We start from the raw sequence: 288,358 nt of genomic DNA, 5'->3' as shown, positions 1-288,358 counted from the left end.
ACCCAGCGCCTAAATACTAGGCCTCAAATTTAATTCCCTCTAAATCTCTCGTTACCCACCGCTGTACTGTTGTTGCTGGGCAAGATATTTAGTGTCCGTCAAAGCACATTTTTTGTTCTGGGTTGAAGTACAATTCCCAATTTAGCAATTTCATAATTTAGTGGTTTCTGCTATATCAGAGCTATTTGAAATCTATCCCAAAAAGGGTATATAATATTGAAGGTGCACATAGGGTCATTCAGAATAACTTCACACACACCCGCTACTGTGTATTTCCAAGTCTAATTCTGTCACTAAACCCATACCTGTCACCCAGCGCCTAAATACTAGGCCTCAAATTTAAATCCCTCTAAATCTCTCGTTACCGTTGTCCTGTTGTAGCTGGGAAAGTTATTTAGTGCCCGTCAAAGCACATTTTTTGTTCTGGGTTGAAGTACAATTCCCAATTTAGCAATTTCATAATTTAGTGGTTCCTGCTATATCAGAGCTATTTGAAATCTATCCCAAAAAGGGTATATAATATTGAAGGTGCACATAGGGTCATTCAGAATAACTTCACACACACCCGCTACTGTGTATTTCCAAGTCTAATTCTGTCACTAAATCCATACCGGTGACCCAGCGCCTAAATACTAGGCCTCAAATTTAATTCCCTCTAAATCTCTCGTTACCCACCGCTGTACTGTTGTTGCTGGGCAAGATATTTAGTGTCCGTCAAAGCACATTTTTTGTTCTGGGTTGAAGTACAATTCCCAATTTAGCAATTTCATAATTTAGTGGTTTCTGCTATATCAGAGCTATTTGAAATCTATCCCTAAAAGGGTATATAATATTGAAGGTGCACATAGGGTCATTCAGAATAACTTCACACACACGCTTCTGTGCATTTCCAAGTCTAATTCTGTCACTAAATCCATACCGGTGACCCAGCGCCTAAATACTAGGCCTCAAATTTAAATCCCTCTAAATCTCTCGTTACCCACCACTGTACTGTTGTTGCTGGGCAAGATATTTAGTGTCCGTCAAAGCACATTTTTTGTTCTGGGTTGAAGTACAATTCCCAATTTAGCAATTTCATAATTTAGTGGTTTCTGCTATATCAGAGCTATTTGAAATCTATCCCTAAAAGGGTATATAATATTGAAGGTGCACATAGGGTCATTCAGAATAACTTCACACACACGCTTCTGTGCATTTCCAAGTCTAATTCTGTCACTAAATCCATACCGGTGACCCAGCGCCTAAATACTAGGCCTCAAATTTAAATCCCTCTAAATCTCTCGTTACCCACCGCTGTACTGTTGTTGCTGGGCAAGATATTTAGTGTCCGTCAAAGCACATTTTTTGTTCTGGGTTGAAGTACAATTCCCAATTTAGCAATTTCATAATTTAGTGGTTTCTGCTATATCAGAGCTATTTGAAATCTATCCCTAAAAGGGTATATAATATTGAAGGTGCACATAGGGTCATTCAGAATAACTTCACACACACGCTTCTGTGCATTTCCAAGTCTAATTCTGTCACTAAATCCATACCGGTGACCCAGCGCCTAAATACTAGGCCTCAAATTTAAATCCCTCTAAATCTCTCGTTACCCACCGCTGTACTGTTGTTGCTGGGCAAGATATTTAGTGTCCGTCAAAGCACATTTTTTGTTCTGGGTTGAAGTACAATTCCCAATTTAGCAATTTCATAATTTAGTGGTTCCTGCTATATCAGAGCTATTTGAAATCTATCCCAAAAAGGGTATATAATATTGAAGGTGCACATTGGGTCATTCAGAATAACTTCACACACACCCGCTACTGTGTATTTTCAAGTCTAATTCTGTCACTAAACCCATACCTGTCACCCAGCGCCTAAATACTAGGCCTCAAATTTAAATCCCTCTAAATCTCTCGTTACCCACCGCTGTACTGTTGTTGCTGGGCAAGATATTTAGTGTCCGTCAAAGCACATTTTTTGTTCTGGGTTGAAGTACAATTCCCAATTTAGCAATTTCATAATTTAGTGGTTTCTGCTATATCAGAGCTATTTGAAATCTATCCCTAAAAGGGTATATAATATTGAAGGTGCACATAGGGTCATTCAGAATAACTTCACACACACGCTTCTGTGCATTTCCAAGTCTAATTCTGTCACTAAATCCATACCGGTGACCCAGCGCCTAAATACTAGGCCTCAAATTTAAATCCCTCTAAATCTCTCGTTACCCACCGCTGTACTGTTGTTGCTGGGCAAGATATTTAGTGTCCGTCAAAGCACATTTTTTGTTCTGGGTTGAAGTACAATTCCCAATTTAGCAATTTCATAATTTAGTGGTTTCTGCTATATCAGAGCTATTTGAAATCTATCCCTAAAAGGGTATATAATATTGAAGGTGCACATAGGGTCATTCAGAATAACTTCACACACACGCTTCTGTGCATTTCCAAGTCTAATTCTGTCACTAAATCCATACCGGTCACCCAGCGCCTAAATACTAGGCCTCAAATTTATATCCCGCTGAATTTGAATACAATACATTGGGCCAAATAATATATTTGTTGTTGTGGTGAACCATAACAATGAGAAAAACATCTAGTAAGGGACGCGGACGTGGACATGGTCGTGGTGGTGTTAGTGGACCCTCTGGTGCTGGGAGAGGACGTGGCCGTTCTGCCACATCCACACGTCCTAGTGTACCAACTACCTCAGGTCCCAGTAGCCGCCAGAATTTACAGCGATATATGGTGGGGCCCAATGCCGTTCTAAGGATGGTAAGGCCTGAGCAGGTACAGGCATTAGTCAATTGGGTGGCCGACAGTGGATCCAGCACGTTCACATTATCTCCCACCCAGTCTTCTGCAGAAAGCGCACAGATGGCGCCTGAAAACCAACCCCATCAGTCTGTCACATCACCCCCATGCATACCAGGGAAACTGTCTCAGCCTCAAGTTATGCAGCAGTCTCTTATGCTGTTTGAAGACTCCGCTGGCAGGGTTTCCCAAGGGCATCCACCTAGCCCTTCCCCAGCGGTGAAAGACATAGAATGCACTGACGCACAACCACTTATGTTTCCTGATGATGAGGACATGGGAATACCACCTCAGCATGTCTCTGATGATGACGAAACACAGGTGCCAACTGCTGCGTCTTTCTGCAGTGTGCAGACTGAACAGGAGGTCAGGGATCAAGACTGGGTGGAAGACGATGCAGGGGACGATGAGGTCCTAGACCCCACATGGAATGAAGGTCGTGCCACTGACTTTCACAGTTCGGAGGAAGAGGCAGTGGTGAGACCGAGCCAACAGCGTAGCAAAAGAGGGAGCAGTGGGCAAAAGCAGAACACCCGCCGCCAAGAGACTCCGCCTGCTACTGACCGCCGCCATCTGGGACCGAGCACCCCAAAGGCAGCTTCAAGGAGTTCCCTGGCATGGCACTTCTTCAAACAATGTGCTGACGACAAGACCCGAGTGGTTTGCACGCTGTGCCATCAGAGCCTGAAGCGAGGCATTAACGTTCTGAACCTGAGCACAACCTGCATGACCAGGCACCTGCATGCAAAGCATGAACTGCAGTGGAGTAAACACCTTAAAACCAAGGAAGTCACTCAGGCTCCCCCTGCTACCTCTTCTGCTGCTGCCGCCTCGGCCTATTCTGCTGCTGCCGCCTCGGCCTCTTCCTCCGCCTCTGGAGGAACGTTGGCACCTGCCGCCCAGCAAACAGGGGATGTACCACCAACACCACCACCACCACCTCCGTCACCAAGCGTCTCAACCATGTCACACGCCAGCGTTCAGCTCTCCATCTCACAAACATTTGATAGAAAGCGTAAATTCCCACCTAGCCACCCTCGATCCCTGGCCCTGAATGCCAGCATTTCTAAACTACTGGCCTATGAAATGCTGTCATTTAGGCTGGTGGACACAGACAGCTTCAAACAGCTCATGTCGCTTGCTGTCCCACAGTATGTTGTTCCCAGCCGGCACTACTTCTCCAAGAGAGCCGTGCCTTCCCTGCACAACCAAGTATCCGATAAAATCAAGTGTGCACTGCGCAACGCCATCTGTAGCAAGGTCCACCTAACCACAGATACGTGGACCAGTAAGCACGGCCAGGGACGCTATATCTCCCTAACTGCACACTGGGTAAATGTAGTGGCAGCTGGGCCCCAGGCGGAGAGCTGTTTGGCGCACGTCCTGCCGCCGCCAAGGATCGCAGGGCAACATTCTTTGCCTCCTGTTGCCACCTCCTCCTTCTCGGCTTCCTCCTCCTCTTCTTCCACCTGCTCATCCAGTCAGCCACACACCTTCACCACCAACTTCAGCACAGCCCGGGGTAAACGTCAGCAGGCCATTCTGAAACTCATATGTTTGGGGGACAGGCCCCACACCGCACAGGAGTTGTGGCGGGGTATTGAACAACAGACCGACGAGTGGTTGCTGCCGGTGAGCCTCAAGCCCGGCCTGGTGGTGTGTGATAATGGGCGAAATCTCGTTGCAGCTCTGGGACTAGCCAATTTGACGCACATCCCTTGCTTGGCGCATGTGCTGAATTTGGTGGTGCAGAAGTTCATTCACAACTACCCCGACATGTCAGAGCTGCTGCATAAAGTGCGGGCCGTCTGTTCGCGCTTCCGGCGTTCACATCCTGCCGCTGCTCGCCTGTCTGCGCTACAGCGTAACTTCGGCCTTCCCGCTCACCGCCTCATATGCGACGTGCCCACCAGGTGGAACTCCACCTTGCACATGCTGGACAGACTGTGCGAGCAGCAGCAGGCCATAGTGGAGTTTCAGCTGCAGCACGCACGGGTCAGTCGCACTACAGAACAGCACCACTTCACCACCAATGACTGGGCCTCCATGCGAGACCTGTGTGCCCTGTTGCGCTGTTTCGAGTACTCCACCAACATGGCCAGTGGCGATGACACCGTTATCAGCGTTACAATACCACTTCTATGTCTCCTTGAGAAAACACTTAGGGCGATGATGGAACAGGAGGTGGCCCAGGAGGAGGAGGAGGAGGATGAGGAAGAGGGGTCATTTTTAGCACTTTCAGGCCAGTCTCTTCGAAGTGACTCAGAGGGAGGTTTTTTGCAACAGCAGAGGCCAGGTACAAATGTGGCCAGCCAGGGCCCACTACTGGAGGACGAGGAGGACGAGGATGAGGAGGAGGTGGAGGAGGATGAGGATGAAGCATGGTCACAGCGGGGTGGCACCCAACGCAGCTCGGGTCCATCACTGGTGCGTGGCTGGGGGGAAAGGCAGGACGATGACGATACGCCTCCCACAGAGGACAGCTTGTCCTTACCCCTGGGCAGCCTGGCACACATGAGCGACTACATGCTGCAGTGCCTGCGCAACGACAGCAGAGTTGCCCACATTTTAACCTGTGCGGACTACTGGGTTGCCACCCTGCTGGATCCACGCTACAAAGACAATGTGCCCACCTTACTTCCTGCACTGGAGCGTGATAGGAAGATGCGCGAGTACAAGCGCACGTTGGTAGACGCGCTACTGAGAGCATTCCCAAATGTCACAGGGGAACAAGTGGAAGCCCAAGGCCAAGGCAGAGGAGGAGCAAGAGGTCGCCAAGGCAGCTGTGTCACGGCCAGCTCCTCTGAGGGCAGGGTTAGCATGGCAGAGATGTGGAAAACTTTTGTCAACACGCCACAGCTAACTGCACCACCACCTGATACGCAACGTGTTAGCAGGAGGCAACATTTCACTAACATGGTGGAACAGTACGTGTGCACACCCCTCCACGTACTGACTGATGGTTCGGCCCCATTCAACTTCTGGGTCTCTAAATTGTCCACGTGGCCAGAGCTAGCCTTTTATGCCTTGGAGGTGCTGGCCTGCCCGGCAGCCAGCGTTTTGTCTGAACGTGTATTCAGCACGGCAGGGGGCGTCATTACAGACAAACGCAGCCGCCTGTCTACAGCCAATGTGGACAAGCTGACGTTCATAAAAATGAACCAGGCATGGATCCCACAGGACCTGTCCGTCCCTTGTCCAGATTAGACATTAACTACCTCCCCATAACCATATATTATTGGACTCCAGGGCACTTCCTCATTCAATCCTATTTTTATTTTCATTTTACCATTATATTGCGATGCTACCCAAAGTTGAATGAACCTCTCCTCTGCCTGTGTGCTAGGCCTAAATATATGCCAATGGACTGTTGCAGTGGTGGCTGACATGAAGCCTGATTCTCTGCTATGACATGCAGACTAATTCTCTGCTGACATGAAGCCAGATTGTCTGTTACGGGACCTCTCTCCTCTGCCTGGGTGCTGGGCCTAAATTTATGACCATGGACTGTTGCAGTGGTGGCTGACGTGAAGCCTGATTCTCTGCTATGACATGCAGACTGATTCTCTGCTGACATGAAGCCAGATCGTCTGTTACGGGACCTCTCTGCTCTGCCTGTGTGCTAGGCCTAAATATATGCCAATGGACTGTTGCAGTGGTGGGTGACGTGAAGCCTCATTCTCTGCTATGACATGCAGACTGATTCTCTGCTGACATGAAGCCAGATTGTCTGTTACGGGACCTCTCTGCTCTGCCTGTGTGCTAGGCCTAAATATATGCCAATGGACTGTTGCAGTGGTGGGTGACGTGAAGCCTCATTCTCTGCTATGACATGCAGACTGATTCTCTGCTGTCATGAAGCCAGATTGTCTGTTACGGGACCTCTCTGCTCTGCCTGTGTGCTAGGCCTAAATATATGCCAATGGACTGTTGCAGTGGTGGGTGACGTGAAGCCTCATTCTCTGCTATGACATGCAGACTGATTCTCTGCTGACATGAAGCCAGATTGTCTGTTACGGGACCTCTCTGCTCTGCCTGTGTGCTAGGCCTAAATATATGCCAATGGACTGTTGCAGTGGTGGGTGACGTGAAGCCTCATTCTCTGCTATGACATGCAGACTGATTCTCTGCTGTCATGAAGCCAGATTGTCTGTTACGGGACCTCTCTGCTCTGCCTGTGTGCTAGGCCTAAATATATGCCAATGGACTGTTGCAGTGGTGGGTGACGTGAAGCCTCATTCTCTGCTATGACATGCAGACTGATTCTCTGCTGACATGAAGCCAGATTGTCTGTTACGGGACCTCTCTGCTCTGCCTGTGTGCTAGGCCTAAATATATGCCAATGGACTGTTGCAGTGGTGGGTGACGTGAAGCCTCATTCTCTGCTATGACATGCAGACTGATTCTCTGCTGACATGAAGCCAGATCCTCTGTTACGGGAGCTCTCTCCTCTGCCTGGGTGCTGGGCCTAAATTTATGACAATTGACTGTTGCAGTGGTGGGTGACGTGAAGCCTGATTCTCTGCTATGATATGAAGACTGATTCTCTGCTGACATGAAGCCAGATTGTCTGTTACGGGACCTTTCTCCTCTGCCTGGGTTCTGGGCCTAAATTTATGAAAATTGACTCTTACAGTGGTGGGTGACGTGAAGCCTGATTCTAGGCTATGATATGAAGACTGATTCTCTGCTGACATGAAGCCAGATTGTCTGTTACGGGACCTTTCTCCTCTGCCTGGGTTCTGGGCCTAAATTTATGAAAATTGACTCTTACAGTGGTGGGTGACGTGAAGCCTGATTCTCTGCTATGATATGAAGACTGATTCTCTGCTGACATGAAGCCAGATTCTCTGTTACGGGACCTCTCTCCTCTGCCTGGGTGCTGGGCCTAAATTTATGACAATGGACTGTTGCAGTGGTGGCTGACGTGAAGCCTGATTCTCTGCTATGACATGCAGACTGATTCTCTGCTGTCATGAAGCCAGATTGTCTGTTACGGGACCTCTCTGCTCTGCCTGTGTGCTAGGCCTAAATATATGCCAATGGACTGTTGCAGTGGTGGCTGACGTGAAGCCTCATTCTCTGCTATGACATGCAGACTAATTCTCTGCTGACATGAAGCCAGATTGTCTGTTACGGGACCTCTCTCCTCTGCCTGGGTGCTGGGCCTAAATTTATGACAATGGACTGTTGCAGTGGTGGCTGACGTGAAGCCTGATTCTCTGCTATGACATGCAGACTAATTCTCTGCTGACATGAAGCCAGATTGTCTGTTACGGGACCTCTCTCCTCTGCCTGGGTGCTGGGCCTAAATATATGCCAATGGACTGTTGCAGTGGTGGCTGACGTGAAGCCTCATTCTCTGCTATGACATGCAGACTAATTCTCTGCTGTCATGAAGCCAGATTGTCTGTTACGGGACCTCTCTGCTCTGCCTGTGTGCTAGGCCTAAATATATGCCAATGGACTGTTGCAGTGGTGGGTGACGTGAAGCCTCATTCTCTGCTATGACATGCAGACTGATTCTCTGCTGACATGAAGCCAGATTGTCTGTTACGGGACCTCTCTGCTCTGCCTGTGTGCTAGGCCTAAATATATGCCAATGGACTGTTGCAGTGGTGGGTGACGTGAAGCCTCATTCTCTGCTATGACATGCAGACTGATTCTCTGCTGACATGAAGCCAGATTCTCTGTTACGGGACCTCTCTCCTCTGCCTGTGTGTGTGCTGGGCCTAAATATATGCCAATGGACTGTTGCAGTGGTGGCTGACGTGAAGCCTCATTCTCTGCTATGACATGCAGACTAATTCTCTGCTGACATGAAGACAGATTCTCTGTTACGGGACCTCCCTCCTCTGCCTGGGTGCTGGGCCTAAATATATGCCAATGGACTGTTGCAGTGGTGGCTGACGTGAAGCCTCATTCTCTGCTATGACATGCAGACTGATTCTCTGCTGACATGAAGCCAGATTCTCTGTTACGGGACCTCTCTCCTCTGCCTGTGTGTGTGCTGGGCCTAAATATATGCCAATGGACTGTTGCAGTGGTGGCTGACGTGAAGCCTCATTCTCTGCTATGACATGCAGACTGATTCTCTGCTGACATGAAGCCAGATTCTCTGTTACGGGACCTCTCTCCTCTGCCTGTGTGTGTGCTGGGCCTAAATATATGCCAATGGACTGTTGCAGTGGTGGCTGACGTGAAGCCTCATTCTCTGCTATGACATGCAGACTAATTCTCTGCTGACATGAAGACAGATTCTCTGTTACGGGACCTCCCTCCTCTGCCTGGGTGCTGGGCCTAAATATATGCCAATGGACTGTTGCAGTGGTGGCTGACGTGAAGCCTCATTCTCTGCTATGACATGCAGACTGATTCTCTGCTGACATGAAGCCAGATTCTCTGTTACGGGACCTCTCTCCTCTGCCTGTGTGTGTGCTGGGCCTAAATATATGCCAATGGACTGTTGCAGTGGTGGCTGACGTGAAGCCTCATTCTCTGCTATGACATGCAGACTGATTCTCTGCTGACATGAAGCCAGATTCTCTGTTACGGGACCTCTCTCCTCTGCCTGTGTGTGTGCTGGGCCTAAATATATGCCAATGGACTGTTGCAGTGGTGGCTGACGTGAAGCCTCATTCTCTGCTATGACATGCAGACTAATTCTCTGCTGACATGAAGACAGATTCTCTGTTACGGGACCTCCCTCCTCTGCCTGGGTGCTGGGCCTAAATATATGCCAATGGACTGTTGCAGTGGTGGCTGACGTGAAGCCTCATTCTCTGCTATGACATGCAGACTAATTCTCTGCTGACATGAAGACAGATTCTCTGTTACGGGACCTCTCTCCTCTGCCTGGGTGCCGGGGCCTAAATATCTGAGAATGGACTGTTCCAGTGGTGGGTGACGGGAAGCCAGATTCTCTGCTATGGAACCTCTCTCCAATTGATTTTGGTTAATTTTTATTTATTTAATTTTTATTTTAATTAATTTCCCTATCCACATTTGTTTGCAGGGGATTTACCTACATGTTGCTGCCTTTTGCAGCCCTCTAGCTCTTTCCTGGGCTGTTTTACAGCCTTTTTAGTGCCGAAAAGTTCGGGTCCCCATTGACTTCAATGGGGTTCGGGTTCGGGACGAAGTTCGGATCGGGTTCGGATCCCGAACCCGAACATTTCCGGGATGTTCGGCCGAACTTCTCGAACCCGAACATCCAGGTGTTCGCTCAACTCTAGTCACTGTCACTAGTGGCTAAGAAAAAAATTACACTGAATGTCACAGATATTTAGGATGCGCAAACGTTATGCAGGAGATGTAGTGCAGGTAATGTCACTGTCACTAGTGGCTAAGAAAAAAATTACACTGAATGTCACAGATATTTAGGATGCGCAAACGTTATGCAGGAGATGTAGTGCAGGTAATGTCACTGTCACTAGTGGCTAAGAAAAAAATTACACTGAATGTCACAGATATTTTGGATGCACAAATGTTATATAGGAGATGTAGCGCAGGTAATGTCACTGTCACCAGCGGCGAAAAAAGTGCACTGAATGTCACAGATATTTAAGATGCGCAAACGTTATACAGGAGATGTAGCGCAGGTAATGTAGCTGTCAGCAGCAGCCAAACAATTGCGCTGAATGTCACAGATATTTAGGATGCGCAAATGTAACACAACAGATGTAGCAAAGGTTGTGTTGCTGTCAGCAGCAGCCGAACAATTGCATGCAATTTAGCGCAGGTTGCGCTAATAATATATATTGCAGCCAGATAAAGCAATAGTCCTTAAAAGGACTTTTGGGTCTCTAACACCTTTCAACACTAAACCCTGCCCCCCCCAAAAAAAAAATATATTCCTGTCCCTATACTGCTGCAGCTCACGCTAAGACTCGAACCGCGTGTCATCGGGTGTTATATAGCACCCGATGACGCGTTCCGGCCAGCCAATCACTGTAATGCCAGTAACCAACTGTCACGGACATTCCCGTGTCAGGTCGGTTGTACTCTGTGGTGCTTCTGGAGTTGCCAGTTTTCTACTTTCAGATATGTCTTGTCTTTTCTTATTGTTTTGTGTATTTTATATTCCCTGTTGTTTGTATCTGAGCCTTAGACAGAGACTTCCATTCGTCCACCTGGGGAGGAATGGGTTGTCTCTGGTCCTAACCTCATTCCAGGGCCTTATTGGGATATAAGGGCCTAGGTATACAGCATATGAATATTCCTACCTTGAAAGTCTATTCATAGAAACATAGAAACGTAGAATGTGTCGGCATAACTGTAGTAGAAAAGAAATGGACATCATTAAATCACTAGAGGGGGATAAAAATATTGTCATAAAGCCATCCGATAAGGGAGGTAACATTGTCCTTATGGACACCCCAGTATACAAATCAATGTGTCTGGCCATTTTAAATGATAAAGAGGGCTATGAAACTCTGCAGAACAACTCCACGCTCAGTTTCCAGAGAGAACTATGTACAATACTCGCGAGTGCCAAGACTGCCCACCTCATCAATGGAGAGGAGTTCGAATTCCTATATCCCCCCCACCCGGTGACAGCAACATTTTACTGCCTTCCTAAAGTCCATAAGGACACAACACCTATGAGGGGACGCCCCATTGTGTCAGGGGTGGGCAGTCTGTCACAAAATGCGGGAATCTATGTTGACCGTCTTCTTAGCCCATTTGTGCAAGCTTTGCCCTCTTATATAAGAGACACTGGGGATCTTCTAACCAAACTTGAACACATCTGCATTGAACCCGAGTGGCTCTTGGCGTCAATTGACATCGAAGCATTATATTCCTCAATCCCCCATGACAAGGGTTTGGGGGCAGTTGCACATTTTTTAAGAGCAAGAGGTTGCCAGCATATGGCACATAGCTATTTTGTCCTGGAGCTGTTGCAATTTATCCTTACCAGGAATTTCTTTCTTTTTGATGGCCGCATATACCACCAGCTCAGGGGCACGGCGATGGGCAGCTCTTGCGCGCCCTCTTATGCCAACCTGCTCCTGGGCTGGTGGGAGGAGACATTGGTGTTTGGGGATACACCTAGTGATTTCACGGAACACATTGCCCTGTGGTCCCGCTACATAGATGACATCTTCATTCTGTGGGGCGGGACCGAAGGGCAGTTTAATGGCTTCGTCCAGGAGTTGAACATCAACTCCATTGGACTTAAGTTTACTTCTTTAATCACAAGGGACAATCTTCCATTCTTAGACATCACTGTCTCAAGGGATGATGTGGGCGGGCTGAGGACCACTATATACCGGAAACCCACAGCAACCAACTCACTTCTGAGGTGGGACAGTTGTCACCCTGTCCCACTCAAACGTGGAATACCCTTCGGACAATACATTCGCCTTAGGCGCAATTGTTCTGAATTCAGTGAATTCAAACAGCATGCATCCATCATAAGAACCAGGTTCAGTGAACGCGGCTACCCAGACAGAATTTTGAGACTAGCATATCAAAGGGCCCTGGGACGTAGCAGGACTACCCTCCTATATCCCACTACACAATCCAACCCAGACACAAGAAAAACAATAAGGATAATAGGCACCTTTGATTCAGCTGCAACCCAAGTAAAAGGAATTCTGGGCCGTAATTGGGAGACACTTTTGATGGACCCCGATCTAGCTGAAGTTCTGAGCCCGCACCCCTCGGTTACCTTTAGAAGAGGCACCAATCTGAGGGACAGATTAGTACACAGCCACTTCAGTCCCACTGTCAATCAAAGGACGTGGCTGGATAGGGATACCGTAGGTTGTTACAAATGCGGCCACTGCAGTTTTTGTGAATGGCTGGTGAAGGGCAAATCATTTGCGGGGAACCCCCCGGATAAAACCCACTCGATCAAGCAGTTTATCAACTGCCGCACCGTAGGGGTGATATACCTACTCAGCTGCGAATGCGGCTTACGGTATGTGGGCAAGACCCGGAGGGAACTCCGCAAAAGGATGAGCGAACATCTGGATGATATCCGCAATGGAAGGGACACGCCGGTAGCCAGGCATGTTCTCTTGCTGCACGGAGGCCGCACATCAGCCATCAAATTTTTGGGAATCGAGAGAGTTAATAAACCAGTCCGAGGGGGTGACTGGGACAGACGGGTCCTCCAGCGTGAATGCTGGTGGATCTTCAAACTGAATACGTCCCATCCCCACGGCCTGAATGAACAGCTGCATTTCGGCTGCTATATCTGAGACCCCACTCTCCCCTCCCCCTCCACTTTTTATATCTCTACCCTTGTATTGGTCATCTATATTGTCATCCATAGTGTTTCACTATGTGCTCTATTTAGCGATATTGGAACACCTTGTTAGTTTATTGTCTGTTTTCCTATTTTTCTCCTCTTCAGGTTGGCTAGTACCCAAACCTACCAAAATGTCCCATTCTGTCCAACTAGTGAGGGGTTAACCATTCTCCATTCCGGGAATACTAGTGTGGCTTACTACTGGGTTTTGACTGCCCTTGAGTAGCTCCACCCCCTCTATTTGCAGATTATACTGCTTGGACGCGTCCCCCCCCCTCTTTTCAGTCGCGCCCATAGGACGGCCCTGTAAGCAGGACGACGCAGCCGCGTCACAATAGCTGCCTCTCCCCTCGGCCTTACCTACATCATTGCGTCCGGCTGCGCATGCGCCCTGGAGCGGCACCACACCCCCGTTTGGCCCGATCATGTGACTTGGTCTAGTCACGTGGGTCGGCGTCTAGCAAGGCTCGTGCGCACGCACCGGCGTCTCTCCCCTTCCACCATTTAAATACAGCGAGCCTAGGCACTCATGTCAGGCGCATACCCTGTGTGATGTTTGGCACAGTAAACTTCTATGCCATCGCTTCTGGACCTCTCTTACACCGCTCCAGTAGTAATGTGAGTACCAGCTCACACCCTACATAGGGTGGGCAGCATGGACACTTAGATGTAATTATGTATTTACACTGCCTTTTTTTCTCTATGTGTCCTATAGGTTTATACCATCCTACGTGCCTCACTCTGTCAATAGTCCTTATTGAAGTGGAGGGATTCCTTTGACTTAAAACCCTCCATACACTTGCTACACTGGTATATCTATTACAGTGGCATTATCTAGACTGACAGGAGCCACATCACTAAGCCCCGTGTCCCCTGATGATTTATGGGGTCTTAGTTCTAACCAAGTGGATCTAACGAGATATGTTAGACTAAAGAAACGCGTTGGGACACGCCTACATATTATTAGACACGCACAGTTTCTGCACGTCCTTTTATTTCCATCCTAATGATTTTTGAGATACATAATCTAATTTATATCTCTACCTGCCCTTAGATATAGGATCTTGTCCCTAGTCGCCCCTTTGTCAGGGTTATCTAGGGTTTCCGTATCAGGGCAAGGTTCCGGACGGGGCCACCCCTTGCGGGGCACGGACCCAGTGTTAGGTCACTAGGGCCGGATAGGTCAAGCAGGGAGGTACTAGGGTGAGTTTCTTCTCTGAGGCCACTCTAATACCAGTTTAAATGGATACTTCCGATGTCCTCTCCTGCTCCATAAGTACTTCGGATGAAGCACCTACCTGCCACATGTGACCACCTCCTGTTTTAACCGACATAATACGCGGTTACTTAGTGAGGCCCTATTAAAAACTGGTAAGACTTTTCCATTTTTTCTATATGTTGGACCCTTTGACCACCCTGAGGGTTTCAGATATTAGGGATCACGTGGTCCTTCCATCATAGGTCTTTGAGACTTCTATAGGCCTTAGAAGGACAATATTTGTGTTGGTGTGCAGCATTACCTACGCTGCACTATACAATAAACCCCCTCCTAGGGGTCTTGTCTGTCTTTTTGTGTATTTTTGTTTGTAAGGGGTCTTTTACTCCCTACCTTGGGATAATAGACATAGTAAAAGTTAAGTTTTAAAATCGTTACTGCTCCCTTCCTTTTCATAAGAACCATTTGGCCCATCTAGTCTGCCCAATATACTAAATACTATGGATAGCCCCTGGCCCTATCTTATATGAAGGATGGCCTTATACCTATCCCATGCATGCTTAAACTCCTCCACTGTATTTGCAGCTACCACTTCTGCAGGAAGGCTATTCCGTGCATCCACTACTCTCTCAGTAAAGTAATACTTCCTGATATTACTTTTAAACATTTGCCCCTCTAATTTAAAACTATATCCTCTTGTAGCAGTTTTTCTTCTTTTAAATATTCTCTCCTCTTTTACCTTGTTGATTCCCTTTATGTATTTAAAAGTTTCTATCATATCCCCTCTGTCTCGTCTTTCTTCCAAGCTATACATGTTAAGGTCCTTTAATCTTTCCTGGTAAGTTTTATCCTGCAATCCATGTACCAGTTTAGTAGCTCTTCTCTGAACTCTCTCCAAAGTATCAATATCCTTCTGGACATATGGTCTCCAGTACTGAGCACAATACTCCAAATGAGGTCTCACTAGTGTTCTGTAGAGCGGCATGAGCACCTCCCTCTTTCTACTGGTAATTCCTCTCCCTATACACCCAAGCATTCTGCTAGCATTCCCTGCTGCTCTATGGCATTGTCTGCCTACCTTTAAAGGGGTTGTCCAGGTTCAGAGCTGAACCTGGACAGCCCTCCATTTTCACCCCGGCAGCCCCCCTGACATGAGCATCGGAGCAGTTCATGCTCCGATGCTCTCCTTTGCCCTGCGCTAAATTACACAGGGCAAAGGCATTTTTCAGAGTTCCGGTGACGTACCGGGGCTCTCCATGGGGCTGACAGGAACCCCGGTGACGTCACCGGCACTGATGGGCGGGATTTGGCTCTGCCCTAGCCAGTAAAACGGCTAGGGCAGAGCTAAAGCCCGCCCCTCAGAGCCGGTGACGTCACCGAACACACTGCCGGGCGGAAGGTACCGCCCGGCATTGTGTTATTGAAAACAAAAGAGCCTGTGCCCTGCGCGATCTAGCACAGGGCACTGGAGCGCATCGGAGCATGAGATGCTCCGATGCTAGGCTCAGGGGGGCTGCCGGGGTGAAAATAAGGGTATGTCCGGGTTCAGTTCTGAACCCGGACAACCCCTTTAAGTCTTCTGAAATAATGATCCCTAAATCCCTTTCCTCAGATATTGAGGTTAGGACTGTATCACTGATTTTATATTCTGCTCTTGGGTTTTTACATCCCAGGTGCATTATGTTGCACTTATCAACATTAAATTTTAGTTGCCAGATTTTTGACAATTCCTCTAGTTTTCCTAAGTCCTTTTTCATTTGGTGTATCCCTCCAGGCACATCAACCCTGTTACAAATCTTTGTGTCATCAGCAAAAAGACACACCTTACCATTGAGGCCTTCTGCAATTTCGCTGATAAAGATATTAAACAGTATAGGTCCCAGAACAGATCCCTGAGGTACCCCACTGGTAACAAGACCTTGGTCTGAATATACTCCATTGACTACAACCCTCTGTTGCCTGTCCCTCAGGCACTGCCTAATCCATTAAACAATATGGGGGTCCAAGCCCAAAGACTGCACTTTATTGATAAGCCTTCTATGTGGGACAGTATCAAAAGCCTTACTAAAGTCTAGATAAGCGATGTCTTCTGCACCTCCTCCATCTATTATTTTAGTCACCCAATCAAAAAAATCAATATGATTAGTTTGACATGATCTCCCTGAAGTAAACCCATGCTGTTTTTCATCTTTCAATCCATGGGATTTTAGATTTTCCACAATCCTCTCCTTAAGTATGGTTTCCATTAATTTCCCCACTATTGATGTCAGGCTTACTGGCCTTTAGTTGCCCGTTTCCTCCCTACTACCTTTCTTGTGAATGGGAACAACATTTGCTCATTTCCAATCTTCTGGGACGACTCCTGTTGCCAGTGATTGGTTAAATAAATTGATATTTATAGGTATTCATATTTATAGGTAGTTAGGGCCCGGATTAGGGTTGAGTAGGAGGTCACCTGTTCCTTCCCTAGTTTCCAGGCCCAATTACTGTTCCCCTTCCCTCCTGTGTTTAGTGTGTTGTTCCCCCACACTGACCGTGACATTATAAACCACCTAATAACTGTAATTTTGTTGTCTGTATCAGTTCACCCATAGATTTTATCGCTGCGCTGACCAGACAGCTACAGGGGGGGGGGGGGGCTGTCTCTGGAAGTGGATGACCTCCGCTCGACCGTGCCACAGATGCAGAGACCACTGTTGGCTGATCCTAGTAGTGGTTGCCTGACCTGTCCTGAACCTAAAGTTGCTCTCCCGGCTAGATTCTTGGGGGAGAATGATAATTTTATTCAGTTCAGGGAAGTGTGCAAATGGTACACACTCATCTGGGGACAAGAGCCAGAGAGTGGGTATGATTATTTCATTGCTTAAAGGGGACACCCAGTTTTAGGCTTTTTCTCTGCCGACCGGATCACAGTCTCTCCGATCAGTAGATACATTTTTCAGAGACTTAGGTCTCATCTATGATGACCCGGACCAAACCTCCCTGGCTGAGACTAAATTACACAGCCTGCGTCATTGAGAGCGTTCGGCAGAGATCTCTTGTTCCTAATTTAGGAGGTGGGCTACGGACACTGAGTGGAACAATCCATCTCTCCATAGCTATTTTTGTCATAAGGACACTTGGCTGAAGGACACTTTGGCTTTTCATGAGAATCCTGAGCCTTTGGAAGCTGCTATGTCTTTGGCTGTACGTATTGATAGACGCCTGAGAGAGAGAGATCTAATGGCCCACTCTCTCAGGACGTTCTATTACATAATGTACCGTATTCCTTTGACTCTTTGGGTGAAGAGACTCCTAAGTTTATACCTGGGGATGAACCCATGCAATTAGGCGGACTGACTCCGGGATCTGCTTGCAAAAGTAGAATTCGCAAGCAGGGAGTATGTTTTTTTTTTTCTGTGGTCAAAGGGGACATTTTGTCAATATATGTCCAAGCATTCAGCGGCAAAAAGAGAAATAAAAAGGTGCGTCTAAATCCCATCTGACTATCGGAGGTGTGAGTGGGGAGTCAGAGAATGTGCATTTGTCCTTTGCTGGTAGTACCTGATTTCTCCTGACTGCCAAGGTGGCACTAGAGTCAAAAACTGTGGCAATTGAGATATTTGTGAACAGCAGGGCCGGTGTGAACCCTATTGATGCTCAGTTTGTCCGCATGCACGGGTTATCACCAAGTACATAAAAAAAATATATTCCTGTATTTGCTATTGATTCTGCCCCTACTTACTCAGAGGTGCTTGTCGCAAGTTTTGCATGATATCAGATTAAGAGTGGGTGACTTTCATCAAGAAGTTATCTCATGTATTTTCTTGGAAGGTCTCCCTGCACCTATGATTCTGTGTTTACCGTTTACCTATCGATTAGAAAGCTAGACAAATTCTGGATTGGGGGGACTATTGCATTGATAATTCTCTCAATGCATCCTTTTCTGTCGTTACTACTAAAGCTGTACCCTCTTTTATATTCAAGTTTGCCGATGTGTTTTCTGAGAGTGGATGTCAGAATTTACCTTCCCATCAGGAATATGATTGCCCTGTCAATCTTATTCCCGGGGCTAAATTGCCTAAATCTAGGTTGTATAATCTCTCTGAACCTGAAAGGCAGGCCATGAGAGAAATTATTGCCGAGAGTTTGAAGAAAGGGCACAAAAGACCTTCAAAGTCTCCAGTGGCTGCAGGTTTTTTTTTGTAAAAAAAAAAAAGATGGAACTCAATCAGATTACTATGTAGGATCCTTACCCTCTTCCTTTATTCCCAATTTGTTTAACCAGATTATTGGTGCCAAGGTGTTCTCCAAGTTGGACTTAAGGCGGGCATATAATCTTGTTAGGATCAAGGAAGGGGATGAATGGAAGACGGCTTTTAATACTCCTGAGGGGCAATTTGAGAACCTGGTCATGCCTTTCAGGTTGACCAATGCTCCAGCGGTCTTCCAACATTTTGTGAATAACATCTTTCATCACCTGGTGGGGAGGTTTGTGATTGTGTATTGGATAACATTCTTTTTTAGTCTCCTGACATGTAAACACATCAGAATCATGTGAGACAGGTGTTACAGATTCTAAGGGATAATAAATTGTTCGCAAATTTAGAGAAGTGTGTTTTTGCGGTACACGAGGTGTGGTTCTTGGGCTACCTGCTAACATCTTCAGGTTTTTGAATGGATCCTGAGAAAGTCTGTGCTGTATTGGACTAGGATCGACCCGGAAATCTGAAGGCTCTTAAGGGTTTAAGGATTCACCTATTACCGAAAATGTATTAAGAATTATTCGACAATAGTAAAACCCTTAACGGACATGACTAAGAAAGGGATGGATGTCTCTGTATGGTCTGATTCGGCGTTGCAAGCCTTTTCTGCGATTAAGGAATGCTTCTCTTCTGCTCCCATATTGGTGCAGCCAGATGTGTCACAACCGTTTATTGTGGAAGTGGACGCATCCAAGGTGGGGGTAAGGAGCAGTTGGGTCCCAGTGCCCATCACCTGGTAAATGGAGACCATGTGCATTTTTTCTCGAAAAAACTATCCCCCGCTGAGAAAAATAATGATGTGGGTAATAGAGAGTTGCTGGCCATTAAATTGGCTTTTGAGGAATGGCGTCATTGGTTGGAAGGGGCGATTAATCCGATCACAGTATTCACTGATCACAAAAATCCGGCTTATCTGGAGTCAGCGAAATGACTGAACCCAAGACAAGCCAGATGGGCCCTGTTTTTAACCAGATTCAATTTCACTGTCACCGATCGTCCTGGGATTAACAATGTCAAGGCGGACGCCTTGTAACGTAGTTTCCCTGGAGGTTGTGATTTTGAAAACCCAAGTCCCATACTGTCTAAAGGGTTGTGATGTCCGCCCTCTACCCTGACCTTGAGTTCAAGGTGTTAGAGGCGCAGGGAGATGTATCGGACTCGTGTCCCTCTAGGAAAACTATTTGTGCCACCGGAATTGCGTCACAAGGTGTTGGAGGAACATCATGGTATGGTTCTTACAGGACATCCTGGAAGTAGGTCCCCTGCCAACATCATATCTCATAGATTATGGTGGCCGGGGTGGCGTAAGTGTGTGAAGGACTATGTGCCAGCCTGTACTACCTGTGCATGTGCCAAGGTGACACATAAACAACCTTCTGGATCTTTACCTCCGTTACCCATTCCATCCAGACCATGGACTCATGTATCCATGGACTTTATCAATGATCTACCTAATTCTTCAGGAAAGACAGTTATTCTGGTAGTAGTTGATCGCTTTAGTAAAATGGTACATTTTATTGCATTACCAGGCCTACCTAATGCTAAAACCCTTGCACAGATATTTGTTGACAACATTGTGAAACATGGCATTCCCTATGACGTGGTCTCAGATCGTGGGACTCAGTTTGTTTCCAGATCTTGTAAAGCACTCTGTACTCGTCTGGGAATTCAACTGTCCTTTTCTTTGGCTTTTCATCCTCAGTCGAACAGACAGACGGAGCGCACTAATCAGAGTCTGGAGACTTACTTGAGATGTTTTGTATCTGAGGAGGAGCGGTCTTCCTTTTTGTCTTTGGCAGAGTTTGCCATAAACAATCATAGTCAGTTTTTTGAGGGGCCTATGGATTTCACCCGCAGTTTGGCACATTTTCTGGTTCTAATACTTCTGGTATCCCTGAGGAAGAAAGTTTTTTGTCATTATTGTCATCGATATGACAAAAAAAAAAAAATTGAAAAATATGGCCAACAAATATAAAGTGTGGCTGACAGGAAACTTATGAATGTGGGTGATTCTGTGTGACTGTCTGCAAGAAACCATAAGTTGAAGGTACCTTCCTGGAAGTTGGGTCCAAGGTTTATCGGCCCATATAAGATCACGGCCATTATTAATCCTGTAGCTTTTCGCCTTGAGCTTCCATCAATGTGTTCAATAGGTTTTTGTTCAAAAAATATGTGGAATCTTTATAGCCATCTTCCTTACCACCTGCTCCGGTCATGGTGGAAATTAATTTTGAATTCAAGAACGCGAAAATAGTTGACTCTCGAGTTCTCCGTGGATCCCTTCAATAACTTGTCCACTGGAGAGAATATGGACCAGAGGAGAGGATGTGGGTGCCAGCATCTGACGTTAATGCCAATCGTTTAGTGAATGCCTTTCATAGATCTCGCCCAGATAAGGTCAATCCTGGGTGCCCGGAGGTCACCTGTAGAAGGGGGAGACTGTCATGGATGTTCCCGTGGCAGGTACCAGGAGATGAGAGAGGCTGGCAACTCGTGAGTTAAATTGCCAAGTTCACTGTGGATCTTTTTGTGTCTGTGTTTTGGTGAATGCCACACCCCTTGCTTTAGGTGTTGATTGTTGGTGATTTGTCTTTCCCAAAAGTAGCTGCTTCTCATTCTTGTGTGGTTTATAGATTTTCTTCCTGCCTTCTAACTAGCTGGTCGGTTGTACTCTGTGGTGCTTCTGGAAGTGCCGGTTTTCTACTTTCAGATAAGTATTGTCTTTTCTTATTGTTTTGTGTTTTTTATGTTCCCTGTTGTTTGTATCTGGACCTTAGACAGAGACTTCCATTCATCCATCTGGGGAGGAATGGGTTGTCTCTGGTCCTAACCTCATTCCAGGGCCTTATTGGGATATAAGGGCCTAGGTATACAGCATATGAATATTCCTACCTTCAAGGTCTATTCATATTGATAGGTTGTTAGGGTTGTGTAGGAGGTCACCTGTTCCTTCCCTAGTTTCTAGGCCAAGTTACTGTTCCCCTTCCCTCCTGTGTTTAGTGTGGAGTTTTCCCCCACACTGATCATGACACCAACATGGCATTACAGTTAGTGCCAGTACTTGCATAGCAGCCAACAAATGTGCGGGGAGGGGACTCGCGCATCGAGCTCGAGCACAGGCAGTGTTCGGCTGAACACTACTATGTGCCGAGCATCGCGATGCTCAAGTCAAAATTGTGTTTGGCCGAGCATGCTCGCCCAACACTATTGGAATCCCTTCTGTTAGCTGTAGAATGACTTTGCATCACTATTAGACTTAGTTCACACTAAGTTCTCATGAGTTATTCTCAAAACCACAGAACAGGTGCAGATCTATTCATGATATGTAATCTGAGAGTAGGCTTGGCTCCTGAATTTGACTCCTGATGGAAATAACTGACCAAATAACAGAAGTGGGAACTCGGCCTTACAGGTCAATGTTAGTGTCGGGTCTAATTTATTGGCATGAACTTAACCCTGTAGTGGCCCAAGATTTAAGTAGTGGCCCCATGACAGTGGGGAGGGTGACAGCAGTATGGTTGTGTTAACACCACTATTTATTTTTCCGTTCTTCTGATCCATCAGAAGAACAGCCCACAAAAGTGGATCCTGGGTTTTGAGCATCTGCCTTCAAACCGTCAGTATTTGGTCAGCCTTTGATCAGCATTTGATCATTATTTGTAAGGCAAAAACAGAAGTGGGTCCAAAACAGAGATAAAATGTGATGTAAATATTTGCATGTCTTCTGTGTTTTGGACCCACTCATGCTTTTGGCTTTCAAATCAAGATCAAATCTTGATGCAAAATACTGACCGTGTGATAGAGGCCTCATGCTCAATTTGCATGAGTTTTGGCCATTTGCATCTGAAATCAGTTTTATCAAGATGGAAAATAAGTCCTGCGTGAATGACTTGTATGGCCTATGTCACCCAGTCAGTATTTGGTTACTTTTTTGACGACTTTTCACGACTTGAGGACTAGGAAGCTTAGCCTCATCTGGCCCATTCTCTGTTTCAGAGGGCACAGACAAAGCCTTGGGGTCTTTCTTCAGGGGCCTCTTCAGCTCTTCAGGGTCACACACAGGCTCTGTCATGATCACCATTTTCCCAGCAGGTAGGTGTCTCAGCAGCAGCTCTTCCACTCCCACAGGGGTTGACTTTCTGCACAAATTCTTCCCCACTGCCGAGTCCTCACCTCTAGCCCTGACACCCGCCGCACATATACAATCTTCTGCCACAGACCTGATGCTGACGCAGTAGTAATAATAATAGCACAGGAACCAGTCCAACCTGTCTCACTGCAAGTTAGAAGAAGTCAATCGTCCGCCAGCCAGCTGCAAGCGATGTATATTTGCAGCCACACCAGCAACGTGCACCTGCGCATTGGGATGTGCTGACCCCTCCCCCCCTTTTGTGTTTCTAGAGTCGTGAGGGTGGCAACAGCATAAAGAGTCACAATATTGGCCCCAGAACAGAGTGGGGAGAAGGGGGGCAATAACAGTGGCAGTAACAGCACAAGATCGTGGCAGATCACAGTAGAAGCAGGTAGTAATAGAGGCAGAAGGCATGTGGCATCAGGCAGGTGGCAGCATTTGTCACAATGTTCTGGGTTGTAGAACACTATAGTCCGATTATTGCCATTATGATCTAGTCTGTTGCATTAGGCACTGGAGTCTGGTTGATCCAGGCCTAATTAATCTTTATAAAGGTTGGCCTCTCAACATTTTATTTTGAAAGGTGAATTCTTTCTTGCCCAGTAGTCCAGGGGATCTTGTATCTGGGGTGACAAGGTCCAGTCCAAGTATGCTACCTGCTGGTTCAGGTTCTGCTCCATGTCCTACTGCTGCTGGTTGGTTTCTTTAGTAACAGGCTCAAGAAAACTTCTCATCAGAGACTCAACTTAAGTTGCTGCTGATGGAGCTGGTGCTGCTCCTGCCCCCATTACCAACCCCCAGCAGTCATGGCAGTGGAACATAAGCTCAGAGGGTCCCCCCTGTTAGATCTTTGTGAGGATGGGCGGTGGTGCCTGTAGGCAGCGACCAACCAACTACAAAGTATGTTTCGATAGTAGTTGAGTCTTTTTGGACCGATAGCGAGATTCTGACATTGTGGAGAGCTAGTAGTCATCCCTCTGTCGTATAGTGATAATGCGTCTTTCACTACGCAAGCAACTCAGCATGCATCTGGCCATTTGCGCAAGGGACTCTGAGGAACTCCCTGCCTCCATCTTCACTGCATGCTTCCACGGTCTGTGAGGGTCATCTGTGTCATTTTCATTGTCACCCTCTAGCTCCTAATGCTCCTCCTGCTCCTGTCGCTTGGGCAAATAAACCACCTAGTTCTGTATAGAATTCCTGGGTGTTTATGTCCTCCTCCTTGTCCTCATGCGCCTTCTGTGCCAGTTCAAAAAATTAAATGCACTACAGTTTCTAAAAATAAAAGGAAATAAACCAGAAACCTAACACTCACGTTGATGGCATAGTCTTAAAAACGTTCTCTTTCTATATCCATCCCCCATCCTCTGATGTAACTGTGGAGCAGAGGATCTGAGTATAGCTAGATTCTTGAGTTTTTTTACACCAGCCCTGTGTTACAGTATCTCGGGTTGCTGAGTTGTGACTAGCTAGAAGACAACTTCAAATGCTCTAGATCAGCAGTCCCCAAACGCCGTGCCGCGGCCCAGGACTGGGCCCTGGAAGATTGTTTGCTGAGCCGCGGCAATTTGCGGTTATTGGCGGTTACAGGCTCTTTAAGTATCAATTAGAAGGTCTCCCTGTCACATCCGGATCACATCACACTCACATGTCCAGCGCTGCCGGCATCGCGTGCGCCAGTCAATTCTGGTTTGTGCAGGCGTGGGAACACAAGTCGGGAACAGACTCTGAGGAGCGCTAGTTCGCAGAGTGAGCAGGTCCATCTGAGGTACTCCTACTGTCTGGTCATCTGTGAAGGGGGACTGTGCTGAAAGGGGAGACAAACTACAGTGAAGGGGGGACTACTGCTGAAAGGGGGGAATAACTACTGTGAATGGGTGGCTGGCTGCTTAAAGGGGTTAATAACAACTGTGAATGGGTGGCTGGCTGCTGAAAGGGGTTAATAACTACTGTAAATGAGTGGCTGGCTGCTGAAAGGGGTTAATAACTACTGTGAATGGGTGACTGGCTGATGAAAGGGGTTAATAACTACTGTTAATGGGTGGCTGGCTGATGAAAGGGGTTAATAACTACTGTGAATGGGTGGCTGGCTGCTGAAAGGGGTTAATTACTGAAAATGGGTGGCTGGCTGCTGGAGGGGGGAAATAAATACTGTGAATGGGGGATGCATCTTGTGTTTTGTTATGTGTGTGAATCAGTCAGCACCAACCAGCAACCCCTAAGCCCTGCCCACCACATGACCCCCGCCCCTGCTCATACAGTTAGTCCAACATGTGGAGCGTGAAATGTGTGTGGAAACATCGCATTTCCAATGTGTGGAAACGTCGCATTTCATGAGTCTATGTAGGGGAACACCATTCTGCCTGCAGGTCACAGAGGGCATGTTTTGCACAGTAAGAGTGGCTAAAGTGCATACCGCTTCCTACTACATGGTATGCAACCGTAAATAGTGCCATTAGAAATTACAACTTGTCCCACCAAAAATAAGCCCTCATAAGGCTATGTGAATGGAATAATAAAAAGGTTAGTACTATGGGAAGGCGGGGAGTGAAAAACGAAAATGCAAAAATTGAAAATTTCAGGGTCCTTAAGGGGTTAACATTATGTTGAACAGTGAGTAAACTATTCTAGTACAGTTGGATTGCTGGTCAAAACACTGGCCTGTTGTTGTGGCTGCTGTTACAGCAACATTTTGCCACTGCCCGTTCCTTTCAAACGCCCAGGCAACTCTCTGTTGGCCATAGTGTACAGTAATTTAATCAGTAATGTACCTATGTAAATTCATATAAATGGCGCAGCAAGTGAACTAGAAAAATGTGCCTATATATTGGACTGCCTGTTGACAATGTGTTTGATGCACAGTAAGTCTATGTATAAAAGAACAGACTAAGTATGAATTGCACAGCAGATGAACTAGATAAACGTGCCTATATATTATACAGCCTGTTGAGACTAAGTCTGATACACAGTAAGTCTATGTATAACAAAACAGATTATGTATAAATGGTGGAGCATATGAACTAGATAAATGTAACTATATATTACACTGGCTGTTGATAATGAGTCTGATGCACAATAAGTCTATGCATACCAAAACAAATTAAGTATAAATGGTGCAGAAGATGAACTTGATAAATGTGGCTATATATTAGACTGCCAGTTGACAATGAGTATGATGCACAGTAAATCTATGTATAACAGAACAGATTAAGAATGAATGGCGCAGCAGGTGAACACAATGCAAAGGGTGATTACACTGAACCTGTGCTGTCCCTGCAGTCTCCCTATACTTTCCCTACAGTGTCTAAAAACTATCCCTACAATCTACCTACACTGTCCCTGCACTGTCCCTATCCAATATTCTACAATTAAAATCTTTCTAACACACTGTCCCTGCACTGTCCCTATTCAATATTCTACAATAAAAATATTTCTAACACACTGTCCTTAGTGATTGTCACATCTCTCCCTATTCCCAGTAAACAGTGGCAGCAACAGTGGGGGATGAGGCTTTTTTTAGGGCTGTGACATCACAGGGGATGCCATCTGCTGATTGGCTGGCTGCATGACATTATGGGTCATATCGCATTTCTGGGCTTCTTGCTTTCACTTAGTAACAGATGTAGCTACTATTTAATTCACATTTGTGGTGATTAAAATTTTTCCTGAAATTCGGATTAAAGTCAGTTCATTTCAATTCAATTCGCTCAACACTAGCTGCAACCTACAGACCTATATTGGAATATGCCTGTGATAGACATAAGAGCATTTGAGCATCTGGCCTTTAATTACCAGGCAACAGCTTCCCCGATACCAGCAAGTGATCCTACATTTTCACCACTCAAATGCCGTGGTCACATTTTACCATGGTATTTGAGGGGTTAAATATCGGCGCTCTGCATATTTTTGACCCCCGACATTAGCCCTGGGTGTCTGCTGAATGAAACAGCAGAAGCCTACAGGCTATAGTGCCTACTGCTTTCCTGAGCGTGCATCATGTATAAAGTCAACAGCTCTGCTATACATGTACAGCAGTGGTCATCTAAGGGTTAAATATGTAAATCACACCATCAATACAAGAAAAAAAAGTGGAACATAAAAACACCTAATCATACAGCTATAGGAAAATGATACCTCTTTAAGGTATGCACACTAGTGTTAATATTTGCCGGCATTCAGATCCGTCATAGGGTCACAATACTGGAAAAAAAAAGCTTCTGTTTTGTCCCCGTTCATTTTGTTCCGTTCTCATATTAGAAAGCAAACTGCAACATGCTGCGGTTTGTTTTCCGTTCTGGGATGCGGAGTAAAATGGATCCGTCATGACCCACAATACAAGTTAATAGGGATGGATCCGTTTTCTCTGACACAATTGAAAATGGATCTGTCCCCTATTGACTCTCAATGGAGTTCATGACGGATCCGTCTTGACAATGTTAAAGATAATACAACCGGATCCGTTCATAACCAATGCAGATGATTGTATTATCAGTAACGGAAGTGTTTTTGCTGAACCCTGCAAAAATGCGAGTGTTAAAGCAGACTTACTGCATCCCATACCAGCAGCACCAAATAAATACTACAGTGTAGCATGAAGTACCTCTCCAGTATACCAGATACCAGAGTGTTACACAAAATACTTTCCCAGCAGCGCCAAATAAATACCTAAATACCACAGTGCAACACAAAATAACTCTCCCAGGGTGCCAAGTAAATATAATGTAGCAACAATGACAGAATCATTATTACCCCTCTGCCACTGACAAGAGCATTGCTACCCCAACTACCTCTTTCCCTCTGACAGCATTGTGACCCCAATTAACCCCATCCTGACATATGACGTACTATTATGTTATGGAAGTCAATGACTTCCCGCATCCTCATGTAATAGTACATCATAGTGATCGGGTGGGCACCGGAGCGGTGCGCACCAGATCACTGCAGGGGTCCGGCAGTCCATGATAGCCGGGCTCCTGCTGTATCCACTGGCGTCGCTGTAAAAGCTGATGCCAGTGGACTAACCCCTTCTATGCCGTGGTCAACGCTGATTGGGACATAGAAGGTGTTTGCTGCGGTGTTAGGGAGTCCATCGGCTGTGACAAGGCTGCCCGATGCTGTGCAGAGGCTGCCCAATGCCTTGCACGGCATCGGGACCTGCCTTCCACGGGTGCCCAGGCTGGGTCTCCTAGAAAACCTTTTAGTGTATTAAAGTTTTAAAAAAAAGTTAAACAATGAGATTTTAATAAAAAAAATATAAAGTTTCAAGTAAAAAAAGAAAAAAAACGCCCCTTTCCCCAGATTTTATAATAAAAAATAGAAAAAAATAAAAACACATATTAGGTATCGCCGTGTCCGTAACAACCGGCTCTATAAATATACCACATGATCCTCCCCGTCCAATAAATACCATAAAAAAGTTAAGAAAAAGTGTTAATTGAAAATAAAGTTTCAAGTAAAAAAAGAAAAAAATGCCCTTTGCCCCAGATTTTATAATTAAAAAAATTAAAAAATTAAAACAAACACACATATTAGGTATCGCCATGTCCGTAACTACCAGCTATATAAATGTATAACATGATCCACCCTGTCCGATAAACACCATAAAAAAAATCTGTTTAAAAAAAATGCATTTTTGTCACATTACATCACAAAAAATGCAACACCAAGCAATCAACAAGGCATATGTCCAAAAAAATGGTACCAATGAAACGTTACCTCCTCCCGCAAAAAATGAGACCCTGCATAAGAAAATCACTCAAAAAATAAAAAACTATAGCTCTCAGAACATGGGGACACTAAAATATGTTTTTCTTTGCTGCAAAACTGCTGTTATTGTGCTAAAGTGAAATAAATAAATAAAAAATAAAAGTAGACATATTAGGTATTTCCCCATCCGTAAAAACCTGCTCTATAAAAATATCAATGTCAGATGAATGTTGTAAAAAATAAAATAAAAAAAAAACGACCATTTTTGGTTACCATGCCTCACAAAAATTTAATATAGAGCAATTAAAAATCATATGTACCCCAAAATAGTACCAATAAATCTGGCAACTTATCCCATAGTTTCCAAAACTTTTTGGGAGTTTCTACTGTAAGGTTCATCTGGGGGGCTTCAAATGGAACATGGCATTTAAAAAAAAACTGCCTTCCAAAAAACATATAGCGCCCTGATTCTGCGCCCTGCCGTATGCCCTTACATCAGTTTACGACCACATGTACGGTGTTTACGTAAACCGAAGAATCAGGGTAATAAATATTGAGTTTTGTTTGACTTTTAACCCTCTATGTGTTACTGAAAAAAATGGATTAAAATGGAAAATCTGCCAAAAAATTAAAAATTTTTAATTTCATCTACATTTTCCTTTAATTCTTATAGAACACCTAAAGGGTTAACAAAGTTTGTAAAATCAGTTTTGAGTAAGTTAAGGGGTGTAGTTTCTTCAATGGGGTCATTTATGTGGAGTTTCCACTATGTAAGCCCCAAAAAGTGACTTCAAAACTGAACTGGTCCTTAAAAGGTGGGTTTTGGAAATTTTTTAAAAAAAGAAGAAGAATTGCTTCTAAAATTCTAAGCCTTCTAACATCCTAAAAAACTAAAATTACATTTACAAAATGATGCCAACATAAAGTAGACATATGGGTAATGTTAAGTAATAAATATTTTAGAAGGTATCACTTTCTGTTATAAAAGCAGAGAAATTTAAATTTGGAAAATTTGGGGGTAAATTTGGGATTTTTTCATAAATAATGGTGAAATATATTGACTCAAATTTATGACTATAATTAAGTACAATGTGTCACCAGACAACTTTATCTCAGAATGGTTTGGATAAATAAAAGTGTTCCAAAGCTATTACCACATAAAGTGACACATGTCAGATTTGCAAAAAATGGCCTGGTCAGAAGGGCGAAAACTGGCCCGGGTAAAAGGGGTTAATAAGATCACGTGGGCTTAGCTGCACATGTCAAAATGGGCTTAGATGCACATGACACAAATATAGTTCTACCATTTTACAAATCACTAGTCAGACTGCACATGGAGTACTGTGTACAGTTTTGGGCACCAGTGCACAAGAAAAACAGCAGAGCTTGAGCTTGTTCCCATAACTGAAATGGGTGGACTACAGTACCCGCAGGGCTCTCCTTAACTTTACAGCATCCAGTGCCAGTTCTAAATGTAAAACAGCTAATAATTGCAACAGGCCCCCTCAAAGGGTCTGAGCAAATGACAGGTGTCAAGCATGAGCTGTCACTGTCTAACGTCAAAGTTACACCGAAGAATATTCCTGTCCATCTTCATTATCAAGAAATCGGTCACGGGTTTGCTCTGCTCATACAGTCAGTCCAACATGTGGAGCATGAAATTCCAATGTGTGGAAACGTCACATTTCATGAGTCTATGTAGGGGAACACCATTCTGCATTTGCAGGTCAAAGAGGGCATATTTTACACAGTAAGTGTGGCTGAAGTGCATGCACAGTTTCCTTGACATGTCTTTCAGTTTTGCAGAAGACTTCAAGAACCAGGTGACAACGAGATTGAAAACATGCGTCATGCAGGGTGCATGGGTTAGCCCTCCCTGACGCAGCACAGACAGAATGTTCTTCCCTTGAGCATGGTTCCTATCTCCAATGGGCAAGTAGACAGCCAGGATTCAATTTCTTGGTTGATGACGTGGGGCAGTTCCTCCCTGGTGTGACTCAGTTTGCTTAGGCTGACCAGGTGAAGATCTGTGTGATGACTCTGTGCTTTGCATAGGTGGTATGGTGGAGGACCACACTGAACTGTGCCTACAGTGGAGGCTGAGGACAAGAGGAGAAAGGATGAGGAGGCAGAGGAGGACATTGGCACAGAAATCCCATTATTACAATGAGGAGGCGAAATTGCCATCACCTAGCCAAGTTGCTAGTGTGCCTGGGTTGGAACCACATTTACCCAGGGGGTGTAAAGGACATATATTGTTCTTGACCATAGTTACAGCTCCACACGTCAGCACTGGCATGAACTGTACAAGATGCCAACAGGCTCAAGGACTGGCCCACCTTCTGCTCTGCATAAGTCTGCAGGGCTGGTACAGCCTTTTTAGAGAAGTAATGACGGTTTGGGGCACAAGCCATCAGTTCTCTGAAATGTTCAGAGTCCACGATATGGAAAGGGAGGCACTGTAGTACCAGCAACTTGGCCAGGTGCATGTTCAGCTTCTACACTGTTGGATGAGTGCATGCATATTGTTGTCTATTTGCAATCACCTCGGTGATCGATTGCTGGCGAAACACGTCATGAAGAGGAGTATGAGGAGAAATAGCTAAAGGGAAGGAATGACAGCTTCCTTTTACTGAGGTTGAGGAGCCCTGACTGCTGGAGAAGAGATGCGGGATGCTTGGAGATGCAGCGGTTGCTGCTTAAGGCTGTTCCACTACATTAATCCCACAGTTTTCCCAGGCCACTTTATGGTGATGCTCCATGTATTGATGCAAATCGTGGTGCCAACATTTGCACCCTGACGTCGCTTCGCCTTCTGCCCACATATCCTTCATACTGCCATGCTAAAGTCCTCCATCGATTTGATAAAAAAATTCCCACAGTACTGAGTATAGCATTTTACCCCTACCATTCTGTGCTGACTGCCTGCCACTGCCTTTATGAACCTGTGTGCCACTAATTGTTTCATGACCGTTAGGCTCCTGAGTAGCAAACTATCTACCCCGGGCACATTTGGCTCCAGATCTCCCACTGCTTCCACCCTGCTGGCTCATCGGCATGATAACAGATATGGGAAGAAAAAACATTGCAATATATAAAGGAGGATAACTCACTCGACTGATCTCAGAAATAAATCCGAAGTAATCAAATGGTCAGACAGGGCGCCAAAAGGTGGAACTTCTTAGACAGTGATAATTGGATAGATGCTAATTAGAATAGAAGATGGATAAAAGAAACTAATTAAGAGAGGCTGCCGTATGTAGTTCTTTGTGTGCCTGGGCACCAGGCACAACCAAAGACTGAAAATGTGAAAGGAAAAAAATGATAACCACCAGTCCGAGTACTAGGAATAGTAAAGAATAAAGATTAGATTAGAGGCGCGGGATCTATATGCCCACTAATTGCCTTGTACAGTATACCAGAACACCATGGTTCACACGAGGATGTCAAAAAGATAAAACATATTAAAATAAATGAACTGATATAACTTGACAGATATTCAGAATCACTAGATTATATAAATCAAATTGAAACCTTTAGATAGTGAACTTCACTCATTTCACAGGGAGGAATTTCTATTGGGATGAAGCTCAAGACACCCAAAAGGAATCCTCCCTATCCTGGATCGTACAATCTTAAGATAAAGCAGCAGTCTGAAACCCGGATACTTCTTGCAGTTTCCTTTATTGGTGAGAAAGCAGGATATAAAGCTCAACACGTTTCAGGGAGAATAAATGTCCCCTTCATCCAGGGCAGGTGTATACAGAACTATATCATTGAGAGTCTTTATAATCATCTAAAAAAGCGCCAAATAAAGGTCATCTGATGTCACTTCCTGTGACAGGGGGTGATGATGACCTCACAGGGGCTCGACAAAATCATGTTTACATAAAACTACAATAAAACATACATTTAAGCTATTGTCATTAGCATTGGTAGGTCAGTGGACCCTGAAAAAAAGAATCTACGTGCTATGAAAAGAGATATTATGTGCCTCAGTACCAGACCATACTTCCGGTCCGTGGAACGCATTGTTTAATGTGAGCGGAGGTGTACGCGCATGCACCAGGAGAGAGAGTCATTCCAAACCAAGTCGTGGAGCGCATGGACAAAATACCGGCCTGTTGGAACGCTCGGCCTCAGTGCGCATGCGCCGTATCCTCTGTTATTCTAAAACTAATCGGCAGACTCTAGAGAAGCCGAATGATGGGGGGGGGGGGGGGGCGCAAGATCGAAAATAAATCAACGATTGACCAATGTATCACATATATAAATGATTGAATAGACAGATGAGTATATACATATGTACAGTACAGAGTTTTCTTTATTTTCATGACTATGAAAATTGTAGATTCACACTGAAGTCATCAAAACTATGAATTAACACATGTGGAATTATATACATAACAAAAAAGTGTGAAACAACTGAAAATATGTCATATTCTAGATTCTTCAAAGTAGCCACCTTTTGCTTTGATTACTGCTTTGCACACTCTTGGCATTCTCTTGATGAGCTTCAAGAGGTAGTCACCTGAAATAGTTTTCACTTCACAGGTGTGCCCTGTCAGGTTTAATAAGTGGGATTTCTTGCCTTATAAATGGGGTTGGGACCATCAGTTGTGTTGTGGAGAAGTCAGGTGGATACACAGCTGATAGTCCTAGTGAATAGACTGTTAGAATTTGTATTATGGCAAGAAAAAAGCAGCTAAGTAAGGAAAAAACGAGTGGCCATCATTACTTTAAGAAATGAAGGTCAGTCAGTCCGAAAAATTGGGAAAACTTTGAAAGTGTCCCCAAGTGCAGTCACAAAAACCATTAAGCGCTACAAAGAAACTGGTTCACATGCGGACCGCCCCAGGAAAGGAAGACCAAGGGTCACCTCTGCTGCGGAGGATAAGTTCATCCGAGTCACCAGCCTCAGAAATCGCAGGTTAACAGCAGCTCAGATTAGAGACCAGGTCAATTCCACACAGAGTTCTAGCAGCAGACACATCTCTAGAACAATTGTTAAGAGGAGACTGTGTGAATCAGGCATTCATGGTAGAATATCTGCTAGGAAACCACTGCTAAGGACAGGAAACAAGCAGAAGAGACTTGTTTGGGCTAAAGAACATAAGGAACGGACATTAGACCAGTGGAAATCTGTGCTTTGGTCTGATGAGTCCAAATTTGAGATCTTTGGTTCCAACCACCGTGTCTTTGTGCGACGCAGAAAAGGTGAACGGATGGACTCTACATGCCTGGTTCCCACTGTGAAGCATGGAGGAGGAGGTGTGATGGTGTGAGGGTGCTTTGCTGGTGACACTGTTGGGGATTTATTCAAAATTGAAGGCATACTGAACCAGCATGGCTACCACAGCATCTTGCAGCGGCATGCTATTCCATCCGGTTTGCGTTTAGTTGGACTATCATTTATTTTTCAACAGGACAATTACCCCAAACACACCTCCAGGCTGTGTAAGGGCTATTTGACCATGAAGGAGAGTGATGGGGTGCTGCCCCAGATGACCTGGCCTCCACAGTCACCGGACCTGAACCCAATCGAGATGGTTTGGGGTGAGCTGGACCGCAGAGTGAAGGCAAAAGGGCCAACAAGTGCTAAGCATCTCTGGGAACTCCTTCAAGACTGTTGGAAGACCATTTCAGGTGACTACCTCTTGAAGCTCATCAAGAGAATGCCAAGAGTGTGCAAAGCAGTAATCAAAGCAAAAGGTGGCTACTTTGAAGAACCTAGAATATGACATATTTTCAGTTGTTTCACACTTTTTTGTTATGTATATAATTCCACATGTGTTAATTCATAGTTTTGATGCCTTCAGTGTGAATCTACAATTTTCATAGTCATGAAAATAAAGAAAACTCTTTGAATGAGAAGGTGTGTCCAAACTTTTGGTCTGTACTGTATATATGCATAACTACATTGGTGCCACTATATAGCCACATATAGACCCCTATATAGAAGATCAATAGATAAATAGATATTTTATATGGATATTTCATAGATGGATATTTTAAAGAGGGGTATTTTAAATAAAATCCTATTATAAAATATTAAACATTGAAACATAATTTATCCAGAATATATATATATTCTAGAATGCATATAGGGTTGAGGTCCTGGTCAAGACAATCTCCTGAACTCCAAACTGAATGTCAGAATGGGAAAGAAAGGTGATTTAAGCAATTTTGAGCGTGGCATGGTTGTTTGTGCCAATCGGGCCAGTCTTAGTATTTCACAATCTGCTCAGTTACTGGGATTTTCACGCACAACCACTTCTAGGGTTTGCAAAGAATGGTGTGAAAAGGGAAATGTAGGAATATGAAAAAGAGAGGATTAGGGTACAATTGAAGTTCTCTGGTCTTGAAGGCGGACCAGGTAACACAAAGAAGAGTACCTGAAGTAGAGGCTAATAGAGGCGCCAAGAGGTGGAGGTGAAATTTCCAACAAGTAGTATATATAAGTTATGCTTGTTTCCAACTAAGGAATAGGGTAGGCCGCACAGGTGCTTCGGTGGGTCAAGGGTATCCTTGCCCACTGTGGAGAGATAGAGGTGGTGTAGAAAGGAAAAAAAGGGGGGAGAACCCTTCACACCCGTTAAAAAGAAAAAGAAAACACGTAATAGGCGCCAAATTCGCTCAGTCAATAAACGTGATGATAATTTGAATCTGTTGTTAGTTATATATATAACGAGGTGGGTTTGAATAAAAGGACCTTCACCTAGGTCTGATAAAAGAGCCAAAGGTTTAAGACTATCAACACATCCTTGTGATGGTGATGTCGACAGATGATAATTATAAAATAAGAATAATAAAATCAAATCCACTCACTTCATGGGGGGGTCAATTCAGGGACCCCTGGGACTACTTTTCCCCCCAGCCAGGATCACATGCAGAAATGTAAATAATTGAACAGCGCCTACACAAGTGGCTTCTGGTCAATCATTTTATTGGTACGTGGCTCAACGCGTTTCGAGGGTCTAAAGCCCTCTTCTTCAGGAGAAAATAAGATGAAGGAATTTAATTATAAAAAATAAATAAATGTAATGAATATAAAAGATTTATATAAAACACAAACATATATCTATATAGACACATACACACACATACACCCATATGTGCATGAGCATGTGTATACACAGACATACAGACATATGTCTATATCAATGTGAGAAATTGCTTTCTCTTTCCCCCCCATTTTCATTCAGTGTACATAGTGTATCGTAGAGATGAATATACAGAATAAAATTTACAATACATCGGGCTTCATGATACTGACTATGCAAGAGTGAATGAAAAAAATCCAATGGACCATTAATAGAAAATGGATATGCATATATACAGAGATAAAGACATATATTGTTCAACAAAAAACTTTTTGGGCCTAAATACATATAAAGGAAAAGAGCATATACATATATATATATATACATATATACACAAACGTACACATACATATATATATATATATATATATATATATACACACACATACATACACATAAAAAGAAAGGAATTCTAAATAAGTATTGGATTTATATATCTCAAAGTAATTGAATTAATCCATACCTTCAGGAGTGCTTGAAACAAGTTTCTAAGACCAGTCTGGAATATTTGGAGTGGATTGTTTTCAAGGGGTATTTGTAGGTAGCCTGCTAGTTTGCACGTGTGTCTTGGTGTGTGTCTAGGGCTCCTCCCACTTCCTGTTTGTATACTTAGAAATAGGTTGTTTTCCTGGGGTATTTTAATTTTTATTTCATCTGTATTTCTTTTTCTGCTGTCTGGGTGATACTGGGGGAAGGTCTATGGTTCTATTACATTAAAAATAAAAACCTACAGACATCTTTAGTGGGATATTGAATATTCATAGTTGCGATGTGTTCCACTGTGGAACGCACCGCCATATACTTCCTGTTATCCATTTTTTTGAAGGAGGGAAAAGACGTTTTGTATTTATATATGGGCACTTATCTCCAGGGGCATGGGTAAAGGGGGACAGGGGCTCAGTCTACTTCACATGACTTGGATTGCCTCACACAGTTACCGGACTGGAAACGCCAGGTGGTCCGATGCGTTCCAATGTGGAACGCACCGCCATCTTCTTCCGGTGACAGGGAAGGCAGGCCGGATGTAGTATGAACGCTGATGCGATGCGTTCCAACCTGGAACGCAACCTCCCAGATGAAATGGCTGTGCGTGGTGAATGTGTATATTCACATTGGTTGGCTATATGTGATGGGTATATACATTGCGTCTATATTTATTCAGCCTACTGTTATATCAATATACTAAACTATGAACCTGATTAACTGGGGGGACCTTAGGATATATTTTGGTTACTGTCTAGGGATAGGTAGCCTCTCTGGAGCTATAATAAATGAAGGAGTGGATGATTTCTAAGTGGGATGATAAGTCTAAATTAAATAATTGAATAATTGAATGCAAAGATATTAATTAATAATGGGCATTGTAATAATCAAGGCATAAACATTTTAAGGGGGGGGGTTCCAATAGTACCAATATTAGTGGTTAATATTCTGTACATATAAATAAATAAATATAAAAAAAATTATAAATATATAAAAAGCATTAATAAAAGGTATCTAGGCAGTTTTATACAAAAATAGATGTTAAGTTCAGTAATTAGTATATTCGAGCTATTCATTAAGACCGAATGGTGTTAGGGTGTTGAGGCGAAAGATCCAGTACATCTCCTTACGGCATAGAGATTGATAGGATTTTGTGTCTTTTTCTAGTAATGTGACTGTTAGACCTGATGGATCTCCCTCATGAAACATCGCGAAGTGCCTGGATACACTGTGGGTTGTTACCTTCCTCATAATGTTCGACCGATGTTCATTCATCCTCTCACGTGCAGATTGAATAGTCCGTCCCACGTAGAGGAGGTTACAAGGACAACGTAAGAGATAGATTACATCAGTTGTTCCACAATCTAACCTCTGTTTAATATTAAAGACTTCATTATTGGGGGGGATGGTTACTTCCTTTTTACCGTTTGTTAACATATTGCAGCATTTACATCTCATGTTGTTACATTTAAAATTTCCGGATGGTTTCTTTGGAGGTCTTTTAGTCATTTTTATACAGTGGGAGAGGTTCCTCTCTAGTTTCGGACAGGAGGGAGCTAGCAGATTCTTTAGGGTTTTGGCCCTTCTGAATATCAAAACAGGTGTTGGAGGAATCAGTTTGCCTAGTATTGGGTCCTTTAATAAAATTGGCCAATTTTTTATTAGGATTTGCCTGATAAGTGAGTGTTGGGAACTGTAACGAGTGATCAAACTTGAACCTCGAAACTTATCTTTGTTCTTTGTTTCCAATATAGAGGATTTTGGTTTAGGTTTCAGACTTTCTTTTTGTGAGATTTGGTATACTCTCTTGCTGGAGTCCATTAGAAGTTTCTTTGGGTAACCTTTTTCTTTGAACCTTTCTTTTAGTTCTTTTACCTGAGTTTTCATAGTTTGGTCGTCTGTGCAGTTCCTCCTAATCCTTTTCATTTGACTATAGGGGATGTTCCGTTTCCATTTAGGATGATGGCAACTCCTATAGTCAAGAAAACTATTGGCATCTACATCTTTAAAGTGGGTTTAGCTGATGATTTTATTATTTTTGATACTTAAATGCAGATCAAGGAACACCACCTCCATTGGATAGATTCCAATGGTTGGAATTAATTAAATCAATAAATTGGACTAGATCGTTACTATTACCTTGCCATACAAAAATGATGTCATCTATGAAACGACGGTAAAACTTGATTTGTGGATGTGTCAACAGGCCAAATCTTTGTTCGAAAACCCCCATAAAGAGATTGGCATAGGATGTGGCAAACTTAGTGACCATCGCTGTTCCCTGTGTTTGAATATAACATTTTTCATAAAATGTAAAATAATTATGCTGAAGTATGAATTCAATTGCTTTTAGAAGGAATTCTTTTTGGTGATCTGGCATATGTTGATCCTGAGATAAAGTCTGAGAGATAGCAATAATCCCTAAATCATGCTGAATGTTACTGTACAGGGCCGAAACATCAAGAGTTACCCAGACGTAATGTGAGATGTGTCTCTTATATATGAAGGGAGTAGGGGTACATATTTCTGCAAATAGCTGTCTACATAGGCAGAAAGGTTGGCAGTCAGACAGCCAACTCCTGAAATAACCGGTCTTCCAGGTGGATTTTGGAGATTTTTGTGGATTTTGGGTAAAAAGTAAAATCTAGATATTGATGGATGTGCGTTTTTCAAAAAAAATCTTAGTTTTTTATCAATAATTCCCCCAGAGTGTCCAGAATCTATAAGATCGAATAGGGATTTTTTGAAGGGTTTCGTTGGGTCTTCTTTTAATGGTCTATAGTAATCAGAATCCGATAGGATTCTTAGAGATTCTGTCAAATAGTAGTCGGAGTTCATAATTACCACCCCTCCTCCTTTGTCCGCATTCTTTATAACGATTTCTTTATTGGCCTTAAGGCTTTTTAGTGCTTTCTGTTCATTTGAATTTAGATTTTTTTGTTGTTGTTGATGACTTTTCTTGGAATGGGCGACAGAAAGATCTTTATTTATGTCCCCTTTTTTGTTCAATGAGTGCAATTTTTAATTCTTCCTGTACTATATTGTAGAAACATTCTATGTGGGCCCCCCTACTTTCTAAGGGATAAAAGGAAGATTTTCCCTTGAGATCACATTGGATGGGTTGACACATCGGGGTGGAGGGTTCTATTTTGTCTTCCACTTTCACTTGTGCAGCGGTCTTTTCTGCAAAATGCCTTTTGAGGGTAAGTTTCCTCATAAACTGGTTTAGATCAACAAAAAATTCGAATGGATCTATTATGTCAGTAGGACAGAAAGAGAGTCCTCTCCCAAGTAATTCTATCTCGTTAGGTTGTAAAATGTGTTTGGATAGGTTAAATATACCTTTTGATCTTTCAAGGTGACTTGGGGATGATGGTTGAGTTATGTGGGACTCCTCTCCATATTTTGGGCCCTTGACTTCTTTTTTAGTGGTGTTTCTGTATTTTCCTCCTCTGCAGCCTCTTGGCCGGAAATGGGTCTTTTTCGGGTTGATATCACCGGTGAGTAAAATTGTGTGATCTTCATGGACCAAATATTCTGATGGGTATTTATCATATTCGGGCTGATGTGTGTTAGTAATGGAGTTGTGATGTTTCCCAAGTTTTTCGTAAAGGGATTTGAGGACTCTGGACTCTTGGTGCTGTTGGCGAGACCCGATCTAAAAAAGGACTTTCCGCAAGGAAATACAGATGAAATAAAAATTAAAATACCCCAGGAAAACAACCTATTTCTAAGTATACAAACAGGAAGTGGGAGGAGCCCTAGACACACACCAAGACACACGTGCAAACTAGCAGGCTACCTAAAAATACCCCATGAAAACAATCCACTCCAAATATTCCAGACTGGTCTTAGAAACTTGTTTCAAGCACTCTTGAAGGTATGGATTAATTCAATCACTTTGAGATATATAAATCCAATACTTATTTAGAATTCCTTACTTTTTATGTGTATGTATGTGTGTATATATATATATATATGTATGTAAGTGTATATGTGTGTACGTTTGTGTGTGTGTGTATATATATATATATATATATATATATATATATATATAAACTCTTTTCCTTTATATTTATTTAGGCCCAAAAAGTTTTTTGTTGAACAATATATGTCTTTATCTCTGTATATATGCATATTCCATTTTCTATTAATGGTCCATTGGATTTTTTTCATTCACTCTTGCATGGTCAGTATCATGAAGCCCGATGTATTGTAAATTTTATTCTGTATATTCATCTCTACGATGCACTATGTACGCTGAATGAAAATGGGGGGGAAAGAGAAAGCAATTTCTCACATTGATATAGACATATGGATGTCTGTATGTCTGTGTATACACATGATCATGCACATATGGGTGTATGTGTGTGTATGTGTCTATATAGATATATGTTTGTGTTTTATATAAATCTTTTATATTCATTACATTTATTTATTTTTTATAATTAAATTCCTTCATCTTATTTTCTCCTGAAGAAGAGGGCTTTAGACCCTCGAAACGCGTTGAGCCACGTACCAATAAAATGATTGACCAGAAGCCACTTGTGTAGGCGTTGTTCAATTATTTACATTTCTGCATGTGATCCTGGCCGGGGGGAAAAGTAGTCCCAGGGGTCTCTGAATTGATCCGGGTGACTGTCCGCCCCCCCCCCCCCCCCCCGTGAAGTGAGTGGATTTGATTTTATTATTCTTATTTTATAATTATCATCTGTCGACATCACCATCACAAGGATGTGTTGATAGTCTTAAACTTTTAATAAAGTGTCTTGAAACACTATTTGTACAGACTTTTCGGTTGATATTAGAGCGATGTTCATTCATTCGCTCTCTCAAGTACTGCATGGTCCTTCCTACATATCTTAGTTTGCAGGGGCATTCTAATAGATATATGACGTTCTTTGTAGTGCAATCCATAGTGTGTTTTAAGAGAAATATTTCATCGGACCCTGGGATACTGATTGTCTTCCTTTTATGGGTTATAATCTGGCAACATTTGCATTTTTTCCTATAACATTTAAAAGACCCTCTGTTGTTGTTTTTTGGGGTGGAAGTTAGTCGATTGCTCTTCTCTCTTTTCTTGAGATTAGGATGCAATGGGACCAATAGATTCTTTAGGGTAGGAGCCCTTTTGAAAAGTGAGGGCCGGACAAGAGGACAATATATGTTTCAAAACTGGGTCTTTTGAAAGGATATTCCAATGTTTGGTTAAGATTTTCCTAATTTGTGAACGTCTATTACTATATCCGGTGATGAGGTTGACCTAGAGGTCCCTATTGGGACTTGATTTGATCATTTTTGGTTGTAGAGCTGTTTCTTGATCTAATTTTAGGGCTCTCTCCATCGATCCTTTAATCAAGGTTTTTGGGTAGCCTTTTTCTTTAAAATGCTTTTGGAGAATAGATAACTGAGTTTTCAGGGTTTTTTCGTTAGAGCAATTCCTCCTAATATACTTCATTTGGCTAAAAGGGATGTTTTTATTCCATTTAGCATGATGACAACTAGTATATTCTAAATAGCTATTAGCGTCCACCTTCTTGAAGTATGTCTCTGTGATTATGTTTTTAGATTCTATTTTAAGATGAATGTCTAAGAAAGTTGCCTTGTTACAATGATATTCCAAGCTGAAGGATAATCCCTACTTGTTCCCATTCAGCTCTCCCGAGAAGAGGAGAAGTTCTTCTTCCGTACCCTCCCAAATGAAAATAATGTCATTTATATAACGATGATAGAATTTGATCTTGTGGTGGGCAAGCAGACCATGCCTTTCTTCGAAAAGGCCCATAAAAAGGTTAGCATACGATGGGGAAAATTTAGTCCCCATCGCAGTACATTTATTCTGGATATAGAATTTTTCATTAAAAATGAAATAATTATGCCATAAAATAAAATCTATGGGTCTGATTAGGAACTCTTTTTGTAGATCCGGCATAGTAGAATCCAGATTAAGGTAGTGTTCTACAGCCGAAAGTCCAAGTTCATGTTTGATGTTACTATACAATGAGGCTACGTCGAGGGTTACCCACAAATAGTTGTCCTGCCAGTGGAAAGGTTTCAGAAGGTTAATGAGATGAGCAGTGTCCCTCAGGTATGAGGGAAGTGTTTGTACATGTTTCTGTAGAAAATGGTCAACATATGCTGATAGATTAGAGGTAAGTGAATCTATACCTTAAATAATCGGTCTGCCCGGTGGATAGGTTATGGATTTATGTATCTTTGGGGAGAAGTAAAACTTGGCCAAAGAAGGGTGGGGAGGTGAGAGGAATTGTTTTTCTCTTTTATCAAGTAAATTGGAGTGGAATTCTGAGTCTATTAATTCAACTAATACCTTTTTAAAAATTGTTGTGGTGTCTTCATTTAGGACTCTATAATATTCGGGGTCAGAAAGAATCCTATTTGCCTCATTAAAATAATACTCTCGGTCCATATTGTCGACACCTCCACCTTTATCAGCATTTTTGATGATTATTTCCTCGTTCTCACGTAGGTTTTTCAAGGCTCTTCTCTCAAAGGGTTTAAGGTTCTGATGATCCGTATTTTTATTCTTATAAGATTGGTCTTCCTTGCACATTTTCTCTAGTTTCTCTAATACTATGTTATATTAACTTTCTATATGTGCACTTCTACTTTCCAAGGGATAGAATGTAAATTTATTTTTCAGATTGGATGGTATAGGAGTCGGTGAGGTGGGATGTGTTCCTGTATTAGTTGTGATATCTGTATTGTTCTCATTAGTAGGTTGTTTGATAAGTTCCTTTATTTTAAAATGACGCTTCAATGTAAGTTTCCTGATAAATTTATTGAGATCTATAAATAACTCAAACGGGTCAGGAATATTAGTTGGACAGAAAGATAGTTCTTTGCTGAGTAATTCTAACTCATTAGGTTCTAGAGTGTATCTAGAAAGATTAAAAATCCCTTTTTCTTTTTGCTTGTTTAATTCTTCTTGATCGAATAGAGTACCCCCTCTATTGTCTAATGTGTTGGTACCTGATTTTATTTTACGGCATAATTATTTCATTTTTAATGAAAAATTCTATATCCAGAATAAAGGTACGGTGATGGGGACAAAATTTGCCCCATCGTAGGCTAACCTTTTTAGTTTGAATGTATGTTTTATTGTTGTTTTATGTATACATGATTTGGTCGAGCCCCTGTGAGGTCATCATCACCCCCTGTCACAGGAAGTGACATCAGATGACCTTTATTTGGCGCTTTTTTAGATGATTATAAAGACTCTCAATGATACAGTTCTGTATACACTTGATCCTGATGAAGGGGAAATTTATTCTCTCCGAAACGCGTTGAGCTTTATATCTGCTTTCACACCAATAAAGGAAATTGTAAGAAGTATCCGGGTTTTGGACTGCTGCTTCATCCTAAGATTCTACAGGCGATCCAGGATAGGGAGAATTCCTTTTGGGTGTCTTGAGCTTCATCCCAATAGGAAATCCTCCCTGTGAAGTGAGTGAAGTTCACTATCTAATGGTTTCAATTTGATTGATATAATCTAGTGATTCTGAATATATGTCAAAGTATATCCATTTATATCTTTTTGACATCCTCGTGTGAACCATGGTGTTCTGGTGTACTGTACAAGGCAATTAGTGGGCATATAGATCCCGCTCCTCTAATCTAAACCTTATTTTTTACTATTCCTAGTACTCGGACTGGCACCTCCAGGTCTATTGTGGTTATCATTTTTTCCTTTCACATCATTGGCATGATGCCGCCCTCATCTCTGATGCTGCCCCCTCTTTACCCGGCTCCTACATGCGATCGATTACATCATCATCCATTACTGTCTGGTTGTCACTTATGTCACTCCCACCAGTCTCTTGACCATGTTCCTGACCGTTCGCAACATGTGCTCCCACCCGACTTTCATCATTACTAGTTGTACTCCTAAGGGAGGAGGCAGCAGATCTCTCCTCCAAGTCTGTGCTGGCCTGTAGCTGCTGACTGTCCTCATTAAGCTTGTACTCGCTGAAAAGTGGAGCAGAGCCGGCAGCATGCATTATCTCATGTGCAGAAGGAGCTGCAAAAGAAAGGCAGTTGCAGGACAGATGACGACACAGAGGTTGTCCCTGGGCCATGTGAACTAAGTGTGCTGTCAGAGGAACCCATCGATTCCTGGCTATTTGTATCTGTTGTCACTTAACCCCTTGAGGACCTCCGCCGTATATGTACGCGGAAGTCCGGTCCCCAAACATGGCGCCCGTTCATGCGTGCAGTGGGCGCCAATGCAGCCGGGTTTCTGCCATGTTTTGTCACCTTACATAACAAAAATTGCAACACTAAGCAATCAAAAAGTCGTATGCCAACCAAAATAGTACAAATCAAACTTTCATCTCATCCCGCAAAAAATTAGATCCTAGCTAAGACAATTGGTAAAAAAATATAAAAGCTATGGCTTTCAGACCATGGAGACACTAAAACATTTTTTTTTTGGTTTCAAAAATGATATTATTGTGTAAAACTTAAACAAATAAGAAAAAGTATACATATTGGGTATTGCCACATCCGTAACAATCTGCTCTATAAAAATGTCACATGACCTAACCCCTCAAGTGAACACCAATTTTTTGGTCACCTTGCCCCATAAAGTGTAATAATGAATGATCAAAAAATCATATGTAAGCGTCAACTTTTCCTGCAAAAGACGAGCCTTTGCATAAGACGACAGGCAAAAAAATAGAATAAAAGGCGTTCAGAAAATGTAGACACAAAAAAATATTTTTTTTCAGAAATGCCTAATTATGTAAAACTGAAACAAAGTAAAGTAGACATATTTGATATCATTACGTCCGTAACAACCTGCTCTATAAAAATAGCACATGATCTACCATGTCAGATGAATGTTGTAAAAAACTAAGAAATAAATGGTGTCAAAAACTTTTTGGGAATTTCTACTGTAAGGTCTAAAAACCAGTTCAGTAAAATCTGCCTTCCAAAAACCATATAGCGCTCCTTTTTTTCTGTGCCCTGCACCCTTACATCAGTTTATGACCACATGTGGGGTGTTTCTGTAAACCGCAGAATCAGGGTAATAAATATTGAGTTTTGTTTGACTGTTAAGCCTTGATGTATTACAGAAAAAAATGGATTAAAATGGAAAATCTGCCCCAAAATTTTAATTTGGAAATTTCATCTCCACTTTCCTTTAATTCTTGTGTAACACCTAAAGGGTTAACAAAGTAAGTAAAATCAGTTTTGAGTAAGTTAAGGCATGTAGTTTCTTCAATGTGGTCATTTATGGGGGGTTTCCACTATGTATCCCCCACAAAGTGACTTCAGAACTGAACTGGTCCTTAAAAAGTGGGTTTTGGAAATTTTCTTAATTCTTTTTAGAATTGCTTCTGAAATTCTAAGCCTTCTAACGTCCTAAAAAACTAAAATGACATTTACAAAATGATGCCAACATAAAGTAGACATATGGGGAATGTTAAGTGAATTTTTCCAAATTTTTTGTAAATTTTGGATTTTTCATAAAGGTGAAATATATTGACTCAAATTTATAACTATAATGAAGTACAATGTGTCCCGAGACAAATGATTTCTCAGAATGGTTTGGATAAATAAAAGTGTTCCAAAGCTATTACCATATAAAGTGACACATGTCAGATTTGCAAAAAATTGTCTGGGCAGAAGGGTGAAAACTGGTCTGGGGTAAAAGGGGTTAATAAGATCACGTGGTGCATCAAAATGGACTTAGATGCACATGACACAAATATAGTTCTACCATTTTACAAATCACTAGTCAGACTGCACATGGAGTACTGTGTGCAGTTTTGGGCACCAGTGCACAAGAAAAAACAGCAGAGCTTGAGCTTGTTCCCATAACTGAAATGGGTTGACTACAGTACCCACAGGCCTCTCCTTAACTTTGGAGCATCCAGTGCCAGTTCTAAATGTAAGATAGCTTCCCAGTTGTCTTACATTTAGACGGTTATGTGTATTTCAGAATAGTAAATGACCCATTTTACTTCTCCTCAAGGGCCAGCAGTATGAAGGTAGAGTGGCAAAAAAATGTCTCCAGTCTCTTACTACTTCTGCTGTTCTGCAGTTCATTATGTTGAACTGCTCCCTGGGTAAAGGACCTGTGAGGCCATCATGTGATCATGATGTCATCACAAGCCGTTCAGCCTTTATAATCTTGGAAATTACATGGATTCTACAGGACTTGCGTTGTCAATGCAGTTTCTGCTTCAAAGTATCAGGAGGCCTACTAGGCAGATTCTCCGTCTATGCCTGCTTCTGAGCCGTGTTTCACAGTTTGAGAAGTACTAAACTAAACCAAAGAGCTGTGTTTAATGGTAAATAGGGTTCATCTTGCTTGAGAAATAAATGTTTTATAAACAGAGTATATGCTTGAAGAAATTTTATTTTAAATTAACCCTTTAAAACAATATGGAGGACCAATTACATTCGCTTTATAAAAGCAAAACACGTTTCTTAATGAGATTTTTTTTTATAAGCATTGACTTTTATCATACAATTACATTTTTATACACTGCAATCTCATTTGTCCATGTTAGTAAAAATCTAATATGTCAAGTATCACAGTGCAGTTTTACAATACATTTTGTACAATCTACATATGGAAGATCAGAATACAAAATCTTACAAGAATAAATTTCATTGTGAACTGAATAAATTATACAAACTGAAGGTTTATTATTCCTTTCACAGTGCTGTGAAGAGAGCATGAAGCATCGACCAGGATATCAGATTACAAAGAACTTGCAGGGATTGAATAGTGCACAGTCAATTTTGCATTACACTATATATACACGCACCTAAAGAATTATTAGGAACACCTGTTCTATTTCTCATTAATGCGATTATCTAGTCAACTAATCACGTCAGTTGCTTCAATGCATGTAGGGTTGTGGTCCTGGTCAAGACAATCTCCTGAACTCCAAACTGAATGTCAGAATGAGAAAGAAAGGTGATTTAAGCAATTTTGAGCATGGCATGGTTGTTGGAGCCAGACGGGCCGGTCTGAGTATTTCACAATCTGCTCAGTTACTGGGATTTTCATGCACAACCATTTCTAGGGTTTACAAAGAATGGTGTGAAAAGGGAAAAACATCCAGTATGCGGCAGTCCTGTGGGCAAAAATGCCTTGTTGATGCTAGAGGTCAGAGGAGAATGGGCCGACTGATTCAAGCTGATAGAAGAGCAACGTTGACTGAAATAACCACTCATTACAACCGAGGTATGCAGCAAAGCATTTGTGAAGCCACAACATGCACAACCTTGAGGCAGATGGGCTACAACAGCAGAAGACCCCACCGGGTACCACTCACCTTCACTACAAATAGGAAAAAGAGGCTACAATTTGCAGGAGCTCACCAAAATTGGACTGTTGAAGACTGTAAAAATGGTTTCTTGAATATGACAATGAGTTCACTGTACTAAAATGGCCCCCACAGTCACCAGATCTCAACCCAATAGAGCATCATTGGGATGTGGTGGAACGGGAGCTTCGTGCCCTGGATGTGCATCCCTCAAATCTCCATCAACTGCAAGATGCTATCCTATCAATATGGGCCAACATTTCTAAAGAATGCTATCAGCACCTTGTTGAATCAATGCCACATAGAATTAATGCAGTTCGGAAGGCAAAAGGGGGTCCAACACCGTATTAGTATGGTGTTCCTAATAATTATTTAGGTGAGTGTATATATATATATATATATATATATATATACAGGTCCTTCTCAAAAAAATTAGCATATTGTGATAAAGTTCATTATTTTCTGTAATGTACTGATAAACATTAGACTTTCATATATTTTAGATTCATTACACACCAACTGAAGTAGTTCAAGCCTTTTATTGTTTTAATATTGATGATTTTGGCATACAGCTCATGATAACCCCAAATTCCTATCTAAAAAAATTAGCATATCATGAAAAGGTTCTCTAAACGAGCTATTAACCTAATCATCTGAATCAACTAATTAACTCTAAACACCTGCAAAAGATTCCTGAGGCTTTTAAAAACTCCCAGCCTGGTTCATTACTCAAAACCGCAATCATGGGTAAGACTGCCGACCTGACTGCTGTCCAGAAGGCCATCATTGACAAACTCAAGCAAGAGGGTAAGACACAGAAAGAAATTTCTGAACGAATAGGCTGTTCCCAGAGTGCTGTATCAAGGCACCTCAGTGGGAAGTCTGTGGGAAGGAAAAAGTGTGGCAGAAAACGCTGCACAACCAGAAGAGGTGACCGGACCCTGAGGAAGATTGTGGAGAAGGACCGATTCCAGACTTTGGGGGACCTGCGGAAGCAGTGGACTGAGTCTGGAGTAGAAACATCCAGAGCCACCATGTACAGGTGTGTGCAGGAAATGGGCTACAGGTGCCGCATTCCCCAGGTCAAGCCACTTTTGAACCAGAAACAGTGGCAGAAGCACCTGACCTGGGCTTCAGAGAAGCAACACTGGACTGTTGCTCAGTGGTCCAAAGTACTTTTTTCGGATGAAAGCAAATTTTGCATGTCATTCGGAAATCAAGGTGCCAGAGTCTGGAGGAAGACTGGGGAGAGGGAAATGCCAAAATGCCTGAAGTCCAGTGTCAAGTACCCACAGTCAGTGATGGTCTGGGGTGCCATGTCAGCTGCTGGTGTTGGTCCACTATGTTTTATCAAGGGCAGGGTCAATGCAGCTAGCTATCAGGAGATTTTGGAGCACTTCATGCTTCCATCTGCTGAAAAGCTTTATGGAGATGAAGATTTCATTTTTCAGCACGACTTGGCACCTGCTCACAGTGCCAAAACCACTGGTAAATGGTTTACTGACCATGGTATTACTGTGCTCAATTGGCCTGCCAACTCTCCTGACCTGAACCCCATAGAGAATCTGTGGGATATTGGGAAGATAAAGTTGAGAGACACAAGACCCAACACTCTGGATGAGCTTAAGGCCGCTATCGAAGCATTCTGGGCCTCCATAACACCTCAGCAGTGCCACAGGCTGATTGCCTCCATGCCACGCCGCATTGAAGCAGTCATTTCTGCAAAAGGATTCCCAACCAAGTATTGAGTGCATAACTGAACATAATTATTTGAAGGTTGACTTTTTTTGTATCAAAAACACTTTTCTTTTATTGGTCGGATGAAATATGCTAATTTTTTTAGATAGGAAATTTGGGTTTTCATGAGCTGTATGCCAAAATCATCAATATTAAAACAATAAAAAGGCTTGAACTACTTCAGTTGGTGTGTAATGAATCTAAAATATATGAAAGTCTAATGTTTATCAGTACATTACAGAAAATAATGAACTTTATCACAATATGCAATTTTTTTTAGAAGGACCTGTGTGTATATATATATATATATATATATATATGTATATGGGCAGCACTCCAAAAATACAAATAAAATAACTTTTATTCACCCATGTTGTACAGCGACGTTTCAGCACAATGCAATAAAAAATTGTACAGTGAAGAGAAACCAGTGGACATGATTAAAACAAATGTGATTCCCAATCATAATTTAAAAAGTGAAAACTAAGTGTTAAATAGGATAAAATCAAGCGATATTTCATATAATTGAGGATTAAAACCAATTCGCAACATATGTATAAATAAATTGACATGTGCATTAGTCATGATGATATGTTAGATTAAGGTGGGGCAGGATCAGTAATACATATACCATATGTACAGCGACTCAGTTCCCATACTGCGCCAAACTCGGCGTGTAAGAATCACCACCACGCATGCCCGAATTCCGCCCTTAGTTACTGTGACGCCGTTTTACGTCATGCGGCTATCGGAGCATGTGAACAAGAGCTCAAAAGCTTTGGTAGCCATATTGGAAAAGGCAAACAGCAAAAGTATACTGGCTCAGGTGCAATGTAATTAACAATAGCGGACTGCGTCATTTTGATCGCTGGTAGGTAAACTGGCACCTATACAATACATGGGCTAATAAAGTCCAAATAAGGGTCTATGGCGAAACGGGATCCAAAAGGGATATGGGAGTGTACATAATCTGGGACAACCCCCCCCCCCCTTCCCAAACTGAGGAAGTTCACCTCATGAATCTACCACGCCAAAATTGGAAAATGCAGTAGATCATATAACAAATTATTTGCACTGTAGTAGCAAAAAAGACATCTGGCAAATGTGTTCATGATTCATATTTCCCCTCCTCTCATCGACCTTCAACATATTATCTATAGAAAAAAGGAGAAAAGAAAAAAAAAATAAGATCACCATGTATATTATAAAAATTTGTCCTAAATAAACCACCCACTACACAGGAGTAGAGGCAAGGGTTCCCAAAAGGACAAACAAACCATTCACAATATATTCCCAATTTTGTAATCAACATTAAGACCAGAAGGTTTAAGTGTATTTATCTTATAGATCCACACTAGTTCTTTTTTCTTTAACATATTAACTCCATTGCCACCTCTCCTAGGCAAAGGAACATGATCAATAATGCAACAACTCAAGTCTCTTTCAGGGGTGTTTAAAATCAAAAAGTGTTTCGAAACTGGCAAGTCAAGACGTCTTTTGCGTATCGTATAACAGTGATTATTAAGGCATGTTTTCATATCTGTGGAGGTCTCACCTACATGCATCAGTTTGCAAGGAAATAAAAGTACATAAATAACAAAAGTTGAGTCACAAGTAAGGTGAAAATGGATCTGGTGTGAAGCACCAGTGACAGGGTGAATGAAGGCACCGCCTTTATGTATATATCGGCAATTGACACAGTTGAGACAAGGAAAACAACCAAGTCCAGCATGTGTCAGTATCAGCTGTGTCAATTGCCGATATATACATAAAGGCGGTGACTTCATTCACCCTGTCACTGGTGCTTCACACCAGATCCATTTTCACCTTACTTGTGACTCAACTTTTGCTATTTATGTACTTTTAATTCCTTACAAACTGATGCATGTAGGTGAGACCTCCACATATATGAAAACATGCCTTAATAATCACCATTATACGATACGCAAAAGACGTCTTGACTTGCCAGTTTCGAAACACTTTTTGATCTTAAACACCCCTGAAAGAGACTTGAGTTGTTGCATTATTGATCACGTTCCTTTGCCTAGGAGAGGTGGCAATGGAGTTAATATGTTAAAGAAAAAAGAACTAGTGTGGATCTATAAGATAAATACACTTAACTTAACCTTCTGGTCTTAATGTTGATTACAAAATTGGGAATATATTGTGAATGGTTTGTTTGCCCTTTTGTCCTTCTGGGAACCCTTGGCTCTACTCCTGTGTAGTGAGTGGTTTATTTAGGACAAATATTTATAATATACATGGTAATCTTATATTTTTTTCTTTTCTCCTTTTTTCTATTGATGATATGTTGAAGGTCGATGAGAGGAGGGGAAATATGAATCATGAACACATTTGCCAGATGTCTTTTTTGCTACTACAGTGCTAATTATTTGTTATATGATCTACTGCATTTCCCACTTTTGGCGTGGTAGATTCATGAGGTGGACCTATGACAGTTGTCCCATAAAAATAGGAACATCTGTATGGTCCATTCCTCAGTTTTGGGGGGGAGGGGGTTTGTCCCAGATGGTGTACACTCCCATATCCCTTTTGGATCCCTTTTTGCCATAGACCCTTATTTGGACTTCATTAGCCCATATATTGTATAGGTGCCAGTTTACGTACCAGCGATCAAAATGGCGCAGTCCGCTATTGTTAATTGCATTGCACCTGAGCCAGTATACTTTTGCTTTTTGTCTTTTCCAATATGGCTACCAAAGCTTTTGAGCGCTTGTGCACATGATGCATGATGTAAAACGGCGTCACAGTAACTAAGGGAGGAAACCGGGTATGTGTGGTGGTGATTCCTACACGCCGAGTTTGGCGCAGTATGGGCACTGAGTCGCTGTACATATGGTATGTGTATTACTGATCCTGCCCCACCTTAATCTAACATATCATCATGACTAATGCACATGTCAATTTATTTACACATATGTTACGAATTGGTTTTAATCCTCAATTATATGAAATATCGCTTGATTTTATCCTATTTAACACTTAGTTTTCACTTTTTAAATTATGATTGGTAATCACATTTATTTTAATCATGTCCACTGGTTTCACTTCACTGTACAATTTTTATTGCATTGTGTATGGATTTTTTTCTTATTTATTGAATGATTAATTGATAATCATGTAAATGATTGACTATGATATATACTGTGAGCACTTTGTCCTTGAACTTTGCTTGAGGAAGGCTCTATTGTTGAGCTGAAACGTCGCTGTACCACATGGGTGAATACAAGTTATTTTATTTTTGGAGTGCTGCCCTTTTTTCCATTTGCATTTTGGGTAATTGCTTATTTCCATTGGCCTTGGCACCCGCTGCTGTTGCTTTTTTGTCAGTGCTGCCATTTATATATATATATATATATATATATATATATATATATATACAGTACAGACCAAAAGTTTGGACACACCTTCTCATTCAAAGAGTTTTCTTTATTTTCATGACTATGAAAATTGTAGATTCACACTGAAGGCATCAAAACTATGAATTAACACATGTGGAATTATATACATAACAAAAAAGTGTGAAACAACTGAAAATATGTCATATTCTAGGTTCTTCAAAGTAGCCACCTTTTGCTTTGATTACTGCTTTCCACACTCTTGGCATTCTCTTGATGAGCTTCAAGAGGTAGTCACCTGAAATGGTCTTCCAACAGTTTTGAAGGAATTCCCAGAGATGCTTAGCACTTGTTGGCCCTTTTGCCTTCACTCTGCGGTCCAGCTCACCCCAAACCATCTTGATTGGGTTCAGGTCCGGTGACTGTGGAGGCCAGGTCATCTGGGGCAGCACCCCATCACTCTCCTTCATGGTCAAATAGCCTGAAGGTGTGTTTGGGGTCATTGTCCTGTTGAAAAATAAATGATGGTCCAACTAAACGCAAACCGGATGGAATAGCATGCCGCTGCAAGATGCTATGGTAGCCATGCTGGTTCAGTATGCCTTCAATTTTGAATAAATCCCCAACAGTGTCACCAGCAAAGCACCCCCACACCATCACACATCCTCCTCCATGCTTCACGGTGGGAACCAGGCATGTAGAGTTCATCCGTTCACCTTTTCTGCATCGCACAAAGACACGGTAGTTGGAACCAAAGATCTCAAATTTTGACTCATCAGACCAAAGCACAGATTCCCACTGGTCTAATGTCCATTCCTTGTGTTCTTTAGCCCAAACAAGTCTCTTCTGCTTGTTTCCTGTCCTTAGCAGTGGTTTCCTAGCAGATATTCTACCATGAAGGCCTGATTCACACAGTCTCCTCTTAACAGTTGTTCTAGAGATGTGTCTGCTGCTAGAACTCTGTGTGGCATTGACCTGGTCTCTAATCTGAGCTGCTGTTAACCTGTGATTTCTGAGGCTGGTGACTCGGATGAACTTATCCTCCGCAGCAGAGGTGACTCTTGGTCTTCCTTTCCTGGGGCGGTCTGCATGTGAGCCAGTTTCTTTGTAGCGCTTGATGGTTTTTGTGACTGCACTTGGGGACACTTTCAAAGTTTTCCCAATTTATCAGACTGACTGACCTTTATTTCTTAAAGTAATGATGGCCACTCGTTTTTTCCTTACTTAGCTTCCTTTTTTTTCCATAATACAAATTCTAACAGTCTATTCAGTAGGACTGTGTATCCACCTGACTTCTACACAACGCAACTGATGGTCCCAACCCCATTTATAAGGCAAGGAATCCCACTTATTAAACCTGACAGGGCACACCTGTGAAGTGAAAACCATTTCAGGTGACTACCTCTTGAAGCTCATCAAAGGAATGCCAAGAGTGTGCAAAGCAGTAATCAAAGCAAAAGGTGGCTACTTTGAAGAACCTAGAATATGACATTTTCAGTTGTTTCACACTTTTTTGTTATGTATATAATTCCACATGTGTTAATTCATAGTTTTGATGCCTTCAGTGTGAATCTACAATTTTTATAGTCATGCAAATAAAGAAAACTCTTTGAATGAGAAGGTGTGTCCAAACTTTTGGTCTGTACTGTATATATATATATATATATATATATTTGTTTTATCTATATGTACTATTGAAGTTCTGACCAGTCTCTATTGGATCACTTCTCTATACTCAAGATTTTAATCAAAATGAGCATTCGTTAGGGGTCATTTAGCTATGAATGAACATTTTGAAAGGAAGACATCTAAATTACATTTTTTTGTCTGATAGTCAGATGATAACTGTTTAGTTCAAAGAAAGATTATTTGTGGGCGAGAAACTTCCTTTGAAAGAAGTTTTCCTGAAAATGATTTATCCTTCGCCATCTGTCATTGAACATGTATGGCCAATTTTAACAACTTGTAATGGACAATATAGACTACAATGTATATGGTTCCAACTGCGAAACAGTCGTCATCAATTACTACTATTTAACCATCACCCTTCTTCTATCTAACATGTATGGCCATCTTTAGATGCTCATGGACCTAGGGGGTGTTTACTGCAAATGGTCTCTGTAATCAGAAAGATTAACAGCACGGCCATATGCATATCCATGCTAAATAATAAATGGCTTTTATTTCGGACATTTTTCTTCTAATTGCTTGCAGGACGACAGGGCGAACTGGATGGACAAATGTCTTTTTCGGCCTTATATACTATGTTACTATGTTGCTTAAATGTTGCTACATAGACTATGTATATTTGGTCACACTGAAATCAGATGGGACTGTGCAGTACCTGTTTTACTAAATGTTTTCAAAATGTACATGTTTAAAGGGAGTCTGTCACCATCACGATCACTTTCAAAGTAAGCATACTGCCATGTAGGGTAGGTGCCCCAAAACATACCCATACCTTTCTTTTGAAAATCTGGTCCTCTAATTCTGAGAAATGCTTCTTTGTATTGTTATGCAAATAAAGTTTCTGGTGCACTGTGGGTGGGGCTCCACTGTTTGGTGCACCTTGCTTCCCCGTATCACTACTAGCAGCTCTGGAATTTCAGGGACTGGAGGGGGCCTGGGCAGCATTGCTGGCAGAGCAAAGATGCAGCAAACAATGTATCAAATTCACATTTTCACAAGAAAGATATGGCTGTGTTTCAGGTAACCGACCTACATAATGGTATGCATAGTTTGAAAGCAATTTTGTAGGTGACAGACTCCCTTTAGTCTCTCAACCAATATTAAAGCAGTTGTTAAAGTTATTATAAAAGGCCCAACCAGGCAGGAATTGTCATAGAATAATGGAGCATACAGTATATTCCCCTATTTCATCCACCTGTATTCCGATCCTCCCTATCACTGCGGCCATGACACCATCTTCTTGCTGTGATTACAGCATATAGCACATGACTGCTGAGGCTAGTGACTGACTGCAGTGGGCACATTGAGGAGAATAGATAGATGAGCATATGTAATTCATTCATGACAATTCCTGTTTGGGGGGTCCTCTTTTTATAGTTCTGATAAGTCATTTAATACCATTTAGTTAAAATTCAGATACAGAATTAATAATTTCAAGATGATTTTTATAACATTGCAACAGTGTTTCTTATTGAACCAGTCTATTTGTGGCTGGTGCTTTTGGAGCATTTTGGCAAGTGCCAATGTATGTTTGCTTTTAATGGTTTTTTTGCATGAGGTGTTTTATACCAGTATATTTTCCCCATAGTACTCTACAGAGGAGATGATTTAACAGGGTGTATACTGTACATTCCTATACAAAAAAATGCCATTAAAAACACCAGGTGGTAAAATACACTAAACTGCTAAAAGCACCTAAAAAGGCTACAAAAAAAGAAAGTCATCTTTTTAAATTGAATCATATGAATCATATTTCAAGCCTTGCTGTGTCTTTTCTGGTGAGACCCTATAAAGATCTGAAATATATTCTCCTTTTTTGGCACATTGATTCAGAGAACTTGTACTTTTAGATTACACATGCAAATAGTTTCTAAAGTGTCCATTCAAATTAACAGAAGGGGTTTCTAAACAGCAGTAATGCTCTTGCCTAGTTTCTAGGCTGGAATAGTCTTAATGCATTTTTTGAGTCAAAACCAGTGTGAAATGAAACAGAACAGAATAATCCTTCCTGCTGGAATCACTGTGTCAAAAACTGCATCAATACTGCATATGTGATTGCATAGACTCACCTTTGCAACAATGTCAGTTAATACCATTATGCCCCGAGTTGTGTGTTCACAAATGTTTTTAAATCAATGGTCACTTATTCAAAATCACTATTCTAAACTATAGCTGGCAATAGCTAGAATCTGATAACATTAATATGTATGTTTCCTTCTTTCGTGATAGCTATATCGCTCCTTTGTTGTCATAACAAAGAGCAGCTTCAGTTTTCATTCTCCAATATGTTAATAAGCGCAGCATGTGAGCCAATATATATATATATGTATATATATATATACACACACACACACACCGGTAAGTGTACAGTGTACAGATGTAGCAAGCATTAACTTGGCACTTGTTCCAGCAAACTTTAAATTGAAATGTAAAATAAAATAAACCATTGGGAAAGTAAAGTTGCCGTTTTCTACAACTGCCCATTTAGTGCATTAAGGACAAATTAATGTTTGCTGCATGTGCATGCAGTGGGCTGGTCGGCTTAATATGGATGTCCCTACCTTAAAGACTATAAGAAGCAACATTTTTACAAAAATATATTCACCCTTGTATACAGTGCTGTGTTTTCTGCAACTTATATACTAATAGATTTGGAAGTGTGATTAGAATTTCTTTTTTATATAAAACCTATGAAAAAATAGCATTTTATAGCCAAATTAAGAAGCTGTATAACATGTTTTGCTTTCACAAAATTTCTGTTACATTGTACATTCTATTATACATACTGCAAATCTATATTTTTTGCATATTTTAAGGCCCACATCATTGCGGTTCTCATTTCATGGACACCTTCTTTCAACTCTGTTTCTGAATGAACTTGTAACATACATAAAGAAGCTGGAGAATGGATTATGTTTAGCATGAGAGTAGTGACAGTTTGGGAAACTTTATTTCCCAAACTGCAGAAATTTACAACTGAATTCAACTGGCAAATATGCTTAATCTTTCATTTTGACTGTAAATAGAGATCACTAATGGTAACCGTTTTGTTTCTGATGCTACAGAGTGAAAAAAGTACTATATTATCTTCCACATAGAAAATACCATCCCATTGTTGAAAACATATTTGTGTGTATTTGTCTTTAATGACTGGGATACCATACATACAGTATTAGCTCTCTGGTTGAATTGGGCCCAAATTTTAAACTATTATTACACGAGACTACGCTTTTTATAAGCTTGCTACAGTGAAAGGGCTGCTGTGCAGTATCTGCTGCTTGCCTATGTGTTTGAAAGCTTATGGCCTTAAAAAATAAACAGTTAAAAACAAGAGTTAATGTCCCTGTATGTACTTTACTTTCCAATTACTATTCTAACTGGCATAATGATTAGCAGGATTAGAGGATTTCTTAACTGCATACTTTGCCACATGTATAAATGACTGGAGGAGGTGTTCCACGGTGAATATCCCTGTGACATATGTGAGCATGTTTCCCTTCTGGAAGCTCGCATTAGAGACCTATAAGAGCAAAATGCAACACTGAGGGCAATTAACAATCTTGAGAGGAGCATGCTGCTCGCTGAGCAAGCAGTTAATGGAGTTGAAATGGAGGTTGGAGATAAGGGTCAGAAGGAACAGGTAGGTAGCTGTGTTAATGTAGTCAGAAGGAGTAGAAAGGGGTCCAAGAAATGGAATTCCACTCCTGTTACTGTGCTCCCAAGCAAAATTGCCAAGTTAATTGCCAAGATTATGCAAGGGTGTCAGTCTCAGAAATGGCAGCCTTAGTGGATACTGCTTTCACTAATAGCAGGGAAGATAACACAGCTAGTTGTTGAGGGAATGGTAGCATAGATAGGCCTAGACAGAATTTATAGGGGATTCTATAATCTGAATAATTTGTCGCAAAGACCGCCTCAACCAAATTGTTTGCAGTCTCTCTGGTGCCTGGGTTCAGCATGTGGTGGAATGGGTGGATACATTACTGGGAGTGGCTGGTGATGTTGTGGTCCATGTTGAAACCAATGACAGAATACATGGTAGGTGCAGGTTCCTTATGAACAAATTTCAGAACTAAGTTTCAAGCTTAAAGTGGTTCACCGGGAATACAGACTAGTGCCCACAGCCTTCCTTTGTAAATAGAAAATTCATACTTAGATACTCCCTGCCACTCCGGTCCTCCACCCTGGCTTCCATATGTCCATGTTCTGGTCCCCGAACTGTTTACATGTTCCTCTGCGTCCAGTAACTGTCTTCAGCGTTGATATAGCCACAAGCGGCACATCACAATTGAAGCCATTTATTGGCTGCAGTGGAGCATGTGACAATATCCATGCAACCCTGGATGTAAACAGTCCAGGGACTGGAACATGGACATGCAAAAGCAAGCCTGGAGGACCAGAGCGGAGGGGAGCAGGTAAGTACAAATATTCTGTTTATGAAGGCAGGCTGTGGGCATTATATAAAAAGTCTGTATTCCTGGGGAAAACTTTTAAGAAAGAACCTCCAAGATGGTATTCTCTAGACTACTGACTATGCCATGTCAACACAGGAAAGGCAGTGGGAGCTCAGGGACCTTAATGCATGGCTTAAGTCCTGGTGTAGGGCAGAAGGGTTTAGGTTCTTAGAATACTGTGTGACTTTTTGGTTGGATGGTTTGTACCTAAATGGAAAGGGATCTGTTGTGCTGGGAGAGAGAATACTATCAGGGGTGGCAGAGTATTGAGGGCAAGACAGAAAAATGAAGTGGTAGATCGGTGAGAGAGGGGTCAAATATATTGTTGGGTCGAGAAATTGATTATGGAGGAGTTATTAGGGCAGTGGATAGGAAGAATTACGAACCAACAAGAACAACCTAGTTGCCACAAAAATCTCGAAAATTCATATCTGGGAACTGAATGTGGAAAATTAAATAGCAATTTAAAGTGTATGTTTGCAAATACCAGAAGCCTAGTATGCAAATTGAGGAAGATGGAGTCCATTGTATTAGAGGAACACAAATGTAGTTGATGTGACTGAACTCTTCACATGACTGGGCTGTTAATCTTCAGGGTTGTACACCTTTTACGAATGCTAGGCCAACAGGAAAGGAAGTGGGGTGTGTCTGTGTGTTAGGAGTTATATGAAAGCAAGTATGAAAAAGGAAATTGTGGGTGAGGATGTTGAAAACTTATGGGTGGAATTAAAAAAGTAAATAAACACTGACAAAATAATACTTGGTGTAATCTAAAGACCCCCCCCCCCCATCACCTAGGTAATAGTTCAGCTGTATATAGGTACACATACAAATGGTACAGTGGTTGTAATAGGAGATTTTAAGATAGCTGAGCTCCAGTGTCAGTTTTATGAGTGCCAGTTTTTAGGACTATGGTAATTTGCGAATGGATATATAGAAGAACATTTCTGTCATACACACTTTTTAGGCACCTATTAGGCTTAGTGACCAGTGTGAAAACTGTAGGAAAATTAAAAATAAAACTTGATTGAAATAACAGATCTGTTTCAGATGACATACTCTATCATTGCTGGATTACTGCAGGGGAATGCAAGTACAGTAAGTAGGAAGATAAAAATGACATTCTGAATCTGTGTCTGTTGAGGTATCCAGTCAGTCCAGTAGTTTAGGGGGTTATGTGGTGATAGGTGCATTCTATGATGTACATGTACGTTTCATTATACTAAGATACTAAAATATTTTAGTTCAGGAAGAACCTAATCCAGCTAGGTGACACTTGTCACTTATACAGTTGTATCATGGAAAGAAAAGGAATAAATCTACTTTTTTACAATATAACTGAGTATAATGTCATATGACCTGAGTAGGGTATAAGATGGTGTGGGTTTACATGCAGATGTACTGCAACAGCTCTAGACTGGTACTTCTATAGCAATATAGCATGAGGCTAGGCTCTTCAGCATTACGTTCTGGAGGCTGCTACATATTAGTAGTTGATTCCTAAAAATTAAGGGTATGTATGGAGATCCCAGTTCAGCAAGGGTGTAGACAATTATCAACAAATCTGAAACTAATTGTCTGTTATTTATATTTGTGCAGTATTCAAGGGCAAGTCTTCCAGTACACATCAAAAATGGAAAAAATGCACAACAAACATAAAACACAAATGTTTATTTAGTAAAATAAAAAAATATATAAAATGGCGAAAAATATTTAAATGGACACCAATATGTGCAACGAACTGCAGACTGAATTTATAATGGGAGAAGACAGATTAGTCAGGCATCCTCAAACGGCTACCAAGTGAATAGCATCACTTCTACCACCTGAAATCTCTCAAGCAGTTCAGTGCCCTCTTACTGTTCGCTTGGCTAAAAGGATCTAAAAAACAATCTGGAAGCATAAAAATCTCCTGCTACAGTATGTCAGCTTTTTTCAGATGTCAAGCAGCCATGTTGTTGAGAATTATAAGCATTTTCTAGATACAGTAATGTAGTCTTCATTAGAAGAACTTTACAACAGTTCACTTTGACACATTGTATTTTGCTGCCTTATGATTTGAGATCTCTTTGTCATAGGTTATTTGGTAGAAAATATCCAGTGGGTAGTACATCATAAAAGATATTTACACTCTCTACAGGAGATGATACTCATGTAATGTCCTCCTCTTCTGAGCAATAATCACGACCCTTAAAAACAAGTATTAAGACAACAGTTACAAATACAGGTTACCACAAGATACACATATAGCAGTATCTACAAAATTAGGTTATGCATGATCTCTCATGTAACAAATCTGTAAGCTTCAGGGTATCCTCCAGCCACTACATAACTTGTTGCTTTTGGGTTCTATAAATCCAGTATATAACCTGTGGCATATTTAAAGGGGTTTTCCTGGAATTTATTATTGATGGCCTATCCTCAGGTTAGATCATCAATATCTATTCGGTCCGAGTATGGCTCCCTAGTACCCCTGACGATTTGTTCTTAGAAGAGGGCCTAAAATGGATGTGGGCAGCAATACAAAGCACAGCTGCTATGTAACAAATGGCACTGTGCTTGGTACATTATAAAGAGGCTGCGTTGCTCACCGATGCACCACAGCCTCCTCAAATAACTGATTGATGGCGGTGTCTGGTAGTTGGAACCTTGCTAACCAAAGACCGATGACCTTCCGTGAGGACATATTATCAATATTTTCCTCCAAGAAAACCACTCTAATGGATAAACAATTGTGGTCTTTACCTTACTCATGCAGATAAAAGGTGCATTTTTGATTCTTGGCGATTAAAAACACAGTAACTAAAACCACTTATAATACACCATGGGAGGAATTTATCACGCCCTGCACTCTGGAATTCTGGCTTTAAAAAGTTGTAAAATAGGGCTTTGAGACTTTTGGACCTAGTTGCGCAAATATTTTTCAAATGTTTGCATTTTTATACCATTCGATACCATTTGACAAATTAGTAGGTAAGTGGGTGTGGTTAGCTGTGCTAAAGCACATATGCCAACAGGATCGACCCTTTCATAACCAGACATAGTGCTTGGTACAGTTGATCCTGCTTAGTATGTTTCTCCGTTGCACCATTACTCAGAAAACTAACTTTATGGTAATATGTCAATTAAGTCATCGGTGCACTAAAGAGAATTGGCAGAAATAAAATGAATCAGCATTTGTAGACAAAACTGTTTGGTTTAAAGATTCCACCAAACAACATTCAAGGTTTGATAAAGCTGGCATAATTGCTACAAATAATATAATCATAATAAAACCCTTCCTTATATTGTGATGCATTTTATTAAATTACAAGTTTAGTCTTGCTATGCACGCCATGCACTTCAACTTTACAAACCAAATGCCACTCAGTTCAACTAATATTTCTGCATTTACAGCTGTGAACATAGTAATGGAGAGGAGACAACAAAATGAGGCAAGATAATTGTACTTAACGAGATGGTTTGTGAGAACTTTCCCCTATGCAAAAACCTGCACATAAAAGATATACATTCACACCTCTCTCTCTCTATCTATATATATATATATATATATATATATATATATATATATGCACTATACATTAAGCCCGTTACAATAACAGGCGCTAGAACAATAGTGCACAAACATTAGTAGAAACAAACAGTCTATATTAAATGGGACCTTTCATCGGTCCAAACATTGTGAACTAAGTATCATGATCTGTACAGCGGCGCCCAGGGATCTCACTGCACTTAATATTATCCCTGGGCACCGCTCCGTTCTCCCGCTATGCCCTCCGGTATGTTCGGTCACCTGGTTATAGTAGTAAGAGAGTCCTCTTGTTCTCCTGGGTGTCTCCTTCTGCTAGGTTGTAGCGCTGGCCAATCGCAGAGCAGAGCTCACAGCCTGGGAGAAAAAGCCTCCCAGGCTGTGAGCTCTGCGCTGTGATTGGCCAGCGCTACAGACTAGGAGAAGGAGACGCCCAGGAGAACAAGGGCAGGCTTCGCCTACCATAACCAAGTCCCCTAAGTCTCCGCCTACTATAACCAAGTCTCCAAACATGCCGGAAGGCATAGCGGGAGAACGGAGTGGTGCCCAGCGATAATAGTAAGTGCAGTGAGATCCCTGGGCGCCGCTGTATATGTCATGATACTTAGTTCACAATGTTTGGACCGATGAAAGGTCCTCTTTAAATAGCAAAGGAATTTGACCACATTGTATTTCTTGTTTTATCTTAGTTTTTGTCAAAAATATTTTGTCAAGAAGTCAGCATTAAAATAATAATAAAAATAAAATGGAAATATATATAACACAATATAGTAAGTATAATTATTATTGCCTTAGTGTAAAACTTTAGCAATCTGTAATATACAATATCTGAAGCAGATATTCATGAAAAATTTTGTATTTTTTTATGTCTTGAAATTTTTGTATAACATTTCTTTATAGACAACATTTCTTGTAAATATTCTGTCTGAATTTGGCAACAATTTGCCTTGTTCAGGACCATCTACAACCTTTACAACGACATCTGAAAAAGTTCTAACTTGATAAGGCAACATATAACTGATCGTGGCTGAATACTGGTTCTGGCAAGTAAATGCCAACTTTTTCTAAGGTTTGCCCCTGAGCTTTATTAATTGTCATGGCAAAGGCTAGTGTAACTGGAAATTGTTACCTTCTTAAGGAAAATGGTAAATTAGTAGAGGATGGAGCTAAATTAATACAGGGAATAAAAGACCATGTCCCTTTCAGCTGAATCTGTTATTACTTGAGCAAAAATGAGGTTTCTTTTCAACTCTTTAACAAAGAGTCGGGTTCCATTGCACAATCCTCTTTTGGTGTTTATATTTCTAAGGAACATAATTATTGCTCCCTTTTTAAGGTTCAGCTTATGCCTCAGCATTCCTGTTGGAGTTAGCTAATTAAGAAACTCAATAGGATAGTTCTGCATATCTTCCTCAGTTGAGTCACTAATTGAGTTTGAGCTGAGGAATGTCTCAGTATCTCCTTCAAAAATTTGTAGCACTTCATTTATGCTATCAACATCAGAGTTCTTTGGGCAAAGAATACCTTTTTTGTTATCTTTGAGACATCAGCAACTGGAATTCTTATTTGACAATATTTCTTGTACACAAAATTTTTGAAGGGATTTCAGTTATGTCTTTGGGCAAACCGTCAATGTGTGGTGTATCACCATTGCCAACATGGATCAACAAATTGCTGAATTCATTATCAAATGAACGGATATTGTTAGTAAGGTTAAGTATTTGGAAGTTTTGCCACAGTTTATTATACTTTATACATGCTTCTACAATTTTTGTCCAGTCACCATGAGGAACCACTGGAAGTGTTTGCCAAAAATCTCCACCAAGTAATAAAACGTTTCCTCCAAAGGGTTTGTGGTTATCCATTATTTCTTTTAGCAGTTTGTTGACCACTGTAAGAGCAATAGACCGGGCTATTCTACACTCATCCCAAATTAGTACTCTAGATGATCTCAAATTTTCAGCATCAGCAGAATTAAAACGCATATTTGATATTCATTTTCAACTAAAATTGCAAATCTGATTTAAATCTCCACATGTGTGGGGTATAATGTTACCCTCATTAATATTAACAATATGATATGATAAGTGCCATTCATTCTATTGTGGCCCTAGCTTCATTTATTGCCAGTCGTTTACTCTGGGCCAGTCTCTGTAATTGTATATGTCGCAAACATTGTAATTGTCGTTCTTCTGGTGTAAGACTTGCTCTCCTAGCTTTTTCTCTTTCAGCATGTCTCTTACGTTTTTGTCTCCCTCTTATATCATTTATCCTCTCCTGTGTGGCTGTTGATAGATGTGTTGTGTCTGTTTGAACATCTGTTATCCTGCCTCTCTTTATTTTAGCTTGTTGCTGACGTAGTGTTTTTCATTCATCTGTAGTAAGACTTGCTCTCCTAGCTCTGTCTTTTGGCATTTTTCTGAAGCTCATTTTCCTTTTCTTCAATTGATCCATTTGCTCTTCTTTTTCTTTCTCTTAGAGATTGTCTTTTATTCTCATTTTCCAGTTCTTGTATAGATCTATTTGCTCTTCTGAGTCTTTCTCTTTTAGCGTTTTTGAGACGCTCTTTTTTTCCTTGAATTGATCTATTTGCTCGTTTTTCTATATGTTTTTCAGCCTTTCTTTTTTTTATGTTTACTTGCTGAGCTGACCGTTTCTCCAGGAGAAGTTGTAGGATTTCATTGTCTGTGTCTTTTGTCCTACTTGACATGTCCTTTTTTTTGGGTGGCATGTTGTTAGTAGAAAGTAACAGTTATACTGGCTTATATGTGGCTGTAATATACGTCACTGACTGATGGTCCTGAGACTGCTAGCACTGTGACTGGTGGCTGGTGGATGATACAACTGGCACTGACTGGTGGCTGTTGCTTGTGGCACTGAGTGATGGCTGAGACGGCTGGCACTGACTGGTGTCTGAGACGACTGGCACTGACTGGTGGTGCTGAGATGGCTGGCACTGACTGATGGCTAAGACAAATGACACTGACTGGTGGCTGAAATCTGCGGGCCCTGTGACTGGTGGCTGAGATGGCTGGCACTGACTGCTGGTGCTGAGACTGTTGCTGTGGCTGAGACTGTTGACTGTGACTAATTACTGAGACTGCTGACACTGTGACTGGTGGCTGTAGATAGTGGCACTGACTGGTGGCTGAGACAGCTGGCACTGACTGGTGGCTGAGACGGCTGGCACTGACTGGTGGCTGAGACGGCTGGCACTGACTGGTGGCTGAGACGGCTGGCACTGACTGGTGGCTGAGACGGCTGGCACTGACTGGTGGCTGACACGGTTGGCACTGACTGGTGGCTGACACGGTTGGCACTATAACTGATGGCTGATACAACTGGCACTGACTGGTGGCTGAGACTGCAGCTGTGGCTGACTGTTGGCTGCAGATAATTGCTGAGACTGCTGGTACTGACTGATAGCTAAGACGACTGGCACTGACTGATGGCTAAGACAACTGACACTGACTGGTGGCTGAGACTGCGGGCACTTTGACTGGTGGCTGAGATGGGTAGCACTGACTGGTGGCTAAGATGGCTGGCACTGACTGGTGGTGCTGAGATGTCTGGCACTGACTTATTTCTAAGACGACTGACACTGACTGGTGCTGAGGCTGTGGCTGAGACTGTCGACTGACTAATTGCTGAGACTGCTAACACTCTGACTGGTGGCTGAGACGGCTGGCACTGACTGGTGGCTGAGACGGCTGGCACTGACTGGTGGCTGAGACGGCTGGCACTGACTGGTGGCTGAGACGGCTGGCACTGACTGGTGGCTGAGACGGCTGGCACTGACTGGTGGCTGAGACGGCTGGCACTGACTGGTGGCTGAGACGGCTGGCACTGACTGGTGGCTGAGACGGCTGGCACTGACTGGTGGCTGAGACGGCTGGCACTGACTGGTGGCTGAGACGGCTGGCACTGACTGGTGGCTGAGACGGCTGGCACTGACTGCTGTCTGAGACTGCAGGCACTATGACTGGTGGCTGAGACTGCAGGCACTATGACTGGTGGCTGAGACTGCAGGCACTATGACTGGTGGCTGAGACTGCAGGCACTATGACTGGTGGCTGATACAGCTGGCACTGAGTGGTGGCTGAGACAGCTAGCACTGTGACTGGTGGCTGAGACAGCTGGCACTGACTGGTGGTGCTGAGATGGCTAGCACTGACTGATGGCTAAGACAAATGACACTGACTGGTGGCTGAAACTGCGGGCCCTGTGACTGGTGGCTGAGATGGCTGGCACTGACTGCTGGTGCTGAGACTGTTGCTGTGGCTGAGACTGTTGACTGTGACTAATGACTGAGACTGCTGACACTGTGACTGGTGGCTGTAGATAGTGGCACTGACTGGTGGCTGAGATGGCTGGCACTGACTGGTTGCTGACACGGTTGGCACTGACTACTGGCACTGACTGCTGGCACTATGACTGATGGCTGATACAACTGGCACTGACTGGTGGCTGAGACTGCAGCTGCGGCAGACTGTTGGCTGCAGATAATTGCTGAGACTGCTGGTACTGACTGATGGCTAAGACGACTGGCACTGACTGATGGCTAAGACAACTGGCACTGACTGGTGGCTGAGACTGCGGGCACTGTGACTGGTGGCTGAGATGGGTAGCACTGACTGGTGGCTAAGATGGCTGGCACTGACTGGTGGTGCTGAGATGTCTGGCACTGACTTATTTCTAAGACGACTGACACTGACTGGTGCTGTGGCTGAGACTGTTGACTGACTAATTGCTGAGACTGCTGGCACTGTGACTGGTGGCTGTAGATGGTGGCACTGACTGATGGCTGAGACAGCTGGCACTGACTGGTGGCTGAGACGGCTGGCAGTGACTGGTGGCTGATACGGCTGGCACTGACTGGTGGCTGAGACGGCTGGCACTGACTGCTGGCACTGTGACTGCTGTCACTGACTGCTGGCTGAGACTGCAGGCACTATGACTGGTGGCTGATACAGCTGGCACTGACTGGTAGCTGAGACTGCGGACACTGTGACTGGTGGCTGAGATGGCTGAAACTGACTGGTGGTGCTGAGACCACTGGCAGCAACCGGTGGCTAATACTGCTGGCAGCAGCAGCTGCTGTATCTGTCTGACAGCACTGTAATGGTGGCGCTTGTGGGAGGTCCGGGCAGCTGCGTGGTGCGCTGTGATTCTATTGGCCGGCGCGCCGCGCATGAGCATATAACTTGATGCATCGCGCATGCGCATCTAATTTGGCGCATCACGCATGCACATATAACTCGACGTGTTGTGCATGTGCATTTAATTTAGTGCATCGCACAAGCGCATTTAACTTCAGCGCACACGAACGGACACATCCCACAGGCACAGAGGGATTTTATTATATATATATTGTATATCTAATTCACAAAAAGAGGCAGCACTCCAGATGTGGTGAAGGGTGGTGGACATGCTGTTATTCAGCCCAACACAACATTTCTCAAGCTTGATTGTTGCCTCTTTTTTTGTGAATTTGATACTGTGGGCCGCACCCAACTTCATTTTGACGGTGCTGTTGAGTTTTTCAATTTTTTTATACATACCAATATCTATACATAAAGTATATATAAAATGTGACTGTGTTAAATATTGACTTAGATTTAGATTTTTTGTTTGCCTGCATTTACCTTTTCAATTTTTTCATCCAGCATCCTGAAAAACTCCTGTTGACTTTCAGAGATGTGTATGCTAAAAAAAATAAAAAATTCTGTAAAGTTTTCAGTAAAATTACATTTCGATTTTATTAAAAATTACATGTTAGGCCTCATGTACATGACAGTATTTTTTCACGGTCCGCAAAAACGGGGTCCGTAGGTCCGTGATCCATGACTGTTTTTTCGTCCGTGGGTCTTCCTTGATTTTTGGAGGATCCACGGACATGAAAAAAAGAGCCAAACGGATCCGTCCTGAATTACAATGCAAGTCAATGGGGACGGATCCGTTTGATGTTGACACAGTATGGTGCCATTGCAAACGGATCCATCCCCATTGACTTTTAATGTAAAGTCAGGAGTCCCTTTCATACCATCGGATCGGAGTTTTCTCCAATCCGATGGTATATTTTAACTTGAAGCGTCCCCATCACCATGGGAACGCCTCTATGTTAGAATATACTGTCGGATATGAGTTACATCGTGAAACTCAGATCCGACAGTATATTCTAACACAGAGGCGTTCCCATGGTGATGGGGACGCTTCAGGTTAGAATATACTAAAAAACAGTGTACATGACTGCCCCCCCTCCCCTGTAATTAACTCATTGGTAGCCAGTGGCCCCCCCCTCCCTCCCCTGTAGTTAACTCGTTGGTAGCCAGCCCCCCCTCCCTCCCCTGTAGTTAACTCGTTGGTAGCCAGCCCCCCCTCCCCTGTAGTTAACTCGTTGGTAGCCAGTTGGCCCCCCCTCCCTCCCCTGTAGTTAACTCGTTGGTGGCCAGTGGGCCCCCCCTCCCTCCCCTGTAGTTAACTCGTTGGTAGCCAGTGGCCCCCCCCCTCCCTCCCCTGTAGTTAACTTGTTGGTGGCCAGTGGGCCCCTCTCCCTCCCTGTAGTTAACTCGTTGGTGGCCAGTGGGCCCTCTCCCCTCCCTCCCCCTCCTAATTAAAATCGCCCCCCCCCTATCATTGGTGGCAGTGGAGAGTACCGATCGGAGTCCCAGTTTAATCGCTGGGGCTCCGATCGGTAACCATGGCAACCGGGACGCTACTGCAGTCCCGGTTGCCATGGTTACTTCACAGCTCGCAGGTAAGTATGATGCTTCTACAAATTGCTAAGTAACCATGGCAACCGGGACTGCAGTAGCGTCCCGGTTGCCATGGTTACCGATCGGAGCCCCAGCGATTAAACTGGGACTCCGATCGGTACTCTCCACTGCCACCAATGATAGGGGGGGAGATTTTAATTAGGAGGGAGGGGAGAGGGCCCACTGGCCACCAACGAGTTAACTACAGGGGAGGGAGGGGGGGGCCCACTGGCCACCAACGAGTTAACTACAGGGGAGGGAGGGCGGGCACTGGCTACCAACGAGTTAACTACAGGGGAGGGAGGGGGGGGGCTGGCTACCAACGAGTTAACTACAGGGGAGGGAGGGGGGGCCCACTGGCTACCAATGAGTTAACTACAGGGGAGGGAGGGGGGGGGGGCGGCCGGACTGGCCACCAATGTGTTAACTACAGGGGAGGGGGGGGTCTGCCCCCTGCTGCCTGGCAGCACCTGCCAGGCAGCAGGGGGCAGTTCTTTACACAGTTCTTTTAGTATATTCTAACCTGAAGTGTCCCCATCACTATGGGAACGCCTCTGTGTTAGAATATACTGTCGGATCTGAGTTTTCACGAAGAGAAAACTCAGCTCTGAAAAAGCTTTTATGCAGACGGATCTTCGGATCCGTCTGTATGAAAGTAACCTACGGCCACGGATCACAGACACGGATGCCAATCTTGTGTACATCCGTGTTCTTTCACGGACCCATTGACTTGAATGGGTCCGTGAACCGTTGTCCATCAAAAAAATAGGACAGGTCTTATTTTTTGACGGACAGGATACACGGATCACGGTCTCGGCTGCAAAACGGTGCATTTTCCGATTTTTCCACGGACCCATTGAAAGTCAATGGGTCCGCAAAAAAAAACTGAAAACGGCACAACGGCCACTGATGCACACAGCAGTCATGTGCATGAGGTCTTATTTAAATTTACTGTTAAATGGCATAATACTTTGTTGGGATAGCTGAGCTGAATGTAATTATACCTTTCACTTAATGATGCAATGTTTGATTGTGAAGAAAAAGTCATTTTAATCCATATGCAAAAGAGCAGCTAAGTGGGCCAAGGGCAGGCCCAAGTCATTGTTCACCCTTCTTCCTCCTCTGCTAGCCCTTTCCTTTCTTCCTTGATTGACATGGTCAGATTCCTGCATAGACATCTCGTCTGGTCCTGTCACTCAAGGAGAGGGAGGAGAGGAAGCATTTAACTGCTCACTTGCATATGGATTAAACCAGGGCCATATACGGCCCTCATAGGGCCCCACAGTAAGCATTAGTATGGGCCCTCCTGCACCACTCAGTTTCCCAGTGTGCATGCTACAATCATGTAATGCAAAGCCCAGTGCCCCAGATTTCTGACAAATTAACTTTTTAAGCAAAAGAGTGTTTTATATAAAAAATAAAAATCTAAATCTAAAGTCCCCCTGCAACTCACCTTATCCAAGTTCTATGTTGGAAAAAGTGGAACAGGTCCTTCATAAATATGCCGCTTATTCTGAGCACCATATTTCTCAATGTAGTTACACCAGACAACTGCCAAAAATACATGAATAGATCTGCTTCCCCCCATAACAAGGTTGGCTGCCAGTAGCCACCACTAGGGGGAACTCATTGCATTGTAATTTATACAGTGACTATTTATTGGAGTGGAAGCTGAGAATCTATTTGCGTTAAGCTCCCCCTACAGGAGGCTGCATGTCATTCCAATGCTATATTGTCGGGCACTGTAGCAATTGTGTGGGATGACTCCATTGAAGGTTACCACTGGATTAAAGGTATTTTGACTCCACAATGAAGAATTGGAATTCTAAGTGAAAATTATCATTACAATCAGATGCCTTAGCTCTACAAGGCATGATGCCAGGGACTACGGGTAGGTGAAGCTAGGCACCCACCTAGAGCGCCACCTCACTACCTGCAGGGAGGGTGGGGGGCACATTCTGATTGTGAAAAACATAAAAAGTTGCTAATGAATGCTTCCATTGTGGAAGTGCTCATTAGTACACAGCTTCCCTGCTCTTCTTCCAGGAGCTGCGCTGTGTCCTGACTTCATACAAAGCCAGGTCAGATGCAGACAAGCCATCTGACCTACGCTGTGCAGACGTCAGGTGGGGTCAGATCTGAGGTCTGCAGAGATCTGAAAGAGGGAGAGAAGCACATGATTATTGGGGTCTGATCTGAGGTCTGCAGAGACCTGAGGAAAGGAGGGGGCACATGAATTTTGTAGGCTGATCTGAGGTCCACAGAGATCTGAGGGAGGGGCCACAGGAATTTTGGGGTCTGGTCTGAGGCAAAAATGTAATGGAGGATGAATAATAAATCCAGGGCTTTCGTGCTTTTGATTTGGGCTCCAAAGTTCAGGTGAAGGGATGACATGCGTATGCTGACAACGCTGTGGCTACAGAATAAGGAGTCAGCTGATATTATGCTTTGCAATCAGAAACCAAAAGATACAGCTCATGAGATTTTCTGCAGTGTTCACAGCACCGAAGGCTTTGAAATGGCACGTAAGACTAAATGGGCCTTTACTACATATGAAAAGGAGGCATACGATGGTACAGTAGGGCTCCATAGAAAATAGAGACATAGCACCACTGTGTGTGTGACCCCGGAATAAAAAAGCTACAAGTACTAAACTTTAAAAGATCTAGCTTCTATCTTACTTTATTCGATGTTGGTGCCCTGGTTCCGGAGCTTCAGTGTTATTTCTAGGTCGAACATTATGAGTGGCACTTTTCTCCTAAGATATAAAAATATAATTGGATATATTTACATATAATTTGCATAATCATTTTGTAAACATTACTGAAACACAGTTAAGCCGAGTTCACACCTCATTTATTTGATCAGTTATTTCCATCAGTTACTGTAGGCGAAAACCAGTAGTGAAGCCTACACAGAGATACGGTATAAGGGAAAGATCTGCTCCTGTTCTGCGATTTTGACCACACCTGGTGTTGGCTCACAATCACTGGTGGAAATAACTGAACAAATAACTGAAGTGTGAACTCAGCCTTAGGGCTCATGCCCATGAACGTAAGGGCTCTGTGTCCGTATTGCGAACCGTGAACGACAGGTCCGCAATATACAGGCATTGGCCATGTGTACTCTGTGCTGCAGATGAGGTCCCATTGATTTGAATAGGTCAACAATCCACTAGATACGGCAAAAGATAGGACATGTCCTACCTTTTCTGGAGTGGAAGCATGGATCGGAAACACTACAAAGTGCAGCACAGAGTGCACGCGGCCAGTGCCTGTGCATTGCGGACCGCTATTTGTCTGTAGCATGGGCACGGGACTCTTGTGTTCGTGGGCATGTGCCCTTACACAGAAAAATGTATGAATTAAACCCACAAGAGCGAGTATACAATTGTTATATTTGACAAATACCTTACATTGAACAAAGATGATAAAAATAAAACACATGAAAAATTTGCTTATAAGATACAAAGACAAAATCCTAATAAAAATTAGTAGGTCAATTTTTTCCATCTACCCTTCTATTCCTCCAAGTACCTTTAATGTCTCTTGCTCACCCTAAACAACTGCATACTTTATCTCACAAACGTGAGTACACCCCTCACATTTTTTTCCTTGCTTCTTTTTTGTCAAACAGCTTTTTCTCCTGTCACTGCACTTTAATCTTTAGCTGAAGTCCTGTACAGATTTCAGACATCCTGCTCACCCCAGGAAGGATTTCGGGACCCGAACTTGACCCCGAACCCGAACCCCATTGAAGTCAATGTGGACCCGAACTTTTGAGCACTAAAATGGCTGTAAAACAGCCATGGAAAGGGCTAGAGGGCTACAAATGGCAGCAAAATGTGGTTAAGAGCATGGCAAGTGCTCTGCAAACAAATGTGGATAGGGAAATGACTTAAACTAACATAAAATACGTAAAAATAAAAAATAGTCGTGATCTGTGAGGACGGAGGTCCATCTGGAGTAGGAGGTTGAGGAGGATGTGGCGATGTAGGTGGAAGCGGATGTGGCGATGTAGGAGGATGAGGATGAGGAGGTAGCCTACACTGTTTTTTTTTTTTTTTTTTGTTTAAATTAGGGTACACCCCAAAACATTGGGAAATATAACCTGTTATAACCCTCTCCAGCCGTGCTAAACAAACGTTCAGACAATACACTGGCTGCAGGGCAGGCCAGCACCTTCAAGGCGTAAAGGGCAAGCTCAGGCCATGTGCCCAATTTGGAGACCCAGAAGTTGCAGGGGACACACCCATCAGTCATTACATGTAGCAGGCAGGAGGCCGGGCAAGCGGGCTGGAGCCGGCAGCGTAACTCACTACGTCATGCGCCTACTCCACCCACTTTATGAATAAAGCAGGCGGCGCAGGCGCGTGACGAAGTTAGTTTTGCTGCCGGCTCCCGCCCGCTCGTCCGGCCTCCTGCCTGCTATGTGAGTTAGTAGTAAGTACCGTACTACAGCCTGGATGAATGCATTTACAGTTTAACATTGCCTATATGATTACTACAGTGAGCGGGGCACGGTGTAGTAGAATACAGCCCCGCTGCCATTACAAAACAAGATGCCGACCCCCACCCCCTATATTGGGGGTCATTCACTACACAGGGACACTGTTATGGGGGATCTGTGGATGACACATAGCATAAGATGATATGTGTCATCCACAGATCCCCCCCATAGCAGTGTGATGCCATCCCCAGATGCCACCATAATATGCCATCCCCAGATGCCCCCATAAAAGTGCCATCCCCAGATGCCCCTATAACAGTGTCATCAACAGATGCCCCCATAACAGTGTCATCCACAGACCCCCATAACAGTGTGTTATCCACAGACCCCCATAACAGTGTGTCATCCACAGATGCCCCCATAACAGTGCCATCCACAGACCCCCATAACAGTGTGTCATCCACAGACCCCCCATAACAGTGTGTCATCCATAGACCACCATTAGTTCAAAACCCACCAAAAGCACACCTTTTGGTTCCATTTTTTCCTTCTTCTTATTTTCCTCCTCAAAAACCTAGGTGCATCTTATGGGTCGGGGGGTCTTATAGGCCAAAAAATATGGCATATCACAGACAAAAATTGGTGAATTTCAACTGAAAATGTAATTAGGGTACACCCCAAAAGACTGGGAAATATATAAAATACAACAATGAGTAATTGCGCCGTAGTATAACAATGGCTGGGAAAGGCCGGTATACATGTCTAATCTGCACAAGGTATGGACAGGTTCTGTGGGGTCCATGCCTGGTTCATTTTAATGAACGTGAGCTTGTCCACATTGGCTGTGGACAGGCGGCTGCGCTTGTCTGTGATGATGCCCCCTGCTGAGCAAAACACACGTTCAGATAATACACTGGCTGCAGGGCAGGCCAGCACCTCCAAGGCGTAAAGGGCAAGCTCAGGCCATATGCCCATTTCGGAAACCCAGAAGTTGAAGGAGGCAGACCCGTCATTCAGTACGTGTAGGCGTGGGCACACATACTGCTCCACCATGTTTCTAAAATGCTGCCTCCTGCTAAGAAGTTCCATATCAGCTGGTGGTTCTGATTGTTGTGGTGTGCTGACAAAGCTTTTCCACATTTTAGCCATGCTAACCCTGCCTTCTGAGGTGCTGGTGGTGCCCCAGCTGCGATGGCGACCTCTTTCTCCTCCTCTGCCTTCACCTTGTGCTTCCACTGTGCCCCTTCTGCCTGGTGGGAATGCCACCAGCAGTGCGTCTAACAGTGCGTCTTGTACTCGCGCATCTTACGATCACACTCCAGTGACGGAATTATGTACGGTACGTTGTCCTTGTACTCAGCAGAGTGGCCACCCAGTAATCAGCACAAGTAAGAATGTGGGCAACTCAGCGGTCATTGCGGAGACACTGCAGCATGTACTCGCTCATGTGTGCGAGGCTGCCCAGAGGCAACGACAAGTTGTCCTCTGTGGGAGGTGTATCATCTGTGTCACCTCTTTCCCCCAACCACTCTACAAGCGAGCCAGGCGAGGGAGGTGGTTGTTTTGGGTGTCTTGAGTTTTATCCCTTTACACCCCTCCCCGGTGAAGTGAGTTTCGGTGTTGTTTCACCTTTTATATGATTAATTTGATATTTTACACCAGCTGTTTTATGGCTCTATCATACTAGCACTAAGCATTGCTGTGTCCCGCCCTTCCACTTCAGTAAAGGGCCCCTATTTACTATATATTTGTTTTTTATCTATTTTTTATATCGCTTCTACTTTTAATATATCAATTACAGTTCTATATATCTATATATATATATATATTTATTTATATATAAACCCTACTATTGGTGTACATCTTTTGTAAGTATATACAATATCTTATTAGCAGTTAGGCGCCACGTGGTGATTTTTTTCCCTTTTGATTTACTCAAGTATCACTATATTGCATTCCTGCATATAGTCCATCACCTACGCTGCCCTGCTTTTGGGTCTAGTACCTCGCTGTTCTGTACAATCTGAACTCTATCCCATTTTCTCCTCCACTTTGGTCTTTACCTCTGGCGCCCTGTGTGTTTATCCCATATCTCCTATCTCAGGAGTACAGGATTAACCCTCTTTTTTTCTCCCTTTACCTTGATTCCCCAGCCATGCACCAGTAATGGCCATTAGCTGGTTTGGGTGCCACCTTGCTGTGAACACGGTTCCTCCTCCTCCATGCAGTTAAAGCACATCTTGTGCATTTCATTTCAAATCCATTGTGGTGTTGTATAGAGCTAAAAATGTTAGAATTGTGATGATGTCCCATTATTTATGGACCTGACTGTAAGTGGTATAGTAACGCTGAGAACGGCGTTATCGACACTGGCCATGTTGGTAGAGTACTCAAAACCGCACAACAAGGAACTGTCACGGCCATGGCCATGACCGTGACTCCTGAACCGCATGCGGTTGTCAGCGGTTTAGTTTGGTTGTCAATCACAGGTGAGGGCTGTGGTATTTTCCTCACCTGTGGTTGCCGCTGGCAACGGTATGTTTGTGGCAGCATAGCACTCTGAGCTGTATTGTGGCAGCTTGCTATTTTGTGCATGCGGTTGCGCCTAGCAATCTTTCTGTTAGGTGTGTGTATGTATGTCTGGTGTGCACTGTGTTTTATGTTACTTATGCACTGTGACCTTTCCCTTCACTGTGGTTGTCCGTGGCAACGTTTGGTCATTGTTGTACATGTGGTGGCAGTGTCCCGGCCTTCGGGCTGACTCCCAGGACATGAGTGCCACCCATGTCGTTGCCTGCGGCAAAAGCCACAGTGTGTGTTAGTGAGTTGGACACTTTCCCTTTAATGTGTGTTTCCCTTCTCTGGTGTTGGAAGGGTTAACTCCCTTCCCAGTGTGTGTGTGTGTCACTGGGTGTGTCCGACTGTGGGGTGTGGCTTCTTGGCCTATAAAGCCTCACTGTTTTCCCAGGTCTTTCCCATGCTTTGCTGGAGCAGCCTCCTCTGTTTTCTACCTGCCAGTGAGAGCCACCCCTGTGGTCATAACCATTATGTCACATTTAAGTTTATGTCCAGTTAGGTGTGATGTCTATTTGATGTTTCCTTGTGATTTTGTGCAGCTATGGATCTGGGTCCCTGTGCGCGGATGCGTTGTGAACTCCACCTTGCCAGCACAGGGATCCAGTCAGCAAGACTGTGGCAGGTAGGTGTAACTCCTTGTTCACCTTCCATATCCATAGAGCTGTTTATGTTCCCCCTTTTCCAGCAGCTTAGCCATTGAGACTCCTGCTCCTCCGTGCCTAGGAGGAGTAGGTTGTCTTACCCTGACTCCTAGCTAGGGACCGGATGGAGGGTAAGTCAGGGCTCCTAGGTTTCTGAGCATGGGTCCTCCTACCTTTAAGATCGGCCCATGCAGGTAGGAGTTAGGGTCAGGTTAGGGACGCTGTAGGAGGTGACCTGCTCCCTAATCCTGTTGTCGTGGCCGAGCAGCCATAACATCATCGGACTCGCACGGCTGAGGATTTTCCCCATCCTCAGCCGTGACAGGAACACAGGTCTCACATGGAGGCCCAGTCATTGGTGGTGAAGTGGTGCTGTTGCTCAGAGCGACTCAACAGTGCCTGCTGCAGCTGAAACTCCACTATCGCCTGCTGCTGCTCGCACAGTCTGGCCAGCATGTGCAAGGTGGAGTTCCACCTTGTAGGCACGTCGCATATGAGGTGGCAAGCGGGAAGGCCGAAGTTACGCTGCAGTGCTAACAGGCGAGCAGCAGAAGGGTGAGAACGCCGAAAGCGCGCACTTTTTGCAGCAGCTTTCACATATCGGGGTAATTTTTAAGGAACCTCTGCACCACCAAATTCAGCACATGCACCAGGCAAGGGATGTGCGTCAAACCGGCTAGTCCCAGGGCTGCTACGAGATTTTGCCTATTATCGCACACCACCAGGCCAGGCTTAAGGCTCACTGGCCACAACCACTCATCATTCTGTTGTTCCATGCCCATCCACAGATCCTGCGTGGTGTGGGGTTTGTCCTCCAAACAGATAAGTTTTAAAACTGCCTGCTGTCGTTTAGGGGTAGAGGATGAGGAAGCGGATTAGGAGGAGGAATCAACAGGAGGCAAACTGAAGCGCCCTGCAATCCTCGGTGGTGGAAGGACATGCGCCAAACTGCTATCCGCCTCAGGCCCAGCCATCATTGCATTTACCCAGTTTGCTGTTAGGGAAATATAACATCGCTGACCGTGCTTACTGGTCCACGTATCCGTAGTTAGGTGGACCTTGCCACAGATGGCGTTGCGTAATGCACACCTGATTTTGTTTCCAGGCTCGCCTGGAAAAGTAGTGGCGTCCGGGCACGACATACTGTGGGGCAGTAGCAGGCGTACTGTCTAGAGGATGGCCGCTCCGCTTTTTCACCCTGCTCCCTCTTCTGCTGTGTTGGTGGCTCTGTGCAACCACCGCCTCTTCTTCCAAACTACACAGGTCCCTCCCACTACCCTTGATTCAATGTGGGGTCAAGGACCTCATAGTCCTCCACATCATCTTCCACCCAGTCTTCACCCCTGCCCTCCTTGTCGGTCTGAACACTTTCAAAAGCCACAGCAGTTGGCACCTGTGGTTCGTTATCATCGAGACGCACTGCGGTGGTCCTCCCATGTACTCATCTTGAAACATAAGTGTTTGGGCAACGGTGCACTCAATCTCCTCCCCTTCTAGGGCAGAGCTATGTGGATGGCCCTGGGAAACCCTGCTAGCAGAGTCATCTAAAAGCAGAAGAGACTGCTGCATGACTTGGGGCTCAGACTGCTTGGCTGATTTGCAAGGGGGTGAGGTGAAAGACTGATGGACATTGGCTGCAGGTGCTAACTCTGTTCTTTCAGCTGGAGACTGGGTGGGAGACAATGTGAAGGAACTGGAGGCACTGTCAGCAACCCAATCTACTATCGCCTGTACTTGTTCTGGCCTCACCATTCGTAAAGCAGTATTAGGCCCGACCAAATAACGCTGAAGGTTCTGTCACCTACTCTCACCCAAGGAAGGTGTTTCACTTGTGCGTGTAGCTGGCACAGATTGACTACGTCCTCTCCCTGCAACAGGAGCTCCACCAGCAGCACCCCGACCGGGGGCCACGACCCTTATTCGATACTCTCCTCATTCTCCACAAATTTAGGATCTTGCCCAAAATAGGTGTTTTTTTAATAACAGAATATAACAGCAGTATCTAACACATGTATTTCACATTGACAGATGCAGCAAAGGCTGCAAATTTAGTATTTTGCCCAAAAAGGGTGTTTTTTTTAAACCCAGAATATTTTTGCAGTATTTCAAGCTTTAATTTCACACTGACAAATGCTGCATAGGCCCCAGATGTAGGGTATTGCCAAAAAGGGGTACTTTTTTAAACCCAGAAAATTATTGCAGTATTTCAAGCTTGTTTTTAACAATGACAGATGCAGCAAACGCCGGAAAATTTGGATTTTGCCCAAAATGGGTGTTTTTTTAAATAACAGAATATGACATCAGTATCTAACGCTTGTATTTCACACTGACAAATGCAGCAAGGGCTGTAAAATTTTGTATTTTGCCCAAGAAGGGTGTTTTTTTAAAACTCTGAAAAATATTGCAGTATTTCAAGCTTAAATTTCACATTGACAAATGCTGCAGATGGAGGGTTTTGGCAAAAATGCGTGCTTTTATAAACCCAGAAAATGATTGCAGTATTTCAAGCTTGTATTTAACAATGACAAATGCTGCAAAGGCCACAGATGTAGGGTCTTGCTAAAAATGGGTGATTTTTTTAAACCCAGAATATAATTGCAGTATTTCAAGCTTCTATTTGACTGTCACAAATGCACATATGCTGTGCTGGTGCGGTGAATTTGCATAAAATGTCTGCCGCCACCCACCTAACTAACAGACGGATAAAAGTTTTTTTACTGGGTCACGGGGCTCAGGGCAAAGCAAAAATATTGTGCACTGCACCCACAAAACAAAGTCTAGGTAGATCGCTGAGTTAACAAGCACTTCAGATTAAAGATTCTTTCCTATTCTCTCCCTCACAGCAGCAGCATCCTCTTCCTACACTAGTAACAGCAGAGTGACGTGCAGCGCTACGTGGCTCCAGCTTATATAGATGCTGGGTCACATGCTGCACTGGCAAATCACAGCCATGCCATTAGTAGGCATGGCTGTGATGGCTTCTAAGGGCACACAAGTTAAACGCTTGTTGATTGGCTGCTCTGCAGCTTTTCAAAAAGCGCCATTAACTCGCCGAACCCTGAACCCGAACCCGAACTTTTACTGAAAAGTTCGGGTTCAGGTCCGGGGTCCAAAAATCCTAAAGTTCGGTACGAACCCGAACTTTACAGTTCGGGTTCGCTCAACCCTACTTACGATGGCATCAAGCAGAATAATTTGTGCCAACTGAATAAAGAAAATGCTGCTTGCTGTAATAGAGAAGGTCAAATAAAAATGAACATCCCCACTTTCATGTCAAGCATCTTAGATCTCTTTATAGTTATACTTCATAGAGCTGCTGGCTTTGACATGGCTTACCCAACTCTCTGTGGTCTCTAATTCCTGGCTGGCATTGAAAATCCACTAAACTAGACAGGGATCTTCTGCTTTAATAAATAGCACACACTATAGACATCATCAGGGGCATTGCTAGGTTAAAACATTCGAGGCTTGGGCCCCTGATGTTTTGTCCCAGGCCCCAAATGTCTTGCCTGCCTGTTACATATAACTGTGTTGCCATCCTCAGGACAGCAATACAATTGAATCTAATGCCCTGCAAGTAGAGTTGAGCGGACACCTGGATGTTCGGGTTCGAGAAGTTCGGCCGAACTTCCCGAAAATGTTCGGGTTCGGGATCCGAACCCGATCCGAACTTCATCCCGAACCTGAACCCCATTGAAGTCAATGGGGACCCGAACTTTTCGGCACTAAAAAGGCTGTAAAAACCCAGGAAAGGGCTAGAGGGCTGCAAAAGGCAGCAACATGTAGGTAAATCCCCTGCAAACAAATGTGGATAGGGAAATGAATTAAAATAAAAATTAAATAAATAAAAATTAACCAAAATCAATTGGAGAGAGGTCCCATAGCAGAGAATCAGGCTTCAAGTCACCCACCACTGTAACAGTCCATTTTCATAAATTTAGGCCCAGCACCCAGGCAGAGGAGAGAGGTCCCGTAACAGACAATCTGGCTTCATGTCAGCATAGAATCAGTCTGCATGTCATAGCAGAGAATCAGGCTTCACGTCACCCACCACTGTAACAGTCCATTGTCATAAATTTAGGCCCTGGCACCCAGGCAGAGGAGAGAGGTCCCGTAACAGACAATCTGGCTTCATGTCAGCAGAGAATTAGTCTGCATGTCATAGCAGAGAATCAGGCTTCACGTCACCCACCACTGTAACAGTCCATTTTCATAAATTTAGGCCCAGCACCCAGGCAGAGGAGAGAGGTTCCGTAACACAGAATCTGGCTTCATGTCACCAGAGAATCAGTCTTCATGTCATAGCAGAGAATCAGGCTTCACGTCAGCCACCACTGTAACAGTCCATTTTCATAAATTTAGGCCCAGCACCCAGGCAGAGGAGAGAGGTTCTGTAACACAGAATCTGGCTTCATGTCACCAGAGAATCAGTCTTCATGTCATAGCAGAGAATCAGGCTTCACGCCACCCACCACTGGAACAGTCCATTTTCATAAATTTAGGCCCAGCACCCAGGCAGAGGAGAGAGGTCCCGTAACAGATAATCTGGCTTCATGTCAGCATAGAATCAGTCTGCATGTCATAGCAGAGAATCAGGATTCATGTCACCCACCACTGTAACAGTCCATTGTCATAAATTTAGGCCCTGGTACCCAGGCAGAGGAGGGAGGTCCCGTAACAGACAATCTGGCTTCATGTCAGCAGAGAATCAGTCTGCATGTCATAGCAGAGAATCAGGCTTCACGTCACCCACCACCACAACAGTCCATTTTCATAAATTTAGGCCCAGCACTCAGGCAGAGGAGAGAGGTTCCGTAACACAGAATCTGGCTTCATGTCACCAGAGAATCAGTCTTCATATCATAGCAGAGAATCAGGCTTCACGTCAGCCACCACTGTAACAGTCCATTTTCATAAATTTAGGCCCAGCACCCAGGCAGAGGAGAGAGGTCCCGTAACAGACAATCTGGCTTCATGTCAGCAGAGAATCAGTCTTCATATCATAGCAGAGAATCAGGCTTCACGTCAGCCACCATTGCAACAGTCCATTGTCATAAATTTAGGCCCAGCACCCAGGCAGAGGAGAGAGGTCCCTTAACAGAGAATCTGGCTTCATGTCAGCAGAGAATCAGTCTGCGTGTCATAGCAGAGAATCAGGCTTCACGTCACCCACCACTGCAACAGTCCATTGTCATAAATTTAGGCCCTGGCACCCAGGCAGAGGAGAGAGGTCCCGTAACAGACAATCTGGCTTCATGTCAGCAGAGAATCAGTCTTCATATCATAGCAGAGAATCAGGCTTCACGTCAGCCACCAATGCAACAGTCCATTGTCAGATATTTAAGCCCAGCACCCAGGCAGAGGAGAGAGGTCCCGTAACAGACAATCTGGCTTCATGTCAGCAGAGAATCAGTCTTCATATCATAGCAGAGAATCAGGCTTCACGTCAGCCACCAATGCAACAGTCCATTGTCAGATATTTAGGCCCAGCACCCAGGCAGAGGAGAGAGGTCCCGTAACAGACAATCTGGCTTCATGTCAGCAGAGAATCAGTCTTCATATCATAGCAGAGAATCAGGCTTCACGTCAGCCACCAATGCAACAGTCCATTGTCAGATATTTAAGCCCAGCACCCAGGCAGAGGAGAGAGGTCCCGTAACAGACAATCTGGCTTCATGTCAGCAGAGAATCAGTCTTCATATCATAGCAGAGAATCAGGCTTCACGTCAGCCACCACTGCAACAGTCCATTGTCATATATTTAGGCCCAGCACCCAGGCAGAGGAGAGAGGTTCTGTAACACAGAATCTGGCTTCATGTCACCAGAGAATCAGTCTTCATGTCATAGCAGAGAATCAGGCTTCACGTCAGCCACCACTGCAACAGTCCATTTTCATAAATTTAGGCCCAGCACCCAGGCAGAGGTGAGAGGTCCCGTAACAGACAATCTGGCTTCACCACTGCAACAGTCCATTGTCAGATATTTATGCAACACGCCAGACCTGCAGGGTATGACGAAGTGAGGTCACGGTTATGAGGGTACTCACTATATTTGAAGAACCCTGGGCAGGCGCGTGGCAGTGAAGGAGAGGTAGACACGGTTCCTCTGGGGCACACTCTGTATATAGGGACCAGGCCTGATGGTGGATGAGGTGCCCTGGATGTTACAGGTATTTTGAGTGCCTGGGGCAAGGTCCCTGTTGGATTCTTGACGCCAGTGCCTTTGGACGGTGGCACGCCGGTTGGTAGTTGGAATGATGGAGGTACACAAGTAGAATAGTGAACCAAACGTAACTTTACTGAGCAATCCAACTTTGTACAGCAGGTAGTAGTACAGTCTTTCAATCACAGTTCCACAAGGAGGCTTATTCACAAAATGGCAGGCAATATTTATGCAAGATATGCAGAGGGTAACTTCACAAGCACTCAGCAGCAGGTTGTACCTGTCCTCAGAATCAATGTACACTGTCCTTTCTAGAACTCCTGCTCTGGCTTTATCTCCCAAGGCCCGGATGCCTAAAGGGTGGCTTAAATCCTTGATTACTATCTTCCTCAGGTATTAGATTATTGCTGCACTTTCTAGTTTCATCTGCCCATCAGGGTCACTTAGCTTACCCTGGATCGCCCTCTCTTGTAAAGTGGATAACTGTGGGTTTCTCCCAGGAGGTTGGGTCCTGCAACTGGGGTGTCTTCAGAGCTAACTAAGGCTCTCTTGTTCTCAGGCAGGCTGGAGCTTCTCAATAGCCTCCTGGACATCACTAGCAGCCAGGGCTATCCAGCTGCATGTCAGGAGCAGGCTTTTTAACCTCTGTCTTCTCAGACTCCTGACTCTGCACTAACACTCCCTGTCTAGGCCTGGACATTTATACTAGGGGCTCCCTATCTCCCTCTAGTGTCTGGGATGTCTAACTAGACCCAACTAGGCCTGCTGTTACATCATACAGGGGTACACTGCATGTAAAAACACATTAGAACATACATTAAATGCAGAATTAAATATGACATTTCTGTTCCTTGTGAGTAGGAGTAACGCGCACACCAATTGACCCTTGTGTAGTGCCCACCCCTTCCTAGTGGGACACTACATTTAGGCCCAGCACCCAGGCAGAGGAGAGAGGTCCCGTAACAGAGGATCTGGCTTCATGTCAGCAGAGAATTAGTCTGCATGTCATAGCAGAAAATCAGGCTTCACGTCAGCCACCACTGCAACAGTCCATTGTCAGATATTTAGGCCTAGTACCCAGGCAGAGGAGAGAGGTCCCGTAACAGAGAATCTGGCTTCATGTCAGCAGAGAATTAGTCTGCATGTCATAGCAGAGAATCAGGCTTCACGTCACCCAACATTCGAACAGTCCATTGGCATATATTTAGGCCCCGGCACCCAGACAGAGGAGAGGTTCATTTAACTTTGGGTAGCCTCGCAATATAATGGTAAAATGAAAATAAAAATAGGATTGAATGAGGAAGTGCCCTGGAGTACAATAATATATGGTTAAGGGGAGGTAGTTAATGTCTAATCTGGACAAGGGGCGGACAGGTCCTGTGGGATCCATGCCTGGTTCATTTTTATGAACGTCAGCTTGTCCACATTGGCTGTAGACAGGCGGCTGCGTTTGTCTGTAATGACGCCCCCTGCCGTGCTGAATAGACGTTCAGACAAAACGCTGGCCGCCGGGCAGGCCAGCACCTCCAAGGCATAAAAGGCTAGCTCTGGCCACGTGGACAATTTAGAGACCCACAAGTTGAATGGGGCCGAACCATCAGTCAGTACGTGGAGGGGTGTGCACACGTACTGTTCCACCATGTTAGTGAAATGTTGCCTCCTGCTAACATGTTGCATATCAGATGGTGGTGCAGTTAGCTGTGGCGTGTTGACAAAACTTTTCGACATCTCTGCCATGCTAACCCTGCCCTCAGAGGAGCTGGCTGTGATACAGCTGCCTTGGCGACCTCTTGCTCCTCCTCTGCCTTGGCCTTGGGCTTCCACTTGTTCCCCTGTGACATTTGGGAATGCTCTCAGTAGCGCGTCTACCAACGTGCGCTTGTACTCGCGCATCTTCCTATCACGCTCCAGTGCAGGAAGTAAGGTGGGCACATTGTCTTTGTAGCGTGGATCCAGCAGGGTGGCAACCCAGTAGTCCGCACAGGTTAAAATGTGGGCAACTCTGCTGTCGTTGCGCAGGCACTGCAGCATGTAGTCGCTCATGTGTGCCAGGCTGCCCAGGGGTAAGGACAAGCTGTCCTCTGTGGGAGGCGTATCGTCATCGTCCTGCCTTTCCCCCCAGCCACGCACCAGTGATGGGCCCGAGCTGCGTTGGGTGCCACCCCGCTGTGACCATGCTTCATCCTCATCCTCCTCCACCTCCTCGTCCTCCTCGTCCCCCAGTAGTGGGCCCTGGCTGGCCACATTTGTACCTGGCCTCTTCTGTTGCAAAAAACCTCCCTCTGAGTCACTTCGAAGAGACTGGCCGGAAAGTGCTAAAAATGACCCCTCTTCCTCCTCCTCCTCCTCCTCCTCCTGGGCCACCTCCTCTTCCATCATCGCCCTAAGTGTTTTCTCAAGGAGACATAGAAGTGGTATTGTAACGCTGATAACGGCGTCATCGCCACTGGCCATGTTGGTGGAGTACTCGAAACAGCGCAACAGGGCACACAGGTCTCGCATGGAGGCCCAGTCATTGGTGGTGAAGTGGTGCTGTTCCGCAGTGCGACTGACCTGTGCGTGCTGCAGCTGAAACTCCACTATGGCCTGCTGCTGCTCGCACAGTCTGTCCAGCATGTGCAAGGTGGAGTTCCACCTGGTGGGCACGTCGCATATGAGGCGGTGAGCGGGAAGGCCGAAGTTACGCTGTAGCGCAGACAGGCGAGCAGCGGCAGGATGTGAACGCAGCGGCAGGATGAATGCAGCAGCTCTGACATGTCGGGGTAGTTGTGAATGAACTTCTGCACCACCAAATTCAGCACATGCGCCAGGCAAGGGATGTGCGTCAAACCGGCTAGTCCCAGAGCTGCAACGAGATTTCGCCCATTATCGCACACCACCAGGCCGGGCTTGAGGCTCACCGGCAGCAACCACTCGTCGGTCTGTTGTTCTATACCCCGCCACAACTCCTGTGCGGTGTGGGGCCTGTCCCCCAAACATATGAGTTTCAGAATGGCCTGCTGACGTTTACCCCGGGCTGTGATGAAGTTGGTGGTGAAGGTGTGTGGCTGACTGGATGAGCAGGTGGAAGAAGAGGAGGAGGAAGCCGCGAAGGAATAGGTGGCAACAGGAGGCAAAGAATGTTGCCCTGCGATCCTTGGCGGCGGAAGGACGTGCGCCAAACAGCTCTCCGCCTGGGGCCCAGCTGCCACTACATTTACCCAGTGTGCAGTTAGGGAGATATAGCGTCCCTGGCCGTGCTTACTGGTCCACGTATCTGTGGTTAGGTGGACCTTGCTACAGATGGCGTTGCGCAGTGCACACTTGATTTTATCGGATACTTGGTTGTGCAGGGAAGGCACGGCTCTCTTGGAGAAGTAGTGGCGGCTGGGAACAACATACTGTGGGACAGCAAGCGACATGAGCTGTTTGAAGCTGTCTGTGTCCACCAGCCTAAATGACAGCATTTCATAGGCCAGTAGTTTAGAAATGCTGGCATTCAGGGCCAGGCATCGAGGGTGGCTAGGTGGGAATTAACGCTTTCTCTCAAATGTTTGTGAGATTGTGAGCTGAACGCTGCCATGTGACATGGTTGAGACGCTTGGTGACGGAGGTGGTGGTGGTGTTGGTGTTGGTGGTACATCCCCTGTTTGCTGGGCGGCAGGTGCCAACGTTCCTCCAGAGGCGGAGGAAGAGGCCGAGGCGGCAGCAGCAGAAGAGGCCGAGGCGGCAGCAGCAGAAGAGGTAGCAGGGGGAGCCTGAGCGACTTCCTTGTTTTTAAGGTGTTTACTCCACTGCAGTTCATGCTTTGCTTGCAGGTGCCTGGTCATGCAGATTGTGCTAAGGTTCAGAACGTTAATGCCTCGCTTCAGGCTCTGATGGCACAGCGTGCAAACCACTCGGGTCTTGTCGTCAGCACATTGTTTGAAGAAGTACCATGCCAGGGAACTCCTTGAAGCTGCCTTTGGGGTGCTCGGTCCCAGATGGCGGCGGTCAATAGCAGGCGGAGTCTCTTGGCGGCGGGTGTTCTGCTTTTGCCCACTGCTCCCTCTTTTGCTACGCTGTTGGCTCGGTCTCACCACTGCCTCTTCCTCCGAACTGTGAAAGTCAGTGGCACGACCTTCATTCCATGTGGGGTCTAGGACCTCATCGTCCCCTGCATCGTCTTCCACCCAGTCTTGATCCCTGACCTCCTGTTCAGTCTGCACACTGCAGAAAGACGCAGCAGTTGGCACCTGTGTTTTGTCATCATCAGAGACATGCTGAGGTGGTATTCCCATGTCCTCATCATCAGGAAACATAAGTGGTTGTGCGTCAGTGCAGTCTATGTCTTCCACCGCTGGGGAAGGGCTAGGTGGATGCCCTTGGGAAACCCTGCCAGCAGAGTCTTCAAACAGCATAAGAGACTGCTGCATAACTTGAGGCTCAGACAGTTTCCCTGATATGCATGGGGGTGATGTGACAGACTGATGGGGTTGGTTTTCAGGCGCCATCTGTGCGCTTTCTGCAGAAGACTGGGTGGGAGATAATGTGAACGTGCTGGATCCACTGTCGGCCACCCAATTGACTAATGCCTGTACCTGCTCAAGCCTTACCATCCTTAGAACGGCATTGGGCCCCACCATATATCGCTGTAAATTCTGGCGACTACTGGGACCTGAGGTAGTTGGTACACTAGGACGTGTGGATGTGGCAGAACGGCCACGTCCTCTCCCAGCACCAGAGGGTCCACTAACACCACCACGACCATGTCCACGTCCGCGTCCCTTACTAGATGTTTTCCTCATTGTTATCGTTCACCACAACAATATTATTTGGCCCAATGTATTGTATTCAAATTCAGCTGAATATAAATTTGAGGCCTAGTATTTAGGCGCTGGGTGACAGGTATAGATTTACTGACGGAATTAGACTTGGAAATGCACAGTAGCGTGTGTGTGAAGTTGAATGACCCTATGTGCACCTTGAATATTATATACCCTTTTAGGGATAGATTTCAAATAGCTCTGATACAGCAGAAACCACTAAATTAGGAAATTGCTAAATTGGGAATTGTATTTCAACCCAGAACAAAAAATGTGCTTTGACGGACACTAAATAACTTGCCCAGCCAGAACAGTACACCAGTAACGACAGATTTAGTGGAATATAAATTTGAGGCCTAGTATTTAGGCGCTGGGTGACAGGTATAGATTTACTGGCGGAATTAGACTTGGAAATGCACAGTAGCGTGTGTGTGAAGTTATTCTGAATGACCCTATGTGCACCTTGAATATTATATACCCGTTAGGGATAGATTTAAAATAGCTCTGATACAGCAGAAACCACTAAATTAGGAAATTGCTAAATTGGGAATTGTATTTCAACCCAGAACTAAAAATGTGCTTTGACGGACACTAAATAACTTGCCCAGCCAGAACAGTACACCAGTAACGACAGATTTAGCGGAATATAAATTTGAGGCCTAGTATTTAGGCGCTGGGTGACAGGTATAGATTTACTGACAGAATTAGACTTGGAAATGCACAGTAGCGTGTGTGTGAAGTTATTCTGAATGACCCTATGTGCACCTTGAATATTATATACCCTTTTAGGGATGTATTTAAAGTAGGCCTGATACAGCAGAAACCACTAAATTATGAAATTGCTAAATTGGGAATTGTATTTCAACCCAGAACAAAAAATGTGCTTTGACGGACACTAAATAACTTGCCCAGCCAGAACAGTACACCAGTAACGACAGATTTAGCGGGATATAAATTTGAGGCCTCATATTTAGGCGCTGGGTGACAGGTATAGATTTACTGACAGAATTAGACTGGGATATGGCCAAAAAATAACCACACTATTGCTGGTTAAATGCACTTGGTGTGACAGCTTGACCAACCACACTACTGAGGGTTAAATGCACTTGGTGACAGGCGCAGCTTGCCCCTGATGTAGTATATGGCCAAAAAATGAACAGACTATTGCTGGTTAAATGCACTTGGTGTGACAGCTTGACCAACCACACTACAGAGGGTTAAATGCACTTGGTGACAGGCGCAGCTTGCCCCTGATGTAGTATATGGCCAAAAAATAAACAGACTATTGCTGGTTAAATGCACTTGGTGTGACAGCTTCACCCTGATGTAGGCTTTAGCCAAAAAACAACCACACCATTGAGGGTTAAATGCACTTGGTCGCAGCTTGTGCTGGTGCACCACAAGACACAAAATGGCCGCCGATCACCCCAGAAAAAAGTGACTGGTTAAATGCACTTGGTGACGGGCGCAGCTTGCCCCTGATGTAGTATATGGCCAAAAAATAAACAGACTATTGCTGGTTAAATGCACTTGGTGTGACAGCTTCACCCTGATGTAGGCTTTAGCCAAAAAACAACCACACCATTGAGGGTTAAATGCACTTGGTCGCAGCTTGTGCTGGTGCACCACAAGACACAAAATGGCCGCCGATCACCCCAGAAAAAAGTGACTGACAAACGGTCTGGGCAGCCTAAAAACAGTGAGCAATTGAGTATCAGCAGCTCAATGACCCACAGCTGCAGATGGATCAATAATCAAGTCCTTTGGAGGAGTTAATCTGCCTAATCTCGCCCTACTGTCGCAGCCGCAACCTCTCCCTACGCTAATCAGAGCAGAGTGACGGGCGGCTTTCAAAAAGCGCCAAGAAAGCATCACAAAAGCGCCAAGAAAGCGACAAACACCGAACCCGAACCCGGACTTTTACGAAAATGTCCGGGTTCGGGTCCGTGTCACGGACACCACAAAATTCGGTACGAACCCGAACTATACAGTTTGAGTTCGCTCATCCCTACCTGCAAGATCTGAAGGACCTGTGATGACATCACAGGTCACATGTGATCAGTTCTGATTGCAGTAGCTGAAAAGGACCTGCGATGATGTCACCATCATGTGACCAGTGCAGGAGAGGACGGCTCAGCAGTGAAGAGAAGTCCTGGGAAGAAGCTGCACTGTTACATGAGGACAGGTAAGTAAAGGTAGATTACTCAGTGTGAGAGGCAGAGAAATGCTGGGAGTTGTAGTTATTTAACTGGGACTGTATGTTAGTGCTGAAAGGAGGGAAGTCATTTACATAGGACAGTGGGGTGGAGTAATGTTATTTACATGGGACTGAAAGTTGAGGGGGTAATGTTATTTTCATGGGAATCCATGTTGGAAGTGGCTGGAGCAGGGTGATGTTATTTACGTGTTACTATATGTTGAAGGCGGCTGAGGGAGGGAGTGATGGGACTGAATGTGAGAGGTAATGTTATTTACATGGGACTGCATGTTGGAAGTGGCTGTGGAGAGGGTGAATTTATTTACATGGGACTGTATGTAGAAGGTGTCTGGGGGAGGGAGTTATGTTATTTACATGGGACTGAATATTGAGGGGGTGATGTTCTTTACATGGGACTGTATGTTGAAGGAGGCTGAGGAGTGGGTGAGGTTATATCTATGTGGGACTGTATATTGGAGGGGCAGGAGAGATGGTGTGATGTTATTTACATGGGACTGCATTTTGGAGGGGCTGAGGAATTATACTATTTGAGGACAGTACTAGGAGGAATATAACTACAGGGGGCAATATAAATACTGGGGGCGCTTCAGGGTGAGCATTATAACAGTAGGAGGCAATATAAATACTGGGGGCACTGTAGGGGCATTATAACAGTAGGGGGTGATATAAATACTGAGGCACTTCAGTGTGAGCATTATAACAGTAGGGGGCATTAAAAATACTGGGGGAAATGTGGAGCATTTTAAATCCAGGGGACATTAGGCGTTCTTATTACTACTGGGGGCTTTATAGGAGGGACTTATAGATCTGCATTATTTATACTAAGAGCACTATTTGGGGCCTTATTACTACTGAGGGGTCTGTAGAGAGCTTTATTACCACTGGGGGAACAATAGGGGGGGCTTATTTCTACTGGGGGCTCTGTGAGGGTATTATTAATACTGGAGAGCTCTTCTACTAATGGAGGCACTCTTGTAGAGCATTATCACTGTTGGGTCCAGTAGGGGGGCAGTATTACTAATGAGGGCACTCTAGAAGGGAGTTACTATTGGTGGGACTATGAAGAGTACGGTTACTATGGGGGGCACTGATTTTTCTTCAGAATAGTATTTGGGGGTACAGAAAAGTGAGGAAGCTAAGATGTCTGTGTGTCACACTCTGCAGAGACGAGGCGGCTGAGAGAAGTTGTCCTGACGGAATGGAGAAGATGATGACAGAGAAGATCTACATCAGAGGAGACGTCACCTGGGAGGCACTGGATGTGAGAGGTACATGCAGCTGTATAGCTGTACAGCAAGTACAGTAAAATGTCTTCAGTGCTAGTGTTTGGGGCGGTTGGTCGACTTAGAGAATTGGGCCATATGCATTAGGGCTTGGGCCCTGGATGTTTAGAGACTCTAGAAAAGCCCCTGGACATCATCATCCTAAGCCATGTCCAAGGAAAACTAAAGAGTACCTATTAAGGCTCCATTCAGACATCTGTAGAATGGGTCCGCATCCGTTCTGCAATTATGCGGAACTGGTTTGGACCCATTCATTCCAGTCTGCAGCTCCACAAGAAAATAGTGTATGTCCTATTTTTGTCCGAAATTGCGGACAAGAATAGGCATTTCTATGGGGATGCCGGCTGGGTGTATTGCGGATCGTCTGAATAGAGCCTACTCTAATTATTTTCCATAAATTAATAGTGAATGCACTAATAATAAAGTGTGCAGTATATTTAAAAATGCCCCTTACTCTCCACATAAGATTCCTCTTTCCCTTGTGCCTCTCTTGCATTGTTTAGAAGCTCTACACTCACTGAAAAACAAAATCAACTAAGAGGCATGAGAGTCAATGAGGCATTCAGTGCAGAGCTGCAGAGAGTCTATGAGGAGGAGACACACATACAGATCATATATTAGTACTAGCCCTTAAAACAATGCTTGATTGAGATCATTGCTCAGTCATTTTAGAGTGAAGTTTTATTTCTAATGTTTTAAACACTGTGCTGGGACCAATCTGGCCCATTTTGATTAGTAAATGTGCCCCAACAAACTGAAAGCAGTTAACAGGCTTTGGCTTTACTGCCTCTTATCGTAGGCCATGGACCTTTTGCCCTGATGGGATCAAATTCTATTTCTAGAATTAAAGGACAAGACCATGAGCATAGGCAGAGGTACAAACGCTCAGCTATATGAAGGTTAAAGTTAATGTTCAATCATGTTCATTCATTTTACCATTTTAGCCATAATATCATGCTACCAGCAGATATTCTTAAGGTGAATAACAGTCCTATTAATAAATACCCACCAAATTTTCCTGATTCTTCTGAACGATTTTTTGCTCTTCCTCTTCCCCATTTTTCATATACTTGACTTCTTCAACTGGTTTGATCCTGTATTCATCTGTTGAAAACAACAAAACATTTTTTATATATATATACAGTCGTTGCCAAAAGTTTTGAGAATTACATAAATATTGGAAATTGGAAAAGTTGCTGCTTAAGTTTTTATAATAGCAATCTGCATATACTCCAGAATGTTATGAAGAGTGATCAGATGAATTGCATAGTCCTTCTTTGCCATGAAAATTAACTTAATCCCCCAAAAACCTTTCCACTGCATTTCATTGCTGTCATTAAAAGACCTGCTGAGATCATTTCAGTAATCATCGAGAATGTTGACGAGCAGAAGGCTGGAGATCATTATGTCAGGCTGATTGGGTTAAAATGGCAGACTTGACCTGTTAAAAGGAGGGTGATGCATTATTCTTCCATTGTTAACCATGGTGACCTGCAAAGAAACGCATGCAGCCATCATTGCGTTGCATAAAAATGGCTTCACAGGCAAGGATATTGTGGCTACTAAGATTGCACCTCAATCAACATTTTATAGGATCATCACGAACTTCAAGGAAAGAGGTTCAATTCTTGTTAAGAAGGTTTCAGGGCGTCCAAGAAAGTCCAGCAAGCGCCAGAATCATCTCCTAAAGAGCATTCAGCGGCGGGATCGGACTGCCACCAGTGCAGAGCTTGCTCAGGAATGGCAGCAGGCAGGTGTGAGCGCATCTGCATGCACAGTGAGGCGAAGACTTTTGGAAGATGGCCTGGTGTCAAGAAGGGCAGCAAAGAAGCCACTTCTCTCCCCCCCAAAAAAATCAGGGACAGATTGATCTTCTGCAGAAAATATGGTGAATGGACTACTGAGGACTGGGGCAAAGTCATATTCTCCGATGAAGCCTCTTTCCGATTGTTTGGGGCATCAGGAAAAAGGCTTCTCCGGAGAAGAAAAGGTGAGCGCTACCATCAGTTCTGTGTCATGCCAACAGTAAAGCATCCCGAGACCTTTCATGTGTGGAGTTGCTTCTAATCCAAGGGAGTGGGCTCACTTACAATTTTGCCCCAAAACACAGTCATGAATAAAGAATGGTGCCAAAACACTCTCCTACATCAACTTCCTCCAACAATCCAACAACAGTTTGGTGAAGAACAATGCATTTTCCAGCACGGTGGAGCACTGTGCCATAAGGCAAAAGTGATAACTAAGTGGCTCGGGGACCAAAACGTTTACATTTTGGATCCATGGCCTGGAAACTCCCCAGATCTTAATCCCATTGAGAACTTGTGGTCAATCCTCAAGAGGCGGGTGGACAAACAAAAACCCACTAATTCTGACAAACTCCAAGAAGTGATTATGAAAGAATGGGTTGCTATCAGTCAGGAATTGGCCCAAAAGTTGATTGAGAGCATGCCCAGTCGAATTGCAGAGGTCCTGAAAAAGAAGGGCCAACACTGTAAATACTGACTCTTTGCATAAATGTCATGTAATTGTCAATAAAAGCCTTTGAAACGTATGAAGTGCGTGTAATCATATTTCACTACATCACAGAAACAACTGAAACAAAGATCTAAAAGCAGATTAGCAGCAAACTTTGTGAAAACGAATATTTGTGTCATTCTCAAAACTTTTGGCCACGACTGTACACTCCTCTCCAGTAATAGTCACACTGAAAGAGTAGATATTACTATTTCTAGTTATTACTCATATGCTTCCTGCTTCATCTCTTCCTTTTCATCTTTTCTGCTGATTTCTAAACTCTTTTTAAGATGGCTGCAGCACTTCTCGGACTTGCTTTTTGCATACTGTGCATTTTGTAGTCCAAAACACTTCCTGCTTGTCCAACCCTGATCTTACATTGGCCATCATTGCTCACATGAGTAGTGCTGGCTAGTCCGAAGGCAGCAGGAGGTGTCATAAACTACCAAATGCACAGTATGCATCAGAGAATGTGAAAAGTGGTGCGACTATATTGGATGATGGAACTGGTGTATGATGTGCAGCTGAAAAGATGAACAGGAGGTCGCCATGCCCGTGCGCTGTTCATCCCTCAGTTAATGTAAACTTTATTCTTGAACCGGATGGACACTTTGCCTCATCGGGAGAAGAGCTGATAGTTTTCATTAATGTTTTGCCACTCAAAGCCATTCTCTGGGTCACCCATACTCATTGTAGAGGTCTTTTATATTTAATAACTACTCCTTTTCCAAGTTTTATTTTTATTTTTGTTTTGTTCTACCAGATAATCTCGTTTATTACAGTCTACAAGTCCTTTAGGTGTTTTTTGCAATCTGCAGGCAGGCTTTCATATGTGTTTTACTGATGAGAGGCTTCTTTCTGGCCACTCCGCTATAAAGCCCAGATTGGTGGAATGTTGAAGTGATGATTGATCGTCTGGAAGCTTCTCCCATCTGCAAAATCTTTGGAGCTCAGCCAGAGTGACTATTGGGTTCTTGGCCACTTCTCTTACAAAGGACCTTCTTCTCTCAATGACTTCATTTGTTGGGGCAGCTAGCTCTAGAAAGAGTCCTGGTTGTTCCAATTTCACCCTGCTTGATTTTTTTTAAATATGCCTCCTATGCCTCGCTGTGCCCTAACGGATTTCTCCCACTCAGTATGCTACTAATACTGAGCATCAGAGCAATGAGGAGGAGACTGAGTCTTTCTCCGGGGGCCTCTTCTTCCCCCTGGCTGTGACGCTCTGCACTGCGATTGGACAGTGCTACAGCCAGGGGGAAGGAGACGCCCACAGAGAAAGACTCAGATCAGGGAAAGCACCCTGATCTAAAAATGAGCCGCAGCCTGTACTAGGCTTCCAGGCTTGTTAGTATATCCCAGTTCAGGTCACTAGGTGGCAGCACTAAACTGTCATATAGTGAGTTCTATAGAGAATAATGGAGCAATTTCCATTATTCTGTATAAGTTGCAATTTGATAAAAAGTAATTAAAAAAAGTTTAAAAAGTTTTGAAAATATTTGAAAAAACTTCAAACGTAAAATGACCCCACTTTACCCAAAAAAGATGAATGGATAAATTAATAAAGAAAAATAATGTGAAAATGTGATGATAAAACACCCTGTATTGGGCTACAAGTCCAGAATCATAGTATGCAGAACTTTAAATATTAGATCTTTAACTATTAGAACTTTAAATATTAGGCAAATATAAATATTAGAACTTTAAATATATTCACTATATTTGTCTAATATTTGAAGTTCTACATACCATGATTCTGGACTTATAGCCCAATACAGGGTGTTTAATCATCACATTTTCACATTATTTTTCTTCATTCGTTTATTGTAAAAAAATATTTTCCGTGGAGTTTTTCGGTCCCAAAACCAGATTTTCTAAGTTTGTTTCTAATATCCCAAACATTGCATATTTATGCCCCCAATACCCATTTTTTCAGGTTTCTGCTTTCCTTCATGTTGTCTGATCATCAGAGCATCTTTGCACGAATGTTTACATCCGGAACTTCCTGTTTTCCCAACCAAATGCAGTATGTGATGTGTTACAGAATGTCAGAGAATGTGGCTTGTCATAAAAAACATTCTTTCCCAACTCTAAGGCAGCCAGAATAGGGTATTTTTCATTTATAAGACGCACCTGACAATAAAATGCAACCCAGGTTCTAGAGGAGGAAAATTATATATTTTTCATCAGACCTCATATCAGATCCTCATAACAAACCCCCATAATTATACGGACATTGGATCAGACCCCCATATCCGGACATCAGATCAGAACCCTTTATCAGACGTTAGATCAGCCCTCCATGTCAGACCTCCATCAAACCTCAGATCAGCCCTCAAAGTCAGACGCCCCAAAGTTCCTTGCTAGAACACCATCAGACCTTAGATCAGATTAAAATAAAAAACTCCTCTTACCTCTCCTGTTCCGCGTCTCATCTCCACATCTGGCGATCTCTGCAGAAGTCGTGCTCCCCTGTCTTCTCTGCATCATGCTGCACTGTCACCTGACTCTGTGCAGCGGCAAGTCATAGTGCACACACTATGTCCTAACACTGTACGCGGTAAGGACAATACAGCGCCGGGCCCAAAAAGTAAGACCAGAGAGGGAGAGTACTGGAAGCGCTTGCAGCGCTTGACTCCCTGCTCCCGGCACCTAATGCATACTAGTGAGCGCTTCTATAATGGAAGTGCTAACTAGTATTTGCTTTATAAGATGCATTGTCATTTTCACCCACTTTTGGGGTAAAAAAGTGTGTCTTATAAAGCGAAAAATACAGTATCTCCATCGATCAACGGCCTATCTAGAAATCTAATAAATATTACCTGTAATATTATTACACTCCAGAAAGACATCCAAGCCCCTTTTGAACTATATTAGTGAACTCACCATCACCACCTCCTCAGGCAGAGAGTTCCATAGTCTCACTGCTCTTACCATAAAGAATCCTCTTCTATGCTTGTGTACAAACCTTCTTTCCTCTAGATGCAGAGGATGTACCCTCATCACAGTCAGTCCTGGGTATAAATAGATCATGGGAAAGATCACTGTATTGACCCCTGATATAGTTATACATAGTTATTAGATTTCCCCTTTTTTCTAGTGTAAATAACCATAATTTTGATAATTTTTCTATGTACTGTAGTCCACCCATTCCATTTAGTTGCCCTTCTCTGAACCCTCTGCAGCTCTGCCTGTCTTAAATATCAAGGAAAATTAACTTTCAGATGACATGCAGAATGTAAAAGTAAATTCCCCATTAAAAGTGCCCTGCCTGACTCAAGAAGAAGTACAGCGGCATCTTAAAAAGATTAAAATAGACAAAACGCCAGGACCAGATGGCATACACTCCTGTATCCTAAGAGAATTAAGTAATGTCATAGTCAGACCCTTATTTTTGATATTTAAGGACTCTATACTGATAGAGAGTGTTCCACAGGATTGGCGCATAGCAAATGTGGTGGCAGTATTTAAAAAGGGTCCAAAAACAGAGCCCGGAAACTATAGGCCGGTAAGTTTAACATCTGTTGTGGGTAAACTGCTTGAAGGTTTTCTAAGAGATGCTATCTTGGAGTACCTCAATGAAAATAAGCAAATATCGCCATATCAGCATGGCTTCATGAGGGATCGGTCATGTCAAACTAATTTAATCAGTTTCTATGAGGAGGTAAGTTGTAGACTTGACAGCAGCGAATCAATGGATGTCGTATATCTGGACTTCTCCAAAGCATTTGACAGTGTACCGCATAAAAGGTTAGTATATAAAATGAGAATGCTTGGACTGGGAGAAAATGTATGTATGTGGGTAAGTAACTGGCTCAGTGATAGAAAACAGAGGGTGGTTATTAATGGTACACACTCGGAGTGGGTCACTGTCACTAGTGAAGTACCTCAGGGGTCAGTATTGGGCCCTGTTCTCTTTAATATATATATTTATGATCTTGTAGAAGGCTTGCACAGTAAAATATCAATTTTTGCAGAGGACTCTAAACTCTGAAGTAATTAAAGGGGTTGTCCAGGATCAGAGCTGAACCCGGACATACCTTCATTTTTACTCAGGCAGCCCGCCTGACTTGAACATCGGAGCAGTTCATGTTCTGATGCTCTCCTTTGCCCTGTGCGAAATCAAGCTGGGCAAAGACATTTTCCGGAGTTCCGGTGATGACCTGGGCTCTCCATGGGGCTACCAGGAAGCCCGTGATGTCACCGGCACTGATGGGCATGGTGTAGCGCTGCACTAGCCAGAAAAACAGCTAGGGCAGCACTAAAGCACGCCCATCTGAGCCGGTGACGTCACGAATAGAGTTGAGCGAACACCTGGATGTTTGGGTTCGAGAAGTTCGGCCGAACTTCCCGAAAATGTTCGGGTTCGGGATCCGAACCCGATCCAAACTCCGTCCCGAACCCCATTGAAGTCAATGGGGACCCGAACTTTTCGGCACTAAAAAGGCTGTAAAACAGCCCAGGAAAGGGCTAGAGGGCTGCAAAAGGCAGCAACATGTAGGTAAATCCCCTGCAAACAAATGTGGATAGGGAAATGAATAAAAATAAAAATTAAATAAATAAAAATTAACCAAAATCAATTGGAGAGAGGTCCCATAGCAGAGAATCTGGCTTCCCGTCACCCACCACTGGAACAGTCAATTCTCAGATATTTAGGCCCCGGAACCCAGGCAGAGGAGAGAGGTCCCGTAACAGAGAATCTGGCTTCATGTCAGCAGAGAATTAGTCTGCATGTCATAGCAGAGAATCAGGCTTCACGTCAGCCACCACTGCAACAGTCCATTGGCATATATTTAGGCCCAGCACACAGGCAGAGGAGAGAGGTCCCGTAACAGACAATCTGGTTTCATGTCAGCAGAGAATCAGTCTGCATGTCATAGCAGAGAATCAGGCTTCACGTCAGCCACCACTGCAACAGTCCATTGGCATATATTTAGGCCCAGCACCCAGGCAGAGGAGAGAGGTCCCGTAACAGACAATCTGGCTTCATGTCAGCAGAGAATCAGTCTTCATATCATAGCAGAGAATCAGGCTTCACGTCACCCACCACTGTAAGAGTCCATTTTCATAAATTTAGGCCCAGCACCCAGGCAGAGGAGAGAGGTCCCGTAACAGAGGATCTGGCTTCATGTCAGCAGAGAATCATTCTGCATGTCATAGCAGAGAATCAGGCTTCACGTCACCCAACATTGGAACAGTCCATTGGCATATATTTAGGCCCCGGCACCCAGACAGAGGAGAGGTTCATTCAACTTTGGGTAGCCTCGCAATATAATGGTAAAATGAAAATAAAAATAGGATTGAATGAGGAAGTGCCCTGGAGTCCAATAATATATGGTTAAGGGGAGGTAGTTAATGTCTAATCTGGACAAGGGACGGACAGATCCTGTGGGATCCATGCCTGGTTCATTTTTATGAACGTCAGCTTGTCCACATTGGCTGTAGACAGGCGGCTGCGTTTGTCTGTAATGACGCCCCCTGCCGTGCTGAATACACGTTCAGACAAAACGCTGGCCGCCGGGCAGGCCAGCACCTCCAAGGCATAAAAGGCTAGCTCTGGCCACGTGGACAATTTAGAGACCCAGAAGTTGAATGGGGCCGAACCATCAGTCAGTACGTGGAGGGGTGTGCACATGTACTGTTCCACCATGTTAGTGAAATGTTGCCTCCTGCTAACACGTTGCGTATCAGGTGGTGGTGCAGTTAGCTGTGGCGTGTTGACAAAAGTTTTCCACATCTCTGCCATGCTAACCCTGCCCTCAAAGGAGCTGGCATTGACACAGCTGCCTTGGCGACCTCTTGCTCCTCCTCTGCCTTGGCCTTGGGCTTCCACTTGTTCCCCTGTGACATTTGGGAATGCTCTCAGTAGCGCGTCTACCAACGTGCGCTTGTACTCGCGCATCTTCCTATCACGCTCCAGTGCAGGAAGTAAGGTGGGCACATTGTCTTTGTAGCGTGGATCCAGCAGGGTGGCAACCCAGTAGTCCGCACAGGTTAAAATGTGGGCAACTCTGCTGTCGTTTGCGCAGGCACTGCAGCATGTAGTCGCTCATGTGTGCCAGGCTGCCCAGGGGTAAGGACAAGCTGTCCTCTGTGGGAGGCGTATCGTCATCGTCCTGCCTTTCCCCCCAGCCACGCACCAGTGATGGACCCGAGCTGCGTTGGGTGCCACCCCGCTGTGACCATGCTTCATCCTCATCCTCCTCCACCTCCTCCTCATCCTCGTCCTCCTCGTCCTCCAGTAGTGGGCCCTGGCTGGCCACATTTGTACCTGGCCTCTGCTGTTGCCAAAAACCTCCCTCTGAGTCACTTCAAAGAGACTGGCCTGAAAGTGCTAAAAATGACCCCTCTTCCTCCTCCTCCTCCTCCTGGGCCACCTCCTCTTCCATCATCGCCCTAAGTGTTTTCTCAAGGAGACATAGAAGTGGTATTGTAACGCTGATAACGGCGTCATCGCCACTGGCCATGTTGGTGGAGTACTCAAAACAGCGCAACATGGCACACAGGTCTCGCATGGAGGCCCAGTCATTGGTGGTGAAGTGGTGCTGTTCTGTAGTGCGACTGACCCGTGCGTGCTGCAGCTGAAACTCCACTATGGCCTGCTGCTGCTCGCACAGTCTGTCCAGCATGTGCAAGGTGGAGTTCCACCTGGTGGGCACGTCGCATATGAGGCGGTGAGCGGGAAGGCCGAAGTTACGCTGTAGCGCAGACAGGCGAGCAGCAGCAGGATGTGAACGCCGGAAGCGCGAACAGACGGCCCGCACTTTATGCAGCAGCTCTGACATGTCGGGGTAGTTGTGTATGAACTTCTGCACCACCAAATTCAGCACATGCGCCAAGCAAGGGATGTGCGTCAAATTGGCTAGTCCCAGAGCTGCAACGAGATTTCGCCCATTATCACACACCACCAGGCCGGGCTTGAGGCTCACCGGCAGCAACCACTCGTCGGTCTGTTGTTCTATACCCCGCCACAACTCCTGTGCGGTGTGGGGCCTGTCCCCCAAACATATGAGTTTCAGAATGGCCTGCTGACGTTTACCCCGGGCTGTGCTGAAGTTGGTGGTGAAGGTGTGTGGCTGACTGGATGAGCAGGTGGAAGAAGAGGAGGAGGAAGCCGAGAAGGAGGAGGTGGCAACAGGAGGCAAAGAATGTTGCCCTGCGATCCTTGGCGGCGGAAGGACGTGCGCCAAACAGCTCTCCGCCTGGGGCCCAGCTGCCACTACATTTACCCAGTGTGCAGTTAGGGAGATATAGCGTCCCTGGCCGTGCTTACTGGTCCACGTATCTGTGGTTAGGTGGACCTTGCTACAGATGGCGTTGCGCAGTGCACACTTGATTTTATCGGATACTTGGTTGTGCAGGGAAGGCACGGCTCTCTTGGAGAAGTAGTGGCGGCTGGGAACAACATACTGTGGGACAGCAAGCGACATGAGCTGTCTGAAGCTGTCTGTGTCCACCAGCCTAAATGACAGCATTTCATAGGCCAGTAGTTTAGAAATGCTGGCATTCAGGGCCAGGGATCGAGGGTGGCTAGGTGGGAATTTACGCTTTCTCTCAAATGTTTGTGAGATGGAGAGCTGAACGCTGCCGTGTGACATGGTTGAGACGCTTGGTGACGGAGGTGGTGGTGGTGGTGTTGGTGGTACATCCCCTGTTTGCTGGGCGGCAGGTGCCAACGTTCCTCCAGAGGCGGAGGAAGAGGCCGAGGCGGCAGCAGCAGAAGAGGCCGAGGCGGCAGCAGCAGAAGAGGTAGCAGGGGGAGCCTGAGTGACTTCCTTGGTTTTAAGGTGTTTACTCCACTGCAGTTCATGCTTTGCATGCAGGTGCCTGGTCATGCAGGTTGTGCTCAGGTTCAGAACGTTAATGTCTCGCTTCAGGCTCTGATGGCACAGCGTGCAAACCACTCGGGTCTTGTCGTCAGCACATTGTTTGAAGAAGTGCCATGCCAGGGAACTCCTTGAAGCTGCCTTTGGGGTGCTCGGTCCCAGATGGCGGCGGTCAGTAGCAGGCGGAGTCTGTTGGCGGCGGGTGTTCTGCTTTTGCCCACTGCTCCCTCTTTTGCTACGCTGTTGGCTCGGTCTCACCACTGCCTCTTCCTCCGAACTGTGAAAGTCAGTGGCACGACCTTCATTCCATGTGGGGTCTAGGACCTCATCGTCCCCTGCATCGTCTTCCACCCAGTCTTGATCCCTGACCTCCCGTTCAGTCTGCACACTGCAGAAAGACGCAGCAGTTGGCACCTGTGTTTCGTCATCATCAGAGACATGCTGAGGTGGTATTCCCATGTCCTCATCATCAGGAAACATAAGTGGTTGTGCATCAGTGCATTCTATGTCTTTCACCGCTGGGGAAGGGCTAGGTGGATGCCCTTGGGAAACCCTGCCAGCGGAGTCTTCAAACAGCATAAGAGACTGCTGCATAACTTGAGGCTGAGACAGTTTCCCTGGTATGCATGGGGGTGATGTGACAGACTGATAGGGTTGGTTTTCAGGCGCCATCTGTGCGCTTTCTGCAGAAGACTGGGTGGGAGATAATGTGAACGTGCTGGATCCACTGTCGGCCACCCAATTGACTAATGCCTGTACCTGCTCAGGCCTTACCATCCTTAGAACGGCATTGGGCCCCACCATATATCGCTGTAAATTCTGGCGGCTACTGGGACCTGAGGTAGTTGGTACACTAGGACGTGTGGATGTGGCAGAACGGCCACGTCCTCTCCCAGCACCAGAGGGTCCACTAACACCACCACGACCATGTCCACGTCCGCGTCCCTTACTAGATGTTTTCCTCATTGTTATGGTTCACCACAACAACAAAAATATTATTTGGCCCAATGTATTGTATTCAAATTCAGCGGGATATAAATTTGAGGCCTACTATTTAGGCGCTGGGTGACCGGTATGGATTTAGTGACAGAATTAGACTTGGAAATGCACAGTAGCGTGTGTGTGAAGTTATTCTGAATGACCCTATGTGCACCTTGAATATTATATACCCTTTTAGGGATAGATTTCAAATAGCTCTGATATAGCAGAAACCACTAAATTATGAAATTGCTAAATTGGGAATTGTATTTCAACCCAGAACAAAAAATGTGCTTTGACGGACACTAAATAACTTTCCCAGCCACAACAGGACAGCGGTAACGAGAGATTTAGCGGGATATAAATTTGAGGCCTAGTATTTAGGCGCTGGGTGACCGGTATGGATTTACTAACAGAATTGGACTTGGAAATGCACAGTAGCGTGTGTGTGAAGTTATTCTGAATGACCCTATGTGCACCTTGAATATTATATACCCTTTTAGGGATAGATTTCAAATAGCTCTGATATAGCAGAAACCACTAAATTATGAAATTGCTAAATTGGGAATTGTATTTCAACCCAGAACAAAAAATGTGCTTTGACGGACGCTAAATAACTTTCCCAGCCACAACAGGACAGCGGTAACGAGAGATTTAGCGGGATATAAATTTGAGGCCTAGTATTTAGGCGCTGGGTGACCGGTATGAATTTACTAACAGAATTGGACTTGGAAATGCACAGTAGCGTGTGTGTGAAGTTATTCTGAATGACCCTATGTGCACCTTGAATATTATATACCCTTTTAGGGATACATTTCAAATAGCTCTGATATAGCAGAAACCACTAAATTATGAAATTGCTAAATTGGGAATTGTATTTCAACCCAGAACAAAAAATGTGCTTTGACGGACACTAAATAACTTTCCCAGCCACAACAGGACAGCGGTAACGAGAGATTTAGCGGGATATAAATTTGAGGCCTAGTATTTAGGCGCTGGGTGACCGGTATGGATTTACTAACAGAATTAGACTTGGAAATGCACAGTAGCGTGTGTGTGAAGTTATTCTGAATGACCCTATGCGCACCTTGAATATTATATACCCTTTTAGGGATAGATTTAAAATAGCTCTGATACAGCAGAAACCACTAAATTATGAAATTGCTAAATTGGGAATTGTATTTCAACCCTCAACAAAAAATGTGCTTTGACGGACACTAAATAACTTGCCCAGCCACAACAGGACAGCGGTAACGACAGATTTAGCGGGATATAAATTTGAGGCCTAGTATTTAGGCGCTGGGTGATCGGTATGGATTTAGTGACAGAATTAGACTGGGATATGGCCAAAAAATAACCACACTATTGCTGGTTAAATGCACTTGGTGTGACAGCTTGACCAACCACACTACTGAGGGTTAAATGCACTTGGTGACGGGCGCAGCTTGCCCCTGATGTAGTATATGGCCAAAAAATGAACAGACTATTGCTGGTTAAATGCACTTGGTGTGATAGCTTGACCAACCACACTACTGAGGGTTAAATGCACTTGGTGACGGGCGCAGCTTGCCCCTGATGTATTATATGGCCAAAAAATGAACAGACTATTGCTGGTTAAATGCACTTGGTGTGATAGCTTGACCAACCACACTACTGAGGGTTAAATGCACTTGGTGACGGGCGCAGCTTGCCCCTGATGTATTATATGGCCAAAAAATGAACAGACTATTGCTGGTTAAATGCACTTGGTGACGGGCGCAGCTTGCCCCTGATGTAGTATATGGCCAAAAAATGAACAGACTATTGCGGTTAAATGCACTTGGTGACGGGCGCAGCTTGCCCCTGATGTAGTATATGGCCAAAAAATGAACAGACTATTGCTGGTTAAATGCACTTGGTGTGATAGCTTGACCAACCACACTACTGAGGGTTAAATGCACTTGGTGACGGGCGCAGCTTGCCCCTGATGTAGTATATGGCCAAAAAATGAACAGACTATTGCTGGTTAAATGCACTTGGTGTGATAGCTTGACCAACCACACTACTGAGGGTTAAATGCACTTGGTGACGGGCGCAGCTTGCCCCTGATGTAGTATATGGCCAAAAAATGAACAGACTATTGCTGGTTAAATGCACTTGGTGACGGGCGCAGCTTGCCCCTGATTTAGTATATGGCCAAAAAATGAACAGACTATTGCTGGTTAAATGCACTTGGTGTGATAGCTTGACCAACCACACTACTGAGGGTTAAATGCACTTGGTGACGGGCGCAGCTTGCCCCTGATGTAGTATATGGCCAAAAAATGAACAGACTATTGCTGGTTAAATGCACTTGGTGTCACAGCTTGACCAACCACACTACTGAGGGTTAAATGCACTTGGTGACGGGCGCAGCTTGCCCCTGATGTAGTATATGGCCAAAAAATGAACAGACTATTGCTGGTTAAATGCACTTGGTGTGATAGCTTGATCAACCACACTACTGAGGGTTAAATGCACTTGGTGACGGGCGCAGCTTGCCCCTGATGTAGTATATGGCCAAAAAATGAACAGACTATTGCTGGTTAAATGCACTTGGTGTCACAGCTTGACCAACTACACTACTGAGGGTTAAATGTACTTGGTGACGGGCGCAGCTTGCCCCTGATGTAGTATATGGCCAAAAAATGAACAGACTATTGCTGGTTAAATGCACTTGGTGACGGGCGCAGCTTGCCCCTGATTTAGTATATGGCCAAAAAATGAACAGACTATTGCTGGTTAAATGCACTTGGTGTTATAGCTTGACCAACCACACTACTGAGGGTTAAATGCACTTGGTGACGGGCGCAGCTTGCCCCTGATGTAGTATATGGCCAAAAAATAAACAGACTATTGCTGGTTAAATGCACTTGGTGTGACAGCTTCACCCTGATGTAGGCTTTAGCCAAAAAACAACCACACCATTGAGGGTTAAATGCACTTGGTGACAGGCGCAGCTTGCCCCTGATGTAGTATATGGCCAAAAAATAAACAGACTATTGCTGGTTAAATGCACTTGGTGTGACAGCTTCACCCTGATGTAGGCTTTAGCCAAAAAACAACCACACCATTGAGGGTTAAATGCACTTGGTCGCAGCTTGTGCTGGCGCCCCACAAGACACAAAATGGCCGCCGATCACCCCAGAAAAATGTGACTGACAAACGGTCTGGGCAGCCTAAAAACAGTGAGCAATTGAGTATCAGCAGCTCAATGATGCACAGCTGCAGATCGATCGATTAATCAAGTCCTTTGGAGGAGTTAATCTGCCTAATCTCGCCCTACTGTCGCAGCCGCAACCTCTCCCTACGCTAATCAGAGCAGAGTGACGGGCGGCGCTATGTGACTCCAGCTTAAATAGAGGCTGAGTCACATGGTGCTCTGGCCAATCACAGCCATGCCAATAGTAGGCATGGCTGTGACGGCCTCTTGGGGCAAGTAGTATGACGCTTGTTGATTGGCTGCTTTGCAGCCTTTCAAAAAGCGCCAAGAAAGCGTCACAAAAGCGCCAAGAAAGCGAAGAACACCGAACCCGGACTTTTACGAAAATGTCCGGGTTCGGGTCCGTGTCACGGACACCCCAAAATTCGGTACGAACCCGAACTATACAGTTCGAGTTCGCTCATCCCTAGTCACGAACACTCTGCCAGGCGGAAGCCTCCACCCGGCCCTGCGCAATCTAGCTGCCTGGGTGAAAATATGGGTATGTCCGGGTTCAGCTCTGAACCCAGACAACCCCTTTAAGATGGAAGAGGACAGTATACTGCTACAGAGGGATCTGGATAGATTGGATGCTTTGGCATATAAGTTACAGATGAGGTTTAACACCGACAAATGTAAGGTTATGCACATGGGAAGGAATAATGCAAGTCACCCATACATACTAAATAGTAAAACACTGACATGGAAAAGGACCTAGGAATTTTAGTGAACAGCAAATTAAGCTGTGGAAACCAGTGTCAGGCAGCTTCTACCAAGACCAATAAAATAATGGGTTGCATCAAAAGAGGCATAGATGCCTGTGATGAGAACATAGTCCTGCCACTTTACAAATCACTAGTCAGACCACACATGGAGTACTGTGTACAATTCTGGACTCCTGTGAACAAGGCAGACATAGCAGAGCTGGAGAGAGTCCAGAGGAGGGCAACTAAAGTAATAACTGGAATGGGGGGACTATAGTACCCTGAAAATTAGGGTTATTCACTTTAGAAAAAAGACAACTGAGGGGAGATCTAATAATTATGTATAAATATATCAGGGTTAGTACAGAGATCTCGCCCATCATCTATTTATCCCCAGGACTGTGACTGTGAAGAGGGGACATCCTCTACACAAACATAGAAGAGGATTATTTATGGTAAGAGCAGTGAGACTATGGAACTCTCTGCCTGAGGAGGTGGTGATGGTGAATCACTAAAAGAGTTTATGAAGGGCCTGGATGTATTTCTGGAGTGTAATAATATTGATCCAGGGAGTTTTTCTGATTGCCTGATTGGAGTTGGGAATAATTTTTTTCCCCTTAAGTGGGGAAAATTGGCTTCTACCTCACATAGGTTTCTTTGCCTTCCTCTGGATCAACTTGCAGGATAACAGGCCAAACTGGATGGACAGATGTCTTTTTTCGTCCTTATAAACTATGTTACCATTTATATAATTGAAGAACATTTTAGGGTTAGTTTTACTCTCTTTGGCAATGAATATCTGTCTCCAGTGTGGCTGTTTTCATTTGTCTTTTACATATCCAATTTTTTTCCTTATAGTTTCCACATAGTAAATGCTTCCTTGCTACCCTCCAGTTTTAGTGATTTAAATGCTTTCTTTTTGTCATTTATTGCTTTCTTTACATTTTTATTTAGGCTACTTTCACACTAGCGTTCGATCGGATCAGTTCTGAACGGATCCGATCATATTAATGCAGACGGAGGCTCCGTTCAGAACGGATCCGTCTCCATTAAAATGCCAAAAAAAAGCTAAGTGTGAAAATAGCCTTGGACGGATCCGTCCAGACTTTCAATGTAAAGTCAATGGGGGACGGATCCGCTTGAAGATTGAGCCATATTGTGGCATCTTCAAACGGATCCGTCCCCATTGACTTACATTGTAAGTCTGGACGGATCCGTACGCCTCCGCACGGCCAGGCGGACACCCGAACGCTGCAAGCAGCGTTCAGCTGTCCGCCTGTCCGTGCGGAGGCGAGCGGAGGGGAGGCTGAACGCCGCCAGACTGATGCAGTCTGAGCGGATCCGCTCCATTCAGACTGCATCAGGGCTGGACGGCTGCGTTCGGGTCTGCTCGTGAGCCCCTTCAAACGGAGCTCACGAGCGGACACCCGAACGCTAGTGTGAAAGCAGCCTTATCCACATTGTTTTTTGTCTTGTTGCTTACCCTTTTATTCCCATAAGGTATGTACCTCTCACAATTAGAGTTGGATAATGCCTTTAAAAATATCCAATTTTGTGGCTGTATTTTTATTTTTGAGGATTTTCCCAGTTAGTTAGGCCTATGGCTTTTCTTAGTTGGCTAAATTTAGCTTTATAGAAGTTTGGAATTTTTGGGCTTCCTTGAAGAAACACTCTTTTGAATGACAATTGGAAGGTTATCATTTTTTGATCACCATTTCCCAGGTGTCCCCCAACCTGCACATCTGTTGTTCTGTCAGGTCTATTGGTTAGTACTAAGTCCATTGTGGCCGTCCCTCTAGTCGGGTCCTGAACAAGTTGGGAAAGGTAATTGTCTTTGGTTATTGCCTTTATGAGATCTACAGCTTTCAGTTTCGTAGTCTATATCTGTTGAAGTCCCCCATCATCTATTTCCCTTAGCAGTACATTTTCTGTTTTATTAGGTGGCTTATAACAAACTCTTATCAGTATTTCATTATTGTTTCTCTCTCCATGTATTTCTACCCACAGGGATTCCACGAGTTAATTTTCCTCCCTTATATCTTCTTGGAGCACTTCTTGACGTTACTAGATTGGGGAGGGAATCTAGAAGAGTACGGGGGGTATTGTGACTGTTCATGCTGAAAATTCATTTGGTAACTTGGAGTGGTCGTGTTTTTTTTATAAAAAAAAAAAAAAGAAAAAAAAAGAAAGATACTTACCGTGTCAGGTACAGCAAGTTTAATTTGGTTTTAAAACCATTTTAGCTTTATATTCAGTCAGTGGTGGATATGGCAGGCATCTATGTGGGGGTGAAGGATGTATTAATCTTTTTGCGGATATTTTATATATAGGGGACTTTTACTGTAATTTCAATAATTTCAATATGATCTTTGATATCTATATATATATATAAAGAAAGACCTATATATATATATATATATATATATATATATATATATATATATGTGTGTGTGTGTACAGTCGTGGCCAAAAGTTTTGAGAATTACATAAATATTGGAAATTGGAAAAGTTGCTGCTTAAGTTTTTATAATAGCAATTTGCATATACTCCAGAATGTTATGAAGAGTGATCAGATGAATTGCATAGTCCTTATTTGCCATAAAAATTAACTTAATCCCAAAAAACCTTTCCACTGCATTTCATTGCTGTCATTAACCACCTCCCGACCGCCTAACGCACGGATGCGTCCGGAAGGTGGTTGATTCATTCCTCCTGGACGCATCCGTGCGTCATCTCGCGAGAGGCGAGATTTCCTGTGAACGCACGCAGACACAGGCGTGCGCGTTCACAGGAACGGAAGGTAAGCGAGTGGATCTCCAGCCTGCCAGCGGCGATCGTTCGCTGGCAGGCTGGAGATGCGATTTTTTTAACCCCTAACAGGTATATTAGACGCGGTTTTGATAACAGCGTCTAATATACCTGCTACCTGGTCCTCTGGTGGTCCCTTTTGCTTGGATCGACCACCAGAGGACACAGGTAGCTCAGTAAAGTACCACCAAACACCACTACACTACACCCCCCCTGTCACTTATTAACCCCTTATGAACCCCTGATCACCCATGATCACCCCATATAGACTCCCTGATCACCCCCCTGTCATTGATTACCCCCCTGTAAGGCTCCATTCAGACGTCCGTATGATTTTTACGAATCCACGGATACATGGATCAGATCCGCAAAACACATACGGACATCTGAATGGAGCCTTACAGGGGGGTGATCAATGACAGGCGGGTGATCACCCATATAGACTCCCTGATCACCCCCCTGTCATTGATCACCCCCCTGTAAGGCTCCATTTAGAATTTTTTTGGGCCCAAGTTAGCGGAAATTATTATTATTTTTTTTCTTACGAAGTCTCATATTCCACTAACTTGTGTCAAAAAATAAAATCTCACATGAACTCACCATACCCCTCACAGAATTCAAATGCGTAATTTTTTTTAGACATTTATATTCCAGACTTCTTCTCACACTTTAGGGCCCCTAAAATGCCAGGGCAGTATAAATACCCCACATGTGACCCCATTTCGGAAAGAAGATACCCCAAGGTATTCCGTGAGGGGCATATTGAGTCCATGAAAGATTTACATTTTTGTCCCAAGTTAGCGGAAAGGGAGACTTTGTGAGAAAACAACAAAAAAGAAAAAACAATTTCCGCTAACTTGTGCCCAAAAAATAAATTTCTATGAACTCGCCATGCCCCTCATTGAATACCTTGGGGTGTCTTCGCATCTGGGCCCCTAAAATGCCAGGGCAGTATAACTACCCCACAAGTGACCCCATTTTGGAAAGAAGACACCCCAAGGTATTCCGTGAGGGGCATGGCAAGTTCCTAGAATTATTTAGTTTTTGTCACAAGTTAGCGGAAAATGATGATTTAAAAAAAAATAAAAAATTCTCACAAAGTCTCATATTCAACTAACTTGTGACAAAAAATAAAAAATTCTAGGAACTCGCCATGTCCCTCACAGAATACCTTGGGGTGTCTTCTTTCCAAAATGGTGTCACTTGTGGGGTAGTTATACTGCCCTGGCAATTTAGGGGCCCATATGCGTGAGAAGTAGTTTGCAATCAAAATGTGTAAAAAAAATGGCCTGTGAAATCAGAAAGGTGCTCTTTGGAATGTGTGCCCCTTTGCCCACCTTGGCTGCAAAAAAGTGTCACACATGTGGTATCGCCGTACTCAGGAGAAGTTGGGGAATGTGTTTTGGGGTGTCATTTTACATATACCCATGCTGGGTGAGATAAATATCTTGGTCAAATGCCAACTTTGTATAAAAAAAATGGGTAATGTTGTCTTTTGCCAAGATAAAATTACACCCCAAAACACATTCCCCAACTTCTCCTGAGTACGGCAATACCAGATGTGTGACACTTTTTTGCAGCCTAGGTGGGCAAAGGGGCACACATTCCAAAGAGCACCTTTCGGATTTCACCGGTCATTTTTTACAGATTTTGATTTCAAACTTCTTTATCGCATCTGGGCCCCTAAAATTCCAGGGCAGTATAACTACCCCACAAGTGACCCCATTTTGGAAAGAAGACACCCCAAGGTATTTTGTGATGGGCATAGTGAGTTCATGGAAGTTTTTATTTTTTGTCACAAGTTAGTGGAATATAAGACTTTGTAAGAAAAATAAAAAAATAAAAATGAAATCATCATTTTCTGCTAACTTGTGACAAAAAATAAAAAGTTCTATGAACTCACTATGCCCATCAGCAAATACCGTAGGGTGTCTACTTTCCAAAATGGGGTCATTTGTGGGGGTTTTCTACTGTCTGGGCATTGTAGAACCTCAGGAAACATGACAGGTGCTCAGAAAGTCAGAACTGCTTCAAAAAGCGGAAATTCACATTTTTGTACCATAGTTTGTAAACGCTATAACTTTTACCCAAACCATTTTTTTTTTTGCCCAAACATTTTTTTTTATCAGACATGTAGATCAATAAATTTTGCGAAAAATGTATATATGGATGTTGTTTTTTTTGCAAAATTTTACAACTGAAAGTGAAAAATGTCATTTTTTTGCAAAAAAATAGTTAAATTTCGATTAATAACAAAAAATGTCAGCAGCAATGAAATACCACTAAATGAAAGCTCTATTAGTGAGAAGAAAAGGAGGTAAAATTCATTTGGGTGGTAAGTTGCATGACCGAGCAATAAACGGTGAAAGTAGTGTAGTGCAGAAGTGTAAAAAGTGGCCTGGTCATTAAGGGGGTTTCAGCTAGGGGGGTTGAAGTGGTTAAAGAACCTACTGAATTTCAGTAACCGTCTTGTTAACTCAGGTGAGAATGTTGACAAGCACAAGGCTCGAGATCATTATGTCAAGCTGATTGGGTTAAAATGGCAGACTTGACCTGTTAAAAGGAGGGTGATGCTTGAAATCATTGTTCTTCCGTTGTTAACCATGGTGACCTGCAAAGAAACGCGACAGCCATCATTGCGTTGCATAAAAATGGCTTCACAGGCAAGGATATTGTGGCTACTAAGATTGTACCTCAATCAACAATTTATAGTATCATCAAGAACTTCAAGGAAAGAGGTTCAATTCTTGTTAAGAAGGCTTCCAGGCATCCAAGAAAGTCCAGCAAGCGCCAGGATCGTCTCCTAAAGAGGCTTCAGCTGCGGGATCGGAGTGCCAGCAGTGCAGAGCTTGCTCAGGAATGGCAGCAGGCAGGTGTGAGCGCATCTGCACGCACAGTGAGGCTAAGACTTTTGGAAGATGGTCTGGTGTCAAGAAGGGCAGCAAAGAAGCCACTTCTCTCCCAAAAAAACATCAGGAAAAGATTGATCTTCTGCTGAAAATATTGTGAATGGACTGCTGAGGACTGGGGCAAAGTGATAATCTCCGATGAAGCCTCTTTCCGATTGTTTGGGGCATCAGGAAAAAGGCTTGTCCGGAGAAGAAAAGGTGAGCGCTACCATCAGTCCTGTGTCATGCCAACAGTAAAGCATCCTGAGACCATTCATGTGTGGGGTTGCATCTCATCCAAGGGAGTGGGCTCACTCACAATTTTGCCCCAAAACAGAGCCATGAATAAAGAATGGTACCAAAACAACCTTCAACAGCAACTTCTTCCAACAATCCAACAACAGTTTGGTGAAGAACAATGCATTTTCCAGCACGATGGAGCACTGCGCCATAAGGCAAAAGTGGCTCGGGGACCTAAACGTTGATATTTTGGGTCCATGGCCTGGAAACTCCCCAGATCTTAATTCCATTTAGGACTTGTGGTCAATCCTCAATAGGTTGGTGGACAAACAAAAACCCACTAATTCTGACAAACTCCAAGAAGTGATTATGAAAGAATGGGTTGCTATCAGTCAGGAATTGGCCCAGAAGTTGATTGAGAGCATGCCCAGTCGAATTGCAGAGGTCCTGAAAAAGAAGGGCCAACACTGCAAATACTGACTCTTTGCATAAATGTCATGTAATTGTCGATAAAAGCCTTTGAAACACATGAAGTGCGTGTAATTATATTTCACTACATCACAGAATCAACTGAAACAAAGATCTAAAAGCGCAGCAAACTTTGTGAAAACTAATATTTGTCATTCTCAAAACTTTTGGCCACGACTGTATGTTCCATGATCACTCAAAAACACAATTGATTTCAACGAAAGTTTGTATACACATCCCTTGCTACCTGGAAATAAATCTTGTGGGGGTCACAACTCTCCGTGCCTGAGATATTCCCCAAAAAAAGACCTGCATTAGCCAATACAAGCCTGCAAGTCTTTCTCTTCATATCCCAACTGTCCCTTATCAGCCAATGGACGCTTGCAGGCCCTTAGTTTTACTCCAGGTTTCCATAACAACCCAGCCATTTTCTTCACTGCTGTAGGTCAGCTTTAGGATAGGGCTACACGATGACAATAAGTTGTACGACACATAGGGCACAACTACACTGCTACATGTGTCGCGAGACATTGATGTTGCACCAATGACATGCGCCAATTTTTATAATGATAGTCTATGGTGTTGCACTGTGCACCTTGGATTTTTTGCAACGGTTGTGTCGCAGTCGCAGCATGTCACATGTCGCAGTGCAACACCATAGCCTATCATTATAAAAATTGTTGAGACAAACATGTCGTTGTGTAGCCCTAGCATTTAGGGGCATGGCGCTGTGGAGGTCACTGTTAAAGAGGCGTTCACTGTGGATGTTAATGTTAAGGGGGCACGCCGCTGTGGAGGTCACCGTTAAAGGGGCGGACACTGAGAAGGTCATTGTTAAGGGGGCACTATTAAAGAGGCAACTTCTGTGAAGGTCACTGTTAAGGCAGTGGGGTACTGTGGAGGTCACTTAACGGGCGGGCTGCTGTGAAGGTCAAAGTTAAGGAGATGGGCTGCTGTGGAGGTCCAATTTTAAAGTGGCTGGGCACTGTTGGGGGGTCAGTGTTAAGGGGTGGGGGACTGTGGAGTTCACTGTTAAAGGGACGGGGTTCTGTAGAGGTCACTGTTATGGGGGATACTGTTTAGATCTTACCGACACACAGAAACATTAAAAGAAATAGACCCGTGCGAAGCCGGGTCTTTCTGCTAGTTTTGAATAAATATGGCTCCTTCTCTGGGTATAAATAAAAAGGGAAAAAGAGTGAGGTATATATGATATCCCAATTTATGTTTATCAATACATTGAAAGAGATGGGCATAGGAATAGCTACAATAATGTATTTAGTTATTAATATATGTAGAACAGCAAGTGAATTGCATTAATAAAATGATACATCGATATTGAATAAGATCAAGAGTGAATTGTTTAGATGGAGAGAACGCCCCCATCTAGGACTGCTCACAGCAGCTTGAAAAATGGTAAGTCTGGCGAGACTCCTGTATGCAATGCAGAATATGCCTTTGTTGGTCGAAAGTAATGGATAGTGCTGTAAATATGTTTATATGGAAAAATAAAGTATCAAAGCTATCCTTGAAAAACTGTATAGACCCAAAGTAAAAAGGGGATTAGCAGTTCCAAATATCAAAGATTATAAATGAGCTTGTATGAGTAGGTATGTATCTGATTGGCTGAAGAAAGACATGTCAAAAGGAAAGAGGAGGAACAGTTAATGGGGGGCTAAATACATTAAAAGGGTTATTACAGGTTACATATGAAAAATAAAAAAGAAGAATAAATCCTAATGGGTAACACAATAAAGGCCTGGAATCAGATCTGCATTATACAATGGACAAACAGAAAATGTTATTAGTAAAAGCATAGATGGAGAGCTTATAATAAAATGTGAGGCCAACCATATCAATTTGAAGAAGCTGATGAGCAAGGGAGAAACTTGGGGGTAAAAAGCTGAGAAGCAAGGGGGAAAAAAAGTAGCTTGGTTATATGATTTAATGGGGCAACAAGATCAAGGAGATACGTATGTTCCCCACCAAGGAAGCTACTGGAAGAGCTCAACAAAAATAATACAAGGCAGACAGGTGAAGAGGTAGCAGTACCATCCAAATATTACACTGAGAAAAACGCATCTGATATTGTTGTCAGCGAAATAGGGGGATGGATTAAAAAAACCGCCATCTATAGAGAATAGTAAGAAATTGCTGGATAACTTGTTATTAATGGAAGGAATAGAGTATACAGTATGTGTGTGCCACAGCATGGAAAGTGGTGCAAAGGGAAGTGAAAGCTGAATTGTATGTATATATTTCGTTAATACAAATTTAAACAATTCTGGACTGACTTGTCATAATCTCTACAATCCAATGTTTATCACCTATCCTGGTGATACCGTATATAATTTGTGTGGGTAACCACACATATATACAGTACATTAGGTATGGTTATTGCCTTTTTATCCTGCATTTCTTGCACGTAGGGAGGGTGTAGCTGTTTCGAGAAATGATTCTTTTTTAAATTCATTTCTCAGTGGAGACATGGGATAACAGATTACAAATCTGACAGCAGTACGAAGAACTGTGGGGGAACACTGCTACATTCTGTTTACTGCCGTTAGCCTGTTCTTCGATTATCATGTGAACTATGTAGCTTCCTGTTACATATTACACGTGATATATTACAGATCAGAATTGCAGACTATTTCATTTTGCCTCTGTTATTATTAGATATTTGTGCAGGGCAGGGGGACAGACAACATGGCAAAGGGACCACAGGTACATGCTGTTGTGCTAGCTATAAATGTATATGCAGCAAGCCCAGGAGGTGGCAGGGAGAAGACAAGAGAGGTGGTAGTGGGAATGGTGGCAGTAGCAGTAGTACTCACAGTGGTGGTTCTCACTTTGGCACTCCCCGGGCCATGCAGTGAAGGGAGGGGGCAACCTTTTTCCCCTGAGTGCTTACCCTAGTTTGCTGTCTCCTGTCTGATGGTAAGTGGGGTGCCCATGGTATAGGTGGGTTCTAGGGTTTAAGGCAGGGGTTCTTTGTACTACAGGGCAGTATAATGTGGTGGCAGTACATTGAAATAATGAAGGTGGCTTTGGGTGTGACAAATGAATAGTTTTACTGGAAACTTTGGCAGTTCATACATACAAGTACTTGCAAAAGCAGGCAGTCTTTTCAGATTACATCAAGTAGTTCTCTCAAAGGCTGTGTATAGGGGGATTCACATTATAGTGGTTCCCTCTGAGTGACTTTCCAGTTACACTGTGCAATCTTTTCAATTTGGCCAATGGGTACAGTTTTTTTTCTTTTATTTCTATATTCCTACAATACCCAGCTGTGGGGTGTAGTCCTTTAGCAAATGGCCAATATTTCTTTTTAGAATGGTAGGGAGCCTGAAACTTCTAACCCCAACCAAAAAGTACTGAAGTTCACAGCCAGTATACATGTGTTACCTTCACTTGAAGTATATTGGCTGTAGTATTTTCCCACCACTCTTCCTTGTAATGGCAGCTAAACCTTCTGCTAGGCTCAATATTTCTCTCCCTCAGAGGCTGGCACTAGCTTCTGTCTCTCTTATTCAGTCTGCTGGCTGCTGTTGTCTCCCAGCTTACTTCTATCCCTCTACAAACTCACCAGCTAAGCATCACACACAACCAATAGCCCCTAGATGAGAAGTGTGGGACCAACCCACACCTAGCAAATGTGATTAGGGCTGGTAAATTACCCAGTGCCCCATATATAACCTTAGGGAATTAGCCATTACCTTAGGGAATTAGTACTATCAACCTCTTTAGCAGTGAACCACCAGGCACTGCACATAAACTCTCCAATCGCTCAACACTGATCACCAAATGAAAAGAACAGCAATTTCACAAAACATCATTGACTTCTGAACTGTCATCACTCCTAGAGAGTTTAATTGTCGTGACTTTAGGAGGACTATGGTGGAATGTGCTCCTGATCTCATGCTTGCTCCGCTGGAATTTATCCCAGTGTTTCTCTGCAATTCCAAGCAGTGTAAAGTTCTAAATATTGTAATTCATAAAGAATGGGTATTGAGCTATTGATTGGTTGGTTGACTTGTAATTTATCTGCCCAGAGGACATGCTCTGATCTACAATAGCTAGCACAGCATGACAGCATATTCATCCTTTTGCTTCCAACTTACTGAGTAGTTTATTCCTGCTGCCATTGCCAGGTCTGATCACAACATTTTTTTATTATGGGTGCAGTGCCCCAGAGGAACCCTGCAAAAGGTTAATTATTGCTAAAATGGTTAATGTAACCGAGTTCCACTCATGAGATTGAAAAACTGTCAGAGTGATTTAACCATGAGAATACCCCTGAGGGAAACTGAACAGACAACTGCAGAAGGTCTGGAACTGGCTTTGGTTAATCCTTTCATGACCAAGGGTCATTGATGCCCTAGTGTCCAGGTAAAAATTTACTAATCTGACATGCGTCACTTTATGTGGTAATAGCTTTGGAACACTTTTACTTATCCAAGCCATTCTGAGATTGTTTTCTCATGACACATTGCACTTCATGATAGTCATATATTTCAGTCAATATATTTCACCTTTATTTATGAAAAAAATCCAAAATGTACCCCAAATACCCCATATAACTCCAATTTCTCTGCTTCTAAAACAGAAAGTGATACCTAATAAAATATTTATTGCTTAACATTCCCCATATGTCTACTTTATGTTGGCATCATTTTGGAAATGTCATTTTATTTTTTTAGGACGTTAGAAGGCTTAGAAGTTTAGAAGCAATTCTTAAAATTTTTAAGACAATTTCCAAAACCCACTTTTTAAGGAACAGTTCAGGTCTGAAGTCACTTTGTGGGGCCTACATAGTAGATATCCCCATAAATGACCCCATTGTACAAACTACACCTCTTAAGTTACTCAAAACTGATTTTACAAACTTTGTTAACCCATTAGGTGTTCCACAAGAATTAAAGGAAAATGGAGATGAAATTTCAAAATTTCACTTTTTGGGCAGATTTTCCATTTTATTAAATTTTTTTCTTTAACACATTGAGAGTTAACAGCTAAACAAAACTCAATATTTATTACCCTGATTCCACGGTTTACAGAAACACCCCATATGTGGTTGTAAACTGCTGTACGGGCACACGGCAGGGCGCAGAAGGAAAGGAATGCCATGCGGTTTTTGGAAGGCAGATTTTGCTGGATTGGTTTTCTGAACGCCATATGTTTTTTATTTTTCTGCCAATTGTCTTGTGTAGGGGCTCTTTTTTTTGCAGAAAGTCTTGAGGTTTTTATTGGTACCATTTTGGGGTACATCGGATTTTTTGATCATTCATTATTACACTTTATGGGGCAAGGTGACCCAAAAATTGGCTGTTTTGGAACAGTTTTCATTTATTTATTTTTACAGCGTTCATCTGAGGAGTTAGGTCATGTGATAGTTTTATAGAGCAGATCGTTACGGATGTGGCAATACCTAATATGTATACTTTTTCTTATTTATTTAAGTTTTACACAATAATAGTATTTCTGAAACCAAAAAAATTATGTTTTAGTGTCTCCATAGTCTGAGAGCCATAGCTTTTTTATTTTTTGGGCAATTGTCTTAAATAGGGTATCATTTTTTACGGGATGAGGTGACAGTTTGACTGGTTCCATTTTGGGGGTCATAAGCCTTTTTGATCACTCGCTGTTGCACTTTTTGTGATGTAAGGTGACAAAAATAGCATTTTTGGCACAGTTCTTTGTTTGTTTGTTTTTTATGGTGTTTATCGGACGGGGTCTATCATGTGATATATTTATATAGACCAGGGGTGCACAACGTTTCCTGGTTGGGGGCCACATTGCCAGACTGAACCAATGACGAGGGCCGCAATTAAAATTTAAAGGTGTATTAACAACTGAAAGATTGTACTTATGGCATATTGAACACACATTATATACCATTTGTGTCTAGTTACACTTTCAGGATTCCCATCTAATGGGAGAAATACATGAAAAATACATGTGAGCAGCCACAAGACATAGGCATACATGTCTGTTACCAGATGGTTGGGGGCCGCACAGAATGGTATCAAGGGCCGCATGTGGCCACCGGGCCGCAGGTTGTGCACCCCTGATATAGACGGACGTTACGTTCCTTTTATAGGAAAAGGCAATTTTTTTTTTTTAATTTACATTTTTATTTATTTTCTTATTTTTCATTTTTATTATTTTTCACTTTCTTTTTTTTATCAAATCCCTCTTGGATCATGAAGATCCAGTGGGGCTGATAGCTGTACTATACTTTGCAATGGTCTTGCATTGCAAAGTATAATACTATTAGATGCCCTGTAGGTGGCAACAGTGGACGCTTTAGCAAAGCGTCCGGTTGCCATGGCAACCATCAGGTGCTGCCATCGCAGCGCGGCAACCCCAATGGTTGAGAGAGGGAACTCCCTCCCTCTATTAACCCCATGGATGCCGCAGCCGTGGCATCCATGGGGTTACAGCAGAGTGTCAGCATAGAGCTGACACTCTGCTGATGGCGGCGGCTCAGGAATGGAGCCGCCGCCATCACACACAACAGGGGGACCGGGGGCAGCCTGGGAAGGGGGGCGGTGGGCGGGGGGATGTACGGCCGGCAACATTGAGGGAGGCTGGAGAATGAATGGGGCGTGGAGGGGGCGGAGGACCGCATCAGGAGATGAGCACAGGAGAGCAGGAGATGAGCGGCAGGCGGACACAAGGAGGGCTTGGAGGGGCACGAGGACACTATCTGATTTCAGGCTCTGATCTGCAGAGCGCAGATCAGAGCCTGAAAACAGCATTTTTTCACTGCCGTGATCCGATTGGTTAGTCTGTACCGACTAACCAATCGGATTGATTGCCGGCAAGGGGCCACTCTGATTGGTCCCTTGCCGGCATTACTGGACTGTATGCTGTCCGTGGCAGCAGCAGGTCAGGGGCAGAAGCTTTAATCCAAGCGCTTTGCAGCGCTTGGATTAAAGAGCTGGTTTGACGTTTATACACGTGATAGCTGCACGGGGCATGTGCAAATATCACGTATATAAACATATTGCAGTCATGAAGGGGTTAACGTACAAGCAATAAAGACTTTACTGCTGTGGAAAGGGTTAATTGCCTCCAACACCTGCCACACTTTGAAACAGATGGTCCATCAGGATCTAAAATCTGCAGCCCTCAGCCCAGGAATTGCAGGAGGAGTTAACAAGTACAGATTAGCACACCTGTGGTTATCTTAGAGCCATTGCAAAGTGTTTAGAGACTGCTGCTGTCCATACACCGCCATTGGGGAAAGTAAGCTCTGTGATACCTCAAGACTGTACCAATTGCTGCTATATGTACTACTAAGCTTGCAGTACCCTGGAGCAGGGGGTATCTGCAAATGCTCTTTAACGTAATGTTATTTTGCTGAGTATTGTGCTGACTGTAAAGAAAATGGGGGCTTAGTTAGCACATGGTACACGCTGCAATGGCTAGAGACACAAAGAAAAAAATAGAATGCAACAGCACTCTGCAAACCAAATAAAGTACAATAATGCCATAGTAATGTGCTGAGTCATGTATTGCAACCAGTATAGCCATGTATGGATGGCACAGCCAAGCGTTACTAATAATGGCTCAGCCCTTGCAGGTTGCTAGGTGGTGGCTGACTCCACCCCTGTTCTAGCGTGTGCTTAGTAAGAGTTCAGAGAGGAAGGAAGCTGTGCTCCTTCTTTGGCCCAGAAAGCTTCAGGGACTAACAAATGTGTGAATTGCTGCAAGATTTACAGACAGAAAGAGAGGAGAAAGATAAAGAAGAGAGCTGCAAGTTAATCTGTTACTACAGCCATTCAAGTTTTGTTGCAAGTGAGGGACACTGTTGAGACAACCTTCACACCTGGACACATCCTTGCCATCAAAACCCTACATCCCACAGTGGACATTACTCCCATTAGTGCCAGAGTACTATTGTCTGCCATAGAATCTACTGAAAGAGACTTTAGCAAAAAAGAAAGAGGGCCATAAATCCCATTCTTGCCTAAATCCATACACTGCTATGTGCGAGAGATTTGTACTGTTTACAGTTGGTACTGTGAGTGCTATACTTGGATGTACTACAACTTCCACTTTGCACTACTGTAAAGAGACGTTTATTCTTCTCTCTCTGGCCTGGTTTTCTGACTCCTAAACTGTACACTGGCCTTTACACTCTACACACCCTGCCTTGCACCCAAACAAACAGCTACTGAGCTACTGTAACGTCAAGGGCACTTCAGAGCCCTAGAATCAGTGTGTTCCCCAAGGCCCTATACGGTAGACAGTAGAGTTGAGCGAACACCTGGATGTTCGGGTTCGAGAAGTTCGGCCGAACATCCCGGAAATGTTCGGGTTCGGGATCCGAACCCGATCCGAACTTCGTCCCGAACCCGAACCCCATTGAAGTCAATGGGGACCCGAACTTTTCGGCACTAAAAAGGCTGTAAAACAGCCCAGGAAAGAGCTAGAGGGCTGCAAAAGGCAGCAACATGTAGGTAAATCCCCTGCAAACAAATGTGGATAGGGAAATGAATTAAAATAAAAATTAAATAAATAAAAATTAACCAAAATCAATTGGAGAGAGGTTCCATAGCAGAGAATCTGGCTTCCCGTCACCCACCACTGGAACAGTCCATTCTCAGATATTTAGGCCCCGGCACCCAGGCAGAGGAGAGAGGTCCCGTAACAGAGAATCTGTCTTCATGTCAGCAGAGAATTAGTCTGCATGTCATAGCAGAGAATGAGGCTTCACGTCAGCCACCACTGCAACAGTCCATTGGCATATATTTAGGCCCAGCACACACACAGGCAGAGGAGAGAGGTCCCGTAACAGAGAATCTGGCTTCATGTCAGCAGAGAATTAGTCTGCATGTCATAGCAGAGAATGAGGCTTCACGTCAGCCACCACTGCAACAGTCCATTGGCATATATTTAGGCCCAGCACACACACAGGCAGAGGAGAGAGGTCCCGTAACAGAGAATCTGGCTTCATGTCAGCAGAGAATCAGTCTGCATGTCATAGCAGAGAATGAGGCTTCACGTCAGCCACCACTGCAACAGTCCATTGGCATATATTTAGGCCCAGCACACACACAGGCAGAGGAGAGAGGTCCCGTAACAGAGAATCTGGCTTCATGTCAGCAGAGAATCAGTCTGCATGTCATAGCAGAGAATGAGGCTTCACGTCAGCCACCACTGCAACAGTCCATTGGCATATATTTAGGCCCAGCACCCAGGCAGAGGAGGGAGGTCCCGTAACAGAGAATCTGTCTTCATGTCAGCAGAGAATTAGTCTGCATGTCATAGCAGAGAATGAGGCTTCACGTCAGCCACCACTGCAACAGTCCATTGGCATATATTTAGGCCCAGCACACACACAGGCAGAGGAGAGAGGTCCCGTAACAGAGAATCTGGCTTCATGTCAGCAGAGAATCAGTCTGCATGTCATAGCAGAGAATGAGGCTTCACGTCACCCACCACTGCAACAGTCCATTGGCATATATTTAGGCCTAGCACACAGGCAGAGCAGAGAGGTCCCGTAACAGACAATCTGGCTTCATGTCAGCAGAGAATCAGTCTGCATGTCATAGCAGAGAATCAGGCTTCACGTCACCCACCACTGCAACAGTCCATTGGCATATATTTAGGCCTAGCACACAGGCAGAGCAGAGAGGTCCCGTAACAGACAATCTGGCTTCATGACAGCAGAGAATTAGTCTGCATGTCATAGCAGAGAATGAGGCTTCACGTCAGCCACCACTGCAACAGTCCATTGGCATATATTTAGGCCCAGCACCCAGGCAGAGGAGAGAGGTCCCGTAACAGACAATCTGGCTTCATGTCAGCAGAGAATTAGTCTGCATGTCATAGCAGAGAATCAGGCTTCATGTCAGCCACCACTGCAACAGTCCATTGGCATATATTTAGGCCTAGCACACAGGCAGAGGAGAGGTTCATTCAACTTTGGGTAGCATCGCAATATAATGGTAAAATGAAAATAAAAATAGGATTGAATGAGGAAGTGCCCTGGAGTCCAATAATATATGGTTATGGGGAGGTAGTTAATGTCTAATCTGGACAAGGGACGGACAGGTCCTGTGGGATCCATGCCTGGTTCATTTTTATGAACGTCAGCTTGTCCACATTGGCTGTAGACAGGCGGCTGCGTTTGTCTGTAATGACGCCCCCTGCCGTGCTGAATACACGTTCAGACAAAACGCTGGCTGCCGGGCAGGCCAGCACCTCCAAGGCATAAAAGGCTAGCTCTGGCCACGTGGACAATTTAGAGACCCAGAAGTTGAATGGGGCCGAACCATCAGTCAGTACGTGGAGGGGTGTGCACACGTACTGTTCCACCATGTTAGTGAAATGTTGCCTCCTGCTAACACGTTGCGTATCAGGTGGTGGTGCAGTTAGCTGTGGCGTGTTGACAAAAGTTTTCCACATCTCTGCCATGCTAACCCTGCCCTCAGAGGAGCTGGCCGTGACACAGCTGCCTTGGCGACCTCTTGCTCCTCCTCTGCCTTGGCCTTGGGCTTCCACTTGTTCCCCTGTGACATTTGGGAATGCTCTCAGTAGCGCGTCTACCAACGTGCGCTTGTACTCGCGCATCTTCCTATCACGCTCCAGTGCAGGAAGTAAGGTGGGCACATTGTCTTTGTAGCGTGGATCCAGCAGGGTGGCAACCCAGTAGTCCGCACAGGTTAAAATGTGGGCAACTCTGCTGTCGTTGCGCAGGCACTGCAGCATGTAGTCGCTCATGTGTGCCAGGCTGCCCAGGGGTAAGGACAAGCTGTCCTCTGTGGGAGGCGTATCGTCATCGTCCTGCCTTTCCCCCCAGCCACGCACCAGTGATGGACCCGAGCTGCGTTGGGTGCCACCCCGCTGTGACCATGCTTCATCCTCATCCTCCTCCACCTCCTCCTCATCCTCGTCCTCCTCGTCCTCCAGTAGTGGGCCCTGGCTGGCCACATTTGTACCTGGCCTCTGCTGTTGCAAAAAACCTCCCTCTGAGTCACTTCGAAGAGACTGGCCTGAAAGTGCTAAAAATGACCCCTCTTCCTCATCCTCCTCCTCCTCCTCCTGGGCCACCTCCTGTTCCATCATCGCCCTAAGTGTTTTCTCAAGGAGACATAGAAGTGGTATTGTAACGCTGATAACGGTGTCATCGCCACTGGCCATGTTGGTGGAGTACTCGAAACAGCGCAACAGGGCACACAGGTCTCGCATGGAGGCCCAGTCATTGGTGGTGAAGTGGTGCTGTTCTGTAGTGCGACTGACCCGTGCGTGCTGCAGCTGAAACTCCACTATGGCCTGCTGCTGCTCGCACAGTCTGTCCAGCATGTGCAAGGTGGAGTTCCACCTGGTGGGCACGTCGCATATGAGGCGGTGAGCGGGAAGGCCGAAGTTACGCTGTAGCGCAGACAGGCGAGCAGCGGCAGGATGTGAACGCCGGAAGCGCGAACAGACGGCCCGCACTTTATGCAGCAGCTCTGACATGTCGGGGTAGTTGTGAATGAACTTCTGCACCACCAAATTCAGCACATGCGCCAAGCAAGGGATGTGCGTCAAATTGGCTAGTCCCAGAGCTGCAACGAGATTTCGCCCATTATCACACACCACCAGGCCGGGCTTGAGGCTCACCGGCAGCAACCACTCGTCGGTCTGTTGTTCAATACCCCGCCACAACTCCTGTGCGGTGTGGGGCCTGTCCCCCAAACATATGAGTTTCAGAATGGCCTGCTGACGTTTACCCCGGGCTGTGCTGAAGTTGGTGGTGAAGGTGTGTGGCTGACTGGATGAGCAGGTGGAAGAAGAGGAGGAGGAAGCCGAGAAGGAGGAGGTGGCAACAGGAGGCAAAGAATGTTGCCCTGCGATCCTTGGCGGCGGCAGGACGTGCGCCAAACAGCTCTCCGCCTGGGGCCCAGCTGCCACTACATTTACCCAGTGTGCAGTTAGGGAGATATAGCGTCCCTGGCCGTGCTTACTGGTCCACGTATCTGTGGTTAGGTGGACCTTGCTACAGATGGCGTTGCGCAGTGCACACTTGATTTTATCGGATACTTGGTTGTGCAGGGAAGGCACGGCTCTCTTGGAGAAGTAGTGCCGGCTGGGAACAACATACTGTGGGACAGCAAGCGACATGAGCTGTTTGAAGCTGTCTGTGTCCACCAGCCTAAATGACAGCATTTCATAGGCCAGTAGTTTAGAAATGCTGGCATTCAGGGCCAGGGATCGAGGGTGGCTAGGTGGGAATTTACGCTTTCTATCAAATGTTTGTGAGATGGAGAGCTGAACGCTGGCGTGTGACATGGTTGAGACGCTTGGTGACGGAGGTGGTGGTGGTGGTGTTGGTGGTACATCCCCTGTTTGCTGGGCGGCAGGTGCCAACGTTCCTCCAGAGGCGGAGGAAGAGGCCGAGGCGGCAGCAGCAGAATAGGCCGAGGCGGCAGCAGCAGAAGAGGTAGCAGGGGGAGCCTGAGTGACTTCCTTGGTTTTAAGGTGTTTACTCCACTGCAGTTCATGCTTTGCATGCAGGTGCCTGGTCATGCAGGTTGTGCTCAGGTTCAGAACGTTAATGCCTCGCTTCAGGCTCTGATGGCACAGCGTGCAAACCACTCGGGTCTTGTCGTCAGCACATTGTTTGAAGAAGTGCCATGCCAGGGAACTCCTTGAAGCTGCCTTTGGGGTGCTCGGTCCCAGATGGCGGCGGTCAGTAGCAGGCGGAGTCTCTTGGCGGCGGGTGTTCTGCTTTTGCCCACTGCTCCCTCTTTTGCTACGCTGTTGGCTCGGTCTCACCACTGCCTCTTCCTCCGAACTGTGAAAGTCAGTGGCACGACCTTCATTCCATGTGGGGTCTAGGACCTCATCGTCCCCTGCATCGTCTTCCAACCAGTCTTGATCCCTGACCTCCTGTTCAGTCTGCACACTGCAGAAAGACGCAGCAGTTGGCACCTGTGTTTCGTCATCATCAGAGACATGCTGAGGTGGTATTCCCATGTCCTCATCATCAGGAAACATAAGTGGTTGTGCGTCAGTGCATTCTATGTCTTTCACCGCTGGGGAAGGGCTAGGTGGATGCCCTTGGGAAACCCTGCCAGCGGAGTCTTCAAACAGCATAAGAGACTGCTGCATAACTTGAGGCTGAGACAGTTTCCCTGGTATGCATGGGGGTGATGTGACAGACTGATGGGGTTGGTTTTCAGGCGCCATCTGTGCGCTTTCTGCAGAAGACTGGGTGGGAGATAATGTGAACGTGCTGGATCCACTGTCGGCCACCCAATTGACTAATGCCTGTACCTGCTCAGGCCTTACCATCCTTAGAACGGCATTGGGCCCCACCATATATCGCTGTAAATTCTGGCGGCTACTGGGACCTGAGGTAGTTGGTACACTAGGACGTGTGGATGTGGCAGAACGGCCACGTCCTCTCCCAGCACCAGAGGGTCCACTAACACCACCACGACCATGTCCACGTCCGCGTCCCTTACTAGATGTTTTTCTCATTGTTATGGTTCACCACAACAACAAATATATTATTTGGCCCAATGTATTGTATTCAAAATCAGCGGGATATAAATTTGAGGCCTAGTATTTAGGCGCTGGGTGACCGGTATGGATTTAGTGACAGAATTAGACTTGGAAATGCACAGAAGCGTGTGTGTGAAGTTATTCTGAATGACCCTATGTGCACCTTCAATATTATATACCCTTTTAGGGATAGATTTCAAATAGCTCTGATATAGCAGAAACCACTAAATTATGAAATTGCTAAATTGGGAATTGTACTTCAACCCAGAACAAAAAATGTGCTTTGACGGACACTAAATATCTTGCCCAGCAACAACAGTACAGCGGTGGGTAACGAGAGATTTAGAGGGATTTAAATTTGAGGCCTAGTATTTAGGCGCTGGGTCACCGGTATGGATTTAGTGACAGAATTAAGCTTGGAAATGCACAGAAGCGTGTGTGTGAAGTTATTCTGAATGACCCTATGTGCACCTTCAATATTATATACCCTTTTAGGGATAGATTTCAAATAGCTCTGATATAGCAGAAACCACTAAATTATGAAATTGCTAAATTGGGAATTGTACTTCAACCCAGAACAAAAAATGTGCTTTGACGGACACTAAATATCTTGCCCAGCAACAACAGTACAGCGGTGGGTAACGAGAGATTTAGAGGGATTTAAATTTGAGGCCTAGTATTTAGGCGCTGGGTCACCGGTATGGATTTAGTGACAGAATTAAGCTTGGAAATGCACAGAAGCGTGTGTGTGAAGTTATTCTGAATGACCCTATGTGCACCTTCAATATTATATACCCTTTTAGGGATAGATTTCAAATAGCTCTGATATAGCAGAAACCACTAAATTATGAAATTGCTAAATTGGGAATTGTACTTCAACCCAGAACAAAAAATGTGCTTTGACGGACACTAAATATCTTGCCCAGCAACAACAGTACAGCGGTGGGTAACGAGAGATTTAGAGGGATTTAAATTTGAGGCCTAGTATTTAGGCGCTGGGTCACCGGTATGGATTTAGTGACAGAATTAAGCTTGGAAATGCACAGAAGCGTGTGTGTGAAGTTATTCTGAATGACCCTATGTGCACCTTCAATATTATATACCCTTTTAGGGATAGATTTCAAATAGCTCTGATATAGCAGAAACCACTAAATTATGAAATTGCTAAATTGGGAATTGTACTTCAACCCAGAACAAAAAATGTGCTTTGACGGACACTAAATATCTTGCCCAGCAACAACAGTACAGCGGTGGGTAACGAGAGATTTAGAGGGATTTAAATTTGAGGCCTAGTATTTAGGCGCTGGGTCACCGGTATGGATTTAGTGACAGAATTAGACTTGGAAATGCACAGAAGCGTGTGTGTGAAGTTATTCTGAATGACCCTATGTGCACCTTCAATATTATATACCCTTTTAGGGATAGATTTCAAATAGCTCTGATATAGCAGAAACCACTAAATTATGAAATTGCTAAATTGGGAATTGTACTTCAACCCAGAACAAAAAATGTGCTTTGACGGACACTAAATATCTTGCCCAGCAACAACAGTACAGCGGTGGGTAACGAGAGATTTAGAGGGATTTAAATTTGAGGCCTAGTATTTAGGCGCTGGGTCACCGGTATGGATTTAGTGACAGAATTAGACTTGGAAATGCACAGAAGCGTGTGTGTGAAGTTATTCTGAATGACCCTATGTGCACCTTCAATATTATATACCCTTTTAGGGATAGATTTCAAATAGCTCTGATATAGCAGAAACCACTAAATTATGAAATTGCTAAATTGGGAATTGTACTTCAACCCAGAACAAAAAATGTGCTTTGACGGACACTAAATATCTTGCCCAGCAACAACAGTACAGTGGTGGGTAACGAGAGATTTAGAGGGATTTAAATTTGAGGCCTAGTATTTAGGCGCTGGGTCACCGGTATGGATTTAGTGACAGAATTAGACTTGGAAATGCACAGAAGCGTGTGTGTGAAGTTATTCTGAATGACCCTATGTGCACCTTCAATATTATATACCCTTTTAGGGATAGATTTCAAATAGCTCTGATATAGCAGAAACCACTAAATTATGAAATTGCTAAATTGGGAATTGTACTTCAACCCAGAACAAAAAATGTGCTTTGACGGACACTAAATATCTTGCCCAGCAACAACAGTACAGTGGTGGGTAACGAGAGATTTAGAGGGATTTAAATTTGAGGCCTAGTATTTAGGCGCTGGGTCACCGGTATGGATTTAGTGACAGAATTAGACTTGGAAATGCACAGAAGCGTGTGTGTGAAGTTATTCTGAATGACCCTATGTGCACCTTCAATATTATATACCCTTTTAGGGATAGATTTCAAATAGCTCTGATATAGCAGAAACCACTAAATTATGAAATTGCTAAATTGGGAATTGTACTTCAACCCAGAACAAAAAATGTGCTTTGACGGACACTAAATATCTTGCCCAGCAACAACAGTACACCGGTGGGTAACGAGAGATTTAGAGGGAATTAAATTTGAGGCCTAGTATTTAGGCGCTGGGTCACCGGTATGGATTTAGTGACAGAATTAGACTTGGAAATACACAGTAGCGGGTGTGTGTGAAGTTATTCTGAATGACCCTATGTGCACCTTCAATATTATATACCCTTTTAGGGATAGATTTCAAATAGCTCTGATATAGCAGAAACCACTAAATTATGAAATTGCTAAATTGGGAATTGTACTTCAACCCAGAACAAAAAATGTGCTTTGACGGACACTAAATATCTTGCCCAGCAACAACAGTACAGCGGTGGGTAACGAGAGATTTAGAGGGAATTAAATTTGAGGCCTAGTATTTAGGCGCTGGGTCACCGGTATGGATTTAGTGACAGAATTAGACTTGGAAATACACAGTAGCGGGTGTGTGTGAAGTTATTCTGAATGACCCTATGTGCACCTTCAATATTATATACCCTTTTTGGGATAGATTTCAAATAGCTCTGATATAGCAGGAACCACTAAATTATGAAATTGCTAAATTGGGAATTGTACTTCAACCCAGAACAAAAAATGTGCTTTGACGGGCACTAAATAACTTTCCCAGCTACAACAGGACAACGGTAACGAGAGATTTAGAGGGATTTAAATTTGAGGCCTAGTATTTAGGCGCTGGGTGACAGGTATGGGTTTAGTGACAGAATTAGACTTGGAAATACACAGTAGCGGGTGTGTGTGAAGTTATTCTGAATGACCCTATGTGCACCTTCAATATTATATACCCTTTTTGGGATAGATTTCAAATAGCTCTGATATAGCAGAAACCACTAAATTATGAAATTGCTAAATTGGGAATTGTACTTCAACCCAGAACAAAAAATGTGCTTTGACGGACACTAAATATCTTGCCCAGCAACAACAGTACAGCGGTGGGTAACGAGAGATTTAGAGGGAATTAAATTTGAGGCCTAGTATTTAGGCGCTGGGTCACCGGTATGGATTTAGTGACAGAATTAGACTTGGAAATACACAGTAGCGGGTGTGTGTGAAGTTACTCTGAATGACCCTATGTGCACCTTCAATATTATATACCCTTTTTGGGATAGATTTCAAAGAGCTCTGATATAGCAGGAACCACTAAATTATGAAATTGCTAAATTGAGAATTGTATTTCAACCCAGAACAAGAAATGTGCTTGAACGGACACTAAATAACTCGCCCAGCTACAGCACTAGGGACAGATTTAGCTGGATATAAATTTGAGGCCTAGTATTTAGGCGCTGGGTGACCGGTATGGATTTAGTGACAGAATTAGACTGGGATATGGCCAAAAAATGAACAGACTATTGCTGGTTAAATGCACTTGGTGTGACAGCTTCACCCTGATGTAGGCTTTAGCCAAATAACAACCACACCATTGAGGGTTAAATGCACTTGGTGACAGGCGCAGCTTGCCCCTGATTTTGTATATGGCCAAAAAATGAACAGACTATTGCTGGTTAAATGCACTTGGTGTGACAGCTTCACCCTGATGTAGGCTTTAGCCAAATAACAACCACACCATTGAGGGTTAAATGCACTTGGTGACAGGCGCAGCTTGCCCCTGATTTTGTATATGGCCAAAAAATGAACAGACTATTGCTGGTTAAATGCACTTGGTGTGACAGCTTCACCCTGATGTAGGCTTTAGCCAAAAAACAACCACACCATTGAGGGTTAAATGCACTTGGTGACAGGCGCAGCTTGCCCCTGATTTTGTATATGGCCAAAAAATGAACAGACTATTGCTGGTTAAATGCACTTGGTGTGACAGCTTCACCCTGATGTAGGCTTTAGCCAAAAAACAACCACACCATTGAGGGTTAAATGCACTTGGTCGCAGCTTGTGCTGGCGCACCACAAGACACAAAATGGCCGCCGATCACCCCAGAAAAATGAGACTGACAAACGGTCTGTGCAGCCTAAAAACAGTGAGCAATTGAGGATCAGCAGCTCAATGATCCACAGCTGCAGATCGATCAGTTAATCAAGTCCTTTGGAGGAGTTAATCTGCCTAATCTCGCCCTACTGTCGCAGCCGCAACCTCTCCCTACGCTAATCAGAGCAGAGTGACGGGCGGCGCTATGTGACTCCAGCTTAAATAGAGGCTGGGTCACATGGTGCTCTGGCCAATCACAGCCATGCCAATAGTAGGCATGGCTGTGATGGCCTCTTGGGGCAAGTAGTATGACGCTTGTTGATTGGCTGCTTTGCAGCCTTTCAAAAAGCGCCAAGAAAGCGTCACAAAAGCGCCAAGAAAGCGACGAACACCGAACCCGGACTTTTACGAAAATGTCCGGGTTCGGGTCCGTGTCACGGACACCCCAAAATTCGGTACGAACCCGAACTATACAGTTCGAGTTCGCTCATCCCTAGTAGACAGGTAGAACCACTACCACTCCCATTCTCCGCTCTGGCTCCTTACAGGCCCACTGAAGTGAATGACAGCTGACCTGCAATTACCTGGCAGTCATCCTGTTCCATTCACAGTGCTAGTTTCAGCATTGGAGGCTATATGAAACAACTGATCAGTGGGGTGTGGCATGTTGGACCCTCACCAGTTGGATATTAATGACCTATTCTGAGGATAGGCCATCAATATCAGGACTCTGGAAAACCCTATTAACTAAGGAACTGAGGGACATTTATCAAGACTGGCGTATCCATATGCCAATCTTGATCCCCCTGCATTGGCGTGAGATGCACCTAATTTAGAGGTGCCTCCAAACAAATCAGATGCATCTCTGCTCTGCTGTGCGCCAGAAACTGAAGTCTACACCAGCCCTCCACCACTTTCTGGCAAACGTTATAGTAAATGTGGTGAAGCCCTGCCCTCTCCCGCTAAGACCCATCCCTTTTCACAGCATCACAAAAGTCACAAATTATGGTGCACATATGGAGTGCGCCATAACCTGTGAATTCTTTACGCCACAATAGTGGCGTAAAGAGCTTGGTAAATGTCTCTCACAGATTTATCCTTTAAAAAAAGTTTGCTCCGTACAATCTTTTATGACCTATCATTAGATGCCCACACGGCATAGGTAGGTTTAGAGTAGGACCTGCCTTACTGAGACCACTGTGGGCCAGGTAGGTGGGCACAGATGTGTTTTGATCAAAATATGTTGGCCAACAGTCTCAGATTTTATTATTAGAGTGAGAGTGTAGTCCATATGTAAAGTTTGCATAAAGTTTTCAATTAATATTTTAAGGTCTTAAAATATTAATTGAAAAGGGCCTAACAGTATCGAAGAACAATCAGAAAAATGGGACTGCTTTGCAGTTGGCTAGCCAGCTGCATAGTCATAGTCTCTCCAATGAAATTGAAGTTAACAGAAACCTCTGAATGAAACTGACATAGAAGGAGGTTCAACTGCTGGATCATCAATAAGTCACATATTATTGTACTGTGAAAACGACTTTAATAAAAAAAATATATCCATTATACAGTGTATAACAGGATTTGAGTAGAGCTGAGAAATAGGATAAATGTCTGATGGCCATATTTGATGTAAGAACAGAGAATCTAAATTCAGATGCTCTATTATTACATATGAAGACCATACAAGAGGCCTTCTGCAAACACTGATTTGCAGTGCACAGGGTCTGCCATTGTCAACATTCTGTATATTGTAGAGTCCATCAAGTTGCTCCTTAGTTCTTCTCGCAAGAGCAACTCATGGAATGTAAACCTATTCGTTATTACAGGTTGATGCCCTGGTTTTTCCAGGTTCCTCTTGAAACCAGTCAACCTTTTTTAAAGGGATATTCTCTCAATAACGAGTATCCCTCATTTTTCCAATCGTAAAATAAATAGATACAGATATAGGCCCCATGCACACGGCCGTGTTTCACAGCCGTGTGCGGGCCGTGGAACCGCGGCCTGGATCCCTTCTGAGAGCAGGAGCGCACGGCGTCACTGGTTGCTATGACGCCGTGCGCTCCCTGCTGCCGGCACAGTACATTAATACACTGGTATAGATCATACCAATGTATTACTGTACTGTGGCGGCAGCAGGGAGCGCACGGCGTCATAGCAACCAGTGACGCCGTGCGCTCCTGCTCTCAGAAGGGATCCAGGCCGCGGTTCCACGGCCCGCACACGGCTGTGAAACACGGCCGTGTGCATGGGGCCATAAAGTATTCAAATCAGCAAAAATTCATACAAACCACCTGGTATGTGGATGTTTGTACCTTATTACTACTGGCTATGCCCTCCACTAGTCCTTTATTCTTTGGAGGAGCAAGTGCACCAAGATCTATCTTTCTATACTAGATCTTTTTCACTGTACAGTGAGTTTGTGCATTTGTGGTTTCACTCGTCTCACTGTACATGGCAATCACCACACCACACATGGCACTAACTCTGAAGACCCCTGCTTTCAGTAGGCATCAATCAGCTTAGTTTACACCTACAGCTAAGCATGCACTGACGATAACCCACTGGAGAATGCAAGGAGAAGCTGGGAGGAGGTGCAAACTTGTGTGTTGCCCTGCCAGAATGCCCGCTATACATAGGCAGGATGGTGTAGGCACCAAAGAAAGAAAACATAGGATGGCTACTAGTTTATTTGGCTATGTTAGGCTTTGTGTGTTATAGTAAAGAAGCTATGGGGGTAGTTAGAAAAATGGGGGGTTTATTGTATCTGGCAAACTAGAAGTTTAGAAATGAATTTCCAGCAGGTTGCAGTAAGGGTAGAGATGGGTGTTACCAGTTGTTGGTGTGTCCCTGCACAGTGCCATTGTTCAATCAGTTCGGCGAGTGTCAGAAATTCATAAACCTCCTGCTTGCGAGGGCTTATAATCTATGAGGAGATAGGGATGTTACATGAGGTATAAGTGCTTGTATTTTACAATGGTCCAGCTATCTTTTATACATTGTAGGGAAACGTTTTCAATTAGTAATAATTGTGCCTCAGATAACTCTTATTGGCTAAGGTTTCATGAGCTGACACGAATCAATACAAATATTAAGTGCATTGGAGTGTATGGAGTATTAGGGCAATGTTGGATGAGGATTACAGATTGTAGGGGATAGAGGGGGCAGAAAAGACTTATACAGGTCATTCTCAAAAAATTAGCATATTGTGATAAAGTTCATTATTTTCTGTAATGTACTGATAAACATTAGACTTTCATATATTTTAGATTCATTACACACCAACTGAAGTAGTTCAAGCCTTTTATTGTTTTAATATTGATGATTTTGGCATACAGCTCATGAAAACCCAAAATTCCTATCTCAAAAAATTAGCATATCATGAAAAGGTTCTCTAAACGAGCTATTAACCTAATCATCTGAATTAACTAATTAACTCTAAACACCTGCAAAAGATTCCTGAGTGTCATGGAACCATGAACCAGACGTACAACAGAGATAGGTGGAATAAGAAGGCTTTATTGAAAATCAAGCCGTAGCTAAAGTCCAAACGGATGGCTAAACTGAAGCAGGGTCTTGCGTAGACGGAGGTCAGGAACCAGGAGGGTAGTCAGACGTAGCCAGGATCAGGAACCAACGGGGTAGTCAGACGAAGCCAGGATCGGGAACCAACGGGGTAGTCAGACGAGGCCAGGATCAGGAACCAGAAGCAGCAGCAGTCTTTGAAGCATGTGCACACAGGAGGACCAAGCAAGGAACTGAAGCCACAGACCTTCTATATATATGAGCTAGGCATCCAGCTCCTCCCAGTGGGAAGGAGGAGCCGCAGGGTGGGAGGCTACAAGAACCCCAGAAACCAAGATGGCCGCCAGCACATGTCAAACGAAGGAGAACAGTGAGAAGGTAAGACCATGACAGTACCTCCCCCTCAAGGGCCCCTCCTCCGCGGAGTAAGGAACGGTTTCAGAGGGAAGCGTGCGTGGAAGGCTCGGAGCAACGCAGGAGCATGGACATCTGTGGAGGGAACCCAGGAACGCTCCTCTGGACCATAACCACGCCAATGGACCAAAAACTGCAACCGACCGCGGACCAGGCGTGAGTCCAGGATATTGCTCACCTCATATTCCTCACGATTGCCCACTTGGACCGGACGGGGCCGAGGAACCGAGGAAGTGAAACGATTACACACCAATGGCTTCAACAGGGAGACATGAAACACGTTGGAGATCCGCATGCCAGGAGGAAGCGCAAGGGCATAGGCTACCGGGTTTACCCTGTGAAGCACTCGGAAGGGACCAACAAAGCGAGGCGCCAGCTTGGGAGTGGGCACTCGAAGGTTGAGGTTGCGGGTGGACAACCATACACGGTCTCCGACCTGGTAGGAAGGAGCGGGCGCTCGTCTGCGATTAGCCTGGAGTCTCTGGCGTTGCGCAGAGACCTCAAGGGACCTCTGGATCTGTACCCAAGAAGTACGTAGGACGGAAAGGTGATCCTCCACAGCCGGAGTATCCTGGGGAGAGAATACCTCCGGTAACACGGCAGGTTGGAACCCATAATTGGCCATGAAGGGAGACGTCCCAGAGGAAGAGTTCACCGCCGTGTTCCTGGCAAACTCAGCCCAAGGCAGGAGGTCAACCCAATTGTCTTGGTGATCGGAGACATAGCAACGAAGGAATTGCTCCAAGGCCTGATTGGATCGTTCTGCGGCCCCATTGGACTGAGGGTGGTAGGCCGAGGAGAAAGAGAGATGAATCCCCAACTGGGAGCAAAAGGCGCGCCAGAACCTGGACACAAACTGACTCCCCCGATCCGACACAATCTCCTTGGGCAAACCGTGCAACCGGAAGACCTCCCTGGCAAAAATCGAGGCCAACTCTTGTGCAGAGGGTAACTTCTTGAGAGGAACACAGTGGCACATTTTGGAAAACCGATCCACAATCATGAGAATGACCGTATGGCCTCGGGATGCAGGAAGGTCCACAATGAAATCCATCCCCAGGTGTGACCATGGACGCTCCCCGGTGGCTATGGGTTGCAAAAGGCCCAACGGAAGGTGCCGAGGGGACTTACTCTGGGCACAAACGGAGCATGCCGCTACATATGCGGCGATGTCGGAACGTAGAGAAGGCCACCAGAACAGACGTGAAACCGCCCAGGACAGCTGATTCTTTCCAGGGTGCCCCGCGGCCTTGGAGTTATGGTAGGTTCGCAACAACCGAGTGCGCAACTCCTCAGGCACAAAACATCTGCCGTTGGGTCTCTCAGAGGGAGCACCAGATTGAGCCGCCAAAATCTGCTCACCCAGAGGAGAGGTCAGGCTGGTGCGAATAGCAGCCAGGATCTGATTCGGGGGTATGACCGTAGTCGGAATCGACTCCTCCCCGGACAGCTCGGAGTACTGCCGTGATAAGGCATCCGCTCTGATGTTCTTGGAGCCGGGTAGGTAGGAGACCACGTAATTAAAACGTGACAAGAACAGAGCCCATCTGGCCTGACGTGGTGTCAATCTCTTGGCCTCAGAGAGGTAGGTCAGATTCTTGTGGTCCGTCAGGATGAGAACCGGAACCACCGAGCCCTCGAGCAAGTGCCTCCATTCTTTAAGGGCCTGCACGATGGCCAATAACTCCCTGTCACCAATCTGATAGTTGCACTCCGCGGAAGACAGTTTCCGGGAGTAAAACCCACAAGGAAGCAGAGGACCCTCTGGTGTTCTACGCTGAGACAGGAGGGCGCCTACTCCCGTCTCAGACGCGTCCACCTCGAGGACAAAAGGCAACCCAGGGTTGGGATGCGACAGAATCGGAGCCGACACAAAGGCGGACTTTAGAGCCTCAAAAGCTCGGATGGCCTCGAGCGGCCAGACCTGAGGATTACTGCCCTTCCTGGTCAGATCCGTGAGAGGCTTGGCTAGCATGGAAAAGTCCCTGATGAACTTCCGATAATAATTGGCGAAGCCCAAAAAGCGCTGCAGGGCACGAAGCCCACTGGGCTGGGGCCACTGTAAGACAGCCGAAACCTTCTCAGGATCCATGGAGAACCCCTCAGCGGAAATGATGTAACCTAAGAAGGTTACCTGGGATCGGTGAAATTCGCATTTCTCAAGCTTACCGAACAGCTTGTTCTCTCGTAAGCGTTGCAACACTCGTCTGACATCCAGAATGTGGGCCTCCATGGATGCAGAATATACCAAGATGTCATCCAAATAGACCACCACACACTGCTGCAACAGGTCACGGAAAACATCGTTGATGAATTCCTGGAAGACTGCGGGCGCATTGCACAACCCAAAGGGCATAACCAAGGATTCATAATGACCGGTCCTGGTGTTAAACGCGGTCTTCCACTCATCGCCCGCCTTGATCCTTACCAGGTTATATGCCGCCCTCAGGTCGAGTTTGGTAAAGACCGTGGCCCCTTTGAGGCGATCGAACAGCTCGGAAATCAAGGGTATCGGGTAAGCGTTCTTGATCGTGATGCGATTGAGACCCCTGTAGTCGATGCAAGGCCTCAACTCACCGCCCTTCTTTTTCACAAAGAAAAATCCAGCCCCTGCCGGGGACGAGGATTTGCGAATGTGTCCGCGTGAAAGCGCCTCCCTCACGTACTCCTCCATGGCCTCATTCTCCGCTACCGACAGTGGATAGACTTTGCCACGAGGAGGAACGGCACCAGATTGTAACTCTATGGCACAATCGTATGGGCGGTGCGGAGGTAGGGCAACCGCACGCACCTTATCGAATACATCCCGGTACTCCTCGTATTCAGGAGGCAACAGAGAGTCCGAGGAAGTACACAGCAACTTGACAGGCCCATGGATGCAACTAGCCCCACACTGCGGTGACCACGAGAGGATCTCGGCCGATCTCCAATCGAAAGTCGGATTATGCTTCTGGAGCCAGGGGTACCCCAAGACCACCGAGTAGTGTGGAGACGAAATAACCTGGAGACAGACCGACTCTCTGTGAACAGCACCAATGGCCATCCCCACTGGAAGGGTCTCCTGAGTCACGTGTGGCGGCAGAAGGGGTCTGCCGTCTATCGCCTCAAGAGCCAGTGGGGAACCTCGAGGCTGCAGAGGAATGGAATTGGCGGCGGCGAACACACTATCAATGAACAAGCCACCAGCACCAGAGTCCACCAACGCCTGGGTCGTCACCGAGCCCCCGACCCAGGAGAGGACAACAGTAATCAGTGGTTTGTCAACACGGGAAACCGGGGACGAGGAGACTCCACCCAAGATCTGCCCCCGACAGGATCTCAGGTGCGAGCGTTTCCCGGACGGTTCGGGCATGCCAACCGAAAATGCCCACCGAGACCACAGTACATGCATCGGCCCTCGCGTCTCCGGAGTACCCTCTCCCCCTCGGACAGGCGAGCAACCCCCAGCTGCATGGGTTGACCCCCAGACCAGTCATCCCCAGGAGGCGTGGGAGGAGAGGGAGGCACGGGTGGGACAGCAAACGTAGGCGCCAATCTGTTAGAAGGCCTCCGCAGGCTCTCCTTAAAGGAAGGTCTCTCCCTGAGTCTGGTGTCAATCAAAATCAGGAAAGAAATAAGGGACTCGAGCTCCACTGGTAGGTCCTTGGCTGCAATCTCATCCTTCAAGGCATCCGAGAGACCATGAGAGAAAGCAGCGACCAGAGCCTCATTATTCCAGCCCACCTCTGCTGCCAGGGTACGAAACTCAATGGCGTATTCAGCTACGGATCGTGAACCCTGTCTGATGGACATAAGGAGCTTCGCAGCAGAGGCAGCACGAGCCGGCACATCGAATACCTTCCGAAGAGAAGCAACAAAACCGGAAAACTCGGCAACCACCGGATTGTTGTTCTCCCATAAAGGGCTGGCCCAGGCCAAGGCCTTGTCCGAGAGCAGCGAGATCAAGAAGCCCACCTTTGATCTCTCAGTAGGAAAGGCATGTGGCAGCAACTCGAAATAAATGGCCACCTGGTTAAGGAAACCTCGGCACTGAGTTGGCTCTCCCCCAAAGCGCTGTGGAAGGGGGGCAGAACCGGTCATACCCCGAAACACCGCAGGTGCAGCAACAGGTGTCGGGGTAGACTCTGGCGCAACAACCGGAGCGGCAGTAGGAGCGGGCCCAGGAGCGACAACCGACCCATCGGCAACGGAAGCTAAATGAGCCGTGCGTTCAAGCAGGGTTTGTAACGCCACAGCAAACCGACCCAACAGGTGATCCTGCTGATCAAGTCTGGCAACCAGCGTAGGTAGCGAGGATGGCCCTGTACCGTCAGAATTCATGGCTTGGTCCTAATGTCATGGAACCATGAACCAGACGTACAACAGAGATAGGTGGAATAAGAAGGCTTTATTGAAAATCAAGCCGTAGCTAAAGTCCAAACGGATGGCTAAACTGAAGCAGGGTCTTGCGTAGACGGAGGTCAGGAACCAGGAGGGTAGTCAGACGTAGCCAGGATCAGGAACCAACGGGGTAGTCAGACGAAGCCAGGATCGGGAACCAACGGGGTAGTCAGACGAGGCCAGGATCAGGAACCAGAAGCAGCAGCAGTCTTTGAAGCATGTGCACACAGGAGGACCAAGCAAGGAACTGAAGCCACAGACCTTCTATATATATGAGCTAGGCATCCAGCTCCTCCCAGTGGGAAGGAGGAGCCGCAGGGTGGGAGGCTACAAGAACCCCAGAAACCAAGATGGCCGCCAGCACATGTCAAACGAAGGAGAACAGTGAGAAGGTAAGACCATGACACTGAGGCTTTTAAAAACTCCCAGCCTGGTTCATTACTCAAAACCGCAATCATGGGTAAGACTGCCGACCTGACTGCTGTCCAGAAGGCCATCATTGACACCCTCAAGCAAGAGGGTAAGACACAGAAAGAAATTTCTGAACGAATAGGCTGTTCCCAGAGTGCTGTATCAAGGCACCTCAGTGGGAAGTCTGTGGGAAGGAAAAAGTGTGGCAGAAAACGCTGCACAACGAGAAGAGGTGACCGGACCCTGAGGAAGATTGTGGAGAAGGACCGATTCCAGACCTTGGGGGACCTGCGGAAGCAGTGGACTGAGTCTGGAGTAGAAACATCCAGAGCCACTGTGTACAGGCGTGTGCAGGAAATGGGCTACAGGTGCCGCATTCCCCAGGTCAAGCCACTTTTGAACCAGAAACAGCGGCAGAAGCGCCTGACCTGGGCTACAGAGAAGAGGCACTGGACTGTTGCATGTCATTCGGAAATCAAGGTGCCAGAGTCTGGAGGAAGACTGGGGAGAGGGAAATGCCAAAATGCCTGAAGTCCAGTGTCAAGTACCCACAGTCAGTGATGGTCTGTGGTGCCATGTCAGCAGCTGGTGTTGGTCCACTGTGTTTTATCAAGGGCAGGGTCAATGCAGCTAGCTATCAGGAGATTTTGGAGCACTTCATGCTTCCATCTGCTGAAAAGCTTTATGGAGATGAAGATTTCATTTTTCAGCACGACCTGGCACCTGCTCACAGTGCCAAAACCACTGGTAAATGGTTTACTGACCATGTTATTACTGTGCTCAATTGGCCTGCCAACTCTCCTGACCTGAACCCCATAGAGAATCTGTGGGATATTGGGAAGAGAAAGTTGAGAGACGCAAGACCCAACACTCTGGATGAGCTTAAGGCCGCTATCGAAGCATCCTGGGCCTCCATAACACCTCAGCAGTGCCACAGGCTGATTGCCTCCATGCCACGCCGCATTGAAGCAGTCATTTCTGCAAAAGGATTCCCGACCAAGTATTGAGTGCATAACTCAACATAATTATTTGAAGGTTGACTTTTTTTGTATTAAAAACACTTTTCTTTTATTGATCGGATGAAATATGCAAATTTTTTTAGATAGGAAATTTGGGTTTTCATGAGCTGTATGCCAAAATCATCAATATTAAAACAATAAAAGGCTTGAACTACTTCAGTTGGTGTGTAATGAATCTAAAATATATGAAAGTCTAATGTTTATCAGTACATTACAGAAAATAATGAACTTTATCACAATATGCTAATTTTTTTAGAAGGACCTGTATTAGGGAATGTCATAGGCCTGCCTAAAGAGATGCATTTTAGTGGCACTATTGAAACTATGGATGTTGGGAATCAATCTGATTTTCTGGGGTAGCACACTCCATAAAACTTGTGAAGGACGAGTAAAGTCTTGTAGACACGAAAGGGAAGTTCAGATTATGGAGGATGTCAGTCTGAGATCACTGGAGGAGGTAAGATGGTACAGATGAATATATTCTATACTAGCAGAAGGGCCTGGCTTTGCACGGGTATATTTCATCTGTTTCATTTAATGTTTGTGTGTCGTTAAAAGATATTGACAGTATCCCCCATAACAGTGACATCTACAGAACCCCGTCCCCTTAACAGTGACCTCCACAGCCTCCCACCCCTTAACACTGACCCCACAGTACCCTGCCTCTTTAAAATGGGACCTCCACAGCAGCCAACCCCCTTAACTTTGACCTTCACAGCAGCCTGCCCCTTAAACAGTGAGTTCCACAGCACCCCACCCCCTTGACAGTGACCTCCACAGGGGCCCGCCCCCTTAACAGTGACCTGTATAGCACCGCCCCTTAACACTAACCTTAACTGTGACCTCCACCATTACAGGCCCCCTTATAGGGGTTATCCCATGAATAATGTAAAAAATGTAAATCAGACATCATATAATACATGACAATATCTTTCTAATAAACATATAACCAGCCCTGTACCTCACATAGATACCAAGATCTCCCCAGTCATTGCCCTGCTAGATTTATATAAAGCTGGCGGCTGAAGGGAAGTGTCTTTTCCACTGCAGATAAGGGGGCGTGTCCATGCTCTCCATATCACAGCACAGGAGGCAGGTAAAAGATGAAACTGAGCATGTGCGGCATTCTGAGCAGGTCAAAGGAATAAGAAATGATGTGGCACTATAACAATACGTTTTACAGAATAACTCAGTAGCTATACAAATTTTTTAATTACATGCGATTACAAAAAGTATTCAGATCCACGTGCTGGTTTGAAAACGGTATAATGTTTTTTGTAGGACAACCCCTTTAACAGAGACCTCCACAGCAGCTGCCCCTTTAACAGTGACCTCCACAGTGCCCACCCCTTTAACAGTGATCTCCACAGCAGCCTGCCCCCTTAACATTAACATCCACAGCGCCCTCCCCTTTAACAGTGACCTCCATAGTACCCCGTCTCCTTAACAATGATTTCCACAATAACCCACCCCCTTAACAGTGACCTCCAGAGCAGCTGCCGCTTTAAAAGTGACCTCCCCAGCGCCCACCCCTTTAACATTGACCTTCACAGCGGCGAGGCCTTTACTTGTGACCTCCACAGTGATTTCCACAATAACCCGCCCCCTTAAGTGACCTCCACAGAGCTCCGTTCCCTTAAAATGTGACCTTCATCACACCCCATTGCCTTAACAGTGACCTCTGCAGCACCCAGCCCCTTAACACTGACCTCCATAGTGGAATGTCACCCCTTAACTGTGACCTCAAACGTTCCCTGCCCCTTTAACAGAGACCTCCACAGCTCCCACCCCTTTAACGGTGACTGACACAGTACTCAGCTACCTTAAAAGTGACCCCCACAGTGGCTGCCCCTTTAATAGTGACCTCCACAGTCCCCTGCCTCCTTAACAGTAACCTCCGCAGTGCCCTCCCCCTTAACAGTGACCTCCACAGCGGCCTCCCCTTTATTAGTGACCTCCACAGTACCCCATCTCCTTAACAGTGATTTCCACAACAACCTGCCCCCTTAACAGTGGTCTCTACAGCAATCTGCCCCTTAACACTGACCTCCATTGCGGATCGTCCCCTTAACTATGACCTCCACAGCAGTCTCTGGAGACTAAGGGCCTGCAAGCTTCTATTGGCTGATAAGGCTCATGTGACCATGTGTATGGCAGATGAGATATGAGTGAAAGACCTGCAGGCTTCTAGGCTAATGTAGGTCATATGATGGTGCCATATTGGAATTTTATTATATATCTCAAGAACGTTACGTCCTAGAGAGCTGAGACCCGGTCTAAAACCTTCCCGGACACCTGACTTACCTGTGTGCCAAATTTCGTGATTGTAACTCTCAGCTTTATATATGCAGTGATTGGCATAGGACAGGGGCATCAGTGAAGCTGGTTGATAGAAAGATGAGCCTGACTGCTGAATTCAGGATGTAATGTAAAGGAGAGTTTAGTGAGGGGGAAATCAATCAGTAGTGTGTTGCAGTAGTCCAGATGAGAATGAATCAGGGCAACAAACAGAATTTTCTCTCCATAGAGAGAAAATGCTGGATTCTAGAGATGTTTTTGAGGTGCAGTTGGCCGAAGCTTGCAAGAACCTGAATATGGGGTGAAGGAAAGGTTGACAACAACCCCAAGACAGCGGGGATGCTCCTAGGAGTCATAGTCGTGCCACACCATTGAGATAGAAATATCACATTTACGTAAGTTAGTAAATGGAAGAAAAAACTGAAATTCAGTTTTAGAAATATTTTGTTTCAGAAATAAAGAGGTTCTGATGTTAGAGACAGCAGGCAGGCAATTTGTGGTATTCTGTAGTAGTGCAGGGGTGATGTCAGGGGATGAGGTCTATATCTGGATATCATCTGCCTAGAGATAGTATGGAAAGCCAAATCTGCGGATGGTTTGTTTAATTGCGACAGTATACAGAGAAAACGGAAGAGGATCAAGGACTAAACCCTGAGGAACCCCAATGGATAGGGGGAGGGGAGAATAAGTATTTATTATGTATACTATATACTTATATAGACATATTCCACAGTGCTTTACAGACATTGGCATACACTGTCCCCAATAGGGCTTACAATCTAAGGTCCCTATCCGTTGGTCTTTAGAAGCTTAAAGAGCGGTCAAAGAGATGGGAAGAAAACCAGGAGAAGGCAGCGTCCTTGAGTCCGAGTGTACTGTAGTATACTAAGTAGGGGTTGGTGGTCTACGGTGTCAAATGCTGCAACATTACAATTTCTATTTTGTGGCTTTTCTGAATACTGTTAGGTTACCATTCTACTTAGCCTATCTCACCTGCATGATGGTAAATAAGTCTTTCATTACATTCGTTCAATACTTTTTGCATAGTATACAGTGTATAGTACACTCTACTGACATCTCATGAGCGGTCTGCAATCAGAACACTAACCTTCAATGGCATAGACGTCCCAGCAGTTAGATGACGTATGTGGCCAGTAAGCAGACCACAATTATAGTCTAATTAATTACAGCCTGGACCTTCTGCCTCCTGCTAGGTAGAGTAAAAAGTAGTTGAGATTAACCCCTCCAAGGATTTGACGTTTTTGTGGTTTCATTCTTTACACTCTGCCTTCCTGGAGTCATAACTTTAATTTTCTGTTCATATAGCCATATAATTACAGTTTTTTTGTGAAACAAAGTAGCATTTTTTAATGACACCATTTAATATTGCATAAAATGTAGAGGGAAACTGAGATAAAATTCCAAATGGGGTGAAACTAGGAGAAAAATAAAATTCCATCATAGTTTTATGGATTTTTTTTTTTTTTACCTAGGCGGTAAAACTTGAAAGTGAAAATTGGCCATGCATTGACCTGGAATCAGCATTCTCTCTTATTGCAGACATTAGCCCCAGGTGTCTGCTATGGGAAACAGCAGAAACCCAGTGGCTATGACGCACTATGGAGCTGGTGCCTATTTTAAAGACTTGACTTCTACTATAGATGACATTTTTAATGTAGCTGGGGGAATGAGTATGACCGTGAACTTCACGGCTGTTTACTGCTGTCACTTTTCTAACATCCAATTGCCACAGTTACTCTTTGTAAAACTTGCTGACTAGTTTATAATCTAGTGTAAAGGTTTTAGTCAGTAATTCCATGGTCTTGTACAAATACTGAGGCCAGCCCATAGTCTAGTGCAAATACTGAGGCCAGTCAGTCCACAGTCTACTGTAAATGCTGCAGTCAGTGTGTAGTCTAGTGCAAATGCTGCAGTCAGTCCCTAGTTTAGTGTAAAAGCTGCAGTCAGCCAGTCCATAGTCTAGTGTAAATGCTGCAGTCAGTCCACAGCTTGTGCAAATGCTGCAGTCAGACAGTCCACACACAGTCTAGTGTAAATGCTGCAGTCAGTCCATAGTCTAGTATAAACACTGCAGTCAGTCAGTCCACAGTGTAGTGTAAATGCTGCAGTCAGCCAGTCCACAGTCTAGTGTAAATGCTGCAGTCAGTCCACAGTCTAGTGTAAATGCTGCAGTCAGCCAGTCCACAGTCTAGTGTAAATGCTGCAGTCAGTCCACAGTCTAGTGTAAATGCTGCAGTCAGCCAGTCCACAGTCTAGTGTAAATGCTGCAGTCAGTCCACAGTCTAGTGTAAATGCTGCAGTCAGTCCATAGTCTAGTATAAACACTGCAGTCAGTCAGTCAGTCAACAGTCTAGTGTAAATGCTGCAGTCAGTCCATAGTCTAGTGTAAATGCTGCAGTCAGTCCACAGTCTAGTGTAACTACTGCAGTCAGCCAGTCCCTAGTTTACTGTGCACACTGCAGTCAGTCCACAGTCTAGTGTAACTACTGCAGTCAGCCAGTCCCTAGTCTACTGTGCACACTGCAGTCAGTCCACAGTCTAGTATAAATGCTGCAGTCAGTCCACAGTCTAGTATAAATGCTGCAGTCAGTCCACAGTCTAGTATAAAGGCTGCAGTCAGTCCACAGTCTAGTGCAAACGCTGCAGTCAGTTCATAGTCTGGTGTAAATGTTGCAAATCTAACAGGGCTCTCAAGAGGGGTTAGTAGAGGCTGTGAACTGAAAGTGGCACAAGTTACAGGGGCAGTGCAGAGGGCTGACCTTATTTGTCAGGGTCGCTCTGTGCTGGGGGAACATAATGGGTCTGGTTTCTGGGGAGAGGGGACAGATTGAACAGACAGGGGCACTGGGAAATGCAGCCTGCCAGGTTCTCTACAGTTGCTAACAGAAACATCCCTGTAAAGACTCACCTCCTGTGTTACTCCAACGGCAGCAGTAGGTAGCATTACTGTGTAATACTGCCACCTACTGGCCACAGTAGTTATCTCTCCTCTATAATAGGAGAGATAACACCAGCAGTCTGGGCCTCCGTACAGCACTAGGAGCGAGTGCACTGCAGCCACTCACTTCTGTCTAAGTCATAGTTAAGCCTCAAATGTGACATCTGCATGTTCAGAAGGGGTATCAGTGTGAACCTCCAGATCTGGTGGAGGCCTTGTGTCCTGTGCCATGGCAGCTCCTCCTTGAATCTGGCAATGAGTATATGACCGGCAGCATGCAAAGAAGCTTCTGCTTTATACAGTACTTCATGTATAAAAGAGAGGTAGCCATTGCCTCAAGGCCTCTATCAGTTCAGGCCTCTTAATGTCCTAATAAATGCATGTGATGCCAAAGCAAGGCACTGTCCCTTAGACTTTAATGGAGGGCTTCTAGCAGATGCAAATTAAGAACCTTACTGGATGTAATTGTGACCCATCAATTTTGATGTGGTTGTGTCATTACAGAAAATCCTTTCTAGTGCCGCCACAGCTCCGACAACTGTTAAACAGAGGATTTGACTTGGGGAAGATTCAACTGGCTATAGATTTCCCCTACAGAGCTCGCCAAGAGCAAAAGGTGCTATACGGCACCGTTCACGTGATCAGACTCAGGCTTAGCTTGCTCACTCAAACTTCCTTCAGCTACGCTCCCTAATATTACTATTATGGTTTTTATACTTCTGTGAACTTCATGGAAAAACTTCTAGCAATCTTGACATCCATGTATCATCTGTTCTTCAGAAATAGCAAGTCACAATCATCATCAATAAACCCATTAGCATTTCTACTTAATGATGTATGCTACTGGCTATACTGCTTACTACTGAAGTGACTTACCACAGAAGGCATCCCCATTTTGGTAGCTCTTGCCATTTTGGGCATCTTCATCGCTTTGCACTGTAGATACATGCTTAGCCGAAGCACATCCCATATTTAATCAGTCAGCTCCAGACTGACTGCTTAGAAAAATCATTTCTAGTCAAACTTTTTAAAGTCAGGCCAAGTACTCAAAGATATATCTACCATTGCTGAACCTGAGAGAAAAAAAAAGGAGACATAAATTTAGCGTTAACCCCATAAAGTCACAGTTACAATATTATTCACACTTCCATAGCCTTCATTTACTCTATTGGCCCCATGCCCCAGCCTTTTCGTTGGATTCCCTCAATCTCACACAGAGGTGCTTGCCACTTGCCGTTCCCTGGAGTCGACTGCTGTGACTACATAGATCTCTTCCCAGGGCTGTGCTTGGTTAGCACAACTGTTCCAGGTAGTGCACACTGACTCCACTTGCCTCACTGAGCCTGTGCTATCCCTGCACCTCTTATTTCCCTGTCTACCCTTTCACAGATTTGTAATATACATTTGCATGTTAAAAAACCACTTATATAAAACACAAATATACTCACATTAGCTGACCAGGAATTTTTTTAATGGCTCCCATTGACATAGTATACCTCAATACAGCATCTATGGTTATGTCCTGTATGCCCGTGGCTCAGCTTCATTCATATATAGTATGACATGCTTAGCTAACCATGAAGGGAAGCTGTATAAATAGGACACATGGAAGTGCTGGACGGTAATCTAAACCCTGTATTATCAGAAGAGCTCAATCAACTCTTAATCTGAGCTGTTATTAGGGCAGAAAGGACCTGTACATAGAAACATGTAGTTGGTTTGCAATGTCCAGTATAATGTATTTAGCAATTTGATGACAAAGGAAATGGTTTATATATTTTTAAGCAAGAAAAGACAAATTAGGTAACGCAAAGAAAATTTCAAATGAGAAAGAACTTGAAATATCAGATGAAATACTGCACATTGAAATATAACTTTCCAACCTCTTTATAAATATTGATCATTGTCAATTGATGATCTTAAAGGGAACCTGTCACCTAGAAAATGCATATTAAACTGCCAGCAGTACCTTATTGCAGCCTGTAGCATGACTATAAAGGTGTCTGTGTCTTTTCTGTGCAAAGCGGCAAAGGTCTTAAAAAAATACTTTTATTCAACAGGCCACGCTGTGTAAACGATAGCCTGAAGTCAAGGGGGGGCAGCGACTATCTCACCTGAAGTCAAGCGAGCCCGGCCCCCTTTACCTCCCCAAAGCATTTGATTGATTCCTTCACTGCTGGTTGCTTGAATGTAGTCTCACGCATGCCCAGGCTCTCGTGTGCCTGAGGATTGAGCTCATAGCGGAGTGGAACAGGCACAGCGCAGGCGCTGGTATTGCAGGGACACGGCACACGCTTTCAGTAGTGAAGGAAATCCTATCAATCAAAACGCTTAGGGGAGGAAAAAAGGGCGGGGCGCGCTGACTTCAGGCTATCGTTTACACGGCGTGGCCTGTTGAATAAAAGTCATTTTTTTAGACCTTTGCCGCATGGCACAGAAAAGACACAGACACCTTTATAGTCATGCTACAGGCTGCAATAAGGTACTGCTGGCGGTTTAATATGCATTTTCTAGGTGACAGGTTCCCTTTAAAGCCAATTTCATTCACACAATCCAATTTAGAATTGGAAGGTTTCCTACTTAAAGTTGAACAAAATATGTGACTTATGTAAACAAATACATGTCAAGTAATGTAATTGCCTAAATTTACATCTGATGCCCTGGAGTCTGCATCTATAGATCATATGATACTACCTCCTATACCACACCCTACACCATCTGTCTAGTCTAACAACAGATGCCAACAGACAATACTTCATATAGTGCCTTGGAAAACAGCAGGCGGCTCCACAAATGAAGCCAGAAACAGTTATGGAAAATGGCTCCCAGTTCTTGGGTTGAATTGAGAGAATCTCAGCTTGAACCGTGGTAAAGAAATGTTAATAAAACATAGAATGTGGTACTGTGCATAGAGCCAGTGGTTTTGTTAGACTGTATAACATGCTGCCTGCAGATTGCACTGCATTTGTGGTGATAAATTCCTTTTAAGAGGGAATTTATGGTGGAAGCATTCAATTTACCAAATACTGGCTGTAGAATGAACTGACATATGTATAGACAATTTTTGATAAGATTGTATATGTCTTACTCACTTATATAGCGCTGACATATTCTGCAGCACTTTAGATATTATGACTTGCCGTCCCCAATGGACTCTAAGTTTCCCTATCAGTATGTATACATGTATATTTCACACACATACTGTTCATACAGAAACAGCATATGAACAGCCCAAGATGTATTAGGAAATGTTAATTTTTATTAAGTTATAGGCTACTTCTAAGTGGAATTCATAAGCTGGCCATACACATTATATGTATGTTGGCCAAACCTGATTATGATCTGCCATCTAATGTGTATGAGAGCCTCCTAATTACCCTACATCAGATGTTGGGAGAGAAAAGGGATTCAAACCTTTTGTTATTGGGAGATAAACTGCCACCAAAGGAGTCTGGCAGCGCCTTACTCCCCTTATCCATTCAGAACACATGGATGAGATGAGTTAGGTAGGATTTAGAAGAGATAGCTGTTGGCTGAACCAGCTCATCCAGGGGGCAGCCATCTAAGACATATTGCCAGACATGGAAAAGGAACTAGACATGTTTGCTTTTCCTGACTATTTGTTGGAAGGGATTTTGCTGTGATCTAGCTTCTCTTCTTTGTTGTTTTCCCCTACCTACTGATATTAGGCCTGAGGGGTCTCCTATTCCTTCATCTGGGAAGGAATAGGCTATTCATGTCCTGACACTATCTGCAGGGCTCTGTTAGGGAGAGATTGGGCTTAGGTTCCTGCGTATAAACATTCCTACCATCAAGGTCTGTTCATACTGATAGCAGTCAGGGCTTGGCCTTTGGACTCACTAGGTGTGACCATTTCCCTTTCCCTAGGTTCCAGGCCTAATACCTTTTCCCTTCCCTTCTGTGTGGAGTGTACAGGTGGGCTATCAACACCTCCCAGCTCTTGTTCACCTGCATAGAAAGCTGAAGAATACATAATTATTGGTGTTTCCAAAGAGAGAGAGAGAATTTTATATATATATATATATATATATATATATATATACACACACACACACACACACTGGTATATATATTTTTTGATTGTACTTAAATATTGCAATGATACTTATTTTAAAATGCTCTATCCATTGAATTGTAATACTTTTCATGGGATAACCCATTTACATGGATATAGAGAGAGAATATTGTACTTGTTCACCTTTGCAATACCAAGCACAGCTGCTATACAATGTGCTGCACTGTGCTTTTTGAGCTATCAGAAGGGAGGACGATCACAGGAGCACCGCTGCCTTCTTAAAACAGCTGATTGTCGGGGTACCGGATCCCCATTGATCAGATACTGATGACCTATCATCAGTACGAAAATCTCAGAAAACCCTTTTAAGATTGAAGGTTGTATAACTGATCTGAGAAAAGGTGAACACGTAGATTAGATTTTTGGTTTAAGAGTACATCGAGCCAGAGTGGGATCTGGAGTGTGAAAGATCAATTTTACTAATATTAAAGAGCTTATAACTATGTACATTGTGCTTAGCACACCACATTTTTTTAAGTGCCAGGGGATATGTTACTTTTAATACTCATTTCCACATGTTATGCTTTTAGGTTTTTGAAGTATGACCAAAATGCTGACATTTGTATCATTTCACATCACCAGTGACAATTATTTTTAGCAACAAAATGCAAATTCATTCTCTTAAAGACTCCCAGCTGTCTTTGCAATTTTAAACAGAGTTCTACATACTCCTTCTGATAAGCCCACACAGTGACGCAGCCTATGGTAGCTAAAATCAGTTTACATTCTGTCTTCAAGTCTGTGCCAATAAATGTTGTTATGGTAACATCTAATTCATGACTAGTTATCAGCGACACTTCGAAGGATATAACAGCTACCAAGAAGCAGAATAATAGCATTTTATACAGTTTTCAGAAGTAGCTTGTGTTTGTGAAATGACCATATGTTAGCAACCACAATCTTACAAAAGTCTAGTGCCCCTGTTTTATAGTGGAATGACTTATCACTAATGACTTGTTTCCCCTATGTTGATTTGCTATGCATTACGTGATGCAGCATCTATGAGGCAAAACTAGAACATCACCTTAAAACAGACTCCTGTCACGGATGCTGTTGCAGGAAACTAGAAGTCACAAATAAAGATCCAATTGACTTGATCCCAAACTAAGGAACATATGGGTGACCCCTATAAAAGCCCTAGAGCTCTCCCTGACTGCTCAGCCCATGCAAAGATCTTAATGATAGAAAATTGCATGCCCTCGTACCTAGACTAAGTGACACCTGAAAACTCTACAATAGTGAGGGAACACGACCACCGGCTCCCTGCACTTAATACGGAGGGAGTCAGGGTCGCCTAGAATCAAGCCAACAGGAATACACAAATAAAGGAAAAGACTTATCTGAGGAACCAGCAGTTGCAGCATCTAGCAGTGAGCACAATCCAGGAAGTTGTATAAACCGCAAAGTGATGCAGTATGGGAGGGGATATAAAGGGAAGCAATCAGTGCAACTAGATGACAGCTGATAGAGGGAAACGAGATGACAAAACTAAACCAAAACAAAAGAACCTCAAGCAAGAGGTACTGAAGAACGTCTGTCAGAGCGTCTCAGAGATCTGACGGTGACACCTCCTTTTCGGAATACAGGCAGGAAAGTAGGCAATTCTACTATTGCAGGGTTCCCCAACTCCAGTCCTCAGGGCCCATTTGCCGGTCAGGATTTAGGAGTATCCCACAGAATGAATACCTGTGGTAAGTCCTGATGCATGGACACTAATTATATCAGCTGCCCAATACTAAGGAAATCCTGAAAACATGACTGGCAGCTGGGCCCTGAGGACTGGAGTTGAGGACCACTGATCTAAAGGATTCAATTTGAGGAAAGGAGCAGCAATTTTGGTGCCAGACAGGTAGCTTAGGAGCACTACTTCATATACCACCCCAGTGGAGATCTATGAAGCTACTGTACCATTGGGGAAGTAGTAGATATACAAGACCTGATACTTTTTGGATAGACCATTAATATTCAAGTCCCCAAAAACCCATTTAAAATAGCCATATACACAAATTAACTATTGGAAGAATGATAATTTGATCAATGATAATTTTCCCAACCTCCATATAAACACTACACACTTTGGCCAAACTGCACTATTTATGCAGGAGAAATAATTTGGTATGTTAAAATCCACCATACAGGTCCTTCTCAAAAAATTAGCATATTGTGATAAAGTTCATTATTTTCTGTAATGTACTGATAAACATTAGACTTTCATATATTTTAGATTCATTACACACCAACTGAAGTAGTTCAAGCCTTTTATTGTTTTAATATTGATGATTTTGGCATACAGCTCATGAAAACCCAAATTTCCTATCTCAAAAAATTAGCATATTTCATCCGACCAATAAAAGAAAAGTGTTTTTAATACAAAAAAAGTCAACCTTCAAATAATTATGTTCAGTTATGCACTCAATACTTGGTCGGGAATCCTTTTGCAGAAATGACTGCTTCAATGTGACGTGGCATGGAGGCAATCAGCCTGTGGCACTGCTGAGGTGTTATGGAGGCCCAGGATGCTTCGATAGCGGCCTTAAGCTCATCCAGAGTGTTGGGTCTTGCGTCTCTCAGCTTTCTCTTCCCAATATCCCACAGATTCTCTATGGGGTTCAGGTCAGGAGAGTTGGCAGGCCAATTGAGCACAGTAATACCATGGTCAGTAAACCATTTACCAGTGGTTTTGGCACTGTGAGCAGGTGCCAGGTCGTGCTGAAAAATGAAATCTTCATCTCCATAAAGCTTTTCAGCAGATGGAAGCATGAAGTGCTCCAAAATCTCCTGATAGCTAGCTGCATTGACCCTGCCCTTGATAAAACACAGTGGACCAACACCAGCAGCTGACATGGCACCCCAGACCATCACTGACTGTGGGTACTTGACACTGGACTTCAGGCATTTTGGCATTTCCCTCTCCCCAGTCTTCCTCCAGACTCTGGCACCTTGATTTCCGAATGACATGCAACAGTCCAGTGCTGCTTCTCTGTAGCCCAGGTCAGGCGCTTCTGCCGCTGTTTCTGGTTCAAAAGTGGCTTGACCTGGGGAATGCGGCACCTGTAGCCCATTTCCTGCACACGCCTGTACACGGTGGCTCTGGATGTTTCTACTCCAGACTCAGTCCACTGCTTCCGCAGGTCCCCCAAGGTCTGGAATCGGTCCTTCTCCACAATCTTCCTCAGGGTCCGGTCACCTCTTCTCGTTGTGCAGCGTTTTCTGCCACACTTTTTCCTTCCCACAGACTTCCCACTGAGGTGCCTTGATACAGCACTCTGGGAACAGCCTATTCGTTCAGAAATTTCTTTCTGTGTCTTACCCTCTTGCTTGAGGGTGTCAATGATGGCCTTCTGGACAGCAGTCAGGTCGGCAGTCTTACCCATGATTGCGGTTTAGAGTAATGAACCAGGCTGGGAGTTTTTAAAAGCCTCAGGAATCTTTTGCAGGGGTTTAGAGTTAATTAGTTGATTCAGATGATTAGGTTAATAGCTTGTTTAGAGAACCTTTTCATGATATGCTAATTTTTTGAGATAGGAATTTTGGGTTTTCATGAGCTGTATGCCAAAATCATCAATATTAAAACAATAAAAGGCTTGAACTACTTCAGTTGGTGTGTAATGAATCTAAAATATATGAAAGTCTAATGTTTATCAGTACATTACAGAAAATAATGAACTTTATCACAATATGCTAATTTTTTGAGAAGGACCTGTATATATGGGCCATTTGTGAGGCTACTTTTCTTAAGCCTTAGATAACTGGCAGCTGAAAGCTTGTTCATCCAACTGTCATTCCTAAGGGGATAGTGGGGACACGTCCACAAACATTAGACAGCCTGCAAGTCCCAATTAAATTAGACTGTTTGATCAATGTTCAATTAATGTGTATGGCCAGAGTTAGAGAAATGTCCCAAGCCTTCATACCCATGTGGATAATGCAATCAAATTATTTTAAAGCCACTATTATTATTTCAAACAACTGATATCAAAAATAGAGAAGTGCAAAAAGTCAGAATCAACCAACACATAAGCATATACTGAAATGTACCTGTAGACCTAACTTCTATGGCTGAAACACATACCAAGAGTGTTCCAAGCAAATGAACGAAGGAACTTTTTAGGCCTAGGTTTAATTTTTGTACCGAGGCCAAAAGAGTGCCAAGATAGATTAGACAGATCAGTTTATGTTATATAAGATAGCAAGAGGTAAATTAAAATCATAATGATTTTTCTCTCATGAACTGTAACATGGCCTGCAGAAGATGCATTGTATGGAGGATTCTGTAAAAGGTCCTCGTGTTGTTTCCTGTCCATGCCTTGCCCTCCACAATCAGATCATAGCCTATAAACTGTGAGCACACAGTATAGCTTTCTTACGCTGGGACAGAAATTGTGCCAGACTTTATTCCACATGACTCCGGCATCATATGTTTGATTGCCTTTTCATGCAAATGTCATTGCAGGATCTACAGACCCATGTGAAGCTCTCCGCACACATAGTAAATGTTTACCGCTCTAGTCTGCTTCTGGATGTCTGCCAAGAAGACATGGGCTTTACAGAGCTCTGTATTCATCTCTATAAATAGCCTTCTCCCTCATCTTCCATCCTGTTTTGTGTATGATTTGCAGAATACAGGATGAAACAAAGTTAACTACTCTGCTCAGAGGAAAACTGTTCAAGGTTACTCAATAAACTCTTAATAGACATTATTGGTAAAGTGTATTTCCGTAATGTAATAGAACATACCATGATTCATCCCCACCATTATCTGCTGCTGCATAATCCTACAAAGAGACTGCTCTGTGTCTTGTCAGAGTGTTTAGCTAATCAGCCTGGAACATTAGATTTTTCACAAGTCTCTTCGAATTTGTTCATGAAGGAGGACAGCAGAAGTACTAACTTGTTGCTATGAAGTAGAGATCATAATGTTGGAGTCATCAACATAATTAAATTAATCAGCAAGGTCAAGATAGCCTCCATTATACTAGAAAGAAATATCTTCAAATAGAATGAGATTGGAGTTTCTGTAATACAAGTTAACATGCCGGTTTACAACATTAGAGTTAAATTAATCCCAAGGGGAGAATTGCAAAAATTGCCATAAACTGAGATATCCCTATTCTGCCTAACCAATAAGTAAATATGGAAAGCTGTGCTCCAGTACCACCATAGCAATCACAATACCCAAACTTATTACTCTATGGAAACCACCATTTCCAAGGCACAAAATATAATTTGTATTATTATTATATGTAATCTAATTATATGTATGTTAGTTATTAGTAAGACTTATGGAACCATGTGATGCGAAATATCATAGGCAATTGTTTCACCAGACTCCTGTCTACGAACAACAGGGGTGGAGTGCTTACTCGAGTATCCACATCTTCTGCTACACGTGGGGACATTTTTGAGTAGTACACTGGTATGAGGCAGTGCAGTAGTTAACAGTTTAACCTTGATGGTTGTAAGTAATTCTCTCAAAAATTGTATAAAGTTTATGGGAAAATCATAAACCAATGTACATTGTAGAAAAATGTGCCCAATTTATTAAGCAGCAGACTCTGGAACCTCTTTGTCTGCCCATGCACCAGCATTTGCATAAATTTGGATGATAATTTATGCCAATTTCTGTTGAACAGTACAGTAAATATGTCAGGCCAATGGTGTTCCTCCTGCTTATTTGCGAGCATTATATGTGCCAGAAAACTGTGTGCTTTCCCAGTACAAAAAGTTACAAAATGGTTTACTCTGTTTCCTGCATTTGCTTCTTGTACATAGAAAACATTAATTTGGTTGACACTAAGGTGCACTGGTAGGCTACTTTCACATCTGCGCTTTCCCTTTCCTCTATTGAGTTCCGTCATAGGATCTCAATAGCGGGGGAAAATGCTTCTGTTTTGTCCTCATTCATTGTCAATGGGGACAAAACTGAACTGAACGAAACGGAGTGCACCAGAATGCATTCTGTTCCGTTTGGTTGCATCACCATTGCGGACAGAATAACGCTTTTTCTGTCCGCGATGTAATGCGAAGCAAAACAGATCTGTCATGACTTACAATGTAAGTAAATTGTGCCAGATCTGTTTTCTCTGACACAATAGAAAACGGATCTGGCACCCATTGACTTACAATGGTTTAAGAGACGAGTCCGTCTTGGCTATGTTAAAGCTAATACAAGCGGATCCATTCTGAACAGATGCGGGCGGTTGTATTATTATGACGAATCCAGCAAAAACTTTGGTGTGAAAGTAGCCTTAACTGCAAAAAATGGCCTGGTCAGGAAGTTGGAAGAAGGATGTGCCTTTTAAACTGATTGCTCACTGGAACAGTCTGTCATCTTGACCACCAGTTTAACCTCTTCCAGACATAGGGCTTATGTCCTGGTACTTAAGGACACAGGGCGTACCTGTACGCCCTGTGTATTCTCGATCACCGCCGCGCGGCGGGCGGCGATCGGAACCCCGTGCCTGCTGAAATCATTGAGCAGGCACCTGGGGCAAATGCGCCGGGGGGTCCCGTGACTCCCCCATGTATGTGATTGCAGAAAACCGCAGGTCAATTCAGACCTGCGGTTTTCTGCATTTCCGGGTTATTCGGGTCTCTGAAGACCCGATAACCTGGAACAGGATGGTGATGGTGGTGTGATTTCACCCCACCAATCACCATCCAGTGATCCTGAGAGGTGATGGTGACATCACCTCTCAGGATCACCACTGATAGGGAAAGCATAGGGAAAGTTTGGGTTAGGCAGGGAAAATAAAGGGAAAGTTAGTTTGGTAAACTTTTATTGCAGTTAGATTAAGTTAGGGTGTCTGGGGTCCACAGCACAGCTGTGTGACCCTAGACCCCCCAAGGGTGCTGCCGCTTGCCCCCCCCAACTTTTTTGGGGTGCAGGATCTTTTTTTTTGTGTACGCTGACTGTGGCCGGCACTCTTAGCGTCCGGCCACTGTTAGCGCATCGCACACCCCACTGCTGATCAACTTCGGACGGTTGATCAGCGGTTAAAAAAAAAAAATGTCACATATTTTTTTGCCCTTTTTTTAGTTATATATTTTTTTCTGTTCGTTTTAGGGTGAGTTTGTCAACACCCGTGCCCCCACACACACGCACACCAAATAAAGATTTATACACACGCAGACACAAACTCCCCTATGGCCCGCTGGACGTTCTCGGCCGAGGAGGCATACGCCCAGATTGCCTCTAACTCCGAGAGTCCCAGTGAGGACGAGGATGACCCCACATTCCTGTTATCCGCGTCCTCCTCATCATCTAGCGATGATGATGAGCCCCCAAGGCGGCGGAGACGCCGCCAGGCGGAGCAAGGGGACCGCCATGTTAGGGACCCTGTGGCCCAGCCTAGTACGAGCAGCTCTGGGGCTCATACTGGTTTCCCGGCCCACCAGTTAAATCCACCAGAGCACCCTGCCGGTGAACTAGTCTGGTGTAGCCCAGAGCGATACGAGACCGTGATTCCTGATTTTGTAGGCCAATCAGGAATCCAGATTTCCACAGTGGGCTACACTGAATATGATTTTTTTTGTCATTTTGTCAAATCTGATGGTGGAGCAGACAAACCTGTATGCTCAACACCCGGGCTCCGTCGCCGCTCAGTGCAGCCGAAATGAGGACATTTTGGGGCCTCGTGCTGCATATGGGCCTGGTCAAGAAACCCAGTGTCAGGCTGTAGTGGAGCGGAGACGTCCTATACCAGACCCCACTTTACAGTACGGCCATGACACGCTCCCGGTTTGAGGCCATCCAGAAATATCTGCATTATTCAGATAATGCAGCAGGTCCCCCACGAGGTGATCCTGCCTATGACCGTCTGTATAAGATACGGCCGGTCATCGATCACTTTGGGGCCAAATTCATAGAGGCCTATGTACCTGGAAGGGAGGTTGCGGTTGATGAGTCTCTCGTTGCGTTCAAGGGGAGACTCATTTTCTTCCAGATATGGTGTGAAGCTATACAAAATTTGTGAGAGCACCTCAGGGTACACTTACAAATTTCGTGTATACCAGGGGCGAGATTCCCAGATTCAACCCCCAGAATGTCCCCCCACTCTGGGTGTTACCGGGAAACTTGTGTGGGACCTTATATACCCACTGCCGGATAAGGGTTACCACCTGTACGTGGATAACTTTTATACCAGTATCCCCTTGTTCCAGTCCCTTGCCATCAGATCCACATCTGCTTGTGGAACCGTGCGGAAAAATCAACGCGGCCTCCCTGCCCACCCCCTCCAGGTACCTATCCCCAGGGGTGAGACCCGTGCCCTTACCACTGGAAACCTGTTGCTGGTCAGGTATAAGGACAAGAGGGATGTCCTTATGCTGTCCACAATTCATGGTAAAGGCATCACCCCTGTCCCTGTGCGAGGTACTGTGGCAACGGTCCTCAAGCCCAATTGTATTGTCGACTACAATCAGGTATATGAGAGGAATTGATCTCTCTGATCAAGTCCTCAAGCCATATAATGCCATGCGCAAAACCCGGGCATGGTACAAAAAAGTTTCGGTCTACTTGGTACAGGTTGCCATGCACAACTCTTTTGTGCTGTCCAGGAGCGCTGGCAACACAGGGACATTCCTCCAGTTCTATGAGGCAGTCCTCAAGGCCCTGATCTTTTCGGACCGGGAAAGAGCAGGCCGGTTTACCTCGGGAACTGTAGGAGCCCGGATCGTCCCTGGCCAACACTTTCCAGGTGTGGTCCCCCATACTGGAAAGAAGGGACGAACCCCAAAAAAGTGCAGAGTGTGTCGCAGGAGGGGGATACGGAAGGACGCGACACGTGCCCCGATGATCCGGGCCTCTGCATTGACGGTTGCCTCAGGGAGTACTAAATTTATATCCCAATTTAGCACTGACATCGGATAAAAAAATTATATACTAAAATAATTTATTAAAAGTAGACATATTAGGTATCGCCGTGTCGGTAATAATCTCCTCTATAAAAATACCCCATGACCTAACCCCCCAGATTAACACGGTCAAAAAAAAAAAAAGGTGCCAAAACCGCTATTTCTGGCACTTTTCCATTTCAATCCGTTTTTTCCGGTAACAAAACAAGGGTTAACAACCAAACAAAAGTTAATATTTATTACCCTGATACTGCAGTTTACAGAAATGCCACATTTGTGGTCGTAAACCAGTAAAAGGGAGGCTGCAAAAGGAAAGGATCAACATGGTTTCTGGAAGGCCGATTTTGATGGCCTTTTTTATTAACACCATGTCCCTTTTGAAGCCCCCCTGATGCCCCCCTAGAGTAAAAACTCCCTAAAAGTGACCCCATCTAAGAAACTACACCCATCAAGGTATTCAAAACTGACCATACAAACTTTATTAACCCTTTAGGTGTTCCTCAACAGTTAATGGCAAATGGAGATGAAATTTCAGAATTTCAATTTTTGGTAACCTTGCCTCACAAAAATGTAATATAGAGCAACCAAAAATCATATGTACCCGAAAAATAGTCCCCCAAAATTTGCCACCTTATCCCGTAGTTTCCAAAATGGGGTCACTTTTAGGGAGTTTCTACTCCAGGGGTGTATCAGGGAGGTTGAAACAGGACACGGTGTAAATAAACCGGTCCATAAAAATCAGCCCTCCAAAAACCAAACGGCACACCTTTCCCTCTACGCCCCGCTGTGTGGCCGTACAGTAGTTTACGGCCACATATTGGGTGTTTCAGGGCAATAAAGATACAGTCTTGTTTGGCTGTTAACCCTTGCTTTGTTAGTGGAAAAAAATGGGTTAAAATGGAAAATTAGGCAAAAAAATGAAATTTTCAAATTTCATCCCCATTTGCCAATAACTCTTGTGCAACACCTAAAGGGTTAAGGACATATGTAAAATCAGTTTTGAATACCTTGAGGGGTGTAGTTTCTTAGATGGGGTAACTTTTTTGGAGTTTCTACTCTAGGGGTGCATCAGGGGGGCTTCAAATGGACATGGTGTAAATAAACCAGTTCAGCAAAATCTGCCTTCCAAAAATCAAACGATGCACCTTTCACTCTACGCCCCGCTGTGTGGCCGTACAGTCGTTTATTGCCACATATTAGGTGTTTCTGTAAACGGCAGAGTCAGGGAAATAAAGATACAGTCTTGTTTGGCTGTTAACCCTTGCTTTGTTAGTGGAAAAAATGGGTTAAAATGGAAAATTAGACAAAAAAATGAAATTCTCAAATTTCATCCCCATTTGCCAATAACTCTTGTGCAACACCTAAAGGGTTAACAACGTATGTAAACATCTGTTTTGAATACCTTGAGGGGTGTAGTTTCTTAGATGGGGTCATTTTTGGGTGGTTTCTATTATGTAAGCCTCGCAAAGTGACTGCAGACCTGTAGTGGTCCCTAAAAATTGTTTTTTTGTAAATTTCCGAAAAATTTCAAAATTTGCTTCTAAACTTCTAAGCCTTGTAACATCCCCAAAAAATAAAATATCATTCCCAAAATAATGCAAACATGAAGTAGACATATGGGGAATGTAAAATCATCACAATTTTGGGGGGTATTAATATGTATTACAGAAGTAGAGAAATTGAAACTTGGAAATTTGCAAATTTTTCTAAATTTTGGGTAAATTAGGTATTTTTTATGCAAAAAATAATAAATTTTTTGACTTCATTTTACCAGTGTCATGAAGTGCCATATGTGACGAAAAAACAATCTCAGAATGGCCTGGATAAGTCAAAGCGTTTTAAAGTTATGAGCACTTAAAGTGACACTGGTTAGATTTGTAAAAAATGGCCTGGTCCTTAAGGTGAAATAAGGCTATGTCCCTAAGGGGTTAACCCCTTCTTTCACCTTCCTGCTTAGGCATTTTTTTGCAAATCTGACGTCTCACTTTATGTGGTAATAACTTTGGAGCACTTTTATTTATCCAAGCCATTCTGAGAATGTTTTCTCATGACACATTGTACTTCATGACAGTGTTAAATTTGAGTCAATATATTTCACCTTGATGTATGAAATAAATCCAAAATGTACGAAAAATTTGGAAACATTCACCATTTTCTATATTTGAATTTCTCTACTTTTAAGACAGATAGTAATACCTAATAAAATAGTTATCAATCAACATTCCCCATATGTCTACTCTATGTTGGAATAATTTTACAAATGTCATTTTATTTTTTAGGACGTTTTATAAGCACCAATTAAGTTATAAAGTGCTTTTGAGGGGCTTATGTAATAGAATCCACCCATAAATTACCACATTTTAGAAACTGCACCCTTCAGATTGTTCAAACTGTTGTTACAAACTTTGTTAAACTTTGAGGTGTTCCACTAGAATTAAAGGAAAACTGAGGTGAAATTTAGAAATGTCATTTTTTTGCAGATTTTTTTATGTTGATCAATTTTTCTTGCAACACAAGGTTAAGAGCAAAATAAACCTCAAAATACATTATTCTGATTCTGCAGTTTACAGAAACACCCCTTATGTGGTGGTAAACTGCTCTATGAGCATGTGGCAGTGGTCAGAAGGAAAGGAGTGCCTTATGGAATTTGGAGGCAGATTTTGCTAGAATGGTTTTTGGGCACCATTTTGTATTTGAAGAAACCCTGACGTACCCCTACAGTGAAAACCCTTAAAAAGTTACCCCATTTTGGAAACTGCACCCTCAAAAATGTATTAAAGGGATGTACTGAGCACTTTGACCCCATAGGCGCTGTTTTGGCACTGCTTTTCAATAGCGGAAAATATTAGCGCTAGTGTGAAAGTAGCCTTAAGCATACCATTATTTTTAATGTATCAATGCAAAAAACTCTGTTCTCCACCGTAATTGTATCTCTTCTGTGAAGAGATAGTTGTAGTTAGTTGAGTCCAAAAAGAGATAAATAAACTATGTTACTAGTAGAGTTGAGCGAACACCTGGATGTTCGGGTTCGAGAAGTTCGGCCGAACATCCCGGAAATGTTCGGGTTCGGGATCCGAACCCGATCCGAACTTCGTCCCGAACCCGAACCCCATTGAAGTCAATGGGGACCCGAACTTTTCGGCACTAAAAAGGCTGTAAAACAGCCCAGGAAAGAGCTAGAGGGCTGCAAAAGGCAGCAACATGTAGGTAAATCCCCTGCAAACAAATGTGGATAGGGAAATGAATTAAAATAAAAATTAAATAAATAAAAATTAACCAAAATCAATTGGAGAGAGGTCCCATAGCAGAGAATCTGGCTTCACGTCACCCACCACTGTAAGAGTCAATTTTCATAAATTTAGGCCCAGCACCCAGGCAGAGGAGAGAGGTCCCATAACAGAGAATCTGGCTTCATGTCAGCAGAGAATTAGTCTGCATGTCATAGCAGAGAATGAGGCTTCACGTCAGCCACCACTGCAACAGTCCATTGGCATATATTTAGGCCCAGCACCCAGGCAGAGGAGGGAGGTCCCGTAACAGAGAATCTAGCTTCATGTCAGCAGAGAATCAGTCTGCATGTCATAGCAGAGAATGAGGCTTCACGTCAGCCACCACTGCAACAGTCCATTGGCATATATTTAGGCCCAGCACCCAGGCAGAGGAGGGAGGTCCCGTAACAGAGAATCTGTCTTCATGTCAGCAGAGAATCAGTCTGCATGTCATAGCAGAGAATGAGGCTTCACGTCAGCCACCACTGCAACAGTCCATTGGCATATATTTAGGCCCAGCACACACACAGGCAGAGGAGGGAGGTCCCGTAACAGAGAATCTGTCTTCATGTCAGCAGAGAATCAGTCTGCATGTCATAGCAGAGAATGAGGCTTCACGTCAGCCACCACTGCAACAGTCCATTGGCATATATTTAGGCCCAGCACACACACAGGCAGAGGAGAGAGGTCCCGTAACAGAGAATCTGGCTTCATGTCAGCAGAGAATCAGTCTGCATGTCATAGCAGAGAATGAGGCTTCACGTCAGCCACCACTGCAACAGTCCATTGGCATATATTTAGGCCCAGCACACACACAGGCAGAGGAGAGAGGTCCCGTAACAGACAATCTGGCTTCATGTCAGCAGAGAATCAGTCTGCATGTCATAGCAGAGAATGAGGCTTCACGTCAGCCACCACTGCAACAGTCCATTGGCATATATTTAGGCCCAGCACCCAGGCAGAGGAGGGAGGTCCCGTAACAGAGAATCTGTCTTCATGTCAGCAGAGAATCAGTCTGCATGTCATAGCAGAGAATGAGGCTTCACGTCAGCCACCACTGCAACAGTCCATTGGCATATATTTAGGCCCAGCACACACACAGGCAGAGGAGAGAGGTCCCGTAACAGAGAATCTGGCTTCATGTCAGCAGAGAATCAGTCTGCATGTCATAGCAGAGAATGAGGCTTCACGTCAGCCACCACTGCAACAGTCCATTGGCATATATTTAGGCCCAGCACACACACAGGCAGAGGAGGGAGGTCCCGTAACAGAGAATCTGTCTTCATGTCAGCAGAGAATCAGTCTGCATGTCATAGCAGAGAATGAGGCTTCACGTCAGCCACCACTGCAACAGTCCATTGGCATATATTTAGGCCCAGCACACACACAGGCAGAGGAGAGAGGTCCCGTAACAGAGAATCTGGCTTCATGTCAGCAGAGAATCAGTCTGCATGTCATAGCAGAGAATGAGGCTTCACGTCAGCCACCACTGCAACAGTCCATTGGCATATATTTAGGCCCAGCACACACACAGGCAGAGGAGAGAGGTCCCGTAACAGACAATCTGGCTTCAGGTCAGCAGAGAATCAGTCTGCATGTCATAGCAGAGAATGAGGCTTCACGTCAGCCACCACTGCAACAGTCCATTGGCATATATTTAGGCCCAGCACCCAGGCAGAGGAGGGAGGTCCCGTAACAGAGAATCTGTCTTCATGTCAGCAGAGAATCAGTCTGCATGTCATAGCAGAGAATGAGGCTTCACGTCAGCCACCACTGCAACAGTCCATTGGCATATATTTAGGCCCAGCACACACACAGGCAGAGGAGAGAGGTCCCGTAACAGAGAATCTGGCTTCATGTCAGCAGAGAATCAGTCTGCATGTCATAGCAGAGAATGAGGCTTCACGTCAGCCACCACTGCAACCGTCCATTGGCATATATTTAGGCCCAGCACACACACAGGCAGAGGAGAGAGGTCCCGTAACAGAGAATCTGGCTTCATGTCAGCAGAGAATCAGTCTGCATGTCATAGCAGAGAATGAGGCTTCACGTCAGCCACCACTGCAACAGTCCATTGGCATATATTTAGGCCCAGCACCCAGGCAGAGGAGGGAGGTCCCGTAACAGAGAATCTGTCTTCATGTCAGCAGAGAATCAGTCTGCATGTCATAGCAGAGAATGAGGCTTCACGTCAGCCACCACTGCAACAGTCCATTGGCATATATTTAGGCCCAGCACCCAGGCAGAGGAGGGAGGTCCCGTAACAGAGAATCTGTCTTCATGTCAGCAGAGAATCAGTCTGCATGTCATAGCAGAGAATGAGGCTTCACGTCAGCCACCACTGCAACAGTCCATTGGCATATATTTAGGCCCAGCACACACACAGGCAGAGGAGAGAGGTCCCGTAACAGAGAATCTGTCTTCATGTCAGCAGAGAATCAGTCTGCATGTCATAGCAGAGAATGAGGCTTCACGTCAGCCACCACTGCAACAGTCCATTGGCATATATTTAGGCCCAGCACACACACAGGCAGAGGAGAGAGTTCCCGTAACAGAGAATCTGTCTTCATGTCAGCAGAGAATCAGTCTGCATGTCATAGCAGAGAATGAGGCTTCACGTCAGCCACCACTGCAACAGTCCATTGGCATATATTTAGGCCCAGCACCCAGGCAGAGGAGGGAGGTCTCGTAACAGAGAATCTGGCTTCATGTCAGCAGAGAATCAGTCTGCATGTCATAGCAGAGAATGAGGCTTCACGTCAGCCACCACTGCAACAGTCCATTGGCATATATTTAGGCCCAGCACACCAGGCAGAGGAGGGAGGTCCCGTAACAGAGAATCTGTCTTCATGTCAGCAGAGAATCAGTCTGCATGTCATAGCAGAGAATGAGGCTTCACGTCAGCCACCACTGCAACAGTCCATTGGCATATATTTAGGCCCAGCACACACACAGGCAGAGGAGAGAGGTCCCGTAACAGAGAATCTGGCTTCATGTCAGCAGAGAATCAGTCTGCATGTCATAGCAGAGAATGAGGCTTCACGTCAGCCACCACTGCAACAGTCCATTGTCATATATTTAGGCCCAGCACACACACAGGCAGAGGAGAGAGGTCCCGTAACAGAGAATCTGGCTTCATGTCAGCAGAGAATCAGTCTGCATGTCATAGCAGAGAATGAGGCTTCACGTCAGCCACCACTGCAACAGTCCATTGGCATATATTTAGGCCCAGCACCCAGGCAGAGGAGGGAGGTCTCGTAACAGAGAATCTGGCTTCATGTCAGCAGAGAATCAGTCTGCATGTCATAGCAGAGAATGAGGCTTCACGTCAGCCACCACTGCAACAGTCCATTGGCATATATTTAGGCCCAGCACCCAGGCAGAGGAGGGAGGTCTCGTAACAGAGAATCTGGCTTCATGTCAGCAGAGAATCAGTCTGCATGTCATAGCAGAGAATGAGGCTTCACGTCAGCCACCACTGCAACAGTCCATTGGCATATATTTAGGCCCAGCACCCAGGCAGAGGAGGGAGGTCTCGTAACAGAGAATCTGGCTTCATGTCAGCAGAGAATCAGTCTGCATGTCATAGCAGAGAATGAGGCTTCACGTCAGCCACCACTGCAACAGTCCATTGGCATATATTTAGGCCCAGCACCCAGGCAGAGGAGGGAGGTCTCGTAACAGAGAATCTGGCTTCATGTCAGCAGAGAATCATTCTGCATGTCATAGCAGAGAATCAGGCTTCACGTCACCCAACATTGGAACAGTCCATTGGCATATATTTAGGCCCCGGCACCCAGACACAGGAGAGGTTCATTCAACTTTGGGTAGCCTCGCAATATAATGGTAAAATGAAAATAAAAATAGGATTGAATGAGGGAGTGCCCTGGAGTCCAATAATATATGGTTAAGGGGAGGTAGTTAATGTCTAATCTGGACAAGGGACGGACAGATCCTGTGGGATCCATGCCTGGTTCATTTTTATGAACGTCAGCTTGTCCACATTGGCTGTAGACAGGCGGCTGCGTTTGTCTGTAATGACGCCCCCTGCCGTGCTGAATACACGTTCAGACAAAACGCTGGCCGCCGGGCAGGCCAGCACCTCCAAGGCATAAAAGGCTAGCTCTGGCCACGTGGACAATTTAGAGACCCAGAAGTTGAATGGGGCCGAACCATCAGTCAGTACGTGGAGGGGTGTGCACACGTACTGTTCCACCATGTTAGTGAAATGTTGCCTCCTGCTAACACATTTGCGTATCAGGTGGTGGTGCAGTTAGCTGTGGCGTGTTGACAAAAGTTTTTCACATCTCTGCCATGCTAACCCTGCCCTCAAAGGAGCTGGCATTGACACAGCTGCCTTGGCGACCTCTTGCTCCTCCTCTGCCTTGGCCTTGGGCTTCCACTTGTTCCCCTGTGACATTTGGGAATGCTCTCAGTAGCGTGTCTACCAACGTGCGCTTGTACTCGCGCATCTTCCTATCACGCTCCAGTGCAGGAAGTAAGGTGGGCACATTGTCTTTGTAGCGTGGATCCAGCAGGGTGGCAACCCAGTAGTCCGCACAGGTTAAAATGTGGGCAACTCTGCTGTCGTTGCGCAGGCACTGCAGCATGTAGTCGCTCATGTGTGCCAGGCTGCCCAGGGGTAAGGACAAGCTGTCCTCTGTGGGAGGTGTATCGTCATCGTCCTGCCTTTCCCCCCAGCCACGCACCAGTGATGGACCCGAGCTGCGTTGGGTGCCACCCCGCTGTGACCATGCTTCATCCTCATCCTCCTCCACCTCCTCCTCATCCTCGTCCTCCAGTAGTGGGCCCTGTCTGGCCACATTTGTACCTGGCCTCTGCTGTTGCCAAAAACCTCCCTCTGAGTCACTTCGAAGAGACTGGCCTGAAAGTGCTAAAAATGACCCCTCTTCCTCCTCCTCCTCCTCCTCCTGGGCCACCTCCTCTTGCATCATCGCCCTAAGTGTTTTCTCAAGGAGACATAGAAGTGGTATTGTAACGCTGATAACGGCGTCATCGCCACTGGCCATGTTGGTGGAGTACTCGAAACAGCGCAACAGGTCTCGCATGGAGGCCCAGTCATTGGTGGTGAAGTGGTGCTGTTCTGTAGTGCGACTGACCCGTGCGTGCTGCAGCTGAAACTCCACTATGGCCTGCTGCTGCTCGCACAGTATGTCCAGCATGTGCAAGGTGGAGTTCCACCTGGTGGGCACGTCGCATATGAGGCGGTGAGCGGGAAGGCCGAAGTTACGCTGTAGCGCAGACAGGCGAGCAGCAGCAGGATGTGAACGCCGGAAGCGCGAACAGACGGCCCGCACTTTATGCAGCAGCTCTGACATGTCGGGGTAGTTGTGAATGAACTTCTGCACCACCAAATTCAGCACATGCGCCAAGCAAGGGATGTGCATCAAATTGGCTAGTCCCAGAGCTGCAACGAGATTTCGCCCATTATCGCACACCACCAGGCCGGGCTTGAGGCTCACCGGCAGCAACCACTCGTCGGTCTGTTGTTCTATACCCCGCCACAACTCCTGTGCGGTGTGGGGCCTGTCCCCCAAACATATGAGTTTCAGAATGGCCTGCTGACGTTTACCCCGGGCTGTGCTGAAGTTGGTGGTGAAGGTGTGTGGCTGACTGGATGAGCAGGTGGAAGAAGAGGAGGAGGAAGCCGAGAAGGAGGAGGTGGCAACAGGAGGCAAAGAATGTTGCCCTGCGATCCTTGGCGGCGGAAGGACGTGCGCCAAACAGCTCTCCGCCTGGGGCCCAGCTGCCACTACATTTACCCAGTGTGCAGTTAGGGAGATATAGCGTCCCTGGCCGTGCTTACTGGTCCACGTATCTGTGGTTAGGTGGACCTTGCCACAGATGGCGTTGCGCAGTGCACACTTGATTTTATCGGATACTTGGTTGTGCAGGGAAGGCACGGCTCTCTTGGAGAAGTAGTGGCGGCTGGGAACAACATACTGTGGGACAGCAAGCGACATGAGCTGTTTGAAGCTGTCTGTGTCCACCAGCCTAAATGACAGCATTTCATAGGCCAGTAGTTTAGAAATGCTGGCATTCAGGGCCAGGGATCGAGGGTGGCTAGGTGGGAATTTACGCTTTCTCTCAAATGTTTGTGAGATGGAGAGCTGAACGCTGCCGTGTGACATGGTTGAGACGCTTGGTGACGGAGGTGGTGGTGGTGGTGGTGTTGGTGGTACATCCCCTGTTTGCTGGGCGGCAGGTGCCAACGTTCCTCCAGAGGCGGAGGAAGAGGCCGAGGCGGCAGCAGCAGAAGAGGCCGAGGCGGCAGCAGCAGAAGAGGTAGCAGGGGGAGCCTGAGTGACTTCCTTGGTTTTAAGGTGTTTACTCCACTGCAGTTCATGCTTTGCATGCAGGTGCCTGGTCATGCAGGTTGTGCTCAGGTTCAGAACGTTAATGCCTCGCTTAAGGCTCTGATGGCACAGCGTGCAAACCACTCGGGTCTTGTCGTCAGCACATTGTTTGAAGAAGTGCCATGCCAGGGAACTCCTTGAAGCTGCCTTTGGGGTGCTCGGTCCCAGATGGCGGCGGGCAGTAGCAGGCGGAGTCTCTTGGCGGCGGGTGTTCTGCTTTTGCCCACTGCTCCCTCTTTTGCTACGCTGTTGGCTCGGTCTCACCACTGCCTCTTCCTCCGAACTGTGAAAGTCAGTGGCACGACCTTCATTCCATGTGGGGTCTAGGACCTCATCATCCCCTGCATCGTCTTCCACCCAGTCTTGATCCCTGACCTCCTGTTCAGTCTGCACACTGCAGAAAGACGCAGCAGTTGGCACCTGTGTTTCGTCATCATCAGAGACATGCTGAGGTGGTATTCCCATGTCCTCATCATCAGGAAACATAAGTGGTTGTGCGTCAGTGCATTCTATATCTTTCACCGCTGGGGAAGGGCTAGGTGGATGCCCTTGGGAAACCCTGCCAGCGGAGTCTTCAAACAGCATAAGAGACTGCTGCATAACTTGAGGCTGAGACAGTTTCCCTGGTATGCATGGGGGTGATGTGACAGACTGATGGGGTTGGTTTTCAGGCGCCATCTGTGCGCTTTCTGCAGAAGACTGGGTGGGTGATAATGTGAACGTGCTGGATCCACTGTCGGCCACCCAATTGACTAATGCCTGTACCTGCTCAGGCCTTACCATCCTTAGAACGGCATTGGGCCCCACCATATATCGCTGTAAATTCTGGCGGCTACTGGGACCTGAGGTAGTTGGTACACTAGGACGTGTGGATGTGGCAGAACGGCCACGTCCTCTCCCAGCACCAGAGGGTCCACTAACACCACCACGACCATGTCCACGTCCGCGTCCCTTACTAGATGTTTTTCTCATTGTTATGGTTCACCACAACAACAAAAATATTATTTGGCCCAATGTATTGTATTCAAATTCAGCGGGATATAAATTTGAGGCCTAGTATTTAGGCGCTGGGTGACCGGTATGGATTTACTAACAGAATTAGACTTGGAAATGCACAGTAGCATGTGTGTGAAGTTATTCTGAATGACCCTATGTGCACCTTGAATATTATATACCCTTTTAGGGATAGATTTCAAATAGCTCTGATACAGCAGAAACCACTAAATTTTTAAATTGCTAAATTGGGAATTGTATTTCAACCCAGAACAAAAAATGTGCTTTGACGGACACTAAATAACTTTCCCAGCCACAACAGGACAGCGGTAACGAGAGATTTAGCGGGATATAAATTTGAGGCCTAGTATTTAGGCGCTGGGTGACAGGTATGGGTTTAGTGACAGAATTAGACTTGGAAATGCACAGTAGCGGGTGTGTGTGAAGTTATTCTGAATGACCCTATGTGCACCTTCAATATGATCTACCCTTTTAGGGATAGATTTCAAATAGCTCTGATATAGCAGAAACCACTAAATTATGAAATTGCTAAATTGGGAATTGTATTTCAACCCAGAACAAAAAATGTGCTTTGACGGACACTAAATAACTTTCCCAGCCACAACAGGACAGCGGTAACGAGAGATTTAGCAGGATATAAATTTGAGGCCTAGTATTTAGGCGCTGGGTGACAGGTATGGGTTTAGTGACAGAATTAGACTTGGAAATGCACAGTAGCGGGTGTGTGTGAAGTTATTCTGAATGACCCTATGTGCACCTTGAATATTATATACCCTTTTAGGGATAGATTTCAAATAGCTCTGATATAGCAGGAACCACTAAATTATGAAATTGCTAAATTGGGAATTGTACTTCAACCCAGAACAAAAAATGTGCTTTGACGAACACTAAATAACTTTCCCAGCCACAACAGGACAGCGGTAACGAGAGATTTAGCGGGATATAAATTTGAGGCCTAGTATTTAGGCGCTGGGTGACCGGTATGGATTTAGTGACAGAATTAGACTGGGATATGGCCAAAAAATAACCACACTATTGCTGGTTAAATGCACTTGGTGACGGGCGCAGCTTGCCCCTGATGTAGTATATGGCCAAAAAATGAACAGACTATTGCTGGTTAAATGCACTTGGTGTCACAGCTTGACCAACCACACTACTGAGGGTTAAATGCACTTGGTGACGGGCGCAGCTTGCCCCTGATGTAGTATATGGCCAAAAAATGAACAGACTATTGCTGGTTAAATGCACTTGGTGTGGCAGCTTCACCCTGATGTAGGCTTTAGCCAAAAAACAACCACACCATTGAGGGTTAAATGCACTTGGTGACAGGCGCAGCTTGCCCCTGATTTAGTATATGGCCAAAAAATGAACAGACTATTGCTGGTTAAATGCACTTGGTGTGACAGCTTCACCCTGATGTAGGCTTTAGCCAAAAAACAACCACACCATTGAGGGTTAAATGCACTTGGTGACAGGCGCAGCTTGCCCCTGATTTAGTATATGGCCAAAAAATGAACAGACTATTGCTGGTTAAATGCACTTGGTGTGACAGCTTCACCCTGATGTAGGCTTTAGCCAAAAAACAACCACACCATTGAGGGTTAAATGCACTTGGTGACAGGCGCAGCTTGCCCCTGATTTAGTATATGGCCAAAAAATGAACAGACTATTGCTGGTTAAATGCACTTGGTGTGACAGCTTCACCCTGATGTAGGCTTTAGCCAAAAAACAACCACACCATTGAGGGTTAAATGCACTTGGTGACAGGCGCAGCTTGCCCCTGATTTAGTATATGGCCAAAAAATGAACAGACTATTGCTGGTTAAATGCACTTGGTGTGACAGCTTCACCCTGATGTAGGCTTTAGCCAAAAAACAACCACACCATTGAGGGTTAAATGCACTTGGTGACAGGCGCAGCTTGCCCCTGATTTAGTATATGGCCAAAAAATGAACAGACTATTGCTGGTTAAATGCACTTGGTGTGACAGCTTCACCCTGATGTAGGCTTTAGCCAAAAAACAACCACACCATTGAGGGTTAAATGCACTTGGTCGCAGCTTGGATGCACTTGGTCGCAGCACCGCACAAGACACAAAATGGCCGCCGATCACCCCAGAAAAAAGTGACTGACAAACGGTCTGGGCAGCCTAAAAACAGTGAGTGAGCATTTGAATTTCAGCAGCTCAATGATGCACAGCTGCAGATCGATCGATTAATCAAGTGAAGTCCTTTGGAGGAGTTAATCTGCCTAATCTCGCCCTACTGTCGCATCCGCAACCTCTCCCTACGCTAATCAGAGCAGAGTGACGGGCGGCGCTATGTGACTCCAGCTTAAATAGAGGCTGGGTCACATGGTGCTCTGGCCAATCACAGCCATGCCAATAGTAGGCATGGCTGTGATGGCCTCTTGGGGCAAATAGTATGACGCTTGTTGATTGGCTGCTTTGCAGCCTTTCAAAAAGCGCCAAGAAAGCGTCACAAAAGCGCCAAGAAAGCGACGAACACCGAACCCGAACCCGGACTTTTACGAAAATGTCCGGGTTCGGGTCCGTGTCACGGACACCCCAAAATTCGGTACGAACCCGAACTATACAGTTCGAGTTCGCTCATCCCCAGTTACTAGGTTACTGGCCATATCCATTTGCTCTCGTTGAGGCCTTCGCAGCCATCTAGATTGAAGACACAGTGTGAAATCTCAAGTTGTGACGTCATCACTAATGACATCGCATTTTACTCAGTTTCTGCAAACAAGATGTTCGCAAGGGTTTCAAATGGATGAGGTGAGTATGTTATTTTTTTTTGTTTGTTTGTTTTTTAGGGGGAAAAATAGATTAGTTGCCATGAAGCTCAAGGAAATTCGTGGCGGATTACAGTCAATTTGTTTGGCTTCAATTTGCACAACGTTACTTATTACAATAATATTTTATTTGAAATGCCCTATTCATTGCACGTTAAGACTTTTTTGTGGGATAACCCCTTTAAGTATTATAAGATGGAAAAAAAAAAAAACAACCCCCCAAAAAATAAAATTTAAAAATTAAGGTCATTATTCTTTATTCGTACAATCATTGGTAAAAAAAAAAAAACTCACCGAGATAGAAATGTTGGATGGCTGCAAAACTCAGCATGCAGTTATGTCTCAGGCAGATATGCAAATGATTATGGATGTGGTCTTATCTTATTCCTCCATGCCTAATTTTGTATAGTGTATCTCTTGGTGAGAGATTATTGACTGCGAGACATGCCTCTACCAGTCACGCAAAGACATTATCCGAGTAGACAGACTTTGAGAGGCGGCACATCATTGGCCTGTGAGAAGCAGGATGGTTGTTTCGACAAATTACCTGTCATCTAGGCCATTCTAAACGAGCTGTTAGGTGTTGGAAGCAGTGTTTACATGAAGGCACGCACACATGGCAAACAGGCTCCAGACAGCCCAGACAGACTACCAGTGACGAGCATGAGCAGCTCCCACAGTTTTGTTGTCCACCATTTAGACACAGGTGCCTTCATTCCACACCCCTGTCTCTGGCCAAACCATTTCCATGCGCTTACCAGAAGGAAATTTGGTGTCACGGCGCCCATTACATGTCTTCCCATTGACAACCAGACACTGTCGCCTTTGTTTTCACTTGCAGTCATGAATTAGAAACCTGGATCACTACAGATTGGAACTGTATTGTCTTTATCGAGGAATCCTATTACTGATCGGGATTCAAGTATGGAGGCCTCGTGGTGGGTGCTGCACTCTTGTCCTTGCAGTGAAGTAGCACACTGTCCCAACTGCTGGTGTAATGATCTGGGGAGCCATCACATAGGACAGTCAGTCACCACTGTTAGATACGAGATACACTAACAGCTCAGTGATATGTGCAGGATATCCTGGGGCCACATGTGTTGCCTCTCATGGCAGGGCTGACAACTGGCATTTTTTGTAGCAGGATAATGCTTGCCTACACACAGCAAGGGTTTCCCAGGAATGTTTTCCCACATTGCAACTCTTCCATGGCCTGCCTGGTCTCCAGATTTCTTTCCAATCGAGCATCTATGGGACCAGCTCGGACACCACCTTCAGCTAACTTTAAGGCCCCTTGCAGACGAGCGTGAGCAAATTAGGTCCAGATGCGTTGCGATGCGTTCAGTGAAAAATGTTTATTCAGTTTTGTATGTGATCGCCTTCAGTTGATCAGTTTTTATTGCGCGGGTACAATGCGATTAAGGCCTCATGCACACGACCGTTCCATTTCCGCAGTTTGCGGAACAGAACGGACAGCCCATTGTAGAAATGCCTATCCTTGTCCACAAAACAGACAAGAATAGGACATGTTCTATTTTTTTTGCAGAGCCACAGAACGGAGCAACGGATGCGGACAGCACACGGAGTGCTGTCCGCATCTTTTGCGGCCCCATTGAAGTGAATGGGTGCGCATCCGAGCCGCCGTTTTGGACCCAAACAACAGCCATGTTCATGAGGCCTTAATGCGCTTTGCACGCATGTGATAAAAAACTGAAGGTATACAAACAACATCCCTTAACAACCATCCGTTAAAAACGCATCGCATCTGCACTTGCTTGCGGATGCGATGCAATTTTCATGCAACCCTATTCACTTCTATGGGGCGAGCGTTGCGTGAAAAACAGAGAATATAGAACATGCTGCGATTTTCACACAACGCACAACTGATGCGTGAAAACCAACTCTAATGTACACAGCCCCATTGAAATGAATGGGTCCGGATTTCGTGTGGGCGCAATGCGTTTGCATTGCACCCGTGCGGAATACTTGCTTGTGTGAAAGGGGCCTAAGTGTGCAGGATCTACAGCCACAGCTGCACTGTGGGCCAAAGTGCTACAGGATACCATACCATATCTCATTATGTATTCCTGCTAGAAGTGGCATAGCAGGGTACTAAAGCCTCATTTCAATTGTAACATTTCCCCTAATAAACATCCGTTCACTCTAATATTGTAATCACTTACATGTATCACTCACACGTATAAAGTTTCATTTGATTACAACACCTATTTCTTGGTGCAGTATTTTTTTTGTGTGTATAAGATAATGGTTGACCAACCAAAGATTTGGCAGTTTATACTTGCCACACAATAGTGAGCTTCCTGTGGGAAAATTAATGTTTAATATTTTTATAGTAAATTAATTTGGGTGTTAGCAGAAAACAGGCTTCCTCAGGAAATGACACTTCAAACTTCTACAATTACAGGTAGACAGCTCAAAAAACTCCTAGATCAAGTAGAGATCAACAGTGAGCAATGTTATACTACACAGTTATACTTGGCATTTCTCAAAACTATTAACCCCTTCACACATTTGGACATAACTGTACGTTCAGATTGCATGTAATTTAAGGCAATCGGGCGTACTGTTAGGTCCAAGTTTCTAACCGGGGATGTGACACTATAAAGTGTCAGCTTTTTGGCATATATTTGCCGCAGATTCGGTCGCAAAGGGGATTTGTGGATAAATCTGCGACCTGTTCCCCATCTATGCCAGGTACGGCAGTTCTAAAAAGGGGGCGTGGAGTAGGTGGGGAAGGGGCCGGCCAGTCTCATTTATCATTTCTACTCCTGTTTTAGGCATGGAAAATGATCCAAAATGTAAGACAGCTAGGAAGCGTTCTTATATTTATTAGTAGTAGATTTAGTCCAGATTTAGTCCAGCGGTGGATGCACATAAGTTATGTAGAGGCCGACACCGCAGCGTAGGGTTATTAAGACCGGCGTCTAAAGCGCTGCTTTTAATAGATGACCCCATGTATGTTTTGTCGTTATCTTGTGTATGTGAAATTTATTAGTTCCTGACCATTGTGCTGCTACTACCAAGATCTTTCATCAGATTCCTTTACTAGGAGCCTCCCCTTGAAGTGATGTACTAGGAGCGGGACTCTCATGACTTCCTTGCCCAGCCACTGGCTTCACAGGAGCAGCTGAGTGTTGAACAGTGATGGCCAGTTCGCATTGTTCGCCCGCGAACATATGTGGCCTGCCATATTTTTTCACAAGTCCGGCGAGGCACAGGTAAGCCCACCTGTGCCGATGCCGCGAGCCGGTCTGAAAACAAATGCAATCACCAGGAGCAGGCAGTTCCGAGAACAGCCTGATGAAGGCCCACAGTAGCTGTTCTCGGAACTGCCTGCTCCCACTGACCGCACTTGTTTTTAGACCGTTCGCGCACAGGCACAGGTAAGGGCTTACCTGTGCCTCGCCGGACTTGTGAAAAAATATGGCAGCCCGCATATGTTCGTGGGCGAACAATGCGAACTGGCCATCACTGCTGAACACCCTTGCCGCTTCCTGTCCTGGAAGTGGTGTACTAGAAGTGGGACTCTCCAGACTAGACGTGACAATCAAGTATGTATACTTTTTTTTGCTTGTTTGTTCGAGTTTTACATAATAAAGCATTTTTAAAATAAAAATCATGTATTTGTGTCATTTTCTGAAAGACATTTTTTTTTTCTGCCAATCGTCTTGTGTAGGGGCTCGTTTTTTGCGGATAGAGTTGGCATTTTTATTGGTACCAATTTTGGGTACATCAGATTTTTGGATCATTCAATATTACCCTTTATGGGGCAAGTAGACAACATTTTTTTTATTGTTTTGGCACAGTTTTTCTTTTCTTACAGCATTTACCTTAGGAGGTAGATCATGTGATATTTTTATACAGCAGGTCGTTACGGACGCAGCAATATCGAATATGTCTATTTTTATTTATTTCTTTTGGTTTCACACAATAAAAGCATTACTGCATGTTCTAAAAGCCAACGCTAATGTACACAGCCCCATTGAAATGAATGGGTCCGGATTCCACGTGGGGGCGCAATGCGTTCGTATTGCTTGGGTGATGTAATGTCCCCCACACAGTAATTTCCCCCACACTGCCCCACACACAGTAGTGTCCCCCACGCTGACCCCCACACAGTAGTGTCACCCACAGTAGTGTCCCCCACACTGCCCCCCACACAGTAGTGTCCCCTACGCTTCCCCCACACAGTAGTGTCCCCCACGCTGCCCCCCACACAGTAATTTCCCCCACGCTGCTCCCCACACAGTAATTTCCCCCACGCTGCCCCCCACACACAGTAGTGTCCCCCCACACTGCCCACATACACTAGTGTCCCCCACACAGTAGTGTCCCCCACGTTGCCTCCATACAGTAATTTCCCCCACACTGTCCCCATACAGTAGTATCCCCCACACAGTAGTGTCCCCCACGCTGCCCCCCACACAGTAGTGTCCCCCGCATTGCCCCCCACACAGTAATGTCCCCCGCGTTGCCCCCCACACAGTAGTGTCCCCCACGTTGCCCCCACACAGTAGTGTCCCCCACTCTGCCCCCCACACAGTAATTTCTCCCACGTTGCCCCCACACAGTAGTGTCCCCCACACTGCCCCCATACAGTAGTATCCCCCATGCTGCCCCCCACACAGTAGTGTTCCCCACATTGCAATCCCTCCCATAATAAATTGCCCCCCCCACTGTGCCACACAGTATCCTACCATATTTCCCCCACGTGCTCCTGTGTGCACCCCCCTCATGTCCCCCAAAGTTGCCACATCATAATATAAAATAAAAGTTTGCCCCCACACGTCCTCTGTGCACCCCGGCCTCCTCATGTCCCCCAAAGTTGGCAAAAGAAAAAAAAAAAAAGAAAGAAAGAAAGAAGGAAACCCTAAAGCTAAATACTTACCTGCGCTTGCTTGCAGAGTCCAGGCACTGTGCTGCTGAGCCCTGGCACAGGCGCACGCGATGACGTCATCACGCGCGCCTGCGCCGGGATTTCACTACTGCATAGGCTTCAGGCCTACTAGGACTGAAGCCTATGGCGGTGATCGGTGGCGGGGCAGGGAACTATGCGCTCCGCTCCCTGCCCCGCCACAGTATGTGGGACTGAGTCACGGGTGTCAACGCTTCAGCAATGAGCGCTTCCATCTGTATTGATGGAAGCACTCATTGCTTCTGGGCCTGCTGGCACCCCCGTCAGAGTCGGCACCCGGGGCACACCGCCCTCCCCGGCACGCCACTGCCTGTGCCGCCTGCCCTGACCTTTTGCCTTTTTGACTGAGCCTCTGCCTCTTCCTTCGGTCCTGCATTGTTGCTCCTGGTTACAACTAGGCCTCCTGACAACGCTTGTACCTCTGGTACCTTGCTGAGGCACCGCCTGGTCCGCCTGGACCAGCTGACTGCCAATACTCCTCAAGAGGTAGCAACCTGGTGTTCCCCTTGGGAAACTCTATCCCCAACATCAGGGGTATTGTGAAGATTGAGGGGTTCACTTAGACAACGCCCTTAGAGGAGGTAAGACGCGTGGCACAGTGGATTCACACCTGCTGGTTCATGACACAGGCTGGGTTTGTGCTTTACAGATTAAAAATAAAATGATTCAAAATGTTCTGGAATAACCAAAATGGCAAAAGGATCGGAAATATCAGTAAGAAGATGAAAACTAAAGTCAGACAATGAAGTTTGTGCTTGAGAGGGACTAGAGTAGATCTACATTTAATGAAATGCTTGGAAATATGTCCTACAGGTCCAGTGTTCTAGGCATAGTATTGGAGTAAATAGGAATTATATAGAAGTTTACATTTCCCAGTATTAGCAGAGGTGTCAACTAGGGAGAGCACTTCACAGGGTGATTATCGCACAGCAGGTGGTGGCAAAAATGGGAGTATGGCCAGGAGAGCTGTAAAGGTATGCTGGGTGTTTCAGAAAAGAGAAGGTCATCATCCATCATCACACTGTAGACCAGGGATGCTCAACCTGCAGCCCTCCAGCTGCAGGTTAAAACACGGCCGTGTGCATCCGGCCTATCAATGATGGAAATCACTGATTAAATTACTGAAGTGTGAACGAGGCCTTAGTCTCATTCCTTTTCTTTCCACCCCGTTCAAATGCCCATGGTGATTTCTTCCAGCCACAACTCCTCTCTGCAGTTTACTACCCAGATGTAATCAGCTTCTCATTTTATCAACACTTGTAGTGCCAAATACTGTGCCCTAATTTTAATATCAGCATACACTGCGTCCCTGAATACTATCAGGTCACATACAGTACTAATCCCCCTGAAAATAAAGTGCTGCACACCTAGTTCCAATAATAGTAGTGGTCCCTAATAATATATAGTGCATCCTGTACATTGTGCCAGGCTCTGTGGCCACCATAAACAGTTCCAGGTTGTGTATCCCTATGTATAGTGCCAAGTTGTGTGCCATCTTTATAAAGTGCTGGTGGTTCTGTGTCCCATTTATATAGTGCCAGGATCTGCCCCCTATAATGTTTCTTGCTCTATGCCCCCTCATGTGCTGTGCCCATGTATAAAAATACTCATCTGTCCCTGGTCCCACAATTTTAACGCAGATACAATTAAGGATGGCCTGTAAACTGGGTAAATAGACTTATTGACTGGGGTGCCTAGGCCGCAAACCCAGATGACTCTCAGGAAAAGCGGGAGATGACAGGTCTGTATTGGTAGAGGTGTCATGTTTTCAGAGAGATTCTGAAGAGGGTCATTAGTGATCTGAATAACTGCAATATACACCTGCTTCTTTCTAGAAGCAACAGTTCCCTATTGGTTGCTAATGAAATCCTTCTGTTAATGAAGCAGATCTGCAAATAGCAATGCCCTTTGGGATCAACACGTTTCCTTCAACAACATTTTCCCTGCTAGAAATGTCTGGGGAATATTAGACCTATTCATAAGAAAAAGGTTCCTAGGCAAGAGAATTCAGTGGGTAAGCAAATTAAGCCAGCACCAAAGGGAGCTAAAAAGTGAATGCACTCACTAGAGACAGCAGTAGTAGGCATCAATGTGCTTACTTTATCATTATACAATGGTCATGCAGAGCGAGAATTCTGAATAAACTGCACGCAGTAGGTTTTCTCTCCTATATTACAGAGTAGTATGTGAATATCGCTTTCATGTAGGACAACTTTCCAAATGTCACCATGTAGGCCATGAGTGAATCGAAGCTGATGAAGTGGAATTCGATCCGGATTTCAGGAATAATTTGATTTGCACCGAAGCCGAATTTCCTTGTTCTTCGTGGTAATGAATCAAATTTTTTGTCTAAAATGGCTGCTGCATGTGTGAGTACATAGAGAAAGGAACTCTGGGAAGGCAGCATCGCCCATAAAGCCATGCATGCAGCCAATCAGCAGCCAGCCAGCCCTGTGATGTCACAGCCCTATAAATAGTGGCAGCCATCTTAGAGTCTGCCATTTTCCAGTGTACTTAGTGCAGAGAGAGACGTCAGCAGGGACAGTGCTAGGAATGACTTCATTGTGCTAAAAAAAGATTTACAAGTGCAGGGAAAGATTATTCAAGGTGTAAAGGATAGGGAGGAATCATTTCGCAACATTTATGTAGAACAGGGTTCAGTAGGAGAGGCTACAGCCTGGGTAAGAGGAACATTCCTATTACACCTTGCTGCACTGACTGGGGACCCAAATTGCCATTATACAGCTCTGACATTCCAGCAAACCGTTCTTATTAGGGTACAAGTGCTGTTTGATACAGGCATTACCAGGGTTTATTATCGGAAATATCTCTAAGGCCCCTTTCACACGGGCGAGTTTTCCGTGCGGGTGCGATGCGTGCGGTGAACGCACTGCACCCGCACTAAATCCTGACCCATTCATTTCTATGGGGCTGTGCACACGAGCGGTGATTTTCACGCATCACTTGTGCGTTGCGTGAAAATCGCAGCATGCTCCTCTTTGTGCGTTTTTCACGTAACGCAGGCCCTATAGAAATGAATGGGGTTGCGTGAAAATCGCATGCATCCACAAGCAAGTGCGGATGCGGTGCGATTTTCACGCATGGGTTCTAGGTGACAGTCTATTCACTGTATTATTTTCCCTTATAACATGGTTATAAGGGAAAATAATAGCATTCTGAATACAGAATGCATAGTATAATAGTGCTGGAGGGGTTCAAAATAATAAAAAAGTTAACTCACCTTCTCCTCTTGTTCGCGTAGATGCCGGTCTGTTCTTTAGCTGTGGGCTGAAGGACCTGTGGTGATGTCAGATCACATGCTCCAATCACCATGGTGATGGACCATGTGATTGGAGCATGTGATCTGACATCACCTCAGGTCATTCAGCCCACAGCTAAAGAACAGACCGGCATCTACGCGAACAAGAGGAGAAGGTGAGTTAACTTTTTTATTATTTTTAACCCTTCCAGCACTATTATACTAAGCATTCTGTATTCAGAATGCTATTATTTTCCCTTATAACCATGTTATAAGGGAAAATAATACAATCTTCAGAACATCAATCCCAAGCCCGAACTTCTGTGAAGAAGTTCGGGTTTGGGTACCAAACATGCGCGATTTTTCTCACGATAGTGCAAAACGCATGACAATGTTTTGCACTCGCGCGGAAAAATTGCGCATTTTCCCGCAACGCACCCGCCTCTTATCAGGGCAAAAAACATGACGCCCGTGTGAAAGAGGCCTAAGTCTTATTTGTCCTTGTGCGGTGCATTTCTTTTGGCTTGTAGTAGTGGGAAAAAAGGGCTTTTTTAGCTGTTATGTGGTGAAGTGCTAAAATTACAGCCCTTTTGTGGCGTGTATTAGTGGCAAAAGTTAAATATATTTGGCGCTCAACGGTGCAGTTATCTGTTCTAAAGCCTTTTGTTGCATGTATTAGCGGAAAAATATAAATATATTTGCCGCTCAGCGGTACAGTTTTCTGTATTAAAGCCTTCTGTGGCGTGTATAAGTGGAAAAAAAATAAGTGCCTATGTTATGCAAGCGGGTGTAGACCCATTGTGCCACTGACTGGGTATACTCTGGGAAGGGGGGGGGTGTAACTAAGCCACTACCTGGTCTTCACTAGAACCTCTGATGGTGAGGATAGGCTTGGGCCGTTAGAGTAGTTGCCAGGGGCTACTCCAGAGCAGTCCCCGAGTCAGTGGCAGCTCACCAGGGGGTCAGAGTTCTCGGTGCAAGCACAGAGGGGACTTGCATGGCCAGAAGGTTCCAGGTCTAGACAGGTTGCAATCAACAAAGTAAGTAAGCAAAGTTTGAGGTCAGAGGCAGGCGGTAAACAAACAAAGTCCATAAACGAGATCCGAGGTCAGGGCAGACAGCAAACAGGCAAAGTTTATAAATGAAGTCCGAGGTCCGAGGTCCAAGGAAGGCGGCAAACAGGCAAAGTCCAGAAGTTCAATAAGCAAGGTCCGGTACACAGCAAAGCAGACAAGCGAGACACTACACCTGTCACATCTACACCCGGCGCAGGCGCATTGAGGAGCGAGCGGCCGAGCGAGTGGCCGCCTCTCAGTGCGCCTGCGCAGATTGAAGAGAGGTACGGCCGCGGCGCAGGCGCCAGATATTGAATCAAAACAGGCAGGGCCAGCAGAGAAAGATCCCGTCCGCTGGCCCTGTCAATAAACAAGCAGAGGGGGCGTCATTACCATCGGAGGATGCGGCTGCTACCAGCAAGTAGCCGCCCTACTTGCTGGTAGCAAGGTAATTTACATATTTAAAAAATCGATTTTTAACAAATTCTACTGAACGAAAATCATTAATTAGCTTACGTATGATGAGATCGCAGTGTAGGGATTATTAGTAAAGAAAAAAAAAAAACGGTTTAATGGGGTGACAGAAGCCCTTTAAAGAGAGCTGTCCATGCTCGGAAGCCATCAAACCTGAATGAACTAAAAGATGTTTTGTAAAGAGGAATGGTCCAAAATGCCTTCAACAAGAATCCAGACTCTCATTGGAACCTACAGGAAGTGTTTAGAGGCTGTAATTTCTGCAAAAGGAGGATCTACTAAATATTGATTTCATTTCTTTTTTGTGGTGCCCAAATGTATGCACCTGCCTAATTTTGTTTAAACAATTATAGCACACTTTCTGTAAATCCAATAAACTTCATTTCACTTCACAAATATCACTCTGTGTGTGTCTCCTATATGATATATTTAACTGACATTTTTTATTGTAACACCCAACGATTTATACAGGAAAATCATGACGATTAACAAGGTTGCCCAAACTTTCGCATCCCACTGTATATGTTCTAAAGCCCTTTTTGGCGTGTATTAGTGATAAAAAACAGTATTTATCGTTGTGTGGTGAAGTGAGAAAATTGCAGCCCTTTTTGGCGTGTATTAGTGGTAATTATTCGTTTTTTTGAGTGTTTTAATTTTATTTTTATTTATTTATTTGATCTAAGAGTATGTCAGACAGAGAAGTGCCAGGCCCTGCACAGGGGAGTGGCAGAGGCCTAAATGTTTCTGGTGCAGGCAGAGGTCACAGCAGAGTAAGGGGGCATGGCAGCAGGGGTCACAGCAAGAGGCCTGAGCTCCCGGTGTCACTTTGCGGTCGTGTCTTGACTAGAAACCCAGCAGTTGTTGAATGGTTGACTCGTCATCCACTTCGTCCCAAGTGACATCAGACACCACCAGCCAAGAGTCGGTGGGTTCCTCTGACACAACGCTTAGTTGGCATAGCCAGGGAGCAGACCCTGTGCCCCCACCTGTCCTGAACCTTTCTCTGTCATTTTCAGTTCCCTCACCGCGAGAAGTATTATATGCCGTAGACTCGGCTCCACTTTTCAGCGAGGACAAGCTACTAGAGGACAGTCAGCATCTACTGCCCAGCCAATACCTGGAGGAGACATCCGCTGCTTCCTCCGGGAAGTGGGCAAGTATTGATGAGGAGAGTGGCGTAGGAGCTGGTGCTGCGAGCGGTCAGGCTCCTGACCCAGAGACGGCTGAGGAGGACATCAGTGATGTGCACACAGTACTCGATGATGATTATGTAGCTGATCTCACTTGGGAACCGGGTGACGAAAGGGCTTCGTCATCATCATCATCAGGAGAAGAAGGTGGCTGCTTGCTTGTGAGGCAGCAGCAAAACCGCAAGTCGCTAGCATGGCCGGGAGTCAGCAGGGTGTCAGTAGTGGGAGGACAGGAGCCAAACGTGCCCGGGGGTAGACCACCTACTTGGCAAGAGCCTACATGCCCGGGAAGTAGCGGTGCACGGGTTCACGGAGGCAGCAGTGGTAGCAGTCAGTAATTGCGTAGTGTTGGGGGTAAAATCACTTACTCAGCGGTGTGGCAGTTTTTTTTTAAGCCACCGGAGGAGGTGAAAACGGCCATATGTAGAATCTGTGGGAAGAAGGTGAAGCATGGACAGGCTGCCAATGTTGGCACTACGGCCCTGCGTTAACATATGCAGCATCGCCATGAAGTGGCCTGGGAGAACCGTGCTCTGATGCGGTGGTCCAGCCTGCCAAAGCAACTGCTGCATCACCCAGTGGCACGCACCCTGTATCAGGCAGTCAAGTCTCCAGCACCTCAGCTGAAGGGAGCTGTATGTTCTTCCCATCATCTGCTGGTCCTGATGCTCCTGCTCCTCCTCGTCAGTCATTCCGTCAACAATCGATCACCAAAGCGATTGCCAAGAGACAACAGTATGCGTGCTCTTATCCAACTGTGCAAAAGCTGAACGTGCTCCTGTCCAAGTTGCTGGTGCTGCAGTCCCTCCCTTTCCAAATGGTGGACTCTGCACCTTTCAGAGAACTGATGGCTTGTGTCAAGTCGAGGTGGAGAATCTCAAGCCGTAATTTATTTGCTAAAAAGGCAGTGCCAGCCCTGCAAACACATGTAGAACAGAAGGTGGGCCAGTCCTTGAGCCTGTCGGCATCTGCCAAAGTGCACAGCAGCGCCGTTGTGTCGAGCTGCAACTAAGGTCAGGGACAATACATGTCCTTTACGGCCCACCGGGTGAATGTGGTTCTTGCACAGCCACAACAGCAACTTGGCCAGGTGACGCCACGTTCTCATGCCTAAGGTCCTGCGACAATGTCCGCCTCCTCATCCTCCACCATGTCCTCAGCCTCCACTGCAGGGACAATTCACAGTGCTCCTCCAGCATACCACATGTGCAGGACACAGCTGTGTCATGCTGTTCTGCACCTCGTTTTCCTGGACGAACAGAATCACACAGGTGAGGAACTGTTCCATGTCCTTCAGCAAGAAATCGAATCCTGGCTTTCTCCACGACAACTGAATATCGGAACTATGGTGACAGACAACGGGAAGAACATGGTGTCGGCCCTGCGTCAAGGCACAGATGCTCAATCTGGTTGTCAAGCGGCTCCTGAAGCCTTCCACCCATCTGCAAGACATCCTAAAAATAGGCAGGAAACTTTGCATGCACTTCAGCCACTACACCGCAAAACACACCCTCCTTGAGCTGTAGAGGCAGAACGACATCCCCCAACATAGGCTGATATGTGACGTTTCCACCCGTTGGAATTCAACCCTCCATATGTTGGAATGACTGTACAAACAGAGAAAGGCCATAAACGATTTCCTGATGATCCAAGAGGACAGGAGTACTGCCCCATGTAACTTCGATGTCAGCCAGTTGCAGCTTATCCGTGACGCCTGCCGTTTGCTTAGACCCTTTGAGGAGGCCACGTTATTTGTTAGTCACCAGGACTACGGAATGAACAATGTCATTCCACTGCTACATGGCGTGGAACAGATGCTGGTAAATCTGGCTGGCCAGGGGACTGAAGACGTGGCGCTTAGATTTCATGGCCACATGAGCCCTGTGGGGTCTGAACTGGAGGTGGAGGACATTGGAGCACAAGCGATGTGTAGCAAAATGGGTGGTTTTTCTACACAGGTGACAGGAGAGGAGGAACAGGAGCATGCAGAGGAGCTACAGGGCGAGGAGGAAGACTAGGCAGAAGACCCAGACACACCATGGCAGTATGCAGTGGAGGTGGAGGCAGGGAGTCCCTCCGAGTCACTTGCACAAATGGCCTGATGCATGCTCACTTGCTTGCGTAGTGACAGCCGAATTGTCACCATTCGGCAAAGGGATGACTTTGGGCTCTCCACCTTGTTGGACCCATCGCTACTGGTCCAAAATGGGAGCATTTTTTATTTATTTTTTACACCCGCTGAGAGGGAGGACAAACTGAACTACTATAGATACAACCAATATAGTCAGTTGTCCGCTGCCTATCTGCCCCATTGTCCATCCTCTTGCAGGTCTGACCAAGGAGGCCCTCTGCGCTCACATTCCACTGACATGGCTGCTGGGGAGGGGTAGGGTGGAAGGATCAGTACCAAATCCATCAGCAGCAGTCTACAGTCGTGGCCAAAAGTTTTGAGAATTACATAAATATTGGAAATTGGAAAAGTTGCTGCTTAAGTTTTTATAATAGCAATTTGCATATACTCCTGAATGTTATGAAGAGTGATCAGATGAATTGCATAGTCCTTCTTTGCCATGAAAATTAACTTAATCCCCAAAAACCTTTCCACTGCATTTCATTGCTGTCATTCAAGGACCTGCTGAGATCATTTCAGTAATCTTCTTGTTAACTCAGGTGAGAATGATGACGAGCACAAGGCTGGAGATCATTATGTCAGGCTGATTGGGTTAAAATGGCAGACTTGACCTGTTAAAAGGAGGGTGATGCTTGAAATCATTGTTCTTCCATTGTTAACCATGGTGACCTGCAAAGAAATGCGTGCAGCCATCATTGCGTTGAAAAAAAAAGGCTTCACAGGCAAGGATATTGTGGCTACTAAGATTGCACCTTAATCAACAATTTATAGGATCATCAAGAACTTCAAGGAAAGAGGTTCAATTCTTGTTAAGAAGGCTTCAGAGCGTCCAAGAAAGTCCAGCAAGCGCCAGGATCGTCTCCTAAAGAGGATTCAGCTGCGGGATCAGAGTGCCACCAGTGCAGAGCTTGCTCAGGAATGGCAGCAGGCAGGTGTGAGCGCATCTGCATGCACAGTGAGGCGAAGACTTTTGGAAGATAGCCTGGTGTCAAGAAGGGCAGCAAAGAAGCCACTTCTCTCCCCCAAAAAAATCAGGGACAGATTGATCTTCTGCAGAAAATATGGTGATATGGTGAATGGACTGCTGAGGACTGGGGCAAAGTCATATTCTCCAATGAAGCCTCTTTCTGATTGTTTGGGGTATCAGGAAAAAGGCTTGTCTGGAGAAGAAAGGTGAGCGCTACCATCAGTCCTGTAACAGTAAAGCATCCTGAGACCATTCATGTGTGGGGTTGCTTCTCATCCAAGGGAGTGGGCTCACTCACAATTTTGCCCAAAAACACAGCCATGAATAAAGAATGGTACCAAAACACCCTCCAACAGCAACTTCTTCCAACAATCCAACAACAGTTTGGTGAAGAACAATTTATTTTCCAGCACGATGGAGCACCGTGCCATAAGGCAAAAGTGATAACTAAGTGGCTCGGGGACCAAAACGTTGACATTTTGGGTCCATGGCCTGGAAACTACCCAGATCTTAATCCCATTGAGAACTTGTGGTCAATCCTCAAGAGGCGGGTGGACAAACAAAAACCCACTAATTCTGACAAACTCCAAGAAGTGATTATGAAAGAATGGGTTGCTATCAGTCAGGAATTGGCCCAGAAGTTGATTGAGAGCATGCCCAGTCGAATTGGAGGTCCTGAAAAAGAAGGGCCAACACTGCAAATACTGACTCTTTGCATAAATGTCATGCAATTGTCGATAAAAGCCTTTGAAACGTATGGAGTGCGTGTAATTATATTTCACTACATCACAGAAACAACTGAAACAAAGATCTAAAAGCAGTTTAGCAGCAAACTTTGTGAAAACGAGTATTTGTGTCATTCTCAAAACTTTTGGCCACGACTGTAGAGTCGCTGATGAGCAGCTTTTTTCACCCACCTAGTGAAGAAACTACTCACCAGCAGCAGCATCTAGACCTGGAGCAGAACCCAAACCAGCAGGTGGTGGTATACTTGGAGTGCACCCTGCCAGCGGTCATTGAAGATCCACTGGACTACTGGGCAGCCAAACTAGATTTGAGGTGTGGATCAGCCAAGATTTCCACCTACCAATGGCTGATGCATCAGACTAGATCATCCATGGTGCCACACCAACACTTTGACAAAAGAGAGTTTTCTTCTGGCTACCTGCCTCAGCTACTATTCCGATGCTGTCTCCCGCCTGATGCCACACATCTGATGCAAAGTGCTCTTTCTTTCACCCACCATCTTCAGTGGGTACTGGTATTGCCACCTACCTCCACACTATGTCACCTTGCCATTCTGTGGTCTCCTTATGCTGCTTCCACCTCCACACTATGTCACATAGTGACAAGTAAGCAACAGTCCAGTCCTTTTTCTACTTAGCCCAGGTAATATGTTTTGATGATGTGACACTTGTAGCCCATGTCCTGGATACACCTGTGTGGGGAGGCCCTTAAATCACTGACTCCAGCTAGAGTCCACTCCTTGTGAATCTATGTCAAATTCTTGATTGGCCCTTCTTGACAATCCTTTCAATGCTGCGGTTATCCCTGATGCCTGTGCACCTTTTTCTACCACACTTTCCTTCCATTCAACTCTCTCTTAATATGCTTGGATACAGAACAGCCAGCTTCATTAGCAATTACCTTTTATGGCTTACCTTGCTTGTGGAGGGTGTCAATATTGAACTTTTTTACAATATTCGAAATTTCTGAAATTCAGAATTTTGGGTTTTCATTAGCTGTAAACAATAATTAGTGATGAGCAAAGCGAGCTTCGGATGTTACATTCAAAGTCGCTTGTTAATAACTTTGGATTAATACTGTATGGAGATCAGTCTCCATACAGTATTAAAATGTATGGGCTCTGATGAGCCGAAGTTAGTTATTCACAAAGTCGTGTGTTGTTGAATAACTTCAGTAGTTGATTTTTTAAGTGGAAAACTACTTTAAAACTTGAAACCAAACTCAGCTTTGCTTCTGACTGGTACCTGGTAACCGAAGTTCCAGTTTGGTTTTAAATTTTAAAGTGGTCTTCCACTTTAAAAATCAATTACCAAAGTAATTCAGCGAAGTCACATGCGAAGTTAACACTCTCTGTTAATTACCAATAGGAGCATCAGGTCCCTGCTCACCCTCATAGGCCACAAGCCATTATAGGAGACATTGTACAAATGTCTCAGGGACGTTTTGTTTCAAATCCATTCTGGTGGTGTATAGAGCCAAAAATTTTAGAATTGTGTCGATGTCCCAATATTTACAGACCTGACTGTAACAGTTGCAAAATAGGAAATGCACAGTGTTTGGACCTGGAATAAATTCACATGATAAAATTAGGTTAACCTGTAAAGATAGAAGTGGGGTGCAGAAGTGGTAATGCCACTCTAGGGCGTTACAGATCACCGCTGCTACCTGCCTTTTCATGCAGTAGGACGTGGGCAATGACAGAGGTGGCCAGAGAGGACAGTGCTCACCCGAGCATAGAACTTAGGACCGCAGTGGTGAGCAAGCAAACACCAGCGATCTGCAACCGCTGTTACACAAACACAGAACATTGCAGGAACTTCAGAATGACGATCAGTCAAACTGAGCCAGCCACCAGAGTGCATAAGGATTGTGATGGTCAGGTACACATGACCTCCTCAACCATTATATAAAAAGAAATACCAGGCTTCAGGCCTCATCCTAAGTGAATAGCCAACAGATAAGAGGTATTACAATCAGTAAGCGGGTTAGCATCTTTACTTACATGGCATAGATTACATGTACTCACTGATCAAAGACAATTAGTCCAGACCTTAAGAAAGTGAAGGATAACAGGATGAGCTGCACATGAGGTTTAGAGGGTAAATTACATCCAGCAACAGAACACACTTTTTTAGTAATGCCATCATTTTATATAGTGCCGCCGAAACAGCAGCTTAGTGATAAGATCACTTCAATCTCAGCAAATATTTATGAAATAACACACAATAAAAAAGTAGAAAGTTCTCAAATATTTTTCCATCCATTGTTTTTGGAATTTTTTTTCCGACAAAGAATGGACATTAACCCACAAAAGCTTGTAAACATTAATGTTTCTTTTCACTGACGGCAGAGACTTTACAGTGAAGAATTTAAAGAAAATATATTAGAACATTTAAGAACTTTTCATTACATAGTTAACCCCTTCAGGACTCAGCCAGTTTTTCACGTTAATCCCTTAGTGACCAGCGTGTTTTTGGGTCTAACAGACCGAATGATCTTTTTCGTCATTGCCTTCTATGACTTACTTTTCCATCTCTGTAGCTGTATGGTGCAATGTTTTTTGCAGGATGAGTTGCAGTTTTTAATGGGGCCATTTTGGGGTACACATAACTCACTAACAAACTTTTATTAACGCTTTCTGAGAGGGGGATAGAAAAAACAGCAATGCTGCAGCTAAGTTTTTAGGTTATAAGTTTAGCAGCATTCATTTTTCAGAATAAATAACATGATAACTTTATTCTCTGGGTGAAACAAAGTTAATACAAGGCACTTACTAATGTATTACACTTATCCATATTGCTTCCTTTGACGGCTTGATTTATTTTTCCATCGCATTGTACACTGCTCGGTTCCATGGTCCAGCAGTGGTGGTCGTGCTTGCACACTATAGGAAAAAGTGCTAGACTATGATCACTCCCACGGTCCCAGCCACCAGAGAGGCCAGCACTTTTTCCTATATTGTGCAAGTGCAGCCACTGCTGCTGGATGACAAGGTGGTTGTAACTTTGGAAATGGGCAGTGTTTAATGTGATGGAAAGATGAATCTAGCCAGCACAGTATTTTTGTTTTACAGACTGCTAAATACATACGGTTGTGAGCACGAGCCCTCACTATGTTCAAATCTTGTGCTAAGATGGTGCCATCTGAGACAAACCACATCCTTTAAATTGTTAAGTGGATTCTACTGGGTAAAAAAATTCCTATAAATGTGGATGTAAACTGCAAGCTGCAGGGTTGAGAAGGAAAAGACCACCTTTGGGTTTTGCAGTGCACATTTTGATGGATTTGTCTGAGAGCTAATTTTCTTGTGGTATAGTTGCCATTATCATTGGTTTTATTTTTGTTTTTTTACAACTTTTTGATCACTTTTTATTTTGCTTTTTAGGAATCAGGTTAAAGAAAGGGCAGCAACTCTCCCATTGTTGGGTTTCGTTACTGTGGCATCCACCATGCAGTAAAAATTACAAGTTATGTTTATTCTGCAGGTCATTACAATTTTAGAGACACCCATTTTAGTCTTTTTATTTATTTTTTTACATGTTTATGCTTTGCCATTTTCTGGAAAGCCATATTATTTTTGCCCGTCTGCCAATGGTTTTCAGTGAGGGCTAGTTTTTTTGCAGGATGAGTTGGCATTTCATTGGTACCATTTTAGGGTACATATGACTTTTTGATTACTCAATATCACGATAAAAATTGCTCTTTGGGCACAGTTTTTATTTTTTTACAGCGTTCACCTGATGGGGTAGATCATGTCATATATTTATAGAACAGTACATTACGGACACAGCGATACCTAATATACATATATATGTACAGTATATCACAAAAGTGAGTACACCCTCACATTTTTGTAAATATTTTATTATATCTTTTCATGGGACAAGACTGAAGATATGGCATTTTGATACAATGTAAAGTAGTCAGTGTACAGCTTGTATAACAGTGTACATTTGGTGTGCGCTCAACATAAATCAACACACAGCTATTAATGTCTAAAAAGCTGGCAACAAAAGTGATTACACCCCCTAAGAGAAAATGTTTAAGGCCTCTTTCACACTTGCCTTGTCCGGATCCGTCGTGTACGCCGGAAAAACGCAAGTGAACTGAAAGCATTTGAAGACGGATCAGTCTTCAAAATGCGTTCAGTGTTACTATGGCAGCCAGGACGCTATTAAAGTCCTAGTTGCCATAGTAGTAGTGGGGAGTAGGGGAGCAGTATACTTACCGTCCGTGCGGCTCCCGGGGCGCTCCAGAATGACGTCAGAGTGCCCCATGCGCATGGATGACGTGATCCATGCGATCACGTGATCCATGTGCGTGGGTGCTCTGACGTCACTCTGAAGTGCCCCGGGAGCCGCACGGACGGTAAGTATGCTGCTCCCCACTACACTTTACCATGACAAACAGGACTTTAGCGTCCTGGCAGCCATGGTAACCATTCAGAAAAAGCTAAACGTCGGATCCGGTAATGCGCCGAAACAACGTTTAGCTTAAGGCCGGATCCGGATTAATGCCTTTCAATGGGCATTAACTCCGGATCCGGCCTTGCGGCAAGTGTTCAGGATTGTTGGCCGGAGCAAAAAGCGCAGCATGCTGCGGTATTTTCTCCGGCCAAAAAACTTTCCGGTCCTGAACTGAAGACATCCTGATGCATCCTGAACGGATTTCTCTCCATTCAGAATGCATGGGGATAATCCTGATCAGGATTCTTCCGGCACAGAGCCCCGACGACGGAACTCTATGCCGGAACAGAAGAACGCAAGTATGAAAGAGCCCTAAAGTGTCAATATTTTGTGTGGCCACCATTATTTCCAGCACTGCCTTAACTCTCTTAGGCATGGAGTTTACTAGAGCTTCACAGGTTACCACTGGAATCCTCTTCCACTCCTCCATGACTTCACGGAGATGATGCAGAGACCTTGCGCTCCTCCACCTTCCGAGGATGCCCCACAGATGCTCAATAGGGTTTAGGTCTGGCGACATGTTTGGCCAATCCAGCATTTTTACACTCAGTTTCTTTAGCAATGCAGTGGTCGTCTTGGAGGTGTGTTTGAGGTCGTTATTATGTTAGAATACTGCCCTGCCAGTTTCCGAGGGGGGGGGGGTCATGCTCTGCTTCTGTATGTCACAGTACATGTTGGCAGGTTAGCTCCCCACAGCTGGCAGCACTCATGCAGCCCCAAACCATGACACTCCCACCACCATGCTTGACTGTAGGCAAGACACATTTGTCTTTGCGCTCCTCACCTGGTTGCCGCCACACCCACTTGACACCATCTGAACCCAATAAGTTTATCTTGGTCTCATCAGACCACAGTACATGGTTCCAGTAATCCATGGCCTTAGTCTGTTTGTCTTCATTAAACTATTTGCAGGCTTTCTTGTGCATCATTTTTAGAAGAGGCTTCCTTCTGGGACGACAGCCTTGCAGACCAATTTGATGCAGTGTGCGGAATGTGGTCTGAGCACTGACAGGCTGACCCCCCTCACCCCTTTAACCTCTGCAGCAATGCTGGCAGCACTCATATGGCTATTTTGGAAAGAAAACCTCTGGATTTAAATTCTGAGCATGTGCACACAACTTCTTTGGTCAACCATGGCGAGGCCTGTTCTGAGTGGAACCTATTTTGTTAAACCACTGTATGGTCTTGGCCACCATGCTGCAGCTCAGTTTCAGGGTGTTGGCAATCTTCTTCAGATCCTCAGAGAGTTTTTTGTCATGAGGTGCCATGTTGAACTTCCAATGACCAGTATGAGAGAGTGTGAGAGCGATAACACCAAATTTACCACACCTGCTCCCCATTCACACCGGAGACCTTGTAATACTAATGAGTCAAATTGCATCGGGGAAGGAAAATGGCTAATTGGGCACAATTACGGGTGTACTCACTTCTGTCGTCAGCGGTTTAGACATTAATGGCTGTGTTGAGTTATGTTGAGGGCACACTCAATTGACACTGTTATACAAGCTGTACACTGACTACTTTATATTGTATCAAAGTGTCAAATATTCAGTGCTGTACCATGAAAAGATATAATAATATTTACAAAAATGTGAGGGTTGTACTCAATTTTGAGAGATACAATATATATATATATATATATATATATATATATATATATTACACACATATATATATATATATATATATATATATATATATATACATACACACAGTATCTGACAAAAGTGAGTTCACCTCTCACATTTTTGTTAATATTTTAATATATCTTTTCATGGGACAACACTGTGCCCAATTAGCCATTTTCCCTTTCTGGTGTCATGTGATTCGTTAGTGTTATCAGGTCTCAAGTGTGAATAGGAAGCACTTGTGTTAAATTTGGCGTCATCGTTCTCAAACTCTCTCATACTGGTCACTGGAGGTTCAACGTGGCACCTCGTGGCAAAGAGCTCTCTCAGGATCTGAAAAAAGGAATTGTTGCTCTACATAAAGATGGCCTAGGCCAGTGGTGGTGAAACTATGGCACGGATGCCAGAGGTGGCACTCAGAGCCCTCTCTGTGGGCACCCATGCCCTGGAAAAAGTCCATGGTGTACCAATATGCCTTAGACTTTTCCTGCCATTCATCAGCACAGGGCGCACTATGAACAGCACAGGCAGCACACTGAATGTAGGCAAGTTATTATAGTTAAATGATAAAGTACATGGAAGATATACTATATTGGACTGTAGTATTCAGGCTAAATTGCCATGTTGGCACTTTTGCGATAAATAAGTGGGTTTTGGGTTGCAGTTTGGGCCCTTGCCATCACTGGCCTAGGCTATAAGAAGATTTCCAACACCCTAAGGCCTCATGCACATGACCGTTGTTGTGTTCCGTTCCGCAAAATGGGGTTCCGTTCCACAAAATGGGGCTCCGTTGTTCCATGATCCGTTTCCGTTTTTGTTTCCGTGTGTCTTTCTTTATTTTGAGGACCACCAGACATAAAGGAATATAAAAAAAAGTCTAAGACAAGTTTGCCATGCAAATGATAGTAAAAAATGGGACGCGGATGACAATCTTGTGTGCCTCCGTGTTTTTTAGCGGTCCCATTGACTTGAATGGGTCCGCGAACCGTTTTCCGTGAAAAAAATAGGACAGGTTATATTTTTTTGATGGACTGGAACCACGGATCACGGACGCGGATGGCAAACGGTGCATTAGCCGAGTTTTAAAAGGACCCATTGAAAAATCAATGGGTCCGCAGAAAATCACGAAAAACGGCGCAACGGACACGGAATAAAAACAACGGTCGTGTGCATGAGGCCTAAAACTGAGCTGTAGCATGGTGGACAAGACCATACAGCGGTTTAATAAGACAGGTTTCAATCAGAACAGGCCTCGCCATGGTCAACCAAAGAAGTTGAGTGCACATACTCAGCGTCATAGCCAGAGGTTGTCTTTTCCAAGTAAACGTATAGTGCTGCCAACATTGCTGCAGAGGTTAAAAGGAATGGGAGGGGAGTCAGTCTGTCAGTGCTCTGACCATACGCCGGACACTGCATCAAACTGGTCTGCATGGCTGTCGTACCAGAAGGAAGCCTCTTCTAAACATGATGCACAAGAAAGCCCGCAAACAGTTTGCTGAAGACAAGCAGACTAAGGACATGGATTACTGGGACCATGTCCTGTCATCTGATGAGACCAAGTGGTAACCTGTGAAGCTCTCGTGAACTCCATGCCCAAGAGAGTTAGGGCAGTGTCAGAAAATAATTCTGTCCACACAAAATATTGACTCTTTGGGCACACTTTAAGCATTTTCACTTAGGGGTATATATAAGAAACTGAGGGTAAAGGTGCTGGACTGGCCAAGCATGTCTCCAGACCTAAACCCTATTGAGCATCTGTGGGGTATCCTCAAACGGAAGGTGGATGAGTGCAAGGTCTCTAACATCCACCAGCTTCATGATATCGTAATGGAGGAATGACAGAGGACTCCAGTGGTAACCTGTGAAGCTCCATTGAACTCCATGCCCAAGAGAGTTAAGGCAGTGCCAGAAAATAATTCTGTGCACACAAAATATTGACACTTTGGGCACACTTTAACCATTTTCACTTAGGGGTATACTCACTTTTGTGGTCAGTGGTTTAGACATGAATGGCTTTGGTGAGTTATTTGCAGGGCACACCAATTTAATACAAACTGTACACTAACTACTGTACGCTGTATCAAAGTGTCATATCTTTAGTGTTGTCCCATGAAAAGATATAATAAAATATTTACAAAAATGTAAGGGGTGTACTCACTTTTGTGAGATACTGTATATGCAGTATGTATACTTATACACATTTTTCCAGCTTTACACAATAAATACATACATTTTTGAAAAAAACAAATTCTGTTTTTGTGGCTATTTTGGCACATTTTTTTTTAATGGCGTTCACTTGAGGTTTATTTTTATAGAGCCAATGCTCTATAAATAATAAAAGCATTTTGGGAGAAAAAAAAAAGGATTTTCTGAAAGCCATGTTTTTTTTTATTTTGCTGCCCATCGTCTTGTGTGGGGGATAATTTTTTGTGGGATGAGATGCCATTTTCATTGCTACCATCGTTCAATATTACTCTGCTTGTGAGGTAATGTTACAAAAAAAAAAATTGCTGTTTTGGCTCAGTTTATACGATTCAATTTTTAACAGTGTTCACTGGACAGGATAGGTCATGTGATATTTTTATAGAGTCGGTTGTTACGGATGCGGCTATACCTAATATGTCCATTTATTTTTTCATAACAAATGGCTAGATGAGGGAAATGTCTGTTTTTTGAAACTATATTTAACTTTTTATTTTTGTCCCACTATGGGACTTCAACCTTTAGGGGTATTATCGCTGTTTCAGTACAGTACATGCAATACATACTGTACTGTACTGCATTGAATTATCAGTATTACAGTTCACCTATAAGACCCAGCCTGGGGGGTTGGGCCCCATAGGCCTCCGTAGTTGGCAGGCTTGGAAGCCTTAGAACGGCCTCCAGGGGCTACAGCAACTGTTAGGCTGGTTTCACACGGGCGTTGTGGGAAAAGAGGCGGGTGCGTTGCGGGAACATGCACAATTTTTCTGTGCGAGTGCAAAACATTGTAATCCTTTTTTGCACACGCATCAGAAAAATCGGCATGTTTGGTACCCAAACCCGAACTTCTTCACTGAAGTTCGGATTTGGGTTAGGTGTTCTGTTGATTGTATCATTTTCCCTTATACCATGGTTATAAGGGAAAATAATAGCATTCTTAATAGAGAATGCTTAGTAGAATAGGGCTGGAGGGGTAAAACAATTTTTTTTAAATAATTTAACTCACTTTAATCCACTTGTTCGCGCAGCCTGGCTTCTCTTCTGTCTTCTCTTCTGTCTTCTTTCTTCAGGACCTGGGTAATGTACCTGTGGTGAGGTCACTGCGCTCATCACATGGGCCATCACATGATCCATCACCATGGTGATGGATCATGTGATGGCCCATGTGATGAGCGCAGTGACCTCATCACAGGTCCTTTTCCTCACAGGTGAAGGCAGAAGAGAAGCCGGGCTGCACGAGCAAGTGGATTAAGGTGAGTTAAAATATTTGTAATTTTTTTTTAACCCCTCCAGCCCTATTGTACTATGCATTCTGTTTTAAGAATGCTATTATTTTCCCTTATAACCATGTTATAAGGGAAAATAATACTGATCGTGTCCCCATCACGATCGTCTCCTAGCAACCGTGCGTGAAAATCGCACCGCATCGCACTTGCTTGCGGATGCTTGCGATTTTCACGCAGCCCCATTCACTTCTATGGGGCCCGCTTTGCGTGAAAAACGCACAAAATAGAACATGCTGTGATTTTCACGCAACGCACAAGTGATGCGTGAAAACTACCGCTCATGTGAAGAGCCCCATAGAAATTAATGGGTTTGGATTCAGTACGGGTGCAATGCGTTCACCTCACGCATTGCACCCGCGCGGAAATCTCACCCGTGTGAAAGAGGCCTTATTGTAATGATGGGTTCAGAGAGGGAGCCTGCATCCTTTGCAAGCCCCTCAGTCCGCTGGCATTGGCGTTTTCAGTGATGCCGGCGGATACAGCAGGGGCTTGGCTGTCAGTAACAGCCAGGCCCCTGCACTGATCTGTCACACATAGCTCCGGTCCAATCAGAGCACTGTACACATTTTCTGACTGTAAAATTTATTTATGGGGCCCACCGTATGGATACAGCCAAATGTTATCTGCTCACAGAGTAGCAAGATGCTACCAGATGATTTAATATGGGGGTCCCTGCAGCAGAAGGTAGGTCCTGTGGAGAAGAGGACACTGGTAGCTTTCCTCTATACCTAGAAGTCATCTCGGTCATAGATCATGTCTATAATAATAAACTGGGCAGTTTTTTTTATAATCTATCAGGTTTTTTATATGAACATAGGCTGGTTGAGGTGCTATACATTGAATATATGTTTGTAGTGTAGTAAGTCTACTGTGTTATGTGCTACTTGTGCAAGGGGTGGGAGACTAGAGGCCTAGCCTTCTCAGGGGCCCATTCACATGTAGCCCTGTTGGGCAGTTGGGAGCCGTTTTTCATAGGAATACAATTGTTTTTCCTGGACATGGAATAAACACCCAGATGACATAAAAGTATGGTTAGAATGCTTATACAATGTTCTGATGGCCAATGCTGGTAGTTATATTAGTGAAATTTACGTGACAGACTCCCTTTTAGCTAGACAAGCCCTTTAAGTTTTTGTACAGGTTCGGGGAAAATCTTTAAAAACATACTACTAATGGACATCTCAGTCTGATCTCAGTCATGAGCCACCAATTTCTCTGTATAATAGCTTATATGGAATAGTGTATTTGCTACCTATTCTGTGTATTGTAGATGTTAAATATGGTGACGACATTACCTTATGGAGATACACACAGGGCCAGATTTCAAGTAAAAAAAAAAAAAGAAATAGCAGCATGTTACATTGTTTTCAGTATGATGGTCTACATTCTCCTCTTAGAATCAATGGAGTGGTTCTAGTGGGAAGAATATGGTTTAATATACAACAGGCAATACATAGAGTAAATCATATGAATTTCTCTTAAAAATTTGCTTCTCATAATTCTTTGTTTCTAGCTGACAACTTTATAATTTTTGAGTTGATTGACTGTAACTGCCTACCAGGTTTGCAGGGATTGTATAGGTAGCAGTAATCACCAGGTCCTGGTGCTTGAGGGGACCATAAGCCACTCAGTCAAATAAGAAGACAATTATTATAACATGGCACATATTAGGCAGGTGTCTGCAATGGGGTCCAGGATAGAGTTGAGCGGACACCTGGATGTTCGGGTTCGACGGGTTTGGCCAAACTTCACAAAAATGTTTGAGTTCGGGACCCGAACTTGACACCGAACCCGAACCCCGAAGTCAATGGGGACCCGAACTTTTGAGCACTAAAATGGCAGTAAAAATTTAATGGAAAGGGCTAGCAAAATGTGGTTAAGAGCGAGGCAAGTGCTCTGCAAACAAAAGTGGATAGGGAAATGACTTTAAATAACATAAAATACATAAAAAAAATAATAAAAAATCATGATCTAGGAGGACAAGGTCCATATGGAGTAGGAGGTTGAGGAGACAGTGGATGTGGCGGTGTAAGTGTAAGCGGCGGTGGAGGTAGCCTGCACTGTTTTTTGGTTTAAAATTTTTATTTTTAATTAGGGTACACCCCAAAACATTGGGAAATATAACCTGTGATATCCCCTTCCAGTCGTGCTAAACACACGTTCAGATAATACACTGGCTGCAGGGCAGGCCAGCACCTCCAAGGCGCAAAGGGCAAGCTCAGGCCATGTTCCCAATTTAGAGACCCAGAAGTTGAAGGGGGCAGACCCGTCATTCAGTACGTGTAGGCGTGTGCACACATTCTGCTCCACCATGTTGGTGAAATGCTGCCTCCTGCTAAGACGTTCTATATCAGCTAGTGGTGCTGGTTGTTGTGGCGTGCTGACAAAGCTTTTCCACATTTAGGCCATGCTAACCCTGCCTTCTGAGGTGCTGGCGTTGCCCCAGCTGCATTGGCGACCTCATCCTCTGCCTTCGCCTTGTGCTTCCACTGTGCCCCGCTGTCAGGTGGGAATGCCAACAGCAGCGTGTCTACCAGCGTGCGCTAGTACTCGTGCATCTTACGATCACGCTCCAGTGAGGGAATAAAGGACAGTATGTTGTCCTTGTAACGGGGATCCAGTAGCATGGCCACCAAGTAATCAGCACAAGTTAGAATGTGGGCAACTCGGTGGTCGTTGCGGGGACACTACAGCATGTAATCGCTCATGTGTTCCAGGCTGCCCAGAGGCAACAAAAAGTTGTCCTCTGTGGGAGGTGTATTGTCTGTGTCCTCTGTATCCCTTCAGCCACGCACTAGTGATGGCCACCCTGCTGTGAACATGGTTCCTCCTCCTCCATCTCCTCCTCCTTATCCTCCAGAACTGTGCCCTGGCTGGACAAAAGTGTACCTGGCGTTTGTGGGTGCAAGAACCCACCCTCGGAGTCACTTGTGAATGACTGGCTGGAAACCCTATGAAATGATCCTTCCAACCCCTCCTCCTGTGCCACATCCTCTTCCATCATCGCCAGCAGCGTTTTTTCAGGTAGGCATGTGGGATAGTAACTCTGAGAACGGCGTTATCGGCACTGGCCATGTTGGTGGAGTACTCGAAACAGCGCAACAAGGAACACAGGTCTCGCAAGGAGGCCCAGTCATTGGTGGTGAAGTGGTGCTGTTCTGCAGAGCGATTCACCCGTGCGTGCTGCAGCTGAAACTCCACTATCGCCTGCTGCTGTCCGCACAGTCTGGCCAGCATGCGCAAGGTGGAGTTCCATCTTGTGGGCACGTCGGTGAGCGGGAAGGCCGAAGTTACCCTGCAGTGCTGACAGGCAAGCAGCAGCAGGGTGAGAACGCCAAAAGTGAGCACAGACGGCCCACACTTTATGCAGCAGCTCTGACATGTCGGGGTAATTTTTAAGGAATCTCTGCACCACCAAATTCAGCACATGCACCAGGCAAGAGATGTGCATCAAACCGGCTAGTCCCAGAGCTGCTATGAGATTTCGCACATTATCGCACACCACCAGGCTGGGCTTGAGGCTCACTGGCACCAAACACTCATCGGTCTCCTGCGCGGTGTGGGGTTTGTCCCCCAAACAGATAAGTTTTAAAACTGCTTGCTGTCTTTTACCCTCTGGCTGTGCTGAAGTTGGTGGTGAAGGTGTTAGGCTGACCGGATGAGGAGCCGGTAGAGGATGAGGAAGCGGAGTAGGAGGAGGAAGCAACAGGAGGCAAACTGAAGCACCCTGCAATCCTCGGTGCTGGAAGGACATGCGCCAAACTGCTATCCGCCTCAGACCCAGCCGCCACTGCATTTACCCAGTGTGCTGTTATGGAGGTATAATGTCCCTGACCGTCGTGCTTACTGGTCCAACTATCCGTAGAGAGGTGCACCTTGCCACAAATGGCGTTGTGTAGTGCACACCTGATTTTGTCCTCTACTTGGTTGTGCAGGGAAGGGATGGCTCGCCTGGAAAAGTATTGGCGGCTGGGCACTACGTAATTTGGGACAGCCACCGCCATAAGGCCTTTAAAAATATCCATTTCCACCAGACGGAATGATAGCATTTCAAATGCCAGTAATTTAGAAATGCTGGCATTCAGGGCTAGGGATCGCGGGTGGGTAGCGGGGTATTTCCTCTCCAGTGTTTGGGATATGGAGAGCTGAACACTTCCGCGGGACATTGTGGAGATGCTTGGTGACACAGGTGGTGGTGTTGCTGGCAGATCCCCTATTTGCGCGGTGGCAGGTGGCACTGTCACTCCAAGGTGGATGAAGAGGCCGATACTGCAGCAGAAGAGGAAGCAGGAGGAGCCAGAGACCTTTCTTGGTTTTTGAGGTGTTTACTCCACTGCAGCTCGTGCTTAACACTTAAATCACCTATAACGCTAAAAAAGCTACCATGCAAGTGAAAATTATCATTAAATACTTTATTAGAAATACATATACACCACATTCATTATATTCTTTAAAATACATAAAGCAGCAACTATGGGAACACTGAAGTGTATCAGACAATTTAAAAAGACTAGGCTCCAGACCACAAAAGACTAGTATATAAGTAAATAGCAGCATCAAAAATGTAGGGCTCATATAGCAACCGTGCATCCAATTACAATCCACCGCACAACACTGAAAACGTGAAGGGCTGTGATTTTCCTATGCACACCTTTTCCTAAGATATGAGGCTGCTACAAGAAAGAATCACATTAATAAACACATATTACTGACCCAGTCTGGAGCGGCCGCCAGACGATCGTTTCGCTTTTTGCTTCCTCTCGGGGCACTTAAATGCCTGGTCATGCAGGTTGTGCTCAGGTTGAGAATGTTTATGCCTTGCTTCAGGCTCTGATTGCACAGTGTGCAAACCACTCGTGTCTTGTCGTCAGCACATTGTCGGAAGAACTGCCACGCAAGGGAAATCCTTGGAGCTTGCTTTGGTGTGCTTTGTCCCTTGCTGCGGTGGGCAGTAGCAGGCGTACTGTCTAGAGGACGGCCGCTCCACTTTTGCACCCTGCTCCTTCTTCTGCTGTGCTGGTTGCTCTGTGCGACCACCGCCTCTTCCTCGCATGACCTTGATTCCATGTGGGGGTCGAGGACCTCATCGTCCTCCACATCATCTTCCACCCAGTCTTCACCCCTGCCCTCTTTGTCGGTCTGCACACTTTTGAAAGCCCAGCAGTTGGCACCTGTGTTTCATCATCATCCGAGACGTGCTGCGATGGTCCTCCCATGTACTCATCTTGAAAGATAAGTGGTTGGGCATCGGTGTCTCTTCCACTTCTGGGGTAGGGATAGGTGGATTGCCCTGGGAAACCCTGCTAACAAAGTCATCAAAAAGGAGAAGAGACTGCTGCATGACTTGGGGCTCAGACTGCTTGGCTGATTTTCAAGGGGGTGAGGTGAAAGACTGATGGACATGGGCTGCAGGTGCCAACTCTGATCTTTCAGCAGGAGACTGGGTGGGAGACAATGTTAAGGAACTGGAAGCACTGTCAGCAGCCCAATCTACTATCGCCTGTACTTGTTCAGGCCTCACCATTCGTAGAGCCGCATTAGGCCCGACCAAATACCGCTGCAGGTTCTGTTGCCTACTCACACACGAGGAAGGGGTTTCCCTTGTGCGTGTAGCTGGCACAGATCGACCACGTCCTCTTCCTGCAACAGGAGCTCCACCAGCAGCACCACGACCTGGGTCACGTCCCTTATTCGACGCTCTCCTCATATTTCTCAAATTTAGGATCTTGCCCTAAATGGGTGTTTAATTAATAGCAGAATAGAACGACAGTATGTACAGGGTGTATCTCACACTCCCTGATCCAAACTAGGCCACAATTAAATTTGTTTGCCCAAAATGGCTGTATTTCAAATACCTGAATAGAACCACAGTATCTAAAGTGTATATCTCACAATTACATATGCAGCAAAGGCTGCAAAATTTACTTTTTTGCCCAAAACGGGTTTTTGTTTAATAACGGAATATGTCAGCAGTATATAACCCTTGAATTTGACACGTGCTGATGCTGCAATGGCTGTAAAATTGTGTTTTTGCCCAAAAAGGGTGTTTTATTAATATAATAATATAATCACAGTATCTAAAGGTTGTATCTCTCACATACAGATGCAGAATAGGCTGCAATTAAAGTTTTTTGCCCATAATGGGTGTTTTTCAAATTACTGAATATAAGCATAGTATCTAAAGGCTGTATCTCACACGCCCTGACCCAGACTAGTCCACAATTAAAGATTTGTCCCCAAAATGGCTGTATTTCAAATAACTGAATAGCACGACAGTATGTAAAGGCAGTATCTTACAATGACATATGCAGCAAACGCTGCAAAATAAACTTTTTTTCCCCCCAAATGGGTGTTTGTTTAATAACTGAATATGACAGCAGTATATAACCCTTGAATTTGACATGTGCTGATGCTGCAAGGGCTGAAAAATTGTGTATTTTGCCCAAAAAAGGGTGTTTTATTAATCGAAGAGTAGAACCCCAGTATATAAAGAGTGTATCTCACACGCCCTGATCCACACTAGGCTGCAATAAAAGATTTGTGCCCAAAATGGCTGTATTTCAAATAACTGAATAGAAAGACAGTATGTAAAGGCAGTATTTCACAATGACATATGCAGCAAAGGCTGCAAAATAAACTTTTTTTCCCCCCAAACAGGTGTTTGTTTAATAACTGAATATGACAGCAGTATATAACCCATGAATTTGACACGTGCTGATGCTGCAAGGGCTGAACATTTTTGTATTTTGCCCAAAAAAGGGTGTTTTATTAATAGAAGAGTAGAACCCCAGTATATAAAGGGTGTATCTCACACGCACTGATCCACACTAGGCTGCAATTAAATATTTGTGCCCAAAATTGGTGTTTGTTTAATAACTGAATAGAACCACAGTCTGTAAAGGATGTATCTCACAATGACATATGCAGCAAAGGCTGCAAAATAAACTTTTTCCCCCAAAACAGGTGTTTATTTAATAACTGAATATGACAGCAGTATATAACCCTTGAATTTCACGTGCTGGTGCAGCAAGGGCTGTAAAATTGGGTATTTTGGCAAAAAAAGTGTGTTTTTAAAAACCCTGAAAATTATGGCTGTATTTCTAGCTTAAATTGCACACTAACTAATCCAGATGTTGGATATTGCCCCCAAAAAAATGTTTTTTTACTAACTGAATATGAAAGCTGTATATATTAAACTTGAATTTCACACTTGCAGATCTATAAAATAGTGGATTTTGGCAAAAAAAAGGGTGTTTTTAAAAACCCAGAAAATTATGGCTGTATTTCTAGCTTAAATTGCACACTGACTAATCCAGATGTTGGATATTGCCAAAAAAGTGTGTTTTTTTACTAAAAGAATATGAAAGCTGTATATAACCATTGAATTTCACATGTGCTTATGGTGCAAGGGCTGTAAAATTGGGTATTTTGGCAGAAAGGTGTGTTTTTAAAAACCCAGAAAATTATGGCTGTATTTCTAACTTAAATTGCACACTGACTAATCCTGCAAATGCACCAGATGTTGTATATTGCCAAAAAAGGCAGATTTTTTAAAACCAGATTATTAGTACAGTTTTTCAAGATTGGATTTCAATGTCACAAAAGCTCAGATGCAGTGCTGGTGCACTGAGCTTGCATAAAATGGCCGCCGCCGCTGCCCACCTGACTGACGGATAAAAGTTATTTTTTTCGGTCACTGGGCTCAGGGCAGGGTAAAAAGATTGTGCCCTGCACCCATACAACTAAATGTACAGGTCCTTCTCAAAAAATTAGCATATTGTGATAAAGTTCATTATTTTCTGTAATGTACTGATAAACATTAGACTTTCATATATTTTAGATTCATTACACACCAACTGAAGTAGTTCAAGCCTTTTATTGTTTTAATATTGATGATTTTGGCATACAGCTCATGAAAACCCAAATTTCCTATCTCAAAAAATTAGCATATTTCATCCGACCAATAAAAGAAAAGTGTTTTTAATACAAAAAAAGTAAACCTTCAAATAATTATGTTCAGTTATGCACTCAATACTTGGTCGGGAATCCTTTTGCAGAAATCACTGCTTCAATGCGGCGTGGCATGGAGGCAATCAGCCTGTGGCACTGCTGAGGTGTTATGGAGGCCCAGGATGCTTCGATAGCGGCCTTAAGCTCATCCAGAGTGTTGGGTCTTGCGTCTCTCAACTTTCTCTTCCCAATATCCCACAGATTCTCTATGGGGTTCAGGTCAGGAGAGTTGGCAGGCCAATTGAGCACAGTAATACCATGGTCAGTAAACCATTTACCAGTGGTTTTGGCACTGTGAGCCGGTGCCAGGTCGTGCTGAAAAATGAAATCTTCATCTCCATAAAGCTTTTCATCTGATGGAAGCATGAAGTGCTCCAAAATCTCCTGCTAGCTAGCTGCATTGACCCTGCCCTTGATAAAACACAGTGGACCAACACCAGCAGCTGACATGGCACCCCAGACCATCACTGACTGTGGGGACTTGACACTGGACTTCAGGCATTTTGGCATTTCCCTCTCCCCAGTCTTCCTCCAGACTCTGGCACCTTGATTTCCGAATGACATGCAACAGTCCAGTGCTGCTTCTCTGTAGCCCAGGTCAGGCGCTTCTGCCGCTGTTTCTGGTTCAAAGGTGGCTTGACCTGGGGAATGCGGCACCTGTAGCCCATTTCCTGCACACGCCTGTACACGGTGGCTCTGGATGTTTCTACTCCAGACTCAGTCCACTGCTTCCGCAGGTCCCCCAAGGTCTGGAATCGGTCCTTCTCCACAATCTTCCTCAGGGTCCGGTCACCTCTTCTCGTTGTGCAGCGTTTTCTGCCACACTTTTTCCTTCCCACAGACTTCCCACTGAGGTGCCTTGATACAGCACTCTGGGAACAGCCTATTCGTTCAGAAATTTCTTTCTGTGTCTTACCCTCCTGCTTGAGGGTGTCAATGATGGCCTTCTGGACAGCAGTCAGGTCGGCAGTCTTACCCATGATTGCGGTTTTGAGTAATGAACCAGGCTGGGAGTTTTTAAAAGCCTCAGGAATCTTTTGCAGGTGTTTAGAGTTAATTAGTTGATTCAGATGATTAGGTTAATAGCTTGTTTAGAGAACCTTTTCATGATATGCTAATTTTTTGAGATAGGAAATTTGGGTTTTCATGAGCTGTATGCCAAAATCATCAATATTAAAACAATAAAAGGCTTGAACTACTTCAGTTGGTGTGTAATGAATCTAAAATATATGAAAGTCTAATGTTTATCAGTACATTACAGAAAATAATGAACTTTATCACAATATGCTAATTTTTTTAGAAGGACCTGTATGTAGATCGCTGAGTTAGATTCAAGTTCTGAACAAAGAGTCTCTCCTATTCTCTCCCTGAAATCACCAGCAGCATCCTCTCCTTACACTAAGCACAGCAGAAAGACGCGCAGCCCTACATGACTCCAGCTTATATAGAGGCTGGGTCACATGCTGCTCTGGCCAATCACAGCCATGCCATTAGAAGGCATGGCTGTGATGGCTTCTAAGGTCAGAAAGTTAAACGCTTGTTGATTGGCTGCCAAGAAAGCACCGAACACCGAACCCGAACCCAAACTTTTACTAAAATGTTCAGGTTTGGGTCCGGGGTCCAAAAATCCTAAAGTTCGGGTTCGTTCAACCCTAGTGCAGGAGCTTCAAGTTTTGGCTCTGCTACCTACTTGTGAGAAATTCCTAACTTGGTGCCGGCTGTTTGCTTTTTTCATTATGTAGCTTGCCTAAAGAATGCTGAAATAAAATAATGATGAAGGTAACAGTCAAAAAAGCATCCAACAGGGAAACAAAGTAACAAATATTGCAAGCTGACTCTTGTAATTTTCCTTAGGGCTCAAATTCCACAGAGTATCTGATTCCATTCTGCTAGATCACTGACTGACGAATTGCAGGTAAACAGGGTGTGATATGTAAGTGAAAGGTAAAGATATCTCTGCTTTGCGGACACTGTGTGGTGATCTGCACACCATTTTACCACTAATAATCAATGGCATTATTCTGGCGAAATTGGGTTTTCTAAGAGAATGAGCTGTGCATATAAGGGTATCCAAACCTCTACAAGCTTGTACATATACAAACAGTGATATTGAAGAATATAGTTCTATTCACATGCAGTGGACATGGAGTGATATGAATGGTGACAGTCTCTGTACAGTGATGCGGAATCTGTTGGTGCAATGCAAGAAATTGGAAATTTAGAGAAAAATTGTTAACTGCTTTGCTTTGCTGAGATTTCGAGGGATAAAATAAAAATATCACCCTGCACAAACATCTGAATATACTTAGATAACTTTACATTTCCCTCTGGTTTCTGTTCAGGTCTTCTGCTGTGTTATATATTAATTAGGCTAAAAAATACACTTGAATCAGTGTAAGCAAATGACATCCTGGTGTATCGCCATCTTTAGTCCTAGAGTCGTAAAATATCACGTTTCCCCATGTTTACCAATATTTGGACAAAACAAATCTACAAGTACACCCTCTTTGAATTCTATGGGTTTACTGCATGTACATCAGGAGATTAAAAAAAGATTGGATTCTTAGAATGTCTTAAAAATAGGTAAGTACAGCCTCAGACGAATAGCACGTGACAAATTATATACCATGTCATTATTTATCAGACTAGGCCAAATTCTGAAGTGCAGATGTGGATTAAATACTCCTGATTAATCAATCCTAAGCAAGTGTGACCACCTCTATAAAAGCAGAGGATTTAGCAGTTTGCTGCTCTGAAGCATTCAGGCATGTGTTAACACAATGCCAAGGAGGAAAGACATCAGCAATGGTCTTAGAGAAGCAATCATTGCTGCCATCAATTCGGGGTAAAAAGGTCATTTCCAAACAATTTAAAGTCCATCATTTCACGATGAGAAAGATTATCTACATTCAAGACAGTTGATAATCTTCCTAGAAGTGGACATCCCAGCAATTTCACCCCAAGGTTACACTGTGAAATGCTCAGAAAAAACTAAAGGGGTTATTTATTAAGCTGAAATATAGGCGTATTTCAGGCGCAGATTGCAGCAAAATAGCTAGTTGCGCTGCAATCTGCGACTTCTCCCCATTTACTCCAGGTCTAAAAAAGTGCGTGTGGTGTGGACAAGGAAGGGGACGGGCCGGTAGTCCCGTCTCATTCATCATTGCCTATGCTTGTTTCGGGCATAGAAAAAGGTCTAACTGCCAGCCTAAGGTCCACTGCCAGCTTAAGGGTTTATGAAGACCAGCATCTAAATAAATGTGCCCCTAACAGGGGCGGATTGGCCATAGAGCTTACAGGGAAATTTCCCAATGGGCAGATGCCCATGGGGCCCCCTGGGCCCTCAACATGACTGGCCAGTGAAGTTTTTGGGGATGTATCTTGTACTGCTGACAGTATCATGTGTTGGACTGTGGTATTTGGCTCTGCTGGGGTGGTATAATGTGCGACAACATGGTATTGCTGGCCCTGCCTTCCATCAATTTGGACCCCACTACAAAACACTTTTAGTATTTTTTCCAGGGTCACTTTAAGTTCCTAGTCCAACCCTGAGCCCTAATATTCTACAGGTCTACAGTTGACATGTTAAATGTTCATGACAGCATAGTTAGGACAATGCTTAAGTGTGCGATTGTACTTGATCCGTGAAATATGCTCCATAGGACAGCAGATTTTTATAAAGAATTCCAGTCTGACTGTAGCCGTACTGAACTGTAGTCACAGCATCATATGAGTACAGTTCAGTACATTCTAAGTCAGGCAGGAATCTACAGCAATAGAAGTCATTATAATTTGTGTGGGTTTGTGCCCCAAGAGAAGTGTTCAGCCTGTTAAATACTGCTCTCACATGGAGCATGCTTCCCAGACTGAATACATGTGTGAAATTGCGCTTAGAAAGAGACTGAACAAGTGTGGCTGGAAAGGTTGTCAGAAGAAAGCCCAGTCTTTATAAAAAGAACATGGCAGCATGGCTCAAGTTTGCAAAGTTGCATTTGAACAAACCACAAGACTTCTGAAACCTCATACCAACTATCAAGCACTGTGGTAGGCTACTTTCACATCTGTGTTTTCAATTCCGGTTTTGAGATCCAGCAGAAGATCACAAAACCGGAAATTAAACAGTTCAGTTTTGTCTCCATTCATTGTCAATGGGGACAAAACTGATCAGGATGTATAAGTATGCATCAATTCCTTTTTGTTGCATTTTGTTGCTGCAAGCTGCAGTTGTGTGTCCAGTTTTCAAGATGGAACAAACCGTTTTTGTTAACGAAAACATTTACCCAGTCCCTATTGACTTGCAATGATTTTCATACCTGATCCGTTTTTTTTGTTTTGATTTAATACAACCGGATCTGGCCGAAGTGGAAGCATCCATATATGAATAAACGGCACAGATACGTTAATTTCCGGTTTTGAGATCCTATGGCAGGTCTCAAAACGCAGATGTGAAAGTAGCTGTAGAAGGGTGATTTGTTTTTTTTTGTTTTTTGCACCTTGCAGTCATTGAGTCGACCATGAACTTTCCTATATTCCAAAGTATTCTAGAGTCAAATGTGAAGCCATCTATAAGATAGCTACAGCTTGGTCGATATTGGGTCATGAAACATGACAATGATCCCACGCACACCCGCAAATCTTCAACAGAATGGCAAAAAAAACCTGGCATTGCAATGGCCCAGTCCAGAGCTCAAGAGCCATGCATGAATAAATGAGAGAAATATAGGGATACAGTAAACAATTACTTCAAGTTATTGCTGCTAAAGATGCTTCTACCAGCTATTGATTCATAGGGTGTACTCTGTTTTTCACGCATGGCTTCTCCATTTTGGCTTCATGTTTATTGAATACATAATGACAAAACAGAATCTGTTGTTTATTCTTGTTTATCGGAGGTTAAATTTGCCTAATTTTAAGACCTTTTCTTTAATTATATTATATTATGTGCTATGTAAAACCACAGAATTCAAAGAAAGTGTACTTTGTCTTTCTCATGACTGTTATGTTCGCAGAGCTTTAAAATGAACAAGTTTTAGTATTTAGCAATATACGGAGGACCGCACTGCTTCACTTTCCATCAAGGGAGAACCTATCCAGTAGGATTCCTTTGCACTTTCCAAATGCAGTGACATATGCAGTGACATATGAATCTTCACATTCGATTTTACCCTCCTGGTGAATTGTATGTACCTTCAAAATGTACAATTTATTATACTCACAAGCCAAGATGCTTAAAACAACTGGGTTCACACGGGCGTCACGTTTTGGCTCAGGATGCGTCCCGGGTGCATTGCGGCAAACCCACGCGAGTAGGTACCCCATTTCAGTCAGTTTAGACTGCGATCGCGTTCCGTAGTTCAGTTTTTATCGCATGGGTGCAATGCATTTTGCACGTGCGTGATAAAAAACTGAATGTGGTACCCAGACCCGAACTTCTTAACTGAAGTTCAGGTTTGGGTTAGGTGTTGTGTAGATGTAATTATTTTACCTTATAACATGGTTATAACGGAAAATAATAGCATTCTTTAATACAGAATTCTTAGTACAAAGTCAATTAAGGGTTAAAATATAAAAATAAAATAAAATTAACTCACCTCCTCCAATTGATTGCGCAGTTGCCGGTCTCCTGTTCTTTCTTCAGGACCTATCAAAGGACCTGTGGTGACGTCACTGAGCTCATCACATGGTCCAATCACATGGTCCATCACCACAGTGATGGACCGTGTGATTGGACCATGTGATGTGACATCACAACAGGTCCTTTAGCCCGCAGCTCATGATTAAAGAAGTAAGAAGAGATCGTCAGCTACGCGATCAAGAGGAGAAGGTGAGTTAATTTATTTTTATTTTTTAACCCTCAATTGACCTTCTACTAAGCATTGTGTATTAAAGAATGCTATTATTTTCCCTTATAACCATGTTATAAGGGAAAATAATACAGTGAATAGACTTTCATACTAGCACCCATGCGTGAAAATCGCACCGCATCTGCACTTGCTTGTGGATGCTTGCAATTTTCACGCAACACCATTCACTTCTATGGGGCCTGCGTTGCGTGATTAATGCACAATATAGAGAATGCTGCAATTTCATGCAATGCACAAGTGATGCGTGAAAATCTCCGCTCATCTGCACAGCCCTATAGAAATTAATGGATCCGGATTCAGTTCACCTCATACGGATTGTGTCAGGGAAAAACTGATTGCTTTGCAAACAGGTTCAATCAATTTTGTCTGTGATTGCACGTGTGTGTTTTTCCAATCGTTTGAAGAAAAAAACTAAACAACAACAATCTACATCTAGTAACCATCAGTGAAAAACGCATTGCATTTAGATGCCTTCTGTTCACAAACACCCCATTCACTTCCATGGAACTGAAGCTGCGTGAAAAACTCAATATAGAACATTTTATGATTTTTACTGAACGCAAAGATGAGTGGAGACCCATTGAAATGAATAGTCGGGTTTCAGTCTGGATGCTCTGTGTACTCTACATTAGAGATGAGCAAATTGTAGTCAAATGAATTGACTTCGATCCAAATTTCAGGAAAAACTTGATTTGCCCTGAAGCCAAATATCCTGCCGCTTTGTGGTAGCGAATCTATTTTTCCTGAAATGGTGGTAAAAAAATAAAAATACATGCTCACCTCATCCATTTTCTTGCGGAGAGGCCTTCGCGGTTATCTTGATTTAAGAAACCACGCAAATCAGTGATGATCTCACTGTGCTGTGCCAGGCCAGCGTGAGGACATCAATTCATCATGCAAGATTTTGCACGGTTTCTTCATGAAAATGGCAGTGACGGCCACCCCGTGAGCAAATGGATAAGGTATGTATTTTTTTTTTTACCCTGATTAACCTCTTAAAGTCTTCAATTTTAATGCCACAATCAGTGATGAACTCGGCATCTGAGGGGTTCAGTGATGGGGGCAGCACGATCACAGTTCCCTGTCATTGCGCCCGCTACATACAATGGAATGCGATTAATGAAAAAGTAATTTTGTAACGAACCCGAATTTTTTTGTGAAATTGGACGAACTAGCTGAATTTTTGATAACTTCACTCACACTACATGCATCACAGCTAGACAGAAATCTGGCTCATGCCCTGAATATTGGCATAGCAGCAGATCTGCTCCATTCATTTCTATGGAGCTCTACAAACAGCCAAGCGAAAGTGCATGCTGGGAGTTGTAGTTTTACCACAGCTGGAGTGCTGGAGGTTAGTCATCACGGGTTTAGGGTGTTAGGGTTGTGCAGTCCCTTTTGGTGACTAGTGATTGGAAATGTAACTTTTGTAGTCAGGAGTGTTTGGACATTTTGCACCTTTGGTAGCCAGCACAATTTTCACAGTTTTGACACATACTAATAAAACCTAAATTACAAAAGAAAAAAAAAAATCATACTAAACCCTATGTATTTTCTGAAAGTAGACACCAGACACTAATCAAAATGCTACTGACTAATTTATAAACAGACATCTTTATGCAACTTTGTGACAAAATCAAGATGTTTCAGAAAAATTGCATAAAAGTTTATATTATTGGTAAAAATGTAAACTAAGCAGAAAGTTTTATGGATCACACTTCTTATAAATAAACATTTAACATGTGCATACCACTTAGGCCTAAATGGCACATATCTTCCTAAAATCCCCAGAACTGGAAAATATATTGTCAAAAACCAGGAAATAAAAGAAAAATAAGTAAAAATGCAGGGACTACACTCATTGAAGAGTATATACACCCCCCAAAACCTAGATATTTCCAGAAAGCAGACAACCTGATGATTGCAGTTGCCTTGATGAACTGTTGACAACCATGTTCACCTTCAGGAAATTGTGTGATAATCTGGAATTATTAAAAAAAATGCTTGAAAACAAACATTTGCACCTAAAACACACACAAGCAGAGGTTTACACATAAAAACAACATAAATGTTATACTTTGTGCAAATCTCATATATACCACAACCGTGAACATCAACAAGAGCTTGTGCTCATAAAAACACTGGCAAAGTAAAATACAAAGGCAATGTAATATTTGGTTATCCACGTGTGTTAAAAGTGTATACTGTACATGACAAACAAATTCTATGTTACCAAAATCTACATTTTCTGATAAAGCAAAACATACCATGTATAAAAACGTAATAATTAATACACAAAACAACCTTCATGCTGCTTTATAGCGAATAGTGATTAGCAAAAATTTGACAAAAATTCAAATTTGCGACTAAAACGTGTATTCTAGGAAAGTATTTTTCCAGCCTAATAAGCATCAACAACTATTCTTCTGAGATCCTCAGAAATCTCCTTTGTTAGTGCCATGATAGACTTTCCACAAACCTTGGTAGAGTCCTGTTCTTTAAATGAAACAGATTGTCCACTCACACCTGATTGTCATCCCACTGACTGAAAAAAACTAATTTCATCTTCAAATTATCTGCTAATTCTTAAGGTTTTGCCACTCGCAGACATGTTAAATTGGATCATTTTCCTCAACGACCAAATCAAATATTCTTGACTCATTTTTTTATTTGGTTATTTTTATCTTCTTTTATGACTTATGTGACTGTCCTGGTGTAGTTTTAGTTCAACTTAATGCAGAAATATGGAGAATTTTGAAGAGTTTACAAACTTTCAAGTACATCTGTATACAGTAACTGGCAGCACATGCAAGCCGCTGTGCTCTGCCGTATATGGTACACACACATGGATCTCCCATGCATATTTACCTAATACAAATATTAAGGATTACAAATGTGTCAGAGGTAATGACTACAGTCTAAATATCATCATGACATCATGCAGATATCCATATAGGGCAGGTCTATAAAAGCCATGTGGGCTCTCAAATGTGCGCTCTCTAGGCAGGCAAGTAAAGCAAAGTAAGCATAACCTTTCAACGTAAATACATTGGAATATATGCATTTACAGCACTCACAGTTGCTTAGGAATAGGTTACCAAACCAACCATGCTCCCCCAGCATGGTTGTTACATGTCAAACGTCTTGGCATAATGTATAGAATGAGACCATTCTGTAAGCATGTGGGCTGGAGAAGTAACCTAACATTACTAGGCAAATATAGACTACAGTGAAGGCTCCAAACTTTAACTGCTGAAAAGCTGCAATTAACTGAAGATGGAAGATATGAAAAAGATGGTGTTAAGATGTAGAATAAAGTAAACCCCACTGTGAAATAGAAGCTATGAGAAAGTCTGCCTGACACTCTGTGCCCACATGAAAGCATAAGGATGGAGGCTGCATAATCTGGGGCAACGAAAACGAAATGTAAGAATATCAGTTCCAGACATGGAAATCAAACATTCTCATACTTTTATCACAATAGCTTAGAATAGATCTATTGATTGTGTGGCTCATGCTTGATGGGAAACCACATTCTGTTCTCTTGCTTGGGAACATTAGAGAACATGGTTTCAGGACTGTGCTACATGCATACTTAGAAATATTACTGCTGGGTAAGACTACTAATTCCTCACCTATCAGGGTATCCTGTCTATTAATTGCTAAGACGGCGTATTGTCCTTCACAGAATGGACAAAGAATTATGGCTCAGAGAATGTTCTGAAAACACTGGCAAGTAGCTTGTCATATTCGGAGGCATATACTGGTGGGGATACTGACCTAACCCTTAAGTTCACAAGGTCCCAAAATAGAACAACATGCAATACGATCTATTAAAGTGAATCATTATAAGGCAGTTTGGTAAATGTGGTTGAAAGATGATCCTTAAAAGTCCTTGTAGACAGACGCACAAGGTTATTCTCCACCGTACACAAACTACAAGCTGCTATGATTGGACTGTTATAAGGTCACTCAGATCTGATCATGTCACAGCAATAATCCATGTGTGTAGCATTAGAAGACACCTAGCAATAAAACTACATATAAAGTCTATTAAACATAGGTCTGTTTTGGTTAAACAATGCTGGAACATCTTTTCTTTAGACCATTTCTCTGATATTACTTCAGAGAAATTACCATGTTACCATGCCCCATGTCAAGGGGTGTCCCCAGCACTGTCAGTACCACTAACTAGTAAGGCCCAGTTGTCAATGAATTCATACATTTCAAGAAGAAATAACTGAGAAACGGGCACACCGCAGACTTCTAATAAAAGATGCTCCAAAATGTCTTATATGATGGGGAATAAAATAATTGACTAAAACATCAGAAGAGAGGTTAGATCCTTTTTAAAACACAGGGGGTAATTTATTAAGCTGAAATATGCCTATATTAGGGATATTGCAGGTGCAGACTGCAGCGCAACAGCTAGTTGTACCACAATCTGTGACTTCTCCTCACGCCAGGTCAAAATAAGTGGGGGAGAAGGGGATGGGAAACATGTCTAAATGCAAGACAGCTCGGAAGCGGTCTTACATTTAGAACTGGCAGAGGATCCGCAGAAGTTATGAAGAGGCCGATGCCTCTTCATAACTTTGGCGGATCCACCGCCAGCTTAGGGCTTTGTTAAGACAGGCATCTAAAACTCTGGTCTTAAATGTGCCCCACAGTCTTTAACTCTGTGGCAGGGCTAACAAACGAAGTATAGAAGCACTGTGGAACATCTTATTAGCATAAACAGACTAGTTTTTTTTTTTAATTGTATCAAACTCATCCATTTCATATGATACAGTGGGGTGCGAAAGTTTGGGCAACCTTGTTAATCGTCATGATTTTCCTGTATAAATCGTTGGTTGTTACGATAAAAAATGTCAGTAAAATATATCATATAGGAGACACACACAGTGATATTTGAGAAGTGAAATGAAGTTTATTGGAATTACAGAAAGTGTGCTATAATTGTTTAAACAAAATTAGGCAGGTACATACATTTGGGCACTGTTGTCATTTTATTGATTCCAAAACCTTTAGAACTAATTATTGGAACTCAAATTGGCTTGGTAAGCTCAGCGACCCCTGACCTACATACACAGGTAAATCCAATTATGAGAGAGAGTATTTAAGGGGTCAATTGTAAGTTTCCCTCCTCTTAATTTTCTCTGAAGAGTAGCAACATGGGGGTCTCAAAACAACTCTCAAATGACCTGAAGACAAAGATTGATCACCATCATGGTTTAGGGGAAGGATACAGAAAGCTGTCTCAGAGATTTCCGCTGTCTGTTTCCACAGTTAGGAACATATTGAGGAAATGGAAGACCACAGGCTCAGTTCAAGTTAAGGCACGAAGTGGCAGACCAAGAAAAATCTCGGATAGACAGAAGCGACAAATGGTGAGATCAGTCAGAGTCAACCCACAGACCAGCACCAAAGACCTACAACATCATCTTGCTGCAGATGGAGTCACTGTGCATCGTTCAACCATTCGGCGCACTTTACACAAGGAGATGCTGTATGCGAGTGTGATGCAGAGGAAGCCTTTTCTCTGCCCACAGCACAAAAAGTGCCGCTTGAGGTGGATTAAAGCACATTTGGACAAGCCAGCTTCATTTGGGTATAAGGTGCTGTGGACTGATGAAACTAAAATGTAGCTATTTGGCCATAACAAGGGGCGTTATGCATGGAGGAAAAAGAACACAGCATTCCAAGAAAAACACCTGCTACCTACAGTAAAATATGGTGGTGGTTCCATCATGATGTGGGCTGTGTGGCCAGTGCAGGGACTGGGAATCTTGTCAAAGTTGAGGGACGCATGGATTCCACTCAGTATCAGCAGATTCTGGAGACCAATGTCCAGGAATCAGTGACAAAGCTGAAGCTGCGCCGGGGCTGGATCTTTCAACAAGACAACGACCCTAAACACTGCTCAAAATCCACTAAGGCATTTATGCAGAGGAACAAGTACAACGTTCTGGAATGACCATCTCAGTCCCCAGACCTGAATATAATTGGAAATCTGTGGTGTGACTTAAAGAGAGCTGTCCATGCTCGGAAGCCATCAAACCTGAATGAACTAAAAGATGTTTTGTAAAGAGGAATGGTCCAAAATACCTTCAACCAGAATCCAGACTCTCATTGGAACCTACAGGAAGCGTTTAGAGGCTGTAATTTCTGCAAAAGGAGGATCTACAAAATATTGATTTCATTTCTTTTTTGTGGTGCCCAAATGTATGCACCTGCCTAATTTTGTTTAAACAATTATAGCACACTTTCTGTAAATCCAATAAACTTAATTTCACTTCTCAAATATCACTGTGTGTGTCTCCTATGTGATATATTTAACTGACATGTTTTATCGCAACAACCTACGATTTATACAGGAAAATCGTGACGATTAACAAGGTTGCCCAAACTTTCGCATCCCACTGTATAACGAGACATCAATATGGCCAACATGGGGCGGGGAAGGGGGGGTTCTACTTGGCATAGTAGATTGAGTTCTGGGTTAGTTGCTGTACTGTTTATACATGTGCCAATAATCACCTTGGCTGCTACTTTGTAATTCAGAAAATGAAAAAGGCTATTAAAATGAATAATACAACTATTGTGTGCAGATTGAAAATTATCCCAAAAATAAATAAATAACAGAAGGAGATTAAGATTCCTTGTATAAAGATACAGAACCAGGAGGAAAAGATGTACATTTTATTTGAACTTAAAGTGCCTGCAACCCTGAACCATATCCCCTTACCAATGAGGTGTCTGAACTCTGAATGTAACTTAATGTGCAGTACATTAGACTGTTATAACCCAGTGAGGTAAAAGGAGTTGTCCAGGATTTTTTTAATCCCCCAAAACCAGTGGTACCTGTGAAGAGATCTATAGTTACCTAGTCCTTGCCAGTTCATATCAAATCCATGGCTACTGGGCTGTTTGCAATGGACTTCTGGCCCCTGCCTGTCAACTTCTGCATAGATGAGGCCACCTATGCTGAAGCAGCCAATGATTGGGATCAGCAGTGACGTGTCCCCAAGCACCACATGACCCAGCAGTGGCATGAACACAGCCCAGCACAGCCTAATTGTTTATTTGGGAAATCAGGTGGACACCACACTAAGGCCCCTTTCACACCGGTGTTCAGAAATTTGCTCTGGATGCGTCGCGTGTGCATTGCGGTGGGAAAACCATGCGAGTGCAATGCGTTTTGCACGTGTGTGAGAAAAAACTGAATGTGGTACCCATACCCGAACCTGGACTTCTTCACTGAAGCTCAGGATTGTGTTTGGTGCTCTATTCATTTTATTATTTTCCCTTATAACATGGTTATAAAGGAAAATAATAGCATTCTTCATACAGAATGCTTACTAAAATGTTGCTTGAGGGGTTAAAAATTCTTACAAAAATCAACTCACCCCATCCACTTGTTCGCACAGCCAGCATCGTCTTCTTTCTTCTTCTTTCAGGACCTGCAAAAGGTCTTCTGATGACGTAATGGCGCTCACCACATAGTGAACGCGGTGAGGTCAGCGTCGGTCCTGTTGAATGAAGATCCTTCATCAAAGGTCCTTTTGCAGGTCCTGAAAGAAGACAATGCCATCTGCGCGAACAAGTGGATGGGGTGAGTTAATTTTATTTATTTATTTTAACCCTTCAAGCAACATTTTACTTAGCATTCTGTATGAAGAATGCTATTATTTTCCTTTATAACCATGTTATAAGGGAAAATAATACAGTAAATTGACTTAAATTCAATCAATTTACTAACATCATCTCCTAGCAACCATGGGTGAAAATCGCACCACATCCGCACTTGCTTGCAAATGCTTGCGATTATCACACAGCCCCATTCATTTCTATGGGGCCTGCGTTGTCTGAAAAATGCAGAATATAGAACATGCTGCGATTTTCATGCAACGCACAAGTGATGTGTGAAAATCACTGCTCATCTGCACAGCCCCATAGAAGTGAATGGGTCCGGATTCAGTGCGTGTGCAATGCGTTCACCTCACACATTGCACTGTTGTAATTCTTGCCCGTGTGAAAGAGCAACACTGTTTATTCGCCCCAATACTAGAATCAAGGCCTAATGGATTTGCTTATTTATTAAACAAGGTGGGCACCCCAATAACAGGAACATTACACAGCTTATTCACCCCAATTTGAGAATAAAGGCGTAATAGAGTTTCTTATCTATTAAACAAGGTGGGCTCCATTCAATTAGATAGCTCTGTGTCCTACACAGGTTCTCCTAAAGATCCATTCAGCTTACAGAGCCTGCACTGTGCTGCAGTCTCGCTATGTCCTCCTTACAGTGTCTGAGAACTCTCCCTACGATCTCCTTGCACTGTCCCTATCCCAGATTATATATACTATTAAAAGCTTTGTAAAACACTTTCCCTAGCACTTGTCAAATCTTTTCCTATGCTCAGTTCACTGGAAAACGGCAGAGACCGGGCAGAATGGGGCTTTTTATAGAGCTGTGACATCACAGGGACTGGCTATCTTCTGATTGGCTGGCTGCACAGAATTATAGGCGATCCCTCATTCCCGGGCTTCTTACTTTTACTTTGTAACATGTGCAGTAGCCATGTCAGAAAAAATCTGATTTGTTACCATGAAGCGCGAGGAAATTCGGATTCGCTGCAAATTTAATTTTTCCTGATTTTTCTCTAGATGCTGTTTCCGAAAGGGAGGCAAAATTGCTGTATTACCAGGATACATTGTGTGCATAACTTGCCGCAATTTTTGGCAAATAGACACCCGTTGCCCATGTGTCAAACCATGAGGCCCCTCTTTGCCCCCTACTGACTCACCAACTTTCCCCCAGCTCTGCTACGACAAGTAGCAGTAGCTGCAGCAGCACGAGCAGTAGCCAATTCAGTCTGAGAACACAATGGAGCAGTTTTTTCAGGTGCTGCGCCAGACTGACTCAAATCATCAAAGGGATACATACCGCCTGAACACCCAGGTTCAGTCCTACCTGGACTGTATCCTTTATCTCATGCATACCCTATTCCCTGGACAGGCAGTTTAGAACTGTGAGTGGAACTGGACCAGTTTGCTCTCACTGTACTGTCTTGTCCAGCCTTCAGTGTCATTTGAGAGTTTTTTTAGCACAGCAGGTGGCCCCCTAACCCCCAAATGCACAAACTTGTCCTTCTCAAGTGTAGAAAACATCACATTTGTCGAAATTAATGAGACGTGATCAGTGAGGATTTTCACACACCTCCAGCTGAGAGCAATGAAAAGATATACAGTTAATAATGGTGGCTATTTATGGCTAGTCCGATGTGTCATTATGTTCCATACTGCCACAACTATTACCCCTACATAGTTGTACATCTCCTGCCTTGTCTCTTCTACCACCACTACTCAGCTGCGCTTCTACTACTTTGCCTGTTCGGTTCTATGCTGTGCTGCTATTGATGCTGCTACTATTGTTGCCACTATTACTCCTATACACATTACCCTGTTCACATTTACACTGTACTGCTGCTCCCCCCCCCAAAAAAAAAAATGTAAAAAGAGAAGAGGATAATTTTTGGAAACTTTTTCAGGACAGGCTACAGTTCCTTCTGACACTACTGTGCGGGTACATGGCCAGGGGCAAGTATCTTCCCCCATTAAGACATCATTTTTAAACCCTTAGTTCAGGACAAGGCACTGCTTTTTTTCTTATAACACTGTGTTAGATATCTCCGGAAGCAGTCTGCCAGAGATTTCTGGATCTGGCATTGCGGGATGCTACCTGACACCTGCCAGCTCCATTAACTATAATGGGGAATGGCGGAGATCCAGCTGCAACCCACCAAATATTCTCGCTATTATAGTTAATAGGGTCGGACAGCAACGGGGTAGCCACCGACAATGCTGGAATGCAGAGAGATCCGGCCTAACACAATCAACCATGAGTTTACCTTTAGCTGTGTATGTCCGTGTCAATCTGTCATTATTCACTATTGCTGTCATTTTGTTAAAGATCTTAATGAGGTGGGGAAGGAAGGGGAGAGAGACAGAGAAAGGGAAAATGAAAATAAAAATAAAAAAAACAACTAAAAATACAAGAGAAAAACAAGAGAAAAAAGTAGGAGAATCATATGCCACTTTTTAGGCAAGTTGGAGCACTTGATTCGGGTAGAATCAATTTGGACCAGAATCAATTTTTTTTACAGATTCGTTACAATTGCACCCAAAAGAATTTCAAGAAATCCGCTCTTTTCTAGCACAGAGTCTTCCATTGCTGCTTGGGCTTACTAATGTTGTGCTATGCACTTCTTTGATGGTCATTTTTCTTTCTATAGAAGTTAAAACAAATCTTTATTAGGGCTGGATTGGGTCTGTAGAGACTACTTGTAAAAACATTCTGTCTCCAAATAATACTGCCTTTCCCAATATAAAGGCATCTCTGTTCTCACATTACTGAGCTATATAGTGCCTAAACAATAACCTCATACAGTGCCTTAATAATACTGAAATACACTGCATAAAACCAGTGTTTATACAACTTTCAGATACGCAATATTCAGTGCTACTTTCCACTGCAAAGGGTAATATCCACGCAAACACGTGACATACTGTGGATTTCAAAATCTGTATGGCAGTTGTAGTTCCACAAAGAGTGTATGAGATGTGTCAGATTTCATTCACTTTCCTGGTAGTGTATTAAGCTGCGTTTTTTCCACATAAAAATCCGTGCATAATCCGCAACCTGTGCAGGTAGCCTTTAAGGGTGGTAAAGCTCCTCTGGCAGTTACCCCTTTTACCCCTCCCAGGCTACCTGCACACGTTTCAGATTACACTGTTTTTTTCATGGGAGTTTTCACATGGAAAAACCACAGCATAAGGCCCCTTGCACACATCTGTATCTGTTTGCAGTCCGAAAATCGGGGATCAGCATAATACGGATTCGGTCCATATGCCTCCCTGATTTTATTCGGAGACCCATTATTTTTGATGGGCCGTCATCCACATTCTGTGGACTCGTCTATCTTTTTGTAGAACGGACATATGGATTCAAAAAGCTCATGGATGATCCATGTGTTTTCCGTATCTGTATGCAGAGGTGTAGCTAGAACTGACTGGGCCACACCGCAAATTTTTGTATGGCCCCCCCTGACACACATCTTTGCAACCTCCTAATTCCATGTAAACTCCTCTCCTGTAGCTATTTAGCACTTTTTTCAAATGTATTTACTGTAATTTTTTCATGCATTTTAGAATCCAGTGACTGGCATGTCACATGTGTGGTACATGACCCACTGACAAGCTTCGCGAATCACTGCTGCAACCAATGTTTGGCTGCAGTGGTCAAGTGCCCTGCTGTGTGGAGACCTAGGACCTGCACAGATGGCACTGTAGGTATGTCTGTTCCACAAAGCAAGACAAAGTTTCCTAAACTTGTCTGCAAAATGTGGGCCCATTGAAGTTAATGGGTCTGAAAAAAATGCCGTCGCAACATGGACCGCATCCATATTTTGTGGATCTGCTACTTGCAGGCAGCAAGATGGGTATACGGTCGCGTGCAACAAATCTCTTGTACAGTTTGCATATATTCTCCGTATGGAAAATCGGCCTACTGTGTGTATTTTCAAGTTCGTAGAATTTCACCCTTTGCAGTGCATATATTGACATATTTACCATATTACTCAATCCTTCAAATTAACCAACTTTTCTGTAATTTCAATATTACACTTCTGTTATGGGTTTTCACACTATCAATCTCTACATGATATACACATTATACAACTGTTTTAGGAAGGTCATCTATTCATTTTTAGACGATTGCTGTAGATACAGTTCTATTGTGGGCGTCAGTATGCAAAATACCCTATTCACACAAACCGATTACAGTTTCTATTTCCATTTTGACTCCAAGCTGATTATCCAGGATGCCAGAGTTTGGATAATTATTCTGCCAATAAAAATTCTACTTAATAGCAAGTCTCAACCTCTGTGCATTTAATGAACGGCCAAGGCTGTGCCGAGTTATGGTTACTTAGTTAATTATTTCACAAATTATTTCTAACCCATAGGAACAATTCTCGAGACAAAGCCCATTGTAAAGCACAATTTACCTGTCAACAGTAAGCACATAACCTCCAAATACCATGCGGATCTGTAAGCCATTACACGTCTCTCCTCACCTCTTCTAATTATCTTCTGAATGTCTTTGCTATGCTACTTGTCTGTAATATAAGTGCTATGGCCTTTGGGGAGCAGTTTAGTGGTGGAAGAAAATTACCTGCCATACTATAGTTAACTTGTGGCCCCACTGAAATACGACATTTGGGGCAGTAAACCCACGGCAGTACAGCTCACATGCCAGTAATAGTGGAGCAGAAGACCTGTGTGAGGGGCATCTAGGACTGTGCCACGTTCCCTGCAATATATTAGCAAAACAGCAAATACAAGGTTAGAGTTCATTTACACAAACGCATTTTCTTTCTGCTTCTGTTCCGTTTTTTTTGCGGGCCGTATGCAGAACCATTCACTTCAATGGGTCTGCAAAAACAACGGAAGGTACTCTGTGTGCATTCCGTTTCCGTATTTCCATTCTGCAAAAAAGTAGTTCATGTCCTATTATTGTCCGCAAATCACGGTCCGAGGTCCCATTTAATTCAATGGGTCCGCAAAAAATACGGAACGCACACAGAACACATCCATATGTCGTCCGTATTTCATCTGTATTTTGCGGATCCATACTGCAGAAATGCTATGCCCAGCCCATATTGCTCATGTGTTTGGTGATTAATAAGTTACTGTTTCTGTTTCTGTATCTGCAAAAAACGGATCGCATATGGAAACCATACTGATATGTTTTGTGGAATAATGGAATGGAAGAGGACTTAGAGATTTTTAAAAAACCTCAGATACGGAACAACGGATCCGTGAAAAACGGACCGCAAAACAACAACGGTCGTGTGCGTGAGCCCCTAGAAACATTTTTAGCGCTACCAACTTGAATCAGTCAGTGCCGTTGGAGGAAGTATAAAAATCCACCAGCTGAAACGAAAGGGATTGTGTCACCAACAACTTAGTTAGGTAAGTGTTCACATTGACAGGCCTGGGGATAGATTGAGCTCCTATGGCATAAGTAATTGACACAACAAAAGAGTTGGAAATGAAAGAGTCTCCTCAGATACACTTTTTCTGCATTTCAAACCTCATTAAAAAAAATAAAAAAACACTACCCTTGTAGCATGCTAGGTTTTGAAAAACACCACTGATACAAAAAATAATTCTATAAAATACCCAAAACCCAGGACTGCCAGTTGGCGCTGTTGCTGTCTTGCTCTCCTGGTCCCGAAGACAATGAGGTCAGTGTAGAAAGACTGGGATCTGTTCAGCCAACCGATGAGGGGGAAACAAAGCTCTAGTTGTCAAGGTGGCTAAACAGTTAGCCCTAGATGTTAAGACCACTTTATCAGCTACTATACAATCCAGGGGCGTAGCTAGAAATGCATGGGCCTCATAGCAAAAAAAAATTATGGGCCCCCCCGCAGCCCCCACATATCTATCGGGCCTCCCACCACCCCTTCCAGAGCTCCCACCCAAACGCCCATCCTAGATCTCCCACTGCCATGAGCAGTTTCACACTTGCGGCAGGACGGATCCGACAAGCTGTTCAGCCTGTTGGATCCGTCCTGCTGCTATTTCGCCTTGCCGCCACTCCATCCCCATTGACTATAATGGGAACGAGGACGGAGATCCGGTGCATTGCACAGTGTGTAGTGAAAGGCTGCCGGACGAAAAGTACTGCAAGTCCGACTTTTTCGTCTGGTGGCCTCTCACCGCGCAGTGCCGTGCTGCGCCGGAGCTCCGCCCCATCCCCATTATAGTCAATGGGGACGGAGCAGCAGTCCAGCGAAATGGTGGCACGACGGATCGGACAGGCTGAACAGCCTGCCGGATCCGTCCTACCGCAAGTGTAAAAGTACCTTTAGTCTGTCATATAAGGAGGGGGGTGAAGAAACTCCAGAACTTGGGTGTGCCCCCCAAAAGAAGGAAGGGGCGCCCTCCTTATCATTGCTGGCATCTCTTTTTAACATCAGATCATCAGACTCTCGCTTACTAATTACAGCATACACCCCTGTAGTGTCCACCATCAGACAGGGAGGGAAGAAAAGAAACCCCAGAACTAGAGTGTCAGTGTGCCCCCCAAGTTGGGGGCACACTCTAGTTCTGGGGTTTCTTCCCTCCCCTGTCTGATGGTGGACACTAGAGGGTGTGTGTAAATTTGTAATTAGTGAGAGTCTGATGATCTAAATTCTGAAGTTAAAAAGAGCTGCCTGCAGACCTGCAATGATGAGGAGGGCACCGCTTGCTTCTCTTGGGGGCCCAACTCGGCAGGCAGCTCTTTTTAACTTCAGAATTCAGATCAAGTATCTCAGAAATCATAAGTTCTCACTGCCTACCTCATTTGTGCTGCTCGCCTGCTCCGACTCCTCCCCAGCCAGGCCCGAGCCAGCCTGGGCCACAGACGGACCGCCCACTAATTGTGCTCGCCCTCGGCCCCCCCCTAGCCTGCCCTGCAGCTCCCAATGGATTCCGGAAGTTACTTAGGCTGAGTTCACACGGGCGAGATTTCCGTGGGAAGGTGAACGCGGGAGGTGAACGCATTGCACCCGCACTGAATCTGGACCCATTCATTTCTATGGGGCTGTGCACATGAGCAGTGATTTTCACGCATCACTTATGCGTTGCGTGAAAATCGCAACATGCTCTATATTGTGCGTTTATCACGCAACACTGGCCCCATAGAAGTGAATGGGGCTGATTGAAAATCGCAAGCATCCTCAAGCAAGTGCGGATCCAGTGCGATTTTCACGCATGGTTACTAGGTGACAGTCTATTCACTGTATTATTTTCCCTTATAACTTGGTTATAAGGGAAAATAATAGCATTCTGAATACAGAATGCTTAGTACAAGGTCAATTGAGGGTTAAAAAAAACTAAAACAATTAACCGTGGTGATGGACCATGTGATTGGAGCATGTGATCTGACGTCACCACAGGTCCTTTAGCCGGTAGTTCATCATTAAAGAAGAGATCGGGAACTACGCGATCAAGAGGAGAAGGTGAGTTTATTTTTTAATTTTTTTTTAACCCTCAATTGATCACCTACTAAGCATTCTGTATTTAGAATGCTATTATTTTCCCTTATAACCATGTTATAAGGGGAAATAGTAACATCTACACAACACCGATGCCAGACCTGAACTTCTGTGAAGAAGTTCGGGTCTGGGTACCACAGTAGGTTTTTTATCACGCGCGTGCAAAACACATTGCGCGGGTTTGCCGCAATACACCGGCACGCCTGTGTGAACCCAGCCTTAGGATTCCAATTTCCTGCACTGCGGCTGGGCCTGCGGTGCTGGTGCCTGGCTCCGCCTCTGTCCCTCAGGTACGCCCCCGTTCCGGCCCCCTTCACCACCTACCTCATCTGCTGCTCGTGCGGCCGTGCGCCCTGCTCCAGTCTGACTCCTCCCCAGCCAGGCCCGAGCCGCGGACCACTGTAGTGGGCGGGCGGTCCGCGGCTCGGGCCTGGCTGCCTGTATGTAGTGTGTGTGTTAATAAAAAAAAAAATAATCAACAGTAGGCGGCCCGGACGGCCCCCCAGTGGCGTAGGGCCCCATAGCCACTGCTATGGTTGCTATGGCGATCCCTACGCCACTGATACTTTATATAACATTCAGGAGGAAACAACTTTGCAGGAACACAGGTTGTCGGAAGCAGAAGAGCTCATATATAGCGCAGAAGAAAATGCAGGCACTTGCACTAAGCTGAAAGATATAATGAGCCTTTCAGCAAGGCTCACTGTATTTAAGACCTAGAAAATCACTCCTACAGGAGCAATTTAAGACGGGTTTGAGTCCCTCTGAGGAACTTGTGACATCTATGTGAGGTTGAACTCTCTCAAGCTCTGTGTCGTATTGATAGAAAAAAAGGTGGACCCACCAGATACACTCCTCAGGATTTAAATGGCAAGCGGCCCTCTAATCAGAATAACTGCCCTAGACAACTTATTACCAACATATTAAGTTCTTGGATGATACTCTGATATGGAGTACATATAAAGGAGCATTCACACGACCGTGTTTTTCTTCCACGTCCGTTCCGCAATTCATTTCTATGGGTCTGCAAAAATTGCTGAATTCCTTTTTTTGTCATCCGTGTGCTGTGGTTCCTTTTATTTTAGAACATGTCCTATACTTGGCCGCAAATTGCGGTCCGTGGCCCCATAGAAAGTCAATGGGTCCGTAAGAAACATTCTAGGAAATCCATTTCAGTTTTTTGTGTGAAAAACAGATGACACACGGAAGCACCACGTCCGTATTATACGGACCCTCATAAGGGTCTAAGCTCACTGTGGTGGATTGCTATTAGTCTAAGCCTATTTGCATACTATGCTTTCCCTTTTGATGATGAGAAGAAGGAGTGGACATTCTTCATTCTTCTTAGACCTATAACGGCAATATATTCGATACTGGGGAAAATGTCTCCCTATGTAGCTACCATACAACCAAAACTTTAGATCCTCTTAATAGGGATGGCTTAATATGAATATCATATTGTGGAAAGTTACGTTTTTGCCTTCAACCAGTAAATGCGTGGAAGGACTGTACCAGATTAAAGTGATTAAAGGCTGACATAGCTTTGCTACAGAAGATGTATCTCCTGGGGGAGGATTTCCTAAGGATACATAAAATGTGGGTCGGAGCCGTTTATGGTACCCTGGCAGTGAAATGAAGGCAGATGCATTTATTAACAGCAATCTCCTTTATAAAGTTCACTTTCAGGAAACAGACTTTGCAGGCAGAATAATACGTCTTCATGTCATGTATTCCTTTGGAGACCATAGCACTTAATATATGTCCCAATACGTATCAAAGTATTTTATTATTCTTTAAAGGAATGGCTCTTGTTGGATACTAATACCCGGACGGATTGACCATAGGCTTCACAGGGAAAATTCCCAGTGGGCTGATGCCCCAAGAGGCCACCCAAGCCTCCTCTCTGCCGTTGACCAGGTACGTAATGAGCTCCCAACAGTAATTAACCCTGTGAGAATCAGGTACTTATGTACCCGGCCAGCGAACGCACATGCCCCCTGAATTTAACTGCTGTGGCCCTCACCACCTAGGCCCCCTGCACAGTATCTTAATCAGAGAGGACTGGAGGAAGAGGACAGAAAATGGCATCTATCAATCAGCACCACAGCTTTTGGGGCAGTGTATTATGCTGTTCTGCCGTATATATGGTTTTGCTGGGATGGTATATTGCGCTATGGTATTGCTGACCCCACCTACTTTTGGTTGCCCCCCCCCCCCCCACAACATGGGACTATTTTTAGTTTTGTTTTTTTCAGGGCCACTTTAAGTTCCCAGTCCACCCCTGACTAATACTGATACATTTTTTGGTTGGAACTTTAACTGAGGTGCTAACCAGAAGCTGTTTGTCCTCCCAGGGAGACATCTCCCAAGTTAGACAGGTTGAGAGGGCCTCCAAACTCAACAACAGAAATGGAGGACATGGTCCTTTTGAACCATTCTCCCTTATATCTTTCCTTGACTGAACAATATCCTAAAGAAAGTGACTACATGTGGAGATTTCCTAGATTCTTGAGGGATGAGAATTTTGTTAACTTGTTGAAGGAATGGTGCATGAAATATGTGAATGATAAAGCTCATGCTCAAAATCCGGCCCTCTTTCGTGACACTGCCAAAGCATTCCTTGGTGGGCGATTAATAGCCAATTAGCCATTAATAGATAATTAGAACTCATTATACAATTAGTCTGATGAAGGGACCAAGTGGAGTCCCGAAACGCGTTTAAGAGTGTGGAGGATCACTGCTAACAAACAAGGAACCTCTTACAACCAAGGACTTCTCATTCAGGAGAGCTCCATTTACCTAATTGCCTCATTCAAACAGCCCGGCCGATCCCGATCACGTTACTATCTCTTGGTCACGTGTCACAGTATACAGTAGAGCAGTATAGCTCCCCACAATATACAGCACCCCACAGTATAAAGCATCTCACAGTATACAGCACCCCAAACTATACAGTATACAGTATCTCACAGTATACAGTATACATCACCCCGCAGTATACAGTAGAGCAGTATAGCACCCCACAATATACAGCACCCCATGGTATACAGCACCTCACGGTATACAGCACTCCAAACTATACAGAATACAGCACCTCACAGTATACAGCACTCCAAACTATACAGAATACAGCACCTCACAGTATACAGTACCCCAAACTATACAGAATACAGCACTTTACAGTATACAGCACCCCACAGTATACAGTAGAGAAGTATAGCACCCCACAGTATACAGCACCCCACATTATACAGTAGAGCAGTATAGCACCCCACAGTATACAGTAGAGCAGTATAGCACCCCACAGTATACATTAGAGCAGTGTAGAACACCACAGTATACAGCACCCCACAGTATACAGTACCCCACAGTATACCGCAGAGCAGTATAATGCCCCACAGTATACAGTAGAGCAGTATAGCACCCTACAGTATCCAGTACTCCACAGTATAGAGTAGAGCAGTATAGCACACTACAGTATACAGTAGAGCAGTATAGCACACCACAGTATACAGCCCCCCACAGTATACACCCGTCCACAGTATACAGCCCCCTATAGTATACAGTAGAGCAGTATAGCACACCACAGTATACAGCCCCCCACCAGTATATAGTACACCACAATATACAGCACCCCACAGTATACAGCACCCCACTTTATACAGCACACCACAATATACAGCACACCACAATATACAGTAGCTTACAGTATATTAGTATAACAGCCCCTGTCACCTTTTCCTGATGTAATTTAAAAAAAAAAGCTCCGCAGTTAAGGCAAACTTCTGCAGCAACACTCCTGGTAGATAGAAAGGACCTTTGATTACCTTATAGCCATGTGACCAGTTATATTGCTAGGTTACTGGTCACATGGTGATAATGTCATCTAAGGTCCTTTCTTCTAAGAGAATCTCACAGTTCACTGCCTGGAGTGCCGGTGTTCTGCCAGATTTCTATACCTTGCCAAAATGCTTTAGCGGAAGTGACGCGGCCGCACCGGAAGTAACACAGCCACCCAGGAATCAGCTGGAGGAGGGTGTGTGCGGCACTGCGCAAGCGCACATCCACTGTATTAGCAAAAAAATTATTACAGCGCCGCGGGAGAAGGACTTCATGCACATGCGCGAAACCGTACACCGCACGTCCGCACTCAGGGGTAGGGAGATCTGATGAAACATTTTGCACTGGAAAATCTACCTACCCCTAACTGCGCACACGGGGTGTGCGGTTTCATGCAGGCGCATGAAGTCCTTCTCCCACGGCGTTGCAATGATTTTTTGCTAATACAGTGGATGTGCCCTTGCACAGCACTGCACACACCCTCCTGCGTCACTTCCGGTATAGCGTTTTGGCAAGGTATAGAAATCTGGCAGAACATTGGCAGGCAGGCATGGCATGGCAGCACTCCCCTGTGTAGCTGACAGCCTGACACCCGGGGCAGTGGCCAGCAGGGCTCAAGAGGGAGCTGCCTTGGGCCCCCCAGGAGCAACTAGGCCCAAAGCAGCTGCCCCTTTTGCCCCTTGTTAAAGACGGCCCTGCATACTTGTAACCATACACACAAGGTTTTATACAAATATTTAGAATAAAGCTATTTTATCCAATCCCAAATACGAGTTTGCCTGCTACCTTTTTTCCCAAATAATTAGAACTCAGTTTGTCATCAAGTGGTGAACAGAGGGCTGCATATACAGACTTCCTTTCAGCTCAAACCCATGAAAACAAGGAGAAATGGGTCTTGCCTCACAGAAATTTATCTTGGTGTGAAACTTGTGAAATCACACTTGAGGGGAAATTTATCTAGATTGGCATCCCCATATATCAAAGTGAAATTCCCTAATTTATTAAGGGGCGGATGCCTCTTGATAAATTGGGCGCATCTGTGCCCTACCATGTCCAAGAAACCTCAAATCTGTGCCAAATAGGGGCTGGCATAGATTCAAGTTATAACTTACACCAGTTTCTGGTGTGCCACACAAAGCGCCCCCTTCCCCCTCACATTTGCTTATCCCTGCCCCCTTTCTCAAAACTTTGGAAAAGTTGTTAAAAGCTTAAAAAGTTGCTAATTAAGACACAAATATGGCATGTGCCTTAATTTATGATTTTATAAGCCACAAAAGTGATTTTATACCTTAGATAAATCTCTGTGGTTATATCTTCATAGATATGGTCATAAATCGGGGAGGCTGTTGGCTAATTTGACTGAAAGAAAATTTCCATTAAGTTTCATTCAGTACCATAAAAATCTGGAGGGCTCAGTGGTCTGGGATCACAAAAGAATAAGCAAAATTTTGGGTGACTTCTTGGCATCATTTGACAGAGACAGAGACTTTAGGGCAAGCTTTTTGGACAAACTGAAGTTACTCCACATCAGCAGCAACGAGCTAACAGCCTTCAATGCATCTATTTCAGCAGAGGAGGTTTTAAAAAGGCATAAGCTTTCTTCCATTGAGTAAGGCACCCGGACAAGATGGATAATCTGAGGAGTTTTTCAAAGCATTGAATTTGCAGGTTGCACCAGTTTTAACTATGTGATGCCTGGCACTCCTCCCTCCAACCAACTCAATATGGCCATCAATTAAAGTTTTTTCAAAGGTGGGCAAGAATATACAGAGGCCTTTGATTTGCTGTCCAATTTCTCTTATAAAGCAAGATTTTCTCCAAGCTAAATGCTGACAGCTTAGCATAGATACTCCGCGTTTTAATGTCACAATCTCATTTAGGGTTTATAAAAGGTAGATTTGCAGTTACAACTATTCTCAATGTCTGGTTTGGAGGGACATGAAACCTGTCCTTGGCAGAAAAGATGCCTAATGTAACGGTGTGGTGCACTGTGATGTTTTCCGTGTAGGCTGGCTGCATGCACCCTTGCGTACTGGCTGCAGGCTGAATTCCTGTGCAGGCTGGTTTCTTGGGTCTGCGTGCTGGCTGCAAGGTCAGTGAACTCCCCTGTGGATGTTGCTATCCCCGTGTCAGTCTGTCTGCGGTTTCACGGGTTGGTTGTGCTCTTGTGTACTGGCTGCTGGTGTCTCTGTGTATGCCGGTTGCCATGGGCAACGGTCTGTGCTGCAGTCTGTTTGGTCTGTTCTGGACTCTGGTTCTGTTTTGTTTAACTCTCTTGTTCTGCAGCTGGGTGGGGCTCCTCAGATGCCTTGCTATGCAGCCTTAAGTTCCTGTGAGCTGTGGGGCTTGGGGGTCAGTTTGTCCTGTTCCGTTCTAGGTGTAGCTCCTTGCTGCTGACCAAAGGGGTCTTACCATCTGCCCGTTTGTATGGTTCCGCCTAGGTTTTCATTGTTGTATTCTGAATCTGTTCTTGTTTATGCCATGTCCTGTTCTGTCTGTACCTGCCCTGTATTATGTTATGTTATGTTCCTGGTCTGTTCCCTGTTTGCCTAGCAGTGCATAACTGCGTCTGAGAGCCTGGCAGTGCTTAACTGCTTCTGATGTATCCTGTCCCATGTCTGTCCTGTAGTGCCTCTGGCTTCTGTCCATGTTCTGTTCTTGTCAGTTTCTGTCCATGTCTGTATATGCTTGTTTTAGGTCTGCCTTTGGAAGAGGGTTCTTGTGTTCCCCGGAGGGGGAATGCCCATATGCCCTTCTTTGTCTCTGTGCCGCTCTGCCTGGGGCCGCCTAGCTGCTTTTGCTTGCAGTGCAGGTAACTGCTTCTGCCTTTGCTATGCCTTGCCTGTGGTATCTGATCTGTATCGCTGTCAGAATCTTCTGGTACCATTGTTGGTATCTTCTGGTCTGCTGGACCAGCTGCACTGACTCGATTTATGCTCTGGAGTCGCCCCTGGCAACTACTGTGGCTCAAATCTATCCTCACCACCAGAGGCGCTAGTGAAGACCTGGTGTTGCTTAGTTTTGCCCCTCCAGAGTATTGCCAGTCAGTGGCACAGTGGGTACACACCCGCTGGTTCGTTACACCTAAAAAGTATTTGATAATGTACATTAGGGTTAGCTGGAGCAGGTGTTAGATGCGGTAGAGTAAAGGTACCAGTTAGGGATGCCCACTCTCACCCCTTTAGTTTGATTTACTCTTAGAATCTTAACCCCTTAGTGGCTACCCATAGACTTCTGCCTTTTCATGGTGGCCCAGTCTAAGCCATGCAGCAGAGAGTGGGGGCTCAACTCTCACATGAGAGCTACACTTCTGCGCTAACAGCTCAGACCAGCAAGAGCACCAATCCAGGTTGTATAACCCCTTACATGCTGTGGGTAGTGGCACCCTCCACATGTAAGCTGTTACAGAGGGAGTGGAGTTCCTCTATATCCCAGCGGCACCCCGCAAATGAGTTTGCGGTGTGTTGATGCTTGTGCAGTCCAGCCAGATCCTAGTGTAGGCCTCAGTCTTGCCTCCAGCATTTCTCATCTGTGGCACAGCCTGATGGTCAATGTCAGTATAGCATTGATATTAAAATGCATTGCACTATGCAGTGATGGCTAACCTGTGGCACTCCAGCTATGGTGAAACTACGACTCCCAGCATGCCTCATTCATTCATTTCTATGGAGTTTTGAGAACAGCTAAGCAAGTGCACATTTTGGTAGTTGTAGTTTTACCACAGCTAGATTGCCAGAGGCTAGCCATCACAGCACTACAGGAATACTGCAATATATTTTAGAAGCAATCAAAAGATTGCCTATTATAGTCCCCTTATGGGACTATTAAATGGTTTAAAAAAAAAGTAAAACAATTTTTTTTTAATCATTCCACTTAAAATGCACTTTTTTTCCATTCAAAAATTTTTTTCAATAGAAGAAATTGCAAAAATAAAATCTCAACACATTTAGGATCACTCAGTGGCGGTATTGCTGTTTTTTCCTATCCCCCTCCCAGAAAGAGCTAATTAAAGTTAATCAGTAAGCTATGTGTACCTCAAAATTGCACCTTTAAAAACTACAACTTTTCCTGCAAAAAACATTCGCCCCATATGGCTACATAGATGGCAAAATAAAAAAAGTTATAGCTCTTTGAAGGTGACAAAAAAAAAGAAAAAAACTATTTGCTTGGTCAATAAGGTCCAAAATAGGCTGGTCACTAAGGGTTTAAGGCAGATTTCTAAAGGGCCATAAAATATTTCAAGGTATATCAGCGGGTCAGGAAACTCTCTGTAGAGCATTATTTGCAGATGACCTCGCATTATTTTTATCTAATCTTTCAACATAGTTACTGAAGGCAGTACAATTCTTAGGCTACTTTCACACTCGCGTTTTGGGCGGATCTGTCATGGATCTGCAAAAATGGATCTGTTACAATAATACAACTGCATGCATCCGTCATGAACTAAAATATAATAATGTGCACAATCAGAGAACAGTAGCAGGGATTTCAGTGGCTCGCTCACATATAAAGTACTCGGGGATAAAGGTGGGTAGTATACCTGACTCCATCTACCGCTTGAATTTCCACCCTTTGTTTACAAAAATTACCCAAAGCCCCTATTAGACCTCATGAAAACCGGTCAAATTATAGGGAACAATCAGGGAATGCTTATTCCTAATAATTGGCTTTTATAATCAAGCAGTCGATCAGACAATGAACAGACAAATGCAGATGCCGATTATAGGCAGCACATCTCCCTGTGTAATCAGCGATGTGCTGCCGATAATGAATAAAAACAGAATGAAGGAATCGTTCCTCCTACTTTCACTTTGCATCAGACTGAACTACTATATCTCCCTCAGACTATTCCCCTACTGCTTAAACATGTAGATGCACCTAAACAAGACTTTGACTCTCTTTTTTTCTAAAAGGGAAGCAAGCCACATATTACACTACAAAAGTCAAAGGGGTTTTTGGTAAGTAAAAGTTATCGCCTAGTCACAGGATAGGGGATAACTATCAGATTAGGTGGGGTCCTACTGCTGGGACCCCCAAAAATCACAAGAATGGGGACCCTGTACTCCCTGTAGACCCTTTGATGCTCCCCTGATATGACTGGAGCAGCCGGTAGCACATGGGCGTGACCACACCATCTATTTCTATAGGAGTTTTGGTGATAGCCAAGTAGAGCACTCAGCTATCTCCAGAACCGCCATAGAAATGAATGGAGCAGCCATGCAGTTGTGCAACTGACAGCTCTGGTCATTTCAGGGGAGCAGCAGGGGGCAGGGGGCATGGGACCCCCGTTCTCGTGATTGATGTGGGTCCCAGCAGTAGGACCCCCACGATCTTATATAATGGCTACAAAGGAGTAGGGGGGCATTGCCTTCTAAAACAGGTGGTATAAGCTAACATGCATTGCACAGCATATAGTGGATTGAGGCGAGCCAGCCATTATTCTGCTTTAACTTTGCAATCTAGTTTTGGTGCTCCATGGCCTTTGGCTACTGTACTGCATACAAAGCTTAGATACAGTATATCCCTTTAGAGATCAGAAACTCCATAGTAATCAGATATCTCTGAGTTGCATGGGAGGCTATTAGGAAGAAGTACTGACTACCCTGCTTGATCTCTAAACATCTCTGCTTATGGGATTATCCCAAATTTCCACAGGACACACCAATATTTATTTCTGGAAAGGCATTTGAATGGTGTCTCATCAGTGGAACATCTGTTGCATGATTGTAAGCACCGATGACTGTCCAGTGAGGAATTAATCTTGAAATATGACATTGGCCCTTTTCAGGTTATGACCAAATTAAAAACTTTATGGTGATTCTGATATGGGGCTTCTATATTCTCACCCTTTGCTAATCAGTTGGATCACAATGAGTTTGGTACCAAAATCTTGAAGGGCTGGCAGGTTGTCAGATGGCAGATCATAAACGAGGTCTGGAAAGATACACATTTTAGAATAATTCACAGAGCTATTTATGGATTTAATATACCACCCCATGCAGACAAACCTGAGAGATCGGTACATTTCCCCAAATGAAATGCTTACAAAACTGACTTTTATCATGGTTTATGGTTATGCCCAAAGGTACAAGACTTATGGGAAGAGGTGGGTCAGATGGTATGGAAGATGTGGAATTGGACCATCCCTCCGCAACCTCAGCTAGTTGGATAAGGATAATGGCTTATCTCTCCCTAAGTCTGTATAGTTACCAAGAGGTACATTTTGCAATAGTGGCTTCAACCTGAAGTGCCTACAAATACTTGACAAAATGAAACATCTACTCAATATAGAATGGAGTCTAAGGCCGATTTCACACTTCAGTTTTTGGCCAGTTATTGCCATCAGTTATTGTGAGCCAAAACTAGGTATGGGTCAAAAACACAGAATAGGTGCAAATCTTTCCATTATAGATTATCGCTGTGTAGGTTTCACTACTGGTTTGGCTCACAATCACTGTGTTTAGCCTAAATGGTCCAAGGAAACGTACAAAACACTTTTTTTTTAGGAAGTATAGTTGCTTTATTATTCCATTTTTGAGTGAAGGCAAAGTTGAGCAGCTACTGAGGCTTTCACTTTGACAGAGTGGTATTACATGATAATATCAAACATTCGTAATGCGCTTTTCTCACAGAGACCCAAAGTGCAAAGATGTGTGACTGAGGCGACTCACTGGGAAGTCATTGGCTGCCATATGTGCGCTCAACTCCAGTACACGATGCACACTAGAGTCAATTTTGCAGGAAACCAGTTTGCCGACATGTATATTTTTGAAGATGTGGGAAGAAACTGGAATCCACACAAACCTCATGCAGATGCTGTCCCTGGTCGGACTGAAATCCAGGACACAACTGCTGCAAAGCACTAGTGCTAACCACTGAGCCACTATACTGCCCAGATTTGATGGAAAAGATGAGGGGTACTCTTGGAAGATTATTGAAACCTGAAAAGGCCCAGTTTTAGGGACATGGAAGGATCTGAAGAAAGGGAATAATGATGTATTGCTTCTTATGTTGTAATATCCTCTGATCTTTTAGCATGCCTAATGGACTTTAACAGTATACCTATCTCTGTTCCATGGACAATGATAGAGACTTACCGTAAGTCTTGTGGATCTGTGTAGCCACATGAGCGATGCTATTCTGGAAAATGAAAAAGCAAAAAAAAAATAAAAAATCCCAAAACCCAAATCTAGGTAGATGTATTTGTAACATCTGGCTGTAGCACTTTAATAAAAAAATACAAAAACTCAGAGCAAAGCTCACAAAACACTCAGGGAATGTTCATACCGCTAAAATCTGCAGAGGATTTAGCAATATAACCTGCAAACAAAAATCAACAGCAGCTTCCCATTGACTTCAATGGGGAAAACATCTCGATGTGAGCATGGTGGAGGCTTTTTTCTGCCACCAATTTCAAATCAGCTTCAGAAGTGGCATGTTGTTTCTATGATGTGGATTTTAGCTGTGAAAGGGCTAAAATAGCTACCGTTTCCAAAACGTGCTGCTCACAGAGGCATATCAGCCCACTGATATTACCACAGTTTTTTACGTGGTGGATTTTAACCATGAGAACTTCAAAATGCTATATAGGATTGTAACGTAAAGCTTTAGCTATTCAATAGTTTTGGTTACTGGCTGATTTTAGGGACAAACTGAACTGGACATGTAGACATGCTTCACCCATCTCTAGATTTAAAGGGTTTCTGTCACCAGAATTAACCCTATTAAACTAGCTGACATTAGTGATGTGCTAATGTCAGCTGAACCTAACTAGCCTATTCCTACTTTTATCTATGCCCTGTTACTCCAGAAATATAACTTTTATAATATGCTAATTAGCCTCCAGGTGCGGGCATTGCCCCTGCTCCTAGAGGCTCCGTTCTCCCACCTCTGGCCACGCCCTCCTGCACTAGATTGACAGGGCCAGGCAGCATTGGTCTCCTACTGCCGTCCCTGTGCGCTGGGGTTCAGTATTCGGTGCAGGCGCAGTGAGGAAGCCGGCAGCCAGCAGCCAGCGAGCACCCTTTACTCTCTGCGCTGAATACTGAATGGGACGGGGCAGGCGTGAGATTTACATGGCAGACAGGGCCGGCAGTAGGAGACCAACACTGCCTGGCCCTGTCAATCTAGTGGCCAGAGGTGGGAGAACAGAGCCTCTAGAAGCAGGGGCAACCACCCCACCCCCCCCACCGCACCTAGAGGCTAATTAGCATATTATAAAAGTTATATTTGTGGAGTAACAGGGCATAAATAAAAGTAGGAATAGGCTAGTTAGGTTCAGCAGACATTAGCACATCACTAATATCAGCTAGTTTAATAGGGTTAATTACGGTGACAGAAGCCCTTTAATTTTGTAGAATAGTGGTAGACTTGTATGAACGTGGAGATGAATGGACAGCTCAGTTCCATGTAATTAAACAATTTATCGGCGGGAAGGAATAATGCAATCTTAAAACAATACTGGCTACCTTCTCCTCACACTCCGAGCCACTGGAACCACTCCAAAACCGACAGATTTACTCACTATTAATAATTATCTTATAAAATCCTATTTGCTAAATAATCCCGTACACTTTAACACAACAAAAGCCATTTTATCTTAAACTGTTGAATGATCCATTAAAATACACATATTAACTGTGCAGCGTTTCCTGACCTACATTTCAGACGTAACGCCAGACACAACTCAATACCACTGAATTATTCAGTCTGCTATATGGAGCCTTTCATAAACAAGAACATGCTTTATTAGGGTATTAAATGTAAGCATTTCATTTCTGGTTAACACTCCGCGCACTCCTATTCTAGCTGCACCGACGGTAAAGCAGAAGAGAAGTTTAGAGCTTTTCCATTCTAGGTTTGTGCATTTTATAAACTGGTAATGAAAAGCACTCTGAAGCTGTGAGACTAAGTATCTCCGTGTCATTGGAATGACAGTCTTAAGATGCCCGGCTACATTCCTGCAGTGTGACGTCATGTCTGCTCCCAACCCAACAGTCCAAGCTGTGCTACACTGACTCCGCTCACAGTCGAGGCAGCTGAAGAGATGCTCCACAGTAATCCTTTTACGTCTAATTGATACCCTAAGGTTATTATTTTGCTCTTTATTGAATCTTGTTTATTACCGTAAGTCATTATTTTGTAAAGTTCAAAGACTGTGGCGTTTTTGTGCTGCTCATATGTTTGGCCTTGTGACCAAATTTCCACTCACTCCAGCACAAGTAGGCATTGACGACCAGCTTAGAACCAGTGGAATATTGTGTAGCTTCGCTTACAATTATTTCGATGTACACTAAGGCCCCATCAATCAGAAAAGCCTATGAATTGCAAAGGGTGACATTCATAGCATAAACTGACAGGGGGTGGATTTAAAATCTGCCCTGACCATTGTTTACAGCATGTGGAGGAGATTTGTGAATCGCATAGTGCTGTAAAAAGGCGGTGTATTTCCTGCACAATAATCCACGAGAACATGTTCATATCCTTTGTCACTGCAGAATACAAATGCTATTACAAAAGCTGTAGCAACATATTCTGCAGCTCTCTACAAAGAATTCCAGCCTCCTAATGCCTCATTCACACCTCAGTGTTCGGCCAGTGATTGGGAGTCCAAACCAGGTGCGGCTCTAAATAACACATCTTTCCCTTATACCTGTTTCGCCTCCACTCCTGGTTTTGGCTTACAATCACTGATGGAAATCACTGACCAAACACTGACGTGTGAATTACGGCTCATGCACACAAACCAGCTGGTCCAGCTGGTTTGTGTGCCAGCTGGACCCGTGCTGCGGACCACAAATGCACAGGAACCGACCCTAAGGCCGCCACATGTGGACGCATTCACTTGAATGGGGTCCGCGATCTGCATCCGACAGCCCGCACTGCAAAAAAGTAGTGCATGCACTACTTTTTTGCGGTGCGGAGCCATGGACAGAAACCCCACAGAAGCACCGCGGTTCCATGTCTCCATTTTGCACCAGCCTTCCGGATTGCGGACCCATTCAAGAGAATGAGTCTGCATCCATTATGCGGGGTGCACATGGCTGGTGCCCGTGTATTGCGGGCGCGCTGTTTGCAGGCTGCAATATGGCCACGGCTGGGCAACAGCCGTGTGCATGAGGCCTAAGGCATAAATTGGGAATATCTGTACATCATTGATGCAATACTAGATGTCAGCCATATCAGAATATATAACTCGCCATTTGTGCGTGAGAGCACAGAGACATTACACAGTCACACGTGGAGTTCCTACGGCCACATGCACACAGTACATATTAGGCTACATGCACACGACTATTGTGTGTTTTGCGGTCCACAAAACATGGATGGTGTCTGTGCGCGTTCTTAAATTTGCGGAACGGCATTGACAGCCTTCAATATAACTGCCTATCCTTGTCCGCAAAGCTCGGACAAGAATAGGACATGTTATTTTTTTTTTGCGGACCACGGAACGGAGCAACGGATGCGGACAGCACACAGAGTGAATGGGTCCGCATCCAAGCCGCCAAAACTGCGGCTCGGATGCGGACCAAAACAACAGCCGTGTGCATGAGGCCTTACACATGGATTTTAAAGCATAATACAGTACCAGCTTAGTAAATGAGATTTTCAAACTGGACACTTTCAGTGCGGAAATTGACCCGTGGTACAGATTTTGAATGTTATGTGAATTGTTTGTGTGCAGATTTCACCTTTTGAAATGCAAAGGACACGACCTTGGGGACATCTGTGTCAAAGTGGACAAAATACACAATAACGCACATTTTGGTGCAAAAATAAAGAAAATCCACACTGTGTGCATGTACCCTCAGGGTATGTCCATGACTGAAATGTGGCAGATTTTCTGTAACGTTTCTGCTGGAAATCTGATGCAGAATTAAAATGCACCAAATGGTGGATTTGTCTGATGTGGATTTAATTGCTGAAATGTTTCTGATTTGAAACAGGTTTGTATTGCAAAGGGTGAAATCTGAAATTAAAATCTTCTAGAAAAATTGACAAGCTGCAGATTTCAAATCTGCCCTACTGTTCAATTTCTGCTGTGGATTTTTTCTGCACCGTGTGACTGACAATTGCTGAAAACCACTTCCCTTTGCAGGTACCGCACAACACTGCAATTTGTATGTGGACATACTGATGACCTAAAACATGGATCAGCAACCATCGGCACTCCAGCTGCTAGGAAACCACAACTCCCAGCGTGCAACATGCTTGGTTGTTCTTCTAACTCCCATAGAAGTGAATCGGGCATTATGGGAGTTGTAGTTTCTGAACAGCTGGAGTGCCAAAGGTTGCTGATCCCTGACCTATAAGGCAGTCAGTCCACCACTATACAGGTCTGTGCACATGGTAGCACTATAAGAATAAGCCCAGAGGGGCAATTCTCCTTTCTGACTTGGGTTGATCTTTCAAAATTTGGGAAATCCCAAGTAGAAACCAATTTATAGTTTTAGACACTTGAGCCTGTATTAGACGTTGCAAGAATCAAATGAAAAATCATAATATCATCATTTGCAAAAGTAGCGCATTCAAAGCAGTGCGCTGTGGACACGTGCTGCTACTCCATTCTATTATAGAGGAACATGAAGTTAATGAAGACAAGTGGTATCCAGCATAAGGCTTCTTGCACACGGTCCGCAAAAAACGGATCCGTAAAAAGTACGGATGACATCCGTGTGCATTCTGTATTTTGCAGAACAGAACAGCTGGCCCCTAATAGAGCAGTTCTTATCCGTAATGTGGATCGATTCAAATGAATGGTTCCGTATACGGTCTGCAAAAAAAAAAAACGGAACGGAAACGGAATGAAAATATGTTCGTGTGCAGGAGGCCTAAGTCAGACAGATAATGCATTTCAGGGTTGTTCCGCACACCTTCCTTAGATCTGTGTCACATAACACATCTAAAACAGTATGGTTAAATATGGAGTCACATTAGTATCAAAGACCACACAGCTAACTGTCAGAAAGAAGCATACCTAGGGAGGCTCCTTCCTGATAATTGCCCCCATCATCAGCCGGTGTAAACTGACCTTTAGTGTGTACATATAGATAGCTGTCAGTCACTGATAAGACAGTCCCTGTGTAGAGCTAAAGAGAACCAGTTACAATAAAATGCAGTGCAATCTGCAGGCAGCAGGTTATATAGCAGGAGGAGCTGAGCAGATTGATATAAACATGTAGTTTGTGGGAACATATTCAGCAAGACACATTTAAATCTCTGCTCTGAACTTAAGACTACCCCCGTGTACAACTATCAGTATCTCTGTTTACACACTACAGAATATCACTTATAAGAACCACCCCCATGTACAACTATCAGTATCTCGGTTTACACACTACAGAATATCACTTATAAGAACCACCCCTGTGTACAACTATCAGTATCTCTGTTTACACACTACAGAATATCACTTATAAGAACCACCCCTGTGTACAATTATCAGTATCTCGGTTTACACACTACAGGCTATCAATCACTTATAAGGCCACCCCCGTGTACAACTATCAGTATCTCGGTTTACACACTACAGGCTATCAATCACTTATAAGACCACCCCCGTGTACAACTATCAGTATCTCAGTTTACACACTACAGGCTATCAATCACTTATAAGACCACCCCCGTGTACAACTATCAGTATCTCGGTTTACACACTACAGGCTATCAATCACTTATAAGACCACCCCCGTGTACAACTGAAGTCAGAAATAACAAAGCTATTAATTACAAGTTTTGCTGACTCTTTTCCCACAAAACTATATATTAAACTGCCCAGCTTCTTCTGCTCTATTGCGGCTTCACAAATCATTGGCAAATAATTAGCATCTTTCTTGACTCCTTTTTGACCCTTTGCAACAAAACGTTTGAGGATTCTGTGATCACTCCCCATTATCTTGGCAATTTCAAGATTGCTGCATCCCTCTAAAAGACTTCACAATTTGACTTTTCCCAGTCAGTTAAATCTCTATTTGACCCATTTTCCAGATGCCTAATAATTATACACACCTTGATATAGGGTCGTGATCTCCTAAGGTCACACCCTCCCTCATTAAACAAATGCACATCACCTAAAATGCATCAATCCAATAAGCATTCCAGTTTATACATCTTGGAGTTGGAAAATATGCATAAAAATGATGATATGGTCAACATTCTCACTTGCCTAATAATTGTGCACTCAATGCATCACAATGATCCGAGAAAAGGAAGAGGAACTATCCTGGAACAAGTTGTCTGGCTGACATTTAATAAAAGGTTCCTGCTGGACCTCACATGTTTTCTTGACCGGTTGTGCGAGCTACATTATTGAACATAGGAGCACTCTTTGGCCTTTTTTGTATTTTTTAATGTTCTAACCATCATGGTGGACACTAGAGATGAGCAAATTTCAGGTTATGAAATTCGTTCACTGGTAAAAGGTGAATTGCGTTATGGATTCCATGACCACGGACCATAACGCAATTCTATGATGGAATGCCTTTAGAGCCATTCCGTTATTATAGAAGTCTTTGGGCTGCAAAACAGATCCGTCCCGTTTCCGTTATGCAGGAGAGGACTCCCATGCATAACAGAAACTGAATGGATCCGTTTTGCAGCCCATAGACTTCTATTATGATGGAATGCCTCTAAAGGCATTCCGTTATGCATTCTGTCATAGAATTGCGTTATGGTCCGTGGTAACGGAATCCATAACGCAATTCACCTTTTACCAGTAAACGAAGCGTGAACGAATTTCAAAATAGGAAATTCGCTTATCTCTAGTGGACACTATTGCTAGTAGCACATGGGCAGTGGCTGATCCCCCTAGGAGAGTATCTTTATGATACGCATTCTGATATTTTTTTTATGAAGGTGAAGTGGAACCTTAAAGGGACTCTGTTACCACAATCTTGGACTATTATCTGCAGTAATACTGTACCTGAGTAGTACTGCAGATAAGGAGTCCACATCAGTATTTTTTTTTTCCTACTGGCCCGTTTCCCCACTGTCAGCAATTAAAGCTACACTAAAATATATTGTCAGGACTGCTGTGTATGCGTATAAAATTTTGTTTGCAATTTTTTTTATTTAATTTCTCTGATTTTAAGAGTCATACCTCACAAAATAATTAATAAATAACATTGATCATATGTCCACTTTATTTTAAAGGGAGTCTGTCACCAGAGTAGCCATTATACACTGCCTACATAGTACTGTAGCATAACTATAGATGAGTCAAATGATACCTGTTGTTTTGATGTTCACCAAATGAAAAAAAACTCAGTTTTAGACCACTTGCACACAAATGTTTTTTTTTTTCAGTTTCTGTTCTGTTTTTGCAAGTTCCGTTTGCACAACCATTCACTTCAATGGGTCTGCAAAAACAACGGAAGGTACGCCGTATGCATTACGTTTCAGTATTTCCGTTCCATTCAAATATAGAACATATATATTATTGCCTGCAAATCACATTCCTTGGCTCTATTCAAGTCAATGGTTCCGCAAAAAAAAAAAAATGGAATGCATACGTATGTCTTCCGTATCCGCTGTTTTTGCGAAACCATCTATTGAAAATGTTATGCCCAGACCAATTTTTTTAATGTACTTACTGTTTAAACATTATTGTATGCTTCCATTTCAAATCCGCAAAAAACGGATCACAAATGGAAACCAAACGGAAAAACGGAAAGGCAAAACGGAATGGAAGCGGAAACACTACTGAAGCAAAAAATCATTTCCGTTTAAAATGGACTGTAAAATACAGAAAAAGCCATACAGTCGTGTGCAAGAGGCCTTATTCATATGTAAATGAGGGCTCGCAAGTGCCCAGGGGTGGCGTTCGCAAGTGCCCCGGCCGCTCTTCCTTCTTCTCACATAACCCCTCTCCAGCCTGTTGCTTGGCCCACCCTGTAAGCTTCTTGCATCATCCAGTTTACTGTATGAGATTCTGCCTGCGCATGCACACTGGGATGACCATTGTGGGCAGCAGCATCGCTCCATGCAGTGCGCATGCGCCGGAGGGATCTTGTTCAGTACACTGGATGACATCAGTGAACATCAGAACAAAAGGAGACAGGTACCATTTGATTCATCTATAGTTATGCTACAGTACTATGTAAGCAGTGTATAATGGCATACTGTAGTGACAGACTCCCTTTAACCAAATTGTACAACATTTTGTACAGTCAAACTCAGCTCTAAAGTGACTTTGAGGGGTATACACCATATCTTTTGCTTTATAAGATGCACCCCAGGTTTTAGAGGAGGAAAATAAGAAAAAAATATTTTTCAGCAGATCTCATATCAGATTCTCAGATCAGAACCCCATAAATATCAGGACATTGGATCAGACCTCCATATCAGAACATTGGATCAACCCTCCATGTCAGAACCCCATTAGCCCTCCATGTCAGTACCCCATCAGGCCTTATATCAGCCCTTTATTTCAGACCTCATATAAACCCTCAATGTCAAACCCTCATTATCAGATCTCAGATTAAATTTTCAGATTAAAGAGGACCTTTCATCGGTCCACACGTGAACTAAGTATCATGATCTGTACAGCGGCGCCCAGGGATCTCACTGCACTTACTATTATCCCTGGGTGCCGCTCCGTTCTCCCGCTATGCCCTCCGGTATCTTCAGTTAATTGGTTATAGTAGGCGGAGACTTCCCTTGTTCTCCTGGGCGTCTCCTTCTGCTAGGCTGTAGCGCTGGCCAATCGCAGGGCAGAGCTCACAGCCTGGGAGAAAAAAAAACCTCCCAGGCTGTGAGCTCTGCGCTGCAATTGGCCAGCGCTACAGCCTGGGAAAAGGAGACGCCCAGGAGAACAAGGGCAGTCTCCGCCTACTATAACCAAGTCCCCTAAGTCTCCGCCTACTATAACTAAGTGACCAAAGATACCGAAGGGCAGAGCAGGAGAACAGAGCGGTGCCCAGGGATAATAGTAAGTGCAGTGAGATCCCTGGGCGCCACTCTACAGATCATGATACTTAGTTCACAATGTTTGGACCGATGAAAGGTCCTCTATAAAATAAAAAAACTCTTACCTCTCCTGCAGCGCGGCTCCTCTACACCTCCAGCAGGAGTCGTGCTCCCCTGTCTTCTCCGGCCCGCACTGCATTGTTTCCTGACTGTGTGCAGAATCAGGTCATAGTGCGTACACTACATCCTGATGCTGTACACGGTCAGGACAGTGCAGCGCTGGCCCCAGGAAGGAAGACCAGGGAGGGCGAGTACCAGAAGCGCTCACAGCACTTTACTCTCTGCTCTTAATGCATGCTAGGGAGCACCATCATAATGGAAGTGCTCACTAGTATTCGCTTTATAAGATGCGTAGCTATTTGCCCCCCACTTTGGGGGGGGGGGGGGAGTGCGTCTTATAAAGCGAAAAATGATAAATGATGATTACACTTTTCCAGACCCCATTTTATTTAATTTATTTATTATAATTTTTTTTCATACCCTGTGCAACTCAAGAAACCAGAAACATCAGGGAGGGAATAAGGAAGGGTGCTGTGCTGTCGTGGGGTCTGGAAAATCTGATTACCGCCAGACAGGCACAAAGGAAGCCAGCTAGATAGGCACAGGTTCAAAAGGCAGCCAGCTAGACAGGCACAGTTTCACCTGCAACCAAACAGACAGGTACAGGTTTGAAAACAACCAGACAGACAGGCATAGGCCCAAAGGCAGCCCTCCAGACTGGCACAGGTTCAAAGGCAGCCAGCTAGACAGGCACAGGCTCAAAGGCAGCCAGCTAGACAGGCACAGGCTCAAAGGCAGCCAGCTAGACAGGCACAGGCTCAAAGGCAGCCAGCTAGACAGGCACAGGCTCAAAGGCAGCCAGCTAGACAGGCACAGGCTCAAAGGCAGCCAGCTAGACAGGCACAGGCTCAAAGGCAGCCAGCTAGACAGGCACAGGCTCAAAGGCAGCCAGCTAGACAGGCACAGGCTCAAAGGCAGCCAGCTAGACAGGCACAGGCTCAAAGGCAGCCAGCTAGACAGGCACAGGCTCAAAGGCAGCCAGCTAGACAGGTACAGGCTCAAAGGCAGCCAGTTAGACAGGCAGTCTTACAGGCATTCAGTCGACCAGTCAGAGGCTGTAGGTGCAAGCCAAACAAGTATAGACGCAACAGGCATTCATCCCACTCAGCCCCCCGGCAAAAAGATGCTACAGGCCTTCAGTGGACCTACAGAAAAAAATGCAAGACATTCCACCAAGCAGGCATATATGGAAAGACCTTTAGCCATACAGGCATCAGTAATCAGAAAAACCAACATAACAGAGACGTTCAGGCAAGAAAGCCTGAAGACAGTCATTCAGTCCTCCCGAAGCCAAGTGGCAGACAACCAGGCCCCAAAGCCACGAGACAGACAACCAGGCCCCAAAGCCACGAGACAGACAACCAGGCCCCAAAGCCACGAGACAGACAACCAGGCCCCAAAGCCACGAGACAGACAACCAGGCCCCAAAGCCACGAGACAGACAACCAGGCCCCAAAGCCACGAGACAGACAACCAGGCCCCAAAGCCACGAGACAGACAACCAGGCCCCAAAGCCACGAGACAGACAACCAGGCCCCAAAGCCACGAGACAGACAACCAGGCCCCAAAGCCACGAGGCAGACAACCAGGCCCCAAAGCCACGAGGCAGACAACCAGGCCCCAAAGCCACGAGGCAGACAACCAGGCCCCAAAGCCACGAGGCAGACAACCAGGCCCCAAAGCCACGAGGCAGACAACCAGGCCCCAAAGCCACGAGGCAGACAACCAGGCCCCAAAGCCACGAGGCAGACAACCAGGCCCCAAAGCCACGAGGCAGACAACCAGGCCCCAAAGCCACGAGGCAGACAACCAGGCCCCAAAGCCACGAGGCAGACAACCAGGCCCCAAAGCCACGAGGCAGACAACCAGGCCCCAAAGCCACGAGGCAGACAACCAGGCCCCAAAGCCACGAGGCAGACAACCAGGCCCCAAAGCCACGAGGCAGACAACCAGGCCCCAAAGCCACGAGGCAGACAACCAGGCCCCAAAGCCACGAGGCAGACAACCAGGCCCCAAAGCCACGAGGCAGACAACCAGGCCCCAAAGCCACGAGGCAGACAACCAGGCCCCAAAGCCACGAGGCAGACAACCAGGCCCCAAAGCCACGAGGCAGACAACCAGGCCCCAAAGCCACGAGGCAGACAACCAGGCCCCAAAGCCACGAGGCAGACAATCAGGCCCCAAAGCCACGAGGCAGACAATCAGGCCCCAAAGCCACGAGGCAGACAATCAGGCCCCAAAGCCATGAGGCAGGCAGACAGGCCCTAAAGCCATGAGGCAGACAACCAGGCCCTAAAGCCATGAGGCAGACAACCAGGCCCTAAAGCTATGAGGCAGATAACCAGGCCCTAAAGCCATGAGGAAGACAACCCAAATATTTGCTGTGTAACTTAAGTAGAGTCATTATAAGGAGTACCTTCTTTCACAGCCATGAGAGCTGCATGATCTAGACTCCTTCTTCCTCGTCTGAGCCGCATGCCAGAGAATGCACAGGAATACACGTTCCCATGAGGCAGACCCTCCATGAATCCGTGCTGCATGCAGTGGAATGCAATACCCATCTGTGATGCTTCCTCTTACCCATGGATCTGGGCTTCAAATGTCAAGTGGACTTACTCCACTGAGGGGCACACACACCTGCTGCAAGAATTGGACAGAGAGCCCGGCCCCCCCAGTTCCTAGTCCTGTCAACCCAAAACTATGGCGCAATAGACCCTGGCAGGTATTACCACATAGCCCTCCAGAACATTTCTGGGATCTCCTAGGCTAGCTGTACCTGAAAGGAAAACTGCAGGTCTCCCGCTCCATGGACAGGAAACTGAGGTTGGAGAGAGGCTCCACCTTTTTATTCTGCAGGTTTCCTGTCCCTGGGGGTGGATCCTCTCTCTTTGTGCTGCTGTAGTTGGGGGGGAGGGAAAATACAGTATATACATAGAAACATAGAATGTGTCGGCAGATAAGAACCATTTGGATCATCTAGTCTGCCCAATATACTGAATACTATGAATAGCCCCTGGCCCTATCTTATATGAAGGATGGCCTTATGCCTATCCCATTCATGCTTAAACTCCTTCACTGTATTTGCAGCTACCACTTCTGCAGGAAGGCTATTCCGTGCATCCACTACTCTCTCAGTAAAGTAATACTTCCTGATATTACTTTTAAACCTTTGCCCCTCTAATTTAAAACTATGTCCTCTTGTAGCAGTTTTTCTTCTTTTTAATATTCCCTCCTCTTTTACCATGTTGATTCCCTTTATGTACTTAAAAGTTTCGATCATATCCCCTCTGTCTTGTCTTTCTTCCAAGCTATACATGTTAAGGTCCTTTAATCTTTCCTGGTAAGTTTTATCCTGCGATCCATGTACTAGTTTAGTAGCTCTTCTCTGTACTCTCGCCAAAGTATCAATATCCTTCTGGAGATATGGTCTCCAGTACTGAGCACAATACTCCAAATGAGGTCTCACTAGTGCTCTGTAGAGCGGCATTAGCACCTCCCTCTTTCTACTGATAATTCCTCTCCCTATACACCCAAGCATTCTGCTAGCATTTCCTGCTGCTCAATGACATTGTCTGCCTACCTTTAAGTCTTCTGAAATAATGACCCCTAAATCCCTTTCCTCAGCTACTGAGGTTAGGACTGTATCACTTATTTTATATTCTGCTTTTTTACGCCCCAGGTGCATTATCTTGCACTTATCAACATTCTCTAGTTTTCCTAAATCCTTTTCCATTTGGTGTATCCTCCAGGAACATCAACCCTGTTACAAATCTTTTTGTCATCAGCAAAAAGACACACCTTACCATCGAGGCCTTCTGCAATTTCGCTGATAAAGATATTAAACAATATGGGTCCCAGAACAGATCCCTGAGGTACCCCACTGGTAACAAGACCATGGTCTGAATATACTCCATTGACTACAACCCTCTGTTGTCTGTCCATTCAACAATATGGGAGACCAAACACAAAGACTGCAATTTATTGATGAGCCTTTTATGTGGGACAGTATCAAAAGCCTTACTAAAGTCCAGATAAGCGATGTTTACTGCACCTCCGCCATCTATTATTTTAGTCACCCAATCAAAAAAAAAATCAATAAAATTAGTTTGACATGATCTCCCTGAAGTAAACCCATGCTGTTTTTCATCTTTCAATCCATGGGATTTTAGATGTTCCACAATCCTCTCCTTAAGTATGGTTTCCATTAATTTCCCCACTATTGATGTCAGGCTTACTGGCCTATAGTTGCCCGATTCCTCCCTACTACCTTTCTTGTGAATGGGCACAACATTTGCCAATTTCCAATCTTCTGGGACGACTCCTGTTTCCAGCAATTGGTTAACTAAATCTGTTAATGGTTTTGCTAGTTCGCCGCTGAGCTCTTTTAATAGCTTTGGGTGTATCCCATCAGGCCCCTGTGACTTATTTGTATTAATTTTAGACAGCTGACTTAGAACCTCTTCCTCATGCATCAAAAGATTAATTAGTCATCTTTCCTAACATAGGTCCTTTTCCTTCATTTTCCTTTGTAAAAACTGAACAGAAGTATTCGTTGAGGCAGTCAGCTAGTTCTTTATCTTCTTCCATATATCTTCCTTCTTTTGTTTTTAATTTGGTAATTCCTTATTTTAGTTTCCTTTTTTCATTTATGTATCTAAAGAATGTCTTATCGCCTTGTTTCACTGACTGAGCTAATTTCTCTTCTGCCTGTGCTTTAAAAGGTCTTATAACTTGTTTGGCCTCTCTCTGCCTAATCTTATAGATTTGTCTGTCATCCTCGTTTTTTTTTATATATAATTACTAAATGCTATCTTTTTGTTTTTAATGATTTTGGCCACTTCTGCTGAGTACCACAGTGGTCTCTTCCTTTTTTTTTGCTTTTACTGACAAGCCTAATGCAATTTTCTGTTGCCTTCAATAGTGCCACTTTTAAGTAGTCCCATTTCTCCTGGACTCCATTGAAACTGTTCCAATCTGATAGGGACTCGTATACCACTAATCTAATTTTAGAAAAGTCTGTTTTTTGTCAATTCTAAAACTTTTGTTTTTGTGTGGTGTGAATCAGTCACTGTACTTATAGTAAACCACACTGACTGGTGATCACTAGATCCCAAGCTTTCCCCTACAGTAATATCAGATACCAAATTCCCATTTGTGATTACTAAATCTAAAATGGCCTCCTTCCTGGTTGGCTCCTCAACTACTTGCTGTAGAGATAATCCCAGTAGGGAATTTAGAATATCTGTACTCCTGGCAGAACTAGCTATTTTGGTTTTCCAGTTTACATCAAGAAGATTAAAGTCTCCCATAATGATAACTTCACCCTTCAATGTCATTTTAGCTATTTCCTCAACTAGTAGATCATCTAATTCTTTGACTTGGCTAGGTGGTCTATATATCACACCTACACGAGTCACCTTATGATTATCAAGCTGCAAGGTAACCTAAACTGACTCTAAATTGGTCTCGCTAACTTGTATCAAATTAGATTTCATGCTATCTTTCACATACAGGGCCACCCCTCCCCCTTCTTGCCTTCTCTGTATTTCCTGTATAGAGAGAACTGTGATATTGTTATATCCCAGTCATTACTCCCATTGAACCATTGAATATATATTTATTTTTATCTTCTCAATTTTCAGGGCAATTGAAGCATATTTGATTGAGTAGAATCGAAATTGGACCCAAATAGAATTTTTTAAAATAAGATCTTACAATGGCTGGGACCAGAAGCTGTGGAGAATTTTATGAAGCATACCTGTTCAGTTACAGAAATGCTATGGATTTTTTATTCAGATTCATTTGTGTTGGACTCCCACTGTTCAGGTACTGATAAGCATAGTCTCAGAAACCCCTTTAACCAAAAGGAGGAAGTAGGAAAGTCTGCCCCCCTCGCTGAGACACTGGCTCACATTTAGTTACTGTCTAACAGATAGTGTAAAATTAGACCAGGCAGTCAGATTACCACAGTGATATCTTACGCCAGAATTGTGGCACAAGGATTTTAGTAAATGTGGGCCACTAACCCTACCAGTCAAAAGATACTGTATAATGAAAATCAATACAAAACATTATTAAAATAGAACATAATATGATAGTGTCAGAAGCAACAGAATAGTTCACAAACATGTCCTAAAAACCAACCACGACCCTATCATAAGATGCTATCCCCCAGTTTTCCCTATTTAACTATATTTGTGCTATGATCGCATTTCTGTTTAAAACTATCATTTGTAAAATGGGCCAGTATGACAGAATGTCAATGTCCATCTTAGGCTAGGGCTACATGGCGATATTTGCTGTGACACCCGTTGAATGACCAATGGCATTGCAGAGCAACTTATAAATTGTTGTGATCCCAGAATCTAAAAAAATCCAGCAGTGTTGGATTTTTATTCTTTACTTTTGCAAATCTGGGGTCACCGCCATGGCGTTGTGCTGCAACCCCACTCAGTTGAACGGCTGCACTGCTACAAAGCCAGTTGTGGTCGTGTGATGGGTGTTGTGACCAAGATCATCATGTAGCCCCAGCCTTAGGGTATTGTGCAGCAAGGCCGCAGGGGAAGTGCTGCGAGGAGGATGAGAGCGGTAATGGATATGCTGGTGGTAGCATGCAGTAACTGGAGGACGCACCCTATCTTCCCTCAGGACAGCTCCTGGAGTTGTGGCTTTTTTATATGAAGTGCCCTTGATGTTGTTAGGTGTTGATCTTGGGTATAAGGCAGGAGGACAGATGAAGTGGCTCGAAGATGATGGAGTCAATAATTGAGCTGGCTGGTTGCAACAGATAGTATTTATTGAGTTGATAGTGGTAGCAGTACATATAGCAGCAAAAGGCACTCTTCCAAAGTATATTAAAGTGTGATTTTTCTCTCAGTGTAGAGGCAAAAACAACGATGGCAGTTGTAGTACTCACTGAGTCTGATTCCAAAAGGTTTGCTATCTTCCCAAGATAACCACAGGTGTACTATATTATCCCTATGAACTCCTTGTGCAGTTCCCAGCCTGAGGGGTGCAGAGACTTTACATACAGATAGCTAGCCTGTCTTAAAATGTCATAGGAGACAGAGCCAATAAACATTTTCACAGCATTAAAGCCTTTCTGCCATAATTGAGCAAATACCTTGCTGGTGAGTTCAGTAAAGGTTATTTTTTTACTGCAGAAATTCATTTTTGAAGTTATTAACCGAAGTCTCACAAGACTTCGCAAAGTAATAACTTCAGCTCATCGGAGCCAATACATTCTAATACTGTATGGAGCTCCCACTCCGTACAGTATTCTAACAAAGTTTTATGAGAATCAACTTAGGATGTTTCATCCGAAGTCAATTTGCTCATCCCTAAACCTAGACATTCTGCCAAAGTTAACCCTATGTTGGCCATACATTGATATGAATGTACAAAGTGTATAAAAGACAAGAATTCTAACAATAAATCAGAACATGTAACTCGGCAAACATTAGAGTTACACTAATTAAACCTTTGCAGTGCCCCATTGGGGTACTGCAGCTGCCAAATGTCACATTTTTTAAAGTAGCTTTTAAAGCTATTTAGTAGTTTTTTAAAGTCTTTAAAGACTAGAGGTGGATTCAAAAGATAAGGAGAGATAGTATCTAGCCTTAATAGTTTCCCTTATAATGCATATCTGAGTTTGGCTTCAAACACTGCATCAAAAAATAAATAAAACTGAACTGGTTTTCATACAGAAAACGCCATAAAACAAAATCTGCCTGTGAATGCATAGGTGACCTACACAGTATTCATCACACATTGCTGTCTTTAGTGATCTTGCCTACAGGTACCATGTTGTGCTTAGAGGGTCACCCATGTCATGATAGCCTATTAATTATATAATTTTAATTACATCAGATAGGTTTTCATTCTAAGTGGACCATCATCCATACTTCCCCAGCTTTGCCCTTGCACCAAAGGGTAATGATTAATATACTATATTAGATAATACAAACATCTAATGTATGCATTTCTTGTAAAAGACCATTGTAGTAAATCCTAAAATATGAAGACTGACATAGGTGCAGTGGTCACGTAGTGGGTGTATACTGTATTAACAGCCGTCCGACATTGGTGTTCATAATCAGCCCTCACGTAATGTAACAGATGAAGAGTTCATTAGTGTTCACCTTCTGCCCTATTGTACTGTGGTCAGCGATAGACAATTCATCTTGGAAATGCCAGGGTGTTTACAACTAGAAGACAAGTCCCTTGCTATAGGGATAAGATCCATGGACTGGTCTGCACTCACTGAGCAGCTTCATGTTGTATGACAAGTTACAGTACGATAGAATTGTCATGCACATGAAAACACTTTATTACTCTACAGGAAATTCCCATTATTCCTAAACATTGAAGCAGAAGTCATGCCCCAAAAACAGGAAGAGGAGAGTCTACGTTTTATCATGTAAAAAGGAAAGGGGAAGTTATACTCCTGGCAATAAGGCGGTTAACTCATTAGATTGCTGACAACCTACCTGGCTACAACCTGAAATGATACGACCAATTCACTAGCACAAAGTTCAGCTATCAGGACAAGTCAGTAAAAATGCAAGTCAATATAACCAGTACAAGGATACATTTATCCATAGCAAAATACAGAAGCGAGATATTTACTCGCAGAAGAGTTGCGTTACATAGAATGTAGAGAGATAAATATGGATGCTTATATACAAGCGGTCAGCTATAAATAGAGCAAAGCAGGGATATGCAAGAAACCCAATCTTCCCTATCTGACAGCAGACTGCAGGCCTTCAGTCCTTGTAACCTACATAGACATAAACAGCTCCCAATTGAAATCACAGCAGGAATTATTTTTGCCTCCCCATGGACAGTGATTTGAGCTCTGCCTCCCCTACCTTTCAGCGATGATGATGGTGCTGGTGCTGATACTGCTGCTGCTGCTGCGTTAAACGATTTAGCGCTCTTTTGACTCCAGAGCGCAAAAAAAGGGAAGCAATGACGTTGGGAAAAAAAGACTTTTAGGCTGAACACAGCTAAACAGACGTGTAAAAGCTCAGTTTTGCCGTCGCTCAGCAGGAAAAGAGAAGCGAGAGAGAGAAAAAAAAAAGAACAGGAGAGAGGAAAAAAGGGAGGGGATGGGAGGGGTGAGAGACAGCTACTCATTTAGACAGCCGGTCTAGCAGGCCTTCATAATGCTCAGGCACAAAACACAGCTGTGGCTTAAGGCAGAAATGCTCCTTATTCTTGCCTGCTGGCAATAGCATTGTTGTAGAATTGCTGCCATTCAGCATCTGTGCATGATAATGACGACACAGATTTACACAACCTGGACAATAATGCGTTACTTAGAAATGCAGCAGTGAAAAGCTCCTGGTAATGAAAGGGTTAACGTCAAAGGCACTGTGCATGCTAAAGATCACTGAGCCTTGGCACGTCTGCTTTATCAGACTGATAGAATGCGTTTACTAACACAGGTCGTGATTGACATCATGTTGAATGAACAAGACAATGGGGTCAATTATTAAAGAGCGGCGTTTTACCTCAGTCTCTACACACGGACGATACAGATGGTTGTGCAGTTCAATCAGTTTTTTTCTGCGATTGCGTTCAGTGGGGGTCATTTATCATGCTCGTCTGTTTTGCAGACTGCTATAAGGCGTAGTAGATTAGCCTGTCACTATTTTACATAGTATTAATAATGAGTCACATAGCACGTGATGAATTAGGTGATGCGTCTTTGTATTCGTCAGGGCTCAGGTGGATCGCGTACAATTACACTACTGGTTGGGTGGCGTACGAATTAGGTGCAAAAGTGTTGTGAAAAGTCACATATTAAATAAAATCTTGCAGCCACATATACATTTTAGGTTTTTGAAAAGGAGCACGTCTACCAGAAGAGGTTACTATTTTTAATACAATTGCACAACACATTGCAGACAAACTGAACTACGCCACTCCTGATGTGGAGTAAAAATAAGACTGGTTTTTCACCAAATTCAGACTTAAAAATGGCACACCAACATAAATAGGCAGAAAAAAAAACACTGCAAACTAGCCACGCCCACAAAATGTGCCCACACCATGGCATTGTCTAGTGAGTCTACAAAGACTCCAAAGCAGGTGCAACATGATTAGTAAATGTGGCAAAAACAATGGGGGAGATTTATCAAAACTGGCGCAAAGGAAAATTAGCTTATTTGCCCCTAGCAACCAATCAGACTCCACCTTTCATTATCCAATGTAGCCCTGAAAAGTGCAAGGTGGAATCTGATTGGTTGCTATGGACAACTAAGCCAGTTTTCCTTTGCAACAGTTTTGATAAATCTCCCCCAATGGGCCTCATTTATCAAAAACTGTCTAACAGGAAAACTGTATTAGTTGCCCATAGCAACCAATCCGAGCTCAAGTTTTATTTTTTCAGAACACTTTAAAAGAGTTGTCCGATTTTTTTTAAATCTTGATGACCTATCCGCACTTCATACGTTTCAAAGGCTTTTATCGACAATTACATGACATTTATGCAAAGAGTCTGTATTTGCAGTGTTGGCCCTTCTTTTTCAGGACCTCTGCAATTCGACTGGGCATGCTCTCAATCTACTTCTGGGCCAATTCCTGACTGATAGCAACCCATTCTTTCATAATCACTTCTTGGAGTTTGTCAGAATTAGTGGGTTTTTGTTTGTCCACCCGCCTCTTGAGGATTGACCACAAGTTCTCAATGGGATTAAGATCTGGGGAGTTTCCAGGCCATGGACCCAAAATGTCAACGTTTTGGTCCCCGAGCCACTAAGGGCTCTTTGACACTTGCGTTGTCCGGATCCGTCGTTTACTCCATTTGCCGGAATTACACGCCGGATCCGGAAAAACGCAAGTAAACTGAAAGCATTTGAAGACGAATCAGTCTTCAAAATGCGTTCAGTGTTACTATGGCACCCAGCACGCTATTAAAGTCCTGGTTGCCATAGTAGTAGTGGGGAGCGAGGGAGAAGTATACTTACCGCCCGTGCGGCTCCCGGGGCGCTCCAGAATGATGTCAGAGCGCCCCATGCGCATAGATGACGTGATTCATGCGATCACGTCATCCATACGTGTGGGGCGCCCTGACGTCACTCTGAAGTACACCCGGGAGCCGCACGGACGGTAAGTATACTGCTCCCCCACTCCCCACTACACTTTACCATGGCAAACAGGACTTTAGCGTCCTGGCAGCCATGGTAACCATTCAGAAAAAGCTAAACGTCGGATCCGGTAATGCGCCGAAACGACGTTTAGCTTAAGGCCGGATGCGGATCCGGCCTTGTGGCAAGTGTTCAGAGTTTTTGGCCGGAGCAAAATGCGCACTGAAGACACCCTGATGCATCCTGAACGGATTTCTCTCCATTCAGAATGCATGGGGATAATCCTGATCTTTCCGTCATAGAGCCCTGACGACGGAACTCTATGCCGGAAAAGAACAACGCAAGTGTGAAAGAGCCCTTAGTTATCGCTTTTGCCTTATGGCACGGTGCTCCATCGTGCTGGAAAATGCATTGTTCTTCACCAAACTGTTGTTGGATTGTTGGAAGAAGTTGCTGTTGGAGGGTGTTTTGGTACCATTCTTTATTCATGGCTGTGTTTTGGGGCAAAATTGTAAGTGAGCCCACTCCCTTGGATGAGAAGCAACCCCACACATGAATGGGCTCAGGATGCTTTACTGTTGGCATGACACAGGACTGATAGTAGCGCTCACCTTTTCTTCTCTGGACAAGCCTTTTTCCTGATGCCCCAAACAATCGGAAAGAGGCTTCATCAGAGAATATGACTTTGCCCCAGTCCTCAGCAGTCCATTCACCATATTTTCTGCAGAAGATCAATCTGTCCCTGATGGGTTTTTTTGAGAAAAGTGGCTTCTTTGCTGCCCTTCTTGACACCAGACCATCTTCCAAAAGTCTTCGCCTCACTGTGCGTGCAGATGCGCTCACACCTGCCTGCTGCCATTCCTGAGCAAGCTCTGCACTGGTGGCACTCCGATCCCGCAGCTGAATCCTCTTTAGGAGACGATCCTGGCGCTTGCTGGACTTTCTTGGACGCCCTGAAGCCTTCTTAACAAAAATTGAACCTCTTTCCTTGAAGTTCTTGATGATCCTATAAATTGTTGATTGAGGTGCAATCTTAGTAGCCACAATATCCTTGCCTGTGAAGCCATTTTTATGCAACGCAATGATGGCTGCACGCGTTTCTTTGCAGGTCACCATGGTTAACAATGGAAGAACAATGATTTCAAGCATCACCCTCCTTTTAACAGGTCAAGTCTGCCATTTTAACCCAATCAGCCTGACATAATGATCTCCAGCCTTGTGCTCGTCAACATTCTCACCTGAGTTAACAAGACGATTACTGAAATGATCTCAGCAGGTTTTTTTGGGATTAAGTTAATGGCAAAGAAGGACTATGCAATTCATCTGATCACTCTTCATAACATTCTGGAGTATATGCAAATTGCTATTATAAAAATTTAAGCAGCAACTTTTTCAATTTCCAATATTTATGTAATTCTCAAAACTTTTGTCTACGACTGTACAAGCGCTGCCTTCTTTGCACTTTTTACCTGTTTGCCTTCGCAACTACATCAGTGAGCAGGTGTAATTACATTGCATGCCCTCCTATTCAAGTGAATACTACAGAACCATCCTATTTTTTTTTTTTGTATAATCTTTATTGATCAAGTAATGTAATACAATTCGTACATGTACGAATGAGGCCACAATACGGCTCAAATATAGGCAGCAAAACAATTGACATAACACATTTTAACCTTTGTGTGTCAACCCTGTATGGACGGTGTGTTCGGGTCCAGCCAATGTAGCGGAACTAAGAGCTTTGCTGCTGTAATTAGAAAAGCCAGGAGAGAGGCTCTAGACAGTTTGCTCATCTTGTCCACCATGTTTATGAGGACTGTTTGTGGAGTAAGTGTAATTGTGGAAGAGCAGATAGTATTAATGTTTGCTTCTACTGTTTTCCAATATGTCTGGATGGCTGGACACATCCACCATATATGGTAGAGGGACCCCGGGGTTTCTCTACATCTCCAGCAGCCCCTTCCAGAGGAAAGAAAACATTTTAGCCACTATGTCTGGGGATCTGTATCATCTAGTAAGTAGTTTAAACAAATTCTCTTGTGTCTGAATACATCTAGAGAACCCATGAGATCTAAGTAAGATCTTCCTGGTTTCCTGGACTGTGAAGGAGGTATTTAGGTCCCTCTCCCATGAGAGCATGTAGCGTGGTTTAGTTGGAGCTCTTGTATTCACAACGTTGGTATAGGAAGGAGAGAAGATGTTCTGGGGTCTAGAATAGGGATAATAAAGTCTCAAACTAATCTAGCACCCTAGGGGTGTATTTGGACGTGAAGAGCCGACATAGCTTAGAAAAATGTGCATAATGTCAGTATGTCCAGACAGTCCGGCCATCCAGAACAAAACTGCAACTTCATAGAGTCAAAGGAAGGGATTGTATTGCCTGCCAGTTAGTCCCCAACCGAGACATTGTGTAGTTGCAATCATAAAAGATGAAATAACCGCAGCACTCCAACGATTCAATATCTTCAAGGATTTATTTTTACTGAATTCAGCAATGTTTCGACCACACTGGTCTTTATCAAGATCACATAATAATATACCTTAGTGAATATATATATATATATATATATATATATATATACACATACTTCGTATCTAATTGGGTGCAACAACCACCACTTTGCATATCCCCTCCCTTCAATTAACCTCATATCACCTGTTCCACATACAGTACATAATATCTTTAGTACAACCCCATCTTACCTATGCCCCATGCTGTAGGAACGACTGATATGTTTCAGCCACATGTGAATGGCGGAGGCATCTAGCGTGCTTCCCCCTCCTCGGCGCATGTACTCCTACGTCACTCGAGCTCGTCCTGCTCCTGGTGGTCGCCCGAGAACTTACATGATGTCTGAGAGAGATAACTCCCGGTCACCTGATTCCTTCACTTGGTCACATGACTCTCACCCTGCGCGTCCAGACTACCAGTATATTCAGACAGACCACATGACCCTCCATTGCTAGGATACATTATACACAATGTGAGCGCTCCAAGTCCAAAACCCGAGAGGCGAGATGACGCGCCAAGCTGGCCCACACATGCACAGTGCGGGCTGGGAAAAGTTGCAGCAGAAGTTCATCACCAGCCTGCCAGCCAATGATCAGCGCTGGCAGGTTGGTGACTTTTAAAAAATTGAATCAAAAGCCATTTAACACACTATATTTATAATTATAATGTGTTAAATGGCTTCTGTGCTGTCTGTTGGGTCCTTTTCGTCGGTTGGTCCCAGCAGAGAGCACAGATCACTGTAAGTACACAAAACACAACACATTTAGCCCTAGATCACCCCCCCCCATCACCCCAATTAACCCTTTAATCACCCCTGTCAATCACTAGTGAAAGGGAAAAAGTGATCAGTGTAGGTTTTAGGTTAGTTTAGACCCTTTTGGTAGGTAGTTAGCGTCGGACTGCACCGCAGTCACTGATTCGCTGATTAGCGTATCGCTAATCAGCACATCAGCATTGGTACTTTTATAGTATCTGTAAGTGATCAGAACTGATCACAGTCAGATCTATAATAGTATTAGTGTCACCTTAGCTCGCCCTCCACCCAAAACGCAGTGTTTGCCCGATCAGGCCTGATCGGTCGCCCACACGTGCGTTCACCCACGCCCTCCCCGCCGCAGTGACAACATTTTTTTTTTTTACACTGCGCAATCACTACACAAGCGCTGTGGCGATAAAAAAAATCAGTTTTGATATTTTTTATCAATCGCAGCAGCTTCCTGTACTTCGCTAGCCTCCCATTTGTAAGACAGGCTTGCTTTTTTTCTTGGGTAGTCTCAGGGAATACCCTCTAAATTTAGTTGACCAAATGGCAAGTAAAGGGTATTCTTCTGAAGAGGCCTACAGGCTTCTGACCCAGTCGGATGAGGAATGGGAACCCTCATCTGACGAATCCAGCGGGTCAGAATACGAACCTGTAGAAAGCAGTGGCAGTCTGACCCAAAGTTCGGACGAGGAGGTTGAGGTCCCTGATACCACGAGGCGTACCCGGCCCTGTGTTTCTAGACCACAGGTTGCGCAGCATCCTCTTCAAGGGCAGCAGAGTGGGGCTGGCGCTGTCGGATTACATGGTGAGGCATACACCAGCAGCGCAGCCCATCCTGGACCTAGTACCAGCACTGCCGTACAACATGGTGAAGTGGCGAGCACCAGAAGGGCAGTTGAAGCTGGTACGGTGGCACGTGCAGTAGTTCCCCCGTCGCAGCCACCGCACAGACAGGCCCGTAGAGCCCCTAGACTCCTTGAGGTGCTGGCAAACCCTGATTGGCAGCCCCCATCTTCAGCCGCACCAGTAGTTCTCCCTTTCACTGCCCAGTCTGGAGTTCGGGTTGAGACATCTCAGATCGGATTGGCACTGGGGTTTTTTGAGCTGTTCTTTACTGCGGAGCTCTTTGACTTAGTCGTGGCAGAAACAAACTGGTATGCCACTCAATTTATAGCCGCCAACACGGGAAGCTTTTATGCCCAGTCTTTCCGGTGGAAACCCGTCCAAGTTTCCAAATCTAAAACTTTTATGGACCTTCTCCTCAACATGGGCCTGACAAAAAAGCATGAATTGCGGTCATATTGGTCCACGAACCCAATTCATCACATGCCCATGTTCTCTGCTGCCATGTCCAGGACACGATTTGAGACCATCCTGCGTTCCCTGCACTTTAGTGACAACAGCACCTCTCGTCCCAGAGGCCACCCAGCTTTTGACCGGCTCCACAAAATTCGGCCCCTCATAGACCACTTTAACACCAAATTTGCAGATTTGCATACCCCTGAGCAAAACATCTGCATAGACAAGTCCCTAATACATTTTACCGGGCGCCTTGGCTTCAAACAATACATCCCAAGCAAGCGCGCCCGGTATGGGGTCAAATTGTATAAGCTCTGTGAAAGGGCCACAGGCTATACGCACAAATTTCGTGTCTATGAGGGTTAAGATCAGACCCTGGAGCCGGTCGGTTGCCCTGACTACCCGGGGAGCAGTGGGAAGACAGTCTGGGACTTGGTGTCACCCTTATTTGGCAAGGGGTACCATCTTTATGTGGACAATTTCTACACAAGTGTGGCCCTCTTCAGGCATTTGTTTCTAGAACAGATTGGCTGCTGTGGCACCGCGCGACCTAGTCGCCGGGGCTTCCCCCAACGGCTCTTTACCACCCGTCTTGCAAGGGGGGAGAGGGCTGCCTTGTGTAACGAAGAACTGCTTGCGGTGAAATGGAGAGACAAGCATGACGTTTACATGCTCTCCTCCATTCGCGCAGACATGACAATACAAATTGAACGAGCAACTGGAGTCATTGAAAAACCCCTCTTTGTCCACGACTATAATTTGCTCATGGGAGGGGTGGACTTCAATGACCAGATGTTGGCTCCTTATTTGCTCTCCCACAGGACCAGACGCTGGTATAAGAAGGTGTCTGTATACCTAATTCAATTGGCGATGTACAATAGTTTTGTTCTCTACAATAAGGCTGGGAGAACACGATCCTTCCTCAAATTTCAGGAAGAGATCATCAAGAACCTCCTGTATCCAGGAGGTTCCGTGGCCCCATCCACCAGTGTAGTGAGCCGTCTACACGAGCGACATTTCCCCAATGTCGTTGCTGGTACCTCAACCCAAGCATCACCCCGAAAAAGATGTTGTGTCTGTAGCAGGAGTGGAATAAGGCGTGACACCCTCTATTTCTGTCCTGAGGGAAGGAGAGGTTTGTCCTATAAAGGTAAAAATAAAAAAAATCACAGGTAAGCAAAAAAGTTATTGTTCCAAAAGTTCAATAAAGTTTATAAAAGTTAATGTTCTGTTTTAAATGTTATATAAAGTTAATGTTAATAAATTTATTGCGTTAGTTTATTTTTTCGTTTTTTTACCTTCTCTGTGGACCAACCGATCGACGAGCTGCAGCACTGATGTGCATTCTGACAGAAGCATTGCGCTGCTGTCAGATTACACAAAAGCCGGTGTATGCAGCACTGCAAGACGACATTTCTCCTCTGCAGTAAAAAAGATACGTTTGCCGAGGCTTATGAGCTGAGGGGCGGTGTTCATATGCTTTGGCAAACACTTTGTATATAAAAAAATAAATAAAAAATTCCGGCAATGATTTATTCATCCACATCGATTGATGTGAATGGAGAAATCGGGTTTGCCAGGGCATACGGGCTGAGTGGGTTTGGATGTTGGGCGGAGCTCCTATGTCCTGGCAGACGCCTTTCCCCTCCTTATTTTTTTTTTGCACATTTTTTGGCAGAGATTTTTTCATCCACATTGATCGATGCGAATGAAGAAATCTGTGCCGTTCATTTTTTCTTTCAGCCCAGAGGCTGAATGAAAAAAATAAATCTCATTACCCATATGCTCAATATAAGGAGAATAGCAGAAAATCCTAATGCTGGCCATACATGTAATGATTGTGGAGCAGTACAAACACCCCACAAATGACCCCATTATGGAAAGAAGACACCCCAAGGTATTCGCTGAAGGGCATATTGAGTCCATGAAAGATTGAACTTTTTGTCCCAAGTTAGCGGAAAGGGAGACTTTGTGAGAAAAAAAAAATTAAATCATTTTCCGCTAACTTGTGCAAAAAAAACTAATTTTCTAGGAACTCGCCATGCCCCTCACGGAATACCTTGGGGTGTCTTCTTTCCAATATAGGGTCACTTGTGGGGTATTTATACTGCCCTGGCATTTTAGGGGCCCTTAAGCATGAGAAATAGTTTGTAATCCAAATGAGTAAAAAAAGCCCTGTGAAATTAAAAGATACTCATTGGAATTTGGGCCCCTTTGTGCACCTAGGCTGCAAAAAAGTGTCACACATCTGGTATCGCCGTACTCAGGAGAAGTAGGGCAATGTGTTTTGGGGTGTATAGATCCTCCTATAGAGGGTAAACAATAGGAAAGAGAGGTGAAAAACAGAGGCCTGTAAATGCTGAGGCATCTTGTTAGACACTAAAAAGTGTGAATCTTTTTCTCTGCCCTTTCATCCCCTCACAAATTCCACCTGCTCTCTATTGACTAGAAGAGGAACGCTAGTCGCCATCCTGGCCGCTAAGATCTTGGCAAATAATTTCACATTGGAGTTCAGTAAAGAAATGGGCCTGTAACTGGAACACAGAGTAGGGTCCTTCTCATCTTTTGGTATGATGCTAATGTGGGCTTCTAAGGCCAGAGGTGTGATCCTAGAGCCTGCTAGGAGGCTATTAAAATATATGGTAAGATGAGGTCCTAGTTGAGGGTAGAACAACTTGAAATAGGCATTAGGTAGGCCATCCGGCCCTGGAGTTTTGCCTGATGGGACTGTGAGCATCACCTTCCTAATCTCCTCCTCCGTTATTTTGTATCTCTAGTGAGATATTAGGGAGAGCCAATTCCTTTAAGAAACTGTCTATGCGCTGTGGGGATTCGCTCTGGTAGGCAGGTTAGCGGACGCAGTACAGAGGCAAAGGACCAGGTTGTAAATCACTCTTCAGTGTTTATTCACACTTATAACATAACACAACAGTCACTTTTCAGGCTTGGTGCTTGTTCACATACAGAAAAACAAAATAAAGTTCACCTGGTATCCTGGGTGTCAGTTCACACCTGTCTGAATGCTCAGCCTTCAGAAAGTCCACTTGCAGGCTTTATTGCAGCTTGCTCGCCTGACACACTGTCTTCAGACGTCAACACATATATCTCCAGAGCTCCACTGTCAGAGGGAGGTAATCCACACTACCTGACAGTGCTGGCTCTTTTTTTATAAGCCTTTCAAGACCCGGCCTGGAATGTGGGGAGTAGTCACCCACCCAGCACTTTGACTACTCCCAGTAAGAGCCGTCCCGGATCAGCTATACACCTATACTAAATAGCTAGGTGTCAAACAGCAACTGCTGCTGACACATGAAAACTGGCTCTTACTCCACCGAGGCTAGGAACCTCAGTGACAAATACCGTCCGTCAAAAACGGACACTTGAGCCTTCCTACATACCTCCCCCCTTTGTTCAACCCTGAGGGAGTGAGCACTTACCAGACAGTGTACTCGGGACAGGGCATCCGCATTTCCCTGTAAGTGGCCTGCCCTGTGTTCCACTGAGAACTTGAAGTTCTGTAATGACAAGAACCATCTGGTGACCCGAGCATTCCTCTCTTTGGCTGTCGCATTCACTTGAGAGGGGAGTGTTCGGTCACCAGACAGAACTTTCTACCCAACAGATAATAGCGGAATGACTCGAGTGCTCATTTGATGGCCAGGCACTCTCTCTCCACTATACTGTACCTAGTCTCGGCTGGGGTGAGTTTGCGGCTCAGGAAAACAGCGGGATGTTCCTCCCCATTGATTTCCTGAGAGAGTACAGCTCCAATGCCTACTTCAGAGGCATCAGTCTGTACCACAAACTCCCTCTTGAAGTCGGGCGTCACCAAAACCAGTGACCCAAACAGGACCGACTTCAATGTGGAAAAAGCCTCTTCTGCCTGGTCATTTCAACAGACCATCACAGACTTCCGTCCCTTTAAGAGCCCTGTCAACGGAGCCGCTAATGTGGCAAAATGGGGAACGAACCTCATATAATAGCCCACCATTCTCAGGAACGACTTTACTTGCCTAGTGGTGACAGGTCTGGGCCAATTCCGAATCGCCTCTATTTTATTCACTTGGGGTTTGATAACTCCACGTCTAATGACGTACCCCAGGTACTTAGTCTCCTCTAACCCTATCACACATTTCTTTGTGCACTATAGCCTGCACTTTGGGTAGATGACTTTCCCAGTCGGTACTGTGGATGACAATATCGTCCAGGTAAGCCGACGTGTACCGACGATGTGGATGAAGTACAATGTCCATGAATCATTGGACTGTGGCAGGACTACTATGCAGACCAAAGGGTAACACTTTATACTGATACAGCACCTCAGGGGTGACAAAGATAGTTTTCTCTTTGGCAGGCTCAGTTAAGGGCACCTGCCAGTAGCCCTTCGTGAGGTTTAAAACAGAAAAATATTGGGCTTGTCCTAACCTCTCGATAAGCTCATCTACACGGGGCATGGGATACACATCAAACTTGGAGATTTTGTTTAGTTCGTGAAAATCATTACAGAACCATTACGTCCCGTCCGGCTTGGGTATTAAGACTATCGGACTGGCCCGTTCACTTTTGGACTCCTCAATGATGTCTAGTTGCAGCATTAGCTGTACTTCCTCTGAGATGGCTTGTTGCCGAGCCTCGGGTACCCCGTATGGCTTTAACCGGACTTTTGCCTGAGGCTTAGCGACAATGTCATGCTGGGTTATGGAAGTGCATCCAGGGAGGCCCGAGAACACATCCGTGTTTCGACTAATGAACTCCCTGGCTTCCTGAGCCTGTTTAGAGGAGAGTCTGTCAACTTTTACTGTGGCAAATGATTCTCTTGCATCAGAACAAGCCTGCCGATTATAGACCCTACTCTGGGCTCGCTGCGCTGCCTCCATATGTTCCCTGCCAGAGCCAACACTGTATTCATCCATCCTTGCATCTGGGTGACGTACCGAATAACAGTTTTGTGTGGTGTGGGTTGTTGTTCCCATGCTTCTTTGGCTATGTCCAACAGACCGCGAGAGTGTCTGCCATATAGCAGTTCGAAGGGCGAGAACCCAGTAGAGGCCTGGGACACCTCTCGCACTGCAAACATGAGATAGGGCAGAAGAAGGTCCCAGTCCCTCCCATCCTTAAACACCACTCTTTTTAACATGTTTTTTAATGTTTAATTAACTCTTTCTACCAGGCCATCAGTTTGCGGATGAAACACGGATGTCTGTAGCTGTTTTATGTGGAGCAACTTAACCACCTCAGCTCCCCTAGCTTAAAGGGATTCTGTCACCAGGTTTCACCCCTCCAGATAAAAATATGGTTATGTTCAGGGAGCTTTAACCATTCCTAATGTGGTCTTATAAATGTAATCTGTAGGCTCATTTTGCTAAAAATACGCTATTACTAACCTGTCAGTCATAAAAAAAAGGTGCCCAAGGGGATGTAAATGGCTCCAAGCTGCCGCCCTCACCTGCTGCCGTTCATGCCCAGCGCCACCTTATAATCTTCTGTGACGCCTCCAGCTCTCCCTCTGTAACATGCTGTGAAAGACTCCTGCTCGCTCTCTCTCCCTCCTCCCTCCTTTTCTTCTCACTAATAGCGAGCTTTCATTTGGTGGTATTTCATTGCTGCTGACATTTTTACTTTTTTTGTTATTAATCGAAATTTACTGATTTTCTTGCAAAAAAATGAAATTTTTCACTTTCAGTTGTAATTTTTTTTTTTTAAACGACATCTATATATTCATTTTTCTCTAAATTTATTGTTCTACATGTCTTTGATAAAAAAAAATGTTTGGGTAAAAAAAATGGTTTGGGTAAAAGTTATAGCGTTTACAAACTATGGTACAAAAATGTGAATTTCCGCTTTTTGAAGAATCTCTGACTTTCTGCGCACCTGTCATGTTTCCTGAGGTTCTACAATGCCCAGACAGTAGAAAACCCCCACAAATGACCCCATTTCGGAAACTAGACACCCTAAGGTATTCGCTGATGGGCATAGTGAGTTCATAGAACTTTTTATTTTTTGTCACAAGTTAGCGGAAAATTATGATTTTTTTTTCCTTACAAATATCTCGGTCAAATGCCAACTTTGTATAAGAAAATGGGAAAAGTTGTCTTTTGCTGAGATATTTCCCTCACCCAGCATGGGTACGGCGATACCACGTGTGACACTTTTTTGCAGCCTAGGTGGGCAAAGGGGCCCACATTCCAAAGAGCACCTTTAGGATTTTACAGGGCATTTTTTACACATTTTGATTTCAAACTACTTCTCACAAATTAGGGCCCCTAAAATGCCAGGGCAGTATAACTACCCCACAAGTGACCCCATTTTGGAAAGAAGATACCCCAAGGTATTTTGTGATGGGCATAGTGAGTTCATGGAAGTTTTTATTTTTTGTCACAAGTTAGTGGAATATGAGACTTTGTAAGAAAAAAAGAAAATAAATCATCATTTTCTGTTAACTTGTGATAAAAAATAAAAAATTCTAGGAACTCGCCATTCCCCTCACGGAATACTTTGGAGTGTCTTCTTTCCAAAATGGGGTCACTTGTGGGGTAGTTATACTGTCCTGGCATTTTAGGGGTCCTAATGCGTGAGAAGTAGTTTGAAATCAAAATGTGTAAAAAATGCCCTGTGAAATCCTAAAGGTGCTCTTTGCAATGTGGGCCACCTAGGCTGCAAAAAAGTGTCACCCATGTGGTATCGCCGTACTCAGAAGAAGTAGGGCAATGTGTTTTGGGGTGTCTTTTTTACATATACCCATGCTGGGTGAGAGAAATATCTCGGCAAATGACAACTTTTCACATTTTTTTTATAAAAAGTTGGCATTTGAGGGTTTGTTCGTCCCTCTGCTTCTTTCTCCCGGAATTCTTAACCGGTGATGGCTAGTTCGCATTGTTCACCCGCGAACACATGCTGGCTGCCATCTTTTCTCACAAGTCCGGTGAGGCGCAGGTAAGTCCTTACCTGTGCCTTTGCATGAACCGATCTGAAATCAAATGCGATTATCGGGAGCAGGCAGTTCCGGGAACAGTCGCCAGGGGCCTTAATCGAGCTGTTCTAGGAACTACCTGCTCCCAGTGACCGCATTTGTTTTCAGACTGGCACAGGCACATGTAAGGACTTGGAATAAACAATTGGAGAGATCAGCTCACCTTTGTTACCCTCAAGGTAGGTGCACCAACCAAGATTTGAGATCACCCCTCAAAAATGGAATAAACTGTAGAAAAAATGTGGGTGGGCACACGTATATGGAGATATAGGAAACAATTTATTTCATAAAACTTACAATAAAATCACAATAAAATAGCAATGTAATATAAATGCAATACAATGCAGTGGGGAACCATTAATTTGGGCTGAGACTGATAGCCCCAATATCCTCACTTTGGTTTTCTGCAGAAAATCCTGAAAATTTCCTTTGATTTCAGGAGGAGGAAAATTTTATGAGGCAGTCAGCCTCCGCCCAACTTTACAATAGTTTCCTATAACTATGCAAATGCGAAATAACACACTTCTATGTATTAAATATATCACTTATCCTGTGGTTATAATGCGCTTATATCTTTAAATGCCACTGGGTATTTAGTATCGATCCAGCATATATCCAAGGATAACAGTCCAAATATACAATGTTTCTTCTGCATTCACCAGGGTGGATTTGATTTAAATCACAATTTAAATCACTAGTCAGTAAGGCTTGATTTAAATCATAGTTTTTTACATAAAGATTCATATTTGGACAATTTTTCTGTTGTACTTAGGAAGGAGAAAAATAATCATTACCCTAATAATAACAATTTAAATAGGATTTATTCAACTGAAACAATAATATTGCAGCATGTTATTTGCTTAAACATCTATGTTTGTTGCAGTGTTTGCATTTTGCACGCGTTTCTGCCTTACCGATAGGTAAAGGAACTTCATTAAAATATTGCAAAACTGAGTCTCTTTTACGGCCTGCTGCCATTATACTTTTTTTCCTCCAAGGAAAGTTTCACTTTCTTCTTGTGCAGATCTATTCCACTTCAAACAATCAGAAAAATATTGTTTATATTCTATTCACTGAACTTTAAACTTAGCACTGAAGGGGTTGATTCTGTATCTATAGGTTTGTAGAAGTTAGGATTAAGATGTTTTTCTCAACTCTTTTCATGTTATAAATTCAGTTTTTAGAACTCCAAAATTAAACCAAGCATCTGTGATAATATCTTGTAGGCAGAGAAACTACCCAGTAATCTTACAAAAACCTCTGGAAGAGCATGACATTGTGAATGGATTAATGGAATTTAACAAAAAATTTAACATATACAGCCTTATTCTACATAATTAAAAAAGTAATCTTTATTTCATAATGAAATAACCTTTGGATGGTAATATATTTTCCTCAAAAAGCATTTTATATTAAAAAATCTGATTTAAATAAAAAAAAATATGATTTAAATTAAAAAAATCCGATTTAAATAAAAAAAATCTGATTTTTTCGATTTTAAAAAAAATTAATTGATTTTTATCCACCCTGGCGTTCACAGATTTTCATAAAATGTGTACAGTCTCTTTAGCATCTGTGGGATACTGCTACAATTTGTTAAAGGCAGGTTCTTGGTGTATCTCTGGATTCTATTTGTAGTTTTCCCTTTGAATGTCTTAATAATACTTCACAAGGTTTTTACCCACACTGTGGGCTTACCTTTGCCTGTATTTCTTTGACTTGCTGGAACTTGCGACTGAAATTACACTCCGTTATGTGTGCCGGCGTCCCGGCTATGGAGTTGATCGCGTCCCACGTGTCTCTGAGCTGTTTCGCAGGATCCGATTTGGTGAGATGATCACGTATTCTCCAGGCGCAGGTAAATGACGTCTTGCGGGTTTTTCTCTTAGAGCAAAGGAATTCCTTTTTCTTTACAGTCCACTTGTGTCCATATAAGACAAGGTACTTGTTCAGGGTATCACGCCAGATGCGTTTTGGGGAGATGCTGTCCCCTTCCTCAGTGGCATACCCCGATTTCTTTAGATCGTTGCAATTTATACTAATTATCAGTCTGTCTCAAAGAACAGTCTGGATTTGGATTATATCCCAAAAAAACAGGTTTGGATCTGGTATTCGCATGTCACTCTACCACCCTGTTGTTTGATTGCGATTATGGTGCGGCATTTTTCACAGAAGTGCTTTTTTCTCCTATATATAACGTTTTATATCCAATTTCTAATGTACTCAAAATCATTTTCCCAGGACTCTTGATTGTCCTCTATATATGATTTTTTATTTTTAATATATTTGCTCCAATGTATATTGCTACTGACGTTTTTCTTTAAAAAAAAAACACTAAACATAGATCATACTGCAAATATCACATATGTATATAATAAATAAATATATAAAAATAAAAATATGTGATTAAAACATATAATTTAGACATCTAATTAAAACATATTAGTCACTGTAGACTTTCACAGCTTTTCTATCAGGGGGATACTTTCCCTCTGCCAATGGATCTCTTCTGAGTCATTTTTAACAAAAAGCGCATCTGTGGTTTACTTGCGTCTTTTCTTAAATAAATTGCATTTTACCTTTATTGTTATTTATATACTTTATAAGGTCCGCTTTCGGTATTTCACATACGGAATTCATAACTTCTTTTCAAAATAAACGGTGTAGGGGGGATAAAGCTGAACTAGAAATTATAGCCAAAAAAGCAAAGAAATATAGAAATAATACTAGAAAAGATGAGAAAAAAACTAATAGAGAAGACCACATAGAAGAAAATCCCCATCCTAGAATTAGTGAACAAAAAGAACCAAGGAGATATAACATACCAACACAAAACAGATATGGAACTATGGCTGACAGTTCTTTTTTAGACCACACTCCCCCCCATCATTCACCACGATTAAAACAAAGACCACCTCAATTAACAGATCAAAGAAGGACGACACCTCACATATACAGGACACCTTACAACTTGAGACACAGAGCACCACAGGATCAGAGGAATCAAACACACACAAAAACAGACACAGGGAGACAAGAGAGATGTACATTGGACACACAGGACAATCACAATCCAGGAAACATACGAGAAAATCGCCAACACAGGGAAAATCACCAAAAAAGAGGAAGACACTAAGATCCCAGAAAAAGAGGGGAACACAGAAATTATAATTAAGATTAAATTATAACATTATTAATTTGAGTAAAATTAATCTCACTACCACACAGACCACACTATTAAACAAGGGTCTAAAATTTGCACCGTCAGCCTCTTTGAATAAATTTGATACCTATATAGGTATTCAAAAATTTATTCTAAAAATCTGTTTAAAAAAATACTTTATCAAGAATCCACCAGTTATAGAACAACCAATAAAAGACTCTTATATCCACACGCAGCTGAAGAATAAATCAAAAAAAAATCCCAGAGCTGAGATTGGTCCAGAAATGGCCACATTCCCAAAAAGTGTGGAAGCGGATTTGGAAAAATTGAAAATAAAAAAAGGTTATAAAAATAATCTAACAAATGGGGAGATGAAGGCTATAAGAGAGCTACAGAAAAATGAAAAGGTAGTTATCCGCCCAGCAGATAAAGGAGGAGCTATAGTGATCTGGGGAGAGGATCAGTATAATGCTGAATGCCTTAAACAATTGGCAGATCAAGCCATATGCATCCCCTCTCCTTTTTTTGTAAAAAAGGGTTACAGCAGGGAATTTTAACTCAACATGAATTCAATTTCATTATGAATACACCAGGGAGATTACCCATCTTTTATTGTTTACCAAAGGTCCACAAAAGTATTGTGGACCCACCAGGCCGCCCCATTATCTCGGGCATTAGATCCCTAACAGTGAATTTGTCACAATATATAGACACTCTACTCCAACCTGAAGGGAAAAAAATCAAATCCTATATACGTGATACAACTGAGATTGTGGGTATTCTGGAGGGCCTGGACGTCCATGACCATTGGATTATAGGTACTCTGGATCAACCATGATCAGGGCATATTGGCCCTGAGGGAACAGTTATCCGGGAATAAACTATGGAATAAAAACCAGATTGATTATGTGTTGGAGGGAGTGGATCACATCTTACATTACAATTATTTTCTATTTTCTGAACAGTTGTATCTACAGAAGAGAGGGACCGCCATGGGTACCAGGTTTGCCCTCAGTTATGCCAATTTATTTTTGCCATATTGGGAGACCAACAACATTGATCCTGAACTGGGGGCGGACCTGGTCCAATGCTGGCGATATATAGATTATATTTTTATTTGGGGTGGAACAAAGGATAATGTCGAGAATTTCGTCAGTGACAATAATAATAATCTAAAATTTACTTCCAATATTGGTAATGAAAAGGTCGAATTTCTGGATATTGTAATCACACGGAAAGAAAATAAATATGTGTGTAATACATTCCACAAATCTACGGCCAAAAAATGGATATATCCCCCCTACAAGCTGCCACCTACCAAGGTGGCTAACAAATATCCCCTTCGGACAGTTCCGCAGACTCAAGCAGGAACTGTACGGAAGACGAAAAATTTGAAAAGGAGGCCAATACTATGAAGGATCAATTTAAAGAAAAAGATTATCCAGAGTTCATTATAAATGATGCCCTGGAGAAGGTAAAAGATCTAGATAGAAAAACCTTCTTCCAACCAACACAAAAAATTAAACAGGAAGAAAATTTGGGTTTTCGAATTATTCTCCCATATAACATCCAGGCAAAACAGATTGAGCATATCATAAAATCACACTGGCATCACTTACACAATGATAAGACTATAGGAATGCTCTTGCCCTCAATCCCTAAAATAATATACTCAAGAGCTCCAAATTTAGGAATCAAAGTAGCACCCTCAGAGAGAGAGAAACGTAAAAAGGGCCTAACAACAAATTGGCTCCAACCGAAAGTTTTTTTTTGATGTGGGAAGTGCTTAGGTTGTAGAAAAACTAAATTCCCAAGGAAAACCACATCAGTCATCTCTACACAAAACTCTCATTCAATGACCATTAAACATTTCCTCACCTGCAATTCTAACAATGTTGTATACCTGATCCAGTGTCCATGTCGGGGACAGTATATAGGCAGAACAAAACGCACCTTGAAAGTCAGGATAGCAGACCACCTGAACAATATTACCAAAGGTTATGAAAAACATTCACTGTCCAGACATTTCAAGGATATACATAATCAAGACCCTACAGGTCTCTCCTTCATGGCACTGGAAAAGGTGGAAAAACATTGGCAGGGAGCAAACCAGATTGAGAGAATATCGAGGGCAGAATTGAGGAAAATATACGAATTTGGTAGCCTGCTATCGAGAGGCCTAAACGCAGAACTAGAAATATTTGGTTTTATATAAAAATTGGGTGGTCTGTGTGGGTGTCGACGCAGAGTTGCATGTCAGGCTGTTGATCCCAGCACTGCAACTCTCCCTCTACCCCACATAGGCCCCCCCATCCCATCTCTCCCCCCTACACCGTTTATTTTGAAAATAAGTTATGAATTCCGTATGTGAAATGCCAAAAGCGGACCTTATAAAGTATATAAATAACAATAAAGGTAAAACACAATTTATTTAAGAAAAGATGCAAGTAAACCGCAGATGCACTTTTTGTTAAGAATGACTCCGAAGAGATCCATTGGCAGAGGGAAAGTATCCCCCTGATAGGAAAGCTGTGAAAGTCTACAGTTGACTTATATGTTAGTTAGATGTCTTAATTATATGTTTTAATCACATATTTTTATTTTTATATATTTATTTATTATATACATATGTGATATTTGCAGTATGATCTATGTTTAGTGTGTTTTTTTTAAAGAAAAACGTCAGTAGCAATATACATTGGAGCAAATATATAAAAAATAAAAAATTCATATATAGAGGACAATCAAGAGTCCTGGGAAAATGATTTAGAGTACATTAGAATATGGATATACAACTTTATATATAGGAGAAAAAAACGCACTTCTGTGAAAAATGCCGCACCATAATCACAAGCAAACCTCAGGGAGGTAGAATGACATGCGAATACCAGATCCAAACCGTTTTTTGGGATATAATCCAGATCCAGACCGTTCTTTGAGACAGACTGATAATTAGTATAAATTGCAACGATCTAAAGAAATCGGGGTATGCCACTGAGGAAGGGGACAGCGTCTCCCCGAAACGCGTCTGACGTGATACCCTGAACAAGTACCTTGTCTTATATGGACACAAGTGGACTGTAACGAAAAAGGAATTCCTTTGCTCTAAGAGAAAAACCCGCAAGACGTCATTTACCTGCGCCTGGAGAATACGCGATCCTCTCACCAAATCGGATCCTGAGAAACAGCTTAGAGACACGTGGGACGCCATTAACTCCATAGCCGGGATGCCAGCAGACATAACGGAGTGTAATTTCAGTCGCAAGTTCCAGCAAGTCAAAGAAATACAGGCAAAGGTAAGCCCACAGTGTGGGTAAAAAACTTGTGAAGTATTATTAAGACATTCAAAGGGAAAACTACAAATAGAATCCAGAGATACACCAAGAACCTGCCTTTAACAAATTGTAGCAGTATTCCACAGATGCTAAAGAGACTGCACACATTTTATGAAAATCTGTGAATGCAGAAGAAACATTGTATATTTGGATTGTTATCCTTGGATATATGCTGGATCGATATTAAATACCCAGTGGCATTTAAAGATATAAGCGCATTATAAACACAGGATTCACTATAAGTGATATATTTAATACATAGAAGTGTTATTTTTTCCTCCTCCTGAAATCAAAGGGAATTTTCAGGATTTCTGCAGAAAACCAAAGTGAGGATATTGGGGCTATCAGTCTCAGCCCACATGTAAGAACTTGCCTGCGCCTCACCGGACTTGTGAGAAAATATAGCAGCCTGCATGTGTTCGCGGGCGAACAATGCAAACTGGCCATCACTGTTCTTAACCATAATTGCCTCACAGACACGTCTGCCATAGAGCATGGTAAGGCTTCACCCCCCTAAAGCCATCTTATTGAAGTGAATGGGGCGGCTGAGCTGTAATTACACCTGTTCACCACTGCAGCTACGACGGTGAGCAGGTAAACGAGAAGGCTCACTTATTCGAGAGCAGCCTTCTCTTCGAACAATTGATCGGACCACTGCCAATGTGATATTGATGACCTATCCTGAGCATAGGTCATAAATATAAATAAAGCAGACAACCCCTTTAAGAAAAGAAAGGTGAGCTCTGATTGATTGCAATGGCCAACTAAGGCTACTTTTACAGTAGCATTTTTGCTGGATCCGTCATGGATCAGCAAAAACTATTCCGTCACGATGCACACACATGACATCCCTTGCCTCTATGCAGAGGCACCAATCTGGTGGTCTGCCCTTAGTGTGCTGCCCTAAAAATGATAGTCTGCCTGCTGCTTCCCTAATGTCAGTCTATTCACTGGTGAGTTCCTGTATGTTCAGTAGCCCAGTGCAGGGGGGTATCTTCATATAAGTTTGTTTTGTAATGTTATGTGATGCATAGTATTGTATGTTATGTATTACACCCAGCATAGCCTGGTAAGGTTGGCAGAGACAGGGTTAATCACCAGAATTCACCCCTCTAGAGAAGGGCAGGGGTGGGCTGGTCCTACTTCCTGATGAGAGATAGAGTAGACTAGAGTATGGGAGGAAGCAAGTCCATGTGCTCCTTCTCTTAGCTCTTAGGTTCCCGATACTAACCGATTTCTGTAAGGCCTCTTTCACACTGGCGTGTGCAGGCCGCAATGGAAGAGCACAGTCTGTGGGGCAGCCACAGCGGATCACAAAAAGATAGGACATGTTCTATCTTTTTGTGGAACGGAAGTACGGGACAAAACACCACGGAAGCACTCCGTAGCATCTCCGGATTTGCGGACCCATTCAAGTGAATGGGTCCCCACCCATGATGCGGAATGCCCACAGAACGGTACCCGTGTATTAAGGATCCGCAAATGCCGTCCGCAATACAGCAACAGGGCGCACACGCCAATGTGAAAGAGGCCTAACAGTTACTGCTGCTGCTACAGCAAGAAAAGAGAAAGAAATAAGGACTCAGCAAGATGACCTATAACTACGGCTAAAAAGACTTTGCTGCTTGTAAGGGATAATAGTTAAGACACCATCGCACTTAACCACGTCCTGCCCAGATATGCCTTTAAAGACCCGTATCCTGCAGTGGACATTACAGTCATAACTGCCAGATTACAGGTACAAGTCATAGGTTCTAGTGAGGGACATTAGCAAGATAGCATTCCAAGAGTGGCATTATTTGCCATATTGCCAACCACCATACCTCGCTATCTGGGGAAAGGACTTGCACTGTGTACATACAGAACTGTCCTTCATTGTTGTTGGGTGTACTATAACTCCTATTTTGCACTTAAGTAAAAGACATTTGTTCTGCTACATCTGGCCTGGTTTTCTGACTTCTACACCATACACTGATTGTGGCACTCTATATGGCCTGCCTTCCACCCATACAAGCACCTAGCATCACAAGCACCTAAGCTACCATCAGATAGGAGCTACAGAACTATGGCGTTCCATGAAGAAAGGGTGGCCCCTCCTGCCGCTGCACTGGTCCTAAGGAGCGACAGTGAGGTAGAAAGGAGCCACTACCACTGACATCCTCCGCTCTGGATCCTCAAAGGCTTGCTGTATATGTTGATGGACTCACCAGTTCACTGTAGATCTAGCTCCTGGCCGGCCACCTTTTTCAGAAGTAATTTTGCATGTTCTTTGGTGCAAGCAAAAGAAAAGAAAGAGGGGGCGGAGTGCAGCATCCCACTAGTGTATGGGGGAACTGCAAAAGCTTATTGTGTCACATGTCATCCTTATGTGAAATCCCTGTTACCAGGCTGTCAGGTGCACTACATGGGGATAGCACCACAGTATATATAGCTCAGTTCAGGCCTAGTTAGTCAGTTGCAAAATGTGGGAGTTGAAGGAGATGGAGTGAGGAGCTAAGGGGAAGGAGAGGTCCCCCTCTCCCCTCAGCTCTCTCTTGGGTTCCACGGCCCAGAGGAGCCAACTTGTATCTCAGTGTCAAGTCAGGAAGATGGGCAGAGGTGAAGTCTGTATTCTACCATTCACTCTTCCGGAGTAGCAAGTGGATTTTGTCAAGTTTATTGTGGAAAAGACAAAGGAAGGACAAAGTCATTATTCTAGGCTCTAGGCGCCTTTTGTATCTAGGTGAAGGATTTATTTGCTTCCGGCAGCCTCAGTTATTTTAAGAACAGATAACATTTTTGTTACATCACTTGTGTGTAGAAGGAAAAAAAACTTGAACTACCTCTACTGAGACTGAAGCGGGCAAAGATATGACTATCAGTGAGTATATAACTACCTACGACAGCCTGAGACATAACTACATGTACAGCCTATTACTGGGATTCACCACATCCAACCTGCATGTTTATCAGCGATTGTTGAATAACTGGATGTAAACTGTTATTAAGAATCTGGTTACAATAAAGTTCTCAGTTGGATTCAAACCTGCCTCATTCTTCTATCTCCATACTACAAGCACTCTCAACATTTTGCAAAATCAAGGTGCTGCCGTCACGACATTACTTAATTCAGGGGCCCAGCCGCACAAGCACTCAGAAACCTGATCACCACCTTGCCAGTGTCCCCTGTAATAGAGTGCCCTGGAGAATCCAGTGCTGTTCAACCCTTCACTGCACTGCTGGCCCAGGGAGACATCTGCTAACTGTGAGTACCCGATGAACTGTCGTACCCTTTCGGCCCACCGTGAACCTCACATGTTCTACAGTTGCAGTTCACATCTCCCATCAGGTTTCATGTCCGGTTCAGCTAATTTTTATTTATTTTAAGTTTTTAGTTCAGACCAATATAGTTTGGGCCAAACCAAATTTGCTCAAATTGCCAAGAAAGTTGGTATATAACCCCCCACTAGCCTTTAGGACTCAGAATCTTTTAGGAAAACTTGTCATCTCGTTTTGTTTACTTTCACCTCTCCTCCAAGATGACACTGGAGGCCGGGCAAGAAAGAGTGTGTTGGGCCACTTTTCTGGGTATGCAAAAGAGACTGGCCATAGTTTAGGTAAACCTGAAACTGGGCATTGAGGCGGGAGCTAATTGGCTGATGCTGCAACTTCTGCTGCTCGTGGCAGTGGAATGGGGGTGATTATGTGGGAGGTGGAGAGGGCCCTCCCTTTCAGACACGCTGGTGTCAGGTGTCTGCTTGCTGTAAGCAGTGTACACAGTGTCTCCTGGTAGTAGCATAATCTGTCCTCCCTTTCTGTCAGAGGAAAACATTCCCCTAGTTTGCCTTGGTAACGACGGTCTAAAAGCAGAAATAATCAGCCTACCTGATATCCACGATACACCTGTCACTCTGTAAGCAGGCGAGTCTACAGGTTGCCATTCTGGCCAGCATGGCCAAGGAGCCAGTTTTTTACACCTTTGCCCCCCCACTGAGACGATTGGGTGTTGTGGTTGGTGTCACTGTAATCATCATCATCCTCTTTCTCCTCCAACTCTGACACCTTTTCCTCCCCCATGGGCGTTTCTCATTATGGGACCCCAACAGCTACAGGGCCACCTCTTTTCCATATGCCTCCCCAACGGCACTGAGCAGGAGGATACCCCGCCTCCCAGGGACAGGAAACAACGTGGAGAACTAACCTTTAAAAGCCTCCTCCCCTTTGCCTTCTCCAGTTGTTTCCTGTCCCTCGGGACGAAGTGGAGAACGAAGCGGGATCCTTCCTGCTCTTCACCAGAATATTTGCGCACAGCCTGGGTTCCTTCCAGGACCTCTCTCCCTCACTTTTTTTCCCCTAACCTGGTAGGTTAGGAGGGCTGCTGCGGGACGCCGGTTTGCAGGGCAAAGATAGCGGCCCTTCCGGCATCCAGGTGTAAGTCCTGCAGCACCCAAGGCAACCCCGGGTGTCCAGTTCTCTTCTCGGAGCTCTGCCGAGGCAGCCGGTGTTGGTGAGACTTCCGGGGCCGAAGTCTCGCGAGACGGGTCACATGGGTGCGCGCGCGCGGTACCACGTAACCCAGAAATGTATTCAAATTCGCCGGCGGGACAGTGGACTGGCGTCCTCGGCATCTGAACTCGGCATCTACTCCAGCAGCATGTCCATTCCAGCAGAGATGTCCTTAGAGCCTCCAAAGGCCCCCAGCCCGGTAAGCCTCCTCCCATGGGAGTCCCTTTTGTCTTTCTGTGTGCTGCACTCTTTTTCCATGGTGTTTTTTTTCTGGGTCACACTTGGTGATGGTTTCCCCCCCCCCCCCTCCTTTTTAGTATTATTTTTCTATTTTCCCTATTTTTTTTCAGGGTAAATCCAGCAGGATTGGGGAACCTTCAGCTAGGAAGAAGTGTGCCATATGTAAAAAGCAGTTAGCTGGCCACCATAAAAAGCCGCTTTGTCAGAAGTGTACTGAGAAAGTAATGGCGTATGAGACACCATCCCTAGTGGACAGCCTAAAAGCCATTATCAACAAATAGGTCAGCACCGCCATTGATTCTAAATGGATGACACTCCCTCTAGCATCCTCCACCTCTAAAACAGTCACGGAGGTTTCTCAGGACATGGAGCTGGACTTTGATGGCGAAATATCCTCAGATTCAGATACGTCTTCCTCTGAGGATATGTCAGGCAAGCCCTTATGCTCTATTGAGGACACTGACTCCCTCCTCAAAACTATCAGGACAACAATTAGCATTGAACAGGCAAGGGAACCACACTCTATCCAGGACTAATTGTTCAGGGGATTGGCAGACAAAAAAAAGTGTTCCCAATTCATGAGAATATTAAAAAATTAATTTTGGTTGAATGGAGGGACCCAGAAAAAAGATCTGGGGTGTCCAGGGTATTTAAAAGAAAATACCCCTTCAGTGAGATTAACTCTGCCCTCTGGGATAAGACCCCTCGGGTTGATGCGCCAGTGCGAGAATATAAAAAAAATCTTCACTCCCATTCGAAGATGTCGGCCTGCTTAGAGACCCAATGGAAAAAAGATGCGAGTCCATTCTTAAAGAGTCATTGGACACCTGTACTTCCATGTTAAGACCCAGCATCGCAGCAACCTGCACCGCCCGAACCCTTGCTCTTTGGCTATCCCAGCTTGAGGAGCATTTGATAGCCTGTACCCCCTCCGAAGATATCCTGGCCTCTCTTCCAGTGTTTAAGCAAGCCACCAATTTTTTATCTGATACATCTAGTCAGGGCTCTCTGCTAGATCAGCGGCCCTATCCAATGCGGCTAGAAGATCCATATGGCTGAGATCCTGGTCGGGAGATAATACCTCAAAGAATAAACTCTGTAACATTCCTTGTGAAGGCGACAGGTTATTCGGGTCTGTTCTAGACTATAATACTAGACAAAGCGTCCGAACGGAAGAAAAAATTCCCCTCTAAACCAAAATTCTTTCACTACCGCTGGCCCTTTCGCTCCCAGAAAAAGGGTAGATAGGATCAAAGACTGAAAGAAGGATCAAGTTCTTGGCAAACAAGGGAAGAGGGAGAGGTTTTTTGTTCAACCCTGACAAGTCTTCCAAACAACCTCCTCAATGACGCCAGGTGTCCTGTGGGGGGAAGACTTCAGGAATTTTATCTGGATTGGAAAAAAATTACCAACTCTCCCTGGGTTCTAGATTTAATCCAGTCAGGGTACAGAATATTTTCCTCTCCTCCACCAAAAAGGTTCTTGGTAAACAAGAAGTTGCCGAAATCCACTCAGTTGCTGATGGAATCCCAGATACGGGCTCTTCTGACAACAAAAGCAGTCATCCCAGTTCTCCGGGACCAACTAGAGGAAGGCTTCTGTTCTCCAGTATTCCTGATAAAGAAGCCCAACGGGTCCCACAGGGTGATTATAAATATAAGAGATCTGAACAAACGCATCTCGTACAAAAAATTCTAAATGGAAACAATCAATTCCACCATCGGCCTGCTATTCCAAAAGTGTTTCATGGTATCTTTAGATCTGTCAGACACCTATTATCACATCCCCATCTACCCAAGCCATCAAAAATACCTAAGATTTGCCTACAAGATCGTCTGACTCCTCTTTCAATTCAGAGTCCTTCCATTTGGTCTTTCATCTGCTCCGCGAGTATTCACAAAGGTGATGGCAGAAGTTTTAGGCTAGCTTCATCAACAAGAGATTGTTTTCATCCCCTATCATCCCCGCTGTTCTCTTGGGCACAGAATCACAGTGTCTATATCAGCGGTACACTTAAAAGGGAAAGAAAACCTCCTGGCGGATTAAAGTCAAACGAAGCAATGCAATGTCGTAATGATGGCGCCTTACTGGCTAAAAAAGGACTTGGTTCCCATTATTGTCGATGACAGCAAAGGAGGACTTCTGCCAGCTTCCTCAAGTCTCGGATCTTCTGCTCCAAGGCCCGGTCCAGCACCCAAAGATCCATCAACTAAATCTGACAGCTTGGAGGCTGAACACGGCATCCTAAAAGCCAAAGGCATATCAAATGTGGTAATTCACACAATTCTAAGCAGACGGAAACCGGTCACTTAAAAAATTTATCATAGGGTCTGGAATACCTTTCTTTATTTTTCACAGGGCTCCTGGGATCCCTCAAAGAAACCTGACTTAAAAATAGTTCCAGAATTTCTGTAAAAAGGCCTGGAAAACAGTCTATGGGTACTCTTAAAGGTCGGGTAGCGGCACTCGGCACCTTTTCTAGATCTAAAACTCGCAGAATTTTCCTTAATTAACCACTTAAGGACCACAGGTTTATACCCCCCTAGTGACCAGGCCCTTTTTTACAAATCGGCACTCCACAACTTTAGCGGTTTATTGCTCGGTCATGCAACTTACCACCCAAATGAATTTTACCTCCTTTTCTTCTCACTAATAGAGCTTTCATTTGGTGGTATTTCATTGCCGCTGACATTTTTACTTTTTTTGTTATTAATCGAAATTTAACGATTTTTTTGCAAAAAAATGACATTTTTCACTTTCAGCTGTAAAATTTTGCAAAAAAAACGACATCCATATATACATTTTTCGCCAAATTTATTGTTCTACATGTCTTTGATAAAAAAAAAATGTTTGGGCAAAAAAAAAAAATGGTTTGGGTAAAAGTTATAGCATTTGCAAACTATGGTACAAAAATGTGAATTTCCGCTTTTTGAAACAGCTCTGACTTTCTGAGCACCTGTCATAATTCCTGAGGTTCTACAATGCCCAAACAGTAGAAAACCCCCACAAATGACCCCATTTCGGAAAGTAGACACCCTAAGGTATTCGCTGATGGGCATAGTGAGTTCATAGAACTTTTTATTTTTTGTCACAAGTTAGCGGAAAATGATGATGATTTTTTTCTTTTATTTTTTTCTTACAAAGTCTCATATTCCACTAACTTGCGACAAAAAATAAAAAATTCTAAAAACTTGCCATGCCCCTCACGGAATACCTTGGGGTGTCTTCTTTCCAAAATGGGGTCACTTGTGGGGTAGTTATACTGCCCTGGCAATTTAGGGGCCCAAATGTGTGAGAAGAACTTTGCAATCAAAATGTGTAAAAAATGACCGGTGAAATCCAAAAGGTGCACTTTGGAATATGTGCCCCTTTGCCCACTTGGCTGCAAAAAAGTGTCACACATCTGGTATCGCCGTACTCAGGAGAAGTTGGGGAATGTGTTTTGGGGTGTCATTTTACATATACCCATGCTGGGTGAGAAAAATATCTTGGTCAAATGCCAACTTTGTATAAAAAAATGGGAAAAGTTGTCTTTTGCCAAGATATTTCTCTCACCCAGCATGGGTATATGTAAAATGACACCCCAAAACACATTCCCCAACTTCTCCTGAGTACGGCGATACCACATGTGTGACACTTTTTTGCTGCCAAGGTGGGCAAAGGGGCACATATTCCAAAGTGCACCTTTCAGATTTTGCAGGCCATTTTTTACACATTTTGATTGCAAGGTACTTCTCACACATTTGGGCCCCTAAATTGCCAGGGCAGTATAACTACGCCACAAGTGACCCCATTTTGGAAAGAAGACACCCCAAGGTATTCCGTGAGGGGCATGGCGAGTTCCTAGAATTTTTTATTTTTTGTCACAAGTTAGCGGAAAATGATGATTTTTTATTTTTTATCTTTTTTCCTTACAAAGTCTCATATTCCACTAACTTGCGACAAAAAATAAAAAATTCTAGGAACTCGCCATGCCCCTCACGGAATACCTTGGGGTGTCTTCTTTCCAAAATGGGGTCACTTGTGGCGTAGTTATACTGCCCTGGCAATTTAGGGGCCCAAATGTGTGAGAAGTACTTTGCAATCAAAATGTGTAAAAAATGGCCGGTGAAATCCGAAAGGTGCACTTTGGAATATGTGCCCCTTTGCCCACCTTGGCATCAAAAAAGTGTCACACATCTGGTATCGCCATACTCAGGAGAAGTTGGGGAATGTGTTTTGGGGTGTCATTTTACATATACCCATGCTGGGTGAGAGAAATATCTTGGCAAAAGACAACTTTTCCCATTTTTTTATACAAAGTTGGCATTTGACCAAGATATTTTTCTCACCCAGCATGGGTATATGTAAAATGACACCCCAAAACACATTCCCCAACTTCTCCTGAGTACGGCGATACCACATGTGTGACACTTTTTTGCAGCCTAGATGCGCAAAGGGGCCCAAATTCCTTTTAGGAGGGCATTTTTAGACATTTGGATCCCAGACTTCTTCTCACACTTTCGGGCCCCTAAAAAGCCAGGGCAGTATAAATACCCCACATGTGACCCCACTTTGGAAAGAAGACACCCCAAGGTATTCAATGAGGGGCCTGGCGAGTTCCTAGAATTTTTATTTTTTTGCATAAGTTAGCGGATATTGATATTTTTTTTTTTTTTTCTCACAAAGTCTCACTTTCCGCTAACTTAGGACAAAAATTTCAATCTTTCATGGACTCAATATGCCCCTCACGGAATACCTTGGGGTGTCTTCTTTCCGAAATGGGGTCACATGTGGGGTATTTATACTGCCCTGGCTTTTTAGGGGCCCTAAAGCGTGAGAAGAAGTCTGGAATATAAATGTCTAAAAATGTTTACGCATTTGGATTCCGTGAGGGGTATGGTGCGTCCATGTGAGATTTTATTTTTTGACACAAGTTAGTGGAATATGAGACTTTGTAAGAAAAAACAAAAACAAACAAAAAATTTCCGCTAACTTGTGCCAAAAAAAATGTCTGAATGGAGCCTTACCAGGGGGGGGGGGGGTGATCAATGACAGGGGGGTGATCAATGACAGGGGGGTGATCACCCATATAGACTCCCTGATCACCCCCCTGTCATTGATCACCCCCCTGTAAGGCTCCATTCAGACATCCGCATGATTTTTTACGGATCCATGGATACATGTATCGGATCCACAGAACGCATGCGGACGTCTGAATGGAGCCTTACAGGGGGGGTTATCAATGACAGGGGGTGATCAGGGTGATCACCCCCCTGTCACTGATCACCCCCCCTGTAAAGCTCCATTCAGACATCCGCATGATTTTTTACGGATCCATGGATACATGTATCGGATCCACAGAACGCATGCGGACGTCTGAATGGAGCCTTACAGGGGGGTTATCAATGACAGGGGGTGATCAGGGTAATCAGGGTGATCACCCCCCTGTCACTGATCACCCCCCCTGTAAGGCTCCATTCAGACATCCGCATGATTTTTTACGGATCCATGGATACATGTATCGGATCCACAAAACGCATGCGGACGTCTGAATGGAGCCTTACAGGGGGGTTATCAATGACAGGGGGTGATCAGGGTAATCACCCCCCTGTCACTGATCACCCCCCCTGTAAGGCTCCATTCAGACATCCGCATGATTTTTTACGGATCCATGGATACATGTATCGGATCCACAAAACGCATGCGGACGTCTGAATGGAGCCTTACAGGGGGGTTATCAATGACAGGGGGTGATCAGGGTAATCAGGGTGATCACCCCCCTGTCATTGATCACCCCCCCTGTAAGGCTCCATTCAGACATCCGCATGATTTTTTACGGATCCATGGATACATGGATCGGATCCACAAAACGCATGCGGACGTCTGAATGGAGCCTTACAGGGGGGTTATCAATGACAGGGGGTAATCAGGGTGATCACCCCCCTGTCATTGATCACCCCCCCTGTAAGGCTCCATTGAGACATCCGCATGATTTTTTACGGATCCATGGATACATGGATCGGATCCACAAAACGCATGCGGACGTCTGAATGGAGCCTTACAGGGGGGTTATCAATGACAGGGGGTGATCAGGGTAATCAGGGTGATCACCCCCCTGTCACTGATCACCCCCCCTGTAAGGCTCCATTCAGACATCCGCATGATTTTTTACGGATCCATGGATACATGGATCGGATCCACAAAATGCATGCGGACGTCTGAATGGAGCCTTACAGGGGGGTTATCAATGACAGGGGGTGATCAGGGTAATCAGGGTGATCACCCCCCTGTCACTGATCACCCCCCCTGTAAGGCTCCATTCAGACATCCGCATGATTTTTTACGGATCCATGGATACATGGATCGGATCCACAAAACGCATGCGGACGTCTGAATGGAGCCTTACAGGGGGGTTATCAATGACAGGGGGTGATCAGGGTAATCAGGGTGATCACCCCCCTGTCACTGATCACCCCCCCTGTAAGGCTCCATTCAGACATCCGCATGATTTTTTACGGATCCATGGATACATGGATCGGATCCACAAAACGCATGCTGACGTCTGAATGGAGCCTTACAGGGGGGTTATCAATGACAGGGGGTGATCAGGGTAATCACCCCCCTGTCACTGATCACCCCCCCTGTAAGGCTCCATTCAGACATCCGCATGATTTTTTACGGATCCATGGATCGGATCCACAAAACGCATGCGGACGTCTGAATGGAGCCTTACAGGGGGGTTATCAATGACAGGGGGGTGATCAGGGAGTGTATATGGGTGATCACCCGCCTGTCATTGATCACCCCCTGTAAGGCTCCATTCAGACGTCCGCATGTGTTTTGCGGATCCGATCCATGTATCCATGGATCCGTAAAAATCATGCGGACGTCTGAATGGAGCCTTACAGGGGAGTGATCAATGACAGGGGGTGATCAGGGAGTGTATATGGGTGATCACCCGCCTGTCATTGATCACCCCCCTGTAAGGCTCCATTCAGACGTCCGTATGCTTTTTGCAGATCCGATCCATGTATCCGTGGATCCGTAAAAATCATGCGGACGTCTGAACGGAGCCTGACGGGGGGGTGATCAATGACAGGGCGGTGATCAATGACAGGGGGGTGATCAGGGAGTTTATATGGGGTGATCAGGGGTTTATAAGGGGTTAATAAGTGACGGGGGGGGGGGTGTAGTGTAGTGTTTGGTGCGACTGTACTGACCTACCTGAGTCCTCTGGTGGTCGATCCTAACAAAAGGGACCACCAGAGGACCAGGTAGGAGGTATATTAGACGCTGTTATGAAAACAGCGTCTAATATACCTGTTAGGGGTTAAAAAATTCGGATCTCCAGCCTGCCAGCGAGCGATCGCCGCTGGCATGCTGGAGATCCACTCGCTTACCTTCCGTTCCTGTGAGCGCGCGCGCCTGTGTGCGCGCGTTCACAGGAAATCTCGCGTCTCGCGAGATGACGCCTATTGGCGTTAGTGTGACCTGGGAGAGCCGCCGCGATGACGCCTTTCGGCGTTAGCGTGGCGGCAAGCGGTTAAATGTTTCTTTAAAGGTGCAAATAGATTGAGACCTACAGTCAGATCTATTGTCCCTCCCTGGGACCTTAATTTAGTCCTTTCAGTTCTAGTGGACCCTCCTTTCAAGCCCATTTCAGAAATCCCTCTTAGCCTACTCTCTCTAAAAACAATTAGAGAGGGGGCGTGGCTTGGCCGCTGAGAAGAATGGCCGCTTGAACGAACGGCTCCTGCACCTCAGCGACTGAAAAGCAGCTCCCTTCAGCTAGGACCGCTGCCATCTCCGCATCCTCGCCGGCAAAGAAGCTGGACACTATCCAGGAAGCCATGGGGAAATCAAAAAGGCAGTTGCCTAGACTGCTCAGCGGCAATCTGGACAGTTTCTTTGAACGGGGCCCGGCCAAAGATGGCGCAGGCTCCCGCGCCGGAACCCGCGCATCGTCTCCTCGGGGCAGCGCATCGCCCAGGAGCGCTTCCAGATCTCCGTCGCCTTTGCTTGAGCCCGATGCCTTCTCCCTGACAGAGGCAGAGTTCCCCTCGCTCCCACCAACTCCGAGCGATCTAGGAACCCCGGGGAACATGGAGACACATGATGGCGCCGCTGCATGCCGGAGCGAGATGTCACCCTCCAGCAGCCCTCAGAAGCAGAGGCCGCGCTTGGACACTGAATGCTCCACTAAGGTCAGTGAGGGACCCTGGGCTCAAACAGCGGAGCCTCTTGTTGCAACACCCATCGTCGCCTACCGTACCTCAGACAAACCGCTCTGTGAGGAATCCATTAAAAACATGTTGCTGGCACTGCATCAATCCATGCGCTCAGACATGGCTGGGTTAATTAACCCTCTGGCGGCTAAAGTGAAGGATAACGCAGATAAAATCCAGCATGTAGAGAACAAAATGGCGGACTTTGCCATGTCGCAAAATAGCATTATTGATGCCCACAATGACATGGCGGAAGAACTGGAAACCGTAAAAAGCAAGTTAGCAGATCTGGAAGATCGTTCCAGAAGGAACAATGTTAAATTTAGGGGCATCCCTGAAGATGTAGCACCCCGAGACCTGCAGCCATATCTTAAAAGCCTCATCAAGACACTGCTACCTAAAATCCCTGTTCCTGACATGATAATAGACAGGGCTCATAGAATCCCGAAACCTTCACACCTGAGTGCGGATATACCAAGAGATACACTTGCTAGAATCCACTTCTTTCACACTAAAGAAGCCCTTATGCTGGCGGCTAGGAACTGTGACAAACTCCCTGCTCCATTCCAGACTGTCAGACTTTTTGCGGATCTCTCCATGTCGACTTTGAGACAAAGAAGGGAACTGCAACCGATTACCCTTGCCCTTAGGGATAATGATATCCAGTATAAATGGGGCTACCCACAAAAGCTGCTGATCCGGAAAGACGGAAAAACCCATGTGGTGAAATCGGTCTCAGATGGACGAGAACTGCTTATAGCGTGGGACATCCCTCTTCAAGTGGAGAAAAGGGGGAACCGAAGAAGAGATGATCAGATGAATGCGGCTGGAGCTCAAGTTGGCTGATGCTTTCAATGAGACTGCCACAGTTCTGAATTGGTGATGTAGGAGACTCCATGGTCGGCCGCAGTGGGTTTATCAGCGGCTAGAGGAGTGGAGTTCTTTTGCTGTTTTCGCTTACTTCTTGTGGGGTTTGATGTCTAACCTTTTTATCTAGGTGCAGATAGTGTTATATGCCTGCATTTCTAATACCCTTCTCAGCCTTACTAGTGCCATACTGACGTGTTCTACCGTCTGGAGTCGTAATATCCTTCTCTGTTTTTGTCCCTACTCCATTTATATTGACTCCTTATTTTTTCGCTGCTTTGTCATATCTGCTCAGAGCTTTGTGAAATCTGCATATTGTTAGACGTTTGTCTTTTGTTAACAAAGTTTGACTTGCTGATATTTGGTTGCCTGTCTACCTGCACAGAACTTGGCTCC

The 288,358-nt window shown here is 44.3% G+C and overlaps 1 protein-coding gene across 4 annotated transcripts; it reads right to left on the bottom strand.

Annotated features, from left to right (window-relative positions):
* Nucleotides 1-60,138: 60,138 nt before the first annotated feature.
* C7H1orf21 (chromosome 7 C1orf21 homolog) lies at nucleotides 60,139-254,655 on the bottom strand. Of its 4 annotated transcripts, XM_044301993.1 has the most exons (8): nucleotides 253,899-254,128; nucleotides 236,100-236,142; nucleotides 234,849-234,936; nucleotides 146,303-146,499; nucleotides 91,890-91,984; nucleotides 71,448-71,524; nucleotides 67,657-67,717; nucleotides 60,139-60,671 (listed from the first exon to the last, which is right to left on the bottom strand). In XM_044301993.1, exons 4-8 carry the CDS (start codon nucleotides 146,394-146,396, stop codon nucleotides 60,633-60,635), a joined length of 366 nt encoding a protein of 121 aa, XP_044157928.1. In that variant the 5' UTR covers nucleotides 146,397-146,499; nucleotides 234,849-234,936; nucleotides 236,100-236,142; nucleotides 253,899-254,128; the 3' UTR covers nucleotides 60,139-60,632. The 4 variants fall into 4 exon arrangements, with proteins under 4 accessions (XP_044157928.1, XP_044157927.1, XP_044157929.1 ...); XM_044301992.1 differs by lacking the exon at nucleotides 234,849-234,936; XM_044301994.1 differs by lacking the exons at nucleotides 234,849-234,936; nucleotides 236,100-236,142; nucleotides 253,899-254,128 and adding an exon at nucleotides 254,544-254,655.
* Nucleotides 254,656-288,358: the final 33,703 nt, after the last annotated feature.

The sequence above is a fragment of the Bufo gargarizans genome, chromosome 7 (genome assembly GCF_014858855.1).
Source record: "Bufo gargarizans isolate SCDJY-AF-19 chromosome 7, ASM1485885v1, whole genome shotgun sequence".
Taxonomy (NCBI): domain Eukaryota; kingdom Metazoa; phylum Chordata; class Amphibia; order Anura; family Bufonidae; genus Bufo; species Bufo gargarizans.
This window is presented reverse-complemented; position numbering and strand designations above follow the sequence as displayed.

Excerpts from the sequence above, each read along its gene's own strand:
- C7H1orf21 (XM_044301994.1), bottom strand. The coding sequence starts at position 146,396 with ATGGGATGTGCTTCGGCTAAGCATGTATCTACAGTGCAAAGCGATGAA. Across the intron at positions 91,985-146,302 it reads AAATGGGGATGCCTTCTGTG|ATGAATACAGGATCAAACCA; the intron begins GTAAGTCACTTC and ends TGTTTTCAACAG. Across the intron at positions 60,672-67,656 it reads TGGATGAAAAAATTGAAAAG|GGTCGTGATTATTGCTCAGA; the intron begins GTAAATGCAGGC and ends CTTGTTTTTAAG.